Raw genomic sequence first — 251684 nt, 5'->3', positions numbered from 1 at the left:
TCAAGTGTGACCATCCCCTAAATGTTGCACATCTCACTGGTTATGTCTGTATACACCCGTCCCCTCCTCCCCCCTCCCCCTTCCCCAATACCCAATAAATGTCATTCCTATGTGTCCACTTAGGTGCTGGTCAGTTAATGCCAATTTGCTGGTGAGCGCAGGTGGTGCTTGTTTTTCCGTTCTTGGGACACTTCCCTTAGTAGGATGGGCTCCAGCTCCAGCCAGGAAAACACAAGAGGTGCTGGATCACCGCTGTTTCTCAGAGCTGAGTAGTGCTCCATGGTGTACACAGACCACGTTTTATTAATCCACTCGTGCATGGACGGGCACTTGGTTTGTTTCCATGTCTTTGCAATTGTGAACTGTGCTGCTATAAACATCCGAGTGCAGGTGTCTTTATTGGAGAGTGTCCTTTGTTCTTTTGGGTAGATGCCCAGTAGTGGGATTGCTGGGTCAAATGGTAGATCCACTTGTATTGCTTTAAGGTATCTCCATATTGCTTTCCACAGAGGTTGAGCTAGTTTGCAGTCCCACCAGCAGTGTAGGAGTGTTCCTCTCTCTCCGCATCCAGGCCAACATCTATTGTTTGGGGCCTTGTTAATAAAGGCCATTGTCACTGGAGTTAAGTGATATCTCATTGTGGTTTTGGTTTGCATTTCCCTGATGATTGGAGATGTTGAGCATTTTTTCATATGTTTGTGGGCACAAGATTCTGATCCGTGTCCATCCCAGGGTCCTGCTTCATTCCTTCCTCGCAGCCACATCCTGTCCCTTACAAAGCTGGCATCTGCTATGAAACCTCAGCCAGGGCTTGGGGTGGGGCGGGGTGACCGGAGGTTGGACCCCCAGAAGCATTCAGCCCCCCTGTGTGCAGGAGACTGTCCCCATCACCGCTGCGGCAATCCTGTGCGACCTGCCACAAGATGACGTTCGGTGGGCAGATCAAGGCTGGCCTGGGCGGGCCCATCAGCATCCTGACCAGCCCAGAGGGCACGGGGGCCGGCTGCCCTTGGGGACACAGGCATGTCCCAGGAAATGCTCACTCAGCAACGCACCAGGAGCAGATTCTAAGGGTTAGGAAGGGGTGATGGTAAAACCAATGTTGGCCGGGCACAGTGGCTCACGCCTGTCATCCTAGCACTCTGGGAGGCTGACTCGGGCAGATTGCTCGAGGTCAGGAGTTCGAAACCAGCCCGAGCAAGAGCGAGACCCCGTCTCTACTATAAATAGAAAGAAATTAATTGGCCAACTAATATATATAGAAAATAGTCTTAGGCTATTTTCCTCGCCCCGGAAAATAGCCTAAGACGAAAATAGCACCCAGCCCCCCAGCTATAGTTCCAAGAAGAATGCATTCCATGCCATGCTTGCTCCAAGGCATGCCACCTGCAATTGTTCCCAACCCCCTGCCAATTGTTCCCAACCATGCCGGGCATGGTGGCGCATGCCTGTAGTCCCAGCTACTCGGGAGGCTGAGGCAGGAGGATCGCTTGAGCCCAGGAGTTGGAGGTTGCTGTGAGCGAGGCTGACGCCACGGCACTCACTCTAGCCTGGGCAACAGAGTGAGACTCTGACTGAAATAAATAAATAAATAAATAAATAAATAAATAAATAAATAAATAAATAAAACCAATGTTTATTAAAGAGGAGGGCCTTCCATTTTTTTCTTTTTCTCTTTCCAGAAGGTTTTTGTGGGCTTTCATGTAGAGTAGAGGGAACAGTAAATACTTCTGGAAGGGAGATCTCTGGAATCGGTAAGAATCAAGTGCGGAATGAGTTTAAAATGCATCTCCCCAGGCCCTGCCACCAAATATGCTGATTCACACATTCTGGGATCAGTACCGAGAATCAGCTTTTTATAAATAAGTGTCCCAGGTGATTCTCTTTCAGATGTTGTCACACCAGGGCCCGAAGATCCCTGGTGTAAGAAGATCACCTAGAGTCTCGTGAAAAATACAGATTCCCTGGACAGCCTGAATTTTAAATGGGGTAAGGATTCTGCATTTTAAAAAGCCTTCTCAGTTAAAGGTTTGATGGTAAATTTTAAGAACAACCCTGCCTAGGGAGTGATAAAGTGTTCTCTTGGAGGGGCCCAAGCCCTGGGGGACCTATTTCTGCTGAGTCTCACTAAGCTCCTCTCGGGGTATGTTCACGAGGAAGCCACGACCCCAACACTCAATTGAGTGACAGGAAAGATATGGGGGACTGAGAACACCGAATTTGGTAATAACCAAGAAGAACACATCAGGTCATTTGCATGGCATTTCTCCAGTAGGACGGCCACAACACGCCTGCCCTCTGCTCATCCTTGCTTTGCATTAAGCACACTTGTTCTTTTTCTTTTTTTTTTTTTTTGAGGCAGAGTCTCACTCTGTCGCCCCAGCTTGAGTGCCGTGGCGTCAGCCTAGCTCACAGCAATCTCCAACTCCTGGGCTCAAGCGATCCTCCTGCCTCAGCCTCCTCCCGAGTAGTAGCTGGGACTACAGGCATGCGCCACCATGCCCGGCTCATTTTTTCTCTATATATTTTTAGTTGTCCAGCTGATTTCTTTCTATTTTTAGTAGAGATGGGGGTCTCGCTCATGCTCGGGCTGGTCTTGAACTCCTGAGCTCAAACAATCCACCCTCCTCGGCCTCCCAGAGTGCTGGGATTACAGGCGTGAGCCACCGCGCCCGGCCTGTTGAATTGTTTTTAATGTGTTTTCCTTTGGAGAGCCATACTTTCAACATATACTTATATATTTACATACAAAGAGATAAGAAGTTGGTGGTGTTTGAACAAGCATATATGGTCAGGAGCAAAAGAGGTGGGGCTGAAAGAAAGTGGCTTTGACAAAGGGGAATAAAATGCAGCCAGTTGCTGAAAAGACTTGAGTTGTAGTTAGGGAACACATAACTGCAAGTTCTAATTTTGGTTTACTTCCTCTCCTGCCCCAGGATCTTAAGCAAGCTACTTTCGTTTCTGTATTTCAACAGTGCCTTTTTTTTTTTTAAGGAATATGCCTTGTGGAATTATTTTAAGAAGTAGTAATAAGAGATTGGAAAGCACCTTTTCCTCTTAGCCAAAAGTATGCAGAAGAGAATTTCTACCATCTGGGCTAGTTCAATGGGAGAAGTAGTTTCTCTCTCTCTCTCTCTTTCTCTCCTCTCTCTCTCTCTTCTCTCTCTCTTTACTCTCTCTGTCTCTCTCCTCTCTCTCTCTTCTCTCTCTCTTTTCTCTTTCTGTCTCTCTCCTCTCTCTGTCTTTCTCTCTCCTCTCTCTTTTCTTTCTCTGTCTTTCTTGTCTCTCTGTCTCTCTTCTCTCTCTTTGTCTCTCTCTCACTCTCTCACTGTCTCTCTCTCCTCTCTCTTTCTCTCTCTGTCAACTAAAGGCCATTAATTTAGTAAATGTTTATTGGAGAATTCATCACATACTAGAAGCTGCGATGACTTCTAGGACAGCAAACAAGGTGCAGCCACTACCCACTCTTGTTAGAGAATCCGAAGAATTCAGGGTCTGAAAGCAGAAGTTGGAGGACCAGAGAAAAGTCACTAAGCAGCTCTCCTGGGGCGCTGGCACAGGTGGACAAGTTCCAGTCTGGGAAGCCGGGCACATCCGGCTGTCAGAGTGGAACCTCGCAGCCTGGGTCACTCTTGGGCAGCAAGGCCTGCAGTTGGGAAGAGGCAGGATAGAGGCAAGGACATATGGGCCGGGCGCGGTGGCTCACGCCTGTAATCCTAGCACTCTGGGAGGCCGAGGCGGGAGGATTGTTCGAGGTCGGGAGTTTGAAACCAGCCTGAGCAAGAGCGAGACCCCGTCTCTACTATAAATAGAAAGAAATTAATTGGCCAACTAATATAGTGTTGGAGGCAAGGACCCCCAAAGACCCTCAACTCCCCTATGGCTCGTCCTATGCACGGGCTTCGCCCTGGAAAATTCCTAGGACAAAAACAGCACCCCACCCTCCAGCTATAGCTCCTAAAAGAATGCACTCCATAAAGTGCTGACTGCGAAATGCTCCAGGGAGTGCTGACTGCAATTGTTCCCGACCACCTGCCAGGTTGGAGATGAGTAACCAGTCACAAACAGAATACCGATAAGACGCTGATTGGGGCTGATTAACCCAAACCCAAGACTCACCCCACTCTATTTTTCTGTTTCTACTTCCTTGTTTCTGTATGCTTATAAAACCTACTAAAAATCCAAGTAAAATAGACCTTGACAACTCTTTGCTTGGTCTCCTTCCTTTCTCTTGCCCATCTCTTTCAGGCACGGTCCCCCTTGACCCCACGAGTAACAAAAGGTCCCACGGGCCGAGACAATATAGATAGAAAAAATTAGCTGGGCATGGTGGCGCATGCCTGTAGTCCCAGCTACTTGGGAGGAGGCTGAGGCAGGAGGATCGCTTGAGCCCAGGAGTTGGAGGTTGCTGTGAGCGAGGCGGATGCCACTGGCACTCACTCTAGCCTGAGCAACAAAGGGAGACTCTGTCTCAAAAAAAAAAAAAAAAAAAAAAAAATCCTACAAGGAAGGGGATCCTGGGAACTGTAGTTCCAGCTTGACCAAGGCTACACCCAGATGAGGAGTTGGGTCCAGAAGGGATGAAAGAGAATTCCCAGGCGGCCAACACTTGGTTGAGGGGGGCAAGATCAATGCAAAGATTCTGAACAAAAGAGCTCGTTCAGGTCCCAAGCTGTCTGCAACTCCTCAGAACCTTCCCTGGGTGGTCTCCTGTGTGGTCCGCACTAGAATGGCCCTACCCACAGCAAGCCGGCTGCATGAAGGTAGAAGTCAGCTCGCAAATAAATGTAAGGCTGGCACCCCGACACAGCAACTGGAGGTGGAACAGGGTCTCAGTCTGTGGTCCAGGTTGGAGTGCAATGGCCTGATTACAGCTCACCCTTGGCTGGGTGTGGTGGCACACGTCTGTAATCCTAACACGTTGAGAGGCAAAGCAGTAGGATGCCTTGGGGCCAAGAGTTCAAGACCAACCTGAATAAGATAGCAAGACCCCCGACTCTACGAAATACAGAAAAGTCAGCTGAGCATGGTGGTGCGTGCCTGCAGTCCTAGCTACTTGGGAGGTGGAGGCTGGAGAATGACTGGAACCCAGGAGATCAGTGTTGTTTTGAGACAGGGTCTCATTCTGTTACCTGGCCGGAGTGGAGTGGGGTGAACATAGCTCACTGCAGCTTCAGACTCCTGGGCTCAAGCGATCCTCTTGCCTCAGCCTCATTGCAAGTAGCTGGGACTACAGGTGTGCGCCACCATACCCAGCTGGGGATTTTTTTTTTTTTTGTAGAGATGGGATCTCCCTGTGTTGCCCAAGCTGGTCCCAAACTCCTGGCCTCAGGTGATCCTCCCACCTTGGCCTCCCAAAGTGCTGGGATTACAGATGTGAGCCACCACGCCCGGCCTTCAACAGCTATTAACGATCACTTTACTCAGAAGGCTGAGAGGGGAGGATCCTTGAGTCCAGGAGTTCGACGGCCCAGTGGGTTGTGATCATGCCACTGCACCCCAGCCTGTGCGACAGAGCAAGACCTTGTCTCTAAAAAAACAAAATAATGTTTTTTTTAATTTTCGAAAATCAATATTTTGTTGTTGTTGTTGTTGTTTTGAGACAGAGTCTCACTCTGTTGCCCGGGCTAGAGTGAGTGCCGTGGCGTCAGCCTCGCTCACAGCAGCCTCCAACTCCTGGGCTCAAGCGATCCTCCTGCCTCAGCCTCCTCCCGAGTAGCTGGGACTACAGGCACGCGCCACCACGCCCGGCTAATTTTTTGGTATATATATATAGTTGTCCAGATGATTTCTTTCTATTTTTTAGTAGAAACGGGGTCTCGCTCTTGCTCAGGCTGGTCTCGAACTCCTGACCTTGAGCGATCCAACCCTGCCTTGGCCTCTCAGAGTGCTAGGATGACAGGCGTGAGGCACCATGCCCGGCCCGGATGTCCCTCTTGGGTTTAAAATTATAGTTTGAGGGGGAGGGGTGGTGTAGGCAAAAAGAAATTATAGTTTGAAACACATGGAAACTGACTTTCTTTGGGTCCTAACACCACATGGGAGAATCTGATTTGTTAAACTTGGTTCATCTTCTCCTGGACCACTCAGCCTTGATGCTGATGGAGGAAGAGAGGGGGAGCTTTGGTGCAAATCTGCCCCCAGGGGCCACCCTCCCCCCCCCCAGGGTTCATTTCTAGATAAGAGGGGAGTGGGAAGATGGTATCAACACTCTGGCTCAGGCCTGGCCCAGTGGCTCACACATGTCATCCTAGCACTCTGGGAGGCTGAGGCAGGGGGGATCGCTCAAGATTGGGAGTTCGAAACCAGCCTGAGCCCAAGAGGGAGACCCCATCTCTACTATAAATAGAAAGAAATTAATTGACCAACTAAAAATATATAGAAAAAATTAGCTCGGCATGGTGGCGGGTGCTTGTAGTCCAGCTACTCGGGAGGCTGAGGCAGGAGGATCGCTTGAGGCCAGGAGTTGGAGGTTGCTGTGAGCGAGGCTGACGCCACGGCACTCTAGCCAGGGCAACAGAGTGAGACTCTGTCTCAAAAAAGAAAAGGAAAAAAAAAAAACACTTTGGCTTTCTTCTAGAAGGTATAAGGTTAATATATTGTCAGTCAAGTGCACAGGGATAAATGACTTCCAGAGAGACTCCAAACATCAAGCTCGCTCTTCGGCTTCCTCCGGAGGGTGACAGGAACAGCAGGAGTCAATGCAAAGCCAAGGGGCTGAAAAATATGAGCAGCTGGGGAACCGCATTGAAGTCGAGATCAATAATTATGCAAAGTATTTCCGGGAGTGTGGTAGACATTGTCGATGGCCTTCCCAAAACCACTTCTCCTTCTTCCTTCCTGTTACAGCTCTGTTTTTTTTTTTTGAGACAGAGTCTCGCTCTGTTGCCCAGGCTAGAGTGAGTGCCGTGGCGTCAGCCTCGCTCACAGCAACCTCCAACTCCTGGGCTCAAGCCATCCTCCTGCCTCAGCCTCCCGAGTAGCTGGGACTGCAGGCATGAGCCACCATGCCCGGCTAATTTTTTCTATATATATTAGTTGGCCAATTAATTTCTTTCTATTTATAGTAGAAACAGGGTCTCGGTCTTGCTCAGGCTGGTTTGGAACTCCTGACCTTGATCGATCCTCCTGCCTCGGCCTCCCAGAGTGCTAGGATTACAGGCATGAGCCACCGCTCCCGGCCTACAGCTCTGGTTTTATCTGAGTATCTGCTCCTCCTCCACCTGGTCCTGGTCCTATGCTCGTGTAGACGCTGGCTGCTGGCCCAGCCTCTGCAGTGGGAATGGTCCTTAACCTAAGCCAATCAAGATGCCACTGGCCGAGTCAGCCTTGCACAGGTGGCATATTCTCTGCAATGAGGACATGGGGTGAAATTGGCCAGAAGCTTCTGGAAAACGTTTCCTCACCCCTACTCTGGTGTGAGCACTCGTGAGATCCCAGTCTTCCCATAGGAATTTCCCCAGCTCATTAGTTCCGTGGAATAAAATCAGATTGGCATCATTCCTCCCACCCCACCCCCATCCTGCTCTTGGGAATACGCAAGACGCAGGCCAGACCGAGCTCCTGTGTCCCCCACGTTCTTAAGCTGGTTTAATCGACACGGAGGCGCTGCATGTTAATCCCTGGCTGGTGCACGGGATTGGAAAGCCCCGGGAACTCCCCCGAGTCCCTGGTCTTCTAAACTCGGGAGAAGATTTTGGAAAGTTGTCAGGAGGGCTTTCTGGTTTTTGTTTGTTTCTTTGAGTGATCTGTGCCGGGGCAGGGGTGCCTTCCCGCCCTTCCCAGCGAGGAGGGCGCTGAGTGCTCACCCCAACGTCTTACTGCCACCGTCTCTTTTTATCTTTATAACGTCACGTTTTGCAAAGGCGAAGCCAGGGCTCACAAATGTGAAGGAAGCGCGTGCTCATGCGTGCGTCACTTAGCTAGCAAATCCAGAGCTGAAATCCACCTTTCCCTGGTCGGAATCCACAGCTTGAGTCACTACCAGCCCCTGCGTTCTCGCTGTAGGGGGCTCCACGTTCTGCCTTCCTGGCATTCCGACCTTTCCCAGCGGTCAAGGCCTGCCTTTGTCTCTGAGCTAACTGCTTTGCCTGCTCTTAACACGACATTTAGAAAACAATATCTGGGTACAGCTTTGCTCACTGCTATTTTTTTTTTGAGACAGAGTCTCGCTTTGTTGCCCAGGCTAGAGTGAGTGTTGTGGCGTCAGCCTCGCTCACAGCAACCTCCAACTCCTGAGCTCAAGTGATCCTCCTGCCTCAGCCTCCCGAGTAGCTGGGACTACAGGCATGCGCCACCATGCCCGGCTAATTTTTTTTTTTGTACATATATTAGTTGGCCAATTAATTTCTTTCTATTTATAGTAGAGACAGGGTCTTGCTCTTGCTCAGGCTGGTCTTGAGCTCCTGACCTGGAGCGATCCTCCCGCCTCAGCCTCCCAAAGTGCTAGGATTACAGGCGTGAGCCACCCCGCCTAGCCTGGTCACTGCTATTGAGATGTCACTACTCCCAGTTCCTTTCAGGGGACAGAACTAATCAGTATGTGTGTATTGGCCGGGCAGCGCGGTGGCTCACACCTATCATCCTAGCACTCTGGGAGGCCGAGGCGGAAGGATCGCTTGAGCTCAGGAGTTTGAGAACAGCCTGAACAACAGTGAGAGCCCGTCTCTACTAAAAATAGAAAGAAATTAGCTGGACAACTAAAAAATATATAGAAAAAATGAGCCGGGCATGGTGGCGCATGCCTGTAGTCCCAGCTACTCGGGAGGAGGCTGAGGCAGGAGGATCGCTTGAGCCCAGGAGTTGGAGGTTGCTGTGAGCGAGGCTGACGCCATGGCACTCTAGCCCGGGCAAGAGAGTGAGACTCTGTCTCAAAAAAATCTGTATACATATATAGATATATCTGATGCCAGCGGTGCGATGCCAGGCCCGTCAGCAGAGGGCGCTGGAGGGACACCGCAGAGGCCGTGCGGTCCCCCCAGATCTGCTTGTTCCCGTCCTGTCTCCCAGGGGACTCAGCCTGCAGCAGGCTTCCACCGCCGCCCCTGCGCCAGCGGGTGGCTTCCAGCTCAGCCTCCTGGCCTGTGGCTCACACCAGCCCCAGGCTGAAGCGCTCCCGGGAATTTCTCTGCCACGTAGCGGGCTGCAGCCTCAGCCTCTTCAAGGCCAGGTCTGAATTCTGGCCTCAGGTTGAGGCCTCTTCCAAGTTTGCTCCTCCCTTGGGTGTTCTCCCTCAACCCGAAAGGTAGTAGGGGTGTTCACATTTGCTATTCTTTTTTCTTTTTTCTTTATTTATTTTTTGAGACAGAGTCTCACTCCATTGCCCGGACTAGAGTGAGTGCCGTGGTGTCAGCCCAGCTCACAGCAACCTCCAACTCCTGGGCTCAAGAGATCCTCCTGCCTCAGCCTCCTCCCGAGTAGCTGGGGCTACAGGCATGCGCCACCGTGCCCGCCTAATTTTTTCTATAGGTTTTTAGTTGGCCAATTAATTTCTTTTCTATTTTTAGTAGGGGGGGGTTGTCGCTCTTGCTCAGGCTGGTTTCGAACTCCTGACTTTGAGTGATCTGCCCGCCTCGGCCTCCCAAAGTGCTAGGATTACAGGCGTGAGCCACCACGCCCAGCCTGCTGTTCTTTTTTAAATTGACTTATAAGGTACATGTGCAGGCCGGGCGCAGTGGCTCACGCCTGTAATCCTAGCACTCTGGGAGGCCGAGGCGGGAGGATTGCTCGAGGTCAGGAGTTCGAAACCAGTCTGAGCGAGACCCCGTCTCTACTAAAAATAGAAAGAAATTAATTGACCAACTAAAAGTATATATACAAAAAATTAGCCGGGCATGGTGGCGCATGCCTGTAGTCCCAGCTACTCGGGAGGCTGAGGCAGGAGGATCGCTTGAGCCCAGGAGTTTGAGGTTGCTGTGAGTGAGGCTGACGCCACGGCACTCACTCTAGCCTGGGCAACAAAAGTGAGACTCTGTCTCAAAAAAAAAAAAAAAAAAAAAAAAAAAAAAAAGCACATGTGCAGATTTGTTACCTGGACATATTGCATAGTGGTGAAATCTGAGCTTTTAGTGTAACCTTCAGCCCATAATATCCATTAGGCAATTTCCCATCCCACACCTCCTTCCACCCTCCCGCCCTTCCAAGTTGGCAGTGTCTATTATTCCACCCTCTAGTCTAGATCCCTGTGTCCTCACCATGAGCTCCCACTTACCAGTGAGAACAGGTGGCATTTCAGTCTCTGTTTCTGAGTTATTTCACTTAAGATAATGGCCTCCATTTCCATCCACATTGCTGCAAAAGACATGGTGTCTTTTTTTTTTTTTTTTTTTGAGACAGAGTCTCTTTCTGTTGCCCGGGCTAGAGTGAGTGCCGTGGCGTCAGCCTCGCTCACAGCAACCTCAGACTCCTGGGCTCAAGCGATCCTCCTGCCTCAGCCTCCCGAGTAGCAGGGACTACAGGCATGCGCCACCATGCCCAGCTCATTTTTTTTTTCTATATATTTTTAGTTGGCCAATTAATTTCTTTCTATTTTTAGTAGAGACTGGGGTCTCGCTCTTGCTCAGGCTGGTTTTGAACTCCTGACCTTGAGCAATCCTCCCGCCTCTGCCTCCCAGAGTGCTAGGATTACAGGTGTGAGCCACGCTGGCCAGCTTTCCTTGTTTTTTTCTCATTTAGCCCCCAGATACAACTGCCAGAATGAAAATCCCATTACCAGCTTCCTTGAGCCTTCGGATGTGAATTTAACTCCAGTCGTGGTAAGCTGGGATACTTACACTAACCTAATTCTTTGTATAGTTGTAAGAACATGCACATTAGCCCAGAAAGGGCTGAGTTCAAATCCTGCCTCCACTATTTACTTGCTGCATAATCAGGACCAAGACGAATAATCCCTCTGAGCTTATCTTCCTTTATCCATGAACTAGAAAATATGTATACATTTTCGAGAGGATCAAATAAAACTGTATGTGTGAGGCCGGGTGCTGTGGCTCACGCCTGTAATCCTAGCTCTTGGGAGGCCGAGGCGGGCGGATTGCTCAAGGTCAGGAGTTCAAAACCAGTCTGAGCAAGAGCGAGACCCCGTCTCTACTATAAATAGAAAGAAATTAATTGGCCAACTGATATATATATAAAAAATTAGCCGGGCATGGTGGCGCATGCCTGTAGTCCCAGCTACCCGGGAGGCTGAGGCAGAAGGATTGCTTGAGCCCAGGAGTGTGAGGTTGCTGTGAGCTAGGACGCCACGGCACTCACTCTAGCCCCAGCGACAGAGTGAGACTCTGTCTCAAAAAAAAAAAAACAAAAAAAAACTGTATGTGTGAAACGTCTGGCAAATCCTAGCAGCTCAGTTAAATCCCTATATATATTTTGGGGGGAGAAAAAGTATAATTGTTATGCTCACATTGTGTCTTGCTCCAGATTCACTGGAATTTGGCAAATTACTATTTTAAATGTAAAAGCCATTGAACGATACAATTACAAGACTAAAGAAATACTCACAATCCCCACTGGGATTGGGGAGTACTATTAGCAAGGAAGAAAAACTCACATAGGATTTGAAACTCGTTGTATTTGTTAGAGAAAGTGATGTCAGGTCGGCAGGAACCAAGTTTTCTGCAAAGCGTTCATCCCAAAAGGAAGTTATTTTAATTGCAATAATTGTGCACCTGGTTCTTCTCCCAGCCGGGCTCACATTTGCATATGTGCGTCCCAGGTAGAGACATAGACCTAGGAAATTCTGGATCTGCCCCCGAAATCTAATCCTGGCTGGCTGTGCCTTTTCTTCCCTGGCCCCAGGGATTATAACTGCAGCTTTTCTGTCTCTGAGCCCTTTGCATACAGCAGCCTCAGTCATCTTGCTAAAGCGAAACGCGATCAGATCAATCTCCCACGCACTGCATTTAGAATCAAAGGAAAACTGCCCAGGTTGGCACGAGGGCTCTTCCTCATCGCTTTCCGCTTGACCTTTCCTGTCTGGTCTCTTTATCGCTGCCCCTCACGATCTTTGCCTTGAGGTCCTGCTCTGCTCCAGGGCTGTGTTCCTTTCTGGCAACTGCCTCTTGCTCCACTTGCCTTTTCCTGGCCTTAGACTAATCCTTCCTCCTTGGAGCCAGTGTCTCCCTCTACTCCTCTATACCGCCTTCCCCCAAGTCTGGGTTGGCTGTTGTTTTTATTTATTTATTTTTTTAATTTATTTTTGTTTTTTTATCACAAGTATATGTTTTGCTCACAATTTGGTTAGGATTTATTTACGCTCCAGGGAAAGAAATGAACACCCTTTGAGATATGCATGTAGTCATTTTGGGGTTAGCAATTTAAACGGCTGGTTTAAAATGCTGAGATCTATGGCCAGCCAGATAGATATTCAGAGGCAGTAATAGCAAAATAAAATAAAAAAGTATAAAAAGTAAAAAAAAATAAAATAAAATGCTTAGATCTAGCTGGGGGCAGTGGCTCAAGCCTGTAATCCTAGCACTCTGGGAGGCTGAGGCGGGAGGATCGCTCAAGGTCAGGAATTGGAAACCAGCCTGAGCAACAGCAAGACCCCATCTCTACCAAATATGGAAAGAAGTTAATTGGACAGCTAAAAATATACAGAAAAAGATTAACTGGGCATGGTGGTGCATGCCTGTAGTCCCAGCTACTCGGGAGGAGGCTGAGGCAGGAGGATGGCTTGAGCCCAAGAGTTTGAGGTTGCTGTGAGCTAGGCTGACGCCACAGCACTCTAGCCCCACAACAGAGTGAGACTCTGCCTCAAAAAAAAAAAAAAAAAAAATAATAATAATAAAATACTTAGATCTTGCTGACTGCAGAATTTAGGAATTAATTCAGGTTGGCCAAACAAAAAGTTGTCCACGTTGTGATGTCGGGCCCATCCCCCACCTTACCTGTACCTGAATGTTGTGTTCTCCCCCTGGGACTGCTAGGTGCTCTGAGAAGACATTCTATGAGCCTCTCTGAGTCCTGAGGGTTTTACTTGTTTGTTTTTAAGCTTTAAGTAAAACCACGGCTGAAAATTGTCAGGAAACATCCCAGGAGCCCTCACATGAAGAACCAGCTAAACAAAAATACCATCATTGTATTAAAAAGGGAGATTTTTTCCCCCAGTTCTGTTTAAAAAAGAAAAAAATAGGGGGCACTGATGTCAGAGACTTGCGACACCTTAGCAGAAACATAGTCTGAAATGTATGTAACTAAGTTGTCAAGCTTAAGAAAGTGCTGGGATTTCTTTGTGCTAAAAATGTAATTTAAGAATTCTGGTAATGACAAAGGTGGAGGGAAATGTAGCCAAGGAAGCTAAATATCTGCAGCTCCCTTATGAAATTACTTTCATTTATGTCTTAAAACAGTAGATACGGTGTAATCACTTTTAAAAAATAGCCTGTTTATTAACCGTTTATATAATGTGATCTAAAGAAAAGGAAGAAAGGCAACTTAAAAAAAAACAAAACAAAACAAAACTCACTGGAATGGCTATCGTGCTTTTTTTCTTTATTCATTATAAGAAACTTAATTTTGATTTAAGTGTTTTAAAATAACCCATCACCATCCAGGAAAGAAATCAATAGAAGAGTACAGTGGAATAAGTATTTTTTTTTTTTTATTTTTTTGTTTACATGTTTGTTTCTGCCACACACTGGAATCTCAGGAAAACAGGAGCTCTGTCTTTGTCATGGATATGACATTGTCTTAGGAATGAGCTACTTCCCAAATGGAAGCTACGTATCTTCCACAAAAGTTTTCCACAATAACATCCCTCAACTCCAAAGGCTGAAAAAACAATCAAACTTCCACTATCAATATCGTTTATTAAGTTGACTACAGTTTGAAGGGCACTGCAGGAGGTACTATGGGGTAAGACAAAAGGAACACAGAAAAGGAAAACGTTTTGGGTGGAAGTGGTAAAAACTTCCAAATTATAAAACATTCCTGTGCTTATACGTATATTTCACGATGCAATGTATGTTCTACGATGAAAACCTGTAAGAAGTGCACAAACAGCCATCTGTCAGAGGCGGATTTTTGTCCCATCCTGCTTGGGGACGGCCAAAGCTTTCACCTAGACACACCACTGGGTTTCACTGGGGACACCTGAATTGTTTAAATCCTTAAGGGGAACCAAACTAATCTCACGCTGGGAGCCCGGGGAGTAGTAGCACAAGTGCTATATTTATTCTGGAAAACAATCCGTGGGAAAAATAAGTCATGCAGCATAGTGCTTAAAATGCAAATATCGGCCCCGATTAAGTTTTCAATTGTGTGCACAACAAAGGAGTCATGAGGGCAAAGCAGCAGCAGTGACCAAAAAAAAAAAAAAAAAAAAAAAAGCAAAAGAAAATTAAAAAGAAAAAAACACAGAAGGCACAGAGAAGGGGTTTATTTTCATACACTGCATTGATTTACATTATACATTGTATTACATTTAAGTAAAGTGACTTTCTTCACTCAAATAATTTCACCCATTTTAAAACCATAAGATATGGGTAGGAAAAAGAGAAATCCTATCTGGGCCATTTGGTGTAACCTCTCTGGGTCTCTTTCAAGAAGGATCAGGCGGCAACTTAGCCAGACATCGAGCTTCCCCTTCCTCCTTGGGGTCTGTGTGCCAAAGCCCCCCGCCCCCACCCCTGTACCTGCCAGAAGGTTCTAGGTTTGGGCTGGTGGAGGCCCAAAAACCTGGAGGCTGGATTCCGGAGACTCGGTTTCCGGTGCCTCTTAGTGGCTCTGCGACAACTGAGCACAGCGCTTGCTTTTTCAGCGCTCTGGTGTCATCATCTGGGCAATGGGCACCCCACATCTGAGTCTATGGGGTGGCTGTGCAGATGAACCGGGCCTGTGCCTGCAAAGCCCTTCGAGACTGTTACAAAGCTCCCCCCAAACAATGGCATAGCACTTATCCTTTCAGATGAAAAAAAGAATAGGATTAATATGTAAAAATTTAATATATTTTAAAAAAAAGGAAAAAAAATTTTTTTTATATTTAAAAAAAAAAAAAAGAAAAGAAAAGCTCCCCAGATGTTAGCTATTATCTCCTCTAAAGGGCGCGGGGGCTGTTTCGGCCGCAGCGGAGATTGCACAAGGGCTCCTCGACACTTTCCGTCTGAACTTGACCCTGAGCTTAATCACCGCGCTGCAAAGCGAAGGGGGTGGCTGCGCCCCGCGGCGGCCCGGGGCAGGGTCACCCGCTGGGTCAGGGCCGCGTCCCGCCCGCTCCTCCCCGCGGTCCCCGCGCCCGGCTCCCGGGTGGTGCGGGCGGGAGGGCGTGGGCCCGGGCCCGCGGCCCGGGAGGGGCGGGGCGAAGGGCGTGGCCTCCGCGCGGGGGCGTGGCCTCGCCTCCCCGCTTCCCTGCTCCGGCGTCCCGGTGCGTCAGCGAGCGGCCCGGGAGGGGCGTGGCTAGAGGCGTGGCTTCTGTGCGTGGGCGTGGCCTCCCCTCCCTGCTTCCCCAGCCCCGGCGTCCCGGCCCGTGAGCGAGCGGCCCGGGAGGGGGCGTGGCGAGAGGCGGGGCCTCAGCGCGGGGGCGTGGCCTCCCCTCCCTGCTTCCCCCGCCCCGGCGTCCCGGCCCGTGAGCGAGCGGCCCGCGAGGGGGCGTGTCGAGAGGCGCGGCCTCAGCGCGGGGGCGTGGCCTCGCCTCCCCGCTTCCCAGCCCGGCGTCCCGGCCCGTGAGCGAGCGGCCCGGGAGCTGTGGCGAGAGGCGGGGCCTCGGCGCGGGGGCGTGGCGAGAGGCGGGCCCTCAGCGCGGGGGTGTGGCCTCGCCTCCCCGCTTCCCGGCCCGCGAGGGGGCGTGGCGAGAGGCGGGCCCTCAGCGAGGGGGCGTGGCCTCGCCTCCCTGCTTCCTAGCCCGGCGTCCCGGCCGGCGCGCGAGCGGGCGGAGGAGCCTGCGTTCCCTGCGCTGTCGCCCGCCGCCTGCGCGTCGCGGCCGGGCTGCCCTGTCGCGGGCGCCGCCGAGCCACCGGAGGACGCGCCGCCCCGCGCTGCCCGCCCTGCCCCGCCGCGACAGGTCCGGGGAGGCCGGAGCTGGCGAGGACGCACGGCCCGGCGCTGCACGCAGAAGGCTCTGGAAGGTAAGCGCGGCCCTGCGCGGTCGCCCGGGCCGGGGGCCGGTCGCCGGGTGCCCCGCGCCGCCCCGGCGGACTTCTCGGAGGCGGAGGCTCCCCCTCCCCGCCCCCAGCCTCACCGCTCCGACCCCGGGCGCCGGCGTCCGCACTTTTCCGGCGGGGACCTTCAGGGGCGCGGGGGCGCAGAGCCCGCACCGCCCCGACCCGGCTTCCCGCGGCAGGGAGCGACTCTAGGCGGACGGGGGCACGGGGACTCGGGTGGAGACCCGTCCTCCTGCCCCGGCCTCCCTGCGAGTCCGCGGGTGCCCGTGCGCCCCCGGCCCCGCGCCGCGCGGGGACGCCCCCCGCCGTCCGAACCTGGCCCGCGAGTTGCGTAACGGGGAGTCCCAGAAGTTCCTGGTGGGGCGCAAGTGGGGCGCCTCCCGCCGCCTCGAGACCCCTCCCCCGCGCGCCTGGAGGGTTTGGGGGTGCCAGTGCCACCTGATTGTGGCCGAGGGGGGCAGGCGCGCGTCGCCGCTCTGCGGCCTCCGGGGAGCGCGGGGGCCGAGGTGGAGACACGCTCGGACCCTCGCCTCTGGGGCTGGGGGGCGCTGTCCCCTCCTGGGGCGCGGGGCTGCGCATTTCTCCGCGTGACGTGACTGTCCCCTCTGGTGTCTGGCCCTCCGGGGCGCCGCGCACCCCCGACGGCGCGAGGGGCGGGGCCGGCGCGTTGGAGGGATTGGGGGCAGTCGTCTGAATGACACTTCGCTTTCGCGTGGTGGCAGTCACACCAACGGAGTGACACTGGCGAGAGAGGCCCGCGAGCCACTGGAGGCTGGCCTGGTGGGGTTGTCTTTTTGGAGTTTCTCCTGCGCCTTCACCCCGCCCTCCCCAATTGTCATGCACATCGTCTGGGGGGGACCCTCGGCTTTGCAGGTGGAAAGGTGTCCCGATCTTCCGGGAACCAGTCTCTGTTGGGGGGAGGGACTTGCTGCCAGTGATTTGTTTTTTAAGGGTGGAGTGGGGGTCATGTTAACCCTGTAGGTGCACGTGGCGGGGGAGGGGGGGTATGACACGCCCCACTCGGGAATGGGACAGTGAAACCTTCAGTGGGAAACTGCGAATGAAGCCAAGACCCAACGGTTCCCCGCGACAGTTTGCAAAGTGACCGAGGGAGCTCAGCAATTGAGGCACAGAAACATGAAAGGAAGGAATCTGAGCGGGGTGGGGGATTTTGCTTGATTATTTAATAGCAAGATTAATTTTTTTTTTTTTTTTGAGACAGAGTCTCACTCTGTTGCCCAGGCTAGAGTGAGTGCTGTGGAGTCAGCCTCGCTCACAGCAACCTCAAACTCCTGGGCTCAAGCGATCCTCCTGCCTCAGCCTCCCCAGTAGCTGGGACTACAGGCATGCGCCACCATGCCCGGCTCATTTTTCCTATATATATATATATATTAGTTGGCCAATTAATTTCTTTCTATTTTTAGTAGAGACGGGGTCCTGCTCTTGCTCAGGCTGGTTTCCAACTCCTGACCTTGAGCGATCCTCCCACCTCGGCCTCCCAGAGTGCTAGGATGACAGGCATGAGCCACCGCCCCCGGCCTAGCAAGATTAATTTTGCTAAGATTATTTCATAGCAAGATCCTGCAGAGTATGTAGAAGGTAGGGGGCAGTGGGGACACCTCTTTTAGAGCCTGAGAGGTGTCACACGCTGGTGGGGACAGAAGGCACAGAAAAAGAGAGACCTTTGAACTCAAGAGCCAGTAGTTTTCTCTGAGGCTTAAGAATACCTTGGCAAGGCCCTGTTTTTCAAGTGTTTACTTCCTCTGTCTAATGTATTTCCTTAGCTTGCCTTTCATCTTTAGTGGAAAGGATTTCTTGAGTGGATATTCTGGAAATAGGCTCGCAGAATTGAAAAATTCTGGATTTTTTTTTTTTTTGCCTTTTTCAATTTTTATAAGGTGATGTCTCTTCCCAGTGATGGGGTGTATTTGAAGATAAATATGTAGAAAAGCAATGGCAGGGGCTATAAGAGAATGATCCAAGGGAGACTAAGAAAACAAGAGTAGATAAGTAGTACTTAAAACTAGGAAAACCTCATTTGAATTCAGCTATTTTTAAGGAAAGAAAGAACCAAGGAGAGAATTTGGGACAGATTTGGTCTCTTTTTTTTTTTTTTTTTTTAATTTTTTTTTATTTTGGCATATTATGGGGGTACAGATTTTAAGGTTTCAATAAATGCCCATTTCCCCCCCAGATTTAGTCTCTTTGAGACAAGGAGGGATTGAAGAAGAGTGGGACTTTGGGGGGGAAGAATGATAGATGTTGGGTACTGTTTTCTTTTTTCAAATATCACTTTCAAGGATGAGGAGGCCGGGGAGGTAGGACTTCAGGTATGTTGCTGTGTATTCTTTGCTTTCCACCTGGAACAAGAAAATGAATTGTTACACATTAGAATTAATATGGCCTATTCATTAACTGTAGCAATTGAATTTCTGTAGCCTCTTTGCAGTTATCATTTTCTTTACTCTTCCAACTTTGCAAAAACACAATTGTGAAGACTCACAATGTGTTAAATTAGAATACAAAGGTCATCCCGAGATTATGAATTTATGACAATAAAGTCCAGGGCATTTTAAACATTGCTTTCTCCTGTAAGATGGAGGACTTGCGCGCATTTTTTTTTTGCCACCAGAAGTCTCTGTTCCACTGTGGGGTAATAAGACTATTGAAACTAGGAGCTGTCTCTCCTGTTTCCTATCTAGTTTAAATGAATTTTGCAGAAAGCTAAAAATTTCTCTCTTTTCCTCTCTTTTAAACTAAGATACTTCCTCAATGGATTAAACTTGGACGAGACTGTTCAGTTAAAATACATATATGAGGCCGGGTGTGGTGGCTCACGCCTGTAATCCTAGCACTCTGGGAGGCTGAGGCCGGCGGATTACTCGAGGTCAGGAGTTCGAAACCAGCCTGAGTGAGACCTGTGTCTACTAAAAATAGAAAGAAATTAATTGAGCACTGGGAGGCCGAGGCGGGAGGATTGCTTGAGGTCAGGAGTTCGAAACCAACCTGAGCAAGAGCGAGACCCCCGTCTCTACTATAAATAGAAAGAAATTAATTGGCCAACTAATATATATATAGAAAAAATGAGCCGGGCGTGGTGGCGCATGCCTGTAGTCCCAGCTACTCGGGAGGCTGAGGCAGGAGGATCGCTTGAGCCCAGGAGTTTGAGGTTGCTGTGAGCGAGGCTGACGCCACGGCACTCACTCTAGCCTGGGCAACAAAGTGAGACTCTGTCTCAAAAAAAAAAAAAAATTAATTGAGCACCTAATAGATATATATATAAAAAAAAATTAGCTGGGCATGGTGGTATATGCCTGTAGTCCCAGCTACTGGGGAGGCTGAGGCAGGAGGATCGCTTGAGCCCAGGAGTTTGAGGTTGCTGTGAGCGAGGCTGATGCCATGGCGCTCACTCTATCTAGCCTGGGCAACAAAGTGAGACTCTGTCTCAAAAAAAAAAAATACATATATGAAATATTTTTTACCAGGCATCTCTGCATATTGCTTTAGTCATGTGATTGATTGTTCAGTTGATGTTACATGTTGCCTTGAAAGTTGAAAAGATGGGTGAAAAAAATTAAGCTTCTAAAAAGGCAAACTTGTTTTCAATATTTCTGAAAAGCAAGTAGAAGGAGTTTCATGCTCAACTCTGTAATTTGTGGTCTTTCATCAAACAAATTTGCATAATCCCTTATGAAGTTAGTTGAATGTTAAAATCTCAGATCTTAAGGGGTCCTCCTGCTTTCACTTTTCAAAAAGTAAATAATATTCCATCAGTATAAGAGCTACGAAAAGGACAGTAGACCTTGCAGATGTCTATTTTAAGGTAGGGTAGCATAACTGGAATTTTCTCCTTACTATTAAAGCCCTTTGTTGAAAGCTATCCTTGAACTTGAACTCATTTGCTTTCTTAGATGTTGTCTGTTGAAGCCAAAAGCCCAAAGTTCCCCTATTTGAAGGCTCAAGACCGTTAACAGAATTTTCAGGAGATTGAGAAAGTATGTTGGAAAGAGTACAAATTGAGGAACTGCATTTACCATAAACATACAAAGTCTTGTAAACAAATTATATTTTCCTCATTAAATTCTACATTCAACAATCATTTCTCTTCCTAAATGATGTTTAATTGGCAATGGCTTTCTACGAGTCTCCTTTTACATACAGTGGGAGCTTACTTAATATGGATTTGAATCTAAGATTTTATTAAAATAGATTACATAAGCCCTGTAATCTATTTATTGAACTTCTCTCCCATAGCTTTGGAAGCAAATGCAAAATATGTGGTTCTCTGTAGGTACACATCTTTATTTTTCCTACGAGATAGCTGTTTATATGTGCACAACAGACTGTTTTAGACTTGATACCATGAGACACTCCAAGGCCATCAGGGTTGCTAATAAGGCATTTTTGTGTCTTATGGCTTAGGACAGAGTTCTTTCAGTAGTATTCTCCAGGGGGAAGAAACTCAGCTGATTTTCTTAAATTATCTGGCCCATTTTAAACATGACTAAGTATTTCTTGCCAGAGTGACTTCTTCCTATTAAAAGACTGAGGTTACTGTGACAAGTGGTGCCTGAAGAACTCAATTACATCATTATGACAGTATCTCATCTTCATTTCTAATGTATCATAAACACTGAGCATCTTCTATGTGCCAGACAGTACTCTTAAGCATTGGAGAGAAATTGTGATAACATTCTGACCAAGAAAGGGAAAGGGCCCATGTAGGTAAATTCACACTTCACTGTTTGCCAACAGCTTTCCTAAGACATATCATTTAAGCCTAACTGCAGCGCTGAAGTTGGAGTTCGTTTTCCATTTTAAAATCAGGAAATTGAGTTGAAGAAGTGACTCAAGGCCTGGTGCCTTTTCTACCAGGCTACACTGTGTTGTTGACCGTGTTGATATGTGGTTTCCTGTTTTTCAAGAATTACCGCTTGACTCTAAAACGTAAATAGTGTTTCTTCTTGGCGAAAGTAATTCCTTCTGATCATTTTGAGAATAAAAAAGCAAGTGTTTTCATTTAGGATTCTGGACATACATTTGTGCCTTAAGGGACAATATTATGCAGACCTGTTTAACAGATACATGGTGTTTATTTGCACTAGATAAAGAGTCGTTATCTTTCCAAAAATTAAATATAGGTGCTTACAACCTGGCTCCACTACTTAGTGCCTGAAAATTCTCATCCAGTTTATGAAAGCCCAGTGTATAGAGTTGTGAGAGCTAAATCGGGATGTGCCCATGCCATTTCCTTTGATCTTACGAATGCAGGGAGCATGTGCAGTATAGCAGCAGAAACTCTCAGATTTATAATGTGTATCAGAATCTCCTTGGAAGGCTTGCTGAAACACAGATGTGCTTCCCCACCCTCAGAGTTTCCGATCTATTAGGTCTGGGGCAGTACCCCAGAATTTGCATTTGCAACATGGTAGCAGGTGACATCCATGCTGCTATTTCTGGAAGCACACTTCGAGAACCACTGCCCACTGCGGTGTAGCAGAGAGTTTTAAAGAGGTTTCTGAGCCAGACAGCTTGGGTTTGAATCTTGGATGTGCCACCTTACCAGCTGTCAGGCCTTAGGCAGATTACTTAACTTCTCATCAAGAACGGTGAGGTTGCAATTCTGCTAACAAGCTACCCTGCCACAGTTTCCTGGACTCCTGGGTTGGGGAGGGATGGCTTTATCACTCGTCATAACAGCTGTAGCCTGGGGTTTCCTAAGGCCACTTGCTGAGAGGCCAGGTGACACCTGCAGACACCAGTGGGTTGCATTAGAGCAGGAGTCCTCAAACTTTTTAAACAGGGGGCCAGGCCACTGTCCCTCAGACCGTTGGAGAGCGCGCACTGTGGGCCCGGGATGAGCTGGCTGCAAAGCAGGACAGGCAGCAGCAAAAACACCTGGAGGGCCGGATAAATGTGCTAGGCCCGCGGGCCTCAGTTTGAGGACTCCTGCGTTAGAGAGAGGAATCCTGAGTTTAGAGAATTTCAGTCTTTTTTACTTGTCAGTGTGCAAGACTGCTCCTCACTGCAGAGGGAGACTTTATCTTGATTCCACCGCGTGGTAGACATGGTGCACGTAGCTCTTCGGCTATCTCTGTTTGCCAAGCTGTTCACCAAAAGTCCTTAAAGATAATCTAAACAAAGGCAGTTGGCGCCTCTGCTTGCAAAACATGCAGCAATGCCACAGACCCATAGAGAAACTGTCTCCCAACCTTTTCCATTTCTCAGGGTTTTTTTTCCCCTTATAAAATGTGGTAGACAATATAGTCGATCACCCTTATGGGTAGTTGAGTCAATTGAAAGTACTGTGGTTTGGCAAGAACTTGGAGCAGAGCATAACAAGTCCTGCATAAATGTTTGCTGCTATTATTCCTGAAGGAAGAAATTGTGTTCTCACTCTTTTTTTTTTTTTTATGGTAAATGTTGCCTTATAAGATGGAATAATTGCTTTACTTCAAGTAAGTTGCAAACTTTCAGTTTGTTCCGAGAAACTTCTTTAGTGGGTCCACATTTTAAAATGGGGATAATGGGCCGGGCGTGGTGGCTCACGCCTGTCATCCTAGCACTCTGGGAGGCCGGGGTGGGAGGATTGCTCGAGATCAGGAGTTCTAGACCAGCCTGAGCAAGAGCGATACCCCGTCTCTACTATAAATAGAAAGAAATTAATTGGCCAACTAATATGTATAGAAAAAATTAGCCGGGCATGGTGGCACATCCCTGTAGTCCCAGCTACTCGGGAGGCTGAGGCAGGAGGATCGCTTGAGCCCAGGAGTTTGAGGTTGCCGTGAGCGAGGCTGACGCCACGGGCACTCACTCTAGCCTGGGCGACAAAGCGAGACTCTGTCTCAAAATAAATAAATAAATAAAATGGGGATATAATGCATTGTATGATATTTTGCCAGGCCACGGGGAACGAGGCAGAGACATTTCCTAAGAATGCTCATGTGCTTTTCCGCATTTCTTAGCCTCTTTAAGGTTATACAGAATCATGTGACTAATTCTGTCCAGTGGGAGTAACATGTCACTTCACTCCTGACGCATTGCAGTGGCTGCTGCAGGACCTTCCAACAGCTTTGAGGTGCTCAGGGTGGGACTAACCCCCCCCAGCCCTCCCCCTGCTGCCACACGGCAGTTTGCAATGGATGTAAAGACTGAGCATGGGATAAGCCCCTGTTCTGTCAAGGTGCTAAGATGTGGTGGTTTATTTGCCACTATAGCATAGCCTGGACCAGGCGTCCTCAAACTCCAGCCTCAGGGCCACATGCTGCCCGCCTGGCACATGCATCCGGCCCGCCGGGTGTTTTTGCCGCCGCCGCTGCCTGTCCTGCTTTGCAGCCGACTCGTCCCGGGCCCGCAGTGCGCACTCCCCAACGGTCTGAGGGACAGTGAGCTGGCCCCTGTTTAAAAAGTTTGAGGACCCCTGATCTAGAAGACACTTTTAACTATATTTCACTGTCTATAAGGTTTGCCTAACATGGGGAAGTTGATGGCCATTTATTACAAAAAAAAAAAAAAGTCTCTGAGTGTGTGTATGTGTAAAAGCTGGACATAGACCTTCATCCCACGGAAGGGAGACAAGCAACAAACATTTATCTGTTTATTTTGCATAAGTTAATTTCACATAGTGGTAAGTACTATGATAAAATAAAAGTGTGACCAACACTATTGTTTTTATACCCAGTGCCTCTTCCTGCATGTGCTTGTTGCTAAAAGAGCCTTAATTGCCAAGAGACTACATTAGCCCAGGCGACAGTCGTCTTTGTTCCAAGCCTGTGATGGCATTCTGTATGCTGATTTACCTGCCTCCCCTGTAGCCAAAAGAAGTCAGTGACCTAGTTCTGGTTTTGTTTTTGTTTTTGTTTTTGTTTTTGAGACAGTCTCACTTTGTTGCCCAGGCTAGAGTGAGTGCCGTGGTGTCAGCCTCACTCACAGCAACCTCCAACTCCTGGGCTCAAGCGATCCTCCTGCCTTAGCCTCCCGAGTAGCTGGGACTATAGGCATGCGCCACCATGCCCAGCTAATTTTTTTTGTGTGTGTTGTGTGTGTGTGTATATATATATATGTTTTGTTTTGTTTTTTTGAGACAGAGTCTCACTTTGTTGCCCAGGCTGGAGTGAGTGCCGTGGCGTCAGCCTAGCTCACAGCAACCTCAAACTCCTGGGCTCAAGCAATCCTTCTGCCTCAGCCTCCCAAGTAGCTGGGAGAACAGGCATGCGCCACCATGCCCGGCTAATTTTTTTAATGTATATTTTTAGTTGGCCAATTAATTTCTTTCTATTTATAGTAGAGTCAGGGTCTCACTCTTGCTCAGGCTGGTTTCGAACTCCTGACCTGGAGCAATCTGCCTGCCTCCCAGAGTGCTAGTATTACAGGCATGAGCCACCGCTCCTGGCCTCTATATATTTTTAGTTGTCCAGCTAATTTCTTTCTATTTTTAGTAGAAACGGGGTCTCACTCTTGCTCAGGCTGGTCTTAAAGTCTTGAACTCCTGAGCTCAAAGGATCCTCCTGTCTCTGCCTCCCAGAGTGCTAGGATTAGAGGCACGAGCCACTGTGCCAGCACTTTTTAAAAATTCTTTTTAGAGACTGGGTCTCTCTCTTCCTTAGGCTGGTCTTGAACTCCTGGCCTCAAGCAACTGTCATGCCTGGGCCTCTAAAAGTGATAGGATGAGCAGCGGCGCCCAGCCCACATGTGACTCTTTTTAAGAATTATTCCTTGAAGAAGAATTACTAAATAAACTGTAGTGTATACTACTAAATCCCTTTTTTAGCTGTGGTTTAAAATAATCATTTCCCAACTATAGCAGGCCACCATTTGCCCCTGGCCGTATCTTAATTGCATTGCTACTCTGCACAGATCATATAGAAACAATCTAAACAGCCTCTCCTTGGCTGCATTTGGTCTTTCCTGTGAGATAATAATAATTGATAATCTGGTGATGCTGTTTCCCTGCCCCTGTGGGGAAGGAGCGAGCCTCCTAGCAAAGCTAAGGATGTGAGCTGCACCCCGGCTGTCCCCAGGGTTGGGGGCCCTCAGGAGTTCTTGGGGACCCACTCACCTACCCAGAGAGGCCCAGGAGTTTGCAAACTCCTCCCTCAGGTTTCTACTTAATCAGTCTCTAGAGCCATTTTGCACTGCAGACCCGGACAGTTTGCTCCTCACTCCCTTTAAGTCTTTGCTGAGATGTCGCATTCTCTGGCCACCCTATTTAAAATTGCAACACCCTACCTGCACTCCTCCCTGGCCCTCTCTACTCTTTTTCTTTTCTTTATTTCTTTTTTTTTTTTTTTTTTTGAGACAGTCTTGCTTTGTTGCCTGGGCTAGAGTGAGTGCCGTGGCATCAGCCTCGCTCACAGCAACCTCCAACTCCTGGGCTCAAGCGATCCTCCTGCCTCAGCCTCCCGAGTAGCTGGGACTATAGGCATGCGCCACCATGCCCAGCTAATTTTTTTTGTGTGTGTTGTGTGTGTGTGTATATATATATATGTTTTGTTTTGTTTTTTTGAGACAGAGTCTCACTTTGTTGCCCAGGCTGGAGTGAGTGCCGTGGCGTCAGCCTAGCTCACAGCAACCTCAAACTCCTGGGCTCAAGCAATCCTTCTGCCTCAGCCTCCCAAGTAGCTGGGAGAACAGGCATGCGCCACCATGCCCGGCTAATTTTTTTAATGTATATTTTTAGTTGGCCAATTAATTTCTTTCTATTTATAGTAGAGTCAGGGTCTCACTCTTGCTCAGGCTGGTTTCGAACTCCTGACCTGGAGCAATCTGCCTGCCTCCCAGAGTGCTAGTATTACAGGCATGAGCCACCGCTCCTGGCCTCTATATATTTTTAGTTGTCCAGCTAATTTCTTTCTATTTTTAGTAGAAACGGGGTCTCACTCTTGCTCAGGCTGGTCTTAAAGTCTTGAACTCCTGAGCTCAAAGGATCCTCCTGTCTCTGCCTCCCAGAGTGCTAGGATTAGAGGCACGAGCCACTGTGCCAGCACTTTTTAAAAATTCTTTTTAGAGACTGGGTCTCTCTCTTCCTTAGGCTGGTCTTGAACTCCTGGCCTCAAGCAACTGTCATGCCTGGGCCTCTAAAAGTGATAGGATGAGCAGCGGCGCCCAGCCCACATGTGACTCTTTTTAAGAATTATTCCTTGAAGAAGAATTACTAAATAAACTGTAGTGTATACTACTAAATCCCTTTTTTAGCTGTGGTTTAAAATAATCATTTCCCAACTATAGCAGGCCACCATTTGCCCCTGGCCGTATCTTAATTGCATTGCTACTCTGCACAGATCATATAGAAACAATCTAAACAGCCTCTCCTTGGCTGCATTTGGTCTTTCCTGTGAGATAATAATAATTGATAATCTGGTGATGCTGTTTCCCTGCCCCTGTGGGGAAGGAGCGAGCCTCCTAGCAAAGCTAAGGATGTGAGCTGCACCCCGGCTGTCCCCAGGGTTGGGGGCCCTCAGGAGTTCTTGGGGACCCACTCACCTACCCAGAGAGGCCCAGGAGTTTGCAAACTCCTCCCTCAGGTTTCTACTTAATCAGTCTCTAGAGCCATTTTGCACTGCAGACCCGGACAGTTTGCTCCTCACTCCCTTTAAGTCTTTGCTGAGATGTCGCATTCTCTGGCCACCCTATTTAAAATTGCAACACCCTACCTGCACTCCTCCCTGGCCCTCTCTACTCTTTTTCTTTTCTTTATTTCTTTTTTTTTTTTTTTTTTTTTGAGACAGTCTTGCTTTGTTGCCTGGGCTAGAGTGAGTGCCGTGGCATCAGCCTCGCTCACAGCAACCTCCAACTCCTGGGCTCAAGCGATCCTCCTGCCTCAGCCTCCCGAGTAGCTGGGACTACAGGCATGCGCCACCACGCCTGGCTCATTTTTTCTATATATTTTTAGCTGTCCAATTTTAACTTCTTTCTATTTTTAGTAGAGACGGGGTCTCACTCTTGCTCAGGCTGGTCTCAAACTCCTGACCTCGAGCGATCCTCCTGCCTCGGCCTCCCAGAGTGCTAGGATTGCAGGCGTGAGCCGCCGTGCTGGGCCCTGACGCTCTCTACTCTTGCTTTTTCTCGATAGCGCCATTTAGCATGTGACACCTATATGTTTTGCTTAGTGTGTCGTCCCCGCTTGCCCCCTGTGGCGGGGAAGCTCCGTGGTGGGCGCTAAGGGTTTGTTTTCTCCGCGCTCTTTATTCTGAGTCCCTGGCTTAGAGCAGGTGGTCCGGAGCTGTTTGTTGGTTCAGGGAGTAAATGGACAAACACGTGAACTGGGGATCCCTCTCTCGGACGGCACCCATCCTTGCCGTCCTCACTCTCCACCAACGAGCCCAGGGTGGGTGGGCTCCACTGGTCGCAAGCAGCCTGCGCCTCTTCTCTGGGAGGGTCCCATGGGGAGCGCCGGCGGGGGCTGTCAGCCGCCGTGCAGCAGGTGCAGCAGGTGCAGCAGGTGCAGCAGGTGCAGCAGGTGCAGCGCGTGCAGCAGGTGCAGCGCGTGCAGCAGGTGCAGCGCCCAGCCCGCCAGCGCGGCTGTGGTGGTTACTGCGCGCCAGCCCTCTGCTGAGAGAGACGGGGACAGAAGGACAGACAGACAGCCAGAAAGAATGTCAAAAAGACAGAAAGAAAGAGAACGATAGAAAGACAGACAGAAAGAAAGAAAGGTAGAAAGACAGATAAAGACAGACAGAAATAAAGAGACAGACGATAGAAAGACAGACAGAAAGACAGAAAGGTAGAAAGACAGAAATAAAGACAGAAAGAAAGAAAGAGAAAGAAACAAAGACAGAAGAAAAGAAGTAGAAAGACAGACAAAGAAAGAAAGACAGAAAGACAGAAAGAGACAGAATGATAGAAAGACAGAAAGGTAGAAAGACAGATAAAGAAAGACAGACAGAAATAAAGACAGAAAGAAATAAAGACAGCAAGAAAGATAGAAAGAAACAAAGAAAGACAGAAAAAAGAAAGGTAGAAAGACAAAGAAAGAAAGAAAGACAGAAAGAAGGAAAGAGACAGAACAGTAGATAGAAAGACAGATAGAAAGGCAGACAGACAGACAGGTAGATAGACAGATAAAGACAGACAGGGCCGGGCGCGGTGGCTCACGCCTGTAATCCTAGCACTCTGGGAGGCCGAGGCGGGCGTATTGCTCGAGGTCAGGAGTTCGAAACCAGCCTGAGCAAGAGCGAGACCCCGTCTCTACTATAAATGGAAAGAAATTAATTGGCCAGCTAAAAATATATACAAAAAAAAATGAGCCGGGCATGGTGGCGCATGCCTGTAGTCCCAGCTACTCGGGAGGCTGAGGCAGGAGGATCGCTTGAGCCCAGGAGTTTGAGGTTGCTGTGAGCGAGGCTGATGCCACGGCACTCACTCTAGCCTGGGCGACAAAGTGAGACTCTGTCTCAAAAAAAAAAAAAAAAAAAAGAAAGACAGAAAGAAAGATACAAAGAAAGACAGAAAGACAGACAGACAGAAAGAAAGAAGAAAAGAAAGATAGAAGGAAGGCACCCCAGGAGCTGGGGCGGGCTGGGGCTGTGGGGAGCAGGGAAGGAGGGTGGGCGGTCAAGCCAGGAGGGGGAGAGGAAAGCGGGGGGCAGTGAGAGGTGAGGGGTGAGAGGTGAGGGGTGAGGGGTGAGGGGTGAGGGGTGAGGGGTGAGGGGTGAGAGGTGAGGGGTGAGGGGTGAGGGGTGAGGGGTGAGGGGTGAGGGGTGAGAGGTGAGGGGTGAGGGGTGAGGGGTGAGAGGTGAGGGGTGAGAGGTGAGGGGTGAGAGGTGAGGGGTGAGAGGTGAGGGGTGAGGTGAGGGGTGAGGGGTGAGAGGTGAGGGGTGAGGGGTGAGGGGTGAGGGGTGAGGGGTGAGGGGTGAGAGGTGAGGGGTGAGGGGTGAGAGGTGAGGGGTGAGAGGTGAGGGGTGAGAGGTGAGGGCTGACGGTAAGGGCGAGGGCAGGGGAAGGGGCTGGGCCGGGCGCGGGGGCCGGCTGGGGCTGTGCCTCCAAACCGCGTCCCACCCTGAAACACTGTAGAGGCCCGCTGGTGTGTGAGTTAACTGGAACATTCGCCCGTGGGTGCCGCAGTCTTTTGGGAGGGGGATGGAGCGCCAAATGGAGTGTGCTAGCGTGGGACGTCTTGGCCGGAGTCAGCAGTCTGCGTGTGTTGGCGGGGCAGGGCGGGAGGTGGCCTCACCCGGGCGCGGAGCAGAGCGGGAAGGGCTGCAGTCGCCTTCAGCTCCGCCTGCAATTTTGTCGCAGCCTCTTGCCCAGCCACACTGGCAAAGCTAAAATGATTAGACGGCTGCCATAACGTTTCCACTGGCATCAGATCGCTTGTTGAGTCTGTACCAAGATAATCTAGCAACATGCCTTCGCCTTAAGGATGTTTGGAAAGTAACATAGAAAGCAGAGCGGGTTAGGCTGCTGCGCAGTCGGTGCCTGCTACGGAGCGACGCGGAGACAGCTGTGATAGTTTTAATCGTGGAGGTTGTTTCTAGAGATGTGCAAGACAGTGCCAGGGCTGCATGCACACAAGGGGAAAGATTTTTTTTTCTCCCTCTAAAATCCAGTCCTGTTTTGAGAGGATGCTCAAGAATTGGGGCTTCTCCCTTTTTTTTTCTCTTTCTGTTAAAATTAGGTGCCTTTTAGCAGCGCAAGTAAAAACTTAACATGTGCCAGTTGCAGGGCCCCGCAGAGAAGCGTTGCGTTCTCATGTGAAATCACCTGTTGGTTTCCTTTTTTTTCTCTTGCATACTTGCCACTCTCAGTCTTCTTCCTTTTCATTGGAGTGAGGCTGTTGACACAACCTGTGATCTCAGGCAAATTACTTAAAACTGAGTCTTCATTTCCTTGTCTGCAGAATGGCACTTTAACATCTATTCTTGCAAGTTTACTGTCTTGTTTGCGTGAAATGCCATTTTTTTTTTTTTGAGACAGAGTCTCGCTTTCTTGCCTAGGTTAGAGTGAGTGCCGTGGCGTCAGCCTAGCTCACAGCAACCTCCAACTCCTGGGCTCAAGCGATCCTCCTGCCCCAGCCTCCGGAGTAGCTGGGACTACAGGCACAAGCCACCATGCCCGGCTGATTTTTATATTATATATATTAGTTGGTCAATTAATTCCTTTCTATTTTTATGGTAGAGACGGGGGTCTCGCTCTTGCTCAGGCTGGTTTCGAACTCCTGACCTTGAGCGATCCGCCCGCCTCGGCCTCCCAGAGTGCTAGGATTAGAGGCGTGAGCCACCACGCCCGGCCTTGTGAAATGCCATTGTTAAAAGGACTTATTTAACAGAGTGCTCGGGGCACAAAGCAGACACCAGGGAAAAAATATCTTTCCTCCTGATCATGCACTTGTGCATATATATATATATATATTTTTTTTTTCTTGCTTGAAATGGCTTTGAGTAGCAGCCTTACTATCTAACAGTGCACTTGGCCTTTGATGTATGCTAGCTGGGTGGTGCATGCAACTTGGGATTGTTGGAAGAACTATTCTTTAATTCAAAGGAGAACTTTTCGAATTCTGTCTCCAATAAGGTTTCATACAGGCTGTGCGTGCCTGTACGTTTACTTGCGGCCTAATATTTACAGGCTGCTGTTTCTCTTTCAGATGAACAGACTCGCCTCTTCCCACTGACTGGTAGACATGGCTTTTACTGAAAAAGTCCACGGCATCGGCAGCAGGTAAGCGTAGCATCCGCGATTCTGAGACGTGGCGATACTTGCTTCTACGATCCGCTTTTCCAAGGACCGTTCCTTCCTTTTCCTTTTGCAACTTAAGAACTAACTGATGCAGGGAAATGTTTGAAAGTTTCGGTTCTCTCTACATGAAGTCAAACCTGTTGGGCTAGCTACATGGTTTCTTTACATCTAGCCGCCTCTGAGTCTCTTAACTCATTTCTTTAAAATGTGAGAGTTTTGGATTGCATCAGCATCCTAATTCTGTGTTCAAGATGCCGGTGGATGCAGCGCTGATTTGGGAAAAGGTGCACGTGTTCGGCCTGTGCGGGAACGGATAGCATGATAGGTTCACCTCATTATGAGCGCTGTGAAGGGGGGACTTCTGCCATATTTATATTTGACCCCCTCCCAGCCCTCCCTGCAACTCTGCATGCACAGTTCAATGCCTTCTTGCATATACTATATGGTAAGTGGGGACTGAGAGGAGCATATGAACATTTTTTTTTCACGTTGTATTTTATTTTGGCATATTATGGGGGTACAGATTTTAAGGTTTCAATAAATACCCTTTCCCCCCCTCCCCCCACAAGTCTGAGTCTCCAGCATGACCATCCCCCAGATGGTGCACATCTCACCCATTATGTATGTATATACCCGTCCCCTCTCCCCCCTGCCCAATACCCTATTACTGTAGTACCTGTGTGTCCACTTAGGTGCTGCTCAGTTAATACCAGTTTGCTGGTGAGTATATGTGGTGCTTGTTTTTCCATTCTTGGGATACTTCGCTTAGTAGCATGGGTTCCAGCTCTAACCAGGAAAATATAAGATGTGCTATATCACCGTTGTTTCTTAGAGCTGAATAGTACTCCATGGTATACATAGACCACATTTTATTAATCCATTCTTGGATGGATGGGCACTTGGGCTGTTTCCACAGCCTTGCAATTATGAATTGTGCTGCTATAAACATTCGAGTGCAGGTGTCTTTTTTGTAGAGTGTCATTGGATCATTTGGGTAGATGCCCAGCAATGGGATTGCTGGATCAAATGGTAGATCCACTTGTATCGCTTTAAGGTATCTCCATATTGCTTTCCACAGAGGTTGAACTAGTTTGCAGTCCCACCAGCAGTGTAGGAGTGTTCCTCTCTCTCCGCATCCACGCCAGCATTTATTGTTTGGAGACTTTTTGGTAAAGGCCATTCTCATTGGAGTTAAGTGATAGCTCATTGTGGTTTTGATTTGCATTTCCCTGATGATTAGAGATGTTGAGCATTTTTTCATATGTTTGTTGGCCATTCTTCTGTCTTCTTTAGAAAAGTTTCTGTTTAAGTCCTTTGCCCACTTCTTAATAGGGTTATTCAATTTTTTTCTTGCTGATTTTCGTGAGTTCTAAGTATATTCTAGTTATCAGCCCGAGCATATGAACATTTTGAAGCAGTTTTAAAGAACAACTCCTCTGGGAGGCTGAGGTGGGAGGATCATTCAAGGTCAGGAGTTGAAAACCAGCCTGAGCAAGAGCGAGACCCCATCTCTGCTATAAACAGAAAGAAATTCATTGGCCAAAATATACATAGAAAAAATGATCCAGGCGTGGTGGCGCATGCCTGTAGTCCCAGCTACCTGGGAGGCTGAGGCAGGAGGATTGCTTGAGCCCAGGAGTTGGAGGTTGCTGTGAGTGAGGCTGATGTCATGGCAGTCTACCCTGGGCAATGAGTGAGACTGTGTCAAAAAAATAAAATAAAGAGCAACTCATCTGACATCCAGAAAGATTTCTTATTATCACTGATTAAAAATTTTTTTTTTTTTTTTTTTTTGAGACAGTCTCACTCTGTCACCCTGGCTAGAGTGCAGTGGTGTCATCAAAGCTGGCTGCAACCTCCAACTCCTGGGCTCAAGCGATCCTCCTGCCTCAGCCTCCCGAGTAGCTGGGACTACAAGCGCAAGCCACAATACCTGGCTAATTTTTTCTATTTTTAGCAGAGACAGGATTTTGCTCTTAGGCTGGTCTCAAACTCCTGACCTCAAGGGATCCTCCCGCCTCATCCTCCCAGAGTGCTAGGATTACAGGCGTGAGCCACTGTGCCTGGCCTGATTAGTTTTGTTAATCTAAACTGTTAGCTATTAAAAAGAGTATTTAAGCATGAGAAATGTGGGCTCACACTTACTCAGCTGGTGTTTATAGAGTAATAGAATGGGTGATGGTACCTGCGCTCTGGACTGGCCTCAATGCATCTCTTCCTCCTCCCCCTTTCTGGTTCATTTAGGAAATTCTTCAATTCCTGGTGGTCCTGGCGGGGCTGTTGTTAAGCTCAGGACACTCTCCTCCCCCACCAAAGGCAAGACAAGTGCCCGGGACTGCCGCAAATCCACGTTCTGCTGGGGGTGGGGCAGGGAACCCTTGTCACTTGCCTTTAGGTTTGTGATGTCTGGTTACACATGTTTTAAATTTTTACACAGTTAAATGTCTTGTCCTTTATGGATTCTGGCTTTGAGTGCGCTTAGAAAGGTCTTTTCTACTCCAAGATCGTGAAAATAATGTCATGTGTTCTTTGCCGGCACTTGCATAATTTCATTTTTTTTTTTTTTTTTTTTTTTGCATTTAAAACAGAATTTGTAAGCTGTGGGACAGATCTGGTCAACATATGGGTTTTGGTTGGCCCCCACAAGTGCTCTGAAAGAAGTGATCTGCCAGTGGTTTTTATATGACAACCTCGACTTGTGCCTTTTCGTGAAAAAAATGTTAAGGATTTAGCAGCGCTGGGCTTGTATTGCCATGTAGGATATTACTTGGGTAGAACTGAATAGCCACAGCTCTTTTAGACAGAGCATGGGCTTTCTAGAAAGTTCAGAGCTTCCCAAGGGGTATGCCATCAAATACTTTTCAGGTGTGCCAAGATGTTGATTTTTTTTTTTCCCCTTCAGCCTACGGGTCAACCAGAACTCCCACCTAACTTCCTCACATCTTCCTAACATCTGCTTTGTCCATTCGCCCCAGAGTGACTTATGTTAAAAAAAAAAAAAATACGTGAGACAGCACCGATGGATGCTTGCTCGTTCATTATAATTCCCCACACAGCTGGACCTGCACATTTAGTTGGCTGTTTGGCCCTCTGGACTTGCAACCCCATTTTACACCTTTGCCTTTTTAGTATTTTGAGCCATCTGTAATTAACTTGAGTATAAAGTATATGTTGCACGTACATTTCCGTATTAATAAGACAATGAAAAGGATAGGGGATGTTACAGAGCCTTTTTCTTAAAAAAAAAAAAAAAAAAAAGAAGAAGCAGCAAAAAGCTATTGTTACAACATAATTTATTAAATCATCTATCTTTTCTCCCCCTGATCGGAATGCTGTGTCTAAATTCTATCACGTTCTTGGGTCTTTTGTTGGGCTCTCTTTTGTTCCATTGATTGTGTCTTTTGGCAGCCATGGCATACTGTTTCCCTGTATCTTTATGTGTCTTAATATTTAGGCAGATTTTTTTTTTTTAAAGCATTACTTTCTTATTTTTAGAATTTTCATGGCTTTCTCCATCTGATTCTGTTTCCCAGTATATTCTGAAGTCATTAATCATTTTCTAGAAAAAAAAATTGTTTTTTGGCATTTTGAGGGTCCCTTTGAATTCATCAATTCAGGAGAGTTGACTTCTAAAGACTATTAAAACTGGGTCTTCCAGCGAGAGAACGTAGATATCAGATTGGTGGAAATTTAAGGATGAAGAAATTTTAAATTTCAGTTGTAATCAGAGGTCTGATTTTTTTCAAAAACTTCTATCTATTGGCGTTGTATCCAGTGTGATTTCTGGTAGATTGAATCAATTATAATAGTTAAGACTCTTGTCAGTGCACAAGATTAAAAGGATATTTTATATTCTATTGTGTATATATATATATATTTTTTTGCTGTCAGTAATCATTAAGTTTTGGTGGATAATTGCCCTTTATAGGAACATTCTAGCAATTGCAGAGCCATTTTTATTATTTGTTTACCTTGCCAACTTCTCACCTCCCTGACAGACTCCTTTTAATTTTAATACCTATATGTTGAAGTAAAAAATAATTTAATACCTAGTACAAATAGGAAGTTTGGAAATCCTAGATAGAGCTCTATATTTAATATAAACCAGTAGCTCACTTGTTTAAATGTTTAATCATGATAGGTATTTCATCTTTTCATTGCCCAGAAAAAATCATCAAATTCGTGTGGAACTGGCCCAGGATGAGGACATTTTTGCAAAGGAAACACGTGTCTATTGAGTGGGCAGCTCTGATCACTCAAACTAAGTAAAAGTCTGAGCTTGAACCCTTGTTTTGCTGTGGGGTACCCAGAGCCGCAAGCGCAGGCAGAATGTTAATGTGACGTGCAAAGACAATATTTATTCCAGTTCTTATAAATAATAAGCTCATTCTGTGAATTCCAGATTTGTCAGCACTGGGCGCTCTTGAATTTGAGCTCACTTATGTTTCTTCCACCTTCCTTCCCCTTCCTTTTCTTTAGTTGTTTCTAAAAATTGTTATTGGAGTATAATGGATTGGAAAGGGCAGGCGTGGTCCATACAGTTCAGTGCATTCGCACAAAGTGGAAACACACTTGTGTAGCAGATCAAGAGACAAATCCGGCTCTCCAGAAACCCCCTCCTGCCCCGTCTGGCTACTGCCTCCCTCAGTGGTCCCCCCTATTCTGACTTCTGACATCCTGGGTTTATTTGTTTTCCCTGCTTTTCAGTTTTATTTAACCTAATCATATAGTGTATGCACCTATAAAAAGTTTCCATTCAGTTTTGATGTTTGTATTAGTTTTTTTTTTTCCTTTTTCTTTTCTTTTTTTTTTTTTTTTTGAGACAGAGTCTCACTCTGTTGCCCAGGCTAGAGTGAGTGCCGTGGCGTCAGCCTCGCTCACAGCAACCTCAAACTCCTGGGCTCAAGCGATCCTCCTGCCCCAGCCTCCCGAGTAGCTGGGACTACTGCCACCATGCCTGGTTTATTTTTCTATTTTTTTTTTTTTTGTAGAGACAGGGTCTAATTGTGTTGCCAGGCTGATTTTGACCTCCTGGCCTCAAGTGATCCTCCTGCCTCAGCCTCCCAAACTGCTGGGACTACGCGCATGAGCTACCTCAGCCAATTGCTGGCTTTAGCTGAGTGAATTTTTCAAATGCATGCCACGTTTTAAATTCCTTCATCTTTGAATAGTGTTTTTGTTTTTCCTGGAGTTTCTTTTTCCTTATTGAGAGAGCATGTGCCTTTTTGTCATTTCAGTAACATGTTCCCCTTCTTACCCTTTTTGTATCAGTTGCTTGAAATTTCGTTTTCTTCTTGGAATCCTGAAATTAAAATTAATTTTTGCAAAGTGAGTGCTACATTATGTCCTTGTGAAATTGGGCCTGGGTAATTGAAACCAGAGAGAGTATAGTTGGGATACATTCTGGAACATTTTTACGTGATGATTAGGGAAAAAACATGTTAAAGTAAAACATGAGACTGAAAGAAGTTTTATTTCATGTTTTGCCACCAAATGGGTAGGACACGATTCTCTTCTGACATTATTAGGGTGGGTATTTTTTTATCTTTCTTTCTTTTCTTTTTTTTTTTTATTTTTATTTTTATTTTTATTTTTTCTTCATAGAAAGTACTGGAGTGAATTTTTTTTTTTTAAGGTAGTTATTTTTTATAAGTGTTTTAGGTGATTTGCTGATACGCTTTTCAGTATTTGGGAAGATCTGAGGGACTGAAGTTTGTGGACTGTGACACAAAATTGTAACACTGTAGCCCTGGGGAGAGCCTGAAATAATGTTTCACTCTGGAGAAGAATCCTCAATTACTGAGGAAGCTACAGGGTGTTAAACAGATTAACACCTATTACATGGGCAGATCTTCTTTGTGTAAGTCAGGGACCAAACTTCCAGCTGCTAACCGCAGAGATTAATGGCCGGAGACCTTGTTTTCCTGAAATAGAGACTGGCTTGGGAATTGTAAATAACCCACAGCTGGAATTGTGAAACGAGGAAAGAAGGTGGTTTCCAGCATTTTCCAAGCGGAGTGGTTTCAGGCCCGACTTACAAGTGCAGTGACGATTATTACACGAAACACCTTGTTTTCCTTTAGTCATAGGTAGTCGAAGATGAGTCACTGTGATCCGTTTGGAAGAATTTAGCTTCAGAATTATCCCAGAATCAAGGAAAAAAAAAAAATTTTTTTTTTTGAACTAGTTATATCGCAAAGGGACAGTTAAATTTTGGGGCCAAAAAAAAAAAAAAAAGCTCTAGAAGTTCTGAATAATTTCACCAGTAGAATCTGTTTGACTTGTGATTATATGTCATGATGTATATGGCATAGTCCATTGTGACACTCTGGAGTTGGCTTGTGTCAAGACCTCCTTTCTGGTAAGGGCAAACTGATTAACTTTTTTAAGATTTAATTTAATTTTTTTTTTTTTTTTTATGAGACAGAGTCTTACTCTGTTGCCCGGGCTAGAGTGAGTGCCGTGGCGTCAGCCTCGCTCACAGCAACCTCCAACTCCTGGGCTCAAGCGATCCTCCTGCCTCAGCCTCCCTCCCCAGTAGTTGGGACTATAGGCCTGTGCCACCATGCCCGGCTCAGTTTTTCTATTTTTCGTAGAGACAGATTCTCACTTTTGCACAGGCTGGTCTCAAACTTCTAACCTCAAGCAGTCCTCCTGCCTTGGCCTCCCAGAGTGCTAGGATGACAGGCGAGCTGCCATGCCTGGCCTACGTGCTGTTTTAAGTATACAGTTTAATGACTTTAATGTAACTTTACTGAGTTATACAATCCAGTTTTAGAACATTTCCATCAGCCCCCGACAGATGGAACTGCCTGTTTATAGTTCATCCCATTCCTGGCCAGGGCATGGCTCGCACCTGTAACCCCAGCACTTTGGGAGGCCCAGGTGGGAGGTTTGCTTGAGGCCAGGAGTTGAATTAAACCCATGCCCACCCTCAAACCCCGTGATCACTAATCTGTTTAATACTTTTGCTTATTCTGGACATTTCGTATAAATGTAATTACAATATGTGGGTTTTCGTGACTGGCTTCTTTTTAGCATAATGCTTTCATGCTTCATTGTTGTAGCTTGTATCAGTGTTTCATTTCTTTTTATCGACAAATAATATTCCATTGTATAGGTGTATCATCTTTTGTTGACTATTCACCAGTTGGTGGACATTTAGGTTGTATCAACTTTTTTTTTTTTTTCTGCTGTTACGAACAATGTCGAACATAGGATTTTTATTTCTTTTGGGTAGATGTTGAGAAGAGGAATTGCTTGCTTTTGTTAGGTAGGTTTCTGTTTAGAGGCATCTTCAAGTTATTCTAAGCTCACAAGTCTGTGTTCCCATGGGGCAGTTTTAAATTCATTTACATGTTTGTTTTTTTTTCCTATGTCTTTAGTCCTGAACTCTCTACTAATGCCAAGAGCTGGAGGAGAATGAATTAATATTTATTCGGGAGATGTCGGTCCAGGCAGTTGGCATTATATATTTGTAGATGATACCTTGGTCCAGGTGGTGGCTGAGAGGGACATTGAGTTGAAGCGCTCAGTGTCACATCATCATTGTCGGGAAGCCAGTTGTACGCCGTCTTGGCGCGGGCAAGAACATTCTTCTTCTTTCTGGAGCTCTTCCATCGCGAGGGCTTTTCTGAAGCTATAGCAAGCAGTCCGCCTCCTTTGGAATCTGGGGAACAGGGTTAGGAAAAAGAGAATTTCTGTTTCGTTTTCCCCTGAATCTTAGAAGCTGGAGGTGGGGCGGGGTGGAGACATCATTTCAGAATGTTGAGTCTTGTTTTCTGTGTTCACATCAATGTCCTCATTTTACTGGAAGGAGCAAAGGGCCTGGGGAGATGTTCCTAATGGAATGTGTGAATCAGACTGCAGGGAATGCTGGGGCTGCTAGTTTGTTTTTAGTTGGGGAAAGTTTTTGATTTCCACACTAAGTAACAGTGAACATACAAAGCTTTAGCTGTGCAGTTTTGTCCCTGTGTTAAAACAAGTTCCGATGCCTTCGTCAAAACCTGGCCTGCACAGTCTCTTCATTTTTGTTGCTTTTAAAAGATTTTAAAACATTGGCAGAAGGTGGATTGTATGTATATATATTTACCTAGGTAAGATGTTATTAAATACAGTAGATGGGCAGGTTTTACTAAAGCTATGGGAAGCATGAAGCGGTATCTTTCTTGTTAAGGAGACTCGGGTCTAAAAGTTATGACAGAAAGAAGGAAGGAAGAAAGAAAAAAAAAATCTAATGCATTGTGGCAATAGAGTTAATATTGGCCCTGATGGGTCACAAAAACTTTTTTTTTTTTGAGACAGAGTCTTGCTCTGTCACCCGGGCTAGAGTGTCCTGGCGTCAGCCCAGCTCACAGCAACCTCAAACTCCTGGGCTCAAGCGATCCTCCTGCCTCAGCCTCCCCAGCAGCTGGGACTACAGGCACGAGCCACCACACCCAGCTGAATTTTTTTTTTTTTTACAACAAAATAGAATTGTATAATCTTTGCTATTTTTGGTACAGATGGCTTCTAACTCTTGCTCAGGCTGGTCTCAGACTCCTGACCTCGAGCAGTCCTTGCACCTTGGCCTCTCAAATCTTTGGCGAGGATTACAGGCGGGAGCCACCACACCCAGCCAAGATTAAGATAAATCCTTTTGCTTAAAATAGTTTAATTGTCCAGCAGTCCTGCTGCTGCCGCCGAGTGGGGGTGCTGGGTATAAGGGCATATATTCCTTATATGAAAGGAATTCATGTGAAAATTCAGTGAAAATTCATGTGTGAGCTGTGTGCTTTCAAAAATGTATTTTATATTTTAAATTTAAAAGTTTACTTTAAAAAAAAAAAAAGACCTCCTTAGTTGTGTTGCATCCTCCTTTTTGACTACCCCTGGGCACTTCTTAGATACTTGAAGAAATCTTTTAAGTTCTCTTTATTTTTTAAACTTCCTCAATACTCATTTTCTTGCAATGCGTGAGAGACTGGTCAAGGTGGAGATAAATGGGTACCTTTTGACCTCATTTTTGGGGGGAAGCTGAGGGTGTGTTAGGGGCAAGGCAGAGAGCTGGTACGCTCTTTGCTCTTGAAAAAAAATCACAGAGTCACCTTAATGCAGGGACACCTAAACCATTAGTTCTGTTAGGCCACTTGGGCTTTCTGTGACAGCTTAAAGGAAGGAGAAAGCCATTGCAGGCTGCCTTCCGGCAGAGCTGGGGCTGGGGCAAGGGCCTTGCCAAGGTGAGCAAGGCTAGGGCTGCGCTGGGAACCTTCTCTGCAGAGATGCCTTCAAGCCAGCGTCTCCCTCCTGTCTCTGACTAATAACCGCCAGGAAGGGCGATGAATTTTCTTCTCCTGACAGTCGCAGGGGACCTGGGGCCGGGGCCTCTTTTGCAAATGAAAGGGGCTGCTGCCCCCAAAGTGGCCCGCACAATGGGCCCTGACTCTTTTCACATCAAAGTGCAAAAGAGTCTCCAGGGGTGATAAATGGGGGCTGCCAGGACCCATTACTGGTAAACAAAGCTGCAGGGTGACCCCTACATTTTCTTTTCTTTTTTTTTTTTTTTAATTGAAAGAAAACAGGGTTTCCTAGTGGCCAGTGCGGTGGGGGCTGCTCTTCCTGGGAATTTTTGACTGTTTACCCTGGGAGAGATCTTTGCTGAGGTGACCAGGGAGAGCTGTCACTGCCACCCAGGCTTTGCCCAGAGCCTCAGGGGCCGCCGGAAAAAGGCGTGGGGGGCCCAGGGCGGCCTGCAGGTGCCCTGCCCAGGTCGAGAATGGCCCTGCAGCGTGTTCCGCTGTGTTTTAGTTACAAGGAGCTGGGACAGCACGGCATGCCTTTTTATTTTTTATTTTTATTTATTTATTTTTTTTTTGAGACAGAGTCTCACTTTGTTGTCCAGGGTAGAGTGAGTGCCGTGGCGTCAGCCTCGCTCACAGCAACCTCAAACTCCTGGGCTCAAGTGATCCTCCTGCCTCAGCCTCCCGAGTAGCTGGGACTACAGGCATGGGCCACCATGCCCGGCTAATTTTTTCTATATATATTAGTTGGCCAATTAATTTCTTTCTATTTATAGTAGAGACGGGTCTCACTCTTGCTCAGGCTGGTTTTGAACTCCTGACCTTGAGCAATCCGCCCGCCTCGGCCTCCCAAGAGCTAGGATTACAGGCGTGAGCCACAGCGCCCGGCCTGTTTTTTATTTTTTGAGACAGAGTCTCACTCTGTTGCCCGGGCTAGAGTGAGTGCCGTGGCGCCAGCCTCGCTCACAGCAACCTCAAGCGATCCTCCTGCCTCAGCCTCCTGAGTGGCTGGGACTACAGGCATGCACCACCATGCCCGGCTAATTTTTTTTCTATATATTTTTAGTTGGCCAATTAATTTCTTTTTATTTTTAGTAGAGATGGGGTCTCGCTCTTGCTCTTTCTGGTCTCAAACTCCTGACCTTGAGCGATCCTCTGGCCTCGGCCTCCCGGAGTACTGGGATTGCAAGTTTGAGCCACCGTGCTCTTCCCCGGGGCAGAATTTCTGAGTCCTGTACCTGTGGGGAGACTGAGGGCTTCGATCCTTCCTCTTGACCCTTTCCCACCCAACATCAGGAAGAAAATTCCTTTACCTTCTGTGCAGAGAGAAGTTGGTGATTTTTTTTTCTTTTTTAAAATTTTTTAAATTTGTAATTCGATTTCTTTTTATTTTTTGTTTGTTATCATTTACATTGTGGTTTTAGAGAAGTTGGGATTTTTTTTTTTGAGACAGTCTTACTCTGTTGCCCAGGCTAGAGTGCCATGGCATCAGCCTAGCTCACAGCAACCTCAAACTCCTGGGCTTAAGCGATCCTCCTGCCTCAGCCTCCTGAGTAGCTGGGACTACAGGCATGCACCACCATGCCCGGCTAATTTTTTTTTTCTATATATTTTTAGTTGGCCAATTAATTTCTTTCTATTTTTAGTAGAGAAGGGGGTGTCTCACTCTTGCTCCAGGCTGGTTTCAAACTCCTGACCTTGAGCGATCCCTCCCTCCAGGGCCTCCCAGAGTGCTAGGATGACAGGCGTGAGCCACTTTGCTTGGTGTCAGAGTTTTTAAGTAAATTCTTAGCTCTTTGCAAAAAAAAAAAAAAAGCCCAAAGGCGATTGTCTTAAGGTTTACATTTGAAGATGCTATTCCTTTTATGTGTGTAGTTGTGGGGCTTTGTGCATAGTCAGAACCTTTCACCGTCACGATCGTCTTCGCACACTTTATGGTATTGAAAGCGACACTATTAAAAATAGTGTAGCATTTTTATGGAATGAACACTTGGCCACTGCTGTGTAAATTCTGCCTTCCATAAACTCCTGGCTCTGTGTAGTCAGCTCCCCACCGAGCTTATCTCTGGCTGTTTTGTCACTTGCCTTCCCGGTGGCAGTCAGCCCAAGCCCTAAGCAGATTTCCGACAACTGGAGGTCGCAGACCGACTGCCCTTTGTAACCCGAGTGCAGGCAGCCAGGCGCTGGGCACCCGGGGATTCTGGTTTGTTTGCCGATTTCCAGATGTTTGGTGATCACCTTCCGAGTCTTTCTTGCAAGCCAGCTGTGAGGCTTGAGAGAGGCCAGGACCGCCCAAAAGAGAAGCCAGCAAACCTCTCTAACTACAGAACTACACGGGGAAGCCCAGAGGAGTCCCATCCCTGTAAAAAAAAGATTAAGATGCCCCCGAAATCCCTTGCTGGGATGATTGCTAAAGGACTTCGCCAGAAGGAAGCCGGTCTGCAAAGACTGGACAGAGAGGTAGCTAGCTGATTCTGCAAATGTGCAAAGCTCAACTGCAGAAATAAGCACATAAAAATCGCAAAGCGCACCAAGAAACAAAAACGGGGCCCGGCGACAGGGACAAAATGTAAATCTCCACAAACCGACTCCAAAGAAAAAGACATCAACTATGTGACAAAGAGTTCAAAATAATTGTCTTGAAAAAGTTCAGTGGTCCAACAGACAGACACGTTTGCAGCTAGAGAGGAGGCATCCTGCAGCTGAGATGTTTTCAACTGCAGATAAGAGAGAGCTCCAGGCCCTCCCGTCCCCTCTGATATCAGGACGGTGACAACCCGGGGGACAGCTTGGGAGCACAGATGCCACACGAGTAAAGCAGCTCAGATGTAAGGAGCACAGTGCCCAAGACTGCCGAGCATTGGCTAGGCACGCTTTCATTCTAATCTCACGCCTCCCCTCGAGGTTACATTTTGTAGATGAAAAAAAGGGGAAGGAAAGGTTAACGGACTCATCGGTGGCAGTCCGGCGGGCTTCCTTCTGTCCCCAGCGCTCAGCCTCTGTGTCACGTTGTCCTCTGAAAACCTGGTGACAGGGAAACACTTTCTCAGTTCTGGCTTAAAACTCCAAGGTTTGGGGCGCCGGGCACGGTGGCTCACGCCTGTGATCCTAGCACTCCAGGAAGCCGAGTCCAGTGGATCTGGATCAGACGAGAGGATCGGGATCGCTGGAGGTCAGGAGTTCGAGACCAGCCTGAGCAGGAGCGAGCCCCCCCCCCCCGTCTGTACTAAAAATAGAAAGAAACTAATTGGCCAACTAAAAATATATAGAAAAAATCAGCCGGGCGCAGTGGCTCACGCCTGTCATCCTAACACTCTGGGAGGCCCAGGCGGGAGGATCGCTCGAGGTCAGGAGTTGGAAACCAGCCTGAGCAAGAGCGAGCCCCCATCTGTACTAAAAATAGAAAGAAACTAATTGGCCAACTAAAAATATACAGAAAAAATCAGCCGGGCGCGGTGGCTCACGCCTGTAATCCTAGCACTCTGGGAGGCCCAGGCGGGAGGATCGCTCAAGGTCAGGAGTTCGAAACCAGCCTGAGCAAGAGCGAGACCCCGTCTCTACTATAAATACAAAGAAATTAATTGGCCAACTAATACATATATAGAAAAAATGAGCCGGGCATGGTGGCACATGCCTGTAGTCCCAGCTACTCGGGAGGCTGAGGCAGGAGGATCGCTTGAGCCCAGGAGTTGGAGGTTGCTGTGAGCGAGGCTGACGCCACGGCACTCACTCTAGCCCGGGCAACAGAGTGAGACTCTGTCTCAAAAAAATAAAAAAATAAAAAATAGAAAAGCTCTGAGCCTTGGGCCAGAGATGCCTTCTAGTTGACTGTTTTTTCTGACATCATACGTGAGTGTCAGAGAGAAGATTGTTCCCGGGAGAGGGTTCCAGGGTGGCCGCAGTAGGGACAGACACCTGCATCTTTTCCAAATAGAGAAGGAACAAAGCTGCTTTCTTTACACTGGGACATTGGGGGGAGGGAGGGGATGGAGGCGGCTAATGAGCCATATGGCAGGACAGAGATTAAAAGATTAGTTAATTAAAAAAAAAAAATTCAGGGTTGGAGGGGGTGCCCACGCTGAGTTAGAGTCTCCTCGGAGCCGTGTTGGTCCCTGCAGTGAGGTGGTGATGTGCTCCCCGGGAGCACTTTGTCATCTGATCTAGCCCTGCCCGGGTGTCAGGTGGTGGCCCTGTCAGTAAATCAACCTCCCGACGGTTAGAATCCGTAGCAATTCTCATTTTAGGTTATCTTCCAGCATCCGGCCAGAGACTCCGATTGTCCCTCCAGTGAGCACTTGATGTCCAAGATATGAGCTCAGTGTCCACCGTACCATCCTAGTTCACTGCAGCCTCAGCTGCCTGGCCTCCAGCGATCCTCCTGCCTCGGCCTCCCGAGCAGCTGGGACCACACGCGTTCGCTATGATGGCCAGATAATTTCTCTATTCTTAGTGGGGACTGGGGTCTCCCCCTCGCCCAGGCTGGTCTGGATGGAACTCCTGAGCTCAAGCAGTCCTCTGGCCGTGGCCTCTTGCAGTGCTAGGACCACAGGCGCCAGCAGGTGCACCTGGCCTTGGAACTTACGGTATTAAGCATTTGGGAAATTTAATGTGTGATAGGGTGACACTGGGGATTCATTTCTCAACAATATCCTTATTTCATGTTAACTGTTAAAATATTGCATTAAGATACAGTTTAGGGTATACATCAAAAGCACGGATAACTATGTGCAAAGAAAGTAGTACCCTTTTATTTTAAGTAAATAGAAATTGTGTATTTCCCTCAAGTTAGTTTTATTTTATATTTTTTCTTGTTTTTGAGACAGAGTTTCACTCTGTTGCCCAGGGTAGAGTGAGTGCCGTGGCGTCAGCCTCGCTCACAGCAACCTCCAACTCCTGGGCTCAAGCCATCCTCCTGCCTCAGCCTCCCAAGTAGCTGGGACTACAGGCATGAGCCACCATGCCCGGCTCATTTTTTTCTTTATATTTTTTTTTAGTTGGCCCATTAATTTCTTTCTATTTATAGTAGAGACGGGCTCTCGCTCTTGCTCAGGCTGCTCTCAAACTCCTGCCCTCGAGCGATCCTCCCGCCTCAGCCTCCCAGAGTGCTGAGATTACAGGCGTGAGCCACCCGGCCCGGCCATGGTTAGTTTGATTTTAAACGGAAGTTCTTCTCTGTTCTCAAGGTAGTCCAGGATTCACTCATTCATTCAGCAAAGGCCTGTGGAGAGCCTTTGATGTGTCTCTTCCTAAGAGCCAGGGAAGGGATGGGGAGGGAAACTAGTACCAAGGGGAGGGAAGAGCGGGTGGGAGCAGGCTAGTCCACTGGGAGCTCACACCGGAGCTCGGATCCTGGTTACTGTGGACAAATACTGCCAGCACGCCTTGTTCCTCGAATGTTTAAACTTTTTTTCACACCTTCTTCACAGTGCAGTGTTGCATTTCAACCTCTCAGCGATCGATCTCCTAGCTAGGCCTGGCAGGCATTGCCATTTGCAGTTTAAAGGGGCTTAATGGTTGGCCTGCCGTCCAGGGTTAATAATAAAACTGTTCTCTCCACCAGAATGAGCTCTCTCCCTTCCCCAGCCCTGCAGTCTATTGCCATCCTCCTCCTCCTCCAAGGTTCAGCCGAAATGCCACCTTTTTTTTTTTTTCGTTCCTGTGTTTCTGAAATGCCACCTCTTTTGACACTGGAGTTAAGAATCCGTGGCTCTTTCTGTGCTCTCCTGCTTTGCCTTTTCCTCAATTCGGGGACCCTGATCTAAGCATCTCTGCTTCGCAGTGAGCGCGGTGTTGAGCTTCGCCAGTAGAGGGCGCTGGAGGGCCGCTGCTGGGGTTGGGACAGTCTCTTTCTGGTTGTTGTGGCCGCCTTGTCTTGCTGCTCATGTCGTGTGTCAGTGCATGTGTGTGCTTGTGTGTGTGCGCGCGTAAGGAAGCGTGTGCACCAGGTGGCGCCCAGCCCGGCCCGGCGCCCCCGAGCACGCCGTCCCTTGGCGATCTTGCACCCTCCAGCTGGGTGCAGGGGCCACCTCCCCTTGGGACGCCCGGTGCAGACACAATGGTGCACGCCAGGCCCAGAGCTCACGGGTGTCCAGCTCCCTGCACGCCCCTGCCTGCCAGCCTGGCCTGGCCCCAGCCCGGAGGGGCGTTTCCTGCCGCCCAGCTGTGGTGGACCGGTCCCTGGGGACCCCCCCCAGTGGGCTGCAGCCGCCACCTCCCCCATGAATTCTATTTTATTTTATTTTATTTTTTATTTTTTTATTTTTCTATTTTTTTTAATTTTTTTATTTTATTTTATTTTTTTTTTGAGACAGAGTCTCACTGTGTTGCCCAGGCTAGAGCGAGTGCCGTGGCATCAGCCTCGCTCACAGCAACCTCCAACTCCTGGCCTCAAGCGATCCTCTTGCCTCAGCCTCCCGAGTAGCTGGGACTATAGGCATGCGCCACCATGCCCGGCTCATTTTTTCTATAGATATATATATATATATATAAGTTGGCCAATTAATTTCTTTCTATTTATAGTAGAGACGGGGTCTCGCTCTTGCTCAGGCTGGTTTCGAACTCCTGACCTCAAGCAATCCTCCCTCCTCAGCCTCCCAGAGTGCTAGGATGACAGGCGTGAGCCACCATGCCCGGCTTGATTTCATTTTAGAGGGCGTGTGTGTGTGTGTGCGTGTGTGTGTGTGTGCGCGTGTGTGTGTGTGTGTGTGTGTGCGTGTGTGCGTGTGTGTGTGTGTGCGCGTGTGTGTGTGTGTGTGTGTGTGTGCGTGTGTGTGTGTGTGCGCGTGTGTGTGCGTGTGTGTGCGCGTGTGCGTGTGTGTGTTGTTCTCTGACACCCTTCCCCCCACCCTTGCACAATTCCTTCTTTTCCTTCTCGCGTTCCCACTGCCTCTGGGACTTGGTGGCCGTCACACTAGCCCGGGAGCCCCCAGGGCGTTGCGGATGGCGGGGCCTCACCCCCACGCCCCCCACCCCCGCCAAGCCTGGCGCCTGGCGCCAGCACCCCCCCCCAGCCACTCAGAGATGTCACTGGGACTCGCCTGAGCGTGTGCTAGGGAGTGGCCTCACTTGCAGTCCAGGAGACAGCGCCTTGCGGGGACCGGCCCGGGCATGTCTCTGCGGGAGGCTGTGGCCCTGCTCCCCACGCACGGGACATTCTAGAACCCGCTGCAGGCGGCGCCGGGCGGGGCAGGGCTGAGTCAGACGTGCCCTCTGGCCTGGGCCGTGTGGACTCCTGCAGTCGCCATGTCGCCGTGGGTGGAAGGCCCGCTGTCACAGGTGGACGGGGGTTTGATGACAGATCAGCTGGGAAGTGGCCCAGTCGCGGCGGGACTTCTGTTCAGGTATGTGACTGCTCCCATCAGAGAACCCCAGAATTATTATTATTATTTTACAACGTCTCATTCATTGGCGGTCGCTTGTTTCTACCTATTCTGTTCACTTTTTACATGACAGCCTGTCTAGTGGATCGCACAGTGTCAAGTTTCCTAATAAGGCTGCTTTTTTTCTTGACTTTTTTTTTCTTTTGAGACAGAGTCTCACTCTGTCGCCCGGGCTAGAGTGAGTGCTGTGGCATCAGCCTCGCTCACAGCAACCTCCAACTCCTGGCCTTAAGCGATCCTCCTGCCTCAGCCTCCTCCTGAGTAGCTGGGACTACAGGCATGCGCCACCACGCCCGGCTCATTTTTTCTATTTTTAGTTGTTTGGCTAATTTCTTTCTATTTTTAGTAGAGACAGGGGTCTCGCTCTTGCTCAGGCTGGTCTCGAACTCCTGACCTCAAGCCATCCTCCCGCCTGGGCCTCCCAGAGTGCTAGGATTAGAGGCGTGAGCCACCGCGCCCGGCCTCACTCTCAGATATTTTAACCACACTGAAAGAGCAAAGGATAAAATGTTGGAAGTTGATTCACAATTAGCACCTGACAGTTTGATAAGGCATCGAAAAGATGTTCACTTTGTGTTGGAAGTTACCTGACAAGAAGGCAATCCTGCCCGGGAGCCAGGCATGCGCCACCATGCCCGGCTCATTTTTTCTATGTATTTTTAGTTGTCCAATTAATTTTTTTCCTATTTTTAGTAGAGACGGGGTGGGGGGGGTCTCACTCTTCTTGCTCAGGCTGGTCTCGAACTCCTGACCTCAAGCGATCCTCCCGCCTCGGCCTCCCAGAGAGCTAGGGTGACAGGCCTGAGGCACCGCGCCCGGCCCTGCTCTGGGCCCTTTCTCTGGTCACTCGCCCCTCCAGGGCAGGGTCTGGACACAGCAGCGCCGGGCCTCAAGTCCGGGGTCTTCCCCGGCGAGGGGCTTGACAGCCAAGAATTTATAGACTGGGAGGAGTCCGACTTGGTGAAGAGCCAGCCCTCCGTGAGCAAGTTCTCGTTCTTCAAGAGGTGATGACCCATGCGGAAAACAGGCGATAACCAGACACAGCAGCAAAGATTATTTAGCACCTTTGTTTTTGTTTTTTTTTGCATTAAGTTATTTTTGTCATTTTTAAAAAAAATTATGCATTCTTTTTTTTTTTCTTTCTTTTTTTTTTAAATCTTGATCTTGGAACTCCCAGCCTTCAGAAAAATTATCCATTCTTAAGCTGGGGTAATGTTATTTTTTTACCCCCAGAATTTCTGGTTGTGTAGTTCTTTTTTTTTTTTTATTGATACATAATAATTATACGTATCGTATGGGGTACATGTGATATTTTGATCCAGGCACGTGACATGTACTGATGGAATCGGGGTAACTGGGATGTCCATCACCTCAATCGTCTTACCATTTCTTTGTGGTGCGAACATTCCAGATCTCTTCTCGCTATTTTGAAATACACAGTAAATTGTTAACCATACTTACCCTATTGCTGTTGAACACGAGGACTTACCCTCCTAACTAGCTTTATTTTTGCACCCATTAACCAACCAGTCTTTCCCCCTTCACCCCCACCCTTTCCGGCCTCTGATAAGCATCATCCTACTTCCTACCTCCATGAGATCAGTTTTTTTTTTTTTTAGCTTCCATTAATAAGGAAAACATGTGATATTTGTCTTTCTGTAGCTTGGGACTGTGGGAGACAGAGCAAGAGTCCTAGGAGAACTGCCAGCATATCTTCTTCGCCAATAAATAGCCAGAGAGCTTTAGTTAGCTGTCTACACCAGAGGGAAACCCAACTTCTTTTTTGTTTTCGGTTTTTTCTTTTTTTTTTTGGAGACAGAATCTCACTTTGTTGCTCAGGCTAGAGTGCCGTGGCGTCAGCCTAGCTCACAGCAACCTCCAACTCCTGGCCTCTAGCAATCCTCCTGCCTCAGCCTCCTCCCGAGTAGCTGGGACCACAGGCATGCGCCACCATGCCCGGCTAATTTTTTTCTATATATTTTTTTTTAGTTGTCCAATTAATTTCTTTCTATATTTAGTAGAGTCGGGGTCTTGCTCTTGCTCAGGCTGGTTTCGAACTCCTGACCTCGAACAATCCTCCCGCCTCGGCCTCCCAGAGTGCTAGGATGACAGGGGTGAGCCACCGCGCCCGGCCTTGACCATATATTTAACGTGACTTGCTAATCACTTTGGGAGATTTTAGTGTTCATGGTACCTAAACCATCTGGTTAAAAAAAAAACAAACCAACAAATGTTTTTCCATGTTTACTTGGTTGGCCTTTTTTACATTCTCATCTTTAGTCATTGGAATATGGCAGATGCTCTGGTTTTAGGCATTTAATTTCTTTCAAACTCCTGACATTCCTAGAGAAACCCAAACCACCCGACTATGATACCGTTTCTCTGTTTGCCTTTCGCGGAAGTCATCTACTGAGCTCAAAAGTAATGTCACATTTGGGAGTGCAGTGGTGAAACATGACGGCATACCAGGAAACAAGATCACTTTCCAAAGGACTGCAAAAAGTCACAGGATCTTGAAACTGCTTCTTCTAGGCCGGGCGCGGTGGCTCACGCCTGTCATCCTAGCACTCTGGGAGGCCCAGGCGGGAGGATCGCTCGAGGTCAGGAGTTCGAAACCAGCCTGAGCAAGAGCAAGACCCCATCTCTACTAAAAATAGAATCACATTAATTGGCCAACTAAAAAATATATATATAGAAAAAATGAGCCAGGCATGGTGGCGCACACCTGTAGTCCCAGCTACTGGGGAGGCTGAGGCAGGAGGATCGCTTGAGGCCAGGAGTTGGAGGTTGCTGTGAGCGAGGCTGACGCCACGGCATTCACTCTAGCCTGGGCAACAAAGTGAGACTCTGTATGTATGTGTGTATGTAACACATACATACACACATACATAGTATTACACACATGCATACATAGTATTACATACATATATACATATATACACAAACAAACAAACAACGGCTTCTCCCAGAGTGTAACAAGAGCTTATTCTGTGCTGTGCAGCTGCTGGTTAGCAGCGTGGACCAGGGCTGGCTGGGCCGTATCTCCCTGCCGCACTTGCCAGCTGCATGACTTTGAAAAAATTATCCGTCTTCTGGGGGCCTCGTTTTCCTTATCTGTAAAGCAGGGGTGCCGATACTGTACTCGGCTTATGTGCTTGTGGCAGGAATTAATTTAATATGGGAGAAACACTCAGAGCAGGGCCTTGTGCTCAGTAGATGCTCAGTAAATTCATATTACCTAAGAAATTCATTTCAACAGTGTTTGCCTTTGTGATGGGGCTTCTTTTTTTTTTTTGGACACAGAGTCTCACTGTCCCCCAGACTATAGTGTCGCAGCCTCAGCCTAGCTCACAGCAGCCTCAAACTCCTGGGCCCAAGCGGTCCTCCTGCCTCAGCCTCCCGGGTAGCTGGGACTACAGGCATGCGCCACCATGCCCGGCTCATTTCTTCTATATCTTTTTAGTTGGCCAATTAACTTTTTTCTATTTTCAGTAGAGACGGGGGTCTCACTCTTGCTCAGGCTGGTTTCGAACTCCTGACCTCGATCGATCCTCCCGCCTGGGCCTCCCAGAGTGCCAGGATGACAGGCGTGGGACACCGCGCCCGGCCGTGTCATGTATTTGATATTGCAGCGCTTCTCAGGTTTTAACGAGTGCATGAATTACCTCTGAGCTTTGTTAAAAATGCAGGTTCTGATCCGGTAGATCGGGGATAGACTTTAAGACTCTGTATTTCTAGTAGACGTCACGGGCTGGAGGGTTGCTGCTCTGTGGCCCTCACTCGGAGTAAGGAGGCTGAGGTTCTCAAGCTTGGCTGCACACACTAAATCGTCTGAAGAAAAATACTGCCGCATGCCTCCCACCCCCAGGGATGAATTGGCTTGAGGTGTGGCCTTAGAATGTCAGGAATTTATGAATCTGCCCCGGTGATTATCAAGTGTAGCCCAGGCTGTGAACCACCGCCTCAGCTGAGGGGGCACGAATTGTGTTCTTTCTTTTTAAGTTTTATTTATTTATTTATTTTTTTGAGACAGAGTCTCACTCTGTTTCCCAGGCTAGAGTGAGTGCGGAGGCTCACAGCAACCTCAAACTCCCGGGCTCAAGCGATCCTCCTGCCTCAGCCTCCCGAGTAGCTGGGGCTACAGGCATGCGCCACCACGCCCGGCTCATTTTTTCTGTATTTATTTTTAGTTGGGCAATTAATTTCTTCCTATTTTTTTTAGTAGAGACGGGGGTTTTGCTCTTGCTCAGGCGGGTTTCGAACTCCTGACCTTGAGCGATCCTCCTGCCTCAGCCTCCCTGGTAGCTAGGATTACAGGCATGCGCCTCCATGCCCGGCTAATTTTTTCTATATATTTTTAGTTGTCCAATTAGTTTCTTTCTATTTTTAGTAGAGATGGGGGTCTCGCTCTTGCTGAGGCTGGTCTTGAACTCCTGACCTCGAGTGATCCTCCCGCCTGGGCCTCCCAGAGTGCTAGGAATACAGGCGTGAGCCACCACACCTGGCCTCCGAATTGTTTTCTTTAGTTCACATCTGCAGGGAAGTACCTGTCTCCAAAACCATGTTGTCTTTGTGCTTTAAATTATTGTTTTCTATTATTTTCCCCTCTTTTTGGACCTGTGTTTTGAAAGAGTCCCTCTACTAAACAAACTACATTCACACAAGCATTTGCTTTTCTTCTTATTTTTTTTTTTTTTGAGACAGAGTTTCACTTTGTTGCCCAGGCTAGAGTGAGTGCCGTGGCGTCAGCCTCGCTCACAGCAACCTCCAACTCCTGGGCTCAGCGATCCTCCTGCCTCAGCCTCCCGAGTAGCTGGGACTACAGGCATGCACCACCGTGCCCGGCTCATTTTTTTGTATATATATTTTTAGTTGGTCAATTAATTTCTTTCTATTTTTGGTAGAGACGGGGTCTCGCTCAGGCTGTTTTTGAACTCCTGACCTTGAGCAATCCGCCCGCCTCGGCCTCCCAGAGTGCTAGGATGACAGGCGTGAGCCACCGCGCCCGGCCTGCTTTTCTTATTTTTAAATTAAAGCCCGTCAAGTTGCCAGGCAGACTTCCTGATCGGCGTTAGTGAACTGATGTGTTAGCACCGGGTGTTGGCATAAGCTCCAGAAGGTTCCAGGGCAGAGTCCTTCGCACACTCTTTTTCGTGCTCAGAGATGTGGTTTCCTTTGGAATTTTCTTGAAATGTTGAAAATAGTCCACTGGTCTTCACTTGCCCCGTCTGTGCCTCCCGACCCGGGCCCTGCAGATGGGCCCAGTTGGGGGCCAAGCCTACCTTCCTGCTCGCAGAGGGCAGTCTCACCAGCTGCCGCTGCAGCACGCAGCTCTTCGCAGTTGTGTTTCAGCAATTATCTCTTGGCTGCCTTGTTTTTTTGGCTGCCTTTGTGCCCAGGCAGGCAAGCAAACATTCCCCTCCATGCCTGCCAGCCTCATGACCTGCCATGCACGGAAGCCCGAGAGCGTGTGGCGGGTGAAGAGTGAGGGTTACGCTGGAGGCTGGCAGAGAAGGGCCGCGGTTGTTGGGGTTGGGATAACGGTAGGGGGTCTTCGGCTGGAGAAGGGGGGAAAGAGCATTTCCAGGACAAAATATTTATTTAATGCAAAGGTTGGCTTCACGAGAGAAGGGTTGGGCTGCAGGGACTTCACGGTGAAGGCGTGCGGAGGGGAGAGAAGGGGTCTGGTGCAGTGCGTCCCTTTTTTGGAAGGGTGAGGGAGTCACCCTTCTGTGATGTGTATTTGCAGAATTATAGATTCCATGTTCTGGCAGTGTCGTGGAAGGCTGAGGGAACTGGCAGAAGAGAAACAAACCAATTCTTGTTAAACTACTGAAAAAACATGGTTTTTTTTTTTTAAGAGAGTGGTAGGGCATCCAGAAAGATCATAAGACTTTGTAATTATAATAATAATAATTATTATTATTTTGAAGCAGAGTCTCACTCTGTTGCCCGGGCTAGAGTGCCGTGGCATCAGCCTTGCTCACAGCAACCTCCAACTCCTGGGCACAAGCGATCCTCCTGCCTCAGCCTCCTTACGAGTAGCTGGGACTACAGGCATGCGCCACCACGCCCGGCTAATTTTTATATATATATATATATATATATATATATAATTTTATTTTAGTTGGCCAATTAATTTATTTCCTTTTTTTTTTGTTTTTTAGTAGAGACAGGGTCTCGCTCAGGCTGGTTTCAAACTCCTGACCTGGAGCCATCCTCCCACCTGGGCCTCCCAGAGTGCTAGGATGACAGGCGTGAGCCACTGGGCCCCAGCCCTTTATAAGTATTTTTAATTTAAAAAAGAAAGTAGAAGATAGAGGTGTCAGCTGTGAAGTGGCACAGTAGTGACCCTCAACGGAGTTTAAGGACACGCACTGTTAACCGCCGAGCAGTGGAGTCTGAAGTTTAGTGTAGGAGGCAGAGAATCGAAACTCTAATTGCTGGACTCTGCCCACGGTTTCTAATTCTGCAGGTTTGGGTGGGGCCTGAACATCTGCAAAGGAATGCAGGAAAGGAGCAAGGGAGAAAAAGCAGGGAGGGACGAGTGGCAGACAAATAGCGAGCTGGTAGAAGTTAAACCCAGGCAAATCAATAATTAAGTGACTACACGTGTCACTTGCCAGGCGGACCGTGTTTTTGCTCAACGCAACAATCTGCTTGCAAGAGATGCTGCCAGGGCTTGCATGTTTGCCAGCTCCCTGTCCCAAAACTCATGTCGAAATGTAATCCCCAGTGTGGCAGTCTTGAGCAGGAGAAGAAGTCACTGGGTCATGAAGTCTCTGTCCCCATGAATGGATTCATTCACTCCTGGACTAATGGGTTAATGGATTACTGGGTTATAATGGGGGGAGCACTGGTGGCTTTATAAGAAGAGGAAGACAGACCTGAGATCGTAGGAAAAGCACGCCCAGCCCCCTCCCCTGGTGATGCCCCCTGTCACCTCTGACTCTGTGGGTTCCCCACCAGCTAGGAAGCTGTCACCAGACCTGGTCCCTCAACCTTGGGCTTCTCAGCCTCCATGTCTGTAGAAAATAAACTGCTTTTTATAAATTAGCTAGTTTTAGTTATTCTCTTACAAGCAACAGAAAATGGACTAAGATACATGTATTTTTTTTTTTTTTTTTTTTTTTGAGACAGAGTCTCACTGTGTTACCCAGGCTAGAGTGAGTGCCGTGGCATCAGCCTCGCTCACAGCAACCTCCAACTCCTGGCCTCAAGCCATCCTCCTGCCTCAGCCTCCCCAGTAGCTGGGACTACAGGCATGCGCCACCATGCCCGGCTCATTTTTTCTATATATTTTCAGTTGGCCAATTAATTTGTTTCTGTTTGTAGTAGAGACGGGGGCTCGCTCTTGCTCAGGCTGGTCTCGAACTCCTGACCTTGAACGATCCTCCTGAACTGCTGACCTCGAGCGATCCTCCCACCTCGGCCTCCCCCAGAGTGCTAGGATGACAGGCGTGAGCCACCGCGCCCGGCCGTTACATGCATTTTAAATATAAAAAATATGCTCATTTGAGGGAAAAGCGTAGAGAAAGATACACCATCAAACAATAAACGTAGGAAAGCTCAGCGAGCAGCTGTATTGGCGTCAGGAGGGCAAGGAGAACCAGTGGAACAGGGCTGCAGGGAAGCCCATTTTAGCTGTGAGGAGGACAGAAGCTTCCAGAGCTTTTCATTGGCCAGCTGTGGACGGGGCTGCCTCCTCATGACCCCACACGTCCCTGGAGACAGGCACACAGCCAGTCTCGGTAGAGAAAGAGCATCCTTGCTTGGAGAAGTGGGATTAAATGATCCTGTCTCCTTCCTGGAGCTAAGATTTGATTCTAGCCGTTTTGTTTTCGCAGTCACTCTGATATTGTGATTGGCGTTGTTAAATGACTACAAGAACAGGTGTGTGTTTATTTTATAATGTTTAGAAAAATGTCAAAATGCCCAGAAGGAAATAAGTAATCTAATCCTTCCCTCCAGAGATACCGAATGCTCGCTTTTTGCTACAGACACCCAGTTAATCCTTTTAAAACACATATTAAATTTAATTTTAATAGGTTTTTTTTTTTTTTTTTTTTTTTGAGATAGTGTGTCACTTTGTTGCCCAGGCTAGAGTTCCGTGGCGTCAGCCTCGCTCACAGCAACCTCAGACTCCTGGGCTCAAGCGATCCTCCTGCCTCAGCCTCCTCCCGAGTAGCTGGGACTACAGGCATGCACCACCACGCCCGGCTCATATTTTCTACATATTTTTTTAGTTGGCCAATTAATTTTCTATTTTTAGTAGAGACGGGGCCTCGCTCTTGCTCAGGCTGGTCTCGAACTCCTGGCCTTGAGGGATCCGCCCGCCTTGGCCTCTCTAATTTAATTTTGATGAAGTAGGATCCTAACAAACACACTATATCATACCTGCTTAAGAGAAAAAACCTTTATATTATGATTATCTTCCTTGTTGAATATTTTTTACAAAGCAAGAGGAGGAGGGTAGTGGTGGTGGTAGGAGGAATTGGAGATCAGTCGTATAAATTAAAGTCTACATAAAAAAGCATCTATAAAGTGAGGATCTCCCCTTTCCCAGCCCTGTGCTTTCACTGTCCCAAGAACTCTGCGCCATTTTGGTGGCAATTATGGGTGGAAAAGGAGCCAGGAAGAGGTGTGACTAATGCTTAGTGCGGGTGACTCGGAATTCCCCATGGATAAGTAAAGCTGCAGGGGTGGGGGGGGCTGGAGTTGAGGCCCCTCAGGTTGATTCCGGCCCTGTGCAGCTGGGGTGGGTGCGGCTCACCGGGTGGCAGGCCGTGTCTCAGGCTGACTTCCTCTCTCTTCCTCATCTGCTTCCCTTTTCTTTTTAAAGGCATCATTCCTCTGCACACCGTCCACAACCGTGACTGTGCACGGCCACCAGATTGTCCCATTTACAAAACGAAGGAGGCCAATCTTATTTTAAGGAGTTATTTATTTATTTATTTATTTTGCTGAGCATGAGTTAAAAAACACATAAGATACGACAGACTTTTTTTTTTTTTTTTTGTTTGTTTTTGTTTTTTTTTTGAGACAGAGTCTCACTTTGTTGCCCAGGCTAGAGTGAGTGCCGTGGCGTCAGCCTCGCTCACAGCAACCTCAAACTCCTGGGCTCAAGCGATCCTCCTGCCTCAGCCTCCCAAGTAGCTGGGACTACAGGCATGCACCACCATGCCCGGCTAATTTTTTATATATATATCAGTTGGCCAATTAATTTCTTTCTATTTATAGTAGAGACGGGGTCTCGCTCAGGCTGGTTTTGAACTCCTGACCTTGAGCAATCCGCCCACCTCGGCCTCCCAAGAGCTAGGATTACAGGCGTGAGCCACAGCGCCCGGCCTGACAGACTTTTTTTTTATTTTTTATTTTTTGTACAGACAGGGTCTTGCCATGTTGCCCAGGCTGGTCTCGAACTCCTGGTCTCAAGGGATCCTCCCATCTTGGCCTCCCCAAGCGCTGGGATTACAGGTGTGAGCCTCCAGGCCCAGCCTCAGGGGTGGACTTTTTAAGTTCTGTCTTATCTCAGGTTTCTCTTGACCGGATTATAGGAAACCCTCTTTGAATTCTGCCTTCTGCTTTTGTTCCAAAGGATGGAACGAACCATCTAAGCCCTGTCCTCCCCGAGTGCTTTCTTTTTTTTTTTTTTTTTTTTTTTTTGAGACAGAGTCTCACTTTGTTGCCCAGGCTAGAGTGAGTGCCGTGGCGTCAGCCTAGCTCACAGCAACCTCAAACTCCTGGGCTCAAGCGATCCTCCTGCCTCAGCCTCCCGAGTAGCTGGGACTACAGGCATGCACCACCACGCCCGGCTAATTTTTTTTTTTTTTTTTGTATATATATTAGTTGGCCAATTAATTTGTTTCTATTTATAGTAGAGATGGGGTCTCGCTCTTGCTCAGGTTGGTTTCGAACTCCTGAACTCAAAGGATCCGCCCGCCTCGGCCTCCCAGAGAGCTAGGATTACAGGCGTGAGCCACCGCGCCCGGCCCCCGAGTGCTTTCTGATCCCTTCTTTGGTGAAGGAGGTATTGTCACCTTCCTATTTGGAGAAACTGTTTCCCAGACCTAAATAGCAGCTGAGGCCGAATGATAGGCATCTCTTGGCGTCTTCTGGAACTGTGACACACTAAGTGAATGTCCCCATTGGACACCTTCCCAAGGGACTTTCATGCCCAGGAATCTGTTTGGGGGCAGCTGTGCTAAAGAATTGTCTCACGCCTGTAATCCTAGCACTCTGAGAGGTCAGCAGTTCGAAACCAGCCTGAGCAAGAGCGAGACCCTGTCAGTATAAATAGAAATTAATTGGCCAACTAAAAATATATATAGAAAAAATTAGCTGGGCATGGTGGCGCATGCCTGTAGTCCCAGCTACTCGGGAGGAGGCTGAGGCAGGAGGATCGCTGGAGCCCAGGAGTTTGAGGTTGCTGTGAGCTAGGCTGACGCCACGGCACTCACTCTAGCCTGGGCAACACAGTGAGACTCTGTCTCAAAAAAATAAATAAAAAAAAAAAGAATTGTCTTAGAGCTGTGGAGAGAGGCTTAGGCTGGAGCTAGACATTTAGAGCAGGGGTCCTCAAACTTTGTAAACAGGGGGCCAGCTCACTGTCCCTCAAGCCGTCGGAGAGCGCGCACTGCGGGCCCGGGACGAGTCGGCTGCTAAGCAGGACAGGCAGCGGCGGCAAACACGCCCACAGGGCCGGATACATGTCCTCAGCGGGCAGCATGTGGCCCTCGGGCCAAAGTTTGGGGACACCTGATTCAGAGAGTCACCGACCGTGTTGTGTAAGACAGTATTTAGACTGAGAGGAGACAAATGAGGTTTTCTAGGATTTCATCCTGGATCCTTAGATGTGAGCAGAAGGAATTATAAAATAGGAAGAGTTGTCCAAAAAATCAGAGCAGTGTCCTTAAAAGAACACAGCTTTCCCTGGGAGGTGGCATTACGGAGGAAGCAGACTTTGCTTAGTCTGGGGACTTTGGCCCTGGTGGCACAAGGAGATTGTTCGGTGGCTTTTAAGGAGGAGAAGCTAGCGTGTTGGGAGCAATGGTTAGTCTGGGGTGGGGAAAATAGGAGATGAGCTGGAGTGTCTTGCAGAAAGTAAGGAGTGCTGAAAACACAAAAGGACGGAGCAGGGGGGAGAGCTTCCAGTGGGCCGGGCGCGGTGGCTCACGCCTGTAATCCTGGCACTCTGGGAGGCCGAGGCGGGAGGATCGCTCAAGGTCAGGAGTTCGAGACCAGCCTGAGCAAGAGCAAGACCCTGTCTCTACTAAAAACAGAAATTAATTGGCCAACTAAAAACATATACAGAAAAAATGAGCCGGGCATGGTGGCGCATGCCTGTAGTCCCAGCTACTCGGGAGGCTGAGGCAGGAGGATCGCTTGAGCCCAGGAGTTGGAGGTTGCTGTGAGCGAGGCTGACGCCACGGCACTCACTCTAGCCTGGGCGACAGAGCGAGACTCTGTCTCAAAAAAAAAAAAAAAAAAACAAAGAGCGTCCAGTGGCCCAGGCTGGAACAATTTGATAATAAGACGAATCATGTAGTTTTGGATTATAACCCAACGTTCAAAATAAATACCCAGGAGACCAACCGTACTGGATGCAAATGATTGAACAGGTAAATAAACAAGGGAGGCAAAATCTTTCTTATGGAAGAATTCCGAGTATGCACAGCTACTGCCCTGTCCCACGCATACACAGGAGTTGGAGCTTAATTCCCTCCCTCCTTTGAAGGGGAAAAGGTTTGACAAACCCAGATCGAGGGACATTCTGCAGGATTCTCAGCCAGGACTCCTCCAGACTGTCAGGGTCATGGAAAACAAGGAAAGAACGAGAAACTCTCACAGACGTGCAGTGGGCCAGATCTTGGAACAGAAAGAGCACTCGAATGGAAAAACTGATGAAATCAAAATACAGTCTGAAGTTTAGTTCCTTGTCATACACCAATGTGGATTTCTCGGTTTTGACAAATGACAAAAGGTGGCTTAAGAGATAAACAGCGAGGAAACAGGCGGTGGTGGTGGGGTATATGGGAATCCTTTGCAACTTTTTGGCAAATCTAAAAATTATTGTAAATGAAAATGTTCACTTAAAAAGAACTGTGTGTGTTGGGAGTGAGTTAGGGGAACTCCAGCTATGGTTTGTAGGCTGAGAGTTTTATGGGCATGCATGGGCAGGGGCATTAGTTAGGGAGGGTGGGGAGGGATTTTTAAAAATACAGATGGATTAACCTCACAGTGGGACTGAGGACTCAGAAAAAAAAAAAAAAAAAGACAAGAAGGCCAGGCGCTGTGGCTCACGCCTGTAATCCTAGCTCTTGGGAGGCCGAGGCGGGCGGATTGCTCAAGGTCAGGAGTTCAAAACCAGCCTGAGCAAGAGCGAGACCCCGTCTCTACTATAAATAGAAAGAAATTAATTGGCCAACTGATATATATATAAAAAATTAGCCGGGCATGGTGGCACATGCCTGTAGTCCCAGCTACGTGGGAGGCTGAGGCAGGAGGATGGCTTGAGCCCAGGAGTTTGAGGTTGCTGTGAGCTAGGCTGACGCCACGGCACTCACTCTAGCCTGGATAACAAAGCGAGTCTCTGTCTCAAAAAAAAAAAGACAAGAAATATTTTTAAATTATTAAAAATTTAAAAAAATAAAATAAAAATAGAGATGGAATCTCACTATGTTGGCCAGGCTGGTTTTGAACTCCTGAGCTCAAGTGATCCTCCTGCCTCAGTTTCCTGAGTAGCTGGGGCTGCAGGCGCCCACCACTGCAGCCAGCCAAGGGGGGATAGTTCATCAGTGCACAAATAGAAGGAGTTAGAGAGGTCTGAGAAGTAAAGAAAAAGGCAGTTAGTGTGAAGAAAGAAGGAACGTTGAGCAGTAGTTTTTAAACATTTTTGCTCGTTTACTTCCTAAAAGAATGTTTGAGAAACCGAGTCCTCATTTTCGAACTGATCAGTGGAGTCAGACTTACTTTATTGATGAAAGTCTCGCTTCCGATGGTCCCATCGGTCTCATTTCCTAATTCCAGTTCATGTGTGGCTAGCAGGGAAGGCGCGGGTCAGGCAAGTTATTTTGAGCTTTGGGTCCAACACAACGTGATTTATTGTGTCGTCGAATCGTCCCAGCCTCGAGACAGGGTTGCTACATGGATGTGTTTAACGAGGACCCACCTATTAATATCGGCGGGGCCCTGTCTGCAGAGACCTGTTCCTTTGGGGGGGTCTCACGGGTACGTACCCCTGAGCAATGCCCCATTTCAAGACTGGCTCAGGTGGACGACGGGACTGCTTTTCTCTTCCAAGTGGGGAAAGCCAGGCAGGAAGCGAGAGCCTGGGTCCTGGTCCAGGAAGGGGTGTTTAGAAATTGAGGGCCTACTAAGAAACAGCGGTGATCCGGCGCCTCTTGTGTGTTCCTGGCTGGAGCTGGAGCCCATCCTACTAAGGGAAGCGTCCCGAGAATGGAAACACAAGCACCACCTGCGCTCACCAGCAAACTGGTGTTAACAGACCAGCACCTAAGTGGACACATAGGAACTACATTTATTGAGTATTGGGTATTGGGGTGTAGACATACATAATGAGTGAGATGTGCACCGTCTGGGGGATGGACACGCTTGAAGCTCAGACTTATAGAGGGGGGGGCAAGGGCCTTATTCCAAACCTTAAAATTTGTAGCCCCACAATATGCTGAAATAATAATAATAATAATAATAAAAAGAAATTAAGGACCTGGACATAGATTTCCTTAAAACTCTTTTTGCCCTCGTACACCTTGAGACTCTCTAGACCAGGGGTCCTCAAACTTTTTAAACAGGGGGGGCCAGCTCACTGTCCCCCAGACGGTTGGAGAGTGCGCCCTGTGGGCCCGGGACGAGTCGGCTGCTAAGCAGGACAGGCAGCGGCGGCAAACACACCCGGCGGGCGGGATACATGTGCCAGGCGGGGTCCATAGTTTGAGGACGCCTGCTCTAGGTAAGCCCGGTTTGAAGTCCAAGGACCTGGGAGGTGTGGAATAAAGCTCTAGAACAGGGCCTGGGGAACCAGAGAACTTTCTAGGGACCGGCCAGGAGGGCTGCTCTGCACTGAGGTCACAGCTGAAGCGAGAGCAGGTCCATTTCCAGAGGTGGCTATTAGTGCTGGCTCCCCTGCTGCCCTCCGGAATGTTCCCATCTGTTTTCCTCCTGCTTTCTCGCTCGCCCCTTCCCCTTGCGTCTGCTTTCTTTGCCATCTTCAGTGGCAACCTTGAGCATCCTCCTTTTTGGCAAAGTGATTGTCGCAGTGTCCTCATTAAACATTCCATTGACATTAGGTAGCAGGTCTTAGGGGACTGCACCAGTGTGACTTTTAGACCAAAGATACTATAAAGAGTAGATTTGATAAAATGAGCCGGGCACGGTGGCGCATGCCTGTGGTCCCAGGTACTCGGGAGGCTGAGGCAGGAGGATCGCTTGAGCCCAGGAGTTCGAGGTTGCTGTGAGCGAGGCTGACAACACAGAACTCTAGCCCGGGCAACAGAGTGAGACTCTGTCTCAAAAAAGATTAAGAAAAAGAGTAGATTTGTTGAATGATCACTATGGTACAATGGATACACTGAATGAAGTATTTTAGAGTTCTGAATAAGGCCAACCTGTAAGATTATGTTAGAAAGAGTTTGCCTTCCACCTCTTTGATTTAAAAAAAAAAAAAAAAGTAGTTCACGCCTGTAATCCTAGCACTCTGGGAGGGTGGGAGGATCGCTAAAGGTCAGGAGTTCAAAACCAGCCTGAGCAAGAGCCAGACCCCCCATCTCTCTCTACTAAAAATAGAAAGAAATTAATTGGCCAACTAAAAATACATAGGAAAAAAATTAGCCGGGCATGGTGGCGCATGCCTGTGGTCCCAGCTACTCGGGAGGAGGCTGAGGCAGGAGGATCACTCGAGCCCAGGAGTTTGAGGTTGCTGTGAGCGAGGCTGATGCCACAGCACTCTAGCCTGGGCAACAGAGTGAGACTCTGTCTCAAAAAAAAAAAAAAAAGTAAATATATTTTGAAACATTTAAAATATGCATATAAAATCTGTCTATATTTTGCCAAGTAAATGATGAAGCATTTGAGAGAACATTTCATTTTTGGTCTTGGATAAACATGATCTACTGCACATTATGATTGTGCTTTAGATGTGTCACATATATCACATGTTGTTATATGCGAGCAAGGGTCATTTGTAAAAGCTCATTACTTTAAAGAGCTAATAAAAAGGTACCCCTGTGATTCAAGAACCCATTCGGATAGTAGAATATGATCTGTCTCCCTCACCTTATAAATTCTGCCATAATTGTTAAACTATGTCTTTTACTCTTGTGGCTTTTTAGCACACTTGGTGACTATAGAATTAGTGAATTAAGAAACTTGTAGAATCGATGAGCATGTTATCACTGGGCAGGGAAACCTGTTATTTTGTTGTGTAGATGTAAAATGATGTTTTGTCATGCAACATCTTTGCAGCATTTGCATGAGAAATTCTTCACCACTGTAGGCAATTATTAAGACAGCTGTAAGTTTTTAAACGGGGCGGCAAAGGGTGAGGAGTGAGCTTCCTCCTTATGTGGAAGGTAAATTGGGTCTATTAGCTGGACGAGGGGCCAGGGATTAAGGCCAGGGAGCGCCAGGTGCTTGCTAACTGGGCTCCAGGGGAATTGTGAACCACACCAACGAAGTATAGCAAATTTTGTATGTGTGGTTCTGTATCCTCAAATTTCATCAGAAAGCCAAAGAATTCCATGCCCTGCAAAAGGTTAAGAATGGGTTCTGCTCATTTTCACTGCTGAACAGGACTGTGGCTTGCATACAATGGCGTTTTCAAAACGCTTGTAAATAATAACGCCCTTGTTTGTATTGCAGTACTTCTTCTGCTACATATACTATCCCAATTCAAGAATAATTTCTCCTGTACTTCCCTCTAGTAATTTTAGATCTCTTACAGATCTAGTGTGATCCCACTTCTGTTTCAAATTACCCTCACTGATTTACATTACAAACCGTTTTGAGAGCCCAGAGATCTCAGGTGTAAGTTCTACTCTGGTGTTGATTTCCATGTTTCTTTTTGGGGTTAAATATTTGCTGTATTTTTTTTTCATTTCCTCCTATTTAAATGACGTCAGAACAATTAACACAGTTCACAGAGAAAAAGTGTTATTTTTGTATCAGCACCGTTACGTTTCTAGCATGTGGTAAATGGGAAATGTTATGAGTAAATGCTATTATGAAATATTTTCTCAGCTCTTATGTCTGCTACCAATTGGTGTACAGCATAAACGATGACAATTGGTGTAGATAAAAGAGGTAAACAGATGAAACAGGAAAATGGGAAGAAACAGCAATGAAAAAATTGTTGGGAGTAGACTTTTGCCTGAATTTATACTTTGTTTCCTTGAAGGTTTTTCACTCTCCTATTACAAAAGAATATATGTGTGCAATGATATTTTATTGTCTGATATAAATTTCTTATGAAGGAAAATAAATCCTGGCCAATTATGGTTCTTAAAATGACCCAGGGGTTATAAGCCAATACTAGATCAAAGAACCGTTTACATGATTTTCTAAATATGCATGATCTGGGTAAGTGGTTCTTAAATATAAGTAGACCACAAGCATTACCTGTAGAATATGTTGAAATCCATATCCCTGAAACCTCACCCCACAAGGATTCTGTTCAGTTACTTCTGGAACAAGGACCTGGAGTCTATTAACATATGCCCCAGATGACCTGACCACATTTTGCCAATAGTGATTTAGATGCTAAGAGGTTATATGGGAATAGCCATAATAAAATATTACCTTTAATATAAAAGAAGAAATCATGAGTGTGGAGAAGGGAGGGAGACATGGAAGTATTAGCAAAGGACATAGAATAAATTTGCACTTCAAAATTATTGTAGAACCCAAAGGGCTTTTTTTGTATATGTGTTTTACTGTATTAGAAATTAAAACTGAAGTATTTAAAATATTTTTTAAATTATTTTTAAAAACCCATTACATGTAATTTAAATAACATTCTTATTTTAAGAAAACACCTATTTTCCAAAATTAAAAAATTAGCGAGAAGAGTTGGCATTATTTTATATTTATGTAAATCTCTTTACTGTCTAGCTCAGGTGTCCTCAAACTACAGCCCGAGGGCCACATGCGGGTGTTTGTGCCCATTTGTTTTTTCACTTCAAAATAAGATATGTGCAGCGTGCATAGGAATTTGTTCATCGTTTTATTTAAACTATAGTCTGGCCCTCCAACGGTCTGAGGGACAATGAACTTGGCCCCCTGTTTAAAAAGTTTGAGGACCCCTGCTCTAGCCTAACGGAAGACAGCTTAGGTAATCATACAGATTGAGTATCCCTTATCCAACATGCCTGGGACCAGAAGTGTTGCAGATTTTGGAATATTTGCATTATATGTACTTGCTCCAAGGAGTATTTTCCTTGTCATATGAGCACTCAAAAATTTTTGGATTTTGGAGCATTTTGGATTTCAGATTTTTGGATTTGAGATGCTCAACTTGTATCCGCTTCTCTATTCAATCTGTTGCAGTGTTGTTTTGGTTGAAGTCTATGAAGAAAATTCAGCTTTACACACAATGGAATGAATATTTTAACACATTAACTGCCATGTGAGTTGAATTTAACTCATGCTGGTTTTGAGCTTGAAGCATATGTAACTCACACGTCTGTTTGCCTTGAGACCCACGTGAACTATTTCCAAGTTGCATATAACTCAGAAAATAATAAAAATAACAATTTTTTCATTAAATTAGAAAGGATCATTTTATTTTCAAAGTTTTTGTTGTATGGTTAATTGCATTGTGGAATCTGAGCTTTCAAAAAACAAACAAACAAAATTTCGATACATTAAGATCCATTGGTCTGTCTTGTGGTTTTCCATGGATCTTTTTACCCGTGCATGATTTTGTTGGTCGTTTGGAAACCAGGTTTTGCAGATCTTTTAAAATAACATTCACCACTGTCACGCCGATCCTATCAGGAAAGTCTTTATTAGGAAGCTGTCAAACTTACAGTGGCAGATTCCAAAATACTTTTTTGGAAGCTCAAATTTTAATCATTGGCAATTAACACTGGCAGTTGTTTTCCTCCAAGAAACCAGGCTCAACTTTGTTCATTTTTAAGGAAAAGTCTGCCAGACACCCAAAGTCAGAATAACCACAGTTTTGCAAATTGTTCCTTCAAGTAAAAGTGGTAGTCTGCGGAAAAAACAAAACAAAACAGCCAGTTCAGCTTGCAACTCAATTACACAAGTGCTTTTCTTCTAGACAGTCATTGTACTTCAGTGTGCAGCCGAGTGCTTCATGGGGACTTCCCATTTTTGTCGCAGAGAACATCAAAAAGACCTGTGATCAGGGGTCAAGATTTAATGAAAGTAATAATTCTGACCGCCTGCTTCATTAAAGACATTCATAAAGGAAGCTGTTTTTTTTTTTTTTTAAGCTGCTGATGTGTGATGGCGAAGCATGTGGTGACCGCTGGTTTCTTTTGCTGCTGCTGCCGCCTTGATCATTGCTAAGGCGCCAGGAGTTTCCCCATAATTGCTTTTGCAACATCAGTACAAATGTCAGCGCGGTGCAAAGACAAATAATGTCTTTGTGCTGTTCTAAAATTAGTTCTGACCTCCGAGAAGGTCTTGGGGACTGCCAGGAGGCCACTAGCCACACTTTGGAGAACTCCCGGTAGAGCTGCTCTGGGCCTCCTGCACAGCCACCCTCACTCCCAGCGCTGTCGTTTTAGTGCCAAGACGTCAACATGTCCCTGTTCCACGACTACATAGCAATACAGTCTGCACACTTGGGACATGGGCGACACTTGTGACATGGCAACATTGTTTTCATTCTAGGTAGAGGATTGGGGGAGTGCACTGGCATTCATTCACCTTAAGAGTTTTAGGGTCCTGCAAGTGGCCCCCCTATGAGATACTGAAGCACAACTTCCCACTGTCTCTGCCCATCCAAGTCTTTTGCTGCGTTTTCTTTCTCTCCTTTTTTTTTTTTTTTTTAGCAATTAGAGCTGGGTTTTTTTTTTCTTTATTTTTTTCCTGCATTTTCTTTCTTCTTTTTTTTAAGCAATTAGAGCTGGTTTTTTAAATTTTTTTCTGCGTTTTCTTTCTTTCTTTTTTTTTTGTTAGCAATTAGAGCTGGTTTTTTTTCTTTATTTTTTTCCTGCATTTTCTTTCTTCTTTTTTTTAAGCAGTTAGAGCTGGTTTCTTTATTTTTTTCTGCGTTTTCTTTCTTTTCTTTTTTTCTTTTAGCAATTAGAGCTGGTTTTTTTCTTTATTTTTTTTTCCTGCGTTTTCTTTCTTTCTTTTAGCAATTACAGCTGGTTTATTTCTTTTTCCCCCTGCGTTTTCTTCTTTCTTTCTTCCTTTCTCTTTTCTTTTCTAAGCAATTAGAGCCGGTTTATTATTTTTCCCCCCTGCGTTTTCTTTAGGCGCAGTTTAAATGTGCCTGCCTTCCCTGGTTCCCTGAGTAGGGCGATGATTTTGTTTGTCCTTGTAAATTCATTTAATCATGCTTGCTGCATTGCATTTGCTGCATTTGCTTGCATGCATTGCTGCATTTCAGGGTGGGTTTTATTTTTTTTTGTGTGTGTGTGTGAATCCCTTGCTTGCTTAAGGACTAAAACGAGCCACTGTTTTCTTTATAATCTGCATGCTGTGCAAAAAAAAAAAAAAAAAAAAAAGGGGAGGGCGTTCGTTTTGCAAGTGTGTGTCTGAGCGCGGAGAAAGCAAAGCTGAAAGGCGAGCGGGCCGGCACGACGGGCAGCAGCGGGCCGCGGCTGTGCGTGTCCCCCCGTCCCCCTGTCCCCTGTCCCCGTGTCCCGCGTCCCGGGCGGCCGCGGCGGTCCCGACGTGCAGCGGAGGCCGCGGCGGGAGGCCGGGCCGGGCCGGAGCGCTGGAGCGCGGCGCCCCCGCGCGGCCGGCCCTGCCCTTTTAAGGCCGCGGGCGGAACCACCGCGCCCGCCGCGTGGGGGTGTCCGCCGGGGTCCCCCTCCCGCCCGGCCCGGCCCGCGCCCCGCCCGCGCCCCGCGCAGCGCCCGCCCCGCGCGCCTGTGCCGTGGCGCCCGCCCCGCTCTGGGGGCCGCTTCCCGCGGGGGGACACCCCGCGCGCCCCGGGACCCCGACGCGGCGTCCCCCCCCCCCCGCCCGCGCGCGGTGCGGGCGCCCGCGGCCCAGGTGCCCGGATGTGGGCGGCCGCGCGGGCAGAGCGGCCGGCGCCCGGGGCGGCGCTGAGGACGCGCGCGGCGCGGAGCGGGTCGCGGGTCCCCCGGCAGCGGGCGCCGTCCCCGCGCGGCCGCCCCGGCCCCGGCCCCGGCCCCGGCCCCGGCGGAGGGTGCGCGCCGCGCCCGCGGGAGGAAGGCGCCGATGGACGCGCGGCGGCGGCGGCGGCGGCGGGCGGTGTAGACGGCGCGATGGCAGCCCGGCCAAGGTGAGCCGGGCACCGGGGCGCGTTCCCCGGCGGGGACGCCCGGGGCAGGAAGGCGCACCTTTGTCACCGCGCGCCCGTGCTGTCCTCCCGGGTGTCAGCGCGACTCGCGCAGGCGTCTACACCGTAGGGGGGGGGGGAAGCGATCCAGTTTAAAAGTTCGGATGAAAGTTGAAAAAGCATCTCTCTCGCTTTGCAAAAAAACGACTGTTAATTTTTGGGGGGGGTAAATGAGTTCATTTCACTGGTCCCGCGGTTGTCCCCCCCCCCCAGTTTTGTATTCGGGTTCTTTGCGCACCGTCCCTGCGGGTGTCCCCCGGTGACTCGCGCCGCGGGGTTCCGGAAAGGCGAGTGACGCCCGGCACCGGGGAGGGGAGCGGGGTGCTTTGGGGCGAGGGCTTGGTGACTGCAAGTGGGGCCGCCAGGACGCACGAGTGCACCCGACACGGTTCCATCTGACACGGTTCCGCGGGGCTGGGGACCTGCTGAGCACGCAGAGCCCGGGACCGCAGTCGGGGCGGGCGCGCGGGCTGGGGAGAAAGCCCTGGGCTGCAGGCAGTTGCTGTCGCGGGAACCCCCGGCCCTGTGGTCCCCCCTGGTTTGCAACTAACTGGCTTTGTCACCGGCGTTGGAAAAGCGCGGTGACAAGGTGCCAGTGATGAGTCTGAGAGTCACACTGCTGTCTGTGGTTTCGTTTTGGTTTTTTTTTTTTTTGTCTTGACAGCAAGCAGTTGGTGCTAACAGAAACTTGCACTTAGGTGAGCAGGAAGGGCTCCTAAGAGTTGTCATAGGCATGCACGCACGTTCTTTGTCACCTGTCACTTTTATTAACACTTAGCAGCTTGGCCTCCCATATCTAAAATAAATACAGGTGATGATGCAGAATGGTGATTTGGGGGGAAGCTCCCAGAAGGCTAAACCGATTTCAGGTGTGCAGGCTCAAGATTGAGCACATGCTTAGGTGTTGAAGTTTGGGTTGCATGAGAAGGAAATTGTCTCCCCCTCCCCCCAGAGATAGAAGTTTCTAGGCAGAGAGAAGAACTTCTCTCTAGACAGCCGTTCCCAGGTGCGAACCTGCTTCTCCTATTTAATCCTGCCGACCCCAGTGGCTTATCCTCTGCCTCCAGTTTACTGATAGGTTTAAGAAAGTGGTTCTTATCCTGGGGCCAAGTAGTGGAAATTGGAAGGGGAAACAGAGGTTGGCGTCTTTATTTTCGGTAGCCTGGAAGTGAGATTTAGTATTTCTTTTTCGTGGGGGTATAGACCAAAAAAAATCTACAGTGCCAGTACCTGTGATGTTATCACATCTGTGTTTTTATGATCTTATCATGACAGTTGCAGATGTCTTGAAATATCTTTTCCCCTTATAATTTCTATGCAATTGAGGAGCTGCTTTATCTTGCTTAATTCAGTAATCAAGAAAAACATAGTACCGTGCCATCCGTTTGTCTTTTAAGTATTTGATAGGTGTATTCCTATATAATTTGTTCCCTTTGTATTATGTGGCTTTTTTTTGTTACCTGATGTGTTTAAAGACATTATTCCGAAAGTGCCACAGGGGTACAGCATCTTAGATGATAAGATGCCTTGCTCTCATTCGTAAGTGCTGTCTGATGGAGCTCAGTAATATAGCGGCTGGGATTTGAACCCAGGTGTGAGCGGTTCAGTGCCTGGGCTCTTAAACCAATGATAAAAATAAAATGAGATAAAAGCTAAATTGGACACTGCCGTGGGCCAGGCTTTAATTGGATTAGCTCTTGGATTCTTCTCAGTCACCTAAATAAATAGGTGAGTACTTTTATGATCTGCATTTGGTAGTTCAGGGAAACTGAGGCCGCAAAAGTGGAGCAGTGGCGTCTTGCATGCTGCCTCCTTCATTTCTGGGGTGAGATGTTATAAAGGGGGCCGCAAAGCGTCAGAATAAGAGCACAAAAAGCAAAATTTCCACGAACTTTTTGTTTGTTGTGTGGTGTAATAATCTGAATTATCAGTATGGCAATTCAACTTTCCAACAATTAAAATGGGAGGCCTGGGCCTACTTCTGATCCTCTACCCGGCCTGCGGACCTGCCCTTGCGCTAGGAACACAGCCACAAGGCCCTTGGGTTTGTTTTTTATCCTGCATGTTGGGAGTATCTCTCACATGTTGTAAATACTCATTTTCTTCCATTATACCTAGAATGTGGTCCACGTTCATCCAGACATTGTGCTTTGTGGGACAGTAAATAATCTTTGAGCTCCAAAGAGTTAGACTAAGTAGAGAAGATTCAAGGTATTTTGGGGGTTTCAGGGAAAACCCCAAAGCTGGGCCGGGTTGCCCTAAGTAGTGCTAAGAGAAACTGCAACATCACCTGGGATGTGTAATCTTGGGTAGTAAAATCTTGACCGGCTGCTACATGTCGTGTTTGCTCTTGAGTCAATTAATTTAGGCTGTCAGACTGATTAGACTTATAGATTCATAGCTCAATGTTTAACCACAGTAGTTTCACTGTGCATTGTTTAAATTTGATTTTTTTTTTTTTTTTTTTTTTTTGGTAGCAGAGGGAGTTCAGAACTTATAGATGATACTGAATTTTGTGGCAATGATAGTGAATTTACGAGCCCAACCCATGGCTCTTTTCTCATTTGGCATTGCTATGAGGTAGTGTCATTCTTGACTTGTTATGCATGGGTGGTATATGGCTAATTGTTCATGCGAATGGGTTAGGCAGCTTTTTCTCTTCTAAGTCAGCTCCCCAAGGCAAGAATTGTCACACGCTACGTTAATATCCGCCACATACACCAGAAGCACTTTGAATGAGGGGGAGTGACTACCTAAGTATCTCTTGGCTTGTGAACTTTTTTATAAATCGAGGCTATGTGTGTGTCTGCCACATTTCAAAACCCCAAAGTAGGACATTTCTTTTGCTTTTGTGGTTGATTTCTTCTCTTAGAATTGGAAGCCATTTATCGAATAAAATGTGAATTGTCTAACTTTTTAAAATCAGATTGTTTTTTTTTTGTATTTTGAAAACAATGAATATTTGGTTTATTGGATTATCAAAGTTCTGGAGAAAGGTGGTCAGAAATGCAACATCAGTTAAAGCAGGACTTTTGCCCGGCCGCAGCTCTCAAAAATAAGTGTGTGCTTGCTTTGGAACTTACAAACAGATACATTGAATACACTTCCCTTTGGGAATTGTAACAAACTTGCTTTCTTTAATGTGAAATGGTCACAAATTGTGGCTTTAGTTTCCAGATCCTGAGCTAAAAGTAGGAGAAGACTATTATTCTTTTATATGAAGTATAAAAACGTGCATACCCTCATTTTGAGAACTAGTAAACCTAACCAGTTTACAGATCTTTTTCTGCAAGGATTAGCTTGCTTTATACTGAGGGGTGATGTTGATTGATGGACACCATGAAAAGGTAGGCTTTGTCTGATTCTCTGTCCCTCATCAAAGCAAATCCCTGAATTCTAGAAAGGAACATATACCTACCTTCAGCTACTGTCAGGGATTAACTGGTTTTAAAACTCACCTTGTGCTGAGAATCCTGGGGGGTGGGGGAGTTGAACTTCTCTGGGAGAATTGCATCTGGTGGCTGGGCACTCATCTTCTCGAAAGAAAACATTTACAGACAAACTGCAAAAGGCAATTAGGTTTAGTCAACCCTCCCACAGCTTTTACTTTTGAATTTGGCTGAAATTAATGTTAATGAAGCCTCAAAAAAAAAAATCAATAAGCAAAGTCAGATTGTTCCCAAGATTATGATGAAGCTGGTTTTCAGTGGATTGCTTTTTTTTTTACTCCTCTGGTGAGAGGAACTTTTCCATCGCAAAAAGCGGCAGTACTCTTAAACTGGTACAGAACCAGTTTTGCTCTGCCCTGTGTCCTTACCTGTGATTTATGAGCTCCTGATTACCTTGGAGGAAACTCATGGATGCAAAAACCAGCTCTGATTAAATACGGGCCAGTGTGAGAGAAGAAGGCCCTCGGTATTTTGGAGGAGTGCAGTTCGTGGAGGAGGTTTCAAGAGGGAAATAACTTACGGAATATTTTGATCCACTGAATATTCTCATTTTTTCCCTTATGACACCAGTGTAAAACAGTGTCCTTAAACAGAAGAGAAACACAAACAGGTCTCTTAAGTGATTCTTTCTAGTTCCTCTTGAGAGCCCAGTTGAGCTTCCTGACTCACAGTCTAGAGCTGCTTCTAATAACAAAGGCTGAAGGAGCAGTGAGTCATCCTTTTTTAACGTCAGCTGGTTTATAGGGTTTTTTTTTTTTTTTTGGCAAAATTAATGCAAATGACTTCTCAAGAGAATTAGGGGGTTCTATACCATACCTTGAAAAGGTATTCCGTAGCTGAACCTATACTCTTTTTTTTTTTTTCGAAACTGGGATTTAATGAGGGCTGCATTTAAAAGAATTAAATTTCATATACAATCAGGAATGAAAAATAATAGCATCGTCATGGATGTGAGAGAGGAACCCATTCTTTCTCGGGTTGGTCCTGCCCTTTATTTGTGGCGATCGTCTAAATTCTGTGTCTTATCTAATTGCCGCCAAATAGAGGGGCCATTAAAGCTGGTCAGTTTCACTAAGATTTCAAGTGCAACATACACCCTGATGGTCGCTTCCTACATCAACTTCCTTCTCAGCGAGCAAACCTCTCCGTTTCATTTCCAAGATTGGCAAATACACTCATGCTAACTCTGAATGTGAGGTGCAGTGGTGATGCAGTTGTCACCTCTAGGACAATGTTTTTCTTAGACATGTTTCCTGGCTCAGAAATAGAAACATACGGTGAGCTTGGGTGTCATTTCTTTGTTGTGGTCCAGTTACATTTTATTGACAGAGGGTGAGTGCATTACCTTTAGAGGTTAAATGATCACCTGTTTTGTTTTTTTTTTTTTTTTTTCCTTAAATGAAAACAATCGGGGGGAGAGCTGAAACGGTGGTATTTTAGCTGTGCTTCATGTTGTTCTTAATTCATTTTACTGTGAATATAACCTTGTACTCATTTGCTCAGTACAGCAGGTAGAATGTACCATGTCTTGCTCAAGTGTAAATGTATCAGATGAAGTTTTGATTTACACCTCGGTAGAAGATAAGATTTATAACGTTTGGTGCCAATACCCTGGGGAACGAAAAGTAAAGATTAACTTTAAAAACCATCCAAACGCTGACTTTCTGTGTCTTGGCGTTGATTAGTGTTGAGAATCCTTTCCCTGGCCAAACTTTCCCCTTTTCCTCTCTATTCAGACCGAGTTAAAGCTTAACCTCATGCATGGCCAGGGAGCCTGTAGACCTGGTACCCTGAAAGTCTTGTTCTTTGCTGAATGTTTGTTGTTTTCTTGTGTTGGTTTATTGGCTTAGTTTTTAATTTAACCAGACTGAACTCCTATCAAATTCTTTTTTTTTTTTTTTTTTTGGAGACAGAATCTCACTTCTGTTGCCTGGGCTAGAGTGCCGTGGCATCAGCCTAGCTCACAGCAACCTCAAATTCCTGGCCTCAAGCAATCCTCCTGCCTCAGCCTCCCGAGTAGCTGGGACTACAGGCATGTGCCACCATGCCCGGCTGATTTTTTTCTATATATACTTTTAGTTGGCCAATTAATTTCTTTCTATTTTAAGTACAGATGACGGGGTCTTACTCTTGCTCAGGCTGGTCTCAAACTCCTGGCCTTGAGCGATCCTCCCGCCTTTGGCCTCCCAGAGTGCTAGGATTACAGACCTGACCCACCATGCCCGGCCTCCTATCAAATTCTTAAGGCTGTTCCTAAAGCAGTAATTTGGTGTCACATTTACTATATTGAGAGGGAATCCCAGTGGTGACATTATCTTATCCAAAGGAACTCAGGCAAACAAAAAAGGAAGATTTTTTATTGACACCAAAATTGTCTTTATTCTGGCATTAGGTATTATGTCCACACTCTAAAAAGTGCCAAGAATTGCTTTCCCTCCAGGATGGCTCAAGAGACCCGTGTGTGGGCCACGCCATCCTTTGTTCGGGTGGGCTACCCAAGACTTACGGTTGTGGCTCTTGAGTCACTTGCTTGCTTTTATTTTACCCAAAAGGATCTTGCCTTTGTTTTCGGTCTTGCTTGCTGCTGGGTTGCCATCTAAGCACATGAAAGGAAATGGATATTTTAGGGATAAGACGGTCGGTCTTATTAGGTTCAGGGTCCTCAAACTTGGTTAGATGTAAGAATGATGATGGGTGCTTGTCAACATGCAGATTATGCCTCACCCCCCTCTAGTTCAACTGGGTAAGTCCAGGGAGGAGCCTGGGGGAGGGGTGCTCTGCTGGCTCTGAGGCTAGGGGCCCCCCACCCCCACCCCCACCCTGTGTGTGTAGGCATGCATGGGGGGGGTGGAGATATAAACAATGCCGTGCAATGCAATTAAAATTTGATTTTATATATATATATTTTTTTTTTTTTCCTATGTATACAAGTCTTTTCCCTCCCATCGAAACAGACTGGAGATTGATAGAGAAAGTAGCTACCTACCTCCATAAATTGATTCCCCATATCCCAAACCGATGAGTTGAAATGCCCAGATGAATCTCTCTTTAAAAGATAAAAAAGCAAGATACCAAGACATATAATGCCCAACGTTTGATTCACACAACACTTTCCCAAGAATTGTTTTGTTTGTTTTTTTTTTCTGAAGGGCCTGGCTATTTAATTTGCCCTTTTCCTTGCCCTGTGGGCTTCCTTCCAAAAAACAACTAAGGGCTGCTCTCTGCACCACCCAGGCACCCACCGGTTTATCAGGTGGTGCAGCTGTGTTCCTTCCCAGGGCAAAGCTGCCACTGTGAATTGGTCAATTATGTGCAAACGTTATGAAACTGAAATCAACGGGGTTTTTTTTGTTTTGTTTTGTTTTTTGGTGTCGGTTGTTTGGTTTTTTAAAAAGCTTCTTTTGCCTAAGTGTACTGTTGAACAAATAATGTCCGAGACATTTTTATGTGGGACTCCTACTGGGAAGTAGATGTTAAAATTACAGCAGATGTCACTTCCTGTAACAAAATTCAGGAAACAGTCTTTGGTATGTGGGTGTAGTAACTTTTCAATTCTTGGAACTTTCCTTCAGGAAACTGTCCTGTCAGAGGCAAAGCAGCCAATAAAATATGGAGCTCGAGTCAAACTGTCGTGCAGTGTAATTAAATTTTGATTCGATGCATATGTTTTTGTGGTCACAACAGACCTGAGTTTATCACGTGACTTTTCATCCCGGATAATGTCTGGATAACTTGTTAAATAGTTTCTCCCACCCCTTCTGTTCTTGTTGCTTTAAAACTACAGGTGTATCTGATTTACTCTGGAGGTGAATTTATGGAAAGTAGTATAAAATTAAATAGCTCTCATTGCTTTGTACAAAGCTCTGAAACCTGTTTCTTACTCAGCTTTGCAGAAATCACTTAATTTTGTCTCTCAATTAGACATTTCTAAGTAAGATGGCCTGTGTAGTAGTGAGTTGGGAGCTTTGATAAAAGTTTGAGTCCACAGTATGACTTAAAAATGTTTTTTTTTTTTTCCTTAAAGGAAAACTGAATATCTGAGTTAGTATGCTGAGTTTAAATAGGCTTTTTTATTGGCTAAAAGGATATTCATTGGTACAAAGGTAGCTAAAGCTTTTGCCATGTTATATATATTTTTTCAAGTAACTTTGACCTAGCAATTATACTTTTAGGAATTATGTTTTCCTGTTATTTTGTAGTCTGTGTCTCCCCTTCCTCTCCAGTCACCTTTTAGAGCTAGACTATACTTGTGTTAACCCTCCATTTAAAAGAAAAACTGTGTAACAATGCAAACTTCGCACCACTGGGAAGCAGTTAGGCAGTAACATTTACTAATATTAGAATAGTAAAAGGATAAAATGACACCGAGTACATTATATTAGTTTATAATTGAGGTTCTGCTGCCAAAATATATAGAAGGATTAGTGTTCAGATTAGTGTCTTCTGCCTATTTTGTGACTTGCTTTTAGTAAAATTCAAAGTACCAATTAAATTTAGTTATTTTTCTTTTCCTTTTTCTTTCTGTTTTTTTATTTTTTATTTTATTTATTTTTTTTTTAGGGATACCAAACTTAGACAATAGTTATTGTTTTTAGATGGAAACTTTGCCCAGAAGACAGAAAACCCTAGTCTGGGCTGTTACAAAAGATCGAATTTAATAATTCTGTTCTTGCTGATACTGTGGCACTTTTATCCTTACCCTCTTTGCAGGGGTCTATTCTTACAAAGCCTTCGTTTCTTTCTTATTTTAGCAGTCATGTTTCCTTGAGTATAAAATAAAAATCATTACATTTACTTAATTCTGAGTTTAATTTGTAGGCCTTTAAAAAAAAATTCTGACAGTTTTCATGAGAAGCCCAGTATAAAACTTTTTTTTTTTTTTTTTTCCCTTCCTGAGATCACCCATATTCTGTGATGACTCCGCCATAGTATTGGTGTGATCCATTAACTACAGACTTCTCTCCCACTTGGTCTTCTGCTAGTTTGGTAAATGATCTTTTTGGGGGGCAAGAAGGAGGCGGGTAGGTAGCTTTAAATCAGGATACATTCCCTGCCACCCAGATAATTTATCTCTTACTTTATATCTCCTTTTGTGAATGTTTCTTTCCAGCCCATTCTTTTTTTTTTTTAATGACTTTATTGAGTTAGCCTTTACATATCATAAAACTCATGTCACGTGACAATTCAGTTAATGTGGTTACTCTACTGGGTGGTGTCACCATCACTATAAACCAGTTGTAGAACATTTTATCCACCCAGCAAGATCCCTCCTACCCATTTAGTCTCTGTTCCCAGACCCTTGTTACCATCAGCTTACTTTCTGTCTGTAAATTTGCCTTTCCTGGGCATTTCACATAAGTGGAATCAAACAGAGTGTTGTGGTTTCTTCCATCTGTCTTTTTTTCATTTGTGCATGTGTGTATAGATATATAGTATGTATCTAGATTTACTAGCCAAGGCACATTCTGGCCATGCAAAAATAACTTTTTGAGGTTCATCATGGTGTATCAAGTTCTATCATTTTTATTGCCAAATAATATTCCATTGTATGGATATGGTGGACAGGTTGTTTGCCCTTTTTTGTTGTTGTTGTTGTTAACTATTTATGAATAATCCTGTTAGGAGCTTTCATGTGCAAATCTTTGTATGGACGACGTATGCTCTCCTTTTTCTTAGATACCTAGAGGTGGAATTTCTGGTTCCTATGATAGTTTTATGTTTAACTTTTTGAGAAAACACCCAGCTGTTTTCTTTCTTAACTGTGTACCCTCCTTAGCCCACGTTTGAACCAATCTAACTCAATTTCTTGAAAGTTGTTTAATGTCTTTGTAGTCATTTGGGCAGTGAAAGTAGTGGTTCCGAGGTGTGATCAGTTTTGTATTTTACTATCTCAAAATGTTTTAATGTTATTTAAAAACACAGTTTCCCCCCCCCGTAGGGAGTCCTTTATAGTATTTCTTAAATTGGTTGGGCTTTTTGATGGAGAAACTCCCATATCGAGGAATGTTCATAGAAAAGCAAATTACGTTTACAATACCAATGCATGCTCATCGTTAAAACAGTAAATGAAACTGTTAACCCGTAACCCAAAAACACCCTCACAGCTGAAATTTAAATTTAAGTCCTTGATTTCATAATTGCAAAATGGCCCTAGAAATTGTTACTTCAGTATGCTTTTTAAATAAAAGCATTCAGGCAAAAAGGAACTGTTCTCATTCACTAGAGAGAGCCTCCCGTGCAAAGATAAGTTGTCTAACTGAAGCTTCTGGAAATTATCTTTAAACCTTGGGTCCTGCCTGGGCAAGGTGGTAAGTGGGTGGGGGTGTCTGCAGGGCTCTAAGTTGGTTCAGATAAACACATCTCTCTCTCTCTCTCTCTCTCTCTCTCTCTCTCTCTGTCTCTCTGTCTCTGTCTCTCTCTCTCTCTGTCTCTCTCCCTCTCTCCCTCTCTCCCTCTCCTGACCAGGAGCTCATAGTTTGGTGGGGGAGACAGAAACAAGCCACCAAACTGACAAATAAAACAGGTGCAAGTTGTAGTCAGCACTAGGGGCAAAAAACAAGCGGGGTAGCAGAGAATAATGGGGTGTCGGGAACTTGGTCTTGGCACGGGCCAGGAGTACCTGTGAGTAAGGTGACCTGGCATGGAGACAAAGCAAGGCATGACACTTTAGAGAAACAGAGTCTCACTCTGTTGCCCGGGCTAGAGTGGCATGGTGTCAGCCTTGCTCACAGCAACCTCCAACTCCTGGGCTCAAGCGATCCTCCTGCTTCAGCCTCCCGAGTAGCTGGGACTACAGGCATGCGCCACCATGCCCTGCTCATTTTTTTTCTACATATTTTTAGTTGGCCAATTAAATTCTTTCTATTTTTAGTAGAGATTGGGGGTGGTGGTCTCGCTTTTTGCTCAGGCTGGTCTCAAACTCCTGACCTTGAGCGATCCTCCCATGTCAGCTAGGATTATAGGCATGAGCCACCATGCTCGGCCGGTACGGCGTTTCTAAACAGAGCAAGTGTTAGATGTTAGGAAATAAAGATCATGCAGCGGTTTCCTGAAATAAAAAATTTGATTGCTTTAGTGGATGACAGTTCTACCAAAACTAAGCCCTGTTTATTTTATTTTAATTATTTAATTTGCTTGTAAAGATCTGGTCTGTCGCCCAAGCTGGGGTTCAGTGGCCCGATCACAGCTCATTGTAACCTCAAACTCCTGGACTCAAGTGATTCTCCTGCTTCAACCTCCCCAGTACCTGGGACTATAGGTGTGCACCACCACACCTGGCTAATTTTTAAACATTTTTTGAGGGAGAGATGGGATCTCACTATGTTGCCCAGGTGGGTCTCAAACTCCTGGCCTCAAGTGATCCTCCTGCCTTGGCCTCCCAAAGTGCTGGGATTATAGGCTATTTCTTTTATTTTAATTGAGGTAAAATGAGTACCATAACAGCTTAACTTGAACCGTAAAATAGAGGCGATAGTTTCTAAAAGTTAGCTTTAATTGGCACATAAATATCAACTTACAAGTGTTGAAATTTGAGAGGACTTTTTTCTTTGTTTGAGAGAGGTCCCAGATCAATGAGTACAGTCATAAGGAAGTGAAGATTTGGACAGGCGGGCATTTAGCCTGGCTATTAAATAATAAGGTTAGTTTACAAAATAACCTTTTATGCATGTTGACAGACTATTATGGGAAATGGAGTGAAAGATGGCCTCTATCTTTGCCAAAAACAGACCATGAAGAGATAATTTATATATCAAGAAGTTTAAGCAAAGCCCAGGAATGAACTACTCACTGAGGACAATTAAATATGAAAACACAGTAGAAGTGGTGCCCTTTTAATATATTTAGAAATAGAAAATAATCTTCTTGCCTTGGATATTTTAGGAAGTAACAGATGGTTTAAGTACCTTTTTCTCAAGGGATTTTGTGGCTTCTTGAAAAAAAAAATGTGATCACAACAAACTTACAGTACAGGAACTGAAAGTTTTTATCCTTTGTGCATTGCAGCTATATTCGATTATATAAAGTCGCTTCAAAAATCCTGCATTCATTATCTCTTTTGTACCTCTTTTATAGTTATTTTAAAATCAATGTATTAAGTCGTAGATTTTTTTCTGGTATAATACAGGCTTGTTCTTATGAAGATTCCATGACCATATAAAAAATAAGGTATTTTCTTTATTTTCAGGGTCCAGAAATGTGGGTTTGTTAAATGTGGGTTTGTGCATTTAGACCTGTCTTTATACCCCGTGTTCATTTTTTTTTTTTATCCATTTGATTTGCCATGGGCTTGAGAGATGAATAAGTCTCTTACAATTAATGAGTTCCTATTTCTCCTAGTAGCCTGAGGTTTTTGTTTTTTTTTTTTGCTTTGCAAATGTTGATGCAATGATTTTGAGACTCATAATTGTTATGCTTTTTTAAATTGCCCCCTTTGGCAGTATTAGTTTCTAGTGTATTCTTCCAAGAGATTTCTTTGAGTATAGGTGATGTTTTTTTTAAAAAGATGTGTCTTCGAATCTTTTATCTGTGTGGACTTTGTTTTGGTTTAAGGAGTGAGGGAATATTCCAGAACCCTTCTTCTCTTCCCCCAAAACTAGCTTATTCTGTTCTTTGTGTTCAAAACCATCCTCAAATTCACTGTACCTTTATGTTTTAACATGGGAAGGGCTGATCTCTTTTTTTTTTTTCCCTCTTCTAAAACCTACTTTCAGAATTTTTACAGCTGTTTTTTTTTTTTTTTTTCTCTTGTATATTTTTCCAGATGCATTTGAGTATTTTGTCAAACAACTTGTGGCTTTTTAATAGGATGACTGCCTAACAAATTTGGAAAACCTCATCCTGTTTTTCAGAAGTATTAACGTTTCAAAGTGGGATTACTGTGTTCTTTGTAGATGTTCATGCAGTGGAAAAGGCTGAAGTAGAATATCAGGTACACGCACCTGCCCTGGCTGGCCACACACCATACAGGTATCTTGTAGACAGCTGAGAAAAACCCTGTTTGCCTCGGGTTCTCCAGAAAAAAGTGAAGGTGTGCATTTGCTCCTGTCATAAATGAATATATTAATGAATGTAACTCTTAAGAGTAGAATCCTACATTGGCTTTGGGCAGAAGGAGCATTCTACAGTCTTAGTGTTGTGGATAGATAGTATCTCACTTTTTAGCAGACTTTTTATTCAGTTGTTCTTCCCTGACAGTAACAGAGCTGTAATTCAGGCTCTCTAAAATATACTACTTTTTTTTTGTTGTTGTTTCTTTTTTCCTCTTCTCTTCTCAGATGTTTCTTTCTAAGGAATTGACCATTACATTTCCAAAAGTTCTGAAATGGCCAACAGACCCTAGAAAGATAATTCTTTAGGCTCCTGTTTGAAACCAACAGCTTCTGCAAACTGCTGGCCTCGATTCAGAAAGCATTATTTGTAGTTCAGTAAAACAAAAGCAGTTACAAAGTTAATTTGTAATTAAAATTGAAAGAGAAAAATCTTCCTTAATCTCAATAATTTGTTCATTTTCTTCCTGTCCTTTTTCAGCTTTTTCTCCGCACATTAAATATTCTCACATAGTCGAATCATTCTTTAAGTGATTCAGTCAACACCTAGGGGGAAAAGGGTTGGGATTACTTTATTTTTATTTTTTTTTGTGTGTGTGCCCCCTCCCCCACCCTGGGATTCCTTTAGACCATTAAGGTTTTTTGTCATTTTGTCTTAAATTTGAAGAGGAACAAGTAAGTCTTGCATATCTTTTATGCTTAGAAATGCCATGCGACACACACATGTTTACAAAGCAAAAATAACCCGGTTAATATTGACTAAAGCAAGGTGTTATTTTATACCTGACGTTAGGAGCCATGGTACCATGCTAGTTATGGAGATATTAACACATGCATGGCACTTAGGTTTAGTGTGACAGATGTCATGCTCTGTTCGTGATGCTGGTGATGGAAAGTATACTGAACACCATGCTTAGGAGCTTCATTCATTCATGTTTGTTTATAAGGTTATCATAGTAGAGCCCACAAAATCTTTTTTTTTTTTTTTTTACATTTTTTTAAATTTTTAAATTTTCTTTTAGCCACATGCTCTATTCTGCTGAAACACAAAATCTTAATAACTAAGGACTCCCATCTGGGCTGTTTTCTACTCACACTTGCAGATACACGTACATGCATGCTAGCACAGAACCCAGATATTCTGCAGTATTTGAGTTCTGCAATGGGATATTTGTGCAATAGGATAATTTGGAATCCCATGCAGACCGAAATAATTTTTTACCTGAGTTTTTTAATAATAGTTTAAAATTAACTGGTGGAAAATTGTATCTGGGTTTTTGTTTGTTTGTTTGTTTCCAGTATCATTTAAAAATTGACCAAGAAATAAACAGATTCGTGGCCATTGTCTTTAACTTTGTAAATTTTAAGCTAATTTATGTTTGTTTGAATGATCAGGATTAGAAAATCTAAAAACTCATATTTTTATAGACTTCCTTTAAAAATTGTACCTAAACTGAAGGACAGAAAGAGCCACTGAAATTATTCATTTATTTGAGGGGGAATTTTCTATCAGTCCATAAGTGAGTGTTTTCACTGTATTTTCATAGTTGAACTGGTCAAAGGAGATGGTTATTTCCATAGGTGTTGGAAATTTAAAAAGAAAAAAGTGTCGATGGTTTCCAATTCACTAATAGCTTTTCTTCCAAAAATGTGATTGGAGCACAGAAAATATTTTGCAGAAGCAGCACTGAAAATCATGTGATGAAGGTTAGGCCCTAAGCTGAAGCCAGAATGTTTCTTAACTTGTGCCAAAATGTCAAACATTTGGAACAGTTGTGGAAAATTGCAACTGATGAAGCACAGCATAAAAACCATGCTTCAACGAGAGGGTTCCCTGTACAATTATTTTAGTTTTTTGCCTTTTTTTGTGGTTTCTTTTTTAGCTTTTTTTTTTTTTTTTTTTGAAACAGAGTCTCATTATGTTGCCCAGGCTAGAGTGAGTGCCGTGGCGTCAGCCTCGCTCACAGCAACCTCAGACTCCTGGGCCCAAGCGATCCTCCTGCCTCAGCCTCCCGAGTAGCTGGGACTACAGGCATGCGCCACCACGCCTGGCTCATTTTTTCTCTATATATACTTTTAGTTGGCCAATTAATTTCTTTCTGTTTTTAGTAGAGACGGGGTCTCACTCTTGCTCAGGCTGCTTTCGAACTCCTGACCTTGAGCGATCCTCCTGCCTCGGCCTCCCAGAGTGCTAGGATGACAGGCGTGAGTCACTCGGCCTCTTATTTATCTTTTTGACGGAAGAAGGAGAGGAGTGGTGTGAAAGGTTCTTCAGGTTTAATCGGAGGGGAATGTGGGGGAAAAAAAATATTCTTGGCAGGGGGTAGTATTTCCATGGGTGAACTTGGGTACTTGGAAGGACAGAGGTTTCATGTATAATTTTCATCTGTGATAACAGCAGCCTCTTAGTGTTCTGCCCTGAGCTCTGAGCTAGCACTTTGCATAGTTGGTAGCATTTAATCCTGCAGGGCAAAGATTATCACGCCCATTCTACAGATGGATAAACTGAGGCTCGTGGAGATGAATTGACCGGGGGTCACCCAGCAGGTAACAGTTGACACCCAGCTTCTAGTCTGCTCCACACTTACATGTCTCTGTCCCTCATAACACTCATGAAGCCTGGCCAGCGCTCTTTGGGTGGGGCAGAGACAGGGAAGGGCGGAGAGAACGGAACGTGGGTGAACTGACTGCGAAACAGCACAGGGGGATGAGAGTAAAGAAACGTTATGTGCCACATTCTTCTTTGAGTGAGGAAGTGTGAGGCCACTTTTGGCCAGTGCTGGCCACCGGGAAGTGCCTGTCCCCCCGGGGCTTAGTGCCTGCACGGGGAATCTGGAGAGAGCTGATGCATCTTGTAGGAGTTGCTGGGAACGGGGTGGGTGGGGGTGGGTGCGGATGAGTGGAACCTTTCTGCGTAAAAGGTGTGAAATCTTCCACCTCGCACCTTCCTCCAGGACTCTGCTTCTCTAGAAGAAACTGATTTTAGCATGAAGCAGATTATTTTTTTTCCTCCCCTTCCTTTTTATCAGACACCGGATTTCACATTATCCTTGGATTCTGCCTTTTCCTTTGGCTTTCTTGCCCTGTTCCCTGAGCCATCAGTTCTGGGGACTGTCAGATTGGGTTCAGTATCGAGCTGTCTTTCTCCTTAGGGAGGAAACGGATGGGAGAGGGAGGGCAGAGAAAGAACAGGAGAAGGGGCACCAAGGCCTGTGCCTCTTTGCTCTGCACGGATATTAGGTGTGTTATGTGTATTAATAAATTAGTTATTAATACACTTAGTTATTAACTTAGTCATTAATACTTGCTATGTGCTAGGCACTGGGCTCAGTACCAGGTCTGCATTAGTTAATTCTATTTTTTTTTTTTTTTTTTTGAGACAGAGTCTCACTCTGTCACCCAGGCTAGAGTGCCCTGGCATCAGCCTCGCTCACAGCAACCTCAAACTCCTTGGCTCAAGCGATCCTCCTGCCTCGGCCTCCCCAGTAGCTGGGACTATAGGCATGCGCCACCATGCCTTGCTAAGTTGTTGATTTTTTTTTTTTTTTGTATATATTTTTAGTTGTCTAGATAATTTCTTTCTATTTTTGGTAGAGATGGGGGTCTCGGTTTTGCTCAGGCTGGTCTCAAACTCCTGACCTCCAACGATCCTCCCGCCTCGGCCTCCCAGAGTGCTAGGATTCCAGGCGTGAGCCACCACGCCCGGCCTGCAGCAACATTTTGAACTAGCTCCAAGGGAGGAATCGATCAAGCAGGCAGGGAGCTTGGTGACATATAAGATAACCACTTATATTATATTACAGATTTGCCTGTGTAAAGTGCCTTTCTGAAACCCAGGCCTTTTGTATATTGTTGATACAAATGTAACTCCAACTCTAGGTAAAATACCACAGACTCCGTCCCTCCTTGGAGCTCAAACAGAGCTCTCTGGCTTTTGTAATTTTGTGGGGGAAGGACTTGCAGGAAAAACTCTTTGAAACACGCAGAAGCAAATGTGGCTCTGGTGGCCTGCTCCATGGGCACTAAATCAGTGCGGGAAGAAGCAGGACAAGCACCGGGGAAGATTAAGTTTCAGAAACCTCCCGGGCACCCTGCTCCCAAATAGGGGAGAGTAACAGTTTATAGAGGAATGGGTATTAGGGGGAGGAAGCAGGTGCGTTGTCACTATGGGGGGCTGCCGTTGTCACTATGGGGGGCTGCCGAGGAGATTGCCCTGAAAACTCTCCAGCTGGGAGCCTGAGGCTCACTCCTGCCAGCGCTCACACGTGGCTCACTGGACGGCCTGTGGCTTTGCAGCAAGACCCAGAGCAAGATGCCGCAGGGGTTAGGCGAGCCACACACGCAGCATGCACGCTTGAGCTTCACCTTGTCACTTCTGCCCACCGCTGACGGCCCCGCGCGCGTCGCGGGTTCGGGGACCGCTCTTTAGCTCCTTCCAGAGATCCGCTGTGTGCTGTTTGATAGGTTTGTGCTTCCAAATCCCTTCTTTCCAATAAGCCTTGAGATTCAGCCAGAAGCCTCTAGAACCTTCGGCGGAGAGTTGCTACTGCAGTGCTCCCGCCGAGTTTAACCGTTTGTCCTCGCGGTTACTTTTCCCGGCCTAAGCATTTTCAGACAGAGATGTGGGATGAGCCTCCCAGCGGTAAAAAGCCTCAATCTCAGATTGTAACTACTCAGGTTGAGTGTCCCCCAAAATCCTAATCCTAAACCAAAAATCCAGGTATTCTAATCCAAAAATCTGAAATGCTGCAGAATGTGAAACTTCTTGAGTGATGATTTTTTTGACACTCAAAGGAAATGCTTATTTTTGGAGGAGTTTTGAATCGTGCGTGCTCACAGTGCAAATATTCCAAAATCCGAAATACTTCCGATTTCAAGCATTTCGGATGAGGGATACTCAGCTTGTGTTCACATTTTTTTTAAAACTTGCGTTACATATATTTATTCATTTCTTCATTGCATTATCCATCCATTAATCTATTTTTATGCTGCTTTATATCAGTTTCAGATATCAATGTACTTTCCCCTGTGTAACTCGTATATTATTATTATTATTATTATTATTTTGAGACAGAGTCTCGCTTTGTTGCCCAGGCTAGAGTGAGTGCCATGGCATCAGCCTAGCTCACAGCAACCTTCAACTCCTGGGCTCAAGCGATCCTCCTGCCTCAGCCTCCCGAGTAGCTGGGACTACAGGCATGCGCCACCATGCCCGGCTCATTTTTTGTATATATATTTTTTTAGTTGTCCAATTAATTTCTTTCTGTTTATAGTAGAGACAGGGTCTCGCTCTTGCTCAGGCTGGTCTCGAACTCCTGGCCTCGAGCGATCCTCCCACCTGGGCCTCCCAGAGTGCTAGGATGACAGGCGGAGCGACTGCGCTAGTTTTTTGTAGGGAACGGTTGAGGGTTTGTGGTGAGACCATTGCTATAAAGGAAGCAAAGAGCAGAACAGGAGGGCGGGGGAAGTTTAGACTGGCCGCAGGGACAGGCCGCAGGAAGGTGTGCACGGCTCACTCCACACCATTTGGAGAGAGGCAAGTTGAATTTCACAAAGGCTGTCAGCCTGTTTCCTCCTCAGCCGGGTCGGTCTTGCAGATGTCCTTTTATTTAAAGTAAAGGTCTTCAAATCTAACAGAGCAGCCTCCCACCAGACTTTTAAAGCACCGGGACATTTGAGGAACAGTAAGTCCTGACCTCTCAAAACAAGCCGCTGGCTGGATCCTTCATATTTTCCGAAAAGCCACACCCGCCTGCCCGCGCGCATGGTTCAGGGAAACTGCACGGGGAGCCTTCTAATCCCAGAGCGGCTCCTAATGAATGTTTTCTTTTGCTCTGCAGTCTCCTTCGGATCCTGCCTCTCTCGCTCGTCTCACCCTAAAATTGCAAAGAATCTTAGTGGGAAGGCCATCACTCTATTTAAGACGCAGCCGGGAACAGCGACTGGAAGGGTGTCATTCCTCACGTGCGTCCTGCGCTGCCCCCAGCACGCCCTGCCCTTCACGGCGGGGGCTGTGCATGGGGAGGATTTGGGGATGGGGTGAGCTGAGTCCTAAAAATGCTAGGCAGCAATGAGCAGAGGCTGCCGGCTCCGTATCACACTGTGCCCATCTTTTGGGGTCAGGGGGGTAAGGCATTGAAGGGAGACAATTTAGAGATAAGAATGGAGGTTTTCAACCCTTCCCTCATGAGGAAAGCAGATAAGGAGCATTGCTAGTCCAGAAGACATGATTTCAGAAGCAGCTTCTACTCATTGGGGCTCAAAATGAATTAAAAAAACAAAACAAAAAGAATCACACCTTGTTTTCCTTTCTAAGTCATTTAGGGTCTAGTTCCCAAATCAAAACTTTATTGATGGGCCGGGCGCGGTGGCTCAGGCCTGGAATCCTAGCACCCTGGGAGGCCGAGGCGGGAGGATCGTTCAAGGTCAGGAGTTCGAGACCAGCCTGAGCAAGAGCGAGACCCCGTCTCTAGTAAAAAATAAATAAATAAATGGAAAGAAATTAATTGGACGACTAAGAATACATAGAAAAAATTAGCCGGGCACGGTGGCGCATGCCTGTAGTTTCAGCTACTGGGGAGGCCGAGGCAGGAGGATCGCTTGAGCCCAGGAGTTTGAGGTTGCTGTGAGCGAGGCTGATGCCACAGCACTTTAGCCTGGGCAACAGAGTGAGACTGTATCTCAAAAAAAAAAAAAACAAAACCCAAAACAGTGAGTGGAGGCAGCCAGCTCCATGTCATATCACATTATGCTCATCTTTTGGGATGAGGGGGTGAGGCACAGAAATAGAGATAAGAATGGAGATTTTCAACCCTTCCCTCATCAGGAAAGCAGATAAGGAGCGTTGCTAGTCCAGAAGAAATGATTTCAGAAGCAGCTTCTGCTCCTTTAGGGCTCAAAATGAACTTAAAAAAAAAGTCACCCTTGTTTTCCTTTCTAAATAATTTAGGGTCTGGTTCCCAGGTCAAAAAAACCATTTCTGGCCGAGCACAGTGGCTCAAGCCTGTAATCCCAGCACTCTGGGAGGCCGAGGCAGGAGGATCCCTCGAGGTCAGGAGTTCGAGACCAGCCTGAGCAAGAGCGAGACCCAGTCTCTACTATAAATAGAAAGAAAATTAATTGGCCAATTAATATATACAGAAATATTAGCCGGGCATGGTGGCGCATGCCTGTAGTCCCAGCTACTTGGGAGGCTGAGGCAGGAGGATCGCTTGAGCCCAGGAGTCTGAGGTTGCTGTGAGCGAGGCTGACGCCACGGCACTCACTCTAGCCTGGGCAACAAAGCGAGACTCTGTCTCAAGAAAAAAAAAATAAAAAAAAGACTCAACTCAGATGTGTCTTGGTTCTTAGCTAGATCACCCGGGTCCCTGCTTTTCTCCTTAGTCTTTCAGCAGTTGCAACCAGCCTCCACAATCACTCTTAGAGTTTGTGGGTTTTGTTTCTCCCCCATCCTTTGTGTAGCTCTCCACACTGTGGGATCCTCACTCTTTTATCCGGAAGTCTAGCACCCAAGAGGGAATCAGTGTTTACTGGAGACAAGCAGAGTTTCTGATCTCCTTCTGTGAGGCTTAAGGCCTTGCGCTGGGCTATCATAGACAAGTGCATTCCTGCTCTTAAATAACTTCAGTGAAGTGGTGTGAATAATATTCCAGACTGCAATGGCCTCCGAAGAAGTTACTGTATAAACAGAGGTCTTGTGAAATATAAATTATTGTTTGCGTATTGGGCAATTTTGAATGTTCGCTTAACTGTTTACTTACCACGGATGTATTGGCCTCTGCTTTTGCAGAGAGTAAAAAATGAAAGTTTTACAGCATTCTCAAAGACACGACCTCCACAGTTCCTCAAGTGTGCTTCTTTTCTTTTGTTTCTTAATTAAGGGAACTCTCAGATGGTAGTTTTTTTTTTTTTTTTTTTTTGAGACAGAGTCTCACTTGTTGCCCAGGCTAGAGTGAGTGCCGTGGCGTCAGCCTCGCTCACAGCAACCTCAAACTCCTGGGCTCAAGCGATCCTCCTGCCTCAGCCTCCTGAGTAGCTGGGACTACAGGCATGTGCCACCATGCCCGGCTAATTTTTTCTATATATATTAGTTGGCCAATTAATTTATTTCTATTTATAGTAGAGACGAGGTCTCGCTCTTGCTCAGGCTGGTTTCGAACTCCTGACCTTGAGCAATCCGCCCGTCTCGGCCTCCCAGAGAGCTAGGATTAAAGGCGTGAGCCACCGCGCCCGGCCAGATGGTAGTTTTTTAAGTTGAAGAAGGTGGACAGTTGCTTTAAGTTAAACAGCCTTTGTTTTTGTGCAAGTGAGCTGCCTGTTTGGTGGTGACTGGGAGAGATGTTATATTCTGCATAGAAATACCGACGGCAGGCCCGCACTCCAGGGCAGAGAATCCTGACAGGCTTTGTAAGTCTCATAACCCCACCTAGCAGAGGTCAGCCGAAGGGAGACTTCTCTAGAAAAACAATAACTCACTGTTTAGCTGTAAGGAGATGCCAATTATCGTGGGTAGTAGTAGGAGGAGGTGAGGCTGGGGTTATGATGAAAATGAGAATATTTAGAAACATGTGATTGTTGCCATGTAGAATACCAATGCATGCTCCCAGCTTGCTGCCCCTGTAACAACATCCCTACTGTTCTTCCTACTTGAAATTGTCTGTGGAATGAAATGGAATAGAATGCAACTGCCTCTGGGTTGCACGACATTCAGCTTGCTTTTTGTGGAAACAAGGGTAGTGTGTGTCATTAAATAACCCAAGCGAGAGAGAAATGTAAGTAAAGATATAAAAGAAAACAAATGCTGATGATTCTTTAAAAACATTTATGCAGTTTATTTCGTTTCTGTTTTTATCACTCTCTGTGTAATCTGCAAATAAGGTCAGATATCTGCTTTGTGTTTGTTTGCTAGGAGCCTGAAATAAAAAACAAAACTCTTCAATTGTAGGAAGCTCATCTCTTTGTACGAATGTGTACATAGCAGCCTCTTTAACTAGGTTTGAAATAGAGTTGGCAGTTTCTGATACTAGAAGTTGTATACTAATGGGCATCTTATTTTTGTGATAGAGTCTTAGTCTGTCACCCAGGCTGCAGTGCAGTGGCATCATGAGCTCACTGCAACCTCCAACTCCCTGGGTTTGAGCAATATTCCTGCTCTGGCCTCCCAAGTGGCTGGGACTACAGGCATGTCCCCACTGTGCCCGGCAGATTTTTCTATTTTTTTGTAGAGACAGGAGGCTCTCTGCTCTTGCTCAGGCTGGTCTCGAACTCCTAACCTCAAGCATTCCTCCCACCTTGGCCTCCCAGAGTGTTGGGATTACAGGTGTGAGCCACCCAGCCCCAGCCTCAGATAAGGAGCTTTTTGTTAAGTGGGGGAGGGGAAGAGCCCTATAACTTTTTTTGGTTCGTTCTGTAATTGCAAAATGTGGTGTTTGGGTCCCTATCTACTCCTTTAAAGAATTAATGTTTCTTAGTAGCTGGTTCTTTAGGGGAATACATTGCATCTGGCCAGTTTCCTTATTATCCCATTGTTCCCCAATGTTCTTATCAGCATGCAAACAAACATTGCTTTTCCTTTCATTTTCCAAGAGCCGGCCCTTTCCTGTGGCCTTTTGCTGCTGGCTAGAGTCTGGATGCTGGGCATGTGTTCTGGCTGAATCTGTGCTGGGTACCGTGGCGGGTGTCAGGCGGTTCCCCTTGCTGGACGGGCAGCAGTTCGTCCTCTGGAATGCGAACGTGACAGTCCACTCCCCGGGGGAGACTGTTCCTCGCGCCGTTGGCAAATCCTGCACCTCTCTCCACACTGCTCTTCTGTCCAATGTTCCCCGAAATCATTTGGTGCTCACATTGTCAAGCGGCAAAATATATATCCACTTTCAGTACATTTTGATCCGTTTGGGACCGGTAGAGCTGGTCCTTAAGACAAAAACAAACTCAGTCCTGAATCATTCCTGGAGGGAAGAGTTGCTTTTTTAAAAACCCCCTTGGGGACATTTCAGCACTCTCTGGAGACACAATGTGGATTTGGGGACGATTTGTTCTTTTTCTTGCCTTCCGTGTGGTACTTGGAAATTTGTTGATGTATTAATCAGTTTAGAGTATGCTGTTCAGATGCCTGGTTGCAAAAAAAAAAAAAATGTGTTATCAAAATGCTTACGCTCAGCCGGGCGCTGTGGCTCACGCCTGTAATCCTAGCTCTTGGGAGGCCGAGGCGGGCGGATTGCTCAAGGTCAGGAGTTCGAAACCAGCCTGAGCAAGAGCGAGACCCCATCTCTACTATAAATAGAAAGAAATTAATTGGCCAACTGATATATATATAAAAAAAATTAGCCGGGCATGGTGGCGCATGCCTGTAGTCCCAGCTACCCGGGAGGCTGAGGCAGAAGGATCACTCGAGCCCAGGAGTTTGAGGTTGCTGTGAGCGAGGCTGACGCCACGGCACTCACTCTAGCCTGGGCAACAAAGTGAGACTCTGTCTCAAAAAAAAAAAAAAAAATGCTTACGCTCAAAATGTATGATTGAAACAAGAAAAGCAACTTTTTTTTTTTTTTGAGACAGAGTCTCACTCCGCCTTGGTATCAACCCAGTTCACAGCAACCTCAAACTCCTGGGTTCAGGTGATCCTCCTGCCTCAGCCTCCTGAGTAGCTGGGACTACAGGCATGCGCCACCACGCCCGGCTCATTTTTTCTATATATTTTTAGTTGGCCAATTAATTTCTTTCCATTGTTTTTTTTTTTTTTTTTTTAGTAGAGACGGGGTCTCGCTCTTGCTCAGGCTGGTTTGGAACTCCTGACCTTGAGCGATCCTCCCGCCTCGGCCTCCCAGAATGCTGGGATTACAGGCGTGAGCCACCACGTCTGGCCTTTTCTGTATATTTTTTAGTTGGCCAATTAATTTCTTTCTATTTTTAATAGAGGCGGGGGTCTCGCTCTTGTCAGGCTGGTTTCGAACTCCTGACCTTGGGTGATCCTCCCACCTCGGCCTCCCAGAGTGCTGGGATTACAGGCGTGAGCCACCGCACCCAGCCAAAAAAAAAAAAAAAAAAAAAAAAAAAAGCAACTATTACTCGAGTCTCTGCATCTGGGTGTGGAATAGTTCTGCAGAATTCCATCCACTCAACCAGTGTTCTCCCTGCCTGGCGGGTGGGTGCTGGGTGGGTGAGGAGGGGACCCTTGGTGGCTTGCATTCTCTGGAGGATGGGTGGGGCAGTCAGAGAATGGAACAGATAAATGAGTAGACAATCTCACTTTAGCTAGAAACAGCAAGAGATAAAGTGCCCCAGAGCACCTGCAGGTGGGGGGCGGGATGGCTGGGAGGAGCTGGTATTTAACCTGAGATTCCAAGGAGAAGAAGCCGCCAGTGTGGCTGGCATTTGGGGACGGGCAGGAGGAGGATGCTGCATTGGGAGGTAGCAATTAAGGGAAAGTATGTTGGGAATGGGCCTCGTAGACCAAGCCTCTGGATTTTTAATTTCCAATGCTATGGGAAGCCTAGGGCTTTCGGCAGAGGAAGAAGCCTCTTTAATCTGGTTTCTATTTTAAAATGATCTCTCTGGATCCTGTATTTTCTTGTGTTTTTTTTTTCCCCCCCCGGGATGCATTTTTAGCAGCACGGACAGATTTTTGTGTGTGCATGTGGGTTTTTTTTTTTTTTTTTTTGTCATTGCCAAAGTTTTCATCCCAGCCGCAGCTTCTACAAATTATTCTGAATCTGTTGCTTTAAAGTTCAGTGTGCATGTGCTACAAATGTTACCCAAACATTGTTTCTTCTTTGTAAGTACACTTGCAGTTTCATGGCTAATTCATCAGCATGACAAACTGCAGGATAAAAACTGTACCATTAACTGATAAACTCGTGGTGCCAGCTGAGACCGCCTTCTTGGCTAGTCCAGAAAAATCAGCTTCCTTCTAGGTTCGAGTCATTTGATGGGCAAAACAATCTGGGAAAATCAGTTTTAGGTATCAGGCAGTGAATCACACTTTGTCATCGAATAATAGACTGGCAGAATCCAGCAGAATTCTGGGTTGTTTGAAAATCAAGTGAGGCTTGAATGTGCTCATTTCAGTCAAAGACACGTGTTAAGTGCTGCATTTTGCTAAGCACTTGTGCATTTTTTTGTATTTATTTATTTATTTATTTAGAGACAGAGTCTCACTCTGTTGCCCGGGCTAGAGTGAGTGCCGTGGCGTCAGCCTCGCTCACAGCAACCTCCAACTCCTGGGCTCAGCGATCCTCCTGCCTCAGCCTCCCGAGTAGCTGGGACTACAGGCATGCGCCACCATGCCCGGCTCATTTTTTTCTCTATATATACTTTTAGTTGGTCAATTAATTTCCTTCTATTTTTTTAGTAGAGACAGAGTCTCGCTCTTGCTCAGGCTGGTCTCGAACTCCTGACCTCGGGCAATCCGATCCTCCCGCCTCGGCCTCCCAGAGTGCAGGGATGACAGGCGTGGGCCACCACTGCGCCCGGCCGGGTTTTTTGGTTTTTGAACGTCTTTGGAAGAGGAGAGACTTGGTGTCCTGTACGAGGGTCTGCATTCGCCCCTCTGTCTCCTGTCTCCGAATCCTGCTCTTGTGTTCCCGCCTGTGATGTCCCGGCCTCCCCCCTTCGAAAGTGCTGGGTGAGGAAGACAAGTTCTCGTGCTTTCCACACGTAGGGTAGAAAATGCATCTGCAAACACATGCTCTAGTGAAAGAAACGAAACCAGTTCCATTGGCTGCCCAAGTTCAAACACACCAGCTGCTGGCGTGTGATGGCCGGAGCACATGCTCCGATACGCTTCAGGTCGTGCAGTTCTGCTGTATGTAGCCGGGCCCCTAATTATTTGGGGACGATCCAGGACTGACTGAGTCCAGGGCCCACAAATCAGTTTTCAGAGCTTCTAATGACAGTTATTGCAGACACGGTGAGCACTCTATTAATTCTTTGCCCCTGGTCGGATGTTGCTATTTGTATGTGAGGATCTTTTGCTTTTTAATCAGAACTTTACGCAAAATAAAAAATGAGAATGCTTTCTGGTCGTGAAGGCAGTGTGAAAACAGAATGGTAACAAAATGCTCCACGAACCACATTAGCTTTCAGCCTCCTTCACCCTGATCTGAGGCCCTTTTGGGTAGGTTTCTGTGAGGTGTCTCAGCCTTTTGCTGCCTGTGAACAAAGGCTTGCAAAGTACCTGGCAGGTTCATCTGGAAAGAGAAATGAAAGTTTGCCCAGGGTAGAGTCTGGCTCAATTTAAAATTGCAGGATGTACCTAAGATGTGCAAAATATCTCCTTACCGGCTCTGAGTCCTAGAGTTAGTTTCTGATGGGTGACGAGAAGAAAGTAAGTTTCACTGTCATGTGTCACCTCAGAGGAGAATAGGCTGGCCACAAGTGACGTTAGCAGCGTTTTCAGGGTTGATTTAATTTTGCAAAATGGGGTCACCTAAAACTATTTTTTAAGTATTATAATAAATAAGGCTGAGTGTTGTGTTGCAGACAGAAACGAACAGCAGAGCGAGCTAATATATTGAGACAATCCCCTTTGCCTCTTGCAGGAAAATAAGTGACTTAATAATACTATTTTGTCACTGCAGTTGGCTGATTTTTTTGTTGTTGTTTTGTATAAAATCAGATCGTAAGGTTTTGTGTTTTAAGATGAAGTCCTTGATATTTTTCTTTATACACATAAAGAGCAACTGCATGTCAGGCAGTAGGGGGGAAGTGTTGAGAATGAAAACCTTGGAAGGTTTAGCTGAGAGATTTTTTTTTTTTTATTATGAGAAAGCCTGTTGCAACTTCTTTCACCTGGGTGAAGTCAGAGAGGAAGAATATACTTTGAAGCAACGTTTATTCTGTCTTCAAACACGGAGCCACTTTGATTTCTCTGTTTGAATTGTGCTGGGGAGAGATAGGGTTTAATGACACACACACTAATACCGTGCTTTGAAGTGTGTTGACATTCTTTTCATAAAGCCGACGTGTGCAAAACATTTCCTGGATGCGGGACGGCAGGGCTAGAGGAACATGGGCGCAAAGGGGCCAGAAAACGGACTTAGAAAGTTGAGAGGTGACTTTTTGGCCGGGCTCGGTGGCTCCCGCCTGTCATCCTGGCACCCTGGGAGGCCGAGGCGGGAGGATCGCTTGAGCTCAGGACTTCGAGACCAGCCTGAGCAAGAGCGAGAGACCCCGTCTCTGCTATAAAAATTAGCCAAACAACTAAAACTAGAAAAAAATCAGCCGGGCATGGTGGCGCATGCCTGTAGTCCCAGCTACTCGGGAGGAGGCTGAGGCAGGAGGATCGCTTGAGGCCAGGAGTTGGAGGCTGCTGTGAGCGAGGCTGACGCCACGGCACTCACTCTAGCCTGGGCAACAGAGTGAGACTCTGTCTAAAAAAAATAAAATAAAAGTTGAGAGGTGACTTTCAGAGTAAAAAAAAAAGTCACTTGCGTGGTAAGACCCCCAGCGCCCTGTCCTCTCCTGTCCTCTCCTTGTGACAGGTGTGCACATCGGGGTACTCTCTAAGCGACAGCTGCCCAGTTTTCTTGAGTGTAACGTGTCGCTCTGTCCTTTGCACGTCCAAATCCAAGTGCAACGGGGCTTCCAAAACAGCGACAAGACGTGACCCTTCCCAAGTCAGTGGACACTGTTGGTTTCAGGCTTTCCCCCTTCCCTCCTGCCAGCTGGCTCTCGCGAGCCTCCAAGGGAGAATCAAAATGTTCGAGTTGGTGACATCAGTCAGGGGAGGAGGCCCCCGTGACGTGACCAGCCGAGGGTGACACACGGGCAGTCGGCTGTGCACGGCGCCCTGTGGGTTGCCATGGAAGCGCCGAGTGGCATTCGGCACCCCTGCGGGACTAACCTAGTTTAGCCGCAGGGCCCGGGCCGGGAGAAGGTTCTGGAAGCTGGATGATGCCAGCGCCAGCACTCCGCCCTGCGTCTCCAGCCCGGCGTGGGCCTTCCTCTCTCTTCCTCATCCTCTTCTTAGTGCAAGGAAAAGAGAGAAAGGAGTCACTGTCACTGATGCTCCGGGATTGTGACTGCTCACGTGGTATTGCAGTGGTCTAAGCCAGGGGTCCTCAGACTTTTTAGATGGGGCCACCTCACTGGCCCTGAGACCGTTGGAGAGTGCGCACCGCGGGCCCGGGACGCATCGGCTGCTGAGCAGGACAGGCAGCAGGTGGCAGAAACCCCCCGGGGGTCCGAATAAATGTCCTCGGTGGCCTGCGGGCCATAGCAGAGTTTCAGTCGGGGCCCCTGTGCTGAGTTAGAGCAGGGAGTTCAGTTGACAAAGACATCCAAGGGACATGGTCCACCTCAGTCGGCTCGTTCTGCAAGGATGAGTTGTCACGTGTGACTGTTCCCTGCCCAGGCCCTGCGCACTGAAGCCTGCGGTTTTTTTTCTCCATTGTTCTTTCACTGAACTGTAATCCCAGCACTCTGGGAGGCCGAGGCGGGAGGATTGCTCAAGGCCAGGAGTTGGAGACCAGCCTGAGCAAGAGCAAGACCCCATCTCTACTATAAATAGAAATTGATAGGCTAACTAAAAATATACAGAGAAAAAATGAGCCGGGCGTGGTGGCGCGTGCCTGTAGTCCCAGCTACTCGGGAGGAGGCTGAGGCAGGAGGATCGCTTGAGCCCAGGAGTTGGAGGTTGCTGTGAGCGAGGCTGACGCCATGGCACTCACTAGAGTCTGGGCGACAGAGTGAGACTCTGCCTCAAACAAACAAACAAAGAAACAAATACACATGTGTACGTAGTGGAGGGGTGGCTTGGTGCAGTCTGTAGAGATGTTTTTGATGCACCAGGCTCACCCTCCAAGACGGTGTGAGAGCAAGCACCTGGCCACTGAAAGAAAAGGCATTCCCTGTGTAAAGCCAGTTTTTTTTTTTTTTTGAGACAGAGTCTCACTCTGTTGCCCAGGCTAGAGCGAGTGCCGTGGCGTCAGCCTAGCTCACAGCAACCTCCAACTCCTGGGCTCAAGCAATCCTCCTGCCTCAGCCTCCCGAGTAGCTGGGACTACAGGCATGCGCCACCATGCCGGGGTAATTTTTGTATATATTTTTAGTTGACCAATTAATTTCTTTCTATTTATAGTAGAGACTGGGTCTCACTCTTGCTCAGGCTGGTCTCGAACTCCTGACCTCGAGCAATCCACCCGCCTCAGCCTCCCAGAGTGCTAGGATTACAGGCGTGAGCCACCGGGCCCGGCCTGTAAAGCCAGTTTTTGCAAACTTTAGGCAGAACTCGGGATGTGCTGCAGGGTGGGCACACTTGTCACACTGCCCTGCCCAGGGGCACTGCAGGGCTTGGGCACTCAGCTGCTTGGAATCCCCCTGCGACTCGATGGTGTTTTTCCTCTCCCCAGGTGGGGACTGCTAGGCTGGCCAGGAAGCTGGCATGGAGGCCGCAGGAACATGGCTCGGCCAGCCCGCTGGGGTTCGTGGGAGCAGAGCCCAGTGTTTGGTCCCATGGTGGCCACTTCGGTGCAAGTTTATTTTTACAGCCTGCCCTTGAAAGACATCACGCAGAGCCCCTTGACTCCGCAGCCCCCCGCGCTTTGGGCACCAGGGACTGGTTTCATGGAAGGAGATTTTTCCACGCATGGGGGGCTGGGGTGTGGGGGAGAGCTCAGCCCGAGGGTGGGGACCAGGGACCTCAGCCATACGTGACGTAGCACATTAGAGGTGACTTGTGAAACTCAGAGGCTCTGATGGGGTCAGGGACCTCAAATCTGTAAATTTAAAAAAAGGCTCTAGAATAAGAAGGGCAGCACCATTTTTATAACTTGAAGAGCAGCCACATGCTGGCAGCCTCCCTTTTCCTGAAGGGTCCCCCTGGTAGGTCCTTAATCAAGGACAGACCCATGAGGATACATTGAGCCAAACATATATATACATATATATATATATATATATATATATATTTTTTTTTTTTTTTTGGAGACAGAGTCTCGCTTTTGTTGCCCAGGCTAGAGTGAGTGCCGTGGCGTCAGCCTCGCTCACAGCAACCTCAAACTCCTGGGCTCAAGCAATCCTCCTGCCTCAGCCTCCTGAGTAGCTGGGACTACAGGCATGTACCACCATGCCCGGCTAATTTTATATATATATATTAGTTGGCCAATTAATTTCTTTCTATTTTTATAGTAGAGACAGGGTCTCGCTCAGGCTGGTTTTGAACTCCTAACCTTGAGCAATCCGCCTGCCTCGGCCTCCCAGAGTGCTAGGATTACAAGCGTGAGCCACCGCGCCCGGCCTCTTTCTATTTTTATAGTAGAGACGGGGGTCTTGCTCTTGCTCAGGCTGGTTTTGAACTCCTGACCTCGAGCGATCCTCCTGCCTCGGCCTCCGAGAGTGCTAGGATGACAGGCGTGAGCCACCACCGGGCCCGGCCATTGCTCTTGTTTTTGGTAACCCCCGAGGGAGTTCTTGAACCTCTTGTCTCGTGCAAAGAGCCGTGTAGAAAGCAGCTAAGGAGGAGGCGTGCCTCCCTGTGTCGTCTGTTTTGAGCAGGGAAAAGTCCAGCCAGGCCCATGCTGGGTTGAAATTATCCTGGGTGTGAATGAGAGCAAAAACATGTTTTTCTTCAACGTGGAACCAAAAAAAAAAAAAAAAGGCCACCTTTAATGAAAAGTGATAGTTAACTTGTAATTATTCAGTGGTAATTACAGGGTCTGTGATTCGTGCAGGACATTGGCTGCTTCCTGAACATTCCCTGATTTAAAAATCCTTCCTTCCTTGCTTGCACCTTGCTTGGTTCCCAAATCAGTGATGTGTGTGGGCTGAACAGAGGGTTCCTCATGCTGCGAATTGTGCGTTTTTATTTGTATGGTTTAGATTTACATTTCCCCTGGTCTCACAATGGAGCCAAGAAAGAGAAAACACACACACACACACACACACATACATACATATATATATATATATAAATCTTGCCTGGGAGCTCATAACAAAATCCTTCCCTAGAAGCCATTGCGCAAGTGCAATAAGCAAAAGCCAAATAAACCAGAACGCTGCCCAGAGTGAGTGGCTAAGCTGTTAGTTGCAAGGAGAGAGGAGGCAGCCTACCCCCTTTGTGCTTCTAGAAACTTCCATCTCTCTGGCCTTCCTCTGGCCCTGGCCGGGAGCCGCGAGGAGTGACACAGAGATGGAGTTGCCCGAGAGATACAGTGGGTGAGAGTGAGTTTCTTTCACCAGGTCTGGGCCTCAACAAACTCATTCTGCCAATGCATCCATGATGCCTTTTACCTCTTGCACAAGTCTCTCCTCCCCGGCCCCCACCAGATCAGGGGGGGCATTGGGTTCTCCAGGGAGCCTGAACCCCACTGTAAGCTGCGCGTGCGAGGGGTCTGGTTTGCACATGCCTTACGAGAACCCGGGGCCTCGCGGTCTGGGGTGGAGCTGAGGCGGTGCTACTAGCGCTGGGGAGCGGCTGCGGATTCGGACCGCCATTGGCAGACAGGCTGGACTGCACAGTAAACACGGCCTCCGTGAATCTCCCCACACCATCCCCTCCAGCCCCGCAGAAAAATCCTCTCCCATGAAAAGCCAGTCCCTGGCACCCAAAACGTTGGAGGTTGCCGTTTTTGCCTCACTCCCTACTGGGCTTTCAAGCGAAAGGCGATTACGAATAAAAACAGAAACTCAGCATCTCTGTCAAAATCGGTATGGAATTACACGTCTGCCAGGAAAACCTTGGTGTGGGTTTTTAAATTTTTTTTTTTTAAACTAATGAAGCAGAACCTTAATTAACCAGAATCCTGAATTTATATAGGATTTCCCCCCAGGGTGAGGCATCTTGATTTTAGAGTGACAGAGTCATATAAACTGGGGTTTGGGGAGTCTGTGCAAGAATGGCCGGCCTCGCTGGGTTCCTCTGGTTACTCGTGTAGCAGTTAGGGTTTTGGGATGAAAATCTGGAAGCGCGCCTGAGGTTGCGATAAGGCTGAGCCGGTCGATTCTGGAATAGTTTGGTCGTCTTAAACCAGTGTGACTTTGCTGAGGACAATCGGGAGTGTGGAGTTGAGGGGGAAATTAAGCAAGGCCCCCGAGCAGCCTGTGAGTTGAGATGCTGTTGTTCACACCCTCACTTTTTGATCCTGGACTGGGGATTTTACCATTTGGAAAGCCCTTTTCTGCGCCAGAAGTAGTGGTGATGATGATTTTTGAGACAGAGTCTCACTCTGTTGCCCAGGCTGGAGTGAGTGCCATGGTGTCAGCCTCGCTCACAGCAACCGCCAACTCCTGCGATCCTCCTGCCTCAGCCTCCCGAATAGCTGGGACTACAGGCATGCGTGGCTCATTTTTTCTATATATTTTTACTTGGCCAATTAATTTCTTTCTAATTTTTTTTTTTTTTTTTTAAGTAGAGATGAGGTCTCGATCTTGCTCAGGCTGGTCTCAAACTCCTGACCTCGAGCGATCCTCCTTCCTCAGCCTCCCAGAGTGCTAGGATGACAGGTGTGAGCCACCCAGGGCTAGGATTTCTAAAGGTGCCTACAGTCTTATCTGAACCATTAAACGTTTTCCCATTGTTGTAATGGCATTGAGGGGGAAAGATTCAGAAGATTCCCTAGAAGCAGGTCTATGAAGACAAAAGTGTTTTTATGGTTCTTATTTTCCTGATTCATTATATGTCATGAGGCCTGGGGGCATGGCTTGAGTCGCTAGCAGTGAGGCAAGAAGGCCACTTTTGGCTTATATGCTGGCCGCCACTGCACCTCCTTTGGTCCCCACCTCTGTGATTTCTTTCCCAGCGAATGCACTTTAACCCCTTTAGTGCCGGTGCGGACGAGTTAGGGTACGTTTTCACGTGGATTCAAGTAGGGTGGGCGGATTATAAAATGTCCTCAGCAGATAGAACTGACGTCTGTGATTGACTTTTCTCATCCTTGCCATTTGAAATGAGAAATAAAAATCATCTTTTTTTTTTTTTTTTTGGAGTTTGCATGCCAAGCACATTCCCAGCAGGGTAGGCTGGTGGGAAGAAAGCAAGTGCTGTTTTTGGGGTACCCGGGTAATCTTTTAATTATGCAACAGGCCTTTTGATTTCTAATCTTCCAAAGTGCGCGCTGCTGATCAGGAAAGCAGCCATTTGGGGGTGCACATGCTGCTGACGCCTTCAAGATGAGCAGCCTTCCCTGCCTGCAGCCCCGTGTCTTGCAAGCTGGAAGTAAAAATGTCGCTGATCTTATCTCAGCTCCGCCGCTGCCTATAAAAACCCGGCGGGTTTGGAGTCAGGAGTGGAGGCTCGGGTTTGCAGAGCCAGGACCCGCAGTGACGGGAGGGTCGAGGCCGAGGGACCCAGGAGGCCTCGGTCTAGGAAGAGGGGGTTCAGGGACCTGAGCTGCCATTAAACCACAGCCCTTGCCATGGCTCCTTCCTGGACCCGCCCTGGGTTCGTGTGGGTCCCCGCTGCAAAGCTCGGGTGCCACACTGACGCGCTTTCCCGTTTCGGTTCTCTTGCGGCCTCTGCAACAGTTTGTACAACGATGACAGAAACCTGCTCCGGATCAGGGAGAAGGAGAGACGAAACCAGGAAGCTCACCAAGAACAAGAGGCATTTCCCGAAAAGACCCCCCTTTTTGGAGAGCCCTACAAGGTATTTGCGTGCACGCCGGAAGCAGCTCCTCTGATTTTTATCACGATGCTGGTCTCTTGTGACGAAACCGTTCGGTGTCGTTGAGTCCGAACAAGGATCACAGCTGTGAAAATAAGATAACTGATTTTAGAAATTGTTTTTTGAAAAGGGGATATGAAAATTCTTTGAACGTTGATAAGTCATAATTGTCAACGTTTGTGGTTTTCTTTTGTAATGTTGTTAAGTCGCCTCTAATGAGTAATATGTCCCCATGACAGGCTTTCTTTTTGGGTTTTTTTTTTTGAGACAGAGTCTCACTCTGTCGCCCAGGCTAGAGTGAGTGCCGTGGTGTCAGCCTAGCTCACAGCAACCTCCGACTCCTGGGCTCCAGCGATCCTCCTGCCTCAGCCTCCTCCCGAGTAGCTGGGACTACAGGCATGCGCCACCACGCCCGGCTAGTTTTTTCTATATATGTATTAGTTGGCCAATTAATTTCTTTCTATTTATAGTAGAGACGGGGTCTCGCTCTTGCTCAGGCTGGTTTTGAACTCCTGACCTCGAGCGATCCTCCCACCTCGGCCTCCCAGAGTGCTAGGATGACAGGCGTGAGCCACAGTGCCCGGCCTCATGACAGGCTTTTCAACAGGGGAATTGAGTTAAAACTGCACATTAAATTCTGTGTTACATGTTCAATCGAGAATTCTATTTCCCCTTGATGATATTATATAACATAGTTTATTAAATGCTGATTTTTTTTCTTTTTAATTGATTCTCTAACTCGGCTATCGTTTTTTTCTTTTCTTTTTCTTTTCTCCCCAGACAGCGAAAGGTGATGAGCTGTCCAGCCGGCTACAGAACATGCTGGGGGACTACGAAGAAGTGAAGGAGTTCTTCACCACCAAGCCCTACCCCCACCGCCCGGATGCCCCCGAAAGCAGGCCGGGAAAGCCGAAGCACCCGTCGCTCCCCGACAGGGGCGGCGTTCCCGCCACCTCCTTCCACGCCAGCGCCCACCTGCAGTCCCCCCTGGCTCCCGCCTCCGCGCCGCCTCCTGCCGGTGCCCTCAGCCACCACCCGAGGATGGCGCAGCCGCGGGTGGAGCCGGTGCCAGGGGCCCACGCCAAAAGCTACGGCCCGCCGGACAGCCAGCGCCCGGCCCCGGGCCGCCCCGGCCAGGAGGCGACCGGCTGTCACCGTCACAGGAAGGGTGACCGCAGAGCCGACGGCCAGCACTGTGCTCCTGCGCCCAGCCTGGCCGCGGGAAGGGAACTCTCGCCTTTGATGTCCTCCCTGCCGTCCCCGATCCCCCCTCTGTCACCTGTACATTCCAGCCAGCCAAGTGTCCCCAGGATGCAGGCGAGCAGCAAGGTCCCTAGCAGCAGCAGCAGCAGCAGCAGCAGCAGCAGCAGCAAAGGCTACTGCCCAGCCCGGTCGCCCCAGGACCTGGCCGTGAAGGTCCACGAGAAGGAGGCCCCCGACGACAGTTTGGGGGCGGCCGCCAGCCTGGGGGTCGCCCCCGCCCAGCCGCCCCCTTCCCAGGCCTTCCCCCCGCCCTCGCTGCCCTCGAAGAGCGTGCCCATGCAGCACAAGCCCACCGCCTACGTGCGGCCCATGGACGGCCAGGACCAGGCGCCCAGCGAGTCCCCCGAGCTGAAGCCGCCGCCCGGGGACTACCGACAGCAGGCCTTCGAGAAGGCAGACCCGAAGGTTCCCGCCAAAGCCAAGCTGGCCAAGCTGAAGATGCCCGCGCAGGCGGCCCAGGTGAGTGGGCTCCCTCTCCCTGGACGGCTCCCATCCCAAGCCAGGGGTGGGATGGAAGGGCCCAGAAGAGTGAGGCTGCTAAACGATCCCTGGCTTTGGTGGGGGTGCGGGCGTCCTTTCTGGGCTTTTTAGGGTCCCACGAAAAACTCGAGATCAGAAGCCGCATACACACATAGTACATTATGATAAGTATAATAAAACTTACATAAATTAAAAAAGAAAAAGGAAAAACTCAACCTCCCAAAGCCAAAGGGAAAAACACACACACCTGGAGAACCTACAACTCAGTCAAGATAGGGAACATTTATTACCAGGAAGGTTTTCAGCCGTCTTTGGCTGTCTCAGGGATTCCTGGCTTAATAATGTGAAAAAGAAGAAGAAGAAAAAAACCACTTTTCATTAACACTTCCTCAGCCCCAGTTAGTTTTTCCTGAGCTTTAGACCCTAAAAAGGTAAAAAAAAAAACAGCATGATACAATGTTGAAGGCAAAGTCTTTCATTTTTTTTTTATTATTATTTTTAAGATTTGTTCCTTATAAATTGTAAGGGTCTTTGGAACTACAGTTCTGTTCTAATTTTTCATTTACCACCTAACAAAGAAGAGCGCGGGTGTAAGACGCCCTCTCATTTGAGAGTGAGTCACACACAGACTGCAGAATTCAACTGTGGGTTTTTAAGAGTAACCCAAACACTGTATGTTTTAAGCCAACAAAAAGATTTCTATGCCCTTGATAAGTAGCAGCGTTGTGTTTCAATGAGGAACATCAAAGCACATGTTCTATCCCTGAAAATTTAAAATAGTCCCAGTTTCTCCAAAATTAAGAGTATAGCAGTACAAAGTGAAATGTTTGACAGGAATTTAGAAACTTATCTGTTAATGGAAATTGTGTGTGTTTTTTTTTTTTTTTTTTTAACATCTGTCGTATGAGCGTTCTAATTTGCACATCCATTGCTCAAAGATATTCGTGCATCCCAGAGACTGGTCTTACATAGTGCCAGAAGGTAAAAATTCCTTAGGGTTAAACAACCAAAAAAAAAAAAAAACGAAGACAGATTTTTCGGCATTCTTACCTGGGAAGAGAACCCTTATCTTTGAGGAGGAAAATCTGTTTGTTTCTGGTGTTAGCTTTTGGTTCAGAAAAGGGGGTTGTTGGGGTTCTGTCTGTCTGGTTAGCTCTCCAGCTGGGAGTGCCCCAGATGTCTCCAGAATGTCACTTGTTTGGGGGCTGAGGACAAATGAGAAGGGGGGGGTCAAGCACATGGCAGAACTGATCAAGAGGCAGAACTGAGGCCGGGCGCGGTGGCTCACGCCTGTAACCCTAGCACTCTGGGAGGCTGAGGCGGGCGGATTGCTCAAGGTCAGGAGTTCGAAACCAGCCTGAGCAAGAGCGAGATCCCGTCTCTACTATAAATAGAAAGAAATTAATTGGCCAACTGATATGTATATAAAAAAAATTAGCCGGGCATGGTGGCGCATGCCTGTAGTCCCAGCTACTCGGGAGGCTGAGGCAGGAGGATCGCTTGAGGCCAGGAGTTTGAGGTTGCTGTGAGCGAGGCTGACGCCACGGCACTCACTCTAGGCTGGGCAACAAAGCGAGACTCTGTCTCAAAGAAAACCAGAAACAGAACAGAGCTGGGGACAGGGTGGCTGAAGCTGTGAGTCCGGGAGAGGCCGTGGGTCAGATCGGAGGCCCTGGCAGGGCTCGGACCGTGCCAGGCCTCGCAGGCTGCGGGCAGGCGTCTGGGTGCTGTTGGACTGTGAACGGCGACATGGGAGCTGGCGAGTGACCCTGTCTGCTTTCCTTTTTTGGAAAGCAACCCCCTCCGGCTCCTAGATGGAGCGTGGGGTTTGGAGGCCAGGGCGGGGGCAGGGAGGCCAGCGGTCGATCGTGGTGCCTGCGACTAGAGCAGTAGCCACGGCCCTGGCGGGAAGGGACAGATTCTGGGTGTAGCTGGCAGGGTACCGAGGGGGCTTTGAGGTTGGGAGTGGCCTGAAATGGGGGAAACTGAGGCATCAAAGAAGGCTGGTAGGTTTTTTTGGGTTTTTTTTTTATTTGAAAGCTAAGGATCGCGGAATGGGGTGAGCTACCCATGAGCTCTATGGGATAGAGACGACCAGGAAAAAAACCAAGAGCTCTGATTTTTGACGGATTGGTGCACAACAACTAACTGCCCTTTTTTTTTTTTTGGTGGCCTTTCCTGACATCGAGCAGGAATGTTCTGTGCTACCCAGTGCTTGCACCTCATTTCCAAAGCCCACGTGTTCCCTGCCTCTGAGTTCACGTTTGGACAACTGAGATGCATGGCAGCCGTTCAGCTGAGCCCTGCATTCCGCATAAACTGCCAGCCGAACCGCTGTGTAGACCAGGCGAACCGCTGTGTAGACCAGGCGAACCACTGTGTAGACCAGGCGAACCACTGTGTAGACCAGGCGTCCTCAAACACGGCCCGCGGGCCGCCTCGCACATTTATCCAGAACATTTGTCTCTATACTGTGTTTTGGCTTTTTTTTTTTTTTTTTTTGTCCCCTTTTCTTTGAGCTAGTATTGACAAACTGGAGAATTCAGGGCAAAATCAGATTCTCAGTGGCATCAGAAATAGGGTTAGGGTGCACCGCCTTTAGTTTCTGGAATCTTGTAATGCTTTCAAGAAACACTCTGAGCTAGGAAGGAAGCCTCTTAAGTAACACAGGCAAAATAATTTCGGCAAGCTCTGAAATTGCCAGAAATGAGCCCAGTCCAAAGAAGAGTACAGTAGAGTGGACCAAGGGGGGAAAAGCATGACATGAAAACTGGAAGAACTCTTTTGGGTGGTGTATTAGTTGGAATTGTTTTCTTTGTGCTTTTTTTTTTAACTTTCTATTCCTCCTCGAAAATGCCAGAAAAGTACATTTGGTTCCAGGAGAGTAAATTCCCGTTCCTCCTCGTTGTTTTCACACTTGAGATGTTTGTGGATGGTTGTTCTATCTCCCCACGGGTCTCTCAGCCTGTGACTTTGCCAGAATAAGAGACATTCAACTCCTCTGAGCACTCAAACACAAGCCACTCAAGCCATCTGAGGTCCTTTCTAGACTGACTGTGTTTTATTTTGAGCCAACTGATCATCTGCAGGTACAGAAACCCAGCTATTCCAAGAGGAGTCCTGTCAGTGATTTGACTTTAGCAGTTTTGATCTCGGCTGTTGGGCTGGGGAGATGACCAATACCCACAAGATACTTAAATAGAATTCTTCCTAGGACAGGCGCCTGGTTCGTGTTACCATGAGCTTATTTTTTTGGTCTTGGGTTTCTTCTCTCCGGTTGCCAAGAACGATTATTTTCCAAGGTTGATTTTGCATGTTCACATTTTCCAAGAACTCTATCAGCAATTTTTTTTTTTTTTTTGCATGGGTTTCGTTCCTTCCTTTAATCGTTGCAATCACTAGATTGACAGTTTTCTCCCCGCTGAAGTTTGGGGTCCACAGACACGGTTAGCTTTTCTCTTGAACTTCGTTTTGTTCCCTGTTGAAGTTCGGCCTACTTTCTCTGCATTTTCCCACTAACCCCCCGTGGTAATTTGTCAAACCCATTCTAATCTCTTTCATCCCTTTGGCTGAAGGCTTTTGAGTTTTAATGTTTTAATCTAGGGGCCTCTGTTTTTAAGTAATTAGAGGTCCTATTTCTGGCTCTAGCCTTTAGAGAAATCACCTTAGGTTTTTTTGTTCCAATTTACAAATAATAGAACTCTGAGATTTCATATTGGACAAGAATTTGGAGCTTTGAATTGAACTGCATGAATTAAGAAAGGAAAGCATTCTGTGGTTTTCTTTTTTGAGTCACTCTTACAACCTCAAGTTTTATGGATTCTCCTTTTTCTAGAGCTTAATTTCCGAATACCCCAAAGCCAGTATTTGCCTGTTGCATTTTAGAAATTTGAAAAATAGAATTCTATGGCCTAATTCGAATTTCTTATGTGACTCGCAGCATTTTTTTTTTCCCCAGGCTTGAGAACATGTGAACTTGTGAAAAAAAATTCTTCTTGCCATTATCAAATAATCTCAACATTCTTACAAAATGTTAAAAAACTTTCCTGTCAGGAGTAATTTAGCCATACAAGGACTCACATTTTCACATGCTTTTTCTGTCCACAAATACTTGAATTCTGGCGAGAAAGACACATATATAGTAAATTTATTATGACACAGTGTAAAAATGCAAAATAGCCCGGGCGCGGTGGCTCACGCCTGTCATCCTAGCACTCTGGGAGGCTGAGGTGGGAGGATCGCTCAAGGTCAGGAGTTCGAAACCAGCCTGAGCAAGAGCGAGACCCCGTCTCTACTGAGAATAGAAAAAAATTAATTGGCCAAATAAAAACATAGAAAAATAAATTAGCCGGGCATGGTGGCGCATGCCTGTAGTCCCAGCTACTCGGGAGGAGGCTGAGGCAGGAGGATCGCTTGAGCCCAGGAGTCTGAGGTTGCTGTGAGCGAGGCTGATGCCACAGCACTCTAGCCTGGGCGACAGAGTGAGACTCAAAAAGTAAATAAATAAATGAAATGCAAAGGATATTCAGTGTGAAAGAGTAATTTGGAGCTATTAATAATAGTAACGGTGGCCCAGTTCTCTTGCCCACTTGGAAGCACGTCACGAGCTACCAGTGTCGCCAGAGAAAAGACTCGGAGGCAGGACACGATGAGCAAGTCCGGTGGGCACGGCTGGGCCCGGGGGGTGACACGCGGGGGATTGGGTGACACGCGGGGGGTGGGGCGCGGGCAGGCACGAGCCTGCGTGGCCAGATGGGGCCGGCCTTCGAAGTCCTTTGGTTACTTTCTGAGCAATTTAGGCAAAACCAAGAATCATTCATGGATAGAAGACATGACTCCTTTGGCTTCCCAGCAGGCAGCACAGCCTGGAGCTGGAATTCTGCCACACTTTGAACAAGGAACCGAACCTCACTGTGTCCCCAGTGTGTCGTCTGTGCGGGGTGGGGGTCCAGTAGACGGGGGTGACCCATGTGGAGAGCACAGCCCCTCCCTGCCCTGTGCATAGCGACAGCGCAGTACCTGGCGGTGGGTGGGAGTGAGCAGAGTTGAAATCTGTTCTTTTTTTCTGAGACAGAGTCTCTGTCTCCCGGCCTAGAGTGCCGTGGCGTCAGCCTCGCTCACAGCAACCTCCAACTCCTGGCCTCAAGCGATCCTCCTGCCTCAGCCTCCTCCCGAGTAGCTGGGACTACAGGCATGCGCCACCATGCCCGGCTCATTTTTTCTATATATTTTTAGTTGTCCAGCTAATTTCTTTCTATTTTTTTTTTTTTTTTTAGTCGAGACAGATTCCCACTCTTTCTCAGGCTGGTCTCCTCCTCCTCCTGACCTTGAGCGATCCTCCCGCCTCGGCCTACCAGAGTGCTAGGATGACAGGCCTGAGCCACCTCGCCTGGCCTGCCTGTCCAGTCTTAAGGTGTGGCCCTCCTGTCACTGCCTTGTCCCTCTGCAGCTCCTCAGACCCTTTGGGGGGGACATTCTCCTTGGTGCTCTTGCTCAGGCCCCAGGTCCCAGCGCTTTCCCCTGGTGTCATCCTCTGTTTCTTTCTGCAGGTGGCAAACAGCACGAGGGCAGAAATGGGTTGTGTCTCTTGCTTGTTTGCCCTTGTGTTTAGCACGTGTGAGGGCGGGGCAAAGTGCATGGGGTCAGCGCGAGGATTTCTTACCCAATTCACTTTATTTTTTGAGACAGAGTCTCACTTTGTCGCCCAGGCTAGAGTGAGTGCCGTGGCGTCAGCCTCGCTCACAGCAACCTCCAACTCCTGGGCTCAACCGATCCTCCTGCCTCAGCCTCCTCCTGAGTAGCTGGGACTACAGGCATGCGCCACCATGCCCGGCTCATTTTTTCTATATATTTTTAGTTGTCCAGCTAATTTTTTTCTATTTTTAGTAGAGACGGGGGTCTCCCTCTTGCTCAGGCTGGTCTCGAACTCCTGACCTTGAGCGATCCTCCCGCCTCGGCCTCCCAGAGTGCTAGGATTACAGGTGTGAGCCATCGAGCTCAGCCTGTAAGGATCTTAAGATCTTGCTTTCACTGGGAATGTGGTAACATCTTTTCCTCGTAGTATTAACAACAGGACCCCAATTCACTTTTATCTGGAGTCTGAAAGGTCATTTCTTTTCAATGATTGGCTGGGGACGGGGACAGTGTCATGTGGGACCGAATTTCCTATGTAGGACACCTGGCTGGGAAACAGGTATGAAGTTCAGCAATTTTTTTTTTTTTTTTCACCATTTTCTACCTAAATATTTCTCAAATAACTTTAGGCATTTCTCCATGTGGGCTTGAAAAGAAGCAGCCTAATCCGTTTCTAGGAAGTTCTTATTCCTAGCCTCATAATTGCTGAGCTTTTGAGTTTGGAGATTAATCGGATTGTTTTAGGTCTAATAAAAATGGGAAAGCAATGATTTCTCTGTATCTGTTGTGTATATAGGTGTTTTCTTTTGTGTTACATAAAACACCAGAGTTCTTTTAGCACATATATATATATATTTCTTACAAGTGGTGCATATGAGAAAATTGCTGTTAATTTAGAATAGGATCGTCAGTCTGAAATGTTAATGTTTTGCTATTGAATGAGTCACACTTTTTGGCCAGGCACATTGGGTGGGGCGTTTATTCTTCTAGACTGGTATCCTGGTAACTTGACAATTATTGACCCTGCAGAATGCCTGGCTGGCAACCTGGGCTTCATTTTTCTAGTAAGATTAAGTGATCGTGCAGTAAAAAAAGGGTAAGACAAGAGAATCAGGCTCTTCTCTCCTTTACCTTCTCTCGAGATTCTAGCTAACTAGTTGCTAAGACCAGGGGAAACGCCGTGTTGTTCTGAACCTAACTGAGTCCTTTATTATGTTGTGACTCACCTGGCACGATGGCTTCCATTCAAGTCGCGTCAAAGCACTGTGGTTTGTTTTGCTCACTTGGCTCCTCGTGTTTCCAGTGATCTGTGAGGTGGCCCATGCCAGTCTGCTGAAGGCGGCTTAGGCAAGAACTTGTGGGACGGAGAGGAATAAAGTGATGAGACCTTATTTCGCAATAAAGTGATGAGACCGCCTCATACCTGTCCCCACCCCCCAGGCAGAGGGCCAACTTGAGGGACACGAAAGTACTGCTGTATACACTGTATACAGCTGGCCTGTGTTTGGCTTAAAGAGTCAGTCTTCTCTTAAAAATGAGCACATGTCTTCTTTTTTTTTTTGAGACAGAGTCTCACTCTGTCGCCCACGCTAGAGTGCCGTGGCATCAGCCTCGCTCACAGCAACCTCCAACTCCTGGGCTCAAGCGATCCTCCTGCCTCAGCCTCCCGAGTAGCTGGGACTACAGGCATGCGCCACCATGCCCGGCTCATTTTTTTCTCTATATATTTTTAGTTGGCCAATTAATTTCTTTCTGTTTTTAATAGAGACGGGGTCTTGCTCTTGCTCAGGCTGGTCGAGAACTCCTGACCTCGAGCAATCCTCCTGCCTTGGCATCCCAGAGTGGTAGGATTATAGGCGTGAGCCACCGTGCCTGGCCAAAAATGAACACCTCTTAATTGCCTATTTTCCCATTCTCTCGCTTGGGAGAGAAGGAAGGATCAAAGCCAACACTGGGGGGGGGGGGGAGGGAGAGAGGGAGGGAGGGAGTGGCTGGTGACAGAGAGGCAGAATCTTGAATCAAATATTGATTTAGTTGCCAGCACCCAAAAATCAGTAGACTTCACATTGACATCTGGATTTTGTTTTTTTTTCTCCATTAAAAATTAGAAGCATCCTCAACGTAAGACTTCACATTCGTGCACAGCCACATTTATTTGGCTGACCACCCAGACACGGGGTGCCTGCTCTGTCTCGCGCGCCCTCCCCCCCCTCCCCCCCTCCCCCCGTCCTCTCTGGGCCCTCCAAGCCACCTGCTCGATTGATCCCTGCGTTGGTGTCTGTCCCTGCAAATTAAACTATTTCGATCTGCATGTTCCTCCCTTAGGGCAGACCCAAGATACGAACCCAGTCTCTCGAAAGACACATCTTCCCAGTATAATTTGCACTGAAGTGTCTGCAATCTTATCAGAGTAAAATGTGATTAATTTTTCAGATTTTTAAAAGAAACTATGTAAAATAGAAAAAAAAAATTTGCTTCTTTTGACCCCCACATCCAAACGTGGATGTATTTTGTTATTAGCTTCTAAATGTGTGATTCAGGTACGTGGTCATTAAAAAAGCAAAAACACTTAACAGTATTAGCCTACTTAAGTTTTGTTTTTTTTTTCTTTTTGGGACACTCTACCAAAAATCGTGGAATGGATTCCCATCCTCGGTGTCACCAAGTAGAATTAGTTTTCCTGTATGTGTCGTGAGGAAGTGGTTAGTTATCTTAGTCCATTTGTGCTGCTGTAACACAACACCTTAGGTTGGGGAATTGGTAAATAACGGAAATGTATTCCTCGTAGTTCTAGGGGCTAGGAAGTCCAAATTCAAGGCGCTAGTCGAGTCCGTGTCTGGTGGTGCACCTTGCTGCACCCTCACAGGGCAAATGGGACGAAGGGGCCAACCCCTCCCTCAAGCACTTTTATGAAGCCATTAGTCCCACCTAGGAGGACAGGTCCTTCATGGACCTAATCACCTCCCAATGGTCGCTTCTGTTGATACCGGCACCCTTGGGATTTAAGTTGCAACGTGAGAATTTGGGAGAGACACGTATTCAAACCATAGCAATAGTCATTGATGTTCTTTTTGGCTCTAAAACATCATGATTCTTTTAAAAAAAAAAAAAAAGAAAAAAGTTTGGGGCTGGGCACAGTGGTTTTCACCTGTAATCCCAGCAGTTTGGGAGGCTGAGGCAGAGGATTGCCTTGCTTGAGCCCAGGGTGAATGAGCTATCATCAGGGCACTGCACTCCAGCTTGAGTGACAGAGTGAAACCGTTTCTCTCTCTCTCTCTCTCTCTCTCTGTTTTTTTAAAGACTTTAAATTCTAGCAATTAGGTGCTGATGCAGTTCTCTATACCTAGTACAATAGCGTATGCTTTAATATCTTTTGTTTTAAATTATTTTTATAGCCAATAACAGGAAGCATTCATTCCACAAACAAGAATTTCCCTCTTTCCTTTGATCTTAGCAACATTATTCCTTTAATTATATAGATAATTCATGTTTCAGTTTCTGTAGGGTGCAGGTGGGCATTACTATTTAAGGGCTGAGGTGTAACTGGAAAATGTCTGAACTGTTTTTGTTGGGCATTATTTTTTCTCCAGAGGTATGATGGTTGCTGAGAATTTTGATGTGTTGACAATTCTTATGAGGCTGGGAGCGGTGGCTCATGCCTGTAATCCTAGCACTCTGGGAGGCCAAGGCAGGTGGATCATTTGAACTCAGGAGTTCAAAACCAGCCTGAGCAAGAGCAAGACCCCATCTCTACTTAAAAAAAAAAAAGAAATCATCTGGACAACGAAACATATATATAGAAATAATTAGCCGGGCATGGTGGCGCCTGTAGTCCCAGCTACTCGGGAGGAGGCTGAGGCAGGAGGATCGCTTGAGCCCAGGAGTTGGAGGTTGCTGTGAGCGAGGCTGACGCCACGGCACTCTAGCCTGGGCAACAGAGCTAGACTCTATCTCCAAAGGCAAAAAAAAAAAAAATACTTATTTAATTATGGATGAATAAACGTGTAATAGAACATGTAATTTACTGAATGTTAAGAGTCTTTGGAGGTTGGAGGAAAGGAAAATTATACTTTAAGAATTTTTTCTGAAATAATTAGGTGAGGCTTTTGCGACGTTATGCACAGGCGGTGGATCATGAGTTTGGGTGTGGGGAACCCTTAAGATCAACATCTGGCGTATGCTAAGTACTTAATAATAGCCGCTGTGTCTACATGACTATCATGGTTATTTGGACGTTGTCTAAATGTACGAGTGTAGTGGATTCACCTCTTTACCTTGGCTTAGAATCTGGAGTTTGGAGGATTTTAATAGTTTTGAGTGTTAAGGCTTTAACAAAATAGGAATAGGAAGCAATGTTTCCAACGCATGCAGCTGCGGTATCAGAATACATGGGTTCATTTTCCTTCACACTTAAACGGGCCAGTACCCCCTGGAGCTATAGGGCTGTCGTGAAAATTAAATGGGACATCTTTGCCTGACACTCACCGAGGCATGTACCACCTTTCCTTAAATGCACAGCAGTAGAAGAAAATTTACACAGGTAGGGAAAATGTATATCATCCACCTTCAGGTTGTCTTCATTGGTTTTACTATGTCTAGAAGCTTCCAGAATCCCGAGAGGTATCGTAATGTTTTATGTTGGTTTGATGGCGTTTCTCAGTGGCTTTGGTTGAAGGCATGAAATTCCACGCCATTTAGCCAAGCTTGTTTAAGTATGCTGCTTTTTAAAATAAGAGACTGGAGAATAAATATTGTGTACTGGCTCATCACGTCGAGTGCCTGCTGTATTTTCAGGATTTGGGAATCGTATTGTTGTGAGAATTATATAGGGCTGGGTCCAGCTTGTTTGTAAGGGGTTGCAGTTGTATTTGGGAGTCAACAGGGAAGAAGTGTTACTTCCGTGGTGTGGCTCACAAATGCGGCAAGGGTAGGCTTGGGGGTAGACATGCTTTCATGCAATTTGTGAATTCTTCCCCAATCTGATAGAGAGAGGGCAGGCGACATTTGTATAGGCTAATAAAGTAGGATGTTTTTACAAGGTGGGGAAGTTACAGCTTTACTATAAAAATATCAACAAATGTCCCAAGAGATCCATTCAGCTTTTGGTTCTTGCAATATTGGTTTGTATATGACCTTCTTAAGTTATGAGAGCACCAATTTTTTTTCAGTTTTTGAGCCAGAGTCTCACTCCGTTGCCCAGGCTACATAGAGTGCCATGGCATCAGCCTCGCTCACAGCAACCTCCAACTCCTGGGCTCAAGCGATCCTCCTGCCTCAGCCTCCCAAGTAGCTGGGACTACAGGCATGCGCCTCCTTGCCCGGCTAATTTTTTCTATATTTTTAGTTGTCCAGCTCATTTCTTTCTATTTTTTTAGTAGAGACAGGGTATCACTCTTGCTCAGGCTGGTCTTGAACTCCTGACCTCGAGTGATCCTCCTGCCTCAGCCTCCCATGTAGCTGGGACTACAGGCACGAGCCACCATGCCCGGCTCATTTTTTGTACGTATTTTTAGTTGGCCAATTAATTTGTTTCTATTTTTGGTAGAGACAGGGTTTCACTCTTGCTCAGGCTGTTCTCAAACTCCTGAGCTCCAGCGATCCTCCCGCCTCGGCCTCCCAGAGTGCTAAGATTATAGGCGTGAGCCACCGCGCCCGGCCACCAATCTTTATGTTATGTATCTCAATGTGAGTCAGGAAAAAATATCAACCAACATATCAGAGAAACCTTAGGGTCTTATAAATATCATTACTTAGCAGGAGATGAAGTAAAAATGTGAGTTGGTCATAAGCTGATTTAAAGAAAATAGTACACATAGTATCATGATACGATATCGCTTTCAAAGTAGGATGGAAATTACTAAAGTTCAAACAAAACCGCTTTGCACTATCCTCACGGGGGAAGGAATATGTAAGGTCCGGCTAGAGATGGGGCAGTATCTTGGAAGAAAAATAAGGCCTGGAGGTACCTTAAGACATTTTCTTGCTTTCACCAATGAAAGGCTTGGTCATGTTAAAAGAACTTCAATCAGTTTAGAATTAAATTTTGCCCATTATTTTCTTTCTCCTCTCCCACCTCCCCATAAATACTTTTGCTGCTGACTGCTACTGTTGATATTGTGCTGTCGAATTTTTTCTTGCACGAGGAACGTTTTTTAGAAGGCTTTTGTGATAACTTTTAAACTTATTTCTGACTATGCCAGCGGTGGTCCTGCCAGGTTATTATTAAGCAGATGGGATTGAAAGGAGAATTGAGGCCGGGCACGGTGGCTCACGCCTGTAATCCTAGCTCTCTGGGAGGCCGAGGCGGGAGGATCGCTCAAGGTCAGGAGTTCGAGACCAGCCTGAGCAAGAGTGAGACCTGTCTCTACGAAAAATAGAAAGAAATTAATTGGTCTACTAAAAACATATATAAATAAATAAAAATGAGCCGGGCATGGTGGCGCATGCCTGTAGTCCCAGCTACTCGGGAGGCTGAGGCAGGAGGATCGCCTGAGCCCAGGAGTTTGAGGTTGCTGTGAGCTGGGCTGAACTCCAGCCTGTGCAACAGAGAGAGACTCTGGCTCAAGAAAAAGGAGGTTGAGGTTGGTGTCTGTTCACACACATTTTCAGAAATGAAGCCAACTTATGATTTCCTTCCCGATATCATTAGGGTAGTGTGTCTCAATGCATAGTAATAAAGATGTAGCAGCTTTTTATTATTATTATTATTTTGAGACGGAGTCTCACTTTGTTGCCCAGGCTAGAGTAAGTGCCGGGGCGTTAGCCTCGCTCACAGCAACCTCCAACTTCTGGCCTCAAGTGATCCTCCTGCCTCAGCCTCCCAAGTGGCTGGGACTACAGGCATGCGCCACCATGCCCGGCTAATTTTTGCTATATATATTAGTTGGCCAATTAATGTTTTTCTATCTATAGTAGAGACAGGGTCTCGCTCTTGCTCAGGCTGGTTTCGAACTCCTGACCTCGAGGGATCCTCCCGCCTTGGCCTCCCAGAGTGCTAGGATTACAGGCGTGAGCCACCGCGCCTGGCTGATGTAGCAGCTTTTGATTTAAAAAAAAACAAAAATATGTAGCCCATGTTATGTTCCCCTTGTTTGCAGATCTAGTCATTTTTATTGATCGATTGGCTCTATGGGATAAATTCATGGCATTCATCCAAATAAGCAGGCGTCCTATCAAAAGCCTCAGAAGGGAGAAATTCTCATCAACGCCCCAGTGGTTGGTTAAGTAAACCCCAGTGTCTGGCTCTCGAGTGACCTGTCATTGCCCTGTAGCCTCTGGGAAGGGACAGTCTATGGAGAAGGACAGTACTGATGTGGCCAGTCCTTGCTTTCCTCTCCCAGCCCTGGAGAACTCTCCACGGGGGAAGGTTTCTGTTGTTTCTCCTTGTCCAATGAGTGGCGTGGCTTGAGGGGTCTCTTGGAGACACTCTGCACCCAGCCCTCAAGGGTCTTCAGCACCAGCCTGGTGGACAGCGCCCCAGCCTCTACCCTCCTCCCTTCGTCCCCGTACCCCAGAGCCAGGGTCCCAGCCTTTATGGATTTTGGTGTTTCTGCCACATTAATTGATTCAGAATCTATTAGAAACATATTACAGATATAAGTATCAAGTAGCTGATAGTTTCTTCATAGTATGTAAGATTAAGTCAGGGCTGGGTGCAGTGGCTCACGCCTGTAATCCTAGCACTTTAGGAGGCTGAGGTGGGAGGATCACTTGAGGCCAGAAGTTCGAGACCAGCCTGAGCAAGAGCAAGGACCTGTCTTGCCTGTATTCCCACCTGCTTGGGAGGCTGAGGCAGGAGGATCGTTTGAGGCCAGGAGTTGGAGGTTGCAGTGAGCTATTATGAGGCCACGGCACTCCAGCCTGGGAGACAGAGTCGAGGCCGTGTCTCAAAAAAAAAAAAAAAAAAAAAAGAGGATGAGGTGCGATCAAAGTTGATTCTACACAGTTATTAGAAGTTGGCTACAAAGTTTGTTGTCATTCCTTCAGCGTTTTCTTTCCTGGAGACAATCATTCAATAAAAGTTGTGTTCGGTTGATGCTTTGGGGAGATGGGAAAATTTAGCAGAATGGAAGAAAGGAAAGCAAAACGAAGGCTTTTGTGTCATGACGAGATAGTGCAATGATAAAAATAAGGCGCGTTTTATTGAGCACGTACTTCGTGCAGGCACCGCGTTTGAGCTGTCTCTGAGCAGAGAGCCGAACAGTCTGTCCATGGCAGAGCCGTGGCTGCAGGCCTGCCTCAGAATCTGGCCTAGAAGCACCACGCTGCACGGTCACATCCACTGTGAGTGACCCCAGCAAGTGTCCCCTGAGGTTTTGGAGAACTTCCCCGGTTTGCAAAGTCCGCTGAAGCCTTCCCGTCAACTGCAAGAAAGCCCAGCTTCACAAGGACTACCGTGTGTTGCCCGGTGCAGAGGGGATCAGAGCGTTGCACTCGCTTCCGTGGCTGAGTGACGTTGCAGAAGGCATGTGGGTGACGGGATTTCTGGGGCATCGTTAAATGCACAGGGTCAAGGACCCGTTCGTTGCGTGTGTGTTTGGTGGCAGTAAGTGTCACCCGGTCTTTTTCCTGCTTCTGTGAGCTTTCAGGTACAGACTTGAGAGCACAAAATTTGGTCAGCTTACCCTCTGTAGCTTCAACTCAGTCCCTGGAGAATTATTCTGGAAACGTGTGTCTCTCATATGTCGAAATCGGCTGGGCTTAAACTAAAAAGAAAATTGTAGCCTGATTTGTTTAAAGGAACAAAAAACTCTCCATGCCAAAGTTTGAATGCGGAGAGCGTCGTTCAGTTCTTTTGTGCTTTATATTGCTCTGATTTGTATTTCTCCATCAGTGCACCGGGTAAAAAGCAAAATGATGTGCAGAATTCTACTTGTGAAGTTTCATATGTAGTCTTTTTCTCATGTAGAAAATGACAGTGTTATGAGCTACTTTATTAATAAGTAACCTCAGTAAAATTCCTAAAGTGAGGATGTTGGTGGATAAATAACAAAAAGAAAAAAAAAAAACAAACTTCGAAGCATTTGTTTTGAAATCCATAATACTCGAATTAAGTGAATTTTTCTTTCCCTCTAGACTTTAAAATCCCATTGCCCCGGGAGGTGTGCATGTGTGTGTCTCTTTGTGCTTTTTGCTCTTGAGGTCTGCCAATAACCTCAGCTTGCAAATGGCCTGCTTACTCCTCGAATAAACTGCTTTTATTACTTAATCTAACTGCTGATAATGTGTTTCCACGCAGTGCCTTGAGACAGAATTGGTTCTAAAGGAAGTTGCTAAAACTCAGTGGGAATTTGGGGGCACACGCTTGGGTGTGATCGTGCAGACAGACAGGCTTGCTGCGTGGAGTCGAGTAGGAACTCTCACCGGTGGCTAGAATGTTCCTCTTACGTGTTTATTGGCTGCCTGAGATCCTGTAGATTTTTCTAGGAGCCTTGGAAGCAAAGTAGAGGTTAGACCCCTTTGGGGGGGTCCCCACGCCCCTGGTTCTGCATGCAGGTGGGAGGCGTGGGGGGGGTTGCCCATCGCATGAAGCCCCGGATGGTTTCGAGCTGTGCACGTGGCACCCTGTGCACAAGTCGGAACCGCCAAGGGGACATTGCTAAGCAACCGTGTGCCTGGGAGAGCGTTTTTAGGAGCAGAGCCTGGGGACCTGTGCCTGGGAGCCCTCTCGGCTTCCTCCTCCTCCTCGGGCTCAGAGCAGGGGAGAGATGCAAAGTCCCTTCCCCGCAGGGCCGCCATCGCCGCCGCCACCCCGCGACATAGTGGCCCGGTGGCCCCGGGTGAGGGCTGCCAAGGGCATGTGTGCAAACGGGGAAGCGTTTTTGCCATGTAGCCAGGGAGTGAGACATGTTCCCGGAGGTGAGTGGCCCGCAGTGAGTACAGCCCGAGGCGCAGGTGGGGAAGAGGAGGGCAGGGACATGAGCAAGAGGGAGGGGACATCAAAGGGAAGGCCACGCGTGTCTCTCTCTCCCCACGCCCGTCTGTGCGGGGCAAAGACAGCCATCAGAATACGCTCCGGGCTGCGGCGCTGCTGTGTGCGTGGCACGGGAAATAAGCTCTGCAGCCACAAGTGTCCAGTCCCTCCCACGTCCCCTCCCTTTGTGTACACCTGACAGGTAACAGACAGGTGGCTGCTGTGGGTGGCAGGCTTTTTTTTTTTTTTTCCTGGCACTAGAGACTTGGAATACCTCTTGAGACTTGTGTGGTTGTTAGTTTGGATTGTGGATTTTTTTTTTCTCACCCCACTTCCCCCTCTTTCTTTCATGCTACTGAAACCATGATGGGAGTTCACAGGACAGAAAGTGTCACATTGTCATTTTTTTTTTTCTATCTGGAGAAAAGTCACAGCCTATTTTTGGCAATATAGCTTGAAGAAATTACAAACAAGCATTGCAAAAGCTACTCCGAATCACTCGGGATTGTTTTCCCTCCCTCTTTCAAACTCTGGACTTGAATTTCTGGATCTGCTTGGCAAATGTGGATGGCTGCTGCTGCTTCTTCTTTTTTTTTTTTTTTAATAGACAGAGTCTCACTCTGTTGCCCGGGCTGGAGTGCCATGGCGTCAGCCTCGTTCAAACTCCTGGGCTCAAGCGATCCTCCTGCCTCAGCCTCCTCCTGAGTAGTTGGGACTACAGGCATGCGCCACCACGCCCGGCTAATTTTTTCTATATATTTTTAGTTGTCCAATTAATTTCTTTCTATTTTTAGTAGAGACAGGGGTCTCGCTCTTGCTCAGGCTGGATTCGAACTCCTGACCTCGAGCAATCCTCTTGCCTCGGCCTCTCAGAGTGCTAGGATGACAGGCGTTAGCCACCGCGCCCAGCAAGGATGGCTTCTTTTATCTTTTTGAACGAAAGCCACAAACTGAAGATACTGGCAGTTCAGAAGGCTGTGTGTGTGTGTGTGTGTGTGTGTGTGTACACGCTCATGCAAGATTTCATTGTTTTGTTTCTCAGCAGACATATAGAACTTAAGTCAAATTTAAAAGATTGAGGGTGTGTTTCTCCCCAAGTTTTAACTTGTAAAGCAGTATTTTCACCAGTGTAGGAAAATTGCAAAGTAGGCCTGTTTCGGTGCAGGTGGATGGACTGGAGAAATTTCAGGCTGCTTCTAGCTTTGTGGTTCTTCCTAGTTTATTCAGCAGAGATTGCCATCAGATAATTCTGTATCTGTCTGGGGTGTAAATTTAGGTGATGAAAAGGTAATAAGAGAAGATGGCATTGTTTCTGCTCTTCCTCCCTCAGGAGACAGCATTTGTTTACTTGAAGGTTAAGCTATACAGTGAGTTCTCTTGCAAGAGAACCGAGAAATTGGCCAAAAGCAATAAGAAGAGAGGGAGAAAAGCCCCAAGTTATTAACTGTGTAAATTCTTCTTTGATTGATTCGAGTATAAATTACACCTTTCTGGCTGCTTCTAGTGGGAATCGCGTCATAAAATGAGTCGGAGGACCTGTCGCCCGCAGACTTGGGAGGCAATAGAGTTCCCGCAAGTCTTTTTTTTTTTTGGATAAGGTCTAGTGAAGTCCAGAAAAAGAAAAAAAAAACCCTGGTATATTCCATTCCACAGAAAGCTTTTGAGAGATTTTTATTAAGGAAATAACTGTTTGACATTGAGATGCCTCTTAAGGGTTTTTCTAGAAGAAATAATAACATAGTACCTGAATCACTGCTATCAAAAAGGAAAATAAAAAAAAAAATAATAGATAAGACTTACCTGCTCAGGTGCTGATCTAAATCTTTTCAGGTTCATTTCATGCATTATTCATACCAGTGAGGCTTTATATACGTAGCACTGCTCATTTTTTTTTTTTTTTGAGACAGGGTCTCTCTGTTGCCTGGGCTGGAGTGCAGTGGCCTCATCACAGCTCACTGCAGCCTCCAGCTATGGGCCTCAAGCGATCCTCCTGCCTCAGCCTCCAGAGTTGCTGGGATACAGGCATGCACCACCGTGCCCGGCTAATGTTTGCATTTTTTTGTAGAGAGAGGATCTCACCGTTGCCCAGGCTGGTCTCAAATTCCTGGGCGCAAGCGATCCTCTTGTCTCGGCCTCCCAAAGTGTAGGGATTGCAGGCGTGAGCCACTGTGTAGTGCTGCAGGGCCTGCAGGAGCATGTTACTCTATGTCAATTAAGAAATTCAAGTTGAAAGGACCTTTTTGATTTTTAATGGCACGTGTCCCTTGCCACCTCCCAAGCTGGCACCATGTTTGTGATGCCAGGAAAGAAGTGCAGTGGGCCCCAGCAGTGCTTCCCCACGGGCTGTGTCACATGTATGGAGTACCGTGCTTCCCCGGAAATAAAACCGGGTCTTATGTTTATGTCTCCTCAACAACACACCCTAGGGCTTATTTTCAGGGGGTGTGTTATTTTTGTTAAGTACGGTATAACCATCTACATCTAAGTTGTCTTCTTCTGGAACATCATCCTCACTCTCCAGACCCCGAATCCCATCCTGACTGTCTTGCGACTCTGTTTTCTTTAGAGCCACCGGCCCCAATCTCTCCTGTCGAGCACTAGAGCTCTCACGGGGCGGATGAGAAGGGCTGCTTCTGTTCTTTCCCGCTCTGCCAGGACATGCATGGGTTGTGCAGATGCGCTGCGCAGCCACGACCGTCATTAGGGCTGATTTTCATAGCCACGCCCATCACTAGGGCTGATTTTCACAGCCACGCCCACCACTAGGGCTGATTTTCATAGCCACGCCCATCACCAGGGCTGATTTTCATAGCCACGCCCACCACTAGGGCTGATTTTCACAGCCACGCCCACCACCAGGGCTGATTTTCACAGCCACGCCCATCACCAGGGCTGATTTTCATAGCCACGCCCATCGCTAGGGCTGATTTTCGGAGTAGGGCTGTGCTTAGACATACTTCTGGTGCTTATTTTATGAGTGGGGCTTATTTTCGGGGAAACACGGTAGTTGCAAGGGCCACTATCCAGCCCAAGTATCATCTACTTCTGGATTGACCCTCCCACCTTCTAAAGGCAATTTTCAAAAGGCAATTGCTTGTGTCGTTGCTATTAAAACAGTTGCCTGTTTTCTGCGTTTATCTCCTCTTTGGCATGTGGGTATTCTGTATTTTAGAAAAGTGTAGAAGGAAAGGAGAGAAAGCAGAGAAGGTAGTGAATGCAACAATATTGGAGATGATGGTGAATGTCATGGGGTTAAGCTCAGGAGTTCGAGACCAGCCTGAGCAAGGGCAAGACCCCGTCTGTACTATAAATAGAAAGGAATTAGCCAGACAACTAAAAATAGAAAAAAATGAGCCGGGCATGGTGTCGGCGCATGCCTGTAGTCCCAGCTACTCGGGAGGAGGCTGAGGCAGGAGGATCGCTTGAGGCTAGGAGTTGGAGGTTGCTGTGAGCGAGGCCACGACACTCTAGCCTGGGCAAAAGAGTGAGAGTCTATCTAAAGGAAAAAAAAAAAAAAAAAGACACTCAAGGGTCAAGAGCCCGGGATTAAAGTCCAGAGAAGCACTTTTTAAACTTCTTCATTGCATGTGTGCATATGTATGTCAGTGTGGGAAGACAAAGCCAGAGGCCGATGGCGAAAGAAATAATAATAAGATAGAGGATAATAATATTAAGATAGAGAAAAGTTTAAGAGAGTCACTGACTGCATTGTGTTTCCAAAATGAGCATACACCTATTATTTTTTAACTTTTAGAATCAGTGGTCAGATGCAACATGAATGCTTAAAATGCTTTCAGTTCAGAAAGTATTCAAGCACATTTCTTTTCCAAGCAGTTTTCTCCTTGGCACATATTAAATACTTATTTAAAACAAATTAGAGAGTAACTCTTTTATGTATTTGTCTACTCTGCCCTTTGAATTAAAAAAAAAAAAAAAACAAACAATTGGCATTTGTTGAGTGACTATTTGTTCAAAACTTTGTGGTTAAATATATTTCCACTTTCACCAGTTCAGGAATTCATTTTATCAGATGCGCTTTGCTGGAACTCTGTGGTTGTCTATACTTTTAGACCCAATTTACAGACAAAGAAAATGCAGGAAAAGATGATTAAGCCAGCCTGAAATTCAGTGAATTTCCCCCTTTAACAATAATGAAATAATGAGTGACTCTGGTTTTCGATTAGGTTATAGTAAAGCAAAATAATCTCTTAAATTTAGGTGCTCTGTGATTAAATAATCCTAATAATGATTTAAAACTGTCCATAATGTTCTGATAGTAAATGAATTATATATTCCCAGGATGATCTTAAGCCTTTTTTTTTTTTGGACCCCAGCAATTAACCTGATTGCTTGTTACCCAGCAAGGAATTTACTTGGTTAGAATTAAATGTTAAAGGCCAGGTCATCCTTATTTGGCTCCTTTCTTTCGTGTTTGTTAAAGTATCAGTAATTCCCAGGGTAGTTTGAAGCTAAGATGATTTCCTCAGAGTATATATGCCTCTAGCCTACCACTTCGATAATTTTCTTTCTCTCTTTTCCCCCCCCCCCCCCCGGGTTCTGTTTTTTGTTTTTAAAAAATAATCAGTGAATCAGTAGTGAAGGAGTAATTACTGGAAAAAAAAAGGTAAATAATTTATTAAAATAAATAAATAAAAATAATAATCAGTGAACACCTAGCCCAGAAGAGACTGTTGAGATTACTGTTATACTAAGCCCAGGATAAAATCTTTCCATCGTTTCAGGCAAAGCTTGGGTTAAACGGTTTATCTTACGCCTATGACTTCAGTTTCTTTCAACCTCATCCAGAAACTGGTGGAAAGAAAGAGTTTTTGTTTTGTTTTGTTTTGTTTCTTTGCTGATGCGTCTGTCGGCTCAGCTCATGTTCAGCAACGAAAAAATATGTCCAGGCACCCCGTGACCTGCAGAAAGGGACACGCTTGCTGTCCAGTGGCCCGTTGTTGGCCACTGAAATTGGATAGATGCATCCGCCCCAAGGAGGAGCAGAAATGCAGGTTTATGTGTCTAGAAATGCTGTCGTGCTTGACAAGGTGATTTAGTGGTGCAGTTTTGGACCCAGAACCTTCCATTAGCGGGAGAGCCAGAGCACTTGTGCCCGAGTGGGGGGGTGGACTGGAGTTAGGCATGGGACAGGAGCCCCCCATGCATGGCCTCACCCTCCCTGCAGTGATATCTTGTAACTGAAGGCAACGCCTGCTTTGCAAAACTGATGTTCTCAAAACATAAAAATTAAACCTTCTAAAACATGCTCTCAAAGGTTGCTTTAGAGAGTAGAATTGATCATGGGAGGAAAAAAATAGATCATATAGTTTAGGCCATTTGAATGAACCTGTTGCTTTATTACCACTGGAAAGAGGCAGTGTCTAGACTTGTTCTTTCTGATGCCTTTTTATTTTTATGTTTTTAGTATTTTTTTTTTTTTTTTTTTTTTTTGAGACAGGGTCTTACTCTGTTGCCCCGGCGTCAGCCTCACTCACAGCAACCTCAAACTCCTGGGCTCAAGCAATCCTCCTGCCTCAGCCTCCCAAGTAGCTGGGACTACAGGCATGCGCCACCATGCCCGGCTCATTTTTTCTATATATTTTTAGTTGTCCAATTAACTTCTTATTATTTTTGGTAGAGACGGGTTCTTGCTCTTGCACAGGCTGGTCTTGAACTCCTGACCTCGAGCAATCCTCCCGCCTCGGCCTCCCAGAGTGCTAGGATGACAGGTGTGAGCCACCGCACCCAGCCACTATTCCTTTTTGTTAAGAAAGCCATTCAAGGTGCCTTATTCCTTATTTTCTAACCCATTATCCCTCCTTTCATATTAGCTAATCTCCACCATGGGATTTTTTTTTTTTTTTTTTTGAGACAGGGTCTCACTGTTGACTGTATAGAGTGCAGTGTTGTGATCGCAGCTCACAGCAACCTCAAACTTTTAGGCTCAAGCGATCCTCCTGCCTCAGCCTCCTGAGTAGCTGGGACTACAGGCAGTCACCACTACGCCTGCCTAATTTTTCTTACTTTTTGTAGAGACGGGGTCTCGCTGTGTCCCTCAGGCCGGTCTCAAACTCTTGGCCTCCACCGATCCTCCCAGCTGGGCCTCCCAAAGTGTTAGGATTACAGGCATGAGCCACGGCGCCCGGCCTCTATCGTGGATTTTGTTGTTGTTTTTAATTTAATTTGCACTTGCAGTGTGCCCATGATGCATCTATCCAGGGATTTTAAAAACTCTTTATTGTAAAATCCTGGGCGTGGAGGTATGGTACGTTTCGATAGGTGCCCAGAGGGCATGCCGCTTTGGAAGAAGCAATACCGGTCCCTGTGTGCCTTTCCCAGCCGGAGTTGGCGCACCCAGGCGGTGTGAGCATGCTCTTGGAACCGACTTAGCCATTTAGGTAATTTTCTGTGTTATTCACAGAATACAATTAATTTTATGCCAGACCTTGTCCAGCCAGAGTTTTTGGTCTCCTCCTCTCATCTGTCTCTTAGAAATGATGATTACGGTGTTTTCATATAAATGCATGCATTTATTTGTGTGGCACTGGCTGTAACATGCATCATCTTATTTTCTTCCTCTAAACAATCTTGTAAGGCAGGCGTCCTCAACCTGCAGCCTGAGGGCCACGTGTGGCCCGCCTGGCACACTTGTCCGGCCCGCCGGGTGTTTTTGCCGCCGCTGCCTGTCCTGCTTAGCAGCCGGCGCGTCCCGGGCCCACAGCGCGCACTCTCCAACGGTCTGAGGGACGGTGAGCTGGCCCCCCCTGTTTGCAAAGTTTGGGGACCCCTGCTGTAAGGCTTTGCTTGTTTCAAAAGTGTCTGCTCAGCATTAACAAAGCAGCTGATTAAGAAAACCAGAACCAAAAAAATTCTCTTTCGCCGACTGTCTAGTCTAGTTTGGGGAAATGAGTGAATTAATCAGCGAACAAACACCAGGCCAGGCCTTGACGGCAAATCCTTGGGCTGCTTCTCCACAAGCACCTCCAAGTCCGTTCAGGGAAGGCTGACTGCAAATCTGTAAAACACAAAACAGCAGCAATAAAAATCCAGTTCGGTGTGGGTTAACTGGAATTACACAGGGTGAGCCTAGAGCGCCGAGTAAGCTGGGGGGTCAGATTAATAAAGGTATGTGTTTGGAAGAAGGAAGGTTAAAATAGAAAGTAAGGGCTTAAGGGGCTGAGGACATGTAGCTGGACTTTGAGAAAGTTTTTATCTCTGTTTCCCATTTCAACCTCATAGTTTGTATTTATGAATAGGTAATATATTTAATGGTTCAGAATTTAACCCTTCGCACTCGCTTGCTTTTTTCCCATTATCCACCCGACTTTATCCACACTCGACATCCGAGTGCAAAGGGTTAAAAGGTAAAAAAAGGATATACAGTGAAAACTTTCCCCCTGCTCTGTTCCCCAGCCACCTGGTCCTTTCTAGAAGAAATTGATGGTATGTGTCTCTGTGCATTATTCCCAGTGGTGCTTCATGCAAAATAAGCAACTCTGCACCCACAGTCTCTTCTCACCGACACTTTTTTTACTTATACAAACTCTGGCGTGTAAGGCACCTTGTTTTTTTTCCCCCCCTCCTACTCAGCAATGTATCTTAGCGATCACCCCCAGTCAATACACAAAAAGCTTCCTCATTCCTTGTTATACCTGCATAGCATTTCCTTTAAGAGGGCAGGTGCCATAATCTTCTTAGCTAATTACCTATAGATAGACATTTAGACTGTTGCTAGTGTCTTGGTATTTATTTATTTAGAGACAGAGTCTCACTCTGTCGCCCAGGCTAGAGTGCAGTGGCATTAGCCTCGCTCACAGCAACCTCCAGCTCCTGGGCTCAAGCGATCCTCCTGCCTCAGCCTCCCGAGTAGCTGGGACTACAGGCATGCACCACCATGCCCGGCTAATTTTTAGTTGGCCAATTAATGTCTGTCTTTTTTCTTTCTTTTTTTTTTTTTTTTAGTAGAGATGGGGTCTCGCTCTTGGTCAGGCTGGTTTTGAACTCCGGACCTCGAGCGATCCTCCTGCCTCCGCCTCCCAGTATTTTATTCTTTTAAAAGTTAAACTTGACGTAGAGAACCCGTCGGGAATCTCTCTTAAAAGTGTCACGCCGTTGAAGAACCCCTTGACTGTGTTGGCACTTTGTGTCAGCCCACAGGCATCTGTGCCTTTTGATGGTTTCTTTAATGCTTCACACATTCACATTTGACCTTCATTCCAACCCTGTGAAGTGGTTGGGTTTGGTAACAGTATACCTGTCACAACAAGGAAGCAGACCCAAGCAGCTCGAGGCCTGTCCAGGGTGGCAGAACCAGTCCCCAGGGGAGCCAGATCTGCAGTCCAAGGGCTCTTGGCTGCCCTCCCCCGTGCTCCGCCTCTGTGCTTCCTGGTTAGTGATAGCTAAGCTGTTTTGAGGCGAGCATTGTCATAAAAACGCCGCTCTGCTGAAACTTGAGACTTAAAACACAGTATTGCAAGAGCCTCCCGGTCTTGGTGGCATGCCACTTCAGCCAGCTCTCTTTAGCTTATTGGAACAAACTGCGTGTGTCATGCTTAGAGGACGTTTACTAACGTATTTTATTTTGGTCTCGGTGCATGTCCTGGTGATTACACAATGCCGTCCCGAGAGGAGTGAGAAATCAGACCGGGGCCTGTATTGCTGCCTCCTCTGGTCTGAAGCACTTACAAGAGGCAGTTGAATGGGACTCACAGAATGCTGCTTCGTAGAAACAAAAGAAAACCATCATTACCCTGTAAAAAAAAAAAAAAAAAAAAAAATGTTTTAGATCACCCCCAACCTTTTTGGGGACCAGTTACAGGGAAGACAAATTTTTCCATGGGCCAGCAGTGTGTTGAAAAGCAGATCTCACTGATTCATGCAACTATCAGAGATGTTTTTGCTGCTGCTGTTGCTCTTCCACCTTTTGTTCTTTTTTAAAGCCAGTCAAATTTAGCAGTGGGGGTTTGAACACCAACTTCAGCGACACTAATGTGAGTAAGTCCTGATAGCCCACTACCATGGCACCAGCCTTGCCTCTTGTTCTTTTAGGAAGTCTCACCTTGAATGCCCTCAGCCTAACCTCACCTGGGCTGCAGGGAGGCCTGGCCAGCTCTGATGGTTTCTTCTTTGTCCCCAGAGTTAAAGGGGGGGGGGACACGCGTCCTTTTTAGTAGGAGTAGCAGTTCTTAGCTGGGAGCCTATGGGAAAAGTGGATTTCAAGAAAGAGATGAGGAGCCAGGATCACCGGCATGTGTCTATGGTCCGGCTGCTGGGGTGGCTGAGGTTGGGAGGGCCACTCGAGCCTGCGAGTTCAAGGCCAGCTTGGGCAGCAAAGCAAGACCTGGTCTTTATTTACCAAAGAAGATTAGATGGATCAGGACATGATGTTTTGTTCAACCACACCCCCCCTTTTGGCAGGCTTCCTCCCAGTGGGAGACTGGGAGGTGCCATGGTACACTGTGTTATAACCAAGGCAGCCTGTCCTTCCAGATCTTTCCCTGCAAACCCAGGTGACAGACCTCCCCTCTAGTTTGGGTGTCTCCAACGTGGGGGTTAGAGGAAGGATGGAGATATATTAATCTCAGGTCGTTGGAGCATCAAATGGGATCATACTGTACAGACTGTTTTATAGCTGCCTCTCTCTTTTTTTTTTTTTTCTTTTGAGACAGAGTCTCGCTTTGTTGCCCAGGCTAGAGTGAGTGCCGTGGCGTCAGCCTCACTCACAGCAACCTCAGACTCCTGGGCTCAAGCGATCCTACTGCCTCAGCCTCCCGAGTAGCTGGGACTACAGGCATGCGCCACCACGCCCAGCTAATTTTTTGTATATATATATTTTTAGTTGGTCAATTAATTTCTTTCTATTTTTGGTAGAGACAGGGTCTCGCTCAGGCTGGTTTCGAACTCCTGACCTCGAGCAATCCTCCCGCCTCAGCCTCCCAGAGTGCTGGGATGACAGGCGTGAGCCACCGCGCCCGGCTTGCTGCCTCTCTTTTAAATAGAGACCGAAAATGTGTGTCAGTGTACACAGAAGCATTTAGGGGTGAAGGGACATCAACTCTCTAACTTTCAGGCAGTTCAACGTGTATTTGGGCGGGAGAGAAAAACACAAAGCCAGTGTGGTAAAAAGCTAACGTTTGGGAAATCTTCAAGTGAAAGCTTTTGTGGGATCCTTTATCTTTTTGCAGTTTTTCTTTAAAGTATGCAATTATTTTTAAAGAAAAAGTGTCTGTCATGAGCATCTTTCCCTGCAGGCTTATATTTTATATTATTAAATCTGCATAACTTGCTGTTGTATGTTTGTGTACCATGAAGGTATTTAGACTCCTATTCTTGGCCATTCGATGATTTCCAATTATTTTGCCGCTATGAACATATGCTACCTTAAATATGATATATCCTCATGCAGTTGGAATGAAATCTTCTCACTTTCCTTTAAAAAACCTCCACTCCCATAATGGACTTGTTAGGAAAATTCACAGTCAGTCAACTAACGCTTAAAGTGAAGACTTTATTTAAAATTTTACACAGGTTAGATAGATGGTGACTGTTCATTAGCATCTGGGTAAGGTAAATGTTCCGAATTTATAGTAAGATCTAGACAAAGCTCTTCAGTCCTGGTTCAGTCCCATGCAATGAAACTTTTTTCAGAAAAATAAATTTTTTTGGGTGACATATGAAACATGGTGGCTAAATGTTGACTGCTTGACTAATGATGCAGATCAGAAGGATGTCTTTCTGTCCCATGAAGGCATGGCTTCCCGTCCTCATTCTGTCGTAAACAGCAGGTGAACTTCTTTGCCCTCAGTTCAGCGTGCTTCACTGTTGTTTTTTTTTTTTGATTGTCAAATATTTTGATTAGCTTCCCTTCTCCAGCGGCAGATAGCAGGAGGGGATATTTGTCCAGGGTGAGTGTAATCGTACGCTTTGTTCTACTGACTCACCTTCAGCTTCTGATTGTTGGTTTTTTTTCTAATGATGCATGTAAAAAATTGGAACTGTATAGAGGATAGAATCACATTTTATCCTCAGGTGAAAGCAGCGTTTATTTCTGCGTCTGACATTTGTGCTAAAATACAGCGCTAGTATTTGGTCCAGTTTTTAAGTGCCCTTTAATGATTTTAGGAAACAAAAGGCAGGCCTAGTTTACATGCTAATAATGTCTGAGGAAGGGGGCGTTGGATCCAGCAGATGTAAGGGATATTGTTGATTCTCTCTGGCTACACCTCCTAACTTCCTGGCCCTTCCTCAAGCATAACAAACTGCAAAAAAGTTCAATCAGACCATTTCCAGGAAATTTACATGTTTCAAAAACAGACCTAGGCAGGTCAGATTGCACTTGGATTTTGACATGTCCATTAGATTCCGTTACAAGACAGCATGCATGTCCTATTCTTTCTTTTTCCCTCTTCCTTAGAGTAAACTGGGATGAGGGAAATGGTAGATTAAGAAAACCTAGGCTGGGCGCAGTGGCTCACGCCTGTAATCCTAGCACTCTGGGAGGCCGAGGCAGGAGGATCGTTTGAGCTCAGGAGTTCGAGACCAGCCTGAGCAAGAGCGAGACCCCATCTCTACTAAAAAAAAAAAAAAAAATAGAAAGAAATTAGCTGGACAGCTAAGGAAAAAAAACATACAGAAAAAATTAGCCGGGCATGGTGGCGCATGCCTGTAGTCCCAGCTACTCAGGAGGCTGAGGCAGGAGGATTGCTTAAGCCCAGGAGTTTGAGGTTGCTGCTGTGAGCTAGGCTGTATTAAATTACATCCTTAATTAGAAGCAAGAACAGGGGAGAGGGTCATTTTTTCCATTTGCCCTCCAGCTGCGGGAACAGGTATTGTGCTCAATGGCAGGAGCAGGAAGAGCGTTGGTTGCGTAGGACTGGCCGTGTTGTGCCTTACAACTTGAGCTGACACCGTGCATTGCTCTCCTGCCGAAAATCATCAACTCGGGGATGTGTTTCACGTCTCTAGTACAGAGAAAAAATACTGTTTTAGGTTTCACGTTTTTATTTTCTTTGCACTTAAAAATATGTGGGCTGTAAAATGACAATTCCTGGGCGCTTTCTGCAATAGTGGTAGAAGCAGCAGGCGTGTCGCAGTCGTCGTTTGTGTAGCTGGGGGCTAAGGAAGAGTTAGAAATCGCAGATATTTTCTCCAACACACTCGTCAATCTCCTTTTCCCATTTAAAGCCTTTCTCTGGGAAAATTTTGTGTATGTGTGCATTTGTATATCGTTAAAATGCTGACTTGAAGTAGAGTTAGAGACTTTTGTTTTTTTGAGACAAAGTCTCTCTCTGTCACCTGGGCTGGAGTGCAATGGTGTCATCGTAGCTCACTGCAGCCTCAAACTCCCAGGCTCAAGCGATCCTCCAGCCTCAGCCTCCGGAGTAGCTGGGACTACAGGTGCACACCAACATGCCTGGCTAATTTTTCTGGTTTTTGTAGAGATGGGGTCTCACTCTGGTTCAAGGCTGGTCTGGAACTCCTGAGGCTCAAGCGATCCTCCAGCCTCGGCCTCCCAGAACACTAGGATTAGAGGCGTGAGCCACCACGCCTGAGTTAGAGAGATTTTTAACTTTAAAAGAAATTTTGGCAGGTTAGAATATTAAAACCTGAGAGCTAGCCCTCTTTTTTTTTTTTACTCCTCTTAGACATGGGGTCTTGCTCTGTTGCCTGGACTAGAGTGCAGTGGTGTCATCATAGCTCACTGCAACCTCAAACTTCTGGGCTCAAGCGATCCTCCTGCCTCAGCCTCCCTCCCGAGTAGCTGAGACTACAGGCATGCGCCACCATGCCCGGCTCATTTTTTCTATTTCGTGCAGAGATGGGGTCTTGCTGTGTTGCCCAGCCTAAGAGCTATCCTTGATTGAACTGAGGCCGCCTTTCTGTGGGACCCACTAAAGTGTCAAGATGGTTACCATCTTCGTGTTCATTTAACATGGCCCGTTGGTTAGCTGTAGCTGTGAGGTAGCTGAATGTGGCACCTGTTTTAATCTCTTTTGCCTCCATATTTGCTAAATCTATTTTTTCTAGATTCACTAAGATACTAATATTCTTCAATGTACAGATTTTTCCCTCCCAAACTTTTGACCCGAGGGTCACAACCAGTATGTCATTGTCTCCGGTGTTTGTTTCCCCCTTGGTTGTCCCCAGGATTAAGTCCGGTTTTCACTCTTTGGTTTCGTGACGTCTGAAATGTCAAGTTCCCAGCAAAGGGCTGGCCCTGAGGTGCCTGCTAATCTTTTCTCTCTCTCTCTCTGCTTTCAGCAGACCTACTCCAATGAAGTCCATTGCGTTGAAGAGATTCTGAAGGTGAGCTCCTTGCTACCGTCTGTCATCTCAAGAAACACTTAGGCCGGCCGGCGTGTGACATGTGTCCACCCACCTTCACTTGCAAGGACAGTTGCCATTCCAAAACCCCTGCACACAGTTCCCCACCCCCCAATACCTCCAAAAAGCAAAACAGGCCAGCGTAGTAACAAGGGCCTTAAGACATAATCGAATTCTCGAACAGATTTTATTAATTAAAGTGAAGTCTGCAAACTGCAAGGCATTTGAACTGGAGTCATCTCCAGTTTTTCTTTTTGTCCCTAAACACCCAGGAGAACGGCTTACTCCTCCCCAGACAGCAAAGCCCCTGTATCTATGTGGCACCAGTGTTTATATAGTGCTGGATTTATACCTTTTGGTGTTTTGTAGGTGATGCCTACTGTGTACAGCCTATTTTTTTTTTTAAGAGACCATGAAACTGTAGAGGAATTAAAAAAAAAATTAGTGGGAAGTTAAATGGGCATCTTTAGACCTAATCTGAGAGGGGTATTTTTCGCTTTTGTTTATTGAGACAGTGCTGTGAACATTTGTGGTTTTTCTACAAATATATCTTTGGCTGTGTGTTACCCGTGTATTCGCTTTTTGTTGTGTAAGGATGAGAAATTCCTTCTAGAATTCAATTCCAGGAAAAAAAATATATAAATTCTCCTCATGAACCAGCATGCTTTCTGTCAGAGAAGAATAGGATAAATTATCATGTTTCCCATTTGGGCCGTAATTTCTAGGAAATCTAGAGCTTAATTGTAATGCTCAGATACAGTAATACCTCAAGTTTTTTTTTTTTTTTTTGAGACAGAGTCTCACTTTGTTGCCCAGGCTAGAGTGAGTGCCGTGGCGTCAGCCTCGCTCACAGCAACCTCCAACTCCTGGGCTCAACCCATCCTCCTGCCTCAGCCTCCCGAATAGCTGGGACTACAGGCATGCGCCACCATGCCCAGCTAATTTTTTGTATATATATTTTTAGTTGGTCAATTAATTTCTTTCTATTTTTGGTAGAGACGGGGTCTCGCTCTTGCTCAGGCTGGTTTCGAACTCCTGACCTTGAGCAATCCGCCCGCCTCGGCCTCCCAAAGTGCTAGGATTACAGGCGTGAGCCACCACGCCTGGCTTGAAGTTTTTTTTTTATTTTTTTTTTTTGAGACAGAGTCTCACTCTGTTGTCCAGGCTAGAGTGAGTGCCATGGCATCAGCCTAGCTCATAGCAACCTCAAACTCCTGAGCTCAAGCGATCCTCCTGCCTCAGCCTCCCAAGTAGCTGGGACTACAGGCATTCGCCACCACGCCCGGCAAAATTTTTCTATCTATTTTTTGGTTGGCCAATTAATTTCTTTTTTTTTTTTTTTTTTTTTTTTTGAGACAGAGTTTCGCTTTGTTGCCTAGGCTAGAGTGAGTGCCATGGCGTCAGCCTAGCTCACAGCAACCTCAATCTCCTGGGCTCAAGGGATCCTTCTGTCTCAGCCTCCCAAGTAGCTGGGACTACAGGCATGAGCCACCATGCCCGGCTAATTTTTTCTATATATATTAGTTGGCCAATTAGTTTCTTTCTATTTATAGTAGAGACGGGGTCTCGCTCTTGCTCAGGCTGGTTTTGAACTCCTGACCTCGAGCAATCCACCCGCCTCGGCCTCCCAGAGAGCTAGGATTACAGGCGTGAGCCACCGCGCCCGGCAAAATTTTTCTATCTATTTTTTGGTTGGCCAATTAATTTCTTTCTATTTTTAGTAGAGACAGGGTCTCGCTCTTGCTCAGGCTGGTTTCAAACTCATGACCTTGAGCAATCCTCCTGCCTCAACCTCCCATATTTCTATCTAGGATCACAGGCGTGAGCCACCGCACCCGGCCTTATTCTGTAGTTATTTCAAACGTAAATAAATGCAACACTGTAGATTCATTGTCTCATGAATATGTCACATGCTTCTCTTAGATTTTGATGTGAAGACACGTCACATCCTTTACTTAGGAATGATGATATTTTAGCAACAGGCGAGCATTTTTAATTTAATGAACCCCTCTCACCCAATATCACTTTATTTTTATTTATTTATTTTTTTTATTTCAGCGTATTATGTGGGGCACAAATGTGAAGGTTACGTATATTGCCCAATGCCACTTTAATGAGTTCTTGCTTTACCTAAAAAACGCTTTTATTGCATAAGCGATGAATGCAAACCAAGGGGGGTGGGTGTTTTCATTTGGAAATCACACTTCGGGAAAGCAAACGCAAGCATGTTTGAGACTGAAGAGGCCACAGGCGTTTTCACAGTGGAAACTGAGTCTGTCCCCGTCTCTGTCTGTGACCTCAGTCTAGCTCTAGCGTGTTCTTCCTGGGCTCGGGTTTCCTCCTTGGGACAGGCAAGGCCTGGCCTGGTGGGTGGTGTCTAGTGTCCCCCGCCAGCTCTCTGTCTCTCTCCCCCCCACTCCGAAGCTGAACCAGATAATTGCTGGTCCCCCGTGTCATCTCCTACCAGCAGTTTATTAAGATTGCCAGGAATCCAAACACAGACCGTTCTGATGCGGATAAAGGGAGTAAATCATTTCCTAACAGAGAAAATCCATCCTGGAAGATGCTCTTGGCTTCTCTGGGGGCAGGGGGTGAGGTGGCAGTGACTGAATGAAGGGGAGGAAGTAGGCCATAGCCCCCCCGCAGGCCGGCGGGGTGTGGAGGTGGCAGTCAGGACATGGTTTTGTGCCAGGGCCCAGAAAGGGGCAACGGGCCCTGGGTGGGAGGACGGAAACACGTTAGGTTTTCTCCTTCAGGGGCACCGTCTCTTGGTGGAATTAACGTGGCACCACCAGACATGACCTCCATGCAGAATTTCCATGATGCAAGTACGACAGAGTGGCCCTGTTGTTTGTTATGTTCATTCATTTATTCAACAAATATTCATGAAGCCTCCAGATACTTTTATTTATTTTATGTTTTTATTATTTTTTTTTTTTGAGACAGAGTCTCAGTCTTGTTGCCCATGCTAGCGTGCCGTGGCGTCAGCCTCGCTCACAGCAGCCTCTAACTCCTGGCCTCAAGCGATCCTCCTGCCTCGGCCTCCTCCCGAGTAGCTGGGACTATAGGCATGCGTCACCACGCCTGGCTAATTTTTTTTTCTATGTATATTTTTAATTGGCCAATGAATTTCTTTCTATTTTTAGTAGAGACTGGGGTCTCGCTCTTGCTCAGGCTGGCCTCAAACTCTTGACCTTGAGCAATCCTCCTGCCTCGGCCTCCCAGAGTGCTAAGATTACAGACCTGAGCCACCATGTCCTGCCAAACCTCCAGATACTCTTCTGGGCTCTGGGATGTCGTAGTGAGGGAGACAGATTTGGGGGAGGATGATCGTATCCAGTGTTGGCATTGGTGGATATTGGGAATGAAGGAACAGGGGACTGAGAGGGAAGGGTTGGTGGCAGAGCTTGAGCTGGGAGCAACAAACTGGTGAGTCAGAGGAAAAGCTAGAACGAGACGGTGCGTCCAGAGCAGAATGAGGCTGGAAGGACAGGACCGAGGCTAGTGCCAAGGGACTTGGCTCATTGGAAAGTCCTGGTTGAGGCAGGGAGCAAACTCGTGGCCTTGTGTGTCTTTCTGGGCAGCCTTCTCCGCTGAGTAATGGCCCCAATCCTCCCGTGGCTTGCTGACTCGCTCTTCTAGGAGGCTGGGCGTTTATTAGGGAAGTGTATAAATTCCTCGGACTACCAGGGAGCCACTTAGGGTCTGAAAGAGTTTATGCACTTTCCAACTGCCCGATTCAGTAGCCGGGCAGCCGCACACAGTGGAGTGCATTGCAGGTTGTTTGGGAGTAATTGGTGACCACAAGTTGAAGAAATGGTTGGCAAACAGAAGGGCGATGCTTTCAAAGACCTTCTCAATTAAGTACTATGTTCTTTTTTTTTTTTGGAGACAGAGTCTCACTTTTGTTGCCCAGGCTAGAGTGAGTGCCGTGGCGTCAGCCTCGCTCACAGCAACCTCAACCTCCTGGGCTCAAGCGATCCTCCTGCCTCAGCCTCCCGAGTAGCTGGGACTACAGGCATGCGCCACCATGCCCGGTTCATTTTTTCTATATATATTTTTAGTTGGTCAATTAATTTCTTTCTATTTTTAGTAGAGATGGGGGTCTCGCTCTTGCTCAGGCTGGTTTCGAACTCCTGACCTCGAGCGATCCTCCTGCCTCAGCCTCCCAGAGTGCCAGGATCGCAGGTGTGAGCCACCGCACCCGGCCTCAGTTAAGTACTATGTTCTTGTAGCATTATAATGGTTCTGTGCCTTAAGGTATTATCCAATAAATAAAACAACAGGGGAGCTCACTTTGCAGGATTGAATTCTTTTATATTTTATATTTTCTTTCTTTTTTAAAATTTTTATCCAGCCTCAGCCATTTTCCATTAGTAGATTGAATTCTTTTAAAACTAGACTTTTTTTTTTGGAGACAGAGTCTCACTGTTTTGCCCGGGCTAGATTGCCGTGGTGCCAGCCTCACTCACAGCAGCCTCCAACTCCTGGGCTCCAGCGATCCTCCTGCCTCAGCCTCCCGAGTAGCTGGGACTACAGGCATGCGCCACCATGCCCAGCTAAGTTTTTTTTTTTTTATGTGTATATTTTTAGTTGTCCAGCTAATTTCTTTCTATATTTATAGTGGAGACGGGGGTTCTCGCTTTTGCTCAGGCTGGTTTCGAACTCCTGACCTCCAGCAATCCTCCCGCCTCGGCCTCCCAGAGTGCTAGGATGACAGACGTGAGCCACCGCGCCCGGCCTAGACATTTTGACTTTAGTTTTCTCAGCTGTAAAATATTGAGAGGTCGGACTTAATAATCCCCAGTGCCATTTTAGCCCTTTAAAAAAGTGTGTTTGTGTATGTGTACAGTTGTGATTCAACATACCTTTTATCTGACTCTGTTTCCCAAAACTTACTTATGTTTTTTAGCAAAGCAAAATAAAATTCAGGAATATACTCAGAAAAGAATTCATGTCAAGATATATTACTTTGATGGGGGGGAGAGGAAGGGCAATGGCAAGTTACGTAACCTTAACATTTGTACCCCCATGATACGCTGAAAAAAATAAATTAAAAAAAATATATATCATCATAGGAAATGGAAAAAACAAAAGATAAAAATATATTACTTTGTAAGTTTTGGTAATCGTGCCTTCACCTTAAGAGAATAGTGACGATTAAACTTAATAGGGAAAAAAAGTGATTTTTTTTTTTTTTTAAGGCCTTTTCCTCCAAAACTTCTTATGTGCTAGCAGAGTATATCAGTTAAGGGTCAAATCCATTAAAACTCTCCCAAGTGGAACAAGTGACCTGGATTACTTGTTTGCTTAAGTCAAACCGGAAAGTTCTTCCTCCTTTGAACTGAAATAATTCCAGGAAATGCAATAAAGGAGCCGGGGGTGGGAGCAGCATTGAGCAGGGACAGCTTTTTCTCGCCCAACCTGTCCCCTGTGGTCCCCACAGCTCCAAGCCCCTGGCAGTGCCTAGACAGTATCTGTGCTCAGTTGATGGTATTCAGGGTGTTAAATCCATTCACTTCTACGCTCTGGTTTTTCTTCTGCAAACCGATTCCCCCCCCACCCCAATTTTCTAAGTTAGAGGTCTTCAGTATTCAAATACACCCCATTAAAAGTAGGAATTTTTTTTTTTTAAAAAGTGAATGAAATAACTTTTAAGGTTACACTTTTCGTTCGCCATCAATCCGCACCACGTCAGATTGGAAAAGTTGAGTGACAGTGACTGTTCTGTAATTTATAATCGCCTTCTTCCTCCCCTCCCAAATCTCTTTCCAGGAAATGACCCATTCGTGGCCACCTCCTCTGACAGCAGTACACACGCCTGGCACAGCCGAGCCCTCCAAATTTCCTTTCCCCGCGAAGGTAATTCGGGACAAGTATAGCAGGCCCCCCCCCCCCCCCCCCCCCCCCCCCCGCCACCTTACTGGAAAGTCGCAGGTATTGCCGTGAGCCAGGCTGATGAAGTGTTACTTTGCAAAGCTGAAATCTCGGCCGGGCGCGGTGGCTCACGCCTGCCATCCTGGCACTCTGGGAGGCCGAGGCGGGAGGATCGCTCGAGGTCAGGAGTTCGAGGCCAGCCTGAGCAAGAGCGAGACCCCATCTCTACTATAAATAGAAATAAATTAATTGGCCAACTAAAAACAAATAGAAAAAATTAGCCAGGCATGGCGGCGCATGCCTGTAGTCCCAGCTACTCGGGAGGAGGCTGAGGCAGGAGGATCGCTTGAGGCCAGGAGTTGGAGGTTGCTGTGAGCGAGGCTGACGCCACGGCACTGTAGCATAAGCAAGAGTGAGATGCTGTCTCTACTAAAAATAGAGAAATTAATTGGCCAACTTTTATTTAAAAAAAAAAGTTGAAATCTTTAGAGATTAGGTTAAAATTATAATTAATTTAGCTCCTATAGTGCTTCATGATGCGTTCAAACACTTTATTCTCCAACTTCTATAACAACATCTTAGATTTGTATAAGGCTTTACAGCTTATTAAAGCATTCAGGACTTCTCAGTACATTTTCTCAGGCGAGAGTCCTTAGTTTAGAGATGGGAAAACAGAGGGAGTACAGAGAAACGTCTGCTTCCCGGTTCAGAATTTAGGTGTGTACACATACATACATGCACATGCCTTACACGTCTCTCACGTCCTAGATTTTCTCAGAGTTTAGTGTGATTAGCTGCACTAATGCAGATTTAATATAGCAAGGAAATGAACTGCTGACTTGTGTGTTTTTTCATTATGGTATTTGCAAACATGTGTTAAAACATTGTCATTTTCCCTTTTTTGGGGGGGTCCATTATACTTTTGGAAACCTTTCAGAGTGTAGAAGTAGCACCTTCAGATCTGTACTGTGTTCAGCCTGGAATGAACGCACATTGCTTAATGTATATAGCAAAAAGAATTTGTACCTACTACTTTCTAAGATAACTGTTTTCAAAAGAACATGTGTCTATAGAAACCCACATTTTCCATAAGTTAGCTATTTATTTTCTAATCATAGTCTTTTTAAAAGGTGACTCATTGTTACTGGTTTTAAAGTAAAGTATTAAGGTCTAAAAATATTTTTTGCTCAACACCAAAGGAAAAATAAACTCTAGGAAAGAACAAAAGCAATGAAAGCTTTTTGATGTGTTTTAAAAAAAGATTAATCAATGTCTGCAACCTATGCATCAAAAAATGAGATTGATTGAATATAGAGGGACGGAAAGCTATAAGGGTCATGGCAGGAAAGGTGAATTATAGGATGTATGTGGTGGGTATTGTGGGTATTTTCTGTACTATTTCCATTTTTCTATGTATTCGAAAGTTTCATAAGACTATCCTTTCAATATTAAAAGCTCTACCGTTTTGCCCTTAGATTTATAGATTCTATGTTTTAATAACTAGAGACTTTTCATTTTCTTTCCAGGATTCTCAGCACATCACTTCTGCAACCCAAAACCAAAGTAAGTAAATATCTGTGTATTGCATTGGAAAACAAAGGGTCATTTTTGCTATTTTAATATAAAAACATTAATATGTAATGCCCCAACAGAAATGTGGCCTTCCTATTTTGAAAGAATAGGAAAGGAGAACAAACATAAAGTTTATTCTTGCCCAGGCGCGGTGGCTCACGCCTGTTTTCCTAGCACTCTGGGAGGCCGAGGAGGGAGGATCCTTTGAGTTCAAGAGTTCGAGACCAGCCTGAGCAAGAGCGAGACCCCGTCTCTACTAAAAATAGAAAGAAATTAATTGGCCAACTAAAAATAAATAGAAAAAATTGAGCCGGGCATGGTGGCACACGCCTGTAGTCTCAGCTACTCGGGAGACTGAGGCAGGAAGATCGCTTGAGCCCAGGAGTTCAAGACCAGCCTGAGCAAGAGTGAGACCCCGTCTCTATTAAAAATAGAACGAAATTAATTGGCCAACTAAACATATATAGAAATAATTAGCTGGGCATGGTGGCGCATGCCTGTAGTCCCAGCTACTCGGGAGGCTGAGGCGGGAGGATCGCTTGAGCCCAGGAGTTGGAGGTTGCTGTGAGCGAGGCTGACGCCACGGCACTCACTCTAGCCTGGGCAACAAAGTGAGACTCTGACTCACAAAAAAAAAAAAAAAAAAAGGCATTCTTTAGGTTGAATTTCAGATTGTTGCGAAAAGTTATTGAAGATGTTTTAGTAAAATACTGAAATACAATTCGGTGTTACTGACACATGATAACTATCTTACATATGGCTCTCATAGTATCGTAACTTAGGAATTGTATTTAAATTGTGGTATTTTTGTGTGATTCTTGCATTTGAAAACAAAAGTAAGAAATTTTAAAAGGAGGATAGCGCCTAGCTCCTCTGGCCCCTCTGCATGTATCTGCCATGTAATTCTTTATTGGCCCCTTTTTTTTTTTTTTTTTTTTTTTTTTTTTTTTTTTTTTTTTTTTTGAGACAGAGTCTCACTTTGTTGCCCAGACTAGAGTGAGTGCCGTGGCGTCAGCCTCGCTCACAGCAACCTCAGACTCCTGGGCTCAAGCGATCCTTCTGTCTCAGCCTCCCAAGTAGCTGGGATTACAGGCATGCGCCACCATGCCCGGCTGATTTTTTTTTATATATATATATATATTAGTTGGCCAATTAATTTCTTTCTATTTTTATGGTAGAGACGGGGTCTCGCTCTTGCTCAGGCTGGTTTCGAACTCCTGACCTTGAGCAATCCGCCCGCCTCGGCCTCCCAGAGAGCTAGGATTACAGGCGTGAGCCACCGCGCCCGGCCCTATTGGCCCCTTTTTAAGGATTATAAATAACCTGAGAACTCAGAGGGAAACAGAAATAAGCTAAGTGGATCCAGGTTTTCCCTTCAACAATAACCCCTCGGATCAATAAATGCTCTGTGCAAGGCCTTACAGAAAGGACTAGGGTATTCGCAATCGTTTGTTTCATCGAAATATGGAAGGGGAAGAAGGCCCTGGCACAGGCGACAGCAGGAGGCCGGAGAGGCGGTCGCAGAGCTGCGCAGAGTTAGTCCTCTACGCGTGGGAAGGTCACAGGCAGGGCGTGCGACAGGCGTCCTCAAACCACGGCCCGCGGGCCACACGCGCGTGTTTGCCCGTTTGTTTTTTTGCTTCAAAATAAGATACGTGCAGTGTGTGCATAGGAATTTGTTCATAGTTTTGTTTTTTAAACTATAGTCCGGCCCTGCAACGGTCTGAGGGACAGTGGACTTGGCCCCCTGTTTAAAAAAGTTTGAGGACCCCTTTTGTGTGCTGTGTTCACACGGTGGGGGGGGGGAGAGCTCAGAGACATTCCAAGGAGGTGATTTTTCCTTCAAAGCTGCCCTGCATACTCGTTTCCTGCACATATATATTTTTTTCTTGATTATGTCACTGTTTAAATTGCAAGGATGTGACATGAGGAGAAAAGATCAGAAAAGCAAGAATGAGCCTATCCTTCCTCTTAGAATAAGGAGTGGACAGAGCACAGCCTGAGAATCGCATCTGCCCCGCAGCTAGTTTTTGCAAATAAAGTTTCATTGGGACATAGCCATGCCTATTTGTTTATCTAAATGGCCTCTATAAAAAAATGCTTGCTATTCCCTGCCTATAAACATGCTTGCTATTCCCTGCTCTATAAAAATGCTTGCTATTCCCTGCTCTATAAAAATGCTTGCTATTCCCTGCTCTAGAGATACTGAGTAATATCTTGCAATGAACCCATAACTAAACTTTCCCAAAATGCTGAGAAATGAACCTGACTATATTGCCACAGTACTGCAAAAAAAAAAAAAAAGGTAAAATTAACTGGTGACTTCGAGGAGAGACTGGGAATCCTTTTTCTCGCTCTCTTGGCAGCCAGTCTGCAAGGATAGGCGACCCGAGGAGGGGCAGAGTCTGCAGGTGGCACCCGGCCTGGCTGTCGGTCGGGTTGCCGTGTGCCCCGTCTGCCCCTGCAGGTCGCACGCCGGCCACTAGGCCGCCCGTGGCTTGTGTGACTGCTCCTTCATGGCTTTAAAAGAACCCTTGATCCATTCAGGTATTTTAGCTCCCCTCGTTTTAAGCAAGACGAACAGGTAAGCTTGGGTCACCTTCTTGGCCTGGGCAGCCGCGTGGGCCGGTTCCTGTCACCGTCGTGAGCAGGTGCCAGGCCCAGGCGGGTCTCCCGCAGGTTGGGGCTCACCAGCTCCTTACCCCAGGAGAGCGTGCTCCTGCCTCTTCGTCTTGGCATCCTGGGAAACTCGTTCATCTTTGCAGGCTGTGGCCTTATTCCAGGGGTCCCCAAACTCCGGCCCGAGGGCCACATGCGGGCCACCTAGCACATGCATCCAGCCCGCCGGGTGCTTTTGCCGCCGCTGCCTGTCCTGCTTAGCAGCCGACTGGTCCCGGGCCCTCAGTGCACACAAGCCACGAGCAAGGGACAGTGAACTCCAACGGTCTGAGGGACAGGGAGCTGGCCTCCTGTTTGAAAAGTGACCCTGGTGACTTATTCCTCACCTCCAACTAGAGGGCTCTAGTTGAACAGCATGTTGGATAAAGGGGTGGGGGCAGGGGACGGATGGATGGGTGTGGTTTTCAGTGAACAGTGGGGCATGACATTACTTCTCGAAGTCTGCCCAGCAAGAGAGCTCCGGTGTCTCCAGCGCTGGCCTCCCGGGATTGGCAGGTAGGCGTGGGAGTCCCCGGAGAGAGCAGGTGTAGGCGCTTGAGCTTGGACGCCTCGCTGCTCATGGCCACGTTTGCAAAAGGGGGCTGCCTAAGCGCACCTGGCACACCTGTGGCACTTATGAGCCAGTGACGATGGGCGTGGGGCAGTCCCTGTAAATGGCCAGGAGAGTGCCCTTTAGCCCCTCTGACTTGTAGTTTTGACCCCAGCTTTCCAGGCAGAAGGGGTGCGACTTGAGAATATCAAATAACACCGCTTCTCAGCCTGTTGGCTCAGATCAAAGTGAAAATATTGTGCAAGAGCTGCTGCCACCCTGAGGATAGAGTGATTTTTTTTTTTTTTGGAGACAGAGTCTTGCTTTGTCACCCAGCCTAGAGTGAGTGCCATGGCGTCAGCCTCGCTCACAGCAACCTCCAACTCCTGGGCTCAAGCTATCCTCCTGTCTCGGCCTCCCGAGTAGCTGGGACTACAGGCATGCGCCACCATGCCTGGCTCATTTTTTCTCTATAGTTTTAGTTGGCCAATTGATTTCTTTCTATTTATAGTAGAGACGGGGTCTCGCTCTTGCTCAGGCTGGTTTCGAACTCCTGACCTTGAGCGATCCGCCCGCCTCGGCCTCCCAGAGTGCTAGGATGACAGGGGTGAGCCACCGCGCCCGGCCAGGATAGAGTGATTAATTGCAAATATGCAAAGATCTGCACATGACGTGTGGGAAATTCCACTCACCCCTGCCCGGAAGGTGCCCGAATTTCCTTTCCACTTCCAGACCTGCGTTAGGTCCCTATTACTTCATGTCTAGATGAACACAGCTGCCTCCCATCTGGGTTGTGGCCTCCACACTTAAGGTTTCCTGCTGCCTTCTGGGTTCCACCAGTGGTGCCGCCCGATGGCTCTGAGCAATCGCCATGTCATGTCCCGGTTTAGGTCATCAGTGGTGTCTCCTTGCCCATCGATGGCGTCATGACTTCCTGTCTTGGCATTCACGGTCCTCTAAAATCTGACTTCCAGTTATCCCAGCACTCTGGGAGGCCGAGGCAGGAGGATCTCTCAAGGTCAGGAGTTCAAGACCAGCCTGAGCAAGAGCGAGACCCCGTCTCTACTAAAAGTAGAAAGACATTAATTGGACAACTAAAAATAGATAGAAGAAATGAGCCGGGCATGGTGGCGCGTGCCTGTAGTCCCAGCTACTCGGGAGGCTGAGGCAGGAGGATCGCTGGAGCCCAGGAGTTGGAGGTTGGAGGCTGACACCACGGCACTCACTCTAGCCTGGGCAACAGAGTGAGACTCTGTCTCAAAAAAAAGAAAATTTTGACTTCCATCTGTCTTTCAGTGCCGCCCACCCCAGCTTGACGCTTTCCAACTCTGGGGCCACTGAGCCTTTACTCGCACCGTCCCTTCTGCCTGAAGGCCGCCCCTCCGTCCCTCCCTCCTGCCAGCATCTCTCCAGTCCTTTGTGATACATGTCATTTTTTTTTTTTTCCCTTGAGACAGAGTCTCGCTTTGTTGCCCAGGCTAGAGTGAGTGCCGTGGCATCAGCCTAGCTCACAGCAACCTCAAACTCCGGGGCTCAAGCGATCCTCCTGCCTCAGCCTCCCGAGTAGCTGGGACTACAGGCATGTGCCACCACGCCCGGCTAGTTTTTTTCTATATATATTGATTGGCCAATTCATTTCTTCCTATGTATAGAAGAGTCAGGGTTTCGCTCTTGCTCAGGCTGGTCTCGAACTCCTGACCTCGAGCGATCCTCCCGCCTCGGCCTCCCAGAGAGCTAGGGTGACAGGCGTGAGCCACCGCTCCTGGCCTTGTTCTTTCTCTAATTTGCCACTTTGGGTCATGACCAACAGGATGGCCGGTCTCTGGATACCCAGGGCAGTTAATGTAGGCGACTGATTTGTGTCCTTAATCTCACGGCGCCTGGGATTGATGGCAGATAGTGGTGGGTCCGTTTCGTGTCCCTTGCCCAACTGTAAACTCCTTGGGGACAGGACCCGATGCCGGGCAGCCTGTAAACAGCTGTCGAGTGAGTGACTTGGGGGGTTGGGGGTTGACAGTGGACGGCCAGGAGGGAGGGAGAGCTGTCACCCAGGAACTGAGGCTGCACCATGCAGCGACAGCAAATCCCCGCTGTGACTAAAGTGGAGGGGACGTGAGCTGCTCTCTCATTGTGCTTTCCCAAGTCTCCCTGGCCATCCTCAAAGACAGAATAGTGTCCCGCCACTTAGGGAAGTTGCAGTGAGGCAGTGCTGTCGCGACCAATGCTTCTGACAGTGTTTTCTGGTGCGTGAAGAGTTTCTGTATTCTGAGCAAGCCTTCTCTCTAGAAGGGACATGCGTGTCACCACGGTGGCATTATGCCAGGCGCAGTGTCTTTATCTCACTCTGGTTGACAGAATTTATACTCGGTGGAGGGAGGGGCAAAAAAAAAACAAAATACAACCTTAGAATAAATGATCTTATAACAGCGTTTGTCTTCGCCCGCAGAACAATATGACACGTCCTCCAAAACCCACTCCAGTTCTCAGCAAGGGACCTCGTAAGTAAACCGCTTTTGTTCATTTAAAGTTTGTACTCTGACATTGTGACTTCCCATGTGAATTCATTGCTTTGATTTTTTTTTTCCCCTCCCTGCTTTCCAGTAATGACATTCACAAAATACTGTCGCATTGTGAAGGGAAGAAATGAAATGACCCACCTTAATATTTGCATTCTGTTCCATCAAAGGTTTACATTCTATGGGAGAGTTAGTTTTCTAAGGGGTTTTAGGAGAAGAATGATTTTTGCGCCATCATGCACATGTTAACTGTGGAAAGTTACAAAGCGTTGGCTTCTCAGATTTGTCTCAAATTAGCTTTAGCTTCTGGAAACGAGTTTTGGGGGGGGATGTGCACAGTTTAAGATTTTCTGCCACTTTTTTGGCCTAATTTTACAAAGAAGGAGCCAGTCCTGGTGCCCAGCTATTCTTCATTAAGGCCGAGTGAGTCCAGATAGATTTTTGGGTTTCTGGAACATTTTAAACTGCAGATGGAAGGTTTTTGAGTCAGCATTCTAACTCACTCCGTCATGTCTCGAGAGTATTGAGCTGCTATTTCTTTACTTTCTTTAGTAGAGCCAGAGGTGGTTACTGGGGCCCTTCTCGTCCCCAGTTTCTAATCGGTCACGATGGCTCTGAGTCGCTGGTCTCAGGATTCCAGGGGGTTCTCGAGTCCCAGCTTCTATTTTTAGACAGTGTTTGTTCCATGAACTTTGGAAGGCAGGGATGGCCGTGGATTATTTTTAAAAGCTATATGGCTGAGCTGAAGAGGTTATTTTATCTGCTTGCCGTGACCGAACGTGGGGCTGGGTTATTGTCACCATTTCCCAAGGGCCCTTCCCCTTGGTGCCATTTGCTTTCATTTCGCCATTGCAAAACGAGGGGAAGAGAACAATATAGAGTTTTTTTGAATTTTTATTTATTTTTTTGATAGTTGCCAGGGCTAGAGTGCCGTGGCGTCAGCCTCGCTCACAGCAACCTCCAACTCCTGGGCTCAAGCGATCCTCCCGCCTCAGCCTCCCGAGTAGCTGGGACTACAGGCATCCGCCACCATGCCCAGCTAATTTTTTCTATATATTTTTAGTTGGCCAATTAATTTCTTTCTATTTTTAGTAGAGACGGGGTCTCGCTCTTGCTCAGGCTGGTTTTGAACTCCTGACCTCGAGCAATCCTCCTGCCTTGGCCTTCCAGAGTGCTAGGATTACAGATATGAGCCACCACGACTGGCCTATATAATCAGTTTTTTTTTTTATTTTCATTTTTTAAAAATTTTTTAAAATTATTTTTCTTTATTCTTTTTTTTATTCTTTTCAGCCATGTGATTAGGGTATCCTTAGATAATAAGTTTTTTTAAAACATAAGTTTATTATAGTTTGAAGGATGGGCTTTTTGCATGCGTTAAGAATGTATTTTTTTGTTGGTCCTCGTACATGAGGAGTTTTGGGTTGTCCTTTGCTAGGAAAAAAAAGTCACCTGTATTGGTTATCCCTCCCTCTTTCTTTTTTACGTTTCTCTTGCTAGAAATTTGAGTGGCCCCTGAATTCTGGGGCCCTGAAATCACTGCTTAGATGGCATTTAATAAGGAAGGATGAGGCTCGTTAAACCAGTTGGTGGCCCGTAGGGAACAGTGGCCATAGATCAAGGACTCGGAACCATAAGAATCCTTGGTCGCTCTGAAGGTTTTACACTGGGTCCTGCTTTGTCACGCGTGGTTGGTACTCAAGCCCTGTTGACTATAAAAGGCCCTGGCCTCATCCCTCACGGTGGCTCACGCCTGTCATCCTAGCACTCTGGGAGGCCGAGGAGGGAGGATCTCTAGAGGTCGGGAGTTTGAGACCAGCCTGAGCAAGAGTGATACCCTGTCTCTACCAAAAATAGAAAGAAATTAATCAGCCAACTAAAAATATATAGAAGAAAAAATTAGTCAGGCATGGTGGAGCATGCCTGTAGTCCCAGCTACTCGGGAGGCTGAGGCAGGAGGATCGCTTGAGCCCAGGAGTTGGAGGTTGCTGTGAGCGAGGCTGACGCCACGGCACTCTAGCCCAGGCAGTAGAGTGAGACTCTGCCAAAAGTAAAAAAATAAAGTAAAATAAAATAAAAAAGGAAATGCAGAGTCTTAAATTCTATCCCCAATCTACTGAATCAGAATCTGCATTTTAAGAATGCAGATTTAAGAATACCTTAAAACCTGAGAGGAGTTGCATTTTATAAAATACATGACACCTAAGAATTTGTACTCCGATAATATGCTGAAATAAAAACAAAAAAAAGTAAAAAAAAAAAAAATTAACTCATAATGAATCAAAGACCTAAACATAAGACCAAAAAAAAAAAAAAAAATCAATCTAGGTCTTAATGCTTTGTCTTCCGGCATTACTGGTACCTAGAAATTCCTAGAAAAGTGGAGTAGGACCCATGACAGGGGCTTGGCAGCAAACAACAAGCTTGTTGTCACGAGTCTGTGAAGTCTTGCAGATGTCTGGCCGTGGATGAGGGGTCGCAAGCTGGTAGAGGGATGCACGTGTCAAAGGAAGAGAGGCTGAGTCCGTAACTTTTAATAGAGTTCTCTGTACTTAGTGCCCCAGCTAATTTCCCAAATCCTGAATTCCTTCTGCAGGGCTCTGCAGGTAACTGATTAGCTAGGAGGTGACTACCGTCTGCTCCTGGCGTTAGGAGGGGTTGCATTTGTGCGAGCAAGGGCTCCCAGGCTTAGATCTGTGGGGTTCTCAGGGCAGAGTACAAAGGATTTCCTCTTCTCTGTAGTTACTGTGTCCCTTTATGTCATCGTGCACAGTCCTCCTGCATATAGCCAGTTTCAGTTTTACTGGCGTCACTTTACAATGTGCTACTATGTGTCAGCCTCTCGCAAGAACACAACGTGCTCACCCATCAGAAACCGCGCAACCATTTATATTTATTGTTGTAGCCGGCTGACGTCTCTCTCCCCCCCCCGCCCCCAAATGTGCTGAGCGTTTACAAGAAGGCGCCCTCCTTTTTCTTGTCATCTCTGGAATCCACACGCTTTGAGCCACCTGGAGAAACAGTGGGCCATGAGACAAGGCCCTTGCCTCCCCCAGTTTGTCACAAAACGCAGGTGACATAGAACGCACAGAACAAGGTGACGTGACGGTACCAGGGTTGGGGCAGGAGTTTTGTTGTGTTGTCAGGGTGGCGGTGATACCTCAGGGAGGGAGATCAGGAGAGGTGTCTCCGAGTTGGTGACATCTGTCGACAAGAGGAAGGCGAGGACTGCTCGCTACCTTGAAGGGGGCTTGGAAGACACTCCCAGACTCTGAAACCTCAAGGGATAATTTTTTTTTGGAAGTGACTACGTCGCAGGGGAGTTCATTTGTACATACAAAACCTGGTTTGCAGGGTAGTGCCCCCCAGGGGTCCATCCGAGTGGCATTTTTAATCATAACTGCTAATTCACTGTAAGCAACCCCAGACTCATTTAAACATAGATTGTAGCGGCCGGGCGCAGTGGCTCACGCCTGTCATCCCAGCACTCTGGGAGGCCAAGGCAGGAGGATCGCTCAAGGTCAGGAGTTCAAAACCAGCCTGAGCAAGAGCGAGACCCCGTCTCTACTATAAATAGAAAGAAATTAATTGGCCAACTAATATATATAGGGAAAAATGAGCCGGGCATGGTGGCGCATGCCTGTAGTCCCAGCTACTCGGGAGGCTATGGCAGGAGGATCGCTGGAGCCCAGGAGTTGGAGGTTGCTGTGAGCGAGGCTGACGCCACGGCACTCACTCTAGCCTGGGCAACAGAGTGAGACTCTGTCTTTAAAAAAAAAAAAAAAAAAAAAAGTGTATCACTCTTGTACTAGTATCTTATTTGTCATACTTGTTGATTTAGTCTTACTGGTTTAATTTCACATTTATCCTCATTTATGCTCTTGTGATTTTTGTCATTTGCTTATTTGACTGCAGATGATCTTTATGGAGTTTAAATAATCTTTCTACCTCTGGCAGCAATTTTTACCCTATCAACCATTAAGCTTTTGTATTAAAAGTAATCATGTACACTCAGTCAATTTTTTTCTGTCTGTCTTGTTAGCCCATCAACTCCCATAGACAGTCTGCGTGAATTTGAATTCCCTTTCTAACTACTGTCGCCATTCGGAAGTTTCCCTTATATGTTGTGTCCCAACTGCTTAAGATGTGCTTTCTCACTTTCTCATTTGTTTCATGTGGAGCCCTCTTCCCGGTTTGCAACCTCCGCTTGTCTCTTACCAAGGGATTTGCAGTCCTTATTCCTGCCCTGTATCAAGAAAGGAATCAAACCTCGATTCAATTGAATTTAAAACGTTGGACGTTCTAGATCTGCTTTGGAGCCCAGCCTGTCGCTTGCCCTGTACTTGATTGCTCATTCTATTCCCAAATTAATTTTTTTTTTTTTTTGAGACAGAGTCTGGCTCTGTTGCCCGGGCTAGAGTGCCGTGGTGTCAGCCTCGCTCACAGCAACCTCAAACTCCTGGGCTCCAGCGATCCTCCTGCCTCAGCCTCCTCCCGAGTAGCTGGGACTACAGGCATGTGTCACCATGCCCGGCTAATTTTTTTTTTCTATATATATTTAGTTCGCCAATTAATTTCTTTCTGTTTTTAGTAGAGACAGGGTCTTGCTCACGCTGGTTTCGAACTCCTGACCTGGAGCGATCCTCCCGCCTCGGCCTCCCAGAGTGCTAGGATGACAGGCGTGAGCCACCGCGCCTGGCCCCAAATTGATTTTAAGTTTGTGGGATTGTGTCTGCCTATCCATTCTCACATGCTTGTTGGTCATTCCCAAAAACTGTTACTTTTCTTTCCATAGTAAGCACACCCAATGCCGTGGTTATGACTTATTATTCATAATTAATTACTGTGAGCTTGCCTTGATGTGCTCGTCCTCAAAACAATTGTAAGAAATATTAAGCCAAGAAATAAGGTTATTTGAATACTTCCTGGGTTCTGAATTGAGATGTTGCAGAATGTTGGCAGTGAAATCTTTGGGCAAGCCCCACCCTAAGAAATGGAAACGAAATAAAGGCTTGTCTGTGTGTCTCCCGCACGACAGTGGGCCTGACTCACGGAGGCCTGCCTGCCGCAACCTGCCCGCGCCCTGCGCTGGGCGGGACAGCCGCCTGGAACATGCATTTGTGCAGCAGGTCTTGAGAATCGTTCCGCAGCCTTCGAGTAAGACGTTTACCTAACCGAGAACCTAAAAGGCGGCTAAACCCACGTGGTAGTTCAAAGAGTTGCTTTGCCCCAGCAGCTTGGCTTCTTTTGAACAGTGTCAAAGAAATAGGCCGCACGTTTTGAAATAACCGCCTTGCCCTGGAGTTTGGAAATGAAATGAGTTATTTCACCAGTTAAAGTATGTAAGGTTTAAAATTAATTAATTTTCTTTTCTTTTTTTTTTTTTTTTTTTTTTGAGACAGAGTCTCACTCTGTCGCCCGGGCTAGAGTGAGTGCCGTGGCATCAGCCTCGCTCACAGCAACCTCCAACTCCTGGGCTCAAGCGATCCTCCTGCCTCAGCCTCCCGAGTAGCTGGGACTACAGGCATGCGCCACCATGCCCGGCTCATTTTTTTTGTAAATATACATATATATTAGTTGGCCAATTAATTTCTTTCTATTTATAATGGAGATGGGGTCTCGCTCTTGCTCAGGCTGGTTTCGAACTCCTGACGTCGAGCAATCTGCCTGTCTCAGCCTCCCAGATGCTAGGATTACAGGCGTGAGCCACTGAGCCCGGCTATATAGATGCTTAAAAAAAAAACAAAAAAAAAAAACCCACAATGGCATTCATGATTAATTTTCTGTCTTAGCAGAACTTAGTTTTTTTTTTTTTTTTTTACAAAAGTAAGCCTTTTGTTGTTGTTTTTTTTTTTCCCCAGACTGTAGGGGTAACACATGTTTATCAAAAACTTCAGAAGATATGTTTTTCCTCTCTGCCTCTCCCTCCTCCACTCACGTCATGCTGGTTTATGTTGAGCCACCCACTTCTGGAAGCCACGGTTTCTGGAAGATTCTGTGGTCACCGTTGGCTAGGTCAGCAGACACTGACAATACACCCCTATGTCTGCTGATTGTCATGTGAGATGCACTCGTACATTCTGATTAATTGAAATAGTATGTACGTCCCAAGCACATCCTGAATGAGGGATAGGTTTGGTTTGATCGTGCTGGTTTGTCCTTTCTGGGTGTTTCTTTGGAGATAACTTTCACAGTCTTCCTTCAGAGAATCATGTTCTTTACATCTCAAATAGGTTTTGTGCCTGCAGGTTTATTTTGTTCCTGTGCACATAATCTCTCTCTTGAAGGGGGAAATTTTCAGAAGCTGGGATGGCATATTTTCATGGCACCTGTTACTCACAAAGAGCAAGTGGAGCTAAAGAGTCAGAACTTTCTCTCGAACTTTCTCACTTTAGGAGAGAGTATATATTCACTGAAGTTAGATGTTCAGTAGCAAGGAGAAAAAGTTGTGGGATTTTTTTAATCGTACGCTTGCAACAGGAAGCATGGTAGGATTACGTGATCGTTGATGTACAGGAAATTAAGGCAAACCAATTTTATTCAAAACAAACCCAGTAACTAAGAGACAAAGACGTCCATTTACTATAGTTCTGTCGTTGTTGGTTAATAGTGATCACACTTTGCCAGGTCTTTTTTTCCTGGTTGTATTATACCTAACGTTTATTGCAAAGGTATATCTTTTTATCTTTTGCTTGTGTGTGTCCTAGCCAAGCCACCGTTTCCCAGCAAACCTATTGAGTGACTTTCCCTTCTCTGCCATTATATGATCACTAACCGCCAGCTCCTTTTACTGAAAGCTGTATCTTCTAGCCTTTCTAAAATGCGAATTTAAACCCTGTCAGATAAATATTGAGCAAGCTCTACATTTGCAAGTGGCTAACAGTTTTTATTTTATTTAGAAACTTATCACAGGGTGTTTTTAGCACATTTTGTTGGTGAAAGTAGTTCCTTGGCAGAATCTCCATATTGTGTGTAGGCAGTCATTTACAAAGAGCCAAGTTCTGTCATTTATTTTCATTAGAAAATATAGTGATATATATATATATTTTTTTTAACCAAGGTTTCCCAAAATAACCATGCCTCAGTACTTCGATCGTAGGTAGTGGTTTTGCAGTAAAAAAGTAATTGGTCAGATTATTATAGGGGTATATTCAGAAATACTAAAGTATTTTATCCTCTAATAATTTGCTTTTTGGGGCCTCATGAATACTCCAGATTTTCTTTTCTTCTCAGTTTTACATGTAGCATTTCCTCAAATAGTCATGCTCATAAAATGTGGGAGGCGGCAGTTGGTTCATTCCTTTGATATTTTGGGTATCTCCTTGGAATAAGGTTAAGGGTGAAGGGTTTTAAAATTTGACAATATATGTGCAGATCGGAAAATGTCTGCTTTTAATATTCAGGTTGATCATAGGCCCAAATGCCTGGAAACAAGTATCAGTGTAACTTTGGGGAAGTGTAAAGTGTTTCTTCCCCCAATAAAATGATAGCAGTAAGGTTAAACACACTCTCTAGATACCAGTGCCATCCGTAGCACTGTTCTTCCCACTGATGAGTGTTTATGCAGACAAAAGAGGGTAATTTATTACATGTGAAAAAATAGAGCTTCATGCTGATGTTCCTTGGAGAAAAATGTAAGATAACTGAATTTGGATTCGGTCGAAAGGCCACACTTTAAGGACCTAGATAGCCACGGCTTCCACACCCCTGAGTTGGGGACAATGGAAGAAAAAAAAAAATTTGAGTATGTTGTGTGTATTCCCACCCCTATTTGCTTGCTCGCTTACATGGACCCTATTTTCAGTGACTAAGGGTTGGGGACTTTAGTCTCAGGGCTGGCAGCAAATCGACTGAGTTTTTGCGACGGTAAGTGGCTTGCACCAGACTGGCTCCTGTTACACCATCGTACCATTATCACCGCAGATTGTAACTGTGCAGTTATAAAACTTACATTTCCAGGAGAATAAAGCATTTATTTGATAGATAAAGAAAACTCATACCTCTCCTGTCCCTGTTTTTTTGTATCTCAGGCATATTTTCTTTTTTTTTTTTTTAGAAAAACATTTTTTCTTTTTCTTTCTTTCTTTTTTTTTTAATTTCTGTTCCTGTGTCATATATTTTCTATTTGTATGCAAAAAAAAAAGTTATTAGAAATGATTTCACACGGTGCGCTGTCTGTCCTTGTCCTTTCTAGCGTGCTTGAACATGACCTGCAGCTTAGTGACAGTGAGGACAGTGACAGCGAACAGGTAAGTTCCGTACACCTCTTAACACCAGCAATCCTTTTATTAATATATCCACGTCACACACCCGAGCTGCTGATGCTAACCTATTTTTTTGTTCTTTTCCTCATCTTTTCCCCCTTTTACTGTGGGATGCCCAGACCCCAGAGAAGCCGCCTCCCTCATCTGCACCTCCAAGGTACCGTGCGGGTTTCCCCCCATCCACGCAGAATGCATGCTTTTTTGTTTTGTTTTGTTTTTTGTTTCTTTTTTACCAAACAGGAAAAATAAAACCTCCTTTGAGGACTTGCCTAGTTTCTTCATGGGGAAGGAGATAGAGCAACACAGTAAAAGAAAATACTAAATATGAAATGCAAATACAAATAAATAAATGTATTAAAAAAATACAAATAAATACCAAACAGTATTTTGGAAGCTTAAATCAGAGATAAGGGGAGGCTGTCAATCCTATACAAGCAAGAGTGCCCATACCCACCTGCATTGCCGATGTAGATGTTAAAGATTTTTGAGAATTTGAAAATAAGCTTAAGGCCAGGCGCAGTGGCTCACGCCTGTCATCCTAGCACTCTGGGAGGCCGAGGCGGGAGGATCGCTCGAGGTTAGGAGTTCGAAACCAGCCTGAGCAAGAGCGAGACCCCGTCACTACTATAAATAGAAAGAAATTAATTGGCCAACTAATATATATATAGAAAAAATTAGCCGGGCATGGTGGCGCATGCCTGTAGTCCCAGCTACTCGGGAGGAGGCTGAGGCAGGAGGATCGCTTGAGCCCAGGAGTTTGAGGTTGCTGTGAGTGAGGCTGACCCCACGGCACTCACTCTAGCCTGGGCAACAAAGCAAGTCAAAAAAATAAAGTAAATAAAATAAAATAAAAATAAGCATAAAATAGAGTTTATCGTCAGCACTGCATAACCAATGCTTGAAAAGTTAGATTGAGGATCCCGCTATTTTTATGAAGGTGGCAGGTTTGCTATGTTTCAAAAATTGTCAAGTTGAATTCTTTCTAGAACTTGTTTTCCACTGGGCCTGTTTTCTTAGTTTGTAAGAATTTTCAAATTGTTTTAGCCGCTTGCAAAAACGACCCACGGTCTATTTCAGGGTGATGGGAAGTGGCAGTGTTTTCTCTTTATAAATAAGCCAGCCGTATTTTAGAAAACGATGCCCTTGTATTTTTGGATCTGGGGACTATTTGAACTACTTTTATGATATTTTCTTCTGGTACCAAATTTAACGATTCAATATGCCAGATACCTGCCGCTCTTGGACAAAGAGTTAAATTATTTTACTCCCTGAAATGTGCTTATCATTCAGAGACGAGATCAGCAGTAAAAAAAACTTGTCAGTTGTACAGGTGACGTTATGGCTAACGCAGACCAAGGCCTTGTAATTATGCCAAGTCTTAAGGGGACGCTTAGATTTCCTTATTTATTTGTATCTCATTTTGCTCAGTAATTTCTAATGGGTGATGACAGCTCATAAAACATGACAAGGTAGCCTAACTTTTAAAAGTGAAGGAAAAGGAGCCAGGCGTGGAGGCTCATGCCTGTCATCCTAGCACTCTGGGAGGCCGAGGCAGGAGGATCGTTCAAAGGTCAGGAGTTCGAGACCAGCCTGAGCAAGAGCGAGACCCCCATCTCTACTAAAAATGGAAAGAAATTAGCTGGCCAACTAAAAATATATAGAAAAAAAAATGAGCCGGGCATGGTGGCGCGTGCCTGTAGTCCCAGCTACTCGGGAGGCTGTGGCAGGAGGATCACTTGAGCCCAGGAGGTCAGAATCAGCCTGGCAACATAATTAGACCCCGTCTCTACAAAAAAATAGAAAAATCAGCCGGGCACGGTGGCGCATGCCTGTAGTCCCAGCAACTCAGGAGGCTGAGGCAGGAGGATCGCTTGAGCCCCAGGAGTTGGAGGTTGCTGTGAGCGAGGCTGACGCCACGGCACTCACTCTGGCCTGGGCAACAGAGTGAGACTCTGTCTCAAAAAAAAAAAAAAAACAAAAAACAAAAACAAAACAGAATGGGTGAGTTCTGACAAGACTTTATTTAGCGAGACAGGCAGCCGGCCAGGGGGCCGTTGACACGGTGCACCCTTGCTCTAACTCAGTTTTTCATCGTTGGGAACGTTGCTCGGGGGTAAAACTCCACGGGCTTCTCCTGAGTGCCGTTGTCCCCGCGGACGGTTTTAAGGGGTCTGCACTGTGTCTGAGCCCCCGCGGGCCTCTCTGGGGACCGGACAGCGACCTGGGGGCTCGGTGGCAGTGGTGTCCCCACACTCGGGCCCTCCCTGTTGAGGAGCAGAGAGAGAAGGCAGGCAGGGGCCGAGGGTGGGGACATGCACCTTGCAGGGCGGCGGCGCCTTCTAATTCTGTCCCCGGGTTGCCTTCCAGCGTGCCCCGGTCGCTGCCGGCGACAGCGGCGTCAGCGCATTCCAGCAGCGGGGAGTCCGAGAGCACCAGCGACTCGGACAGCTCCTCGGACTCGGAGAGCCAGAGCAGCTCAAGTGACAGCGAGGAGAACGAGCCCCTAGAGACCCCGGCTCCCGAGGTACCGTGTCCCCTCCATCCCGGAGGTGGCAGCGTCCTGTCCCTTTGGGCTAGAGTCTGTCCCGTGGGCCGGGACCGCCCACGACACTTGAGCAGCTGCTCCGTCCCTCCAGGGGTGGCACTTCCCCGCCCCCGCGCCGTGGGGCCCCAGCCACCTGTGTCCCCCTCTGCGTGTTCCCTAGCTGGCGTTTGGCCATCAACACCTGGGGGGACAAATGTCCTCTCCGCGCTTGTTTAGAAGTGACAGGCTGGCAGAGCAGCTCGTGAGGGTGTCTGCACGCCGGCTCATGCTCCCTTCTTCTGGAAAAGCACAGCCCTCTGCAGCAGCGGGCTGCCGTTGAGTATTCACGAGAAGCCTTTCCGAAATTTCACGAATGCATGAGGAATTTAAGGGAAAGCAAAGGCGAGACCTTTTGCTTTTTTTTGCAAAAGCAAAAAAGACCGCCTGATTCAGCACAGGCAGAACGTGAGCTTGAAACGAGTCATCCGGAGTTCTATTTTTGAGTCACTGACGGCCACGCCATCAAACCCATGGCAAGGTGATTTTGCCAGGGCTTTTTTTTTCCCCCCCTCCTCCCTCCTGCCCCATGTGCAGCAGGGCTCTCCCCATTTGCTTGTCATCCCCCCTCGGGACGTGGACACTGCAAAGATGAGCAAAACCGAGACTGCAAATCCGAAGCACTGCATTTCTCCAGAGGGCTTTGCTATTTATTTGGTGGATTGCTGAGTGCAAGAAATTGTCAGTAACAATAATAAAAAAAAAAAAAGGTTGCCAGATAACCTCCAACCTCTGGTAGCAATGCAAACCACCACACCAGGGAAGGAAAGCAGCGAAAAAAGTAGAAGACGACATTCCTGTTTTGCTTTTGGTGAATGAGACCAGCCCGCGTGGAGAAGCTCTTGCATGCGCAGGGCGGGGGATGCCAGGAAAGGAGGCTTTTTCTGGTTAAGAAAACACACAAGCGTCCTGTGTCTGTCTGTCTGTCTGTAGAAAGCAAAGCGGTTGCACTGGAGCAGTAATGGAATATTCTGGAGCTCATGCTGTGGGCATATTAAGGCCCTTGTCTGAGGGCAGCAGAGGCTGAGAAAGTAGCCGGCTGTCACTCTCTGTTAGGTGTGATTCCGCGTCTGGCCCGGGCTCAGTGCTCAGTGCTCGGTGGCTTTGGCGTGAATGCACGGAGGGTCGGCATTCGCTGCACTGGGAGGGCCTTGCAGGTCTGTGCGGCCGCTGTGTTTCTGGCACTCTCTCTTTTCCGGTATGACGCTGACTACTGTCGAAATAACTTTTCTCTATGCCATGGGGGAAAAGGAGCCACGCACGCAAGTCCTGTGATAGTCTCACTGTCGGTATTCGTGAGATCGTTGCTCCGTTTCACCTTATTCAATAAGGGAAACCTGCTTGCTTGTTAGGTCATTGGTATAAAGGAGATGATTAAGTAACAGAATTCAAATAAAATGGAAATGCTACAGGTTTAGCTGAAGAGGCGAAACTTGGAAAAGAAAATTTAACCATGTGTTTGTAGAAATGAGATACAGTCACATTTTACTGCTCGGGGAGTTACTAGACTAGATTGAGACCTCTTAAGTCTAAATTTAAAAGCTTCCGGACGGGCACGGTGGCTCATGGCCGTAATCCTAGCAGTTTGGGAGGCTAAGGTGGGAGGATCACTTGAGGCCAGGGGTTCAAGACCACCCTGAGCACCATAGTGAGACCTTATCTGTATTTAAAAAAAAAAAAAAAAAAAAATAGGAAAATCAGCTGGGCGTGATGGTGCACAACTGAAGTCCCCGCTATCTGGGAGGCTGAGGCAGGAGGATCGCTTGAGTCCAGACATTTGAGGCTGCAGTGGGCTATGATGACGTCGCTGTACTCTACCCTGGGCCTGGGAAACAGAGCAGCCCTTCTCCCCCCATCCCCCACACCCCCCCCAAAAAAAGCTCCCATCCTGCTTTATCTTATTATGTATGTGTTGAGGTTCATCTTCCTGGGAATGTTTTATCTTTGTTTAGATTTTAAAACCTTTATTTTTCCCTAAGATCTTTAACTACTTTTCTTTCCTTTTAAAATAAATAAACCTGTGTTACTATAAATCCCCTGTGTTAGTTGAAAGTAACACAGGCCGGGCGCAGTGGCGCACGGCTGTAATCCTAGCACTCAGGGAGGCTGAGGCGGGAGGATCGCTTGAGCTCAGAAGTTTGAGACCAGTCTGAGCCCGTCTGTACTAAAAATAGAAAAAGTTACCTGGCCAACCGAAAACAGAAACAAAAAATTAGCCAGGCATGTTGGTGTGCACCTGTAGTCCCAGCTACTCGGGAGGCTGAGGCAGGAGGATGGCTTGAGCCCAGGAATTTGAGGCTGCTGTGAGCGAGGCTGACGCCACAGCAGAGCAACAGAGCGCAAGACTCTGTCTTAAAAAAAGAAGATGAAGAAAGTAACATGATCTTCATAATCGGCCATAGATACTAGTTTTAGCTTTCTCATCCCCTCCTTCGATTTTTAATTGCTGTGAAATTTGCTGCTCACGGCTTCGCTTCAGTTCATCGCACCTGATGCTGCCCCGGGCTCTCGGGTCTAGAACGTGCCGTGCATGCCACCTAGCTCGGGCTGCACTTGGCCCCCAGCCGCGGTAGATTCCATTTCAGCGCCCGCTTGGCCACGTGACTCTCAGTTTTTCAAAATATGTGGACACGCTGCCCTTTTGCCCCTTCAGTTTAGGAAAACACGAGTCCCTTCTTGATTTTGCAGGAATCCGCACAGTTCTCTGTTTACCGGGCAGTCCTTCAATCGTGAGTCACCCTGCGCCCATCGCCTGGTGCTGGGCTTTTTTGTAAACTGTGTGGTTGGACCTCCACCTGCCCTGAAGTTTGGTAGCTCTCTTTCTGTCTGTAAAGAAGCGAGGGGCACTACATTTCAAATCCTTAGCCCTTTAACTCTGCAACCTGGTTTTTTGTCCCCCTAACTGTCCCAATTTTTTAAATACCTGCTCTACCTACACCTACATTTATTATAAATCCCCTATGTGGAGGGTAACACGAACTCCATAATGAGCCATAGATACTAGTTTTAACTTTCTCCCTCTTTATTCCATCTTGAACATTGTTTTTAAAAAAATTTGCACAGCTGTTATAGTTTTAGTAAAAAGGTAGGCATTTAAAAAAGAAATAAAAGGTGGCCAATTCTTGTTTTTTCTTAAAAAAGGTAGGCATGTTTTGGGTGCGTAACTGAAGACTTCTTATTCAGGACCACAATTCTAAAAATTGCTAACTTTTGCCAATTTAAGAGGTTAGAGGCAAAAAGGCATATAGGCAAAACATTTGTTAAAATACTTCATAAGAAATAATCGTGCTGTTTTCCCACCTGCAGTTTGTAGTGTTTGGGCTACACTGGCACTGGGGGGAGGAAAGGCGGAGGGAGAAATGAAAAGTCCAAACCTGGATCCTGTCTGGCTTTTATCTACTCAGAATTTATTTTAAGCTCTATCTTGAATCAGTCCCCTATACAAATATTTCCCCCGTCTCAACACCCAAATCACATCTGACCTTAAAGGAATTTTATCCGTTTTACAGCTTCTTAATTTTATAAATTTTTATATTTTTAGTTGGCCAATTAACTTCTTTTTATTTTTAGTGGAAACGGGTCTCGCTCTTGCTCAGGCTGGTCTCGAACTCCTGACGTTGAGTGATCCTCCCGCCTCGGCCTCCCAGAGTGCTAGGATGACAGGTGTGAGCCACTGGGCCCAGCCTGGCTATGACTTCTTATTGGGTATATAAAAAGGATTGCCCCTTTTCCGGCACAACAACTCAGTTTTGCCCTGAAATAGGGCCATCAGTCTCCCTTCTGGGCATTTTTAGGGCCACAGTGGAAGAGAATGTTTTATTTCTGAAACCAGGACGTTCCTCCAGGGAGGCCTAAATGCACCTCAGTACTGCCCTGTTTTGGGGGGTAGGGGGGAAAAGCTATGTTATTTTTGCCAGGAACAATGTGCATTTTGTTTTTTATTTATTTTTCTGAAGACAGAGTCTCTGTTGCCCATGCTAGAGTGAATGCCATGGCGTCAGCCTCTCCAACTCCTGGCCTCAAGCGATCCTCCTGCCTCAGCCTCCTCCCGAGTAGCTGGGACTACAGGCATGCGCCACCACGCCCGGCTCGTTTATTTCTATATGTTTTTTAGTCGTCCAGCTAATTTTTCTTTCAATATTTTAGTAGAGACGGGGTCTCACTCTTGCTCAGGCTGGTCTCGAACTCCTGACCTCAAATGATCCTCCCACCTCGACCTCCCAGAGCGCCAGGGATGACAGGCGTGAGCCACCGCGCCGCCGGGCCGTTGTTATGACATTTGACTTTCACTTTGAGGGTGACAAGAGGGACCCAAGTTTTCCCGGGCTCGCAGGGAGTCCGGGCCAGGCCTGTGCGTCATCGGTGGGTTAACTCTGTCCCCTGTTTCCCTGTTTGCAGCCCGAGCCTCCGGCGACCAACAAATGGCAGCTGGACAACTGGCTGACCAAAGTGGGCCCGCCGGCCGCGGCCCCCGAGGTCCCGGCAGTCCCCGAGCCCGCCCGGCGACGCCAGGACAACAAGGACAGTGGTGACAGTGGCTCCTCGAGCCAGGAGCGTGCCGAGTCCAAAGACCCGCCCCCCAGAAGCTCCGGCAAAGCGGCCCGCGTCCCCCCGGAAGGCCCCCAGGCAGGGAAGAGAAGCTTCCAGAAGTCTCCGGCGCGGCAGGAGCCCCCGCAGAGGCAGACGGTGGGCACCAAGCAGCCCAGGAGGCCGGGCAAGGTCCCCGGCCCGGTGGCCGGGCTGCAGGTGGAGAGCGAGCCGGGCCCGCCACCCTGCGGGGCCACCAGGGAGCAGCAGGCGCCCAAGGACAAGCCCAAGGTCAAGACGAAAGGCCGGCCCCGGGCCACCACCTCGGGGACACCTGGCCCCGGCGACAAGAAGAAGCACAAGGGCTCCCTCCCGGCCCCGTCACCGTCCTCCTCGGCCAAGGCGCTCTCCGTCCCGGAGGCCACCAAGGGTAGCGTGGGCGACAGGAGCCCCGGCCCGGCCACCGCGGTCCCCGAGACTCCCAGCCAGGGCAGTGGCCCCAGGACTAGTGGCGGCCACCCCGCCTCGGTCGCCCGGGACGACGGCCGCAGAGACAGACTCCCGCCGCCCCCCAGAGACCCCCGGTCACTCTCCCCGCTCGGGAACAGTCCCGCCCCGCCGCCCAGCCTGGTGGTGAGGATCAGCCTGGGCCTCCTCTCCAGGGTCCCCCCGCCGCCCCAGGGGACAGGGAGCAGCCGCCAGAGGAAGCCACCGCAGCAGCAGGGGGACGGGCAGCCGCCACCCGCAGGGAGGAAGCCCGATCCCGAGAAGAGGAGCGGGGACAGCTCGAGCAAGGCGGCCAGAAAGAGAAAGGTGAGTGTGGAGAGGCCGGCCTCCACCCCGGGCCTCCACCTCGGCAGCGGGGTCTCCCATCTGCCCTTGCTTTTTAACCCCAGCCCTGCCTCGTTGTCTCAGCAGAGGCTAGAAGTCCCGGCTTTGGTGGCATGTGGCTCCTTCCCCCCACCAATGTGGCTCCTTCTACCCCAGTCACACCGTGCCTGTGCGTGGCCGCTGCTCTCCCCAGGCGGGAGGGGTCCACTTGCGTGTCCCTGCCCAGTGATGGCCTCCTTGGGGACAATGTAGCATTTTGGGGGCGCGTTCCTATTTACCCTGAGGACATTGGTGCTGGCCGCCTGGCCTGTGTTGTTAGGGTTTGCCCTGAGAATTAAGGTCTTCCACGAGCCGAAATGCAAATTAGTGTTCTGAATTAGCAAAAGTGCTGCGCCGTACAGATCTTACTCTTGCGGTATGATGTTCTGTTTTGTTTTGTGAGACAGAGTGTCACTCTGTCGCCCAGGCTAGAGTGAGTGCCGTGGCGTCAGCCTCGCTCACAGCAACCTCCAACTCCTGGGCTCAAGCCATCCTCCTGCCTCAGCCTCCCGAGTAGCTGGGACTACAGGCATGCGCCACCACGCCTGGCTCATTTTTTTCTCTGTATATTTTTAGTTGGCCGATTAATTTCTTTCTGTTTTTAATAGAGACGGGGTCTCGCTCTTGCTCAGGCTGGTTTCGAACTCCTGACCTCGAGCGATCCTCCCGCCTCGGCCTCCCAGAGTGCTGGGATGACAGGCGTGAGCCACCGCACCCGGCCTGGTGCCTGCTGTCTTGAGTCACCAGCTGGCACCCCCAGAGACCAGTCTGAGAGGAGTGACGGGCGTGTGGTTTATAAGGTCTGTCGCCTTGGTTTCTAGTCACAGCCGGCCTGTCCTAAGGAACATGACAGTACACAAACATCAACTCCCAGTCCACTGCTGGGCTTGGTTTTCTTTCTTTTCTTTTTTTCTCTTTTCTTTTCTTTTTTTTTTTTTTTTTGGACGAGGTTCTGGGGCCCCAAGAGCGGGGGCCCCGGAAGTCGCCCTCTTTTCTTTCTTTTTCTCTCTCTCTCTCTCTCTCTCTCTCTCTCTCTCTCTCTCTCTCTCTCTTTATTTCTCTTTCTCTCTCTCTCTCTCTCCCCTCTTTCTCTCCTCTCTCTCTTTCTCTCTCCTCTCTTTCTCTCTCTCCTCTCTCTCTTTCTCTTTCTATCTCCTCTCTCTTTCTCTGCTCTTTCTCTCCTCTCTCTCTCTCTTTCTTTCTCTCTCTTTCTCTCTTCTCTTTTTATTTCTCTCTCCTCTCTTTCTTTCTCTCCTCTTTCTCTTTCTTTCTCTCCTCTCTCTTTCTCTCTCTCTCTTTCTCTCTCCTCTCTTTCTCTCTCCTCTTTCTCTCTCCTCCTTTCTCTCCTCTCTCTCTTTCTCTCTCTTTCTCTCTTTCTTTCTTTCTTCATTTTAATTTTGTTTTCATTTTCTTTTGCCCAAAATGTCCCTGCTAGTGAGGTTGGTGGGCTTCGTTGTTTTCTTGGAGCAGTGGCCCTTGTGGGTGGCTTCTGCCTAGTTTCGCCATGGGGACCCGTGTGTGTGTGTGTCATCTACTGTCTGGAAACACCTTCCGTTTAGAAAAGCGCGCTGTGTCCTCAGCCGCCCAAACGACACAGAGAAGCCACGTTCAGCTGGCGACCTCGTATGCGCGTCCGTAGCCATCTGGGTGGATTTCAGCAAATTTTGACTTTTCCAAAAAATAAACTTCCCATCTTCTGGCAACGCCTGCTAGACCAGCTGTGCGGCCCGAGACCCTAAAATTCCAGACACTCCACTGGGCCGTTTGGTGACAAGGGCACCCTGGGCACCCTGAGGTGTCTGTTTGACAAGGGGGTTGCCAGTACCAGTGGTGGGGTTTAATTTTAACCCCATAGTTTCCAGATGATTCTTTCTCTCCACCACCACTGGCTGTCCCTCAAGCGTTACGACCGTGAGCTGTGGCACAGGGGTTTGTGAGCCGTGACGAGTGTCACCGAGCCCCAGCAGGCTGCTCCCGGGTTCTGTCACTAGCCCGTGGGCACGCGAGAAGCAGCCACGTGGGGTTTCCTGTTGCATTTGAGTTGCGAGTTCAGAATGTGCCTGTTGACCGCGTAGGCTGTCAACTCCTTTGGTCCCTGGCGATGCATATTTTTTCCTCCTTCTATAACAAGGGATTACGTGTCTGAGAAACTGATTTAATTTTTTCTACCCTGAGTAGGCGTCATTTCTTCGCATTGGCCGATTGGAAGCTCAGAACCCAATTTTCAGGTCGCGTCTAGCGTGCTGTAGAACCGTGCTGTCTGGCGGAAATAAGGCTCGAGCTCTGTGTGTGTATATATTTTTAAATCTTCTAGTAGCCACACTAAAAACTATAAAAGGATCTGAAGTATTTTGATCACAGGCAATAAAAAACAAAAGTAAAAAGAATATAAGTAAAAAAATTATTTAAATTATTTAAAAAAAAATAACTGTAAAAGGGAGGCTGGGCGCGGTGGCTCAAGCATGTAATCCTAGCACTCTGGGAGGCCGAGGCGAGCCGATTGCTCAAGGTCAGGAGTTCGAAACCAGCCTGAGCAAGAGCGAGACCCCGTCTCTACTATAAACAGAAAGAAATTAATTGGCCAACCAAAAATACATAGAAAAAATGAGCCGGGCATGGTGGCGCATGCCTGTAGTCCCAGCTACTCGGGAGGAGGCTGAGGCAGGAGGATCGCTTGAGCCCAGGAGTTGGAGGCTGCTGTGAGCGAGGCTGACGCCACGGCACTCACTCTAGCCCAGGTGACAGAGTGAGACTGTCTCAAAAAAAAAAAAAAAAAACTATCAAAGGGGAAAAATGGAAAACTAGTAAAAATTAATTTTAATAACTGTGATCAAATATATCTAAAAATATTGGCTTCTACAGAAGGATGGGCTATAAAAAAATTTTACAGTGTTGACATTGAATCAACCCAAGAATCTGTACATGTATTATACATGAACATAAAACATGTAATCAATATAAAATTACATTTTATGCACTACTTTTTTGCACTACCTTTGAAGTCCCTTTTGACTTTGGACAAGCCCTGTTCAAGTTCAAGTTCAAGTTCTCCCTGGAACCAACCTTCGGCCTCTAGGGGGCGCCAGCCTCCCTCCAGCCTTCCTTTCTCTCCTCCTCCCTCTTCCCTTCTGAGTGCTCCCCCTTCTGCAGCGCCAGGAAATTCAAAGCCAGGTACCTTGGGGAGCCTCCCTGGAGGAACTGGTTTTGCAGCAGGACGAGCCACAAGTGAACCAAAAAGGAGTTTCTTTTTTGTTTCTCCAAAGGAGTCCAGGAAGGGCTGGACGCCAGGAGAAGGGAGGGAACGTTTTTTTTTTTGTTTTTTTTTTCCCCTATTTCCCAATCTTTTGTAGGGGCCAGGCTGCTAACAGGTGTCTGGGCAGACCTTGAGCCTACGCACACATTCATTAGTTCACTTTTTCTTGGAGAAATTCAGGAGCAGAGAAACCATGGGTAAGCACCGGGACCGCTCACAATTGACTTGAAGAATTTTTGTTTTTTTTTTTAACAGCTTAAGAGAGGATTGCAGGCTCCTTAGGCATTGTCCTAAATTGACTGGCGGGGTCCCAGATTCCTGGCTCGGTGGCCTGACGCTTGGGGAGTTTGTTCTCAACGCACAGGAGAACTAACGGAAGGACCCCACCTGTCACTCACCTGCCACTTGCCAGACAGGGCGGGGGCTCCTCCTTCCTGCACCCGCCCCGTGGGGAGGGAGCTGCCGTGGCGTCTGGGGGCGGGGGACGCCTTGTGGAGGTGGCGTGTGTGCTCACAGGCCAGGCTCAGGAACACGAGAAAGACAGTTGCCACTCGGACTCCGTTTTTAAGTCGTTAAATGCATTTGCACCTCGCTTGCAATAGTGGCTGCTTCTGAAGTCCTTCAGTTCTGCGGTTGCAAATTCCCTTCCTCTCCCTGAAATCATATTTGCAGTCCTTTTTGTTGTTTTTTTTTTTTTTTTGAGACAGAGTCTCACTTTCTTGCCCACACTAGAGTGCCGTGGCATCAGCCTCGCTCACAGCAACCTCCAACTCCTGGGCTCAAGCGATCCTCCTGCCTCAGCCTCCCGAGTAGCTGGGACTACAGGCATGCACCACCACGCCCGGCTCATTTTTTCTATATATTTTCAGTTGGCCAATTACTTTCTTTCTATTTATAGTAGAGACGGGGGTCTCGCTCTTGCTCAGGCTGGTCTCGAACTCCTGACCTCGAGCGATCCTCCCGCCTCGGCCTCCCAGAGTGCTAGGATTACAGGCTTGAGCCACTGTGCCCGGCCCAGTCTTTCATTTTTTAATCAAATTTTTTGAAAAATAAAACCATATATATATTCAGAGAGAGAGAGAGAGAGACAAAATATGGGGAGGGTGGAAAACAGGGCGGGAGGATCAGATTGCCTGAAGCTAGGAGTTCGAGACCAGCCTAAGCAACCTAGTGAGACCCCATCTCTACCAAGAAAAAGAAAAAAAATGAGCCAGGCATGGTGGCTTACACCTGTAGTCCCATCCACTCGGGAGGCCGAGGCAGGAGGATCGCTTGAGGCCAGGAGTTGGAGGTTGCAGCGAGCTGCGATGGCACCACTGCACTCCAGCCCGGGTGACGGAGCGAGACTCTGTCTCAAATAAATAAATAATAAAAAGAAAGAAAAATTAAATCGACGGAGGGGAACAAATATTAGCCAGAATCCCCGAACAGCTACTTTTTTGCTGTTGCCGTGTCGCTTTGCGTGGTCCCTTCTGTGCAGGAAACACAGAGGATTCTGTAGCCTGTTTTCTTTTTCAACACTGTGCTTGTGTGTGACTGCAAATCAAGCTGCGAGCAGCTCGCTCTGAATTGCATACGAATTATAAACGGAGGGTTCTTTCCAGGGGAAGTGGCAACCTCATAACAATCTTCCGTGTTGCTCGATGGGCATATCCGTGTTTCCCTGATTCTTTTATATTTAGACATTGACGACACGCTGAAGTCTGGTTGGTCGTCTTGTTGTCATCTGTCACTTCAGACATCTGCCTTTCCTGGATCTGAGGACTGAATAGTCTTGTCTTCGGGCAGAAATTGTCTCAGTCGAAATCACAGCGGATCTGGACTGTCTGTCCCCTGTCCCCACCCCATGTCCCTGCTTTGCCTTTTCTGTGTTTTCTTTCCCCTCCCACCTGTACCATCACGGCTGTGACAGTGTGCTCTGTTGGTTGTGTTACAATGACAGGGTGAAGCCGAGAGAGAGCATGACCACAAAAGAGTCAAAGTGGAGAAAGAAACCAAATCGCAGTCCTCTTCCTCCTCCTCCTCCTCCTCCTCCCACAAGGAACCTTCTAAAACAAAGTGAGTATGAAGGTCACCCAAGCCTGACCTCACAGGCGGCGATCAAAGTCATCTTGGGTGTGGGCATGACAAAAAACTTCTTCTTCTGCCGCAGAATTGTCACACCAGTAAACTTTCGGGGCTCGTTTTGTCACGTGCCGAGTTTGTGTTGCTTCACCCACAGGGATCTTTCTTGGGGCATCACACTTAGGTTTGTCCGAAGCAGTTTTACTGTGGACAATTTCCTAAACATATGGAGTTATATTTTTTCTTTCTTTTTTTTTTTTTATATAAAAATTTTTTTCCTTTATTTATTTTTTAAATCTGTCCTTGTATATATTTTTTTCTAAAGGAAGATAAGAAAGGTGCTATTGTTAATCCTGACTTTGCACAATTGGAAACAGAGACACAGAGATAAAATTATTTGGCTTAAAGCCCAAGAGTCCTTGCCGGGTGCTAGAGCCAGCATTGGGACGCCAGGATCCTGGGTGCCACGTTCTTTTTCTAGAGACGAACGAGAACCTCTGCAGGACCCTTGTTGGGGACAGGGGTGACAGGTGACAGGCGAAAGTAGCAGGACAGTGTGAATCTAAAAAGCAATTATCATGTTGTCTCTGATGTGTTTTCGAGAAAGTGCTTCACAAAAGGACGTGACAAAAGCAAGTGCATCGTGTGTGTCCCCGCAGGGAGCCAACAGGGAAGTGACAGAGAGAGAGAGGGGACCGGAGTGGAGCGTGCAGCTGGGCAGGGGACAGGCTTAGGGGCGTTGGGGACCGGTGGCAGACTCTGCAAGCTTAGTGAAACATCATGGGACTTCGTTTGTTGCAAACGCACAGGGCTAGATTGCTCAAAGGCATCAAAAGGTCCCTGAAATTCAGCCTCCCTGCAGGCGTCATTTCGTGCACAGTCTGTTGTGCCGGTGGCCGGTGAGTTTGTCCTTTGTCACCGAACAGCTAAGGCCACGTGTCACTCGTGTTCTGCCCACACTGAGTCTCTCATGGTGCTTCCCTCCAGGATGCCCCGGCCCTGCGCAGAGCCCTCAAGGAAGGAAATGCTTCCTCCCCCAGCCGTCTCCTCCTCCTCCTCCTCCTCCTCATCCTCCGCCGCCGCCTCCCAGAAGCCCGCCAAGCCTGCACACAAGCGGTCCAGGCGGGAAGCCGACGCCTGCGGCCAGGACCCTCCCCAAAGTGCCAGCGGCAGCAAGAGCGGCCACAAGGACTCCTGCGTCCCCAAGCACAGAAAAGTCGAGGGCAAGGGCTCGGGAAGCTCCTCGGGACACAAGGTAGGTGGGGCCACAGTCACCACGTCACACGGGGGTGCTCCGTGTTTCTGTCCATTCTCAAGTAAGAGACATTCCCTGCAATGGTACCTGACAACCATGCGTTACTTTTTCTGTTTCTTTTTTAAATTTAACTTATTTATAACTTTATTTCCTTATTTATTTTTTTCTGCCTCTAAGGGGAGTTAGTGCAGTTGTGTATTCATTACTTTTTATTTATTTATTTATTTATTTATTTATTTATTTATTTATTTATTTATTTATTTATTTGAGACAGAGTCTCACTCTGTCGCCCAGGCTAGAGTGAGTGCCGTGGAGTCAGCCTCGCTCACAGCAACCTCCAACTCCTGGGCTCGAGCGATCCTCCTGCCTCAGCCTCCCGAGTAGCTGGGACTACAGGCATGCGCCACCATGCCCGGCTCATTTTTGTCTATATATATTAATTGGCCAATTAATTTCTTTCTATTTTTAGTAGAGACGGGGTCTCCCTCTTGCTCAGGCTGGTCTCTAACTCCTGACCTCGAGCAATCCGCCCGCCTTGGCCTCCCAGAGTGTTAGGGTTACAGGCGTGAGCCCCCGCGCCCGGCCTATTCATTACTTTTAATAATGCAATAATGAATTGTTTGTGTTTACACTGCTACTGTTTTGCACCGCTCTAATAAACTTGAAGGAAAAAAAAAGAAATAGGCCGGGCGCGGTGGCTCACGCCTGTAATCCTAGCACTTTGGGAGGCCGAGGCGGGCAGATTGCTCAAGGTCAGGAGTTCGAAACCAGCCTGAGCGAGACCCCGTCTCTACCAAAAAAAAAAAATAGAAATAAATTAATTGACCAACTAAAAATATATATACAAAAAATTAGCCAGGCATGGTGGCGCATGCCTGTAGTCCCAGCTACCCGGGAGGCTGAGGCAGGAGGATCGCTGAGCCCCGGAAACTGAGGTTGCTGTGAGCCAGGCTGATGCCACGGCACTCACTCTAGCCTGGGCAACAAAGTGAGACTCTGTCTCAAAAAAAAAAAAAAAAAAAGAAATAAAATAAAAGTATTATTTATAAATTTTTTATTACTAAATTTTTTAAAAACTAAAAATGTTAAAAAAATTTTTTTTAATGCTACCTTTTGGAGAAAGGTAGTTAATATTACACAAACATTTAGCTGTCAATTTATTCTTCTTAGTTTTTTTTGAGACAGAGTCTCACTCTGTTGCCCGGGCTAGAGTGAGTGCCGTGGCGTCAGCCTGGCTCACAGCAACCTCCAACTCCTGGGCTCAAGCAATCCTCCTGCCTCAGCCTCCTCCCGAGTAGCTGGGACTACAGGCATGCGCCACCATGCCCGGCTAATTTTTTGCTATATATTTTTAGTTGGGCAATTAATTTCTTTCTATATATTTTTTTAGTAGAGACGGGGTCTTGCTCTTGCTCAGGCTGGTCTCGAACTCCTGACCTCGAGCGATCCTCCCGCCTCGGCCTCCCAGAGTGCTAGGATGACAGGCGTGAGCCACCGCGCCCAGCCTCAATTTATTCTTAAAGAGGTGAAAAATCAGAATAGATTTTTGCACTACTTTTCTACTGGGTGGTTTGCAGTGAGAAAGGATTAATTTACCCTGGTTCTTGGTTCGAATGTTCGATCTCAAATACTTGCATCACTGGTTATAATGGGGGGAAAATATCTACTTTTTCAAGTGTTACTGTCTTCCTGTTGTTCTGGAGAAGGGGGTGTGTGTGTGTGTGTTGTCTGAGAAAAAATGTTATGCTTTGCTTTATGTGTTATCTGCTTTTTCGGACATTCTTGTCTTAACCTCTTTTTGAGTCTCTAGTGCAATTAGAAACTGCCGCTTCCATTGAATCTGAGCCAGAAAAGTGCTTGAACGAGCTAGAGTGTGCAGTGTTTAAGTTACTCATTCTGAACTATTATTTTGGACTAGTCAAGAGGGATGGTACTTTTAGGACAATGCTCTTAAATGCTGCAGTAGGTTGGTGCAAAAATAATTGTGATTTTTTAGCAACGTTGAAATTTGATATTGGAATACAGTCTTAAATGTGGTTATGTTAGACATCATTTTAATGCATATTTTTTGCTTTTTTTTTTTTTGCTAATGACTGACTTGCTGTTTATCTGATATTTATTTTGGACTATGGAAATGATGTTAGACAAAAAGCAAATTCGAGCAATTTTCTTATTTCAGTTCAAAATGGGTCGTAAAATAAAATTAAAAAGCCTCTGCACAGCCAAAGAAACTGTCAAGAGAGCAAACAGACAACCCACAGAATGGGAGAAAATTTTCACAAGCTACACATCCGATAAAGGGCTGATAACTAGAATCTATTTAGAACTCAGGAAAATCAGCAAGAAAAAAAATCAAACAACCCTATCAAAAAGTGGGCAAAGGACATGAACAGAAACTTCTCAAAAGAAGACAGAAGAATGGCCAATAAACATATGAAAAAATGCTCAACATCTCTAATCATCAGGGAAATGCAAATCAAAACCACAATGAGATATCACTTAACTCCAGTGAGAATGGCCTTTATCAAAAAGTCTCTGAACAATAAATGCTGGCGTGGTTGCGGCGAGAGAGGGACACTCCTACACTGCTGGTGGGACTGCAAACTGGTGCAACCTCTGTGGAAAGCAATATGGAGATACCTTAAAGCGATACAAGTGGATATACCATTTGATCCAGCAATCCCACTACTGGGCATCTACCCAAATGATCCAATGACACTCTACAAAAAAGACACCTGCACTCGAATGTTTATACCAGCACAATTCATAATTGCAAGGCTGTGGAAACAGCCCAAGTGCCCATCAACACATGAGTGGATTAATAAAATGTGGTCTGTGCACACCACGGAGCACTACTCAGCTCTGAGAAACACGGTGACCCAGCACCTCTCGTGTTTTCCTGGCTGGAGCTGGAGCCCATCCTACTAAGGGAAGCGTCCCAAGAATGGAAACACAAGCACCACGTGCGCTCACCAGCAAACTGGTGTTAACGGATCAGCACCTAAGTGGACACACAGGAGTGACATCTGTCGGGTGTCGGGCAGGTGGGAGGGGAGGAGGGGACGGGTGTAGACAGACACGACGAGTGAGACGTGCACCGTCTGGGGGATGGGCACGCTGAGGCTCTGACTCGGGGGGAGGGGGGCAAGGGCAATATAGGTAACCTTGACACTTGGCCCCCCATAATATGCTAAAAGAGAAAAAGAAAAAAAAAAAGAGTGGTTGCTTGATGGATAGCCAGATGGACGCTGAATAAAAACGCTCCAGTTAAAATAAATGGGTCGTAAAGCAGCGGGGACAGCTGGCAACAACAACAACGCATGTGGCCCGGGAACTGCCACCAAGGGCCAGGCAGTGGCGGCTCGGGACGTTTTGCAAAGCTGACAGGAGCCTTGCAGATGAGGAGCGGGTGGCCGGCCATCGGAAGCTGACAACGACCAGCTAAGAGCCGGCCTCAGGGCTGGTCCCCTCCCAGCTGCACGAGAAGGTGCCACAGGACTCGAGGTCAGCCGGTCTGCGGTCATTGTGCATTTGGAGCAAATCGGAAAGGCAAAAAAGTGACCGAAAAAAAAAAATCGTTTTGAAGTGTCGTCTTGCACACAGCGACAACCCATTTCTCGATCAGATTGTAACGTGCAACGAAAAGCGGATTTTTTTACAACCACCATGCACGGCCAGCTCGGTGGTTGCACCAAGAAGCAGCCCCCAAGCCAGACCTGTCCCCAAAAAGGTGGCAGTCAGCATTCTCTGGTCTGCCGCCCGTCTGGTCCGCCTCAGCTTCATGCATCCTAGTGACAAAACTGTCACGCCCGGGAAGCGCGTGCTCTGCGAAGCTGCAAGGCCTGCGGCCGGCGTGGGTCGCCAGAAAGCACCCGATCGGTCTCCACGACAGCGACCCGGCCGCCTGTCGCCCAGCTTCAGAAGCTGAACGGACTGCGCTGGGAAGTTGTGCCACCTCCACTGCGTTCACCTTGACCTGTCACGGACCGACTCCCGCTTCTTCATGCATCGCGACAACTTTTTGCGGGGAAGATGCTTCCCCGCCCAGCAGGGTGCTGGAATAAGCAGACCGACCCCTCGTCGGCAAAAAATGTGTCCATTGGAAAGCTTCCTATTTTGATTGCCTGTCATCCTAGCACTCTGGGAGGCCGAGGCGGGGGAGGATCGCCCGAGGTCAGGAGTTCGAGACCAGCCTGAGCAAGAGCGAGACCCCGTCTCTACTATAAATAGAAAGAAATGAATTTGCCAACCAAAAATGTGTAGGAAAAAAAAAAATGAGCCGGGCACGGTGGCGCATGCCTGTAGTCCCAACTATACTCGGGAGGAGGCTGAGGCAGGAGGATCACTTGAGGCCAGGAGTTGGAGGTTGCTGTGAGCGAGGCTGACGCCACGGCACTCTAGCCTGGGTGACAGAGTGAGACTCTGTCTCCAAAAAAAAAACAAGTGTCTGGGCCTAGTTACAATGGTTTTAAAATTCACAGCCCGAAACCGCAGTGGTATTTTTGCAGCAAGCCAGTGCGATGTGTGTGTCGATGCTTTTTGTTTTCAAGGGACCCTCCCGAGACTCCGCGAGCCCCTTCCCGGTGCCTTCGCTGCCCAACGGCCACGCCAGACCGGGCAAGCCTCCAGGGAAACCTGACAGGTGAGCCTGGGCCGCCTTCTCCCTCCCCTCCTGTCTTGCTTCTCTGCTCCCCCTCCTCTTCCTCTCCGGCCTCCACTCTCAGCCTCCCTGCCTCCCCCCAAGTGCGGCGACCTGCCCGGCCTGCAGCCCCAGCCCTGACACTTCTGTCCCCCCCTCTTTTGCAGACAGCAAGCGGATGATCACATGAGGGAGGCGAAAAGGCTGAAGCAGAAAGCGGAGTCCATGGTCAGTCTTGCTCTCTTTATCCCTCTGGGGTCCAGCGTCCTCTGATCAGTTAAAACCAAATCCGTGGTGTCCTGTCTGCCACCCTGCATGCCACGCCACGGGGCGGGGCTGCCCTGGGGCACAGCACACGGGACACGGGACAGGACCCAGGGACGAGGCTGCAGAGGGTTCTTGGCGCAGTTACTGTCTCCGGCTCCGCGGATGGAGTCTGCTCGCGGGCAAACGCGCGGAAGTGCCTGTCACGCTTCATACGTGTCGCGCGTGCCTGCGGCGACCTACCCACACGCGTGATTTTCCGTCCCACGGAATCAGTCGTTAGGATGTGCGTGCCCGAGTCCTGCGCTTGCAGCCCCGTTTGCATCCCCCCGGACACATCTCGGGGCCGGGGATGCTCTGTGCCTTCCAGATTGATCTCAGCCCTTTGCTCTCGGGTGCGCGATTGGCTTCGTGGCGGCCCACGCGTGAACAGTCACGGAGATTCACGTCACTCTTTGTTTCTTGCTGCTTTTTTTAATATTCCAAATAATTTTCACTTTTTTATTTTTATTTTTTGAGACACCAATTTGAGATCTGTAGGTAAAATGACTCTTGCTATTTATAGTAGAGACGGGGTCTCGCTCTTGCTCAGGCTGGTCTCGAACTCCTGACCTCGAGCGATCCTCCCTCCTCGGCCTCCCGGAGTGCTGGGATGACAGGCGTGAGCCAGAATTCTTTCCTTTTTCCTAACGAATGTTTGCTGAAGGAAATCCGGCAGCGGGGCAGACCGGCAGGCTGCGGCCGCCGTCTCCGGGGCGGCGGGGAGCGCGGGCGCGGGCCTCAGTGCGTGCGGTCTGTCCCCCGCCTGACCGCGGCCCGTTCTCCTGCAGACGGACAAGGTGGGAAAGGCGTTCAAGTACCTGGAGGCCGTCCTGGCCTTCATCGAGTGCGGGGTCGCCATGGAGTCCGACAGCCCCGCCTGCAGGGCGGCCTACTCCGTCTACGCGGACGCCGTGGACCTCATTAAGTAAGTGCCGGGGTCACTTTGTGCTCTTTCTTTGTTTTTTTTGTGTGTGTGTGTCAGCCTCGCTCACAACAGCCTCCAACTCCTGGCCTCAATCAATCCTCCTGCCTCAGCCTCCCAAGTAGCTGGGACTACAGGCATGCGCCACCATGCCCGGCTCATTTTTGTCCTATTTTATTTTATTTTATTTTATTTATTTATTTTTGAGACAGAGTCTGACTCTGTTGCCCAGGCTAGAGTGAGTGCCGTGGCGTCAGCCTCGCTCACAGCAACCTCCAACTCCTGGGCTCAAGCGATCCTCCTGCCTCAGCCTCCCAAGTAGCTGGGACTACAGGCGTGTGCCACCATGGCCGGCTAATTTTTTGTATATATATATTTTTAGTTGGTCAATTAGTTTCTTTCTATTTTTAGTAGAGATGGGGCCTCACTCAGGCTGGTTTCGAACTCCTGACCTTGAACAATCCTCCTGCCTCGGTCTCCCAGAGTGCTAGGATCACAGGAGGGAGCCACCGCACCCTGCCTTCTATATATTTTAGTTGGCCAATTAATTTCTTTCTTTTTTTAGTAGACACGGGGTCTCGCTGTTGCTCAGGCTGGTCTCAAACTCCTGGCCTCAAGCGATCCTCCCGCCTCGGCCTCCCAGAGTGCCGGGATGACAGGCGTGAGCCACCCGGCCTGTTCACCTGCATTTCAGTGGGGCTCCGTAAGAGCAAAGCGACTTGCTTTCAAGAGGCAGACGGGCTGCAGAGGAGGCGGGCGCGCGTCCAAGTGGCCCAGATTGTGGCCCGAAGCTCGGATTTTCTCTGCCCTGCCCTCGTGTTCGGGAAAAATGAGCACACAGCGGAGACGAGCGTGATGACATGCATTTGCGTTGGGAATTTTCCCGCTGCCTCTGCTTAACCCGGTGCGCTTCTGTGTTTTCCTGCAGATTCGTGATGTCACTAAAGCCCTTCTCCGAGGCGACATCGACACAGGAGAAAATATTTGCCGTTTTGTGGTGTGTACTGTTTCCTTTGTCTACGCAGTAGTGAATTTGGCTTTGCATCTTTTGCTGTCACAGAAAAGATTTTGAATTTGTATCCTTTTTTTTTTTTTTCTTTGAGACAGAGTCTCACTCTGTTGCCCAGGCTAGAGTGAGTGCTGTGGCGTCAGCCTCGCTCACAGCAACCTCCAACTCCTGGCCTCAAGCAATCCTCCTGCCTCAGCCTCCTCCCGAGTAGCTGGGACTACAGGCATGCGCCACCATGCCCGGCTAATTTTTTTCTATATATATTAGTTGGCCAATTAATTTCTTTCTATTTTTAGCAGAGACGGGGTCTCACTCTTGCTCAGGCTGGTTTCAAACTCCTGACCTTGAGCGATCCTCCCGCCTCGACCTCCCAGAGTGCTAGGATGACAGGCGTGAGCCAGCATGCCCGGCCTGGATTTGTATTCTTAACATGAAAATTATGATAAAAATCAAATTGACACCTTGGTCCGTGGGCAATCAACACCACTGATGGAGAGTATGATGCGATGGTGTCTGCTGCCATCCTACTCATGACTCAGCAGGTGCTCTGGTCTTAGGACCGAAATTATATCCTCGTATATTTGTGGTTTTCCACCAATATTCGCTTTTGGCGATACCATGAACAGTGCGAGTAAGATTCTTTTTTTTTTTTTCCTTTTTTTTAAATTTTATAAATAAATGCAATTTGTTTACTTTTTTTCTTTTGTTTTCCTGGAGTGATTTTGTGAGACGAACAAGTAAGATTCTCGATGTGGAGATGAGGCGAGCTCGGTGTGGTCGCCGTGTGCTGGTAGAAGTCTGGACGGTTGTCATTCCTAGTAGCGATCTGGGTCATGTCCCCAGGGCCACGTGCCCTTAACTTGTCACCTTCTGCTCCTGTCCCGCAGCATGCGTTGCCAGTCCATCTTGAACATGGCCATGTTCCGCTGCAAAAAGGACATAGCAATAAAGTATTCTCGAACCCTCAGCGACCACTTCGTGACTTCCTCCAGAGCGGCCCAGGCGCCTTCACCGTGCCTCGCAAGGTAATCGTAAATCTGATCGAAACAACTTCCCGGGCGGAGTCAGGTCTTCACGTAAATTCGGTTTTTGCATCTTTTGCAAGAGTTGCCTCTTGCAACTGTGTGTGCATGTGTCTGGCTTTGGCTTTTCAGAAATTTCTGGCTTCGTCTGCGTGCTGGTTGCTCCCTAGGTCATGAGCCTCTTTCTGCCTTTTTTTGAGAAATAGTCAGAAACCAAGGATTTTGCTGGTCGGGTGACATGAAAAGGTAACTGCAGAGAGCGCAGAGTGCGAGGATGTTTAGATAGAAGCCCGGGAACACACAGCACAGAGGCAGAGCGGAGCCCCCTCTCCCTGGCGTGGATAACACGTCCTCTGGGCATTGCAGTAAAGAAGGAACTTTCCAGAACCATGTGCCCTCCACCCTCTCCAGGATCCACGCCATTGATGCTAAGAATGAAAATCATGATCTCCAGCAAAATTGTTTAGCCCACTTGGCGAAGTAAAACCGTTCACCTGTGCTGTAGGGCGCTGACAAGCAGAATCCCTGTGCAGGTGGTTTGAAAACGCACGTGACGCCGGCCCCCCGTTCTGCTCGCCTGGCGTCTTCGCAGCTTGGGGACACTCCTTGGGAAGTGTCGAGGCTGATCGGCTTTGCTGTTTTAAGAGTGTCACTCCATGACTGCCCCTTTTCCAGCACATTCGACAGAAGAGACTCCCCCACGCGGCCTCTCTTCAAAAAGAAAGTTCTGATGGAGCAGCAACTTCCTTTTTTTTTTTTTTTTAAACACAGAGTCTCGCTTTGTCGCCCAGGCTAGAGTGAGTGCCGTGGCGTCAGCCTCGCTCACAGCAACCTCCAACTCCTGGGCTCAAGCGATCCTCCTGCCTCAGCCTCCCGAGCAGCTGGGACTACAGGCATGCGCCACCACGCCCAGCTCATTTTTTCTATATGTATTAGTTGGCCAATTAATTTCTTTCTATTTTTAGTAGAGACGGGGTCTCGCTCTTGCTCAGGCCGGTCTTGAACTCCTGACCTCGAGCGATCCTCCGGCCTCGGCCTCCCAGAGTGCTGGCAGCAGTAACTTCTTATCTCTGAAAAATTTGACCACTCCCGCCTCTGGGGTGTTATTCCAAGCTAATGAGCTGTTGGTGACAGTAATGTCTCGGGGGCTTCACTTGCCTTTCTCGTTGGAGCCATGTGGAGGCCCGTGTCCGATCGTGACCGTCCACAAACTCGGCCGAGGGTGGAGCAGGGATACAACGCACGACCCCGCCCGGCCCGGGCCCTCTGAGCCTGCCCCACGTGGCTCACCCATCGGTTCGGTGCACGTTCCTCAAGAGCCTGCTCTTAGCACCTGCCGGGCGACAGCCTAGTCACGCAAAGATTAGTAAGATGTCACCTCTGCTTTCGTGGTGCTGGGGCCTAGGAAAAGGGAGAGACAGAAAAGTGCGAGAGAAACAGAAGGAAGCTGGGATGTGCTCATGGGGTCTAAAGAAGGTGCTGGGCGCAGGGAGGGTGCTCGGTCAGCGTTGGATGGAAGCATGGGGTGGCGGGAATACGGACATTCGTGGTCTCACTGGGAACTGGGTGTGGGTGCAGAGGTCGCAGCAGAGAGGGGAGGCCGTGCACATGGCCTGGGCAGCGTGCTGGGTGCAGAGGTCGCAGCAGAGAGGGGAGGCCGTGCACATGGCCTGGGCAGCGTGCTGGGTGCAGAGGTCGCAGCAGAGAGGGGAGGCCGTGCACATGGCCCGGGGCAGCGTGCTGGGTGCAGAGGTCGCAGCAGAGAGGGGAGGCCGTGCACGTGGCCCGGGGCAGCGTGTGGGGTGCAGAGGTCGCAGCAGAGAGGGGAGGCCGTGCACATGGCCCGGGGCAGCGTGCTGGGTGCAGAGGTCGCAGCAGAGAGGGGAGGCCGTGCACGTGGCCTGGGCAGCGTGTTGGGTGCAGAGGTCGCAGCAGAGAGGGGAGGCCGTGCACGTGGCCTGGGCAGCGTGTTGGGTGCAGAGGTCGCAGCAGAGAGGGGAGGCCGTGCACGTGGCCTGGGCAGCGTGTTGGGTGCAGAGGTCGCAGCAGAGAGGGGAGGCCGTGCACATGGCCCGGGGCAGCGTGTTGGGTGCAGAGGTCACAGCAGAGAGGGGAGGCCGTGCACATGGCCCGGGGCAGCGTGTTGGGTGCAGAGGTCGCAGCAGAGAGGGGAGGCCGTGCACATGGCCTGGGCAGCGTGTTGGGTGCAGAGGTCGCAGAGAGGGGAGGCCGTGCACGTGGCCCGGGGCAGCGTGTTGGGTGCAGAGGTCGCAGCAGAGAGGGGAGGCCGTGCACGTGGCCCGGGGCAGCGTGCTGGGTGCAGAGGTCGCAGCAGAGAGGGGAGGCCGTGCCCGTGGCCTGGGCAGCGTTGGGTGCAGAGGTCGCAGCAGAGAGGGGAGGCCGTGCACGTGGCCTGGGCAGCGTGTGGGGTGCAGAGGTCGCGGCAGAGAGGGGAGGCCGTGCACGTGGCCTGGGCAGCGTGTTTGGTGCAGAGGTCGCGGCAGAGAGGGGAGGCCGTGCACGTGGCCTGGGCAGCGTGTGGGGTGCAGAGGTCGCAGCAGAGAGGGGAGGCCGTGCCCGTGGCCTGGGCAGCGTGTTGGGTGCAGAGGTCGCGGCAGAGAGGGGAGGCCGTGCACGTGGCCTGGGCAGCGTGCTGGGTGCAGAGGTCGCGGCAGAGAGGGGCGGCCGTGCCCGTGGCCTGGGCAGCGTTGGGTGCAGAGGTCGCAGCAGAGAGGGGAGGCCGTGCACGTGGCCTGGGCAGCGTGTGGGGTGCAGAGGTCGCAGCAGAGAGGGGAGGCCGTGCACGTGGCCTGGGCAGCGTGTGGGGTGCAGAGGTCGCAGCAGAGAGGGGAGGCCGTGCACGTGGCCTGGGCAGCGTGTGGGGTGCAGAGGTCGCAGCAGAGAGGGGAGGCCGTGCACGTGGCCTGGGCAGCGTGTTGGGTGCAGAGGTCGCGGCAGAGAGGGGAGGCCGTGCACGTGGCCTGGGCAGCGTGTTGGGTGCAGAGGTCGCGGCAGAGAGGGGAGGCCGTGCACGTGGCCTGGGCAGCGTGCTGGGTGCAGAGGTCGCGGCAGAGAGGGGAGGCCGTGCACATGGCCTGGGCAGCGTGCTGGGTGCAGAGGTCGCGGCAGAGAGGGGAGGCCGTGCACGTGGCCTGGGCAGCGTGTTGGGTGCAGAGGTTGCAGCAGAGAGGGGAGGCCGTGCACGTGGCCTGGGCAGCGTGCTGGGTGCAGAGGTCGCAGAGAGGGGAGGCCGTGCACGTGGCCTGGGCAGCGTGCTGGGTGCAGAGGTCGCAGCAGAGAGGGGAGGCCGTGCACGTGGCCCGGGGCAGCGTGCTGGGTGCAGAGGTCGCAGCAGAGAGGGGAGGCCGTGCACGTGGCCGGGGCAGCGTGCTGGGTGCAGAGGTCGCAGCAGAGAGGGGAGGCCGTGCACGTGGCCTGGGCAGCGTTGGGTGCGGAGGTCGCAGCAGAGAGGGGACCTGGGCAGCGTTGGGTGCAGAGGTCGCAGCAGAGAGGGGAGGCCGTGCACGTGGCCTGGGCAGCGTTGGGTGCGGAGGTCGCGGCAGAGAGGGGAGGCCGTGCACGTGGCCTGGGCAGCGTGCTGGGTGCAGAGGTCGCGGCAGAGAGGGGAGGCCGTGCACGTGGCCTGGGCAGCGTGCTGGGTGCAGAGGTCGCGGCAGAGAGGGGACCTGGGCAGCGTTGGGTGCAGGGGGCCGCTGGCTGGGACTCTCCGGCCCTGGCCCGTTCTGACGGCACCCACGGGCTTTGTGACTCTGGCGGGCGTCGGGCAGGGCGGCCCGGGTTCCGCGGCTGAGGCTGACCGTCCCCTCCCGCCCCCAGGAGCTCGGGCGCCCCGTCCCCGCGCTCGCCCGCCCCGTCCCAGGCCAGCGGGGCGCCGGGCAGCGCGCCGGCCGCCATGCAGAGCGTGACGTCGCCCTACGTCAGCACGCCGGCCGCCATCCAGAGCATGACGTCGTCCTACGTCGCCATCACGTCCCACGTCCTCGCCGCCTTCGACCTCTGGGAGCGCGCGGACGCCCTCACGCGCAGGGACGCAGGTGCCGCCGCGGGGGGGGGGGGGGGGGGCTCGGGTACTTCCGCTTCCTCCCCTTCCTCTTCCTCTCCTCTTCCTCTTCCTCCCTCTCCTTCTCTTCTTCCTCTCCCTCTTCCCTTCTCTTCCTCTCCTCCCCTCCCCTCCCCTCTTCTTCTCTTCCTCTCCTTCTCCTCTCCTCTTCCTCTCCTCTCCCTCTCCTCTTCCTCTTGCCTTCCTCTTCCTCTCCTCTTTCCTTCCCTTCTCTTCTCTCCCCCTCCTCCCTTCCCCTCTCTTCTCTTCCTCTCCTCTCCCCTCTTCCTTTTCCTCTTCTCTTCCCTTCTCTTCCTCCCCCTTTCCCTTCCCTTCCCTTCCCCCTCTCCTCCTCTCCTCCCTTCCTCTTCCTCCTCCTCCTCCTCCTCTTCTCTTCTCTTCCCCTTCTTTCTCCTGCCTCAGCCTCCCGAGTAGCTGGGACTACAGGCATGCGCCACCATGCCCGGCTCATTTTTTCTATTTTTAGTTGGCCAATTAATTTCTTTCTATTTATAGTAGAGACGGGGTCTCGCTCTTGCTCAGGCTGGTTTCGAACTTCTGGCCTCGAGCGATCCTCCCACCTCAGCCTCCCAGAGTGCTGGGATGACAGGCGTGAGCCACCGCGCCAGGCCTCTATTTTTTTTTTTTTTAATAGTACAGACAGGGTCTTGCTCTTGCTCAGGCTGGTCTCGAACTCCTGACCTCGAGCAATCCTCCCGCCTCGGCCTCCCAGAGTGCTGGGACGACAGGCATGCACCACCACGCCCAGCCTCTCATAATGGTTTTCCCTCCTGTTCGTGCATCCATTGACCCCAGAGTATAACTTAGGCCTTTGCCCAGCGTCAGCCTCTGTGCCGAGCGTCACGGGTTCGAGTCCAAAGCAAACCTGCTTTGTCGCCCCGTTGAGGCACGCAGAGAGTTAGCAGCGAGCTGTCACAGCAGACGGTGGTGGCTCTTTTGCAGTGATAAAGTGCAGAGTGTGGCGGGGACATAACTAACCTCGGGAACGTTGACGTGTTTGCGTGTTTGTCTGCTTGCATTCTTGTCCCCGTGCACTCACCTGGGCTCCCCGGGGTGTCGCTTGCAGACTTCTTCTCCCGGCTCAGCGCGAGCGCCTGCAGCCTGGCGCTGGGCAGCAGCCTGGCGGACCTGGTGCGCTACACCCGCCAGGGCTTCCAGCAGCTCCGGTAAGCCACCAGCCCCCCGACCTGCCCGCCCACGCCTGGGGACCTTTTTTCTTTTTTTGACACATCGGAAGCCTCGGCAGCAGTCCGGACGCCCGTGTCATCGGATGCCAAACTCCAGGAGAGACGAGCGCCACCAGCCGGCCAGGACACGGGTCCACCGACACTCCCAAGCACCAGGTGACCTTCGGTGGACGTCGGGTCGCGCAGGTGCAGAGCGGAGGGCCCGAGATGCTCTTGCCCTTCCCGACTAAAGGACCCAAGTGCAATGCAGCCTGCAGGGCGTGTGAATGGTCTAGAAACATTTCTCTCTCCATGTATGTATATATATTTTTATTTTTATTTTTGGAATGCAAGCTGATAAACGAAACGAGGAGAAGCGATTTCAACCCAGAGCGACCCCGGTCACCGAAGCCAGGCCATTCCCAGAAGGAAATATTTTTTATACCATGATTTCGGGTGAAGGGTTTTAGGGTTTTTGTGGGTGATGATGATGATGATGATGATTTTTTCCTTTCAAGTTTTGGGGGAAATGTTTTGTTGAACAAACTCTAACGGCCAATCCGCAAACTGTCACGTTGTGAAGGACTTCACTGTCACCCACTGTCTGCCAATGAACAGCGGCTTCGAGGACAACCAAGTATTTTGTTGTCGCCTGTCGAATCCAAGGCGACCCCCTTCTCTGTCCCCAGTTGCCTGAGTCCTGCGTTGTCACCCGGGCTCCTGTTGCACCTAACTGAGCTGGAAACCGGAAGGCAGCCCAGGTCGGAGCGGTGACAGAAGGAGCCACCAGCACGTTGGGGACACGTGGTGATCTCCACTCCCGAGGGCTTGGTAGTGCCACGCCCAGCCCTGCTGCGGTGATGGGGACAGTTCTGAATGTCCCACTTTTGGGGGGGAAGAAGGGAACCACCATTCACACCCGACCAGGTGACACTCACGAGCTTTTGAGTGTGCAACCAGGGCTGGGGCTGGCGGTGCTGACAGTGGCCAGCGGTCACTTGGTGACTCAGGCTGTCTGAGAGCAACTCTTGGGTTCTGTCAGGGGACAAGAAAAACGAAATCTACTTCCTTAGAGAGGCTATATTTTTCTGCTACACATTGTTTTATATTTATAGCAAAAGGAGACTTTCAGGGTTCCTCGATGGTCCAGGGGAAATGAACCCCCCGAGGGGGTGCGGGGGTTTTGGGGTGGATAATTTAGACTTAAAAAATTAACCCTCACCGCTTGCCTTCACTCCAGAGTGTTCTCCAGCAGCTCGACTGATCGGGCTGAAGGAGAACCGTGGCCTTCCCTTAAGTTATGCCCCTACTGTATACATGAAGCCAAGTCCACTTTGAATGAGCTAACCAGGAAAGAACATGCCAGAACTCCCATGCCCGTCAGCACAGATTTCCTTTGTCGTTGATTGACACTTAGAAGGATTATTCCAAGACATTTTTGAGTGCAGTGTTTTGAAAAGTCAGGTTTCTTTTTCTTTTTGCTTTCTTCCTTAATCCCTTTTGGGAAGAAGTAGAATTTTGCACATGCATTAAGATCTGAGGAGTGAGCACCGAGCATCTCTGTCACAAACTGGCTCCTTTTTGTCCCCCTTGGCCGCATCGGGTCCCCCACACACCTCCCAGCAAGTGTGTTCCACATGTTCGTTATTTATTTGCCAGTGAAGGGGAAGGAGGAACCGCCCTTGCTGAGGATGAGGTGTCTGGCGAATGAGCGAAAGGGCTCAGGCAGTGCGTGGGTGGATCTGGGGGGCAGCCGTGCCGAGTGAACGCTTGAAGCCGTTGTCCCGCCCGTGTGACCACCTGCTAAGCCAGAGTCCCCCGCCCCTGCCTGGGTTCGAGCCACAGAGCCCCAGCCACGGGAAGACCTCGTGTGACATTCTGAACTTGGTCCCCTGTGCTGGCATCTCCAAGCTAAGCCAGGATCCTTGCTGCTTAAACTCCTCGCTCCAAAACCCGCTGAATCGAAGGGGGACGAGTTGTGTGCTTGTGGCATTGTGCGCCTGTCGCTTGGAGGTGGCGGAGGGGACAAGGCACTGGAACCATCCGGTGACAGCTGTCTTTTTTTCCCTGCTGCTTTGGCTGTCCCCTCCCCACAGCAAGCCACCTGTGCGTTGCAAAGGGTTGTGTTCTTTGTGACAGGTGCCAGTCTGTGCGGACCGTGCCCAGGGTGCGTGCGTCCCCTGCCCTCCGACATTTCTGAGTAGATTTCTCAGCCATTTCTAAAAGAACAGATTGCTTTCTCAGTGGCTTTACTCCTTTGTGGGGTTTTTACCTCCAACCCCTGAACTCTAGATTATGGTGTTTTGTTTTGTTTTTTAATTTTATAAAATTTATTTTCAACCTGTTTTCTTCAACCATATTTTGCTTTTGTATATACTAAGGTTTTATTTGTCCCTTGAAAAACAATTTTTTTTTCCCCCAGACAGGGTCCTGCTCTGTTGCCCGGGCTAGAGTGCCGTGGCATCAGCCTCGCTCACAGCAACCTCCAACTCCTGGCCTCAAGCGATCCTCCTGCCTCAGCCTCCCAAGAGGTGGGATTACAGGCATGCGCCACCATGCCCGGCTCATTTTTCTATTTTTTGTAGAGACGGGGTCTCGCTCTTGCTCAGGCTGATCTTAAACTCCTGACCTTGAGCGATCCTCCCACCTTGGCCTCCTACAGTGCTAGGATTACAGGCGTGAGCCACCGCGCCTGGCCAAAAAAATCAACAAATTTGCATTCATCAATTGGTATTCTTTTGGTCATTGGATATTTTTGATCTTTATTACAGCACTCATTGTACCTAAAAAGAATTCCTAATGGCTGCCTTTTTAATAGAGTATGTAAAAGTTAGTGGCTGACCAATCCTTCATGTTCACAAGGTCTTTTCACTGTAGGAACCTAAAGGATTTTTTTTCATCATTTGCAGTTTTTCACTGCATGCTTACAGTTCCCAAGGGCAGAATGTATACTGCGGTAGATCATTCGAAAAGGACTAGATTATGAAATTAAACCCCTGAATACGTGAAGTTCTTAAAACAGTAACAGTACACATTTTCACAGACAAATACAAAACATCTTAAAAGAGTGAAAATAGTGTGTCACCCTTTTAGCACCGCAGTTTCTTGTCTTTAATTAGGAACTGGAAGAAGAATGTTTTACTTTCAAAAGTGTAGACTTGTTCCCGTCCTTTCTGGAGATCATTTAAAATGTTCACCAGTGAACTTAAGAGCCCCGATAAATAATGAAAACCACTTTCCTGAAATTTAGCCATGACACTGGGTTTAAGATTGTGAAGACACAAGCCACACACAGCGGCTGTGACAAGCAGAGGAACAAGAGGTCACCAGGAATAGGGTTACAATTGGAGGATAATTTGACTGGTATTATGACTTTGATCATAATGCTGAATGGGAATGCTTAATGAATATTAAGACATTATTAATGTCTTAATAATGCTTAATGCATTATTAAGACATAATGCTGAAAGTGTCTTCCCATTTTCTCATGAAAAGACCTTTATTTTTTTTTTTAGATCTGTTTTGACCAAAGTGTGTACCTGTTGGCCCTAGACAGGCAGGGGCCACAGTCATGGCTCTTGTCCTTTGTCCTTTACTACCAGATCTCAGGATATTTAGAACGCCGACAAACCCGACCGCTTTCTGGCTGCAAACTTGCCTTAATTGGTACCTTACCTATTAATGTCGTCAGGCTCAGGAGCTTTACTGATTTTTGATTCCTGTTCGGTAAGTTTGGGAAGGAAAAAGAAAACCATCCTGTTCCTGGTCTACAAAGGGACGTGTGTGCAGGCCCACGCTTGCAGAGAGGAAGGCTGATTGCAGATATTTGTGCCTTTGACCAAGCTCAGTTTTGAAGGGATGCTGTGTTTGTTTCGCACTGATGTCAGGTGACGTTACAGGGCTGTGATGAACCTTCTACTTCCATGCTTTATCAAGTTTTTGAGGTGTATTTGTGCCTCTTTGGGTAAATTCGGTTTGAGGTTGGACTTTTGGGTTCTGTTGTTTTTTTTTTAATGTGCTTCCAAAAATCTCCCTGCTTCCTACTGCCAACTACTTTTTCTTTAATGATTTATCCCCCCCCCCCCAAAAAAAAAAATCTTTGAACAGCTTTGCCACTTCATCTATCACACTTTACCACTGATAAGCAGTATTTAAATCTTGCAAGGATATTTGGGGCTGCTTTTAGATTTTTCTCTCTGGGAAAGTGAGAGTTACACATTGTGGTTATAGAACAATGCCTGGATCCATTATGGCAGTACTTGGTTTTTTCCCCCATTTTCTCTAGCAGGTTGCCCCCTTTTTTGGTTATTGTTCCATTTAGAATGAACGGGTGTAAGGTATTTGCCTGTGCCTTTATGTTTTTGTTCTTGCTGGGGGGTGGGGTGTAGTGGCAGAATAGGGTTGGGGACTTTGCTTCCAACATTGCAAGTGGCACTTCTGTCCTGCCAACCTCAAACATGCGACCCAGTTGCGTTGGTTTCTCAGAGACTGAGAATGCACATCTGTTCGTACACCGCGAGCACTGGCCGTGTTCTTCAGGGCTTGTTTATGATGAGTTGACAAACACCACCTGTCACTTTTGGTTGGTGGCTGTAAATTTCTTACTGTCTGGGGGGAAATCATGCCGTGTTGCATTGTGCAACAGGAAACCAACAGGGACTGTGTTGGGCAGAGAAGTGCTTGTACTTCTCCACCTGAGAGGGCAGGAGGTAAACCTACAGCTCCTGTGAGCAGGTGTGTTGATGTGTATCGACTTGGGAGAAGAAGAAGGGGAAAAGACCACTGACCGTGAGGAAGACAACTTGCTTTTTTGCTTAGAAGTAGATGTTTAAGTGATGCTTAACACAGGCAGTATTAACTTTGCCTTTTGTTCAGGCCGTCAGCATGTATTGTTAACATCACCGCACACCCCGCCTCAGCTACCAAGTGTACACTGTCCATGGTGGGGGGTGTGTGTGTGTATGTGTGTGTGCACACGTGCTCCAAATCTTGTTTTGATTTTTTTCTTTCTTTCCTGAATGTGATCATGTTTTGGATGATACCTGAGCAGGGTTGCCTTTTTTTTTTATTTATTACCATTATATATTATATATTATATATATATATATATATATTTGCTTTCTTACAAACGTTAGGGGAAGTCAAATCTTGGTATTAATAAAACTGTTTAAAAAGGAAAATAAACTCTCCAGTTGATAAATGAAAAAAAAAATCACTGGTCTAATAAGATGATGAATTTTTTCTTTGATCACTGTGGAATAAAGTGCCAGCTCTTGTCAACACGATGATTTTGTACGTAGAGATAGATAGGGAAGCAGCGATTGTTCTCGAAGGGAAGATGTGCAACATGCGTTCATGAGGGGACTTCCGTGTATTTTATCTACTTCAATGAAACTGCAACGTGGGGCTTTGTGAATAAACTTTAGCTGCCTTGTATAGTCCTTTAAAAGAGACATACGTGATCTGTGAGAGAATTATAGTTTTTTTTTTTTTTAGAAGAAAAATTTGCAAAAGATCTTTCCAAAGACAATGTACCACAGATCTTGTTTGTTATTCTCTGTAATGAGGATTAATTGCTGTTTAAAGGAAATGTAATTGACTTGTTCATCTTCAGATTCTTTCCTTTTCACAAGAGGATCAAGCTGTAAAAATAAATAAATAAATAAATAAAAATTTAGAGAAATCACTGGGGTTGAATCTGTGTTTTTCCGCTTTGCTTTGGATAAAGCAATTCTTAAAATTTCTGTAAGAAATTGCCATCTGTAGCCCAGGAGTTCTGCATGGAATAATGTGCTGTTATTCACAACATGTGTTGGATGCTGAAATGGGGAAAGAAATGTGGTCGGAAGGTAGCTCATCCTTCTGTTCGGTTTGTTTTCGAGGTTGTAATCGCACGCAAATTAGGCCGCCATCATCGGTGTGGCTTCTCATCCTAGCAGCAACTGGAAGGAACAGCAGTGACCAAGTTTGTCTGTCTTCAGTTTGCTGGGTAGACGAGTTTTGTAGAGCCAGGGGTTCTCAAACTACGGCCCGCTGAGGACATGTATCCGGCCCGCTGGGTGTGTTTGCCGCCGCTGCCTGTCCTGCTCAGCAGCCGACTCGTCCCGGGCCCGCAGTCTCCAACGGTCTGAGGGACAGTGGACTGGCCCTGTGTAAAAAGTTTGAGGACCCCTGTTGTAGAGTGTCAGTATTGAATCTGTTATTTTCTCCCTTTGCCACCCTTAACTGACCCTCTGCCTCAGTGATTTCAGAGAGGACCTAGGATGCTGAACTCTTGACTTCCCTGAATTTGAACCCCAGCTGTGCAGTTTGCTAATATTGTCACCCTCGGATAAGCTACCTAACCCGTCTCAGGGTCTCCCTTCATTTAGAAACTGTCATAGGATACCTACCCAGTCGGTCCACGACCAGCTCTTGGCCTATCCAGGGAGTTTTGGGAAGAGAACAAGGAGGGGCAGTGGCTGCTTTCTGCTTTGTTTGAGGACAGAGATGCTCTCCCAGGGGTGTGGCAGTGCCCATATTGACTTGGCATCTCTCTAGGGCCAGTCCCCTGCTAACAGATGGCAGAGTGGAGCTATCTGTTTAATAATCTTGAACATTGAACTTAACAGGTGACTTGACAAGGCAGAGAAATGATCTTTTGAGAGTTTGGAGATCATTTCTTGTGCCAGAATCACAGCTCTGACTATTCCATGCCATGGATACTGTTCTAGAAGTGGTTGATAATATGCTAAATAAAATATTAAGTGTAAAAATAAAAAAAAAAATTAGATGGTCTTCTGAGAGTGATCCGCATAGCACCTGCCAGAAGGCGATTGCGCAGAAACTGGCTGCTTCCTTCCTGCCCCTCACTGCACCCCGAGAGCCCCCTGCTGACCCCCAGGCTCTGCCTGAACGCTGGCAGAGAACTCCAGTCCTTCCTTACGTCTGGCCAGCCTGCCCTTTCACTAGTCCTGTTGAACAGGCATGGACTGAACCTCTGGGAACTCACAGTGAACTTGAAAAGCCAGTGACTGTTGTACGAGGGCGTGCAATGGCGAGTGTAGGAAAGGGAGTATTTCAGTTCTCATCGAAACCACAGAGAAAATCTAATTTGAACGAGGCTTTGAAAGATGGCTCTGGGTCATCAAATCTCCTTCTGAATATTTGATAGCTTTACTCGCAAACTTTCTGTGGCATGTCTTGCGTAGCTTTACATGTCAGTTGTATGACAAGGTATGGTGGTTGCCAGTTTATATAACCAACCACCTTGTTAGACGCTGAGGTTATTTCTAACCTGAGGATGTTAATTAGGAATGCTTCCACGGCCATCCGTGGAACAAAATGTGGGCAAATTCAAACCGTTTCCTTGGGATAAATTCTAAGAAGCGGATTGTAGGGTTGAAAAGATACATTTTTCTGCTACCTTATTCCAGAAACGCTCAAACAAACACAATAAAGCAGAACAGGTTGTTTACATATATACCTACCACCTAGATTCAACAATTAACATCTTACCATGTTTTTTTTTTTTTAATGTGAATGTATAGGCGTGTGCCTTTATGCTGATTAGTACATTGTGGATGTATTTTAGCATCTGTCTCAGGATACCCCAGTGTAACCCCAATAGCACTAGAGCATCTAAGGTAATTTCTCAATGCCTAGTATTCAGATTTTGGTAATTGCCCTCAAACTGTCTTTACAGCTTATTTTTTGAGCATGGATTCAATTGTTTTGTGCATTACATGCCAGTACAGCTCTTTCGTCTATTAATTGTGAACAGCCCCCCGCTGCTTTTCTTTGAACGGAATGTCTCCCATCCTGGATTTGAATGTTTCCCCAAAATGCCCATTCCTTCCTTCCCGTCTCTCTTGTATTTTCTGTAAACTGGAAGTTGGGTCAAGAGGCTTGATGATGTTTGGCCCGGGCGATGCTACGTGCTGTTCATACTGGATCACATCGGAGGTACCTAAAGTGCTTTTACTGTTACCGATGCTAAATTAGAGTCATGATCAGCATGAACCCTCCTTTGGAAATTCCCACAACCTTCCACTTGAGTGGAAGATGATTCCCTGGGAGCTGCAGGATGGGAACACTACATCTTGTAGTATCTTGTCACATCGCCCACAGAAAAGTTGTCTCACGAGTTCTCAAAGTATCTATTTTCCCACCTTTACCAATCCTGGACGTTATGTTTAGAAAATGGAAAAGGGGAAAAACCACTGAGTTTGGTAGGTGGAAGGAAAATGGTGTCCCTGATGTTTACATACTTACTTTTTTATTATTCCATGGTACTATTTTTTCTTCACACACCGAGCTGCCGTCTGTGACCCGTGGTCTAGGCCCAGTTGGAATGCCCATCTTGGTAGATTTGGGGAGAGTTGTTTCACTGGAGTCACATGGGCCAAGCTCACCCCAGGCCGGGCTGTTAATGGAGCAGGAAGGGGCTGCTGAGCAGTGGAGAAGATCATCCATCCAGGCCGAAAACAATGCTGCTTCGTCCTTTTGATCTATATATTCAGGATGTTAACTTTTTTAAAATTATGTTACAAATATTTCTGTCTGAATTATCTCTTCTGCTTTCCAGTTATTAACGGTGGCCCTTTCGAGAACGTAAGTAGGTGGACTTTTGCCAGTGTGCTTGCAGTTTCTGCTTTTGGTGTCTCGCTGCAGGTGAAGGACGCTTCCCAGACTCGGTACGGGCAGTTCTGCCACCACCGAAGACCAGTGACAGCCCCGGGGGGTGAGCAGTGACCTCCGTCCTCTGTCCTTTTATTAGCGAGTCTTTCGGCACTTTGGGAGCCCGTGGTGTTTGAACAGACCTTGCTCGCTACTTGCTAAGGTGGCTGGGAGTGTACATTATCACAGTCTAGGCGACTTTAACCCTTTGCACCCGATGTCCAGTGTGACTCGACACGGTTAGTCGGTTAGCAGCTCACACCGTGAAAAACCAGAGAGATTAAAATTACTCTTTGAATGTATCAATAATTTGAAATATAAAATAAAATCCAAATAAATATGTCTATATGAAAAACTCCAGTTTTTTATTCCACTACTGCCACGCTTTGTAAAATCTGGGGTATTAAAAAAATTAAACCCCGAGTAGAATAAAGGAATCGAGAGAGAAAAGCAAGCGAGTGCAAAGGGTTAAGTCACCCAGGGGCTGCTTAGACTCCTCAAATCTGTTCCAGACAACTTTGGAGCCCGATCGGTGGGTCTTTTCCAGAATGTAATCAGAGGTTTGCCTTGTCACTTTGGCTGTGATCACACAGTTGCACGGTCCGGTCTGTTCTGTCTCAGGACTCTTGCAGCATTTGTGGTTTCCTAGGAAACCACACTGGGCTGAGAGCAAGGCTCAGCGACACGCGAAGTCTCTGCTAGTGACGGCCTTGGCCCCGCAAACACACTGTCCTGTTTTGGCTTGGAAGGCCCGCGTGCCTGCTCCGGGTAAGTGCCTGAGATCCCCCTTCTGTTACTAGGGCCCAGCCCTGGCATCTCACTCCTCTTTTTCCACGTGCAGGAAGAAGAGCAATTACAGGTTTCCATCTCTGCACTGCTAAACATTCCTGTAAATTATCCTCTAAGCAACTCCACCCTCCCATCCCTGGCAGAAAAGCAAAAAGTGTGCACTTACTTTTCTACCTGTATTCACACTATCGGATTGGAAAACCAGTTGTACTCAAGGAAATGGACTACAGAAACTGCCTTTAGTTGGCCGTTCACGTCCCCTCTCGTCCATCTTTGAAGAAACTGCTTGTGCAACTATGATTTGGTCCTTAGGACTGCAGCTGAGAACGTACAGGATCTTTTTCTTATATATATAATTTTCTTTTGGCAGACTATCGTATCAAAGAACGTACAGGATCGTAACAGCGGTTTCACAGAGGTTCCGAAGCCTACACGAACACGAGAATTACTCTTTTTTGTTTTTAAGCCAGGTGTGATGACTGAAGCCTGCAATCTTAGCACTCTGGGAGGCCGAGGCAGGATTGCTTGAGTAAGAGTTCGAGACCAGCCTGAGCAGGAGCTAGACACCGTTTCTACTATAAATAGAAAGAAATTAATTGGCCAACTAATATATACAGAAAAAATCAGCCGGGCGCAGTGGTGCATGCCTGTAGTCCCAGCTACTGGGGAGGCTGAGGCAGGAGGATCGCTTGAGCCCAGGAGTTGGAGGTTGCTGTGAGCGAGGCTGACGCCACGGCACTCTAGCCTGGGCAACAGCGTGAGACTCTGTCTTGAGTCTCACTCAAAAAAAGGGTCTCCTCTGTTGCCTGGGTGGGAATGTGGTGGCGGAATCATAGCTCACTGTAACCTGGTACTCCTGGGCTCAACCCATCCTCCCGCCCCAGGCTCCGGAGTACCTGGGACTAAAAGTGTATGCCACCACACCTGGCTGATTTTTAAAAATTTTTTTGTAGAGGCTGCTCTGGAACTCCTGGCTTCAAGTGATTCCCTGCCTCAGTCTCCCAAAGCACAGGGATTACAGGCATGAGCCATCACACCTGGCCACTTTGATAATTTTTTCAAAAATTCTTATTTTTAAACTGATTTACAAAGACTTAGTAAAACTAGAGTCAGCCCTCCGTATTCATGGGTTCTGCAACCATGGACTCAACCAAGTGATATAGAAAACAGTCAGGGCCGGGCGCGGTGGCTCACGTCTGTAATCCTAGCATTCTGGGAGGCCGAGGCGGGAGGATCACTCAAGGTCGGGAGTTTGACACCAGCCTGAACAAGAGCGAGACCCCGTCTCTACTATAAATAGAAAGAAATTAATTGGCCAACTAAAAATATACAGAAAAAATGAGCCGGGCATGGTGGTGCATGCCTGTAGTCCCAGCTACTCAGGTGGCTGAGGCAGGAGGATCGTTTGAGCCCGGGAGTTTCAGGTTGCTGTGAGCTAGGCTGACACTATGGCACTCTAGCCTGGGCAACAGAGTAAAATTGTCTCAAAAAAAAAAACAGGGCAGAATTCCATAAAGTTCCAAAAAGCAAAACCTAAATTTGGCACATGCTGAGTAGGTGGAGTCCATGGTCATGAAGCGATGATCAGACACTGTAGTAGATATTGAGAGTAACCTAGAGATGATTTAGAGTTATGGGAGGATGTGAGCAGGTTATGTGCAGATGCCATGCCATCTTACGTAAGGGATTTGAGCACAGATTTTGGTATCTCAGGGGTCCAGAAGCCAATCCCCCACCTATTATAACCAGGGACAACTGTATACAAAGGCATATGGAGCAAAACGTGACAAGGCAAGTCTGTGTCATCCCTCCTCCTGTAGAGTTTAAGTTTGGTGTGTGTTCTTCTAGAACTTTTATTGTGCAATCATTTTGGTGACAAAATACTGTGTAATAAGACACGCTACTATTTATTTACACATTCTCCCATTATGGGCACAAGCCACTCCTCCCCCCAACATTCTGTTCCGCATGTACTGAAGGAATATGAGTAAACAATGGTACCTCTGCGCATTCTTGCAAGTATTCTGTAAGACGAATTCCTGGAGGGGGAATTTTTGATGTTGCCAAACTCCCTTTCCCAGCAACTACAGATGTGCTCACAGTCTTGCTAGCTGGGGGTTCAATGTGACAATCTTACGTTGCGATTTGCATTCCACTGAGGACAAAGTAAGTTGACCACTTTGTCAAAAATGTATTGGCTATTTGTTTCCAATTTTGTGGAATGCCTATTCCTGTATTCGGCTCATTCCTTATGAAACTGTCTTTTTCCTGCTGATTTGTAGATGAAGCGGCTTGGACCAACCCACTGGCTGCAGCTCAGTACCCATCACCTGGGAGCTGCCTGCAACAGTGCCCACCCCTGCCTTTCCCCCCCTCCTCGTACTGCAAGCACGATCAAGCCCGGAGTAAGTGGAACTCTGTCTCTCCTTCTCCAAGGCCTTTAGCCAGCATTTGAAACTCCGTTAATCTTTAGAACTTACTACTCGTCCAAGCAAATGGCATTCGTTCTGGATAGAGTGGAAGTTGTTTAACACTGGCAGTTCCGAAACCTACCAGACGTAAGTGAATTTTGTCACACGTTACCCCTGTGGCCAGAGAGGGCAAATCCAAAATTGCTCCTGAAACGTCATAAGCTTCACTGTAGCACTAGCAACCTGGTATCTGCTTATTTTGAACGGAAGTAGACGAGCACGAGAAGACTTTGGTTGCCTGTGCTCGGGAGGTGTGCTAGCCTCCTGTCAACAGCTGCAGCGGCCGCTCTGTGTGCAGTGATGTCCCTCAGTACTCGAGTAGGCGAAAACTGCAGGACGGGGTGCCCGGCTTCTGGGTGGCATGTCTCTTCCCCACCCAGGGAACAGGGAACTTCAGATCTGTTTTTCCATTCAGACAGCCGTCGTCCCTGGTTCCAGCCATCCCTCTCAGCCAGGACGCGGCTACTCTAAAGCCGCCAGCCCCTGCGGACACGCTGCATTATTCCAGGCCCGGCAGCACAGCGTGAGCCCGTGTAAGGCGGGGGCCGCACTCCTCGTGTGCCTGTGTGTTTGTCCTGAGCGCCCCGCGGCAAAGCACAGCCGCCCGGCATCTCCCCTTTCCCTTCCTACACCCACGCCACCCTCCTGTGACGCGAGTGGAGAGAGACAGGTGCTGTGCGTTCCACAGTTTGTATTTTTGAAGCCAGCTTTCAAGTGATCATCGATGCTTTACAGATGATGAAATCTGAGCCCAGGATAAGTACAGTCATAAATTGGGGTCTGGGCAGGGTTACCGGTTCCAAGGCCCCCAGATCCCAAAAGCCATGGGTGCTCCAGTCCCCGATATTAAAAGGCCTAGTTATTTACATGTCACCTGTGCACACCCTCCTCAGTATGTTAAACCATGTCTAGGTCACTTACGATCCCTGGCGCGATGTAAATGGATGTTACCCGCTGTATTTAGAGAACGACAAGAAGTCTGTACATGTTCAGTTACAGACGCACCATCCTTTTATTTTCCCCCGAATAATTTCAATCTGCAGAACCCACAAACAGAGACAACTGCAATTTGTCTGTGGTCAGGCAGCTGGTAAAGGTGAAGCTCAGATTATTATACACACTTGCCTGACTTCATGAAATGTGGGTGTGACAAGCTGTTTGAATGTCATCTGCGGCTAGCATCTTAACACACTGTTAATGACACTTAACCATTTTTGGATGATACCAGAGACAGTAAGACTGGATTGGAGGTAGACATTAGAGGGGTTTTGTAAACTGGAGTTTGAGAAAGAAGTCCTAAGAGACTGTAGTCACTGGAGTGACTAGGACAATGGGGGACTGTCCTGTCCAATACAGCTTCACCTGTCACCCTGTAGATTTTCTCCATTCACCAGCACTAGTCACGACATCAATGCACTTCTAGTGGCTGCTAAAATACGCAGGTTTTTTTTTTTTTTTTTTTTTTTTTTTTGAGACAGAGTCTCGCTTTGTTGTCCAGGCTAGAGTGAGTGCCGTGTTGTCAGCCTAGCTCACAGCAACCTCACACTCCTGGGCTAGATCGATCCTTCTGCCTCAGCCTCCCGAGTAGCTGGGACTACAGGCATGCGCCACCATGCCCGGCTAATTTTTTTTTTTTTTTATATACATATCAGTTGGCCAATTAATTTCTTTCTATTTATAGTAGAGACAGGGTCTCGCTCTTGCTCAGGCTGGTTTTGAACTCCTGACCTTGAGCAATCCGCCCGCCTCGGCCTCCCAGAGAGCTAGGATTACAGGCGTGAGCCACCGCGCCCGGCCGGGTTTTTAAAGACATGTATTACTTAATACTGTGGTATTTTTTTCGTTAAACTTTTTATTAAGTATGAAGTGTCCGATTTCCCTTAGTACTAAGTTTGACAGTTACTATCTCTGATATTTCCCTTCGATGCTGCTTGTTTTATTTTTATTGTGAAGGCACATCCTACATCTTTCAAATGCACGGTTTGGCTTTTGATTTATCTCTCAAAATTTGTCTTAGAGCAATTTTTGTGAGACCTCGTATAAGTAAAAATTAGCGTTATTTTCTTTTTTTTTTTTTTGAGACAGAGTCTCGCTTTGTTGTCCAGGCTAGAGTGAGTGCCGTGGCGTCAGCCTAGCTCACAGCAACCTCAAACTCCTGGGCTCAAGCGATTCTCCTGCCTCAGCCTCCCGAGTAGCTGGGACTACAGGCATGCGCCACCATGCCCGGCTCATTTTTTCCTATATATATCAGTTGGCCAATTAATTTCTTTCTATTTATACCAGAGACGGGGTCTCGCTCTTGCTCAGGCTGGTTTCGAACTCCTGACCTTGAGCAATCCGCCCACCTCGGCCTCCCAAGAGCTAGGATTACAGGCGTGAGCCACAGCGCCTGGCCTAGCGTTATTTTCTAACATGAGTTCTGTCATAGAATCAATGCAGCGAGCACAAACGGCTCGAAATATCAACAAAGTGTTTGGGCAAGATGTGGCTAAAGAATGCACAGCACGTTGGTGGTTTGATTGAGGAGTTCCATTCTTGTCATTTTAGTCTTGAAAATGAGCTGAAACCTGCAGTGTAAAAGCGGACCCGTGTCAGCCCACGCATGACTCGGCCGCAAGGTCTGACAGTCCTACGCCAAAGATACTGGACCATTTGAAACAACGGGCAAGGAGAAGAAGCTGGACAGATGGGAGCCACGTGAATTCAACAAGTGTCAGCAGGGAAATCGTCTCCCGGCTTGCCTTTCTTTGCTGCGCCACGACATAAAGGCAAACCATTTCCACACCGTGTTGTTATGTGATGAAGAATGGATTCTTTTTGACAATCACAAGCGTGCCGCATAATGGTTGGATAAAGATGAAGTGCCGAAACACGGTCCAAACCGAATGTTCATCCAAAAAAGCTCATGGTGTCTGTCTGGTGGTCCAGCGCTGGCATGAAACCTGGCCAGTCGATCACAGCAGATGTCTACTGCAACCAACTGGATGGAATGATGAAGGTGCTTATGATTAAGCAGGCAAGACTGGTCAAGAGAGACAACCCAATCCTCGACCACACGTAGCACAGACTACAGAGGCTGGCCTTGGAAACTGTCATCTGCTGTCTTCACCAGACCTTGCAACCAACTGACCACCATCGCTTTGAACCAATTCTTGCAAGGAAAACGCCTTTTGCGATTTCATCCCCACTCACTCTCCTTCACTGATGGTATAAACAAGCTATCAAGATGGCAAAACTGTGGCAATAGTTTGATTAATTGCACTGCTTGAGATATAATAAACTACACTTTTGATTCATAATTGTCAAATTTTTAAAAATCTTGAACAATGTAAGCTTTAAAGGTTAAAATCCTAGCAAATAGGAAATGGTATAAATTCAGCCAGGGTCCTCCAAGTTTGACAGGAGAGGGAAGAATCGACATTAGCTCTGTCGCTGGTGACCCTGAAGGATGGATGCTTTGGCCCCTCATCCTATGGTGTCCAGGCAAAACCACCAACTAGAAACCAAAATAAAAGACATGGCACTGAATAACCATCCTCTACAAGGTACCTGAATATCTGGTACTATATTCCCTCACCTGTAACAAAAAAGGAGGGAGTTAATATATATGTTAAAGTGAATGAAATCAAAATATTAGTAGAGTTATACAATACTTACTAAAAAGACCACTGTCTTTCAAAATCATCTCGTGGGTTTCTACACACTTGCTACCCTGGTCCAAAACACGTTTAGAAGACAATTCTTTAAAACCGCCTTCAAGAACCGTGGGCAAGCATACATACACCCTGCTTAGTTTATGGTTGTTTTTCTGAGAAAAGTTAAACAATACCGTCCACATAAATAACTCATCAGACCTGACTCCAAAACACATATTTCCAAATGTCAGATAAAAATCTGTCCCCATTAGAGAAGGTCTACCTAAGTTGCTTTGACAATGATAATAGCATCACAGGAGTAAGTTTGAAATCTCCACATTAATTCTTGAAAAAGCAATATTCATTGTAGCAATATTTTACAGGTTGTGGTATGTTTAAAAGTTATTTTAATCCCCAAATAGATTAATTTTCCCTCCTCATATCCAATATTTACCCTGAAGTTGAATAAACTTTCTCCTAATCTTTATACATACCCTTTTTTATCCACCCCAATTGATAAAATAAGTGGATTGGTTGAATGGGAAAAGGAAGGAAGAAGTGCATCAGGCCACATTTGGTGAGAATTACTGTGCACCAAATGCCACGTGGGTGGCCTGCTCTCTTCTCCTGGCCTCTGTGTGACTAGAGCAACAACCCAAGCAACAGGCAGTCCACTCCATGAGCATCTATCATTCTGTGTTCAGGCATTTGTGTACATATATGCACATACGCCAAGTCAGTAAACGCACTGTTAGCTAATTTGGAAATCTAAGGCATAAGCAGTTACAGAAGTTACATATGTCTATACATTCTCTTCATTTTCTTAAAAAAAAAAAAAAATGAGGGGCATCACTTGTGTGATAGCCTTTAAAGCAAGAACTCGCAGGTTCTTACATTAAGTCATTAAATGTTTGGTTCTGTTACCTTAATTTCCTGAAGCCACATCTTTCTTTACTTACCAGATGCACATTCCTTGAATAAGTAAATCCCTGGTCAGTTTCCTCACTTAGCTCAACCTTTGCACTTTGCACTTTTTTTAAAACATTCATAGTGTTCTCTCCTTTCAGCAGAGCCTGGAGGCAGCCAAGACCCATTCTCCTAAAATTTTACAACTCTCCCTAGGCATATTTATAAAGTGTTACCTGAAAAATGCCAATGAGCCACTAGACACGCCATTTATGTGCAATTCATTAAAAAGAATTTACGTCCATGCCACTAGTAAAAACTATTCATTCCCCTGCCTCTGGTTTGAAAGGAGGTGGTAGGTTTGAGTCAACAAAAACCATCTCTGGCCCTTTTCTCCCCCTCGTTGTAGGCATCAGCCACTCCACAGGTATAAACTCTTATTACACCAAAAGATCTCGGTGGGTAAAAGTGGATGAGATCTCAAACACAAAAACCGTTTTGACTATAATCTACCTCCTGGGATTAAGTAAAAGCCACAGCCAACCAGCCCAACCCCTGAGCATTATTAATAGTGGAACGAGGCAAACACTTGGAAACTTGGCTCAGACTGTGCTCAGTGTGGCAAACAATGCAGGCACACCGTGAAACGAATGTCAATTTTAAGAAGCCAAGTTTGAGCTTCAGACTTCTCAGTAGTGCCCGTTCCCCAGGTGTAATGTCGAGAATGAGCCACTAGAGGGCAACCGTTTAACAGTGGACCCCAACCTTTCTGGCACCAGGGACTGATTTTGTGCAAGACAAGCTCTTCACCTGCTGGGGGAAGAGGGGCAAGGAGCGAAGGTGGAGCCCAGGCGGGGATGTGAGCTGGAGGAGCGGCTGTAAATACAGATGAAGCTTCGCTCCCTTGGCCCCTGCTCACCTCCTGCTCTGCAGCCGTAGTTCCTAAGTTTCATGGAAGACAACTCTTCCACGGATGGGAGGCGGGGTGGGGGTGAACCAACTCTGCAGCCTGGTCCCTAATGGGCCACGGACCGGTCCTGGTCTGCAGCCTGACAGTTGGGGGCCGCAGCAAAAAAGATGCTGTTTTAAAGGACCGTACATTAATTTAGCCATAGTAACACTACTTCACGACCAGGAGGAGGGATATAATCAAAGAAAAAGGCAATAGTAGTGTTACAAGAGAATGAAGAGAAACTAGTAACCTCATACTGGAAATATAATAAGGTACAGCCACTTTGGGTAACAGTTTACAGTTTCTTAAAAAGTTATAATCAAGTTGCCATAAAATTCAGCAATTCCACTTACATGAACCTTCTCAAGATAAACAAAAACATGCTCACATGAAGGCACGTTCACGAACACTCATGACATCACATCTAATAGCCAACAACTGGACATGATCCAAATGACCAACACTGGTGAACAGATAAACAAAATGGTATAAGCATATGATAGAATACTATTCAGCAATAAAAATGCTACAATGTGGGCCGGGCGCAGTGGCTCATGCCTGTAATCCTAGCACTCTGGGAGGCCGAGGCAGGTGAATTGCTCGAGGTCAGGAGTTCGAAGCCAGCCTGAGCAAGAGCGAGACCCCGTCTCTACTATAAATAGAAAGAAATCAATTGGCCAACTAATATCTATAGAAAAAATTAGCCGGGTGTGGTGGCACATGCCTGTAGTCCCAGCTACTCGGGAGGCTGAGGCAGCAGGATTGCTTGAGCCCAAGAGATTGAGGTTGCTGTGAGCGAGGCTGACGCCACGGCACTCACTCTAGCCTAGGCAACAAAGCGAGACTCTGTCTCAAAAAAAAAAAAAAAAGCTACAATAATCCAGATGCAAAAGACTATACAGTATGAATCAATTTATAGGAAATACTGAGAAAAGGCAAATTCACAGCAGATCAGTGGGCTACCCATGGGGAGGGGAGGAGTGGGAACTGACTTGCAAGAGGGCTCATGAGAATTTTGGGGGGAATAACAAAAACGTTCCAAATCTGGGTTATGATGACATTAGCACAATCTATAAATTTACTGAATCACTGAATTGTACACTTATAATGAGTGAAACTTATATAAATTATACCTGAATAAAACCCCCAAACCCTCACTGATTTAGTACTGCATTAGAATAGGTACTGGGAAATGAAACAAATGCACTGTGTATTAGAATGTAATACAAATAGCTACGATGTCATTTAGTTCTGAGATCTGGTTTCCAGACAGGAAAAAAAGATCACTATTCACAAACGAACAAGGGGAAAATCGGGGGATTTATGGTCAGGTAAGAATTTTATTACTTTTGGCCAAAGGCCATTACATTTGTTATATTAAACAGAAACACGGGTTTAAAAAGAAAGGTTGTAAAGTTTCAGGCAGAATGCAATTATTCTCTGAATCTCCATCTGTACTCTGGAGTCATAATTACAAAGGGATTTATAACACATCAATGTGCTGAGGGACTGGTATAATCGAAAATGACTGATAGCTGAGACTGAATGGGCCAAAGAGAGACACTTGTAGTGACAGGTACTGAAAGGGGCTTTTCTATACCAAATAGTCTTACAGTTCCTTTCCTGATCTCCTCGTTTAAATTTACTTAAGAAATTTCAGGTATAATAAATATAAGGGATCAAAAAGTTCTTTCTGTTAAGGTCTAAGGAAGGTAGGTATGCATTCAACAAATTTAAGAGAAATATAGTGGGGCATGTAAGAGAACAATCAGTGAATATCAATTAAGACAAGACTATGCCTTTTCTTTGCCTTCTAGAATGGTAGTGGCTAGTGGGGTTATGAGAGAGAAGAGCATTTGAACAGCTCTCCCATTAGTATTTAATAGTTCTTAGTTAAAACTTATAAACAAAATACTTTTAAATGCTTTACTGGGCTCTCGGGAAAGCAGGGAAACCTCCAAGGGCCAATGGAGACAGAACCTAAGCAGAGGTGCTACTGAAACAGGAAAGCCAAGGCTGCCCAGGAGACAAAGCCATTATCAGCACTGGGACTGGAAAACTAAGTCCTGGACCCACAGTAAGGGAGGAGCCCAGAAGAGCGCTAAAATGTCCCTGTTTTGTTCCCTGATCTGGAGAAACAAATGCGAAACCTGTCCGACAGAGAACTTTCCCAATTTGGAACCTCTGGATTCCCGCAGGTTCAACTAAGTATACATTTACAAATAAAAATGAGCAAACACAGGAAGAACAACACACCATAAGGAAACGTTCAGCAGAGAATATAAACACATTTAGAACCCCAAAGACGTGAGATCCTGGAATTACTGGCTACAGGCTATAAAGATAACTATGTATGAAGTGTCCCCAAATAAAAACAGAAACCAAAGAAAAAGAGGAAGTCCTGGCCGGGCGCGGTGGCTCATGCCTGTAATCCTAGCACTCTGGGAGGCTGAGGTGGGCGGATCATTTGGCTCTGGAGTTCGAGACCAGCCTGAGCAAGAGCGAGACACCGTCTCTATTAAAAATAGAAGGAAATTCACCAGGCAACTAAAAATGGAAAAAATTAGCCAGGCATGGTGGTGCATGCCTATATAGTCCCAGCTACTCGGGAGGCTGAGGCAGGAGGATCGCTTGAGCCCAGGAGCTTTGAGGTTGCTGTGAGCTATGATCATGCCACTGCACTCTAGCCAAGGTGACTGAGCAAGAATAAAACAAAGTATTTTTTTTTAAATTAGCATATACCCAATAAAAAAATCTCTACACACACACACAAGATGAAAGTGAATCATAAGATGTAATTCAACATACACTTTCCTCTGTTCATAGATCAAAGAGCCAAAAGAAAAGAATGGCAAATTACAGCAGAAGACTTGACAACACAATTTGATAAAATGTACAAGTATAGAAATTGCACCAAAATAGTAGAGTCAGACTTTCCAAGAATATATAAATAATTGCAAAATTTACACACTAGGCCATAAAACAAGTTTCAATACATTCCCAACAGGTGGAATCACACAGATCACTGACTCCTGACCAAATGAAATTAAAATATTTTAAAATTATAATTTAAAAATACACTTCGAAATTCATGAGTCAAAGAAAAGCTTGTAATGAACATTTTAAACACATTTAGAAGCATACATTAATGAAAATAATACATATAAAACCTGTGAGGTCCAGCAATGGAATTTTTAAAAATAAAGCTTACCGATACTGACAAAAGTCCCGAATGAACGAAAAAGATAGTGAATTGGTAGTTAAAACTTTTTCCTCAAAAGAAAACTGTAGGCCCAAGTAGTTTTACTAGTAAGTTCTATCAAATGTCCAGAAATGGATTATTTTAATGTTAAATACTTCAGAAACAGAAAAAAAGAATACTCCATAACTCATTCAATGAGATTAGTAAAACTATAAAAACAGACAAGAACAGTATAAGGAGGAAAAAATTATAGCCCAATTCCATTCATGAGTAAATGCAAAAGTCCAAAGCAAAACATTAGAGTACAGGAATATATATGTTTTAAATGATCACTATTTAATGATGAAATTGGGCTTGTCCCAAAAATGTAAAGATGGCTCAACATTCAAATATCTTTAAATATACTGCAATTCTCACATCACCAGATTAAGTAGTGAAAAAAATACATGCTTACCTCAAGAGATGGAAAAACAAGTGTTTCATGAAATTCAACATTGTATAATAAAAGCTCGGCAAATCAGAACTTCCTTGTCCTCGTAAAGAGTAGCAAAACCTAGGAAGATTCAATATTGTAGAGCTGTCAATACCCCCTAATGAGCCTACAGATTAAATGTGATTTGAGGGGGGAGGGAGGAATGAATCTCCTAGAGCTGCTTCTTGTTTGTCCTCAAGGAATTTGACAAACTGATTTTCATATTGAATAAAGGAGGAAAAGGCCAAGAACACTCCTTGAGAAAAATAAAATGGGGAGAGATTGGTCCTACCATGTGTCAAGAAATATAATTGAGTTATAGCAATTAATGTGCCACTTGGCCCTTGGTTAGGCAAACTGACCAATGGAATAGAACAGGAAGTTCCAAAATAAACATTTACTTACATGGAAATCTGCCACTGTAGCCTGGGTCTCTGGGGAATGGATGAATTAGTCAATAAATGGTGCAGAGGAAATTGGTTTTCTACACAGTAAAAAAGTGAAAAAAAATTTTTTTTTTTTGAGACAGAGTCTCACTCTATTGCCCAGGCTAGAGTGAGTGCCGTGGCGTCAGCCTCACTCACAGCAACCTCCAACTCCTGGGCTTAGGCAATCCTTCGGCCAAGGATTAATTGGCCAATTAATTTCTTTCTATTTATAGAGCCGGGGTCTCGCTCTTGCTCAGGCTGGTTTTGAACTCCTGACCTCGAGCAATCCACCCACCTCGGCCTCCCAGAGTACTAGGATTACAGGCAAAAGTGAAATTTTAATCTATCTCACACAAATCAATTCCAGGTGGATTAGAGATTTAACTATGACCCATTTTTGATATTTAGAAGAGACTATATGGGAGGCCAGGGCAGGAGGATCACTCAAGGTTAGGAGTTCAAAACCAGCCTGAGCAAGAGCAAGACCCCATCTCTACTGAAAAATACAAAGAAATTAATAGGCCAACTAAAAATATATAGAAAAAATTAGCCGGGCATGGTGGCGCATGCCTGTAGTCCCAGCTACTTGGGAGGCTGAGGCAGGAGGATCGCTTAAGCCCTGGAGTTGGAGGTTGCTGTAAGCGAGGCTGACGCCACGGCACTCTAGCCTGGACAAGAGAGTGAGACTCTGTCTCCAAAAAAAAAAAAAAATTCTGTTCACAAAAAACCAAAGCAAAAAGATAAGCCACAAACTGGGAGAAGATATGTAGAACAAAAAATAAAGAACAAGAAGATTAGTATCCTGAATTTTATGTAGAACTCTTAGAGAAAAAACAGAAAAATGAACAAGATATCAAAAGGTATTTCACAGAAGAAACAGGAATGCCTAACATGTTCAACTTATTAATAGTCAGGAAAATGTAAATTAAACCCACAATAAAATACCACTTTATACCTACCCGACTGGCAAGAATGAGGTCTTACAAGAGCAAGGGAAGGAGAAATCATACTGTCAGCTGGCATGACCACTCTGGAAAAGCAGCAATGCCCACCACTGTATCACCAATGTAGGCACAAACATTTTGGAAAACAACTTGGCATTATCTTTTAAAACTGTTATAAAGCTGATCAGGCACATACCTTACAAATTGCCAACTTTGCTTCTAGACATACACTCTAAAGAAACTCTTGGACATGACCACCAAGACATTGTATATGAACGTTCATTTCAGCATTATTTGTAAAAGAAAAAGTGAAAACTATATCCCACGTAAATTGTAAAACTGAACCTGCTGAATAAAAACATCAAATTGCATAAGACTATATCCAGTATACTGTTTTTGTAACACTCACGAACATGGTTTACAGACGTGTAAAAAGAAAAGAAAAAAAAGCAAAGAAATGATAGATTCAAGACAGTGTCCCTCTAAAGAAAAAGCTAGGCTGGGACAGGAATTGAGAAGCAACACAAAGGTAGGGTTGATACTACCAGAAATGTTCTAGTTCTTAATTAGTGGGTACACAGTTGTTACTATTATGCTTCATAACCTCTATGTCTATATATGTATCAAATATTAAATATAGAAACATAGTGACCAGAAATACTTTCACACTACTGAGAGAGACTATGATAAAGGAAATCATCTTTCCTCAAATGTGCATATGCTATATTACCTTGTGAAAACAGTGGGATAAGCTAGTAGAAGTGGAATAGTTTGAGTGTTTTAGTCACAAAGAGTACTACTGGTGTACCACTAATTAGTTGTGGCTCTTGGACACGTTAATTAACGTCTTTGAGCCTATTTTGTTAACTGTAAAATGCAGAATTACTGTAAAGGCCAAAAATGTTATGAAGTGACTGCTACATATGCTATTTTAAAAAATGTTAGTACTCCCCATGACTATTACTCAAATTTAAGAAACCCCTCATAGTCTAGTAAGTTTGTTCAGATAGACTGAATTTAGCCTCAACCACTAAGACAATGGAAGAGTGACTTGTTAAAAACAACAAGCAAAAAACACACACCAGAATTTTTGCATTCAAATAAGGTTGCATCTTAAAGAGGCTATACACCTCTTTCACTGGCCTTACTATTGCTCAGGCTTATTTTTAGAAATCTTTCATTGGAACCGTTTACTTTTGAAAACATTTTTATCAGTGGAGGAAAACATTAATTCTTTGAGACTAGATTTCACCTGTAAAAATAGCCATAAAATATTTTGAGTCAAGTCTGATAAATAAAGTACACTGGTCCATAATTAAGGTTCTGGTCAAAAAAAATATTTTATTTTTGTAAAGACAGAGTCTCACTATCTTGCCCAGGCTGGTCTCTAACTCCTGGGCACAAGTGATCCTCCCACGTCAGCTTCTAAAGTGCTGGAATTACAGGCATGAAGCCACTGTCCTGGCCAGATTCTGGTCAAAACTAACATATGACTATAATGAGATTAATACCTTTGAGTGACTTACAAATCAACTCTTCAGGCTATTTTCAAAGATGAGTTTCAGAAAAGTTTTTGGCAATGGCGACACTGCTTTTACGAAGAGCTGCCACTTCATGAAGGTTACTAGCTGGAAGGACAACAGTTATCTTAATGCATAGAGTCTCATTTCTATATAGTACGCATCTGAAATTACTATAAAAGACAACTGCTTAAGATTAGTGAAGCTACATCAGTTGGCTTTAATTGTTAATTTTTGTAAGGGTAACAAAGAACTTTCTATTCTCAGCTAAACAAAGATTCTTTATATAACAAAAAATGTTATAGCCGACCTACTAAATCAATTTTGCGTTTGAGGGGTAGAGAATAAACAATGACACAGTTTTGATATAATTCTCTAGCAATCAAATAATGAGAAGCAAAGTTACAAAGACCATATAGGAAGAAGTTCTTTTCAATAGATAATCTGCAATTTATTTTGAGTTAATAAATAGCACTGATGTGACCCCAACTCTTTGATATCAGTACTTGGTAGTATATATAATTATTTATTATTCCGATTTGCTGGAGTGTTATAACACAAATTTATAAATGGTTTTAAGAAAATATTACAGAGAGGTTTTACTGCCACTTGTAATTTCACATGAAGGGGAAAGAGACATAGCCAATGACATCCCAATAATAATTTCTTTAAAAGTCTGGCATGAGAAACCACAGATACATTCTTAACTGATAAAACACGAATTAGATTTTAAACACATTCTCCCTTTCTTATACAAGACAGAAAAAAGCAGCAAAGAAAATTCTCAAGTTTACTGTTTTCAAGAATAGTTTATGCAGTTTCAACAATCCTTAATCTAGGCATTAAACAGAATTATAAATTCAAAGTTCATTTTGGATTAAGAGAATACTAATCCCTAATGGGTGTACAAAGTTTATTCAAATATTTTAGAAATAATCAGTTACATGATATAGTGAAATTAGTCAAAACCAAAATCAAGTAATTTGCTTTTAAAGTGGCAGTTCAATATACTTAATAGTAAAGCAGTGGCTTTAATGACTAAATGAGAGAATCACACAAAAGCACCTAGAACTATTTCTTGAAGAAATATGCACATTTTCCCCTGTTTCTCTTTTCCATTGAAAATTTCAATATTTTAGTGTATTTTATATCACTTTTTGGTAGGTGCTGTTAACATCTGAGGTTAAAGTGATAGGCCTCTCAATAAAGTAGCCATCTTCTTTGAATATTTGATCTCTTCACCTATGAATATAATCATTTTTCAATGTCACGATTCCTTCAGTCTGACTCTTTTTATATCTCAAAGAATGTGCTTTTGTCCTACAACGAGACTGTGCGTACTGATCATGCTATTTATCTTTTCATACTATTGTCAGGTCCTTCAAGGCAATGCTTCTGACTGCCCATTCATGACGTAACAGATAGCCACATGTTCCCTTCATTTCACTTTACTGTCCTTATGAATAGTTCGTATTTTCTGGGTGGCTAGGGTTCCAATTTAGTGTGTTAGAGAACCACTGTATTATAAAAACCAGCAATTAAAATGTAATACTCATGCCCCCCAACTCTATACACATAACAAAGGCAGAAATATGTTAATGAAAAAAACATTTTAAATAATCTTAGGAAATAATAAGATCCTTCCCCCCTGAAAATAAATACAACAAACATACTAGTAACCGTAGCTAAACAAGCATAATACAAGAACTCCATTAGACATGGGGAAAACAGACAGCTAAAGCCAGGTTTTGAGACTTGTAGCAAATCCAGTAAAGTGCTATAGATTTAAACGCTTTTGGAACTGACTGAAATATGGCTGTCGTACAAGAGAACTGCTCGTCTGGATCCAGCAATGATTTATGAACTTGCCCACAGGTGACAGCAGAAAAAATACTAATAGTGTAATTTGGGAACATTTAAATCGGCTTCATGAAAGACATTTATCTGCCAGTGTGAGCACTCTTAAAATTCTTTTCTGGTTTGATATACCCAATACATATTGGCTTTCATAATGTGGTTTTTCCACCCTACGGACGTGTCCAGGACCCCACTTAATGAGAGCGTACAAGCTATTAATTAGTCGATGAACTTGTGGGCTGGATGGATGGATGGGGGAAGTGTCTTTCACTGTCCCAGCTTCCTTATGAAACATAACTGGCCAGCAGTGGACGACAATAAATTTTAAGGCATAACTAAATGAAAATTTAGGAAGGCCTGGGAGAGGTACCAAACTGCGCTGCAAATACAAAATAGGGTATTTTAGGGTTAATAAATATTTACAAAAAATATATACATTTAATGAATGGGCCATTTTATAATGCTGGTTAAAACCATGAAAAGCTGTTAAATCAGTAGATGCATCAATATCCTGGCTTCAAATTAATATACAGAAACATTTTCAATTAAATTTCAATAAATATACTGGCAAGGATTAAATATAATGAGAAAAACAGCAGTTTCAATTTTTCTCTGCTTTTACCAACAATGTTTTATTGGTTAACGATGGACTTGAACTAATCAATAAATGGCAGTTATAAAGGGTTTTTATAAAAATGTATTCATATTCTGATAATAAATAAATCCAGAATCTGTACAGTGGGGAAAACCAGAATGGTGACGAGTAACAGAACAGAAAGATAATAAATCCTGGGTTCAAAATCAAATGATTAAAGAAGAGTATTCAAGGTATTTTCAGATTCTCCATATTAAAGAGTCACATTCTGTATCAATCTTTCACACTAGAGTAATATCAAATCTAAAACTTTCTCTAATATAATATTTCCTCTGGCTCACGTTTTGCTTATTATGAAACACTTTTTGCATGAGATGAAAAAATGAAACTATAAACTCTTTCGAATGATCTTTTGGTGACCTGGCAATTCCAACTGCAATGAAAGAATTCTTATAGCACTGCTACAAGCTAAAGATACAGCTAAGTGACACTCAAAAAGACAAAACATTTTTCCACTTCTGTAAATATCCAAGAAACTGAAAAATCAACACATAGGAAAAAAGCAAGGCATAAATTCATCAGCACCACATAGAAATGATCTTCAAAAGGAGCAGGTCTCTTATGTGACCTTGTGTTGATAAATAGGTTCTAATCTCCCCTCTAGGAAAAAAATCCACTGCCTGAGGTTAATACCTTTAGGCAAAACAAAAGTTAAAACTCAACAAATTATATTTTGATTCATCCAAATTAAAAAAAAAGGTTTCAAAGTTTTGATACTACTTTTAAGCATTTTTTTGGAGCAGGTTTGCTTTTAAGTTAGACTGTCTTCCTTCCCTACTCCATTATTTGCTAAAGCAGGAATCATCAAATTTAACTTTATTACTAATAATTCTCCAGCTACCATTCCAAAAGTTGTACTCAGTCACAACACAACAGTTAACACTTAAAATAAGACTCTAACTGTAGTTTAAACTGCTCAAAGGTGGTCATCTCAAAATCTTGGCTTTCTTTCTTGCCTATCAGATATGACTACATTGTTGGCGGCTGGAATTCAAATCACATACAGTCAACCACATTATTGGATCCACGACCTACATCTCGAATTTGGCTGGTTAAACAGGCACACACAGCTACTCCTGCTCCAGCTCTGCAGTGAGACACAGATCCAACAAGCTCCCACCTGAAAAGACAGAGGAGAAAGAAAATTATCTTGAAACAAAGCACGATTTACTTTACTCCAAATAACAATTGAAGACAAAAAACTCCCCATTGTGGGACTGCTTTTGAAAGACGGCAAGCTTCCAGGAGATAAGATATCCCAAAGTTTTGTATTACTGTGTTTCCTCCAAAATAAGACCTCCCCATAAAATAAGCCCCAGCAGGATGTCTAAGCATGTGCTTAATAGAAGCCCTACCCCGAAAATCAGCCCTAGTGATGGGCGTGGCTATGAAAATCAGCCCTGGTGATGGGCGTGGCTATGAAAATCAGCCCTAATGATGGGCGTGGCTATGAAAAATCAGCCCTGGTGATGGGCGTGGCTATGAAAATCAGCCCTAGCGATGGGTGTGGCTATGAAAATCAGCCCTAGTGGGGGGCGTGGCTATGAAAATCAGCCCTAGTGAGGGGCGTGGCTATGAAAATCAGCCCTAGTGAGGGGCGTGGCTATGAAAATCAGCCCTAGTGAGGGGCGTGGCTGCGCAGCGCATCTGCACAACCCATGCCTGTCCTGGCAGAGCGGGAAAGAACACGAGCAGCCCTTCTCATCCGCCCCGTGAGAGCTAGTGCTCGACAGGAGAGATCGGGGCTGGTGGCTCTAAAGGAAATAGAGTTGCAAGACATTTGGGATGGGATTCGGGGTCTGGAGAGTGAGGATGATGTTCCAGAAGAAGACGACTTCACTAGATTTGAATCAATGTAGATGGTTGTACCGTACTTAAAAAAACATAACACAGCCATTGAAAATAACCCCTAGGGTGTCTTCTTGAGGAAAAATAAATATAAGACCCTGTCTTATTTCCAGGGAAACACGGTAACAACTACAACTAAAGATATTTTCATATTCTGAAATAATCCATTACAGTAAGATGCCATGAAGCACAGAGCAAGCGTGTAAATCACCTATTCAGCACCGGATCGAAGGCTTCCACCGTGTTTAAGTACGCGTTGCCGTTGTGGCCGCCCACCGCAAAGATCCTGCCCATCACGGTGGCGATCCCCACTCCGCCCCTGGGCGTGGTCAGCGCTGCCACGTAATCCCACTTGTTGCTTCTGGGGTCGTACCGCTCAACAGAGCTCAGAGGAGAATTATCATCAAAACCACCTACGGGAAGAAATATTTTAAAAACGGCGTCACACTTCGTAGAAATGAACTACTAAATCTCAATTCCATAGCTGTTACAACCCAATCTTTTAAAACCATTTTAAAATGGCTTAGACAAAATTAGGAAAAAAAAAAATTCAGCCCAACACTTATCTACCACCAATAACAACTATTATCGGAAATTACTTACAATTCAACTTAATATAATGTAATGACATTTTAACTCAATACCAGGATTAAAAATCTTCAAGTGGGAAAAACTGGAGTCCCTGTATCTAAGCAGATAATTTAAGGGGAATAAAAGCACATATATTCATATGACTTGTCGTTAGCCTCCTAAGGTCAAGCAGAACAGTGCTGAAATTCCTTCTCTGTGTATTACGTTTTGTTTGTTTTTGAGAGTATCTCGCTCTGTTACTCAGGCCCGAGTGCAGTGGCGTTGTCATAGCTCACTGCAGCCTCCAACTCCTGGACTAGAGCAATCCTCCAGCCTCAGCCTCCCAAGTAGCTGGGACTATAGGCTCACGGCACTGTACCCAGCTAATTTTTTTGTTTTTTGTAGAGACTGTGTTGCCCAGGCTAGTCTCAAACTCCTGGCCTCAAGCAATCCTCAGGCCTCAGCCTCCCAAAATGCTAGGATTACAGGCATGCACCACTGTGCCCAGCCTATATTTTTAAACAGTAAGAAGGCTTGAGAAGGGAATAAACTACACTAAGTCATATATTTAATCGAGATATAACTATTTACCTTAATACTATAATTGCCATTATAATTAGAGATGGTGGACTATGAGTGAATTCTCACCAATTTTTGCCAAAACTATATCTTCCAGCTACATATTCTAGATGATGACAATCCTTTATAGAGACTGTTATTTTAACAGTGTTCTTTCCTTTAAAAAATAGATGTATCTCTTTATAGGCTCCAAGTTTAAATGAATAATAGCTTTCTTTGGTGACTCAGGCTACTTCACTGAGAACAGAAAGTGTTGATGTTATAATCAGTCTATTTAAAAACAAGGTCAGTTAAAAAAGAATCAACTTCTCTAATGGGTTTAATGTTATTAAATCAACTTAATTAAAATTCACCAATTTTATGTGCATACTTCCATGTATTCATCTGTCATTGCATATCCTGATAAACTAAATTACAGAAATCCCATCCACTCACCAACAACGTATAAGCATCCATGAAGCTCACTAACTCCATTGCCTGCTCTTCGTTGACCCATTTCTTTAACTTCTATCCATTTATCCAGATGTGGATCATACCTTTCCACACTAGATAAAGAAGCCACTCCATCATTGCCACCTACTGCATACACATGGTTCTAAATGGAGAGAGACAGACAAAACACATGATATTATGTAAGATACTGGGCTATAAGGACAATGGACACCTTCCAGCTTCTGTTTACTGCTTGTTTGCTAACCGCAAGGCATTATGGGTACATTATGGGACGCAGAGGAGAAAGACAAAGAACGTGGAAACCAGAGTCTCTCAGCTAGGACCCGGAACAGGTTGGAGCCTGTGAGGGGCAGGATGAAGTAAGAGTCACTGTGCGGGCGGATGCATGACCAGTGTGTAAACAACTGAGTTATAAAAAGGGGACTAACACAAGAAGGAGGGTCCCTGCCCGGAGAAGAGGCCACTGCGCTGGCACTCTGGGGGCTCGGACCCTAGCTCGAGCTAGACAATAAAACTCCTTTTGGTAATTACAGCCTCGGTGACTCTGTCTCTGTCCTGCGGCCTTGTGAATCTCGAATATAACAATTAGATTTTGAATTTATTTATGTATCGCCCTAACGGTGGACCAGAATGTGTAAGAAAGCAGTATTTCATTAAATAATGCAGTATATAATCAATATCTTCATGCTGGCGACAGGCAAACATCGGGCCTCCCTTTGGTTACGAGGTGACGCGATGCGATGGGCAAGTTGCCGGGTCACTTACTAACAGAGCCACAGAGCCGACTCCTCCACGGGGAGTGTTCATGGGCGCCACTGCGCTCCACTGGTCGGACTCTATGTCGTATCTCTCCACGTCATTGAAGCAAGTGTTGTCATCTAAGCCTCCAATTGCATAAATCGGGCCTCCTAAGGAGGCCAGAGCAATTCCTCGCCTGCAAAGACAATTAAACAGACTTTAACATCTGGGTTTGTTTCCAGGAAAAAAAACTAAGAAAATTGAGCTGATGCAAGTCATTTATCATGTTAACCTTCAAATGGTATAGTTTGTTTCCATTATTTTTAGTTATTTATTTATTTTGAGACAGAGTCTCACTCTGTTGCCCAGGCTAGAGTGCCGTGGCGTCAGCCTCGCTCACAGCAACCTCCAACTCCTGGGCTCAAGTGATCCTCCTGCCTCAGCCTCACGAGTAGCTGGGACTACAGGCATGCACTACCATGCCTGGCTGAGTTTTTCTATGTATATTAGTTGGCCAATTAATTTCTTTCTATTTATAGTAGAGACGGGGTCTCGCTCTTGCTCAGGCTGGTTTTGAACTCCTGACCTCAGGCAATCCGCCCGCCTTGGCCTCCCAGAGTGCTAGGATGACAGGTGTGAGCCACCGTGCCTGGCCTGTTTCCATTATTTTTAGACTTATCCAAGCTTCTGAATAAATGGCTGCGGGGTTGCCAAGCTGTGCCACTCTATGTGAATAGTGCCCCCTAGAGTTGTTCAGTGCACCGCCCACACAGGCTAAACTCAGATAAAACAACAGATTAAAATCCAACAAAATGGTATAAAGGAGTCCCAGATATTCAATTAGTAAAACACACAATTGCATGATAGAGAGGTCAATGAGTTGACAGAGATGGTTTGCTGTGGAGGTCAGAGGTCACTCTCATTTCTGAATTCAAGCAGCTTGTTTTGTTGCAGGGTTTCATTATACCACACAAAAAATATTAATTTTTATATTACGAGCTTTATATCATACTGCTTTATTTCTCAAGGGCATTTATTTTTGCCTCTTTCAAAGAAAGACTTCTTAGCCTATGTTAAAAATCAATATAATGGTGATCAGACAAAATTATCTCGATTTCTTAAAAAACACATTATAGCAATCAAAAGTTGAACTATTATAAAACTAGTTATTTGTAACTAACTTGGATACAAAGTAGTAGACTTTATAAGCCTCTGCTACCTTGCTTCTTCATCTGAGACACAGCTGATACTGAGTTAATAAGGTAAAGCACTTAGAACGATGCCTGGCCCATCTTTAGCGCTATGTACTAGCTGGTAGTATTACTGAAGAAAGCAACTGCTCCACTGAGAATGTGACTCTAAGCTTATCAGAGAATATCCTAGGAAAAAATTCGTAAAGATAATGCCACCATTCATTTTCAGTCTCTTTTATCTCTTTTCTCTTGAATATAAAGCTATGACTTATCAAATACAATGGTTATAAAAATGTTCAGGTGTGTGAGAACATACGTATGTCCTCTGTAGGACATAAGGATATTCGATCAGGGTAGAAGCAAAGTAAGTCTGTCTAATAATAATTCTTCCTCCTCCCCCAAACCACAGAAGCACATGACATTATCGGCTATTTCCTACTCCTCAAAACTCTCTTCTCTTGATTTTCATAACATCACACATTTGAGTTTCCTTCCAAATCTCCAGCTGGTGTTTCTCAGCTTCCGTTCTTTACATTCTTTTACACCACCATGAAATTATGAAGCACATTCTTTACACCACCATTAAATTATGAAGTCTCCTAAGGCTCTAAGGCCTCTATCGCTGTATATTCTCTCTCCCTAAGCAATCTCATTCCTTCCACAGATTTGTAACTCAAATATATATTTTCAGACATATATCCAATTTCTACTTAAAAATCTGTCTTGCTGGCTCTTCAACCTTAACTTTAATCTGAAATAAACTTACCACCCACCTCCCTGTGGTAGCCACAATTTTAAGACCTTCTCCCTCCCCCCAACCTACATCCCCTGGCGTTATTCCCACGACTATGCTACATTAGGCAGCAGGGGGGTTTACCTGGGGTGGGTCTCATCTAATCATACAAACCCCTCAAACGCAGAGAGGTTTCTCCAGCTGGCAGCCAGAAACTCAAATCCAAATGGTGGGTTCAGCATGTCACTGCTTGTTTGAAGATAACAGAGAGTATGTCGAAAGGACCTGAGAGTGACTACTAGTCAACAGGTAAAAATGAGAAATGCAGTCCTGTAACCACAGCAACTGAATTTTATCCATAAACTAAACAGCCCTGGAAGGGGCTTCTTCCCCAGTGCCTTCAGGTGAGAGCCTAGCCCAAGATCTTTATATTCTGGCCTTCTGAGACCCCGAGTAGAAAACCTAGCAAACCTGCAGGACTTCTGAACCATGAACTAATAAATGGGTGCTATTTTAAGCTGCTAAATTCATGACAATTTATTACAAAACAATAAAAAACTAATACATCCCCATCATAAGACAAACAAAAAATTTTTATCCTGGTTGCCATCTTGTTTTTCCTAATTCAGAAAACAGCACCACTACCCACCCAGTTGCTTAAGTCAGAAACTGAAGAATCATCTTTGCTTCTTACTGTTCTTTCCATTTCATATATCTCATTATGATGAAGACTCGGTGACTGTACACTTCTGAACTATCTTTCAAATATGTCCTCTTTTCTCTATCTCGGTTTCCACGACTTTAGTCCACGCCCCCATTATTTCTTGACTGAACTATTACAATAACCACTTTTGGTCACACTTTTCACTCTGGTCATCCTCAAATTCCTCCTTCACTTTCTATGCAGAGGATCTTTGAAAAGAGCAATCTGATCCTATCATTCTCCTGATATTTAAATTCAAGATATATATTTCATATGTATTTTTCATTCAAAGCCCATCAGATAAAATAGCCTTGACAAAGCTGAAAGGCCTTCACCCTCTGCCCGCCCTTTTCTGCCTCATTTCTAGACACTTCCCCTCCTTGATCTCTCGGCCCTACCGGACTTCCTTTATGCTCTCTGCTCTCTTTCACCTCCAAGTGTTAGAAGGCTCTTCATTTCTCTCCACCCACCACTTCTTACCCCACCCACAATCACTTAATCAGGTTAAATTATTCAATTCCTTCAGATCTTAAATTAAATAAGACTTTCTTAAGATCTTTTCCACTCCGCAAACACTTTTTACTTATCCTGTTCTAATGTTACTGCCCTTATTGTCTTTGTTATCTTCTCTTTTAGAATGTAAGCTATACAAAGGCAGGGCCTTTTGCTATCTTATTTATTGCTGGTAGAAGAATGGCATCTTCAATCTTCACCATTTGATATGTCATATATGTCTTACAGTGGGCATTTAACTTTTTTTGTTAAATAAATAAATGGATCCTTAGACACGCTCTGTTAGGATGATGAGTTTCAGTAAAACCACAGCTTGAACAAACATCAGTGTCCATTTTAGTAGAAAGATGAAAAATAAGAGGAAAATATAAAGAAAACCAAATCTTTCACATGTATAATTATCTTAAAATACATAGTGAAAAGAGGATTTGGGGGAATATAAATTATAAGCAAATAACATGACAAAATAATTATAGCTCTATTATTTTTTACACAGTGGAACAGCTACTGTAAATGCTCAGAGATTTCATTTTATTTATTTAATTTTTTGAGACAGGGTCTCACTCTGTTGCCTGGGCCAGAGTGCGGTGGCATCATCACAGCTCACAGCAACCTCAAACTCCTGGGCTCAAGCAACACTCCTGTCTCAGCCTCTCACAGGTACATGCCACCATGCCTGGCTAGTTTTTTCTATTTTTTGTAGTTTTTCTATTTTTTGCTTTTGCTCAGGCTGGTCTCGAACTACTGGCCTCAAGCAATCCTCTTGCCTCAGTCTCCTAAAGTGCTAGAATTACAGGCATGACCCACTGTGCCCGGCCTCCAGGGCCTATTTTAAAAGATTAAAGAAACTCAACTGATATTTTGCTAAAGAGGTTTTATTCCAAATTGGCTAAAAACCAACTTAATAGCAAGGATATAACGATTAAAAATGTGCTTTGGGATTTCTCCCTCATTTTAATCCATGCATTAAAATTTAAACTATCTGTAGTTACCACATAGTACAATCAAGCCCTATTTAAAATGCTGTTTGTAGGCAGTAGGAGGTAATAGTTTAAGAGTAGCTTTTATTTCTTAAGATTTTTTTTCTCATAAAGAAAAATAAGCTAAAAAAAATCTCTTTAAAGCATTAACTCTCCTCACATTTCTATCTAATCTTTCATACTTTATATGGGGTTTTTCTTTCTAATCATTCATGTTTTAACACATGAAAAAAATCTAGCTAAAACACTTTGCTAAATTAATCAAGAATAGAAATTTAGATGGCAATGTATCCTTATGTGAAATTCAGTTTAAAATTGCTCATTTCGATAACAAGTCTTTTTTTTTTTTTTTTGAGACAGCATGGCACCTTGCTCTGTTGCCTGGGCTAGCATGCAGTGGTGTCATCATGGTTCACTGCAACCTGAAACTCCTGGGCTAAAGCAATCTGCCTCAGCCCCCCAGGGAGCTGGGACTACAGGTGCATGCCACCATGCCGGCTAATTTTTCTATTTTTTGTAGAGATGGAGTCTCTATGTTGCTGGAGCTGGTCTCAGACTCCTGGCCTCAAGCAATCCTCCTGCCCCAGCCTCTCAAAGTGCTAGGGTTACAGGTGTGAACGACCTCACCCAGCCACAAGTCATTTTTAACTCTTACAAAATATTGCTATAGTTTGCCAACCATACAAGCCACAATGTCTGAAGTTAGGTTTTGTTAGTTTGTTCCTTTTAATAAAACTGCAGGTATTATATTTTTATCTTTGTTCTCTAAACAAAGCTACTCTTAAGCAGTTTGTTCAGTATTTACTCAGTCATATTCTCTCTTCCTCCCTTGTATTTTCAGACTAAAACAAAGAGGCAATATTATTCTAGAATCTAGGTTTATATAAATTATTATGCTCAGTCTTTGAAATCCTCACCCTATTTACTGAACTTTAAATTTGAAAAAGAAAAATAATAGGTAATCTAATTTAACCTCCCACTCAGTGTACAATATATGTGGTTTTTCTGACATACACCATTCCAGGCCAGGCACAGTGGCTCGTTTTAAAAATTTAGAGAGGCTAATCTTTTATTCTCATAGCCCAACTGATGTTACATATCCTATTTCAAAACCACAGCTACAGATACAGAGATCAGTACAAAGAACAGTAAGACTATAAACGCCCTTGATCTAAATAAAGGCTTTACTTCTCTTAATGTAGGCAATTATATTATATTCAATTTTTTCCTTTAAGAACTGAATTTCATAATGGTCCAGGTACTTTTCTCCATATGAAACAATCACAAACCTGATTTCCCACCACGTTGTGCTGGTGTAATTGACTTTTTAAAATACCTAAAGAAGATTTTAACCTATAATTCTGTTTTTAATACTTTAGGTTTTACTGAGAGTACATCTGGTCTACTCAGTCTTTTGAATACTGATTTGTCACATGATATTCGTTATCCTTCCTCCTTAGGAGAGCTGAAAATTTCATATTCAAGTCATTAATAAAAAGGCTGGGCACAGTAGCTTATGCCTATAATCCTAGCACTTTGGGAGGTTGAAACAGGGGGATCACTTGAAGCCAGGAGTCCAAAGACCAACCTGGCCAATATATCAAGACCCCATCTCTAAAACAATTTTTTAAAATTGGCTGGGCATTCACGCCTGTAATCCTAGCACTCTGGGAGGCCGAGGCGGGCGGATTGCTCGAGGTCAGGAGTTTGAAACCAGCCTGAGCAAGAGCAAGACCCCGTCTCTACTATAAATAGAAAGAAATTAATTGGCCAACTAAAAATATATAGAAAAAATTAGCCGGGCATAGTGGCACATGCCTGTAGTCCCAGCTACTTGGGAGGCTGAGGCAGGAGGATCACTTGAGCCCAGGAGTTTGAGGTTGCTGTGAGCTAGGCTGACGCCATGGCACTCACTCTAGTAGCCTGGGCAACAAAGGAGACGCTATCTCAAAAAAAAAATTGGCTGGGCATGATGGTACATCCCTACAGTCCCAGATACTAGGGAGGCCAAGGCAGGAGGATAGCTTGAGCCTGCAGTGAACTATGATCACGATACTACACTCCAGCCTGGGTGACAGAGCAATACTCTTGTCTCTAAAAAATAAAAATGAACATGCTAGAGTACTAATTATGTTACTAAAAATCTTCTCCCCTTTAGACTGATCCATTTATCAACATATTTCAATTTATTGCAGATGAGAATTTAAGATATTAATGCTCATGATAAAATCAACGAAGAACGATTGATATTTTCTTAGTATGATAAAATATACATGGCCTTAGTCCTAAAGTCAGTGTCTTATTTGAGAAACACTAGAGACATTACCACTAAGATCAGGAACAAGACAAAAACATCTACTATCTCTGCTACTATTCATCTGTATTAGATCATCAGCCAATACAATTAGACAGGAAAAATCAATTAGAAGCATAATAAAATAAATTAGAAAAAAAGCATAACAAAAATCAATTAGAAGCGTAAGAATGTGTGGGGAAATTGGCAAAAAAGTTGAATAAAGATATTAATTAATGACAGATATTAATTAATGACACTGTACCAATGCTAATTTCAATAAAACTATACTATGGCAACATTCACAGGAAGCTGGTTGAAGGGGGGACAACGAGGTTTCTTTACCTTGGCACTATTGGCATTTGGGGCTGGAAAATTCCTTGTTGTGGGGGGCTGTCCTGTGCTCTGCAGAATCTTTAGCAGCACCCCTGACTTCTTCTGGTCAGCAGCAACTTACCTACCCACGAGCTGTGACAACCAAAAATGTCTCCAGACACTGCCGACTATCCCACAGAGGGGGTAAAAATCGTCTTCAGTTGGGAACTACTGCTACACAGAACTCTACTATTTTTGCACCTTCTCTGAAAAACCTGAAATGACTTCAAAACAAAAAGTGTTTTAAAAAGTCAATGCTCAGGTATAAGTGAAAACTGTGACTACTATCATGGTAATCTAAAAGATGACCACATTTTTAATTCTTAAAAAAATATATATATAAAAAGTTCTAAGAAAGCATCACCTTGGGTATTTTAACAAAATGTGTTTGAGTAGCTATTTAAAGTTTCTAAAAACAGAAAAAAAAATGAAAAAATAAGGCCTTTCAATTTTAGGAAACTTTATTTTCTACCATTAGTTTAAAAGAAATTTCCATCGATCTACCTCTTTGTGTTCATTGATGCCTTCATCATCCATTTATTAGTGAGAGGATCAAACATCTCCATGCTACCTAAATGTTCATTTCCATCATGTCCACCTACTGCATACACTTTACCTGTTAAATAGAGAAGTATTTTCATTGGATTCCAAATAGTGTTGTTTATATATATAAACGACTATATAATTAAAATGTCACCATAAATTTTCAACAACTCCTGTGCTGTTCAACATAATGATCTATGCCATTTCAGTAGTTAAATGAAAATCAATGTTAGCTTACACTAAACATGCCATTCGCTTTACATGAAGTTATTTAAATGCTCAAACACTATCCCCTTAGGTTTCCCAACGTTTTATTGCTTAGATGAAATCCCTAATCATGTTGCAAAGAATGTTTCATAAAATGGAATAAAGCTCACGTTATATAAAGAAAATATATGGCCGGGCGCTGTGGCTCACGCCTGTAATCCTAGCTCTTGGGAGGCCGAGGCGGGCGGATTGCTCAAGGTCAGGAGTTCAAAACCAGCCTGAGCAAGAGCGAGACCCCGTCTCTACTATAAATAGAAAGAAATTAATTGGCCAACTGATATATATATAAAAAATTAGCCGGGCATGGTGGCGCATGCCTGTAGTCCCAGCTACCCGGGAGGCTGAGGCAGAAGGATCACTCGAGCCCAGGAGTTTGAGGTTGCTGTGAGCTAGGCTGACGCCACGGCACTCACTCTAGCCTGGGCAACAAAGGGAGACTCTGTCTCAAAAAAAAAAAAAAAAAGAAAATATAAAACTGTTAATACAATCAATTTTTTTCTAAATGAAACACATAAAAATACACACAGAAAAACAGGAAAGGTTACACACTAAGAAGTTAACTCTGAATATTTCTGGGTGTGTGGAGTATAGATGATTTTTATTTTTTATTAAAATATATTTTATTTTATTTATTTATTTATTTATTTAGAGACAGAGTCTCACTCTGTTGCCCTGAGTAGAGTGCTGTGGCGTCAGCCTAGCTCACAGCAACCTCAAACTCCTGAGCTAAAGCAATCCTGCCTTAGCCTCCAAAGTAGCCGGGACTACAGGCATGCACCACCATGCTTGGCCAATTTTTTCTCTATATTAGATTTATTATTTATGTATTATTATTAGATTTATTATTTATTTATTATTTATTATATTTTTAGTTGTCCAGCTAATTTCTTTCTATTTTCAGTAGAGACAGAGTCTTGTTCTTGCTCAGGCTGGTCTCGAACCCCTGACTTCAAGTGATCCTCCTGCCTCGGCCTCCCAGAGTGCTAGGATTACAGGCGTGAGCCACTGCGCCCAGCCTAAAATATATTTTATTAATACTATTGTTTTTAAAAAGGATATATACTTTTTTTAAAAAAAAGTAATTTTTAAAAAAGTTTTCTAATAATTTATCTATGGTTCTATATTAATTTTAAGTAATGAGTAAAAAAACTAGTTTCAATAACAATTAGATGGGTACAGAAAAAGCTGAAATATATACTTATGATTTGGGTTCAATAAACATTTTTCCTTCCGTTTTTTTGTAAATATAACTCAGAATAGTTTAACTCTTCATCTGCCTTTTTTCTGACATTCATCTCCACATGATATACCTCACGCAACCGATTGTACACTGAGCAGCTGTGAGCACAAAGCAAGTAAATAATCACTACCCAAATATGTTACTGATATATTAAAATATTTTACAACTTAGCAATTTTTCTTTTTTTAATTCTTTTTTTTTTTTTGCCCTATAGGTTGGAAGCAATTCTTTTATATAAAGAAAGAAGTTCTCAAAGTTCAAATATTTTTAAAAAGCACATTGTGAAAACGTGACATGATCTCAGACAACAGTGGACCCACCTTCCACAGAGATCACACCCACGTGTCGCCTTCGGCTATTCATTTCCGGTCCGAAGAACCAACTGTTTTTGTTGATAGAATAGCACTCGATACTGCGAAAGGGGTCCCCAGACCCACCTCGACCACCTACACAAAACAGCACACCTAAAGGTAAAGCCAAAACAGAGATCAAAATCACAGCAGCCAAAAATTGCTTTAAATTATAGTGTGGAAAAATATTTAGAAAGTCAAAACTGTGAGTAACAGCAAAAAAAAAACCCCAAAAAACAAACAAACAAAGGTATTTGGATAGTATTCAATGTTGTTGTGTTACTAGAAATCTAATCTAATTTTCTTTCTTCCCCCTAATTTGAACTTCTCAAATAGAGTACATTAGTACCAAATAGAGGGTATAAATCATTACAATGATTTATACCCTCATCTACTCTGTAAAATTGCTCTTGCTAAAGGTCATAACAAAACTAATTAACTCCTAATTTCTTTTTTTTTTTTTTTGAGACAGTCTCACTTTGTTGCCCAGGCTAGAGTGAGTGGCATGGCCTGAGCCTAGCTCACAGCAACCTCAAACTCCTGGGCTCAAGCGATCCTCCTGCCTCAGCCTCCCGAGTAGCTGGGACTACAGGCATGCACCACCATGTCCAGCTAATTTTTTCTATATATTTTTAGTTGGCCAATTAATTTCTTTCTATTTTTAGTTGAGACAGGGTCTCACACTTGCTCAGGCTGGTTTCGAACTCCTGACCTCGAGCGATCTGCCCGCCTCAGCCTCCCAGAGTGCTAGGATTACAGGCGTGAGCCACTGCGCCCACCCGACCCTAAGTTAATTTCTTAATGACACTTTGAGAAGCACTGACCCCCTTACAAAGTAAATCCTTAGCACAGCATAAAAGCCTCCCAGGACTTAATCCAATCATCATCTTCTCCTTCTTTTCCTCTCTTTCTCTCTCTCTCTCTAACTTCATGCTCCTGCCAACCTGCATATAGTGCTCATCCCTGGTATTCCTACAGCACTTTTGGTAATTCACATTCACTTAATAAACAGTATTGAAATGATCTATTATGCTGACATCTGGCACCAGAATCTAAGCTAGGTTAAGACTATATAGTAAGCATTTATACACTAATAAGAACTAGTACAGTGCCTGGCACAGAGAAGGCACTCGAAAAATGTAAAATGAACTGAACAATCCCTTATCCTAACTGGTACCCAAAAGAACATCTACTTATTATTCAAAACTAAAGCTGAGGTCTACTTTCTTTATAAAAACTTTTCTGACTGTTCCAAGGTAAAAATAACCACTGTTTGTGCATCCCACTATACCTTGGGATTATATAAATGCACCAGTAATACTTTAGAGCATTTATTTATTCAAATGTCCTATTTCCCTAGAGCAAACTACAAGTTCTCCCAAAATAAGGCTGGCTATATTCTATCCATGTCTGCATTTCTAATGTCTAACCCAGAGCCTTCCACACGTTAGGCACTTATACCTGTTTACTGAATGACTGCATAAATGAATAACCTGAAACCACTTGTGCTATCTTTTCCAACTAATTCAATATTCATTTTTTTTTTTGTTTTTTTTTTTTTGAGACACAGTCTCACTCTGTCGCCCAGTCTAGAGTGCTGTGGGGTCAGCCTAGCTCACAGCAACCTCCAATTCCTGGGCTCAAGGGATCCTTCTGCCTCAGCCTCCCAAGTAGCTGGGACTACAGGCATGCCCCACCATGCCCGGTTAATTTTTACTATTTTTAGTAGAGGCGAGGTCTCACTCTCAGGCTGGTCTCAAACTCCTGAGCTCAAGCAAACCTTCCACTTCTACCTCCCAGAATGCAAGGATTACAGGTGTGAGCCACCACACCTGGCCAAATTCAATATTCTAAGTCAGAGAAATTTCAAGTTGGAAGAGACTGTAAAGATCATTTAGTCAAATTGTTTTACTTCAGCTACACAGGTCACCTAGGAACACGGCATGAAAGAGAAAGGAACTAAAGTAAAAAGATCAGGATGCAAATCTTTTCTCTATTTCTCTGTGTAGCTTTGAGCACAGAGACTAATTCCTAGTCTCCTACCCATAAAATGGAATAACATCATCTATCTCATAATGAGAGTTGAAAAGTCCTTGCAATCATGCAAAAGATCATGTATACAAGTATCTAGTATATTTTGGCATATAACCTAGGATACTAAGGTGGTGTTTGAATTCAAATCCGAATTTGAAGAATTTCATCAAATGCCCTGGCCTTCTAGAACAGACTTCACAACTTTAAAAAAATAAAACTATGCCCCTAAAAAAATTTATTTACATCAACCTATAAAAAAAAAGTCTGAATAAGTAACAGTCCTTTTCATGTAAAGTTATTTAGAACTACTTCTTCATAGGCAGGTGTATGATTTTCAGCCTTTCTTTATGCCTATACCTACCTAGATAAAATTCCATTCTATTCATAAACAAGTATGCCTTTTGTTGTTTTTAGACTATTTCACAGATCTAATTTAATAAATGTATATTGAGTAGCAGCACTTATAGAGGAAGTTTCTATTCAGAGTTCCTCTTCCTATATCTCTGGACCTCACTTATTATATTCTCTCATCCTTCAAATATGTAACTCTCTATAAATGTTAAAAAAGTGAACAGGAATTATTTTCTTGGGAAAATATAAAGTCTAAAAATTGTGGTAAACAAAGATGAAAGTGCATATCTCCTAAAACATAAGAGCTTTAGATTTTAAGAGTTTAATAAGGTCCAATATACAACTAACGTAACTCTTCTGATTTGGTAAAATGCAAAAACAAATATTCAAACATGTATTTCAAGCTTCATCCTTGGCACTACAGATACAAACCTAAATAAAATACTTAACTGTCTTTGAAGAATTTAAGACATGTCAAATGAATAAATTGCCAGACAACATAGTAAAACAAATTCAAATAAAGTGCTCTTAAAAACAAAAATAATAGGAGCTAATTCGGCCTAGAAGAATCAGGGAAGACCTCAAAGTAAGAAACGTTTCAGCAGGCTCTTCAAGGTATACAGGACTTGCTATGGCTTTTTAAAAAACTGGCTTATCAGTAAAACTATCTAAAATCATGTACAATAGGAATTATGAACATACATATAAAATCATATTTTCCAATTACTACTTTAAGGCAATCGAACAATAATTATCTAACAATTAAGTTTGAACATATATAAACACCCTCCACAACAAAAATTAAGTTTGAACATATATAAACACCCTCCACAACAAAGATCATTCTAGAAAAGCTGACGAAATGAGTGATGTAATTACCAGCAGTATGCTTCCTTGGGGTGGTCCGAACAGAGTATTCAAAGTCAGGTACTGCTCTGCTACTCAAATGAAGGTGGTAATTTCTTGCTTCATCCAGTAAATCTCTACATTTTAGATTTTGCTTGACAATCTGTTCTTTTGCCACAACACCCATGAGAAAATCAACTGGCAACAAGGGCAGACGAACCTAAAATCATGAATAGTTGCAATATAAAATATAGGTGGTAATAGCACCTATACCACTTTCTCCACTTTCATTGCAGTATGTTCTCTTTTCAAAGCTTAGTTACTTCATTTATAAAGACTTTTAAAACATGTTAATAAAATTCAATGTGTCGCATTCTAAAGCAGTTTCCAGCATTGGTCTGCATTAATGAAACCAGTCTATGTTAAGTATATCCACTCTCTTTAAATATGGATTTAAATAGGCTAAATAATTCAATTGTCTTCAAATTGCTTATTTACAAAAATGGTACTGACATAACAAGGCCTCTTTGTTGCTAAAGAAAGGCATGATCGAAACAAAATTGCTGTGCTTTGTTCTTTTGCCTTTTTATGCTAAGACTGAACATAAGGAAATGTGATTTCTTACTTAAAAACATGAACTTTCATATCTGAAACAAGTAAGTGGGCCGGGCGCGGTGGCTCATGCCTGTCATCCTAGCACTCTGGGAGGCCGAGGCGGGTGGATTGCTCGAGGTCAGGAGTTCGAAACCAGCCTGAGTAAGAGCGAGACCCCGTCTCTACTATAAATACAAAGAAATTAATTGGCCAACTATATATATTTTTCAATATATATTGAGAAAATTAGCCGGGCATGGTGGCACATGCCTATAGTCCCAGCTACTCGGGAGGCTGAGGCAGGAGGATGGCTTGAGCCCAGGAGTCTGAGGTTGCTGTGAGCTAGGCTGACGCCACGGCACTCACTCCAGCCTGGGCAACAAAGTGAAACTCTGTCTCAAAAAAAAAACAAGTGTTTTCTTCAAATCAATGATCCTGGGAAGCCATTTACTAACTAAAGGGATACATCCCTTTCAGTAGAGGGGTTCACCATTCCTCTCTCAAAGATGCAGATTTTCTAGCCGACTAAAGGGGTGATCAAACCAGGTAATGCCATTTTGAATTAAAAGCACACACGTAGGGGGCTGAGTCCAATCTCTCCAGCCCACTGCAAGACCCACTGCAGTGGTTCACACACCTATTGCCATGGTCTCCCTTGAATAACATCTGCCTTACCATCTTAAAAAGAAAAAAAGTACATACACACAAACGAGACATAGCTGCAAACCACAAACGAGACATAGCTGCAAAATAATGAAATTTGTTTGCTCTTGTTGACAAACTTATTTTCAAAATAATTTTTTTTTTTGAGACAAAGCCTTGCTCTGTGACCAAGCTGGACTGCAGCCTCAATCTAGTGGACTTAAGGGACAGTCCTGTGTCAGCCTCCAGAGTAGGTGAGATTACAGGCGAAAGCCACTATGCCGGACTCAAAATAATTCTGAGAGAGAAGACCTAAATGTGTTCTGAACTTTGATAATCATATGAATGTATATATTATATATTGCTCTATGCAATTTAAAAAAAAACAGCCTCCTTATAATCACACTTCAAACAGGCTTCCTTCATTTGCCTATAAATGTCTAAAATGAGAACACTGGTAATTCTAAGCAATTTCATTGTTCTTAATATCTGTTAAAATTTTTGATAATAGCATTGAGAAATTTTATATTTTTTAAAATTAGCATAATTATTACCAGGTGCTTTTATCAAACAAAGTTTTAATAAGGCATTTACTTTTGAAAAAAATAAGCAAATAAGAACACTCTTCTTTTAAGAAGCATCATTTTATTTCTCAGGAATAAATGAAAAAGGAAGAAAGGAAGGGAGAAAAGAAGGGGGAGGGAGGGAAGGGAGAGAAAATAAAAGATACAGATCCCAAAGGGCCCATTATTATCTCCCTATCCCAGTAACCCTTGTTGACAGTAAAAACAAAAACAAAACAAAACAAAACAATAACAATAATAATAAGAGACATTTTTGAGGTTAAAAAAAAGTCAAGACCGGGGGCGGTGGCTCACACCTGTAATCCTAGCACTCTGGGAGGCCAAGGTGGGCGGATCTCTCAAGATAAGGAGTTTGAAACCAGCCTGAGCAAGAGGGAGACCCCGTCTCTACTAAAAATAGAAAGAAATTAATTGGCCAACTAAAAATACAGAGAAAAAAATTAACCGGGCATGGTGGCGCATGCCTGTGGTCCCAGCTACTCGGGAGGCTAAGGCAGGAGGATCACTTGAGCCCAGGAGTTTGAGGCTGCTGTGAGCTAGGCTAACGCCACGCACTCTAGCCCGGGCAGCAGAGTGAGACTGTCTCAAAAAAAAAAAAAAGTCAAACTGTGGTGAGGGAAGAAAATAGAAAGCGATGCCATGTGGTTCTTTCCAGAATAAGCCTATATGCATTAGGAATAAGTGTACTTTCATTAGCAAAATAATTCACTAAGATTTAGAAACATCATAAAACAGTAATTATAAATTATATTAACTTAGCGCTATTTCCTGAGACTCTTTTCTATTAGCATAAATGAAATATTCATTACTCTATCTCAAAGGAATATTTTAATTAGTCAGGTTAAAAAGCAGGGAATGATGTGCTAATTCAAACATGACAAATTTAGACTTATCCTTAAACAGTATAGCAACTGAATAAGAAATTGAAGAGTTATAAAACCACTTCATCCAGTAGAAGAGGAAGATTAAAGAAAAAAAAAAAAAAATAAAAAAAATAAAAAAAAAATAAAACCACTTCAGTATTGCATTACATCAATGATTTCCACACTCCTTCAAATAAGCTACACTTTTTCACAGTAAATGACACATGCTGATTTGCTTCCTGCATCATGTCATTTCTGTACACAATCCTGTTGCAGCCCCTACCTGTGCAAGTGTTTCATCCAACCACTTGGAATGATGCTGAGGGTTGGCAAGAAGCCACTTGATGGCAGCACTGTAGACCTGCTTCTCATTCTCGATATTCAGATCGCTGGAGGACAGCAGCTTATGGAGGTGCTGGGGTGACACGCTCACAAAGTCTTCGCACTCCACCACCTCGGTAAAATGCTCACAGGCGTACTGGTCCGCCATGTCCATCAAGTCTGTTCGGTTGTGGCTCTCCGCAAAGGCCCTGACTGCCAGGCAGTTGGAGGGGTGGAAATGTAACTTCATGTACTCGCAGCACGCTCTGGCCACCAGCTCAACCTGAAGGATGCAGGCTGCGTACAAGAGGGGCTGGACATTGTCGACAGTCAGAGTGAGCCGGGAAGAATAGACGAACTTTACCAGGTCTTCTATGGCGTCGCCGTCAAAATCTCTGATCTCAATCAGAGTTTGCTTGGCTTCAGCCATTTCGGAGAGAAACATGGCTCTGAAGTAGGGAATAACACAAGCCAATACCAGCTTGTGGCAAGAGATCAGCTTCGAGCCAACCTGTTCAAAACAAACCAAGAAAGACTCAACTTAATATCAAAATCAGCTTCAGATCAGCAATGAGCATGTATTGTATGCAGCAGGGACAAAAATTCCGGACAAGTTTACAAGTATTTGTTTTAATAATGCAATCCTTTGGTCACTTACTTTCAATCTAGGCTAGTTTCTTAAAGTCAGGCAATTTTTTCCTTCCAAATTAGCCATTTATCTTTTATACACATATCTATAACATATATACAACAAACTATTATTTTCTATATTATCTCATATATTTCAGGAGCATTTTGTGAATTAATGAGAATAGCAAACATCATTTAGCACTTATTATATGCCAGACACTATTCTAAGTGTTTTTCATATAATAACTCACTTAATTGAACCAATACCCCTATGAGTAGGTACTATTATTAACCACAACTTTTCAATCAGAAAACTGAAGCAAAGAATAAATCAATCAATATTTAGTATTTATTATAAGCCCAACAGAATTTTTTTTATTTTCTATTTAAATTATTTTGAAATGTTTCATAAAAAGTTTTAAAACCCCAGTAAAATTCTATCACCTTAATTGTTGAAAAATTAGATTGTTTCCAATAGTGTATCATTATAAACAACAGAGTAGTGCAATTCTTTGTAACTAAATATTTATTGACACTCTCTCTTATTCCCTACAGGAATTTTAATTCCTGTGAGTAGAAATGCTGCTTCAAAGGATAGGTGCAATGTGAACACATACTGCCAAACTGTCCATTTCTGAGCATTCATTGATATGCTGAACTGATAATTAAATTCAAATAATCTCTTTTACATATCTTTTATTTTTGCCAAAGCCAGTATGGGCCACTAAATTTTAAAGCAGGGTTGAAAATTAGAACAATGGCATGAGAGTAAACATATATACCATATGGATCAAAGAGCTTAAGTATTTCTTCATCAAAATATACACCTAGCTAAATTTCACACAGAGCTTGAAAAATTAAATAACGCTTTTCTTTTCAGTATCTTAAGACCCAGAAATACTTATGGACACTAGGAGTTTAAGGAAAGAGAATATAGGTTGTTATCCACAGTGTAACACTATGCTTCTCGACGTTCTGCACCTGAAACTCAAAGCCTATGCTTTCAGTTTATGGATTTTTGTTGAGTGTCGCCTAATTTTATTCTTCCAGGATGCCCTCAATTCCCACCGCTCTAAGCAGCTGTATGAGCAGGAACAGAAAGCAAAATCTCGTAAAAAGTGGCAAATCTCATGTGGAAAGTGCTGCGTGGATATACATGAATCGCCAAAAAACATTTAATAGCACACTGAAACATAAGAATAAGAAAGCACTTTAAATGTGTAATGCGAAAGAATCAGAACACGGCCTCTTCCACACTGCTTTACCACTTTCCCAATTTATTGAAACTGTTTTATTTTATTTTTTTTTTTAAGCAGAGCAACAGGATCCTATAGACCATAGACTTAAAGTTCACTAAAGACTTTTTCATCCAAGTTTAGATAGACTCTATTTCACTATTAGGTGTAAACAATCTCACTTAACAGATAACAATGAAGTAGAGGTTAAATTACCAGAATAGGGATATACAGTAAAACTAGTATAGCTGGGTAAACCACCAAGAATTCCTGACTTCTAACCTGTATTAACAATAAGCAGAGCCGGGCGCGGTGGCTCATGCCTGTGATCCTAGCACTCTGGGAGGCCGAGACAGGAGGATCGCTCGAGGTCAGGAATTTGAAACCAGCATGAGTAAAAGCAAAACCCCATCTCTACTAAAAATAGAAAGAAATTAATTGGCCAACTAAAAACATATAGAAAAAAATTTAGCCGGGCATGGTGGTGCACGCCTATAGTCCCAGCTACTCGGGAGGCTGAGGCAGGAGGATCGCTTGAGCCCAGGAGTTTGAGGTTGCTGTGAGCTAGGCTGATAGCACAGCACTCACTCTAGCCTGGGCAACAAAGTGAGACTGTCTCAAGAAAAAAAGAAAAAAACAATAAGCAAATTCATCAAGATATTTAAATTCATAAGTGAAGAGCTTATCTGGCCAGTGGCAATTTATTATTAATAATTTCGCTAATAATAACTATTCGTTGTTCTAGGGTTCTAGAACTCTCAGAAGTTAAATTAACTAAGAAATAATGAATATCAACATTAAATTAGTATGATAATTTTATCTAAATGCTAACCTTTCTTCCTTTACCCTTCCTTATGTCCCTTCCCCTTCAATAAAAAAATGAGACTAAAATCATTCTGACCGTAACATGTAAGTGTAGCACCAAAAATTTGCCTTTTATGGTTACAGGAATCCTCATTTTTCATAGTACACTTAAGAGGTTGAGAAAAGGAAGAAAAAAGGCAGTCTCACCTTTAGCGTGACATCGCAGAGTTCTCCATTTTCATAAAATTGAAGAAGAGAACCATGAAAATCTTTCCAAGCTTCATTTGCTTCAAAAATAAAGGAGTCTTCTCCACCACCATCACTAACTGAAGATCTGTTCTTTGTTTGCTGGTGCTGTTGTTGTCTTTTCCCCTTTGTGAAGTGATTTCTAGCTTGTTTTCCATTCACAGGGTCTGAAGCCATTTGCAAAACTCTTTTAATATATCACTCTTCTCAAACATCCCATTTATTCTTTTTTAAAGGGTGGCGGAAAGGCAGAAGGTTGATGTAGCCACTAAACCTCAGACATTTTCGAAAACCCACTCAAGTGCCATTGTACAGTTTGCTGTGATTCAAATTCAACAACACAGAGACAAACCAAAAGAAAAAAAAAAACTATCGTTAGCAATTATAATTTGCTAATACCATAGATGTAAAATATCAATCGTTATTTTAAAAAGTACAAATAACTATAGTTTTATGATAAATGTCACATAATTCACTTCAGCTAATTATATCAGAAAAGAACTCCTTTAAAATCTAGTAAGAACAATTCAATAGCACATGACTTTTGAGATGTGAAATGCACTATCTTCAAAAAGAGAAGCTATGAGTTAAAAATTTTAAGCTTAGAGACTTTACTCAGTGATGCAAAACAAACACAGAAGGTTATTTTGATTGAATTAGGTTCACCCTAGATTCCAAACTCGGATCATGGCTCCACCATTTACAAACTAACTATATGATCTTGGGCAAATGACAACCTGCTTAAACCTTAGTTATCTCTTCCGTGAAATGGAGAAGCCACTTACAGGAATATTTTGAGGATAAGAGGTATTGTATGGCCAGGAATAGGAACTGGTGCATTGTTATAAAGAGCTTATCACATTTTCCCATGGAATGTATTAGTATTTACACATAAAACCAGACTTACCTCATCATCAAAGCGTATTTGATAAATATCCACACCATCAATAGTTCTACACTACAATTCTACTTTGGTAAGAGGAACAGAGGATTTTAAGTTAAAACACATTATTTTGCCACTTACTAGCTGTGTGACTTTTATGAAGGCTTCACTAATCCTCAGGTTCTTCATCTATAAACAGGGATACCTATCTACCTACCTCATAACACTCGCCTGAGGATTACATCAAATACAGTAATGGGTTTCCAGGTGCTTGTGAAACTATAAACAATGTTGCAAATATTGGTATTATTAGAGAGTGGAAAGCTCTGAATATGCAGTTTCAGAAAATTATAAACACCTCGACTTTAGCTGTAGTAGGTTCTTTAATCTCATCGTTTTCAGCTTTTGACAAGAACCAATATAGTCAATGTAAGATTATAATTATTAATATCTTTTTTAAGTTTCTGTGGCAGACACACACACAAGTGGCCCCCAATGAATGTCATGTAATTCCCTGTGTACAGGAAGAACCTGTCACTTGCTTCCAATCAATAGGAAGTGAGAAAGTGACAGGATCTTACGTTCTTGATTATGTTATACAACATGGTGTCAACAGAGAGGCGGCCCCCCTGCAGAGAGTTCAGGGTAGGATAATGCCCATAAAAATCGCTGATCTTATTAAGATGACAGTAATCCTACAGGTAAAATTTTTGCTGAAATGATTCCCCTTTGTTTTCCATATCCAATTACTTTAATTCAAACTTTCATTTATTTTATTTTTAGACAGAGTCTCACTGTGTTTCCCGGGCTAGTGTGCTGTGGCATCAGCCTTGCTCAGCGCAACCTCAAACTCCTGGGCTCAAGCGATCCTCCTGCCTCAGCCTCCCAAGTGGCTGGGACTACAGGTATGCGCCACCATGCCCGGCTAATTTTTCTATATATTTTTAGTTGTCTAGCTAATTTCGTTCTATTTTTAGTAGAGACAGGTCTCATTCTTGCTCAGGCTGGTCTCGAACTCCTGAGCTCAAACGATCCTCCCACCTTGGCCTCCCAGAGTGCTAGGATGACAGACTTAAGCCATCGAGCCGGCCCAAACTTTCATTATTAAATTAAGCAACCTTCTGCATTAAAATAACTAAAGATGCACTATGTATATTGATTTATCATTTATATATTAAGTGCTCTGCAAACACTAGCATTCATCTCTACTTGATCTTTGAGGTATATACAGACGTCTCAGACTTTTACAAAGTGCAAGCACATTTCTGCTACTTTATTCTATAAATTCTCAAGCATTGATTTAGAACCTTGACTTTTGAAAAGCATTCAGATTTCAAATGAAAATACTGATCAACATCATGGGGGGGGAAGATCTAAAGGAAAAAGACAACATTATTCAATGGACAGATTTGTTCATTCATAAGTTTGTTGTAGCATCACCTGATCTACCTTTTACTCTCCATGCCTTGTAACTGCTACTGGTGAGTAACTGATCCAGAAACAGAAGCTGGCCTCACAACGTAAAGCCTTATAACCCAGCAACCCATCGCTACACAAGGAAAATAGGGCAGTCACATACAGCTTATTTTCATACTCTAAGAATGAATTCACATCAGCAGAGCCCAGGCATTCGTGACCAGCCTGGGTGATATATATAGCAAGACCTTGTCTCAAAAGAAAGAATGAACGAACTCAAACTCAGAATTATATCCGATTCAGAAATTCCAAAAATGCAAATAAGATTTTCACTGTTATAAATTAAAAACACAGGCCAGGCGAGGTGGCTCACACCTGTAATCCTAGCACTCTGGGAGGCCAAGGCGGGCCGATTGCTCGAGGTCAGGATTTCGAAACCAGCCCGAGCAAGAGGGAGACCCTGTCTCTACTATAAATAGAAAGAAATTAATTGGCCAACTAATATATATATATATAAAAAAAAATTAGCCGGGCATGGTGGCGCATGCCTGTAGTCCCAGCTACTCGGGAGGCTGAGGCAGGAGGATTGCTTGAGCCCAGGAGTTGGAGGTTGCTGTGAGCTCAGCTGACGCTACGGCACTCACTTTAGCCTGTGCAACAAAGCGAGACTCTGTCTCAAAAAAAAAATTTTTTAAATAAAAAATAAATTAAATAAATTAAAAACACAAATTATAATCTAATCTACATATGCAACTTGTACATTTCTTGAAATCATATACATCCATGTTCTTTCCAAACCAACAATACTAAAAGCCAAAGTGATCATCAATTAGGATTTAATATAACTATGATATATAAGAAATGTTATATAACAGAAATATCACCATCTAGTTTAGAAGATAAAATACTTAATTTCCTTTAGCATTTGGTGTTTTGTAAAGTGTCCCGACCCGCGGGACCTTCTGTTACTCGCGGGGGTCAAGGGGGACCATGCCTGAAAGAGATGGGCGAGAGAAAGGAACGAGAGCAAGCAAAGGGTTGTCAAGGTCTGCTTTACTAGGTTTTTCCTTGGTTTTATAAGCAAACAGAAACAAAGAAGTAGGGAGGGGCAGCGGGGGGGGGGGGGTTAGGGTTGATCGGTCAAAAACAGTTTAGGGTCAATCAGTTACAAACATCATAGGGTTTATCAATCACAGATAGCCTCTGGAGCCAAGCCTGGAGGGTTTATCAGTCACAAACAGCCTCTGGCGCCAAGCCTGGGATATCTTGCAATCTTTCTCAGAATGGCCATTAAGCACCTTCAGACAGCTCAGGGTATTTATGGGTTAAGACCCTTAAAGGCCTCAGTTCCTAACAGTAAAGGAAAAAACAAATGTCCAAATTTTAAAATCAAAGAGCCAAATTATCTTTTAGCATCTTAAATAATATTCTGACATGCGGGAATGTATGAGTGCCATACCATCCCTTCTACTGCCCATCAAGCCTGGGGGGGAGGGGGAAGTGAGGAGTGACAGTGTCTGCCTAAGGATAAGGGATCAATAAGTGTTGTCACATCCAGGCAGAAGCAGCAGCTCTATTACTCATAGGAAGTTAGTGTATCATAAAGTATCGATTTCTAGTTCTGGAAAAAAAACAGGCATTCAGTGCTTCAAAGCTCTTTCCTTTCCCCAAAAAGGTAATTTTAAAAATAATCTCTAAAATTTCCATTAAAGAAACCTGTCTAAGAAGAATCGCTTGAGCCCAGGAGTCTGATATTGCTGTGAGTGAGGCTGATGCCACAGCACTCTAGCTGGGGCAACAGAGTGAGACTCTGTCTCAAAAAAAGAAACCTGGCCAGGCATCATGGCTCACGCCTGTAATTCTAGCACTCTGGGAGGCCAAGGGGGAGGCCAAGGCGGGCGGATTGCTTGAGGTCAGGAGTTCAAAACCAGCCTGAACAAGAGCGAGACCCCGTCTCTACTATAAATAGAAAGAAATTAATTGGCCAACTAATATATATAGAAAAAATGAGCCGGGCATGGTGGCGCATGCCTGTAGTCCCAGCTACTCAGGAAGCTGAGGCAGAAGGATCGCTTGGGCCCAGGAGTTTGAGGTTGCTATGAGCGAGGCTGATGCCACAGCACTCACTCTAGCCTGGGAAACAAAGCGAGACTCAAAAAAAAAAAAAAAAAAAGAAAGAAACCTGCCTAGATTATTGAAGCCAGTGGTTCTTCCAACTTTCAGGGGCCATGAGCCCCTTTTGAACATCTGTTGAAAGCTATGGGTCTTCTCCCCTGAAAAGTAAAAATACACAAGGTTTGCAAACCTTTGGAAAACCATTTATAGGCACACTCACAGATGGAGGTTAAGAATCAGCAAGATGGGCCAGGCACAGTGGCTCCTGCCTGTAATCCTAGCACTCTGGGAGGCCGAGGCGGGAGGATTGCTGGAGGTCAGGAGTTGGAGGTTGCTGTGAGCAAGGCTGGCACCACAGCACTCTAACCTGGGCAACAGAGAGAGACTCTGTCTCAAAAAAAAAAAAAAAAAGAAAAAAAAAATCAGCAAGATGAAGTAGAAAATTTCCCAAGGTCCCTCCAACGCTCTTCCATAACCCTACTTCTGACTCACAAAAACCAACTGAATCATTCATAACCAAAAAATACACACTTGTACAGCCAACTCTTAAAAAAAAAAAAAAAGGTTGACAGTATCTATATGAGCACTATTCACCAGAAAATAAATTGCACTGGCAGCATTTTAAAAAATAGCATGTGACTAGTCATATCAATGAATGGTATAGTGGATTACAGTTTGCAAAATGCTTCCACATACAATAAACATTAACCCTCACAATTTTGGGAAGATAGAAGCATGTATTATTTTTATCCCTCTCCCACAGCTAAGGAAACAGAGGATCAGAAAATAACTCGCCATGCTCACACAGCCAATGAGTGGAGAGCTGGGGTTCCAATCCGGAATTGCACAGTTCCAGGAGTGCGCTCAGTACACTACTATATTCTAATGCTTCCACAGAAGCCCCTCCGAACAGAGAAAACAGATTTCTTTTAGAAAGTTCAGTGGGCCACATTTTATTGTAGATATATCTTGACAACCATAAATAAAAATTAAAGTATTTAGGCCGGGCGCGGTGGCTCACGCCTGTAATCCTAGCTCTCTGGGAGGCCCAGGCGGGCGGATTGCTCAAGGTCAGGAGTTCGAAACCAGCCTGAGCAAGAGCGAGACCCTGTCTCTACTATAAATAGAAAGAAATTAATTGGCCAACTGATATATATAGAAAAAATGAGCCGGGCATGGTGGCGCATGCCTGTAGTCCCAGCTACTCGGGAGGCTGAGGCAGGAGGATCGCTTGAGCCCAGGAGTTTGAGGTTGCTGTGAGCTAGGCTGACGCCACGGCACTCACTCTAGCCTGGGCAGCAAAGCGAGACTCTGTCTCAAAAAAAAAAAAAGAAAAATTAAAGTATTTAAAAATGTTTGTTTTCCTCTTGCTTCATTGGTTAACATAAAACACTTTTCCCCCTGAAAAGACACGGTCAAGCTAACGTGTATAACGCTTTTGAAAAATTTGACATTCTGTGTGACCACCAATTAGGTCCCAAAAAATAAAAAAATAAAAAGAATTAAGAAAATAGTTAAAAATTAAAAAAGAAAAGAAAAGAAAAATTTGACATTCTATTATTCTACGAAACATTTCTTCTCCCTCATCTACCTAGTTCTTTTTTTTTTTTTTTTTAATAAGACAGAGTCTCGCTTTGTTGCCCAGGCTAAAGTGAGTGCCATGGCGTCAGCCTAGCCTACAGCAACCTCCAACTCCTGGGCTCAAGCGATCCTCCTGCCTCAGCCTCCGGAGTAGCTGGGACTACAGGCATGCGCCACCATGCCCGGTTAATGTTTTTTCTATATATATTAGTTAGCCAATTAATTTTTTTCTATTTATAGTAGAGACGGGGGTCTCGCTCTTGCTCAGGCTGGTTTCGAACTCCTGACCTCGAGCAATCGGCCCGCCTCGGCCTCCCAGAGTGCTAGGATTACAGGCATCAGCCACCGGGCCTGGCCTTAAGTTCTTAATATACAAAAATAAATGATTTTTTGTTGAGAATTCAAACATAAGAAAGCAGAAGTTTAAACATCCAATTTTTAAAACACAAAAGCTATCTGAAATTAGTTTTTTTTTTTTTTTTTTTTTTTTTGAGACAGAGTCTCACTTGTTACCCAGGCTAGAGTGAGTGCCGTGGCGTCAGCCTAGCTCACAGCAACCTCAAACTCCTGGGCTCAAGCGATCCTCCTGCCTCAGCCTCCCGAAGAGCTGGGACTACAGGCATGTGCCACCATGCCCGGCTCATTTTTTCTATATATATGTTAGTTGGCCAATTAATTTCTTTCTAGTTATAGTAGAGACGGGGTCTCACTCTTGCTCAGGCTGGTTTCGAACTCCTGACCTTGAGCAATCCACCCGTCTCGGCCTCCCAGAGAGCTAGGATTACAGGTGTGAGCCACCACGCCCGGCCTGAAATTAGTTTTTAAGATGTTTGAAATATTTCCTTTAGTCTTTTTAAAATGCCAATACACACTTCGATTTTCTACAACTCTCAAAAGTTCTTGATAAAACAAAAAGGTCATTTGTCAAAACCCATAGACTGCACAACTCAAGAGTGAACCCTAAGGTAAGCTATGGAATTTGGGTGTTAATGACACATCAACATAGGTTCAGCAACTGTAACAAATGTCCCACTCTGGTGAGGGAGTTTCTGCAGGGGCAGAGGGTAGTGGGAAATCTTTATCCCTTCCCTCAATTTTGCTGTGAACTTAAAATTGCTCTAAAAAATAAATTCTATTTTTTTAAAGTGGGTGGGAGCAAAATTTATCTACCTCGCTTTCTTTTTAATAAATGAGGAGATACTGTTTTTTTGTTTTTGAGCCAGGGTCTTGCTCTGTCTCCCAGGCTAGAGTGCAGTGGGTCAGCCTCGCTCACAGCAACCTCAAACTCTTGGGTTCCAACAATCCTCCTGCCTCAGCCTCCCAAGTAGCTGGGACTACAGGTACATACCATCACACTTATCTGATTTTTCTATTTTTTTGTAGAGACAACACGTCTTGGTCTTGCTCAGGCCAGTCTCAAATTCCTGGCCTCAAGCCATCAGCCCACTTCAGCCTTCCAAAGTGCTAGGATTACAGGTGTGAGCCACCTCGCCAGGTGAAAATACTGTTTCTAAAAAATTACTCTCAGCCAGGCGCGGTGGCCCATGCCTGTAATCCTAGCACTCTGGGAGGCCAAGGTGGGAGGATTGCTCAAGGTCAGAAGTTCAAGACCAGCCTGAGCAAGAGCAAGACCCTGTCTCTACTAAAAAAAAAAAAATAGAAGGAAATTAGCTGCACAACTAAAAAGACATAGAAAAAATTAGCCAGCATGGTGGCGCATGCTTGTAGTCCCAGCTACTCAGTAGGCTGAGGCAGGAGGATCATTTGAGCCCAGGGGTTTGAGGTTGCTGTAAGCGAGGCTGACGCCACGGCACTCTAGCCCAGGCAACAGAGCAAGGCTCTGTCTCAAAAAAAAAAATTACTCTGTGAATTGAGTTTCCCGTCAGGATGCAGAACTTGTAATTATTACAGAATGCAGCATCTTAGAAAACAAATTATTACAGAATATAGCATCTTAAAAAACAATGACAGAAATCTAATCAAATGATTAAAAAGTTAGCAGCTTTAAATACAAAAATGAAGCCAAGAGCACATATGTAGTTGAATACAGTATCTTGAGACCTTTTTTTATGTGTATGTATATGCAATTTGGTGTGTTAAAAGCAATGTACAGAATGACTAAAAGTTTGAAGTGGGTCAGTTTGGCTGACAAACTGCAAGAAGGCAGGAGGAAAAGCTGCAGCTAAAGCCACCTAAAGCCTCCAAAGCCACCTAAAGTAGCTAAAGCCACCTCCAAGCAGCTTTCCAGGCGCCAGCAGTATTAATTAGCAGCAGTCCTCTGCTTACCCAAGTGTACCTCGTGGCAGGGCCAGGACTCCAGGGAGGTGCAGGCAGAGGACTTCCTCATAAACAGATAATGAACACCCGGAGCCTAACAAGCATCAATTCACACAGGAGGAAAACACGTGCAACCAGCACCCAGCACACTTGTGTCAACGCAGGTTCTAAGAACTTTCCCAAAGGATCCTCCCAACGTGGCAACATTTAAAGAGTCAAAAACTGAAGTCATGCAATTCAAACAGACTGAAAAGAACCCTGAAAAAAAAAAAAATAGTTAAGCGTTCCAGGAAAAGTCACCTGATAAACAGGGCCAAGAGGGAAGAATGCAAAAGCCAGAGGCCCGGGCTGGAAAATGCAAACTAAATTGCCAACTATTATTCCTCCCTGAAGACACCAGCAAGCTCACGGAGCCCAGAACTGAATGCCAGAAGCAGAGAGCTGTCACCCGTGCGGTAACACACCCCACCCCGGCTGCATGGTTTTGAAAGAGGCTGCAGTTTCCGGCGTCACCCGGGAGGCACTCCTGCAGGCAGGCACTCCTGCAGACAGGTGTGCAGAGCCCCGCCAGGGAAGGCACCCCCAGCCCGGCCCGCCAGCACGCGCAAGTCCCGGGCAGGTACCCAGCCCCCAGTACTGGCAAGCCCCGGGGCATGCACCCAGCCCCCAGTACTGGCACGTCTGGGGCAGGTACTGAGCCCCCAGTACTGGCAAGTCCTGGGCAGGCACCGAGCCCCTAGTACTGGCACGTCCCGGGCAGGTACCGAGCCCCCAGTACCGGCAAGTCTCCGGCAGGCACCGAGTCCCTAGTACTGGCAAGTCCCAGGCAGGCACCGAGTCCCTAGTACTGGCAAGTCCCGGGCAGGCACCGAGCCCCTAGTACTGGCACGTCCCAAGCAGGTACCGAGCCCCCAGTACTGGCAAGTCCCGGGCAGGCACCGAACCCCCAGTACTGGCAAGTCCCGGGCAGGCACCGAGCCCCCAGTACTGGCAAGTCCCGGGCAGGTACCAAGCCCCCAGTACTGGCAAGTCCTAAGCAGACACCGAGCCCCCAGTACCGGCACGCCCCGGGCAGGCACCGAGCCCCCAGCACCGGCACGCCCCGGGCAGGCACCGAGCCCCCAGCACCGGCACGCCCCGGGCAGGCAGTGCTCCCCTCGCCCCGGGGACAGGCAGGGACCCGGCGGGCGAGTCCCGCACCGCAGGCGGGTAACCGGGTGGGCTGCGAGTCCTCCCGCCTCGCCCCCGCGGGCCGCCCCCCGGGCCCGAACCCGCGCGCGCCCCGCCGGCCCGCGGCGCACCTGCCTCTCCCTCCCCCGGAGGGCGGGCACGGAGGCGCCCCAGAGCCGCGGCCGGGCGCCCCTCGGGAACAGGCAGCGGCGGGGACTCCGCGCGCCGCGCCGCGTCCGGGCCGGGCTGAGGCGGCGTCGGCGCGGGCTGAGGCGGCGTCGCCCGGGCTGAGGCGGCGTCGCCCGGGCTGAGGCGGGCGGGCGGGCGGGCGCGCACAAAGGGAGCGGGGCGTGAGGGCACCCGGGCGCCCGCTCACCTCCACACTCGTCCCCCGCTCGCTGCTCCCCGGCGGCGCCACGAACGCAGCCGCCCCGCGCGGCCCCTGACGCCCCGGCGGCGCCGCGCGAGCACCCGCAGACGCGCGGCCCCGCCGAGCCCGGCCGGCCGCTCCGCTCCGGGCGTCTCTTCGCTTCAGCCGCGCGGGGGGCGGGGCGGGGGCGGGGCGAGGGGCGCGTGCGCGCCGCGGCCCGCGCACGGCACTCTGGGAGTTGTAGTTTTCCGTCCCTCCTCCCCGAGTCCAGCCCAGGTCCTGGCCACCGCGGGTCCCCCCAGACTGGGCGGCCGAGGCCTCAGGGGACTGGGAGGTACCGCCCTGCCGGGGGGGAAAGCAGACGAGGGCCTCTCGGACGGCCTTGAAGGAGATTTTTAAACAGGACACCGCATAAACACCTCTGGAGTGATCCATTGCTTCACTTCCGTGCAGCTGCAAAATTTAGTTTCTCTGAATGCCCCCCAAGTCCCCTCCTGCGGTTGTGAGTGTTCCCATGGCTTATGTCTTTAAAAAAGAAAAAAAAAATAGAAGGGGGAGGAAAAGCTTGAATTTATTCCCATGTCACTTTCACCACTTGCTCTACAAAAAGTGTGCAAAGCAACTTGTGTTTATAAACACATACTCTGCAGTTTATAACCCCAAGGAAGCAGTTGCTGCTAAAAAGCCATTGCAAATAAAAACGATGCTGGAATAAACCAATTTTTTTTTTCTATAACATCAATAAAGTGGAATGTGGGAGAGGGAGGAGATCAAGAGAGAGCAAAGAAACATCTTATGCAAAAACTCCACAATGACTATTTGAATTTGAAATTTCATTGCTAGGAAAAAAAAAAATCACTTTTTTTGTTTTACATAGAATAGTTAATATTTCCAAATATTTTTCTTTAGAGCATTCGTATCTTGCACATTTCATGCAAATGTCCTTGGAAAAAACAGAGCAAGATCAGTTTTGAAGAAGCGTGCATTAAAAGGCATAAAATTTGTCTGGGACATGTCGTTGCTAGGGTTCAGACACTGATAACTCAAAAAATATAAAGCTTAGACATCCTGGACTAAGAGAGAGCCTCAGGGTCTCTCTGACTTTCCCCACCCCCACTCCTATCTCCAAGTCCTCTGTCTCTCCCAAAGCACAGGGTGAAGTTTTCTGAAGTTCTCTTATCCACCTAAGACACCAGACCTGCCAAAGAAGAGCACAGTTGCCTTCCCTGAGTTTTCATTAACTTAACTCATTGCGGGAAGAGAGACTGAAGTCTGTTAACACACTGAGAGAAAGTTTTGTCACAAACCATTGTCTGCTGTGGGCCCAACAGACTTTGTCCCAGGCCATTGTGTGTTCTCCACATCCATTCATTTCCCCCTGAAAATCATTTGCTATCCCTTAAATTGCCGTGTTTCCCCCAGCTCCTTTCCACTATGAAGGGAAATACACACATCTGTGCCCTATTGGGTCATCATTCTCCTGTGATCGGGTGATTCCCTCGTGTTACGCACGTGAAAATAAATTGTGCATGTCTTTTCTCCTATTAATCTGCCATCTGTCAGTTGATTACTTTCAGCAAACCTTCATAGGGCAAAGGGGAAGCTTTCCCTTCGCCTCTACATAGTGTAATACATATTTCATAAGACCATGTTCTAAGAGAAAAATTTTAGAGTTTCAACTTTTTAATCAGGTGTGAAAGATCTCCTAAAAATGCTTGTGGAGCAGAATTACACTTTTTTTCTCTGCTAATTGGCATATACAAAACAATAGGCTACTTGTAAGTTACTAAGAAATCGAATTTCAATATGATTGTCATTTATTCATTCAAGAATATTTGCTGAGCACCTACTATATGCCACACAAGGAGCCATGAACTGGGAAATATACAGTAACCAAAACTGAATGGTCTCTGCTTTCATGGATATTTAACATCTACTTAGGGAGCGAACTAAACAGACTAAACAGGTGATGAAAAGGTATCCATGGTGTGGCCAAGGTTGTGGGGAGCACCTGAGATACACCCAATCTAGAACTTTCTGTTGGGGAAGAGAAGTCTGGCAAAAATTCTAAAAATTAAATGAAATGGTCAAACCAAATAGCAATAAACTGGGGGTGGGGGGTGGGGAATGTCTTCCCAAACAAGTTATACGAATGGCCGAGACTCAATGAAAAGATACTCAACACCATTAGTTACCAGGGAAATTCAAATTAAACCACAATGTGCTTTCTCTATCATATCCAGTAAAATGCCCCAAATTAGAAGACAGATAAAACTAAATGTCGGAGAGACTGTACAGCAAATGAAAGTCTCATACATTGCTGGTGAGAGTGTAAAGTTGAACAATTATTTTGGATAACCATCAATTTTTTATAAAGCTAAATATATACTTACTATATGGCCCATTAATTCCACTTTTAGATATTTATCCAAGAGAAATTAAAATATATGTCAACAGAAAGACTTGTAGAGGAATGTTCATAACATCTTTATTAACAATATAGTCCTAAACTGAAAACAACCTGATTGTCTATCAAAAAATGAATAGGAGCCGGGCGCGGTGGCTCACGCCTGTAATCCTAGCTCTCTGGGAGGCTGAGGCGGGCGGATCGTTTGAGCTCAGGAGTTCGAAACCAACCTGAGCAAGAGCGAGACCCCGTCTCTACTATAAGTAGAAAGAAATTAATTGGCCAATAATATATATAGAAAAAATTAGCCGGGCATGGTGGCGCATGCCTGTAGTCCCAGCTACTCGGGAGGCTGAGGCAGGAGGATCACTTGAGCCCAGGAGTTTGAGGTTGCTGTGAGCCAGGCTGACACCACGGCACTCACTCTAGCCTGGGCAACAAAGTGAGACTCTGTCTCAAAAAAAAAAAAAAAAAAAAATGAATAGGTAAACACATCATGGTATATTTACACAATTGTATGCTACTTTGCAGTAAAAACAAATGATACATTTAAAATGTGTGTACTTAACTATAAGTAAATTGTACCTCAATAAAATTAAGATAAAAGAGAAAGAAAATGTCTTCCCCTTAAAAGTGTTATATTCGTAACAATGCTTTAAAATAATTATTTTAAAAATACATACAGTACCTTAACAAAACAGGGCATATGTTCAACTAAAATAAAAGAACATACATTTCCTGGATCTAACAGAGTATCTTAGCTTTTACTCATTTCTTCTCAGGTCCATTTGAGGATAAACAAGACTAGCCCATAATAAGTAAGGATCTTAGAGATTCTTTCCCTTCCCCTAACATGCCATAAATTAAAACTGGAAAGGATCTAATAATATCTGGTTGGCTCATTGCCTGATTGTACTTTACTCAGAATGAACTGCAATATTTTAACCTGGTTCAACATTTCCATTTTAAGTCTATATCTCTAATCCTGGAATAAAAGGCTTTACAATCTCCAAAAGAATGTCGGATGTGGACTGCAGAGGGATTTGGAAAGATTAATGAAGAGGGCAATTTTATCTTCATTTGCTAGAGAAGCAAAGCTCACAGCCAGAGGGTAGGTGCTTAAAGACAGAACAGCTGAGAATCTTTGCTTATAAATTGTCCTTAAAAAGCCTGAACACCGGGCCAGGTGCGGTGGCTCACGCCTGTAATCCTAGCACTCTGGGAGGCCGAGGCAGGAGGATCGCTCAAGGTCACGAGTTGGAAACCAGCCTGAGCAAGAGCGAGACCCCGTCTCTACTAAAAAAAAAAAAAAAAAAAAAGAAAAAGAAATGAATTGGCCAACTAAAAATATATAGAAAAAATTAGCCGGGCATGGTGGCACATGCCTGTAGTCCCAGCTACTTGGGAGGCTGAGGCAGGAGGATCGCTGGAGCCCAGGAGTTGGAGGTTGCTATGAGTGAGGCTGACCCCACAGCACTCTAGCCCGGGCAACAGAGTGAGACTTTGTCTCAAAAAAAAAAAAAAAAAAAAAAAAAAAGAAAGAAAAGAAAAGCAGAGGACTTTATATATAGGTGCTTAATAAAGACATGGGCTATAAACGAATGCATATCAACTTTGTACAGTAAAGAAAGGTCTAGCAAATATTTTCTGTCAAGGGCCACACAGTAAATATTTTAGGGTTTTGGGCCACAAAGTCTCCGTTGCAACCACTCAACTCTGCTTCCTAAAGGACAACAGCCAGGTCTCACTGGTGGCCCCAGTGCATCTATATAAGACAGAATTTGAGTTAAAAATTTGAATGAACAGAGTAGGGGGGCAGCTCTGGGCTGGAAGACATTACTCGAAGATACATTTACATAGCAGGCACACTGCTATTTTTCTACTGACTATTTTGGGTAGTTTGGGGGTGGATCTGTAGGTGGAGCTAAAACAGAAAGCATCCTTTGCATGGCCACTGCTAGTTTGGTTTTGTGCACTAAATTTTTTTTTTTTAATTACTAGTATTGATAAGTTTTAAAGAGCTGTTATTAATCTGGGTTTGGTTTTTTTTTTTTTTTCCCCCATCTTTAGCATTTCACTTTTATTACTCCCTCTTGCCCAAGTCAAATCCCTCTCCGTTTCCCAAGAACCTGCCCGGATAGGGTTGCGTTCTCAGGCTGTGTGTCTTGGAAACTGGCATTCTCTCCGGAGCAGTATGGTAAATGACAGAATGAGAACAATTTTCACCTCCACTCCTGCCATACTCAAGACTTGTGAATTTAGTTACCAGAAAAACACATTTAGAGGAACTTTCTTCAGTAACTATTTTTGAAATACGTGCAATATTCTTCTGAGCAAAACTGTACCCGTATGTGTGGAAGGAACTGGAACAGTGAAGCAAATGTAATTGTATTTCAATTCTGATATGTTATTCCAAATGTACAGTCTCTATGAAAAAGTGCTTCTTTCATTAAGCTATAGCTCTGTATTACATTAACTTTCTAATATAATGTTCACATTTTCATAATGGAATCTATCTCTGAAAAGTTTATTTTTATTTTTTTGGAGACAGAGTCTCACTCTGTTCCCAGGATAGAGTGCCATGGCATCAGCCTAGCTCACAGCAACCTCCAACTCCTGGGCTCAAGCCATCCTCCTGCCTCAGCCTCCCCAGTAGCTGGGACTACAGGCATGCGCCACCATGCCTGGCTAATTTTTTCTATATTTATATTTTTAGTTGTCCATCCAATTTCTTTCTATTTTTAGTAAAGACAAGGTCTCGCTCTTGCTCAGGCTGGTCTCAAAATCCTGAGCTCAAACAATCCACCCACCTCGGCCTCCCAGAGAGCGAGGATTACAGGTGTGAGCCACTGTGCCTGGCCTGAAAGTTTATTTTTTTGAATTATTTTTTAAAATTAAAATAAATGCAACATGGTAGACAATGCTACCTGTTTAAACAGCATCTTCTTGTCTTCTTCCTTAGTAAAAGAACTTCAGTATTTTTTTTTTTTTTTGAGACAGAGTCTCACTCTGTTGCCCAGGCTAGAGTGAGTGCTGTGGCGTCAGCCTCACTCACAGCAGCCTCCAACTCCTGGGCTCAAGCGATCCTCCTGCCTTAGCCTCCTGAGTAGCAGGGACCACAGGCATGCGCCACCATGCCCGCCTAATTTTTTCTATATATATTAGTTGGCCAATTAATTTCTTTCTATTTTTAGTAGAGACGGGGTCTCGCTCTTGCTCAGGCTGGTTTCGAACTCCTGACCTCGAGCAATCCTCCTGCCTCGGCCTCCCAGAGTGCTAGAATGACAGGCGTGAGCCACTGCACCCGGCCAGAACCTCAGTATTTTTGGAGAGATGAGTATGTGCTCATCTGAAAGATTTTTTTTCAGTTAGGCTAAGTTCTAGCCATGAGATATAAGGGCAAGTGTTACAGGGAATTTGGGGATAGCTGCTTAAAGAGAATTGATCCAGTTGGGGAGTATCTCTCTCATCCTTCTTCTTTCTTCCTGAAAATGATGGCTTGAGTTTTAGTAGCCATCTTGGACTACACAGTTATATGACTTTGGAAGTCACATGTAGGATGGTGGAAGAATGATAGAAGGAACCCTAGTCCCCAGTGACCACTGAACCATCATTTCAGCCCTGGATTGCCTACCTTTGTGCAATGAAAACAAACTTTTACCTTGGCGAAGCCACTGTGTTTAGGGCCTTTTTGTTTTACACAGCCAGACCTAACCCCTGGTTTAAGAGCATACAGAGGTGCACATGTAATAACATATACAACGGAGCACCTATTGCATATTAAGTGATGCTAAATTATGCAACCCTCTATATATTCTTTGCCGCATGACATAAACCTGACCCCATCCTGATCTCTGGGGAGGGGAGGGGACTGAAGTTGGAGTTCAATCACAAGGACCAGTGATTCAGTCAATCGTGCCTACATAATGGAACCTCAATAAAAACTCTGGACACCAAAGCTCAGTTGGAACTTCCTGGTTGCTGGACACCTTGGTGTGCCAGGCAGGTGACACATCCTGACTCCTATGGGGCATGGAAGTTCTGCACGTGTGACCCTCCCAGACCTCATCCTATGTGTCTCTTCATGTAGCTGGTCCTGATTTTTATCTATCATAGCACACCAGTAACCATAAATACAGTGCTTTCCTGAGTTCTGTAAGTCTAATGAATTATTGAACCTGGGGGCGGGGGGTCGTCGGATCATCTAAATTTGTAGCCAGTTGGTCAGAAGTGCAGGGGGCCTGGGGACTCCCTCCCTTTGCTGCTGGCATCTGAAGCGAAGGCAGTTTTCCTGGGCACCGTGCCCTTAACCTGTGGAGTCTGCACCGACTTTAGGTAGTTAGTATTATTGCACTGCAGGAATGCAGCATTGCATTGCAATATTGTATCCGACTCATGGTGTCTACCAAATCAGTCTCACTTAAGGGCCGTGAGGCATTTAGTTCTAATGCAAAAAGAATAACACTTGCATCTGATAAAATGTGGCTGCCTCCAAATTGCTAAGTGGCCTGCCCAGGCTTTCAGGCTTTCTTTACTTTTTAATTAGCAATTTGGGACTCTTTTTTTTCACTGGGTCAGTGGAGAAAAAAGACAGTGATCATGGGCCATGAAGAGATTAGCAGATGGAAACCACTGGTACAGAGAGAAACTAAGGCTGAGTAATCAGACAGGGAGTGTGAATTTACTTCGATAGACCTTGACCATTTTGCATAGAAGTTTTAAGATAATACTTTGAGGTTATCTTGTTGCAATCTTTCATAAATGACGTACCTCTTTCCCCTAAATGGTTGCCAGAGGGCAGGAAGCCACAATCTAGAACTCGTGCACCCTAATCCTTCCACGGATGGCGCAGAAAGCAGCTCATATTCTGAGATCCTCTCTCTAAGTGATTCCCCTTGGGACTTTATAAGCCAACATTGAAAAAGGGAAATTGCTAAAGTTGCATTTCCTTTTCAAAGAAACAGAACCAGAAGGCAAACTTTCAGCTTATTTCCTCACAGGCAAAACGGGATGCTTTAGAATAAAATAGCCTGTTGTTCCACTCGGCCTATTTGGAAGGTTTCAGTTGCTGCTTTTATCATCAGCTGAGACTTCAATTATAGAAGCCCAGAGGGTAATTGGATATTTGCCTACCTGGTACAGGTACTGCAGAGAGACCTTTTTTTTTTGAGACAGTGTTTCACTCTGTTGCCCAGGTTGAGTGCCGTGGCGTCAGCCTCGCTCACAGCAACCTCCAACTCCTGGGCTCAAGCAATCCTCCTGCCTCAGTCTCCTCCTGAGTAGCTGGGACTACAGGCATGCGCCACCATGCCTGGATAATTTTTTCTGTATATATATTTTAGTTGGCCAATTAATTTCTCTCTATTTTTAGTAGAGACAGGGTCTCGCTCTTGCTCAGGCTGGTTTCGAACTCCTGACCTCGAGCGATCCTCCCGCCTCGGCCTCCCAGAGTGCTAGGATGACAGGCGTGAGCCACCGCAGAGACTCTTCTTGTATGCTCACAACTGTGGAGCAGAGAACAGATGAGGCCAACAAGAGCTCTGATCACCTTTGCTACATGCTCATTGGGAAGTGGACATTGTCATTTAGAAGTCAGTCAGGGCTTCTAAAACTGCAGTCAGAATGTTGTCCTCAAATCTGAAACGCCATTTTTCTTCAGGAAAAAGTCAAAGAGAAACGTCCGTCTCCCACCCCCGCCCCCACTTTGCAGCATGAACCTTTTTCCCTTAAGTTCTGCCAAACATCTCACTCTTCTCTCATGAAGTCTGTTCCTGCGCTCTGGGTCAGGGCACTGACAGAAAGCTTAGGGCACACTCCGGCGATTTGAGGACAGTGTGATAGTGACACGTACCCTGAGCTGCTAAGACAGCAGTTAGCAAAACCCGGAGCAGACAGAAACCGTGGAGAGAGGCCGGGCGCGGAGGCCGAGGCGGGAGGATCGCTCGAGGTCAGGAGTTCGAGACCAGCCTGAGCAAGAGCAAGACCCCGTCTCTACTATAAATAGAAAGAAATTAATTGGCCAACTAATACATATAGAAAAAATGAGCTGGGCATGGTGGCGCATGCCTGTAGTCCCAGCTACTCGGGAGGAGGCTGAGGCAGGAGGATCGCTTGAGCCCAGGAGTTGGAGGTTGCTGTGAGCGAGGCTGACGCCACGGCACTCACTCTAGCCTGGGCAACAAAGTGAGACTCTGTCTCAAAAAAACAAAAAAAGATTGCAAAAGAAAAAAAAAAAACAAAAAAAAAAAGAAAAAAGGAAAAAACGTATAGAATAAGGATATAAAGAAAATATTTTTGTACAACTATACAATGTGTTTGTGTTTTAAGGTATTACTATAAAAGAGTTAAAAACTTAGAAAAATTAACAAGTTTACAAAGCAAAAAAGTTACAGTAAGTTAATTCATTGTTGAAGAAAAAATATTTTTATAACTTTAGCATAGCCTAAGTGCACAGTGCTTATAAAATCTACAGTTGTATATGGCGATGTCTTAGGCCAGGTGTCCTCAAACTATGGCCCGTGGGCCACATGCCACCCGCCAAGGACATTTATCCGGCCTGCTTGGTGTTTTTGCCGCCGCTGCCTGTCCTGCTTAGCAGCCGGCTCGTCCCGGGCCCACAGTGCGCACTCTCCAACGGTCTGAGGGACAGTGAGCTGGTCCCCCCTGTTTAAAAAGTTTGGGGACCCCTGGATTAGGCCTTCATCTTCACTCACCACTCACTTGTTGAGTCACCCAGAGCAACTTCCAGTCCTGCTAGCTTGGGTCATGCCAAGTGCCCTATACAGGTGTACCATTGTTTTTATCTTTTATACTAAATTTTTACAGCACCTTTTAAATATTTATAGACACAAATAGTTTCCATTGTGTTCCAGTTGCTGGCAGCACTCAGGAGAGTGACATGCTGGACAGGCCTGTAGGCTAGGGGCGACAGGCTGTACCCTATAGCCTAGGTATGTAGCCGTGCATATCATCTAGGTTTGTGCAAACACACGCTATGATTTTCACGCAACAATAAAACTCACCCAACAACGCTTTGCTCGGAACGTATTCCCATGGTTCAGAGATGCATGGCTGTATTTGAGCCGCCAAATGCAGAAAGTATCAAATGTCCCTGTGTCATCATTTGAGAACTGGATAAACCACACCTGGAGGAGGGGTGGGGAAAGTACAATTGCTATTGTTTATTGGTTTTTTTGTTTGTTTGTTTTTGAGGCAGAGTCTCACTCTGTTGCCCAGGCTAGAGTGCCGTGGTATCTGCCTAGCTCACAACAGCCTCAAACTCCTGGGCTCAAGCGATCCTCCTGCCTCAGCCTCCCGACTAGCTGGGACTACAGGCATGCGCCACCATGCCCGGCTCATTTTTTCTATAGATTTTTAGTTGGCCAATTACTTTCTTTCTATTTTTAGTAGAGACGGGGTCTCGCTCTTGCTCAGGCTGGTCAGTTGCTATTATTTAACCATCACCTATCGTGATCTCTGACTACAGCAAAACAAGCATTGAACAGGATGCTCGAGATTTCCTAGTGTACATTTAAACACGACCTTCCTTGCTGAATATGGAGAGAGGTGATAAAATGCACAGTGTCCCTGTCTTCAGGTTGCTCAAACCCTGCTGGTTGCTGATGTACCCCCAGGGGAAAACAGGACCTTTCAAAGACTTGGGCCAGTGAAGAATTAGGCCAGACCATGTCTTGGGTGCAGGTGGAGCAGGAGGAAGTGAAGGCACCATAGGAATTGTTGTAAAACGCTTGGAGCGCCCTCTGCTGGAACCTATTGCAAAGGAGCAGGTGGTAGGACAGAAACAAAGAAAAGAAATGACTCTGAAAGTTAGCTTTGACTCTAGATTAAAGGGAAAGTTTTAAACAACAGTAGAATAAATCTAGGATTTTTAATGTAAGATTTGTCGCTTTTCCTTCTACTTTAGGAATATCTGCCTAATACTAGGAAAAAGCATGAATGTGTTTCCTTAATAGATACCCCAAGGGAGGAAGGGCATAACATCACTTTGGAACAATGATGACTGAAAATTCAACGACAGGCCAGGCAAATTTTATTCATTGTGCAACTTTTGTAAAGTCATTTAACTTCCCTGTACTGTGCCCGATTTTGAAGTGAAGATGACAGGCCAGGCACAGTGGCTCACGACTGTAATCCCAGCACTTTGAGAGGCCGAGGAGAGAGGATCACTTGAGCCCAGGAGTTTGAGGCCAACCTGGGCAATAGAGTGAGACCCCATGTCAAAAAAAAAAAATTAAATTAAATTAAAAATTAGCCAGGCAGAGGGCATGTGCCTGTAGTTCTAGGTACTCCAGAGGTTGAGGGCAGGAGGATCAGTTGGGCCCAGGAGTTTGAGGCTGCAGTGAGCTATGTTGATGCCACTGCACTCCAGCCCGGGCAACAGAGCGAGATCCTGGCTATAAGAAAATTCAAGTAATTTTTTAAAAAGTGAAGATGACAGTAACAATCCCAAACTCTTTCATAGTGGGAAGGTAAACAAGAAGATACGAGTTAGGAAAACAAACTTCCTAAGCACCACACATCTTTCTTATGGCTAAAATCCCAGAACTGGCGAGAGTGAGACCCCATCTTAAAAATTAAAAAAACAGGCCGGGCGCGGTGGCTCACGCTTATAATCCTAGCACTCTGGGAGGCCGAGGCGGGCGGATTGCTCAAGGTCAGGAGTTCAAAACCAGCCTGAGCGAGACCCCATCTCTACTATAAAAAATAGAAAGAAATTAATTGGCCAACTAATATATATATATAAATTAGCCGGGCATGGTGGCTCGTGCCTGTAGTCCCAGCAACTCGGGAAGCTGAGGCAGTAGGATTGCTTGAGCCCAGGAGTTTGAGGTTGCTGTGAGCTAGGCTGACGCCATGGCACTCACTCTAACCTAGGCAAGAAAGCGAGACTCTGTCTCAAAAAACAAAACAAAACAAAACAAAATAAAAAACCAACATATTGATGGTTAAATAAACAAATCATTAGACTAAGATAGATCATTAGACTTATCAGCATGGGCATAAGTAAAATATCAATTGATCTACAGGAAGAAATTAATGGAGTCACAGATTTCAAGTTGAATATTTATAATTTATATCCTATTTCTGAAAATAATATTTGGCTTGATAGCGTATAGTTGGCTACTGAAGGTAATAATACAGATTTAACACTGATAATGATAATGAGTTCTAATGAGTTCTGGTTTTGCTCCCTCTTCAGAAAAACAGAGCTGTGCCTTCTTAATGCTTTTTAGCAGGATGCTAAATATTACATTTTATATTCTTTGCATTTCTTATATTCTCTGAATTTCTCAACAAGCATATTCTTAGGGAAGGGAAAAAATCATTTTTGAAAATATTTGTTATATATTCTTATAAAGCATTTAAGTCAGCGCTGTCTAATGTAATGTTTTGTGATAATGGAAATGTTCTTTACCTATTCCTTTTAATATGGTAGTCACTGGCCACATGTAATTACTGAGTACTTGAAATGAGGCTAGTGTAACACTGAGAAACTGAATTGTTATTTTATTTAATCTTAATGAATTTATCTGGCTAGTAGCTGCCAATGGACAGCACACAAGTAAAGCTATCATTGGAAAAACCAGAACGATATTAGACTTCTTTATATTTATTTTAGCAATTATTTAATATTTTCATCTG

The 251684-nt window shown here is 45.9% G+C and overlaps 2 protein-coding genes, 1 long non-coding RNA gene and 1 other non-coding gene across 9 annotated transcripts; 2 read left to right on the top strand and 2 right to left on the bottom strand.

Moving 5' to 3' along the window:
* Positions 1 to 15838: 15838 nt before the first annotated feature.
* On the top strand, positions 15839 to 193575 carry AFF1 (ALF transcription elongation factor 1). Of its 3 annotated transcripts, XM_075998592.1 has the most exons (21): positions 15839 to 16058; positions 30679 to 30752; positions 100902 to 101022; positions 101821 to 102762; positions 131591 to 131635; positions 137429 to 137515; positions 139057 to 139093; positions 144757 to 144808; positions 153021 to 153075; positions 153210 to 153247; positions 155458 to 155614; positions 160070 to 161011; positions 166264 to 166379; positions 167373 to 167640; positions 172191 to 172282; positions 172447 to 172507; positions 173374 to 173510; positions 174436 to 174504; positions 175404 to 175541; positions 179376 to 179593; positions 192515 to 193575. In XM_075998592.1, exons 2-21 carry the CDS (start codon positions 30715 to 30717, stop codon positions 192685 to 192687), a joined length of 3786 nt encoding a protein of 1261 aa, XP_075854707.1. In that variant the 5' UTR covers positions 15839 to 16058; positions 30679 to 30714; the 3' UTR covers positions 192688 to 193575. The 3 variants fall into 3 exon arrangements, with proteins under 3 accessions (XP_075854707.1, XP_075854708.1, XP_075854709.1); XM_075998593.1 differs by lacking the exons at positions 15839 to 16058; positions 30679 to 30752; positions 192515 to 193575 and adding exons at positions 47111 to 47388; positions 180686 to 187552; XM_075998594.1 differs by lacking the exons at positions 15839 to 16058; positions 30679 to 30752 and adding an exon at positions 67766 to 67891.
* LOC142865594 (small nucleolar RNA SNORA2/SNORA34 family) lies at positions 80671 to 80809 on the bottom strand. Its single transcript, XR_012915793.1, has one exon. It is a non-coding gene; the product is annotated as a small nucleolar RNA SNORA2/SNORA34 family (small nucleolar RNA).
* On the top strand, positions 110635 to 118934 carry LOC142865538 (uncharacterized). Its single transcript, XR_012915743.1, has 2 exons — positions 110635 to 114106; positions 116227 to 118934. It is a non-coding gene; the product is annotated as an uncharacterized LOC142865538 (long non-coding RNA).
* Positions 193576 to 207224: 13649 nt separating the features above from the next.
* On the bottom strand, positions 207225 to 239758 carry KLHL8 (kelch like family member 8). 4 transcript variants are annotated; one of them, XM_075998743.1, is made up of 12 exons: positions 239621 to 239754; positions 238084 to 238332; positions 234437 to 234603; positions 229764 to 230121; positions 226850 to 227398; positions 223917 to 224103; positions 220623 to 220766; positions 218757 to 218868; positions 211490 to 211658; positions 210707 to 210866; positions 209334 to 209535; positions 207225 to 208394 (listed from the first exon to the last, which is right to left on the bottom strand). In XM_075998743.1, the coding sequence occupies exons 4-12, from the start codon at positions 229977 to 229979 to the stop codon at positions 208271 to 208273; spliced, it is 1863 nt and encodes a 620-aa protein (XP_075854858.1). In that variant the 5' UTR covers positions 229980 to 230121; positions 234437 to 234603; positions 238084 to 238332; positions 239621 to 239754; the 3' UTR covers positions 207225 to 208270. The 4 variants fall into 4 exon arrangements, with proteins under 4 accessions (XP_075854858.1, XP_012629516.2, XP_075854859.1 ...); XM_012774062.3 differs by lacking the exon at positions 234437 to 234603; XM_075998744.1 differs by lacking the exon at positions 234437 to 234603 and having other exon boundaries at positions 238094 to 238332.
* Positions 239759 to 251684: the final 11926 nt, after the last annotated feature.

This window comes from Microcebus murinus, chromosome 29, assembly GCF_040939455.1.
Source record: "Microcebus murinus isolate Inina chromosome 29, M.murinus_Inina_mat1.0, whole genome shotgun sequence".
Classification (NCBI taxonomy): Eukaryota; Metazoa; Chordata; class Mammalia; order Primates; family Cheirogaleidae; genus Microcebus; species Microcebus murinus.
Note: the sequence above shows the minus strand (reverse complement) of the source record. Positions and strands in the feature narration are given on the sequence as shown.

Excerpts from the sequence above, each read along its gene's own strand:
- AFF1 (XM_075998592.1), top strand. The coding sequence starts at position 30,715 with ATGGCTTTTACTGAAAAAGTCCACGGCATCGGCAGCAG. Across the intron at positions 102,763-131,590 it reads TGCCCGCGCAGGCGGCCCAG|CAGACCTACTCCAATGAAGT; the intron begins GTGAGTGGGCTC and ends CTCTGCTTTCAG. Across the intron at positions 153,248-155,457 it reads CCCTCATCTGCACCTCCAAG|CGTGCCCCGGTCGCTGCCGG; the intron begins GTACCGTGCGGG and ends GTTGCCTTCCAG.
- KLHL8 (XM_020284562.2), bottom strand. The coding sequence starts at position 229,979 with ATGGCTTCAGACCCTGTGAATGGAAAACAAGCTAGAAATCACTTCACA. Across the intron at positions 218,869-220,622 it reads GGGTGTGATCTCTGTGGAAG|GTAAAGTGTATGCAGTAGGT; the intron begins GTGGGTCCACTG and ends TCTATTTAACAG. Across the intron at positions 210,867-211,489 it reads TCGGCTCTGTGGCTCTGTTA|AACCATGTGTATGCAGTAGG; the intron begins GTAAGTGACCCG and ends CTCTCCATTTAG.